General features: G+C 38.2%; 2 protein-coding genes, 1 non-coding gene and 1 pseudogene across 9 annotated transcripts; 3 read left to right on the forward strand and 1 right to left on the reverse strand.

Annotated features, from left to right (window-relative positions):
• Positions 1-44,008: 44,008 nt before the first annotated feature.
• SERPINI1 (serpin family I member 1) lies at positions 44,009-159,998 on the reverse strand. 3 transcript variants are annotated; one of them, XM_066347225.1, is made up of 9 exons: positions 159,654-159,998; positions 83,139-83,406; positions 81,873-82,103; positions 80,285-80,479; positions 77,798-78,002; positions 66,702-66,799; positions 46,029-46,115; positions 44,578-44,667; positions 44,009-44,338 (listed from the first exon to the last, which is right to left on the reverse strand). In XM_066347225.1, the coding sequence occupies exons 2-9, from the start codon at positions 83,386-83,388 to the stop codon at positions 44,262-44,264; spliced, it is 1,233 nt and encodes a 410-aa protein (XP_066203322.1). In that variant the 5' UTR covers positions 83,389-83,406; positions 159,654-159,998; the 3' UTR covers positions 44,009-44,261. The 3 variants fall into 3 exon arrangements, with proteins under 3 accessions (XP_066203322.1, XP_066203323.1, XP_066203321.1); XM_066347226.1 differs by lacking the exon at positions 159,654-159,998 and adding an exon at positions 159,415-159,614; XM_066347224.1 differs by lacking the exon at positions 159,654-159,998 and adding an exon at positions 159,404-159,613.
• A 269-nt stretch (positions 159,999-160,267) lies between these two features.
• On the forward strand, positions 160,268-208,406 carry PDCD10 (programmed cell death 10). Of its 5 annotated transcripts, none has more exons than XM_066347526.1 (8): positions 160,268-160,419; positions 177,968-178,185; positions 189,573-189,626; positions 196,889-197,006; positions 198,287-198,413; positions 204,075-204,153; positions 204,337-204,419; positions 207,783-208,406. In XM_066347526.1, exons 2-8 carry the CDS (start codon positions 178,090-178,092, stop codon positions 207,862-207,864), a joined length of 639 nt encoding a protein of 212 aa, XP_066203623.1. In that variant the 5' UTR covers positions 160,268-160,419; positions 177,968-178,089; the 3' UTR covers positions 207,865-208,406. The 5 variants fall into 5 exon arrangements, with proteins under 5 accessions (XP_066203623.1, XP_066203627.1, XP_066203626.1 ...); XM_066347530.1 differs by having other exon boundaries at positions 160,297-160,419; positions 178,060-178,185; XM_066347529.1 differs by having other exon boundaries at positions 160,311-160,388.
• Positions 185,083-185,513, forward strand: LOC136379894 (calmodulin-like; annotated as a pseudogene).
• Positions 208,407-241,271: 32,865 nt separating the features above from the next.
• LOC136380210 (U6 spliceosomal RNA) lies at positions 241,272-241,376 on the forward strand. Its single transcript, XR_010746886.1, has one exon. It is a non-coding gene; the product is annotated as a U6 spliceosomal RNA (small nuclear RNA).
• The last annotated feature ends 46,982 nt before the right edge of the window (positions 241,377-288,358 follow it).

The raw sequence follows: 288,358 nt of genomic DNA on the forward strand, positions 1-288,358 counted from the left end.
TCACCCATTTTACTCCCCTGTTCAAATGCTACTAATAGCTCCCCAGTATTTGCAAGGCAAAAATCCTAATTCCTTAGAAGATCATAGTTATGACATTTGGTCTTTATCTACCTTTCTATCCTCTTTCATCTTTGAACCCCATTCTTCTGTGTTAACCAGATAGAATAATCTGGTACTATTCACTTTCTTTTGAAATCATGTTTTCACTTGTTCAGCAAAATATGTCAATCACCTTTCACACATCAGGCACACTTCCAGGCTTTAAGGGTATATATAGTAAGTAAGTCAGACATTCTTCCTCTTAACATGTAGCTTATAGTCTGATGAACAGGTTATTTTTGTCGCAATAAATCCTGTCCCTGCTTCTTAAATTTTCTTTCTTTCCTCTTCTACCACAGATTAAATGTTGTCTTCACTGTGAAGCCTTTATTTAAGTAGAATAAATGTTGTCTCCTTAGTTTGCATTTATTGCTTGATGGAACTGTGTCCCTATTACTTGACTGTCCTCCTCACCTGGTCTGAGATCTAATGGACAGGAGCAGTTATACCTAACTGTGAATCTACAACATCTGGCACAGTGTGAGTACTTAAAAATAGGCTACTGAAATGTCTCAGCCTTATTGTCCTTTATTTAAATATCTTTCTTACTTTTGTCATTTCTCAGGGATTACATAACATCCAGAGACTTGGCAATCCAAGTTTAGTTCAGAACAGTTACACAACCAAAATATGCTTTAAAGAAGTCTATTCCAACTGGAACTGGCTGAATAATTTAACTTATTTCTTTCTGTATCTAAACAGTGAAGCTATTTCTGTCTTTTGGGGAAAAAATAAAGTACATAGCTCCCCAAATTATTTTAAAAATTAAGGACAAACAGCTGCTATTATTCTGAAAATTAAACTTATTTTAACCCTCAGGAGTTCATTTCAATGCATACAAAAATAGAGCTATAGATAGTTCACACAGACTTACATGTTGCTAATTTATAATCACTGAGTCACTGATTAAGGAGTGGCTTACATCTGTGACTTGTCTTGAAAACAGCTTTTTTTCACCATCAGAATGGTTGTTTTAGTTTCTTCAGTATTTAATAAAAACTAAAGTAATATAATATTTCAAGTGATAATCTGTGATACTTTCAAAACTATTAATTGAACTTTATAATAAACTCTATTCAGAAAATGAAAATAATTAGGTATTTGGTTGACTACAGCCTTAGGCAACCTCAGAATTTATGAGACACAGAAGAATTTCAAGCAACTGAAATTTGTATCAAAGGAGTGAGGGTCTCAGTCTCCCATTTTTGTCTGGCAGCCTAGTATGGTATGAGAGTAACAGTACCAGAAGGCAAGATGGGACCACAAGGAAAATATCCTTCAGTAAAGTAGCAGCAATCTATATATAAAATCTACCAAGTAGCCTGACCTGTGGTGGTGCACTGGATAAAGCCTCGACCTGGAATGCTGAGGTCGCCGGTTCAAAACCCTGGGCTTGCCTGGTCAAGGCACATATGGGAGTTGATGCTTCCTGCTCCTCTCTCCCCCTTCTCTCTCTCTCTCTCTCTCTCTCTCTCACTCACTCTCTCTCCTCTCTAAAAATTAATAAAAAGTAAAAAAAAAATCTACCAAGTACCAACAGAACAATGACCAAGCCAGGAAATGACAGCACAAAGGCATGACACAAGGCCCACTATTCACACACACCTGACCCCTCTGCTCTGTGCATGCCTTTAGATTCTCACACTCAACACCAGAAAAATGTCACAGTATTAATCCTGAAATGAAAGAGTTTTATTTTTACCACCTGGTGCAATAGGCTTGAAGTATAAATCAAATTGACTTATAGGAAAGAAATTACATTTTTTAAATTCTTGAGTTTAGAAGCTGCTATGCAAATATGTTGCACAATATGTCTGTGTTTCTAAAGGATATATTCTAGAAGTGAAATGCTAGGTCCAATGCATCTTTCACATTTTAGTAGGTACTACCAAATTGCCCTCTAAAATGTATATAGTTTGATTTTTCTACTAATGATACAGAAGAGAGCCCTTTGTCTGATGTGTTTGCCAATATTTATCAATGGCTTCTAAAGATTCATTTACCTAAAATGTCTCCTTTAATTTATTTCCACAGAAATATCTTTATTGGTTTGCGTCCAGTAAGAACTTGCCCAAAGATAATTAATTGCATTTAGCTCAATATTCAATTCAAATCCAATGTCATTAATTCATTTTTATCATCTATTTCCTTTGCTTGGAGGACAAGGGGAATATAGCTGGAGGATGAGAAACTAACATTCATGAGGTGATCACACTGAATCAGGTACCTTACAAATAATATTTCTCAACTTAATAACATTATTTTGGTGGTTCTCAGAGTGTGGTGCCTAGACAAGCAGCCTCAGTATCATCTGGCATCTTTTTAAAAATGCAAATTCTCAGGCCGTGCTTCAGAAAAATTGGTGGAGGGCCCAGCACTATGTTTTCTCCCTTTACAAGCCCTCCAGACAATTCTAATATAACCAACAATCTGAGAACCACTCCATTATACACAGCTCATAGATGAGGAACTGAACTGAAGAAGGAAGCAGCTTGTTCAAGGTCATCAGCTGTGGGAGGTTGGTCTGATTTCAAACTCAGCAAAATTCTTTCTCCTTGTGTGGAGGTCAATTTTAATAGGATACAAGGTACAAGATGTGGTGTTGAGGGAGGGCAATTAGGTAAAGTATGATAATAAAGGACTCTAAAAAAACCAAAAAGCAGCATGAATCTGGGGATAAGTACTATTAAGGTCAAGCAGTTACTGACAGACAACACCACTGCCAAAAACTTGGTAAGAGACAGAGATTTTGCCAATGCAGTGGTCCCTCATCTATCACAGGCATTAGGTTCCAGAACCCTACGCAATAGGCAAACAATCCACGAAGCAGCAACCTTATATTTATTTTATTATTTATATATATTTTAAGGCTTTATAAACACTCCCCACACTCTTATAAACCTTTCCCACACTCTTATAAACACTTCCTATGTATTTTTCATACATGCTGTATGCTACATTTTTTATTTTGATTTAATATTCTTTTAATGTTTTAATTAATGTTTTTTATATTTTTATATTATTTTTCATTTTTAGGCTACAAAATGCTTATTTATCACAAAATAATAAAAATAATAAAAATATAAACATACCTACATACCACAAAATCCTACAATATAGTGAAAAATCTGCAATACAAAATTAGATATATACAATTTAAAAATCTGCAATACAATAAGACCACAAAAAGTGAACCACAATATGGCGAGGGACGACTGTATATCTATTGTGGCCAAAATGAACCCCGAGTCTATGATTTCTTTTATTCTCACTAATATGCCAGAAATTGAGATTATAAATTTATTCAGGTCATAAGATCATAACAATGGGTTAAAATTTTTGTAATACTCATTTTTAATCAGATTGTTTCAGTATTATTTGCTATTGAGTTGTATGAGTTCTTTATATATTTTGAATATATATCCTTATCCAATATACAATTTGTAAATATCTCCTCTAATTTAATATTTTTATTTTTTAATGGTTTCCTTTGTTGTATAGCAGCTTTTTAGTTTAATGTAGTCTCACTTGACGCTTTTGCTGTGATTACTTTGGATGTCAGATTCAAAAAATCACAAGATCTATGTCAAGGAGCTTACCCCCTGTTTTCTTCTAGAAGTTTTGTGATTTCAGGCTTAAATTCAAATGTCTAATTCCTTTGGAGTTAATTTTTGTGTATGGTGTTAGAGAATGGTCCAGTTTCATTCTTTTTCATGTAGATGTCCAGTTTTCCCCATACTTATTAAAGAAAGTGTCTTTTACCTATTGTATATTCTTGGCTTATTTGTCATTAATTAATTGATTATATTTTACTGGATTTATTTCTGGGCTCTCTATTTTGTTCCATTTATCTATGGTCTGTTTTTACGCCAATACCATACTGTTTTAATTACTATTACTTTGTTATTATGTGTGAAATCAGGAAGCATAATGCCTTCAGCTTTGTTGTTTCTCAAAGTTGCTTTGTCTATTCAGATACCTTTGTGGTTTCATGCAAATTATAATATTGTTTGTTCTGTTACTGTGAAAAATGCCTTTGGAATTTTGGTAGGGATTGCATTGAATCTGTAAATTACTTTAAGTAGTATGAATATTTTAACAATATTAGTGCTTCCAACCCATGAGCATAAAATATCTTCCCATTTATTTATGTCTTTCACTTTGTTGGTTAAATTTGTTCTTAGGTATTTTACTCATTTTGATGCAGTTGTAAATGGGATTGTTTTCTTTCTCTTTCTGATAGGTTGTTATTAGTGAATAGAAATGCAACATATTTTTGTGCATTGATTTTATATCCTACAACATTACTCAACTTGCTTATAACAATTTTTTCTTTTCTTTTTGGTAGAGTTTTTAGGGCTTTCTCTTTATAATATCACATCTTTGCAAATAGTGACAGTTTCAATTTGGATGCCTTTTATTTCTTTTTCTTGCACAGTTGCTCTGGTTAATACTTACAATACTACATTGAGCAAAACTGGCAAGAGAGAACATCCTGTCTTATTCCTGATGTTAGAGGAAAAACTTTCAAATTTTCATTGTTGAGTAGAACGTTAGTGGTGGACTTCCATTATGATTTGTACCCTCAGTACCTGCTTTTTAAAATTTTTTTATCATAAAGCGGTGTTGGCAGGTATATAAAAAGAGATTCAACATCATTAAGCATCAATAAAATATAAATCAAATCCACAACATATCACTTTATATCTCTTAGAATGGCTATTACCAAAAATTGCAACAAACAAAAAGTATTAGTATGTGGAGAAGAAGGAATCCTTGTGAACTACTGGTGAGAATGTATATTGGTATAGTCACTTTGAAAAACATTATAGGCCCTGGCCGGTTGACTCAGCGGTAGAGCGTCGGCCTAGCGTGCAGAGGACCCGGGTTCGATTCCTGGCCAGGGCACACAGGAGAAACGCCCATTTGCTTTTCCACCCCTCCGCCGCGCCTTCCTCTCTGTCTCTCTCTTCCCCTCCCGCAGCCAAGGCTCCATTGGAGCAAAGATGGCCCGGGCGCTGGGGATGGCTCTGTGGCCTCTGCCCCAGGTGCTAGAGTGGCTCTGGTCACAACATGGCGATGCCCAGGATGGGCAGAGCATCGCCCCCTGGTGGGCAGAGCGTCGCCCCATGGTGGGCGTGCTGGGTGGATCCCGGTTGGGCGCATGCGGGAGTCTGTCTGACTGTCTCTCCCTGTTTCCAGCTTCAGAAAAATGCAAAAAAAAAAAAAAAGAAAAACATAGAAGTTTGTCAAAATATAACAAATAAAGATACCATATAATCCAGCTGTTCTACTTCTGGGTGTTTGTGTGAGAAAAATGAAGACACTAACTTGAAAAAATATATGCACTCCTACCTGTATGGCAGCATTCCTTACAATAGCCAAGATATGGAAAAATATATAAATTTACATCAATGGTTCAATAGATAAAGAAGTTATTATGTATAAATTATATATATACTAAATGTTATTTTTAAATTATTAATTTTATTGTGTTAACATGGATTTAAGTGTCCTAGTCAATATAATACCCTCACACCCCCACCCCCACGAACCCCACTATACCCTCTTTGTTCCTCTCCCCCAATATCCTCCCTCCTTCCCCCTGGGATTTGCTGTCCTGTTATTTCTAACTCTGTGTTACATATATAAAATTTTTGTGATCCCTTCACTTTCTCTGATCCTGTCCCCTCATCCCCCTTTCCTCTGACAGCTGCCCCTTTGCTTCCTGTGACTTCACCTCTGCCTCTATTCTATTCCTCAATTCACTTTGTTCATTAGATTACACATATAATTGAGATCATATGATATTTTTTTTTCTCCACCTGGATTATTTCACCTAGCATAATAATCTCCAGGTCTATCTATGCCATCACAAAAGGTAAGATTTATTTCTTTTTCATGGCTGCATAGTATTCCATGGTGTATATATACCACTGCTTTTTAATCCACTTGTCCACTGACGGACACTTGGGCTATTTCCAGATCTTCACTATTGTAAACATTCTGCAATAAACATGGGGGTGCATATCTTCTTTTGAATCAGTGATGTGGTGTTCTTAGGATATATTCCTAAAAGTGAGATATCTCGGTTAAAAGGCAGTTCCATTTTTAATGTTTTGAGGAATCTCCATACTGTTTTCCACAGTGGCTGCACAAGTCTGCATTCCCACCAGCAGTGCAGGAAGGTTCCCTTTTCTCTACACCCTCGCCAGCACTTATTGTGTGTTGATTTGTTAATGAGTGCCATTCTGACAGATGTGAGGTGGTATCTCATTGTGGTTTTAATTTGCTTTTCTCTGAGGATTACTGATGTTGAATATTTTTTCATATGCCTCTCGGCCAACTGTATGTCCTCTTTGGAGAAGTGTGTATTTAGTTCCTTCACCCATTTTTAAATTGGATTGTTTACCTTCCTTGTGTTAAATTTTAGAAGTTCTACATAAATTTTGGGTATTAACCCCTTATCAGATGTATTGGCGAATATGTTCTCTCATTGTGTGGGTTGTCTTTTTATTTTGTTCATGGTGTCTTTTGCTGAGCAAAAGCTTTTAAGTTTGATATAGTCCTATTTGTTTATTTTGACCTTTATTTCACTTGCCCATGGAGATATATTGGTATAAATATTGCTACAAGAGATATCAGAGAGTTTACTGCCTATGTTTTCTTCCAAGACATTTATGGTTTTGTGACTTACACTTAAGAATTTTATCCATTTTGAGGTTATTTTTGTGAATATTGTAAGTTGGTAGTCTAGTTTCATTTTTTTTCATGTACCTGTCCAATTTTTCCAACACCATTTATTAAAGAGACTCTATTTACTCCATTGAATGCTCTTACTTCCTTTGTCAAATATCAATTGTCCATAAAGGCGTGGGTTTATTTCTAGGTTCTCTGTTCTGTTCCATTGATTTCTATGCTTTTTCTTATTCCTCTACCAACTGTTTTGATTACAATGGCCTTGTAGTATAACTTGCTATCAGGAAGTGTAAAACCTCTCACTTTATTCTTTATTTTTAAGATTGCTGAGACTATTCATGTTCTTTTTTGGTTCCATAAATTTTTGGAATATTTGTTGTATATCTGAAGTAAGCCATTGGCATTTTAATAAAAATGGCATCAAATTTATAGATTGCTTTGGGTAGAATAGAACTTTTAATGATGTTTATTCTTTCTATCCATGAACATGGTATATGCTTTCACTTGTTTGCATTTTCCTTGATTTTTTTTAATGTTTTATAATTTTCTGAGTACAAGCCTTTTACCTCCTTTTTAAAATTTATTCCTAGGTACTTTATTTTTTTGTTGTTGTTGTTGCAATAGTGAAGGGGATTGTTTTCTTAATTTCTCTTTCAGACAGTTTATTGTTGGTGTTTTAAAATGCCACTGATTTCTACATATCAACTTTATAGGCTGCCACCTTGCCAAATTCATTTATCAGGTCTCATAGTTTTTTGACTGAGACTTTAGGGTTTTCAATGTACTGTATCATGTTATCAGCAAATAATGATAATTTTACTTCTTGTCCAATTTCAATGCCTTTTATTTCTTCTTCTTGTCTATTTGCTGTAGCTAGAACCTCTATAACTATGTTGAATAAGAGTGGTGAAAGGGGGTACTCCTGCCTTGTTCCTGTCTTAAGAGGATTGCTTTTAATTTTTGCTCATCAGTAAAATGTTGGCTGTGGGTATGTCATAGATGGCCTTTATCATGTTGAGGTATGTTCCCTGTATTCCCACTTTGTTGAAAGTTTTGATCATTAATGGGTGCTGGATTTTATCAAATGCTTTTTCTGCATCTAATAATATAATCATGTGATTTTTTTTCTCTCATTTTGTTTATGTGATGAATCAGATTGATTGATTTGTGAATATTGTACCAGCCTTATCTCCCCAGAATGAATCTGACTTGATCATGATGTACAATCTTTTTGATGTATTCCTGGATCCAGTTTGCTAATATTTTGTTGAGAATGTTAGCATTTATATTCACCAGGGATATTGGCCTACAGTTTTCTTTCTTTGTAGTGTCTTTACCTAGTTTTGGAATGAAGGTAATGTTTGCCTTATAAAAGGAGCTTGGAAGTCTTCAATCCTCTTGAATTTTTTGAAATAGCTTGAGAAGGATTGGTGTTAGTTCTTCATGAATGTTTAGTAATATTCGCCTGTGAAGTCATTTGGTCCAGGACTTTTGCGTCCTGGGAGTTTTTTGATAACTGTTTCAATTTCATTTAATGTAATCAGTCTGCTTAGGTTTTCTGATTCTTCCAGATTGAGTTTTGGAAGATTGTGTGTTTCTAGGAATTTGTCCATTTCACATAGGTTGTCTAATTTTTTGGCATATAGATCTTCATAGTATTTTCTTACAATCGTTTGTATTTCTGTGGTGTCAGTTATTCTACAGTTTCATTTCTAATTTTATTTATTTGACTACTATCTCTTTTTCTTGATGAGTCTAGTTAACAGTTAGTCAATCTTGTTTGCCTTTTCAAAGAACAAGCTCTTGGTTTCATAGATGTCTCTTTTTTATTTTTTTTATTTTATGTATTTTTCTGAAGTGAGAAGTGGGGAGGCAGAATCTCACATGTGCCCAACTGGGATCCACCCGGCAAGCCCATTGGGGTGATGCTCTGCCCATTTAGGGCATTGCTTCATTGCAACCAGAGCCATTCTAGTGCTTGAGGTGGAGGCCATGGAGTCATCCTCAGTGCCTGGGCAAACTTTGCTCCAATGGAGCCTTGGCTGTGGGAGGGGAAGAGAGAGATAAAGAGAAAGGAGAGGGGGAAGGGTGGAGAAGCAAATGGGCACTTCTCCTGTGTGCCCTGGCTAGGAACTGAACCTGGGACTTCCACAAGCCAGGCTGATGCTCTACCACTGAGCCATTGATCTTTTGTATTTTTTATTAGCCTCTACATCATTTATTTTCACTTTGATCTTTTTTTTTGAGACAGTCAGACAGACTCCCGCATGCGCCCGACCGGGATCCACCCAGCACGCCCACCAGGGGGCAACGCTCTGCCCACCAGGGGGTGATGCTCTGCCCCTCTGGGGCATCGCTCTGCCGCGACCAGAGCCACTCTAGCGCCTGGGGCAGAGGCCAAGGAGCCATCCCCAGCACCCGGGCCATCTTTGCTCCAATGGAGCCTCAGCTGCGGGAAGGGAAGAGAGAGACAGAGAGGAAGGAGAGGGAGAGGGGTGGAGAAGCAGATGGGCGCTTTTCCTGTGTGCCCTGGCCTGGAATCAAACCCGGGACTTCTACATGCCAGGCCGATGCTCTACCACTGAGCCAACTGGCCAGGGCCCCACTTTGATCTTTATTATTTCCTTTTTCTACTTCCTCTGGGCTTTATCTGTTGTTCTTTTAAGTAATGGGTTAAGTTATTTAGTTGAATTTTTTCTTTCTTCTTAAGGTATGCCGTAATGCTATAAACTTCCCTCTCAGGACTGATTTTGCTGTGTCCTAGAAATTTTGAGTTGTTGTATATTCATTTTTATTTATTTCAAGAAAATTTTTTATTTCTTCCTTGGTCTCATTGTTAACCCATTCATTATTTAATAGCATAATATTAAGCTTCCAAGTGTTTGAATGTTTTTCAGTTTTTCTATTGTAGTTGATTTTAGTTTCATGCCATTGTGATCAGAGATGATGCTTGATATGATTTCAGTCTTCTTAAATTTATTGAGACTTGTTTTTTGTCCTGACATGTGGTCTATCCTAGAATATGTACCATGAGAACTTGAAATGAATGTGTATTCTGCTGCTTTGGGGTGAAAGTTCTGATGATGTCAATTAAATCCAGTTGATCTAGTGTGTCATTTAAGGCCACTTTCTTTGTCTATTATCTGTCTGAAAAATCTATCCATTGATATTAGTAGGGTATTAAAATTCCCTACTATTATAATATTGCTGTTGATCTAGCTCTTTATGTCCATCAAAATCTGCTTTATATATTTAGTTGCTCCTATATTAGGCATATAAATATTTACAATGGTTATATTCTCCTATTGGATTGCTCGCTTTATAAATATGTAGTGACTTTCTTTATGCCTTTCTACAGTGGCTCCTCATCTATTGCAAGGGTTAGGTTCTAGAACCTCCCACGATAGGCAAAAATCCACAAAGTAGCGACCTTATATTTATTTTATTATTTCTATATATTATAAGGCTTTGTAAACCCTACCCACGCTCTTATAAACCTTTCCCGCACTGTTATTAACCTTTCCCACACTCTTGTAAACTCTTCTTATGCTCTTAAACACTTTCCACACTCAAACCTACATAATTTTAGCAACATATAAAATTCTATATGGGTGCTCACCAGTAGTATTTTATTTTGACTTAATACTCTTTCAATACTTTTAATTAATATTTTAAATATATTTTTATATTTATTTAATTTTTTAGGCTAGAATATACTTGTTTTACCACAAAAATGGCTAAAATAATAACTATATAAAAATACCTATACACTGCAAAATCCCACAATATAGCAAAAAATCCGTGATACAAAATTATATATATACAATTTAAAAATCCACAATACACTGAGACTGCAAAGAGTAAACTGCAATATGGTGAGAGATGACTGTATAGCCTTTGTGATAAAGGCTATATTGTCTAATATAAGTAATGCTATTCCAGATATTTTACATTTCCATTGGCATAAAATACTTTTTTCCATCCCTTCTCTTTCAGTCTATGTGTATCTTTTATTCTAAGGTGGGTCTCTTGTAGACAGCATATGTACAGGTCTTATTTTCTTATCCATGCAGCTACCCTGTCTTTTAATTGGAGCATTTTATCCATTTACATTTAAGGTTATTATTATTTTTTATTTATTTATTCATTTTTAGAGAGGAGAGGGAAAGACAGAGAGAGAGAGGAGAGACAGAAAGAGAGAGGGGGGGAGGAGCTGGAAGAATCAACTCCCATATGTGCCTTGACCAGGCAAGCCCAGGGTTTCAAACCGGCGACCTCAGCATTTCCAGGTCAACACTTTATTCACTGCGCCACCACAGGTTAGGCTAAGGTTATTATTGATATGTATTTATTTGTTGCCGTTTTATTCTTTAAATCTACAATACTTGTTTTCTTGATTTCTTCTTCTCTTTTTTTCTTGCTCTTAACATTTTCTGTGGTACTGGTTTGGTTATAATAAATTCCTTGAGTTTTTTTGTTTTTGTTTTTGTCTGGGAAGCTTTTAATTTCTACTTCAATTTTAAATGATAGCCTTGCTGGATAAAGTGGTCTTGGTAAGTTGTAGGCTCTTGTTTTGCATCACTTTGAATATTTCTTGCCAATCCCTTCTGACCTCAAGTGTTTCTGTTGAGAAGTCAGATGACATCCTTATGGGGGCTCCTCTGTAGGTAATTAACTGCTTTTCTCTTCCAATGTTTAGTATTATTTCTTTGTCTCTTAACTTTGGCATTTTAATTATGATGTGTCTTGGTGTAGGGCTCCTTGGGTTCCTCTTTAACAAGACTCTCTATGCTTCTTGAATTTGTGTTACTTTTTTTCCTTCATCAATTTAGGGAAATTTTCAGCTATGATTTCCTCAAACAGATTCTCTATCCCTTATTGATTCTCTTCTCCTTCAGGAACCCCTATGATGTAAATGTTGTTTCTCTTCATGTTGTCATAGAGGTCTCTTAGAGTGTCCTCAGTCTTTTTGTGCTTCTTTTCATTTTGCTGCTCTGCTTCTGTGCTTATGTTTATCTTGTCTTCTAAATTGCTGATATAATACTTTCCTTCATCCAGCCTGCTGTTGATTCCTTCTAGTGTGGTCTTTATTTCTGATATTGTATTTGTCATTTCTGACTCATTCTTTTTTATGATTTAAATGTCATTTTTGATGCTTGCTATCTATTTATTTAGGTGCTCATTTTGTTCATCCATTGTTGCTTTAAGATCCTTGAGCATCCTAAAAATCATTATTTTAAACTCTGCATCTGGCAGTTTGGTTACTTCCGTTTCATTTAGTTATTTTTCTGGGAATTTCTCTTATTGATTCATTGGGGTCGCATTTCTTTGCCCATTTTGTCTGTGTATTAGGTAGCACTGTCTGACTTTGAAATTTTTATGGGTCTTTATGAGGAAGATGGGCTCAGTGGTACTGACCTCCAGGCCACCTGTTTTTCTTGCTTTAGGAATGTTTCTTTAGGGTAGTATTTTCCCTCCTGTTGTATGTGAGTATTAAATGCAGTTTGTCCTTTTATGAGTATGTTTCTATCTTCCAGCTGGCTGGCTCTAAGGGTCAACCTTGATCATGTTTCACATGAATAGACACTGTGCACTCTGTGCTGTTGGGCATATTTGTTCTCCATGGTGTCTGGTGCCTGCTAGACTCCTCCTTTGGGCATGCTGCTTGTATAGCTAGCTGAGTCTAGGATTGGTGCTGTCTGCCATCCACTACCAGTTGTGTTGGCTCTAAATCTTCTTGGGTTGGTGTCAGCTGTAGTTTGTACTTGCTGTGGGCTACCTCTCTGAAGCTACTGATATTTTTACTATTTGTGTCAGCGTTTTCTGTGCCTGGGTAGTGTGGCAGGGGCCAACCAGTGTATAAGGATCAGCTTCCTCCTGCTTAGAGATGACAGCAGCTCTGTAAAAGCCCCAAACTTTGTAAGATTTGCCTCTACTTTTTAGGTGTTTAACATCCTCTTGCTTCTGCCTGGTCTTTCCACAGAATTTTTTGTAGAAGACCTGCCTCACTCAACCAGCTCCTCTACAGGTTGCAATCTTGGTGGGTTAGAGCAGCTAAGTTTGTGAATACATTATTATTTGGACCCCCTACTTAAAGGGTCTCTTGGTCAGGAGCTCAGATCAGGAAATGTGGCCCCTACTCCAGAGCCTACCTAATCCCTCAGCCAATGCCGGATACTCAAATTTTATTTCTCCCCAATAAGGTGAACAGCAGGTTCAGATCGAGTGAGGCTGACAGTGTCCTCTGCAAAAGTTCTTACAGCTGGTGAGACCCTGGTCTCAGGGAGGAAGACTGAGAGAGTCCTCTCCTGGGGCTGACTGTGCCCCTTCAGAAAGTGGCTAAGCCCCTCAACCAGATCCAACAATAGGCTCACAGGGACCCACACTTTAAATGTTCATGCTCCAAGCCTCTCTCCCTTCCCCCTGTGGGATCTAGCCCAGCAGGACAGAATATCCAGTGCTCAGGCCAGCTGACTATGAAGCTCCACCCTATCCAATGCACATGAGCCGCTGTGCTGGTGCTGATCACAGAAAGTGGAACTCGCCTCACCTGGGCCAGGTGTGAGGAGCCCTTCCTTAGGATACCACTCTAGCAAGGGCTGTTAGGTCCTGAATCAATGCTCTGGACAACTGGCTCCTGGATATGCCAGCCCTGGGCCTCCCTGGAGGCGACCCAGTGCAAACCAGTGGGAGACACTGCCTGTGACTGGCCTTCAGCAACCTTGTTGGTGCCACAAGCAATCCAGAGTTTATAGCTGTCTCTGCTGGGCCCAGGTGCTCATGGAAATACCAATCTGCACACCTAGTCTGGCTTTTATCCACTCTGGGCCTAAAGGAAGGTCTGCTTAAAAAGCCAAAGTTCCATGAGTTCCACCTCCTATAACCTCTGTCTTCTGGCTGCCTGTTGGGCTCAGCCACTGAAAAAACCTCTGGTAAGTCTACAGCCTGCAGCAATTCAGGCATCAGAAGGGGTGGTATGTGTGGCTCTGCCTCAGCCCCAGGGGTCAAACTGTCCAGACCTTTTTCACAGACCTAGGTAGGGTGTGGCCTCAGGAGCCTGGTGGGTGTGGCCTCTGAGACACAGAGGTGTGGTCTGCCCACTCTCTGAACAGTTTCTACTGAGTGTCCTGTGTTGCAGAAGCATCTGTCTTAGACTTGGGAGCATGTGAGGGAAAGCTCTGGCCTCAACCCCAGAATACTAAGTCACTAACATGCCCCCTGCTTTCTGGCTTCTCAGATTGACTGGAGCAGGAGAGACTCTGAAGGGTGGAACAGTTGCTTTTCTCCAGGCTGATGCCTCTCAGAGGGGATTGTTCCACCCAAGAAAATGGTGATGGCAGTGTTAGAGAATGACTCAGCATAGTTGTTCCAGTTGCTGTCTCCCATGGTGTCTCTCTCTGGGCCATCAACTTCACACTCCCTTACACAACTCCAGTCTTCTCAGCTCTCCCTCCACTAGAGTCCTGGGTAAGTGGCTGTGAACAAAATTTCCTGCACTGGCCCTTTGAGACAGAACCTGGGTCTCTGAGAGTTCTCTTTCTCACCGACAGAAAACTTGGCTTTTTTCACCACCAAATGCTGTGTGTGCGCCTTTTCTAGGTTCTGTGGCTCTAGGCTGGGGTGCCAGGCATGGGGCTGAAAATCCTCCCCTCTCAGGGCAACCCTCCCTGCAGTGAGAGTCCCTCTGGAGCCTCAGCCCTTTCCACATTTGCACCCTTTTCACCAGTCTCATGTGACTTCTTCTGTGACCCTTGATTATTGACACAACTTTGTTTAGTCCAAAGTTGGTTTTTCAAGGTGACTGTTCTTAAATTAAGTTGTAATTTAATTTGGTTCTGGGAGGTGGCAATTGGAACATCCACCTACTCTGTTGCCATCTTGGAATCCTGATCTATGTTTTTGGGGCAGCTGTGTTTGGCTTGCTCGCTGGTTTGCTGGCTTCAAGCACTTTGCCTGATCAGTGCATGAGTGTGTGGCAGCGCCACATGTGCATAGCCTATATAAGGCCGTGGGTGCTTGTGCTCAGGGGGATTGCAGATGCACAATATGCCTGCCCACCACTATGAGGGGCCATTTTTCTGTTTTTTTCCTGAGAGGTGGTTTCCTCTGCCTGTGTGCTTGTCCACTGTTATGAGACTTTCTTAATTTGAATGGCCCAACCCTTTCCAGCTCCACAGTTTTTCTACCGTCTGCCTGATGCCAATGTATACCTTCCTGGCCTCAGCCACCAGCATTACAATACTGGATGTTATTTAACTATAAAAATAAGTGAAATATTTCCATTTGTGACAACATAAATGGACCTCAAAGGCATTGTGCTAAGTGTAATCAGTCTGACAGAGAAAGAAAAATACTATATGATATATTTTATATGTGGGCTTTAAAAAGAAACTAAGCTCATAGATACAGAGAATAAAACGGTGTTTGTCAGATGTAGGGGGTGGTTTTGGGAAAAATGAATGACGAGGGTCAACAGGTTAAAAAATGATAAAGTTAAATTTTATTAATTAAATAAATTAAAAACAAGAAACTTAAAAAGCATGTGTAATGCTGGTGGCTGAGGCCAGGCAGGTTCACACTGGATTCAGGCAGATGGTAGAAAAACTGCAGAGCCAGAAAGCGTTGGCCATTTTGTTTAATAAAGTTTCACAACAGCAGGCGAACACACAGGCAGGGGAAACTTCCTCTCAGGCACATAAACAGCAAAATGGCCCCTCACAGTGGTGGGCAGGCAATCCACCATCCCCAATCCCCAATCTTCCTCGAGTGCAAGGACCCATAGCCTTATATAGGCCATACTCACGTGGCACAGCCATGCATTCATGTACCAATCAGGCAAAATGCTTGCAGCTGCTAACCCCGTGAGGAAGCCTAACACAGCTACCCCACAGCATGGCATGCACTTTACAATAAAAACGATGGCAAACTATTAAAAAAGCCTATTCAAAATTTTCATGTATTGCTTTTCAGTATCTAATGAAAATAGATTGATTGCTTAAGGACTAAAATTTATTATATAAAATGAATTTATGAGATCTAAATTTATTATTATAGACTCTTAAAAACAGTACATTTTCAGGAAATATAATAATTTCAAGGAGAAAAATAGGTTTCAACAGTGATGTGGAAATTTTTATTATCAAAGAGCCTCGTGTCTTATTTCTGCTTATAACGTGCAGCACAGCCCTGTCGCATAAGAAACCTTAGAGTTCATTTTGACTTACTTACACTTTTCTTATATTACATACTCTTGATTGATCATTAACGTGGTTTATTGTTATTGGCATAATATTAAAAAATAAATTTTAACATATAAACTATACCGTATTTTAGCTTGGAAGGAAAATAATACTTTTTGATACTGTACCTATTTGTATTTCTTTAATAAGTAAAATTTTATAGGGGTATTCTATGTCTGTGGCCAGGGAATTATTACTTTATAAAGTACTTGTTCTGCACCACAGATATAAATTGTGATTTATCTATTTCCTGTGCACTGATATGAAGGATTTACTTGAGGATGGAGTCTAGTTAGAGTATTTCCAGGGCTTCCTTAGTAACACTGAATCATCATCAAAATGCTGTGTGCTGAGAATTCTTCTCTAATAGGCAAAAAGGATGCTTTATTAGCCCCATCATCCTTGTGACCAAGAATATTCATTGGTAAGATTGAGATTTCAGTGACTGGTTTAGGCTCTTGTCTATGGCAAGTAAGCAGAAAACAAAAATTCTTGTAGTGCCGATAATGTAGCAAAGGATAGGGCAAAGCTGAAAGAAGACAAGTTTATCCTGTGCTAGAATTAGGGTATCTTTTTCAGAGAAAATTATTAGTTACACAATATCTTGTTTTTAAGGAGAAAATATTGCGGGTTTTGTTTGAGTCACAGGAGTGTATGGAAAATCGAAGATAAAGGGTTTCATTTTAGCAGAGGAGAGAGTTAAGTGTTACTCATTGTTAAGCAACAGAAAATTGATTCTATGAGAAGCAGACTTTCCCTAGCTTGCTTTGCCTGCTCACATAGAAATGTATGCCAGGCTGCGTATATGGCCACTACTTACTTAAGAATGCAACTTTGGAAATAGAGCCCAGTGGGTAGATGATTTCTAAATTCAAGATACCTTTGAATCTGAATGTAGGGTAAAGACAACTTTGACTCCTTGTGATGCGTTAGGATAGCTCTCAAGGGTGTCCTGGGTTGACATTTGGGAAAAGGCAATTTTTTTTTTCTGCCCAACCATAAAGCAACCAGAACAAAAGAAATTTATCTACTTAGGATAAAATACTGTGGATACTAGGTTGTGGTTCAGTGCCTCAAATCACCTGGAGAGTTTGTTAAACAAGGGTTGCGAGGTCAGACTCCCAGAGTCTCTGGTTCATTTGTTCTGGAGTGTGCTCAAAGAATTTGTTTCTTAACAAGTTCCCAGATAAGGCTGGCTGATAATCTCAGAACCACTGGTGTAAGAGATACAGTTTGGATTTGGAGATCAGATTACTACTTCCAATTCCTAACAATTAATTGCCAAGTGCTCTTGATCAAATCACTTAACCTTTCTGATTTGTTATTTCTCCTTCATAAATAATAAATGATGGTAATACAACAACTTAATGAGGTTTTCCACAATAACATAATAATTTCTGCCATGAAATAAGAGTACTGAGTGCAATAAGACTACATAATGGAATTCTAACCCATTGCGATGAGGGGGGGGCTGCCAAGGAAGATTTCTGTAAGGCATGTGAGCTAAGAATTAGGGATGGACAAGAGAAAAATATCTCAAATTTGAATAAAGGCTGTGATAAAAGTGAGCTTTGTACATTATCCAAACTAGAGATATGAAATGGGGTCATATCATAGAGGTGTTATAAAAGTTATGCTGGGAGTTTCAGACTTGAGCCAAAGAGAAAAACAGAAAGTCACTGAAGTCACTAAAGTGACATGTCAGTTATAAGAGCTATTTTCATTAAAAAAATTATTTGGCTGTGCATGAATATTGAATTGATTTGGGACCGATCATATGTAAAGCCCACTAACAGACACTACAACAGGAGATGGTCACAGCTTGGACTAGCACTGCTCTCTTCAATATGGTATTCACTAACACGTAGCTAGTGAGCATTTGAAATGTGGCTTGTCCAAATTACAATGTGCTGTAGAATATAAAATGCACACCAGATTTCAAAGACTTACCCAGACAAAAAGTATGTAAATATCTCAATAATATTTTATATTGATTACATATTAAAATAAAGAATATTTTGGATATATTAAGTTAAATAATATATCTTATACATTTAATTTTACCAGTTTATTTTTGCTTTTTTAATGTGGCTAATAGAAAATTAAAAAATGTATGTGTGACTTGCATGTATGCATTACATTATATCCCATTGTATGGTACTGATCTTTGTATTGACAATGGAGATGGAAAGAAGTAGCCACATTGAAAAATATTTAGAAGACTAACTCAATTGATAATTTATTGTGGAAGAGAGGATTATCAAGAATTGTATCTGTGGCCCTGGCCGGTTGGCTCAGTGGTAGAGTGTCGGCCTGGCGTGCGGAAGTCCCAGGTTCCATTCCCGGCCGGGGCACACAGGAGAGGCGCCCATCTGCTTCTCCACCCCTCCCCCTCTCCTTCCTCTCTGTCTCTCCCTTCCCCTCCTGCAGCCGAGGCTCCATTGGAGCAAAAGATGGCCGGGGCGCTGGGGATGGCTCCATGCCTCTGACCCAGGCACTAGAGTGGCTCTGGTCGCAACAGAGCGACGCCCCCTGGTGGGCGTGTCGGGTGGATCCCGGTCCGGTGCATGCGGAGTCTGTCTGACTGCCTCCTGGTTTCCAACTTCAGAAAAATAATAATAAAAAAAGAATTGTATCTGTTTCTGGTGTGAATAATTGGATGGGTACATCATTTGAGGTACTGTAGGAACTAGGTTCAGGAGAGTACAAAAGATAACGTGTTTACATTTGGTCACATTGAGTTTGATGTTCCTTAAATAAGATATCTACAAAGGACATATGAATTTAGGAGCTGGTCAAAGATGGTAAATGAAGCGATTGGGAGTGGTTGAATTCAAGGAAAAACTGATAGTTTAAAGAAGAGGAAACCGAAAAAGACCTCTCAGAGGACTAAGAGGCAAAGTAGGAGAGTGTTATCAGAACAAAAGGAGAAAGATGTTGCTATTTAGACAAAAACAGCACTGGCCCTAGCCAGTTGGCTCAGTGATAGAGCATTGGCCTGGCATGTGGAAGTAAGTCCCAGGTTCAATTCCTGGTCAGGGCACACAGAAGCATCTATCTGCTTCTTCACCCCTGCCCCCTCACTTCTCTCTCTCTCTTCACCTCCTGCAGCCATGGCTTGATTGAAGAGAGTTGGTCCCATGCGCTGAAGACGGCTCCATGGCCTCTGCCTCAGGTGCTAAGAATAGCTTGGTTGCTGAGCAATGGAGCAACACCCCAGATGGGCAGAGCATAGCCCCTTAGTGGGTTTGCCCCGTACATCCCAGTAGGGGCACATGTGAGAGTCTGTCTCTCTGCCTCCCCTCCTCTCACTGAATAAAGAAAAAATAGACAAAAACTGCAGAATGTTGATAATTACTATAATTTGGTGATAGACAGATGGTAGTTTATTACTATTCTCAGTATAATTGTGTGTATTAAAATTTCTATAGTGCGAAATTGTTGTTGAGAAAGATAAGGGCTGAAACATATTCCTTGGGGAGTATACAACCAAATCATCCATACATTCCTATCAGAGTTAAATATATACAATACATATATGGTTATATATATCATTGATCATTATATTATATGTACATATCATTATGTACTAAATATATTATCTTTTTATTAGAAATTTCAAAAAGTTGATATATTTATTCTTTAAAAAATTTATAGTTTCAGAGTCATCATTGATTCTTTGTTCACATTTATTCTTATTTTTTCAAAATATACTCATATTTTTCAAAATATCTCAGTCATGTTCTCCCATAACAACTTTTTTGCAAGTAATGCACATTTTCCCTCTCTGAATGGTCTTATATTTTATTTTCTATTAAAATTCAGGGAGTCCTCAGGTTACGACACAGTTCCATTCCTATGACAGTGACATAACCCGAATTTTGGTGTAAGTCTAAACACACTCTAGCCTAAGTCACTTACCTATCCTAACACAGTTGTAAAATTATAATCTAGAACATAAAAACACAACTAAGCCACAGAAAAAGGAAAGGACATAAATATACTATACTGCAAACCATACTGTAGTAAGAAAAAAAATGACAAAAATGAGTAAAGAAAAAATTCCTTACCTTTATTCCTGTGGTTGGCTTGCACACTGGAAGGGGCATTGCAAGGTGGGAGAGAGTGACCTATTGGGAGGAGGAAGCTGGAGAGGCAGGAGAACCTGCAGAAGGTGCTGGAGGTACTGGGTCAGGTGAATCAGGATTGCTTAACAAAGTAACACTGCTGCAGGAAGTGACACTTGATGGATGATACCAAAAAACGCTCAGACAACTTAATAGAGGTTGCTGGTGGAGCACGTGATGCTAATAGAACTAAAGCACGAGCTTCCCAAATTAGATTTTCTTGCAGGTTTTATACCTTTACAGTGTCCATGCAAGGGGCGCATGATTTCTTTGTTTAAGATTTCTCAGGACTCAAGGAAAAGGGAGGGGGAATTTCAGTGGAGTCAGCAAGGGGAAAGGGGCTTCTGGACCACTGGTTGTAGCTATATACAGATCCTGTTTTTCTTGCTTTGTTTTGCAAGCAGCTCCAGGCAACCATGTGGAGAACTATAGGATGTAGTTAATCTATAACTGACTGACTCAGTTATCCCTGCTGGTTCCCATTCCTTGTATTCTTCCAGATTCTCCTCTCTCAAGGGGGGACTGGGAGGCTTGAGCCCTCCTCAACACAAACAGAACACTTGCACTTTTAACAGTCCAAAATAGTGTAGGTAAGCGTATGGGGATGCTAACTCCCTCACTCATATGTTGTACTACTGCGTATTCTTTCGCCATACACGACCAGACTAGTTCGCCCACGAAATCCATAAGTACGATGTTAATGGCATAAGCCAAAATACTCACGTCTCAGTTTTTTAAAGTTCTTATGGGAGCAGAACACCGTAAAGTCAAAATGTACGTCGAAACTGTCACAACCCGACGACCCCCTATAACGATTAGAATGTAGTGGTAACTTTTAAAAGAAATGAAACCAATGTCTAAGTATATAAATGGAGCCACTCCTTCAAATGTATTGGTGAAAAATTATTACAGATAAATTTGTTAAGACATAGCATTATGTTTTATGCATTTAACTTTCATTCATTCATTTGCTCAACAATATCATTGACTGTCTGCAATGTGACAAGTTGTGTAATGACTGTACTGACTATGGTTGGTAGTCCTGAGCACTGGATTCTAAGCATGACATCACAACCAACAATCAGTTTGATGCAATGACTGAAAATACTGGCTCTTAATAATTAGTGGTGCGACCCTGAGCACAATATACAATTGCTTCAAGCATCAGTTTCCTCATTAATAAACAAAAATAAAAATAGCACCTAGGATTCTTAAGAGGATGATATATTACAATGTGTATAAAGCAGGGTGGCCCCTACACAGACAGTGCACATTAAGCACCCACGTGATGCTGAAATTGATGATGATGCTTATTTTGGGTAACAGCTGCGCCTCTTTGGGTCTCTGTTTCCTCACTTGTAAAATGCAGGGTTTCTTTAAGGGCAAATTAATGATTATTTTTGAAAGCTTGGGGAAACTTCTAGCAGGAAACAATTGTAATTCCATTGCCTTAGAATAAATTAATCATTCTGAGTAGTCTTTACAGTTAGGGTTAGGGTTGGGTTTGAGTTACGGTAAGGGTTCGAGTTGGATTAGGGTTAAGTTTAGTGTTAGGGTTAAGTGTAGGTTTCAAGGTTAGAGTTAAGGTTAAGGGTTAGGGTTAAATTTAGGGTTAGGTTTACATTAGGGTTAGCTTTAGGCTTAGGGTTAGGGTTACAGTTAGGGTTCGGGTTAGGGCTAAGGCTAGGGCTAGGGTTACAGTTAGGGTTAGGGCTATGGTTAGATTAAGGTAAGGATTATGGTTAGAGTTAGGGTTACATTTAGGGTTGGAATAGTGTTAGGGTAAGGGTTATGATATATAGGATTAGTGTTAAGGTTAGGGTTAAGGAGAGGGTTATGGTTTACGGTTATATTGTGTTAGGGTTAAGGTTACGGTTAGGATTGGGTGTTTTTTAGGTTTAAGTGTTAGTGTTGAGGTAGTGTAAGGGTTATGGTTAGAGTTAGGGTTAGGTTTGGTTTAGGGTAACTGTTTTCTTGTTAAGGTTTGTTTTAGTTTTCAGAGTGTGGAGTACGTTTGAAAGTTTGGGTTAAGTTTATTATTAGATGTATTTTTGAGGTATGGTTAGTGTTAGGTTTAGTTTTAGGGTTGAGTTAGGGTTAAGGTTAAGATTAGTGTTAGGGTTATGATTAGAGTTATGTTTAGAGTTAGGTCTGGGCTAAGGTTAGGGTTAGGGTTATTGTTAGGTTGATGGCTAGGGTTAACTTTTGTGTTAGGTATGGGTTAGGGGTAGTTTTAAGGGAAGAGTTAGGGTAAAGGTTAGAGTTATGGTTAGGTTTAGGATTAGAGTTAGTGTTAAGGGTGGTTTACATTTAGGGTTAGGGTTGGGTTAGGGTTAGGCTTGGAGTGTTAGGGTTAGGTTCAGGGTAAGGATTTGGGTTAGGGTTATGGTTAATGTTAGGGTTTGGTTAGGTTTATATGTAAAGTTAGGGCTAGGGTTAGGGTTAAGTTTGGGTTAGGTTTAGGTTAAGATTTATGGTTAAGGTTAGGGTTAGGGTTTGGATTAGGGTAAAGGTTAGGGTTAGGTTTGGTTAGGGTTACATATAGGATTAGAGTTAGCGTTAGTTTTACGGTTAGGGTTTGGTTGAATGTTAGGTTTAGTTTTAGGTTTAGATTTAGGGTTAGGGTTAGTGTGTGGGTATTGGTTAGGGTTGGGTTAGGGTTTGGGTTTTTGTTCATGTTAGAGATTTTTTAGACTTGTTGGTTAGGGTTAGGGATTTAGGTTAAGATTAGGATTAGGGGTGGTCAGAAGTTCTAATACACAGAGAAAACAATTCCATTCCTGAGACATGCAAAGGTTGTTTCCATAATGTTTACTTTTCCATAACTGAAACTCATGCCAAATTCTAACAATGGTCATAATTTCCTTAACATTGTGAAATAAACAGTAATCTTGGTCAGGGTCACTACTTTAAAAAATTTTAAGTTCTTCTTGTAGTCATACACAGTCACAATACCAGATACACTATTCAATATGTTATTTACAGTATTTACTGAATGTATTAGGATTTTAACAGTTAAATAGTAGAATTATTTATTTTCGAAAACTATTTTTAAAATATACATTTCAAAGATCATATTTGATGACCTCTTCTTTTCCTGTACTTTTATTCAAAAGTGTTCTGTTTTTGTTGCTGCTTTTATAGTATTTGGGGCAGATTTTTTGTTTTAGACTATGGATTTTGTTTGCTTTTGCTTTTTGATTTTGAAATTTATGCTCAGAGTTAAGTTCTTATATTGATAGCTTGAATTCAGTCTCTCAGGGGAGAAAATGTACAAAAAACTGTTAAATTGCTGCAAGTATTCCCTCATCTCTGCTGTTATCAGAGCTTTCATAACATGTTATATTTTCAAAGAATTTTAGCAGTTTTAATTCATGTTATGCCTGTGAAATAACAATGCCATAAATACCCCCAAAGTAGGTTAGTTTATGAAGAATCGCTAAAAATCTTTATTTTTATTTTATTTTTTTAGTGAGAGGAGGAGAGATAGAGTCAGACTCCTGCATGCCCCTGACCAGGATCCACCTGGCAATGCCTGTCTGGGGTTGATGCTCAAATCAACTGAGCTATCCTTAGTGCCCTGAGGCTGACACTTGGACCAACGGAACCACTGGCTGTGAGAAGGGAAAAGAGAGAGGAGGGGGAGAGGGATGGGGAGAGAAGCAGATGGTCACTTCTCATGTGGGTCCTGCCCAGGAATTGAACCTGGGACATCTCCAGGCTGCGCTGGCACTCTATCCACTGAGCCAAATAGCCAGGGCCAAAATTCTTGATTTTTTAAGAGAAAATAAAAGCCCAGACTAAAAATCAGAAATAATAAGCAAATATATTTAAATAAATGCAGTATGAAAACAAGTCAAGGAAGCATTCTCTGCAGCAGAATAAGAGAGGCTAATAACAAGTGCTATTTAAAAAAATGCTTTTATTGTCTTTTTTTAAATAGTATTTTTAAAAATGTACTATATAGCTACAATAATGAGCACAAATATTAATTTTGCACAACTCAATTAATTTTGACAAATATGCACCCTGAGCTTCCCTCTATCATACATCTTGAATAGGATCCTAACTGCTTACAGACATGTCTGTCTCTCCTCAACTTCTTTCTATAAGAGTGTAAGCTCTCTTAGGGTAGGGGCTGAACCAAGCTCCCTGGCTCAGTCAGTGATGAATGAACTAATTTCATTAGTAGGATATCTTATTATACTGCCTGGATGCTTTTCTTGGTGTCTCAGACCTGGGAGACCTGATGATGTTAAAGGTGGTCAGCATCTGTAGCAACCTCAGCCTGAGGGTGCTGGAGGACTATAAACTACTCAGGTCTCTTCTTTTTTTAAAACATTTATTTATTGATTTTATTTTATTTACTTATTTTGAGAAAGGCAGAGAGAGAGAGAGACAAGAACATCAAGCTGCTCCTGTATGTGCCCTGACTGGGAATCGAACCAGTAACTTCTGTACTCTGGCACAACGCTTCAACCAACTGAGCTATCTGGCTAGGGCTTTCCATTTCTTCTTCCTTCCTCTTCTTCTTCTTCTTCCTCTTCCTCCTCCTTCTCCTCCTCTGTCTCTTCTCCTCCTCCTTCACTTTTTCTTCCTCCTCCTCCTCCTTCTCCTTCTTCTTCTTCCTCCTCCTCCTCCTTCTCCTCCTTCTCTCCTCCTCCACTTCTTCTTCCTCCTCCTCATCTTCCTCTTCTTCTTCCTCCTCTTCTTCTTTCTTCTTATTCTTCCTTCTTCTTCTTCTTCCTTCTTCTTCTTCCTCCTCCTCCTCCTCCTCCTCCTCCTCCTCCTTCTTCTCCTTCTCCTTTTTTCTTCTTCTTCTTCTTCAAATCCAGTTCAGAGCTCCTCAGAGAAGGGACAAAAGTCTGTTTCATTTATCTGGTTTTTGGAGTCAGCAGCAGAGAGGTGATATACATCTATCAATACCTATTGTTTACCCACTAGTCCTGTACAAGGGGACTGCTTGAGGTGCCAGCACTTGAAAATTCTTCCTGAAAATAATGTCCTGTGTTATTCAACAGCTTTTAATGAGAGCAAACTTCACAAAGATAAAGCATTAAAGTATATGTGTCTTGCTAATAATCTATAAGTAATCTGGGATAAATGTATTTCACAGCGTACTATTTTGGTAAAATGTCAAAGAAAAGAAAAATGAAAACAAGTAAAAAGAAATACAGCACACTTATGAGAACACATCAGTCTTATATATGCTTGGATCACAGTAGGCTAATGGCTATAATAAACAGACTCAAATTTAATCACTTAATATACAAGTTTTAGACGAGATCGAGCGCGTTCAGGGTGGTATGGCCGTAGACAATATACAACTTTTAGATGTTGCTCATGCATGGGTCAAATGAGTGTTCCTGGTCTCAGGGCTCTTCTGGTCATCTCTTCTCCAAGCAGCAACTCAGGGAACCAGGCTCTTTCCCTCTTGGGGTTTTCCAGCACCTAAAGCTTGAGCCCCTCTCTGGACATTCTGCACCCAGCCAGCAGGTGAAGGGAGAGAAAGAGCTGGAGGATAATGACGTGACATATGTATGTCCGGTTACAGACCTTTGGCCAGAATTGAGTTACTAGGATGCACACAGCTGCCGACAAGCTGGGATATGTTGTGTGCCAATGAGAAAAATGAGACAGTTGTAAAGAGCCCCTTCCCCTCCCCCACACAGGGCTAGTCCTATCTTTTTCCTTCCTATAAACTGTTATGTTAATTTTTTGGTGTGTTTTAATCACTTTTATTTATTTCCCTGAACCCAAACCCCTAACCTCTAGCAACCACCAATCTGTTGTTTTTATGACTTCAATATTTAAAAATTTCACATATAAGGGAGCTTATACATATGAGTGTTTCTCTTTCTTATATATATGAGTGTACCTCATTTATCATAATGCCCTCAAGGTTCACTTATGCTGTCACAAATAGCAGGATTTATATCTTTTCTTTCCAGGTGAATAATATATATATCATGTTTTCTTTACCCAGTCATTCATACATAGACACTTAGGTTGCTTCCTGGTCTTGGCTATTGTAAATAATGCTGCAGTGTTCATGGGGTGCAGAAATGTCTTTAAGACAGTGATTCGTTTTCATTTTCTTTGGATATATACCCAGTAGGGGAACTGCTGGGTCGTTTGGTAGTTACACTTTTACATTTTTGAGGAACCTCCATGTTTTCCACAGTGGCTGCACCAATTTACATTCCCATCAACAAGACACAGGTTTTCCTTGTCTCTACATCCTCACCAATACTCGTTATCCTTGTTTTTTTAAAGATGGTCATTCTAAGAGGTGTGAGGTGGTATCTCATTGTGCTTTTGATTTGAATTGCCCTGCTGATTAGTGATGCTGACCACCTTTTTATATACCTGTTGGCCATCTGTATGTCTCCTTTGAATGTCTATTTAGTGCCTCATCCATTTTGTAATAACATTGTTTGATTTTTTGCTATTGAGGTTTTTTTAATAATTGTTTCTAAATGTAAATAATTCAGTTTGCCATAGAAAATATCTTTTGTTTGACAATAACTGAAATTTTTACTTTAAGAGGAGGCCATAGCAAGTACTAAGCAAGACCAGAGAAGCTGGTTGCGGTTGCAGGGTGGGGTATGGGTGTGACTTGGACTTAGTTTAGATTGCCAGTACTTGCATTTATTCCCAAATAGCAAAAATGCAGTGCAAAGGATTTGAACATCAGATGTGGGTGAGTGGACACAGTATTTCATTCTTCCCTTACAGAGGTTGCCCAAGAGTTGGTGGTCCTGGTGACATTCATGGAGGGAGATCTCTTCAAGATGGAGGAAGCATGAGGACTGTGAACTTGTTCCTGTCCACTCTCAGTCATGCGGTTGCCCAGAAGTGCTTCTATGTCTATCCATGGCTATAAACCTACTACTTAAGAATTCTGTCACCTCATAATAATAGCCAAGTTCTGATCATAATGATCATTTCTGTGTCAGCACTGGAATAATCTCCCTTAATTGGGCATGAACCTCAGCACTAAGAAGTTTGCCATTTTTGCTTACACTGGGGCTTCTAGCTGGTAACTCTAGCTGTGGCCTACCATAGGTGAGAAGCCATTTTCTTAATTCCAGACACTAGGTTTTGGGATCTAAAAATGCTTTACTAACAGGAAGAGAACTTCTAGCTGACAAGATACACTGATAGGCTTTGTTGTATCTTAATACCCATTAGATTAATTTTTAAAAAAATCTTTTTCTCTTTTACAGACTTGTGGATCAATAAATATGCATCTTTATTGCAATGTTATATACAGAAGCAAACAAGTATAGAATGCAATATGATTATGCAACCTCATAAGCATTACATTAAAGAACATCCCTTTAGAAATATTTTTTATCTTTAAGTAACAATTTCTTACATTTTTTTCACATTAAGAATGTCATGCAAATTAAAGAGTGGTTGGTTGTTTAGTTAAGCATATTTATCAAACTGAAAATAAAATTGAAATCATGAATTTTGCAGGTTTTCTTTCAGTACAGAGGGAAATAAATAAGCATATCAAGTGAAAAAAAAAAAAGAATAATAACCCGAAAGTCTTTTTTGCCTCCCATTTGGGATTTATGCAGAACTGAACCTCTTCACCCCTCTTCCTTAAGAACTTACCATTTCATCTATGCCCCAGCTCCACCCCTAAGAGCTTCCATCCTGATGTCATCTGCTAAAACAGTCACCTCTTCAACTTGATTTCAAGAGCTGTAAGAACCTGTTGGTTTTGTGTCTAATTCATCTTTGTATGTCTGGTGCATAATACATTGGTTAAGCGAATAAATATTAAAAAAAAACTTCTGTAAAAGGAAAAGTGACCACCAAAGTTACTGGTGGCAAAGGCTTTAATCTATCTAGTTTTAAGAATTTGCTTGTTGAAATATTTTCAGGAACATTCTTTTTTAAAAAGTAAGGGACAACTTTAAAGGACGTTGCTACCAAATCCATGTTTGCAATCAGTTTGTTGTAATTAAAACCTAAGAATTATAAATATAACATTATTTTACACATTCAAAGACATAGAAGAGATTTATTTAATGTTATTTTCTTTAGCAGTAAATGGTAAAAATGATCTTGAGAGAATCAATTAAACTCACCTTTCCCCATGAGTTAGTTTGTCACTAAAGTAGGTTGATAAATCCCCCTTTAATCTGCATATTTTGAGTAGAAGATGTGAATCAGAAACTTTCAGTAGGGAAGTAAATAAGAATGGGTAATTCATTTACAATTTGTGTCTCATACATTACCAAAAGAGAAATTTCTTTTGGCCCCTTCTTTTTTTTTTATGGTCCAAGCTGTGTTGTTTTCCCTCAATTTTCTCTCCATTTTTTACTGGCAACTACCTTTCATAGACATCAAAGACATAGAATTGTGTTGAGAGCTTTTCCTAGATTTTTAACCTGGACTTTTTCACTTCCAATGAGTCAAAAATATTATCCCATTTCAAATCTGAATCATAAATAAGGCAGATGGAATTGTATCATGGAAAAAAATGCTTTTATTTCAAAAGAGTGAGATTCTTACTCCACTCTATAAAAGCTGTCATTGAATGCCAGAGGCTCACTGCACGTGCATCTTTTATAGCTCTGCATGGGCCTGGAGAGATCCTTTCTAACATTGCCAACTGCTTAGTGCCTACTGTGAAGATTTCCACTTAGCCTGACCAGGCAGTGGCGCAGTGGATAGAGCCTCGGACTAGGATGCAGAGGACCTAGGTTCGAGACCCCGAGGTTGCCAGCTTGAGCAAGGACTCATCTGGTTTGAGCAAAAAAAAAAGCCCACCAGCTTGGACCCAAGGTCGCTGGCTCCAGCAAGGGGTTACTCGGTCTGTTGTAGCCTCATGGTCAAGGCACATATGAGAAAGCAATCAGAAAGGAGACAAGATGGCGCTGGAGTAGGCGGACATACCAGCATCTACCTCCCAGAACCAAAGTGGATTACAAACTAATTTTATGAACTATCAGCTGGAAAAACCAACTTTGGACTAAACTAAAAGGACTCTTCAACCAAGGAACGCTGAAGAAGCCACACAGAGATGGGTAGGAAAAGCGGAAAAGCGGAGAGGGTTGCCCAGCTTCTCGGAGCGAACGGCAGCAGGGAGAGACTCGCGTGGCGGGAAGTGAGTTTAGCAGAGAGGGGAGGGTCCTGAGTCCCAGGAACAAAGCCCCAGCCTGCAGCCCCAGAGCCCAGAAGAAGCGTAAGGACAGTATTTAGCTGGAAACAAGTCAGGATACTGTTTGTGAGAGAGTCTGATTTCTCAGACCCAGGATCCTTCTTAAAGGGACTGCGCAGAACATCTCTCTCACAAACACTCACCTGGGGCTCCTGGGAACGGAGGGAGAGGGGAGAGAACCACAGTAACAGGAAGAGAGTGCAATCTAGGAGGCATAGGGAGAAACATTTTGGGAGATAGCCACCCTAACCCCTGGGACGAGTCACTCCCCAAAGCTGAAGTGAATATTTCCCCCGGAAACAGCAATACCAGCAAAGGGAAGCAGGAGAGCAGCCAAACAAGCTCCCCCGCGGCATTCAGAGCAGAGTCGCATAGAAGGAGGGAGCTTTCGGGTCTACAGTAGTGAGTCTGAGGGTCCGAGCTGCAGCACCCCCACCCACGCGGCTGAGGGCGCACCGGAGAACGGGCGGCAGCGGGAGACAAAAGCGCGGTTCTGCTGGCAGGGTTGGAAGCCGGCTGGCCACCACTGGGCTCAGGTGTGAGCTCAATCTTGACCGGCTAGGGAGAAGGGGGTGTGCAAAAGCGGCCAAGCTCAGCTGCCGGCAGCCTGTAATCCAGCCTCCGGGAGAAGGGCAGGAAACCCGGAAAGGGTAGAAACCAGCCCCAGAGCAAGGGCAGAGGAGCACAGCCCTGCCCCGCCCGTGCAACCCAGACTTGCGGTCTGACTTGGTAGCCGGCTCCTCCCACAGGGGTGGAGCCAAAAGCCCAGAAGAGGCGGAGTTCCGCTACGGAGCTGAGCTTGGGCACGCAGCCCTGCCTGGTGGTAGAGCCAAGGCTAGCAGCTGTTCCTTGAGTGGGATCATCCTGCAAAGGCAGGGCGAAAGCTCGGAAACAGGCGGAGACCTGCAGCTGAGCAAAGGTGCTGCCAGTGCCCTCAGGACGGAGCATAACGACACACGTGGGGGCGGGGCAAAGGCCAAGGCCACCAACCCTTGTGCACCCGAGCACGTGATCACAGCCACTCCCGTGAAGAGAAAATGCGGAGGCAGAGAAATACAACACAAATAAACCAAGAGAAATCCCCAGAAAAGGACCTAAGTGAATCAGATATAACCAAATTACCAGATGCAGAGTTTAAAATAACGATTGTTAGGATGCTCAAAGATATTAGAACAACCATACATGGCCATTATGAAAACCTAAATAAAGAGATAACAAATATAAAAGAGGACATTGAAATAATAAAAAAAAATCAGACAGAAATGACAAATATAATATCTGAAATAAAGAATACAATGGAAGGAATTAAAAGCAGGATGGATGAAGCAGAGAATTGAATCAGTGAGTTAGAGGACATGATAAATAAAGGCACAGAAGCAGAGCAGAAAAAAGAAAAGAGACTCAAAAAGTCTGAGGAAACTCTAAGAGAGCTCTGTGACACCATGAAGAGAAATAACATCCGCATCATAGGGGTTCCTGCAGAAGAATAGAAAGAACAAGGGATAGATACTGTGTTCAAACATATTATAGCGGAAAACTTCCCCCAATTAAGGCAGGAAAACATTTCACATGTTCAGGAAGCACAGAGAACTCCATTAAGGAGAAACCCAAAGAAACCAACACCAAGACACATCATAATTAAATTACCAAAGCTAAATGATAATGAGAAAATATTAAAAGCTGCTAGAGAAAAAAAGACTATCACCTACAAAGGAGCCCCCATAAGGATGACGTCTGACTTCTCAACAGAAACACTTGAGGCCAGAAGGGAATGGCAGGAAATATTTGGGGTAATGAAGAACAAGAACCTACAACCAAGACTACTTTATCCAGCAAGGCTATCATTTAAAATTGAAGGAGAAATAAAAAGCTTTACAGACAAAAAAAACCTCAAGGATTTCACTGCAACCAAACCAAGGCTGCAAGAAATGCTAAGGGACCTGTTGTAAACAGATCAAAGTAAAAAAAGAATATAGCAAAAGAGAAAAACAGTTTTAAAGAAAAAAAATGGCAATAAACAATTACATATCAGTAATAACCTTAAATGTTAATGGATTAAATGATCCGATCAAGAGACATAGGATAGCTGCGTGGATAAGAAAACAGGACCCATACATATGCTGTCTACAAGAGACACACCTTAAATCAAAAGATGCACACAGACTGAAGATAAAAGGATGGAAAAAAATATTTCACGCAAATGGAAATGAAAAAAAAGCTGGGGTAGCAATACTTATATCAGACAAAATGGACTTTAGACCAAAGACCATAGTTAGAGATAAAGAAGGTCACTACATAATGAAAAAGGGAGAAATCCAAAAGGAAGATATAACCATTATAAATATCTACGCACCTAATATAGGAGCACCTAAATATATAAAGCAGACTTTGATAGACTTAAAGGGCGAGATCAACAGCAATACTATAATAGTAGGAGATTTCAATACCCCATTAACATCATTAGATAGATCCTCAAGAAAGAAAATTAACAAAGAAACAGCAGACTTAAAAGACATATTAGATCAACTCAATTTAATAAATATCTTCAGAACCTTTCACCCTAAAAGAGCAGAATATACATTCTTTTCAAGCGCTCATGGTACAATCTCTAGAATAGACCACATGTTAGGGCACAAAAGCGGGCTCAACAAATTTAAGAAGATTGAAATCAGATCGAGCACTTTCTCTGATCACAATGGCATTAAACTAGAAATGAACCACAATAGAAAAATTGAAAAACATTCAAACACTTGGAAACTAAATAACACGTTATTAAACAATGAATGGGTTAACATTGAGATCAAAGAAGATATTAAAAAATTCCTAGAAACAAACGATAATGAGCATACATCAACTCAAAATTTATGGGACACAGCAAAAGCAGTCCTGAGAGGGAAGTTTATAGCATTACAGGCATACCTCAAGAAGCTAGAAAAAGCTCAAATAAACAACTTAACCCTGCATCTAAAAGAACTAGAAAAATAACAGCAAGTAAAGCCCAGAGCTAGTAGAAGGAAGGAAATAATAAAGATCAGAGCAGAAATAAATGACATAGAGGCTAAAGAAACAATACAGAGGATCAATGAAACCAGGAGCTGGTTCCTTGAAAAGGTAAACAAGATCGATGAACCTTTAACAAGACTCACCAAGAAAAAAAGAGAGAGGACTCAAATAAATAAAATTAGAAATGAGAGTGGAGAAATAACAACTGACACAACAGAAATACAAAATATTGTAAGAAAATACTATGAAGAACTGTATGCCAAAAAACTAGACAACCTAGATGAAATGGAAAAATTCCTTGAATCATATAATCTTCCAAAAATCAATCTGGAAGAATCAGAAAACCTAAACAGACCAATTACAACAAATGAGATTGAAACAGCTATCAAAAAACTCCCAAAAAAGAAAAGTCCTGGGCCTGATGGATTCACAAGTGAATTCTACCAAATATTCAAAGAAGAACTAACTCCTATCCTTCTCAAGCTATTTCAAAAAATTCAAGAGGAAGGAAGACTTCCAAACTCCTTTTATGAGGCGAGCATAATTATGATTCCAAAACCAGGCAAAGACAACACAAAAAAAGAAAATTATAGGCCAATATCCCTGATGAACTTAGATGCAAAAATCCTCAATAAAATATTAGCAAACCAGATCCAGCAATATATGGAAAAAATCATACACAATGATCAAGTAGGATTTATTCTTGGGAGGCAAGGCTGGTACAATATTCGCAAATCAATCAATGTGATTCATCACAGAAACAAAAGAAAGGAGAAAAACCACATGATAATTTCAATAGATGCAGAAAAAGCACTTGATAAAGTCCAGCACCCATTCATGATCAAAACTCTCAGCAAAGTGGGAATACAGGGAACATACCTCAACATGATAAAGGCCATCTATGACAAACCCACAGCCAACATCATACTCAATGGGCAAATATTAAAAGCAATCCCCTTAAGATCAGGAACAAGGCAGGGGTGCCCCCTTTCACCACTCTTATGCAACATAGTTCTGGAAGTCCTCGCCACAGCAATCAGACAAGAAAAAGAAATAAAAGGCATCCAAATTGGAAAAGAAGAAGTAAAATTATCATTATTTGCAGATGACATGATATTGTATATAGAAAACCCTAAAGTCTCATCAAAAAACTACTAGACCTAATCAAAGAATTTGGCAAGGTGGCAGGATATAAAATCAATACTCAGAAATCAGAGGCATTTTTATACACTAATAATGAACTGTCAGAAAGAGAAATGAGGGAATCAATCCCCTTTACCATTGCAACCAAAAAAATAAAGTACCTAGGAATAAATCTAACCAAGGAGATTAAAGACTTGTACTCGGAAAATTATAAAACATTGATAAAAGAAATCAGGGAAGATACGAATAAGTGGAGGCATATACCGTGCTCATGGTTAGGAAGAATGAACATCATTAAAATGTCTATATTACCCAAAGCAATTTATAAATTCAATGCAATACCAATGAAAATACCAATGACTTATTTCAAAGACATAGAACACATATTCCAAAAATTTATATGGAACCAAAAAAGAACACGAATAGCCTCAGCAATCCTGAAAAGGAAGAAAAAAGAGGGAGGTATCACACTTCCAGATATCAAGTTATATTATAAGGCCATTGTACTCAAAACAGCATGGTACTGGCATAAGAACAGGCACATAGATCAATGGAACAGAACAGAGAACTCAGAAATAAACCCACAGCTCTATGGACAACTGATATTTGACAAAGGAGGTAAGACAATACAATGGAGTAAAGACAGCCTCTTCAACAAATGGTGTTGGGAAAACTGGACAGCTACCTGCAAAAAAATGAAACTAGACCACCAACTTACACCACTCACAAAAATAAACTCAAAATGGATAAAAGACTTGAATGTAAGCCGTGAAACCATAAGCATCTTAGAAGAAAACATAGGCAGTAAGCTCTCTGACATCTCTCGCAGCAATGTATTTGCTGATTTGTCTCCACAGGCAAGTGAAATAAAAGACAGGATAAACAAATGGGACTTTATCAAACTAAAAAGCTTCTGCACAGCTAAAGACAATAAGAACAGAATAAAAAGACAAACTACACAATGGGAGAATATATTTGACACAGCGTCTGACAAGGGGTTAATAACAAAAATTTATAAAGAACTTGTAAAACTTAATACCAGGAAGACAAACAATCCAATCCAAAAATGGGCAAAAGAAATGAATAGACACTTCTCCAAAGAGGACACACAGATGGCCAATAGGCATATGAAAAAATGTTCAACATCACTAATGATTAGAGAAATGCAAATTAAAACCACAATGAGATATCACCTCACACCAGTCAGAATGGCGCTCTTCAATAAAACAACACAGAATAAGTGCTGGCGAGGATGTGGAGAAAAGGGAACCCTCCTGCACTGCTGGTGGGAATGCAGACTGGTGCAGCCACTGTGGAAAACAGTATGGAGATTCCTCAAGAAATTAAAAATCAAACTGCCTTTTGACCCAGCTATACCACTGTTAGGAATATACCCCAAGAATACCATAGCACTGTTTGAAAAGAAGAAATGCACCCCCATGTTTATGGCATTGTTCACAATAGCAAAGATTTGGAAACAGCCCAAGTGTCCATCAGAGGACGAGTGGATTAAAAAGCTTTGGTATATATATACTATGGAATACTACTCAGCCATAAGAAATGATGACATAGGATCTTTTACAACAACATGGATGGGCCTTGATAACATTATACTGAGTGAAAGAAGTAAATCAGAAAAAACTAAGAACTATATGTTTCCATACATAGGTGGGACATAAGGATGAGACTCAGAGACATGAACAACAGTGTTGGGGTTACAGGGTGGGGGGAGGGGAGGGGCACAAAGATCATGGCTTTTCAGCATTTGCCATATTCCCCCGTTAATCTATAGACAGACAGCAAATATTTACGTATGGTGTTCCCACTATAAAGACTGCTGTCTTAGGGACAAATGCTAATAAACTATTTCAGCAGTTCCTCCTTTTTCAAAGACTTATATGTAAACATAGAGCTCCATGTTTCATAGGACATACTCAAGCTCACTCCACGCTCCCTGGAGCTTTAGCACAAGGGAATGCCCCCCCCCTTTTTTTTTTTTAGTATTTTTTCTTTTATTTATTTATTTTTTGTATATTTCTGAGGATGGGGATGGGGAGGCAGTCGGACAGACTCCTGCATGCGCCTGACTGGGGTCCACCTGGCATGCCTACCGGGGGGAATGCTCTGCCCATCTGGGATGTTGCTCTGTTACAACCGGAGCCACTCTGGTGACTGGGGTGGAGGCCATGGGGCCATCCTTAGTGCCCAGGGTGGATTTGCTCCGGTGGAGCCTTGGCTGCGGGCGGGAGGAGAGAGACGAAGAGGAAGGAGAGGGGGAGGAGTGGAGAGGTAGATGGGCGCTTCTCCTGTGTGCTCTGGCCGGGAATCGAACCCGGGAATTCTGCACACCAGGCCAATGACTCTGACAGGTCTACCATATCATGCTTTTTACTTTAAAAAAAAAAAAAATTTAAATTTATATTTCTTTTGATTACTGATGAACAGGAGACACCAAATCTTTTTCGCCTGCAAACTACTACTTTTCTTTATTAGATCTAGCTAATAACACTGTTCTGTCTTTTTCCCAAATAGCTCCAGATATATGGAAAAGATTTATATAGGCGGATGGGGATCCTCAAACCCCTCAGCGAGATCTTCTGAGAATGGCTTTTAAGATACCTAGAGGCAGAAAAAGCCCAATAGAGATCAAGGGAACTACCAGCTTTTAGGATACACCCTTAAAGGCTCCAACACCCCAAAGGGGTCTCATAGGATGCCATCTGGGTCCTGCTTCAATAGTGGAAAGGAAGGTCATTGAGCTAAAGCCTGCCAGGCTTACACGCCTCTGCTGTGAGGAAACAGGGACACTGGAAGGTGGGCTTCCCCCTCGCTCCTCTAAGGGAGGGTTCAGTCTCTTCCAGCCCTGCTCCAGCCTCCTATGACCTAACCTGGCCCAGAAAGCTGGGGTTTGCCACTGAAGGCTGAAGGTGTCCAGGGCCGTCAGCCCCATCTATGACACTGTGGACGAGCCTAGGGTATTTCTTCCAAGAAGCAGGTAAACTGATCTCATTCACACAAGGGCCACTTAACTATGTCTTGCCTGAATAGTCAGGTTTTTTATTCTTCCCTCAAAGATCTCTGTTGTGGGTGTTGATAGTCCTAATTTCTGCTGCTTTGCTTAATACATAGTGTTTCCTTTATCCCTCCTACCTCAATGCCCCACTCATATTTCAGGCTGGGACCTACTCCTAATTTAGAGCTCTCTTTCCTCCTTTTGCCAACTGATATTATGAATTTATCTTTGCCACCCAGCTTAGTGTATCCCAAGGTTCTCTTTACCAGGCCACAGTCACAGAGCTCCAGGGAAAAGCAACCTGGTCTCAACTCTCCAGGCAGAGGAGAACAGAAGCTCCATATCTACGCATGCTGCAAATGGCTTTTTCCAGTCTACCTGAATCATTACCAGCTAGAAGCAGCGGTTATTGGGACTTGGACATGAGCTGCAAAGTATAGAATGGTGACAACAATTCCAGTGCCATGCTGACTTTTCCTATGGGGAACTTTCCTGGACTCCTGCTCCCTGTGACAGCTCCTAACAAACTGAACTGTGGTTGGGTTGCATTTTTCAGGGATTTGGCATGGTGATAGGGCCAACTTGGACTTGGGGAACATGTTAAGGACACTACTCTTTTAGGGATTCTTGTTGTATTGGCCAAGAGTTTGCTTAAAGGCTTTTAATCACTGTAAAAAAAATAGAGGACTGGATGAAGAAGATGGGGCACATATACACCATGGTATATTATTCAGCTAGGAGAAATGGTGACATCGGATCACTCATAGAGGAATGGTGGAGTCTTGGTAGCATTGTGCGGGGTGAAATAAGCGAATCAGAAAAAACAGGAACTGCAGGATTCCATACATTGGTGGGACATAAAAGCGAGACTAAGAGGCATGGACAGGAGTGTGGTGGCTATGGGGGTGGGGGGAGGGAAGGAGGGAGAGGGGGAGGGGGAGGGGTACAGAGAGAACTGGATGGAGGGTGGCGGAGGATGATCTCTCTTCGGGTGATGGGTATGCAACAGAACTAAATGACAAGATAACCTGGAAATGTTTTCTTTGAATGTATGTACCCTGATTTATTGATGTCACCCCATTAAAATAAAAATTAAAAAAAAAAAAAAAAGAAAGCAATCAATGAACAGCTAAGGTGTCACAATGAAAAACTGATGGTTGATGCTTCTCATCTCTCTCCAATTCTGTCTGTCCCTATCTATCCCTCTCTCTGTCTCTGTAAAAATAAATAAATAAAATAAATAAATAAAACCTACCCAGGTAAAAATATAACACTTAAAAAAATAAAACACTTTAGTTCTTGCTAAAGAGTTTTAGCTTTACTGATGTAATATACATAAATTTATAAACAAAACCCAGAAACTATATTTAAAGTAGAAGCCAGCTGAACAACATGTATTCTACTTTATTTGGTTCAGCAGACATGGCTGAATAATTTCAATTAGAAAAATATTTTCTTTCAGAAATATCAAGATGTAACATTTATTTGAAATTTTCTTCTATTGGTATCATTATGATACAGGAACTGCCCTGGAAAATGGTTTTAAAGACAATGAAATTAAAAATTAAGTCTGCTGCTACTGAAGTATTGTGTGATTATAGTTTCTATGAATTGTTTAGACAAGCTAATTAAAACAGTATTAGTGGAGAAAATATTTCTATTGAAAGAAAAAAAATTAGGTCAAAATCAAACCTCTGCCATTTAAATCTGATAATTATCAGATTCCTTGTGGAATGCCTCTAATTAACATGTATAGTATGTAAAGTGAAAACACCATTAAGCTACATTAAGAAATGTAAATTTTTTTTTTAAAAAGAGAAACTGGATTTGAGACTCCCTCCCTCCTGTTCTGCACTGATCTACTGTGACTACACATTCTAGTCACTGACATTCGTTTCTGTGTGATGATGTTAGAAAAGTTCTGTTTTTTTCTCATGACTGAGTTCAGTCTACTTCAGGTACTGTAGAGTTGTGTTGCTGATATTGCCATTTGCTGGTAGCTTGTCAATATTTGCTTTTCTACTTCCTTCGTCCATTCTTCCCTCACCGACTCCCTACTTGCCCTCTTTTTGAATTTGATCTTATAAATAACCCTTCTGATAGCCAGTGAAAGTAATCACTTTTGGAATTTTTAGGTTACATTTCCACTCGCTATGTATTTATTTATTTATTTTTTTATTGATTTGAGAAAGGGAAAGAAGGAGAGAGTGAGAGACAGAAACATTGATCTGTTCCTGTATGGGCCCTGACCAGGGATTGAACCCAGAACCCTCTAACCCAGTGGTCCCCAACCTTTTTGGGGCCACGGACCGGTTTAATGTAAGAAAATATTTTCATGGACCGGCTTTTAGGGTGGGACGGATAAATGTTATCACGTGACCAAGACAAGCGTCAGGAGTGAGTCTTAGACGGATGTAACAGAGGGAATCTGGTTATTTTTTAAAAATAAAACATCGTTCAGACTTAAATATAAATAAAACAGAAATAATGTAAGTTATTTATTCTTTCTCTGCAGACTGGTACCAAATGGCCCATGGACCGGTACCGGTCCGCGGCCCAGGGGTTGGGGACCACTGCTGTAACCAACTGAGCTATCCACCCAGGACAACTATGTACGTTAATAACTATGATTCCTTTATAAGTCTTGCTGTGAATAATATGTAATTTCCAATTCAAGATATCAGTTGTGAGATACTCCTTTGTGTTATGTACTACTAAGGAAGGATAAATCACTGTCAAACTATGACACATTGAATAAAAAGATTAAACTCACATGAAACATGTCTTTCAGACTTATTTAAACAAATTTTATTATATAGCATGCTTATGTCTATTTTACATTAAATATATAAGCAAAATAACTATGTTTTCAAAACACAGAGTGCAACTCAGAGGCCTTTTCTGACGCCTGGTCGCCCAAACCTCTGGGTGCACCACTGGCTTCAGCGCTGAGAGCCCCTGGGGTCAGCCATGCCCAGTGCGACTTTTGTCTCGGGGCTTTCTTCTAAGCTACTGACACCACTTCTACAACTTTTGAAACTGGCATTTTTATCTTACAAAAAAAAAATCAATGCAAGTTTCTCGGACAATACTCAGGGTTTACAATGCTTCCTAACATAATTATCATGATTCTTTTTCAAATGGTTTGTAGACTAAGAAGCCAAGGGATTAGTTAGACAAGATCACTGCATGCACAGGCAGCGTCAGCTATCGTCATGACTTCTAGCTTTAGCAGCAATTGTAAAAAAGCCACTGTTCACTCCATTTTTATAAATGTTAAAAGTGATACACTATAGTAGAGCTGAAATATGGTAGTGTTAATGCTAATAAGTTGCTTTTCATAAATGACTGTTATGTGTCAAATACTAATATTCTTTATATACATTATATTAATAAATCATTAATATAATTCTATAAAGTAGGTCTTATTTAAATATATAGTTAAAAATTAAACAATCTGTTCCAAGGCAGACATTAGTAAGTGGTAGATGTAGTTTTTAAAATTGGTTCTCTGTCGTTCCACGCCCATATTTTCTTTCATTGATATCTAGTTATAAATAAACAGAAAATACCAAAAGAGGGGAGCCACTCAATCATATGGCGTAAGATAATCTCTCCATCAACAATTTCCCTTGAATAATTGACATAGCGAGGGGCAATTGTGTGAACAAATGTCAGGTTTATATATTTGTAAATTATCACAGAACTTTCAGAAAAGGAGATAAAATATTGTGTATTTGAGGAAGAGAGAAAACTGCTATATCAGCTACAAGCTACAATGACAGCAGAGGAAAGATTTTCTGGAACATGCCATATGTCACAAATAACCACTTAATTTTTTCCCAAATAAATAAAACCTCTGCAATTTTCAAAGAGAAGAAAAATTTATCTATACTTAATGTATAAAAAAGTGAATTTGGACAAAGGAAGGTGCATGTTTTACTTGATTTGGTTTTATTTTGATTTTTTCATTAATTAAACATTCTTTTCACAAATCCATGGATCTATCTCAGCAAAATCAAACCAATATGAACATAATGGGTCTTTAGCTGAAGCTTATTTATACTTATTTAAACTGTCTTCTATACTTTGAACCAAAGTAGTTAATAAAAACATTAAATGATTCTTGTGTGCAAACGTCTCTGGCTCCTCAGCAGACACAGATTCTCCCAGAGCTGTCCGTGCGCTTGGAGAGGAGTCAGCACTCCAAACCACACTGCAGACATTAAACAGAGCAACGGGCTAAGTACCATCATCTCTGCATTTGCATTCTCAGAACGAAATACAGAAAAAAAGCTTCTTGACATTGTCTGTGGCAATAATTTTTTTGAATGACATCAAAAGCACAGGTGACAACAACAAAAATAAAAAGTGGGATGTCATCAAACTAAAAAGCTTCTGTACAGCAAAGGAAACCATCAACAAAATGAAAAGGTAAAAGAGGAAATAATATTTGCACACCATGTATATGATAGGGATTAATCTCTAAAATATATAGGATGTAAAATCAGTATCTTGAAGAGTTATATGCACTCCCATGTTTATTGTAAGATTATTCATAACAGTCCAGATATGAAAACAACCTAAGTGTTCATCAATGTATGAATGGATAAAGAAAATGTAATATATATAATCCTTATGTAATATATGTGTGTGTGTATATATATATATATCTGTATATGTATACATATATAAATACAAAAACAAACAGGTATTAGTCAGCCATGAAAAAAAGGGAAATCCTGCCATTCTGAGACATTGTGCTGAAGTGAAATAAGCTAGACAGAGAACAGCAAATACTGAATGGTCTCACTCAGAATGTGGAATCTAAAAAATGAGCAGAACTCATGGAAACAGAGTAAAATGGTGGTTGCCAGGAGCTGCTGTTTTGGGAAAAATGAGTGATATTGGTTAATGGGTACATACTTTCAGTTATAATATGAATAAGTTCTGAGGATATAATTTATTGCATGGTGAGTATATTTATGAATATTATATTGCATATTTAAATTTGCTAAGAGAGGAAATTTCACCACACAGCACAAAACAGTAACTATATGTTAATTTGACTGTGGTAATCATTTACAATGGGTATACATATTAAGTCATCACATTGTACATTTTAGATAAATACACTTTTATTTGTCAGCTATATCTCAATAAAGCTGGAAAAAAGATTTAATTTAAAAACAAACATAAATAATTGTTATTGCTTTCTTCCTCAAAAAATATGCATTTAAAAAGAAAATGAAACTAAACCATAAAATGTTCCTTTTTCAATAGAAAAGTATTGCAGAAACTATAAACAAAGTTGAACAATAGGAAAAACTTTGTACTATAAAGTATTCTATTTTAAGCACTCTATTAACATATTAATAACAAGATTTTATTTAAGGGACATCTAAATTGTATTGAAATATATTAAGGTAAACATTCTGAATGGTAGAATCAAATCTTTTATTAGCAAAAAAAATAGTATTTTGGGCTTTATTTGTGTATAATGATGTTGACTTTTTCTTATAGGGTGACTAGTAGAAATGCAGACCTAGCAAATATATAATACTTAACAAGTAGCAATACAGTAATGAAGAATATCACAAACTCAGAGTAACATTCTGACTCAGCATCAGTTAGCCTAAACTGTATATACATTATATGAACACAGTTCAAATGAAAACAGCACTATTCTATAATAACCTCAGCATTATGAATAAACTTTAAGTTGTCTGAGAATATAAGTTGTAAAAGATTCATTGTTAAGTATTGTGTCCTTGGGTATTTATAAATTCTTTTGTGGGCTTTGCTTATAAATGTCTCTATATTTTTTAAAGAATATATTTCAAGTGTTCTCATATACAGAGGAAGTTTGCATTTTTCCACATTATGTAATAGGGAAGATGCATTCACATAAAACCATTTTTTCCTCATTTTGTATAAGTGCATTGCATTTTTAATATAGACTACGTTCCATCCCCTAAATCTCTCCAAGCTGTATGAATACTGCACTTTCCTGTTTCACATCTTCATGTTGTCAGACATGTACATCTTATGTGAAATGTAGTTTTGCTACCAATCTGAGTCCATGGCCCAACAGCAATGGCATCTCCTGAAGCTCGTCAGAAATACAGGTTCTCGGGTCCCACCCCACACCTACTAGATGAGAACCTGCTTTACGATCCCCAGGTAATACTAATGCACAGAAAGTTTGAGAAGCACTGATTTCGGATATCACTGATTGACCTAATTTTCTATAAATGAACTCTATCTAAACAGCTAGTATATAAGTGTTGCACATGCATTCTTTATTTAGCAATATTCAGGATTTAGTGTATAACAAAATTACCAAGGAAATTTGTGGAAAAAAGCAGATTTTCAAGTTTTTCTTCAGAGTTCAAAATTCAATAGGTCAAGGGTCAGACCTGGTTTTCCCAAACCACAACTCTCCTGAATCAACTTGAAGTTTACAATAATATCAATTCTTGTTAACAGCTCGAAATCATAGCAAAATTCCTAACACAAGAATGTGACATCCAAATTGTTTCTGTTAGGTTTTAAAATGTTTTGAACTTTCTCTGAAACTGTTAATCACAAAATCAAAATTTTAGTATTATGTGCCTAGTTCCATTCATAGATATGATGAAATCATTCTTTCTTTTTTCTCACCAGCCCCAAATAGTACCACTATTTCAGCCAATGAATAACAATTTACTAGAGACCTGCCATGATTGGAATTACTTATTTCTTGTTCTAGAAAATAAGACAAATATGATTTGCAAAGTACTTATAACTCTCCAGATGTCTCAAACAAATGCACCTGGGACCATCAGGTAACCAGTGAGAGGAACAAAAATGGGGTACCCTAATTATAGAACGTAAACACCTTCTACACAGAACAAACAAGAACACCTCTGTGGGTAGAATTCAGCCCACGCCTTGCTACATTCTGGAGCTAGTATCTGTATTAGCACGTTTTGTTCTAGTTAGTTATCTGGTCTCATACATACTTTTTATCTTTATTATTATTTTTATTATTCATTTGCTTGCATGGTTTACTCTGGGACTTTTAAGACTTGGTTGTACTTCAGATTTTACTTGCAGCAGCAAAACGTGCTGATATACCAGGCTTGTCTACATCAGGCTTCTGAAGCCAAGTGGGATTTTAAAGGCATGGTCAATAAACCATAGCTATAAGCTACAGGTTTGCATACCCTATTCTTTTCTTAACTAGTTTTGTTATGGAGCCATACAGAAGATGTTCAGTTTGCATTCTTTTATATTACACTATACACCGTCTTCAGAAAAAAAAACAACACAGAATTTTTGTGGCATACTGTCTCCATCTCACTTGTCACTGCTTGACATGTATAAGTGTCCAGTGCCAATTTACTTGGGTGCCTTGAGTCTACATGATTGCAAAAGATTTGAGACATACACAAACCTCTTTGTGTCCAAATTTCACCTAGAGGTATCTTTGTATAACAACTTCTAAAATAAAAACCAGCTGTTCACACGGTCACTATGTCCTTTTATTTTAAATACCAGCACAACACATACAATGGCATGCCAAGACTATTACCTCAATAATACTGATAATGTTCCTTGACAAGCTGGCTTATAATTTACATACATTGTTTTTATCTAGAGTTATTTTAAATATTATCTTAAGATATGTTGTAAAACATAAATCTTAACTATATACCAGTCACAGATACAATATGCTTAAGTTACTATTTTTCTTGTTATTTAAGTGAAATGATTTAAAGCTCCTCAAAATCATGTCCATTTGAGTTCATTGTTTCAGGATGCATGACTCGTCCCATGAATAGGATTGTACCTGCATTAGGTTGGAAGTGAACAAAACGGGATAAACAAAAAAATATTTGTATTTAAAAAAGATAATTATCTACTTGCTTATGACCTAGCTAACAATAAAATATAAATATATTATTTTCATTTTTAAAATATCAAACACTAGAAATTATCTGATAAACAATGTGGAAAAAATGTTCTAAATTAAAAAAAACTTTTTCTTTTTAACCTATTAAACAAGCTCTGTCCTCATAACAGACTTACCTGTCCTCCTATTCCTGATAAGAAAGAAAAATGGATGGTCGAAAATAACTTGAGGATACAGCACAGCCATCCTACTAATTGCAATCATTCCTACAGTGCAGAGAGAGAGAGTAATTACATGTCTGTGGATATGCGGGATTAATGAGCAAGTTCTCCAAACCATCTATATTTAATGTAAAGGCAATGGTTTACAGAAAACATGATTTTTAAAGACTTAAAGAGAGAAAAATTATAAAGGTGCTAACATTTCTACTTGATTTTAAAGACACACACACACACACACACACACACACACACACACACAACCATACACAATTTCCTATCTCTAAACTCAACAAAATAATAGGACAATTTATTCTGTCTCTTATAAAACATTTGGCCTCAATCTCAGATAAATACTTATGTCTACTAAAATGATTTTTCAGTTAAAGGAAGAGAGAAGAAAAAAACCTTTAAAATACTAACACAGGTTTTCTTTCTTTTTTTATGCTTTCAAATCATTATTTCTTTTGTCTGAAATGGGTATTTTTACATAGCAAGTCCCCAGTTTTCTAGAAGTAGCCAGAATAACAGTGTCTGAAGGGAAAATATAGCATGGAGAGACTCAATGTGTCTCCTACAGCTGGGAAACTGAATTCCTGTGAGAACCTTATTAGGAATGATCGATTTATACTTGCTGCAGGGTGATTCAATTGTCAGAAAAAGGTCACTATTAAATTATGTAAGTTTTAAGCTTTCTTGATGCGTGAGACTATTGTACTTCTGTTTCTTTCCGAAAATACTGTTTTAACTGGTGCTATCCTTTTAATAGACAAATTTATGCAAAGGTAGAAATAATGTATGCAAATGTGATGTGTTACATTTTATGAGAGGTGATGGTAGAATTGTGACTTAAATTTGATGATAAAATTGAAACAAATCCACTCAAATAAAAGGAGGAAAATGAAGTAATAGAAAACGCATTCTCACTTAAGTAGGGAAGTCAGAATGATGAAAATGATCAAGGACATTTGCCATTTTGCTGTGGACAGTTTATGTCAAATTTTTAAAATCGAAAGATTTCACTGACAAGCTTATAAAGTAACTTCCATGAGTAATTAAGTAGGAAGAAAAATGTTTACATGGGCAGCAGGGAAATATTTAAGGTACTGAATAAAACAGGCAGCACAGCAGGTAAGTCTACTCTCCGGAGCTGATGGTGTCCTCCTGCCTCTCACTGGAGAGGGCACAGGAGATGGGAGCTGCCCACGGGGACCCTGGGCTGAGTGCGCACTTCACAGCCTATTTAGGAAGTCCCAGCTGCTTCAGCGTTACCTAGACTTCTACTTTAGAGCAGAGCCAGAAGTTAATTTTTTGCCTTGGTTCCAAAAATGCCCCACCCACCTACCCAAGATTGTTTCAAAAACACAAATCTAGAAATGGTGAGAAGATTTTAGAAAACAACTTGGCACCTGAGGTGGCCGCAGCCTCGGAGCCTTCTTCATTAACCTCGATGAGGGACTTGTGAATTGCTTTAGAAAGGAAAATATCTTTGTTATCTGCAAAAACAAGACAACAGAAGCATTTCTTTAGTATCAGATATAGAGCATTTTACCCTTTTGTTGAAAGGAATTAAAAACTCTAAGAGGTATAATATACTGATATATGATATAAACATACGTAATGATATAAAAACATAAGACATAATGTGATAAGACTACATTTATGATTTGAGAGAGCCATCAAAGATATGTATTCTGATTAGTTCTCATTTTTAGTCTCTTGTTATTTTTCCCTTTATTTTTATTAGACATTTTCCCATTGTTTCTTTTTTATGTTGCCAGAAAAAAAAGTGGGTACTGGTTCTGTTTAAATAGCAACTTCAAATTAGTTTGTAACTTAATATAAAAACATCTTACACATTGCATTCTAATTTGAAATTTAAAACCACAAAATTAAGACAGGTAGAAATCCAGATATATCCTGAATAAGAAGTTTTAAAAAAATCTAATCTCTAATTACCAAGGTAATATAAATTTGTTGGCAAAGAAAAATAAAGATTTCTAAGTTGTAGACATGTGAATATGTAAAAAAGTTATTTTCCACTTCAGTTCATTGGTTTATCTGAGGATTACCTTAAAGTCAGAGGAAATAACACATTTTCAGCATCAGAAGGATTGTTTTTTCCTTTAAATTGTCTATTTATGCTTATTTTTAAAGTTATGGCTGTTACCTGCTAAATTGTGTTCTCTCAGAATTCATATGTTGAAGTCCTAACCTCCAAAACTCCAGAATGTGACTATATTTAGAAATAGACTCTTAAGTTAAAATGAGATCAGTAGAGTAGACCTTAACCCAATATGACTGGTGTTCTTATAAGAAAAAATTGGACACAGATAGGTACAGAGGAAAGATCGTGTGTTATAGTTAATTTTATGTATCAATTTGGTTGCAGATATTTGTCCAAATATATTTTGGATAATTCTGTAAAGATGTTTTCTAGATCAGATTAACATAAAATGGGTGGACTTTGAATAAAGCAAACTACTCTCACAATATGGGTGGACCTCATCCAATCCACGAAAGGCCTTAATAGAACAAAGACTATCCTCCTCTGAGCAAGAAAGAAGTCTGCCAGCTTATTGCCTTTGGACTTGAATTAAAATCTTTCTCTGGGTCTCCAGTCTTCTTGCCTACCCTCTAGACCAGTGGTAGTCAACCTGGTCCCAACCGCCTACTAGTGGGCATTCCAGCTTTCATGGTGGGTGGTAGTGGAGCAACCAAAGTATAAGTAAAAAGATAGATTTAACTAGAGTAAGTTGTTTTATAAGGATTTATTCTGCCAAACTTAGCGAAAATCTGACATAAAGTACTTGGTAAGTAATTATTATTATATGCTTTAACTTGCTGTCACTCTGCTTTATAAATTTTATAAAGTAAAGTTACTTCCCAACTTTATAAATCACCATTTCTGTGGAACCGGTGGGTGGTTAGAAAATTTAACTACTAACAGAGATACAAAAGTGGGAGGTAGGTATAAAAAGGTTGACTACCCCTGCTCTAGACTTTGGATTTCCAAAGTCTCCACATCGTGTGAGCCAATTCCTTAACCCCCCCTCATGCTCTCTCTGCCATGTTTTTTTCTCCCTCCCTTTTTTTCTCTTTCTCTCTCTTTTGTGACAGAGACAGAGAGATACATACATAGATACTTTATAGAAAAAGACAAAGATAGAAATTTTTCCTCTCGGTTTTGTTTCTCTGAAAAATTGTGGCAATGTGTGAAGCCATAGGGAGACAGCAGCCATCTACGAGTCAAGGAAAGAGGACTCAGAAGAGAACAACCCTGAAGACACCTTGATCTCCTACTTCAGCTTCCAAAACTATGACACAACAGATGTCCATTGCTCAAGCCACTCAGTCTATGGTATTTCATTCTGCAGTCCTAGCAAATTATAGCATTCAATCTTGGGTTTCCAATTTTCTCTCAAGATCAAACAAAACAAACAAATGATGTCTCAAATACAAAAATAAAAACAAAACACAAGGATGCAAGATAAAGAATTACTCAAGTTTGTAGTCTATTTCCTTTTTTCTATTCCAGGAGGTCTAATTCAAATTCAAGATAAATAATTTTGTTGCTGATGTCCAGCACCATTCAGTAAAAGCACAACTGAATTCTCATTAGACTATTTAGTAAGACTTTTTAAGCAACCAAGTCCTACCCTCAATGTACATTTATTTCCCTTTCAAGTTTTCAAAAACACATCATTATCTTCCATAGATAGGAAATGATGTCCAAAAATATTTTTGGTACATCTGTCATGCAGCACCTGCTTATTTTGAATAAGTCCCAAGACAGCTGAGTGACATTTCTGAATATACTTTTATAAGGGATATTATTTCCTTAGCTAATATTTAGTATTCAGATATAAGCACTGAATTATGAAATATTATATTTTCTCCCAGGATGCATTTGATGACTAGAAGAAAAATAAAAAGCAATTAAATTTTTACAATAAACAAATAATATTAGCTCCCTTAAATCTAGAAGACTGTTTCTAACAAATAAAGAGAAAAATGTAGTTTATATTTATAACTAGTCAAATTTATTTAGTTGGCAAACAAACACATAAATTTCAAGACAGTAAAATCTACCAGTAGTTAACTGATACTATATTATTTACAGACTGCCACCCACTTTCATCAGCCTGACAGTTAAGGGCAGGTCATCAACCAATATTATATTATGGCCCTTGATGCAAAAGTAACAGAACCCAGTTCTTAAATGGTAATGTGTGTGCATATTTCCAGCTAAGCCATCTTCAAATATTCTGAAGGGAATTCTCAAAGACATCATATATTTTAGCGACATCAATTTGCATCAAGGAAACTGGCTATAATAGCTCCTGAGCCTGACTAGCTGGTTCTATGTGGTACCTTGAAAGAAAGAATCTCATCCTTTCAAGTCTGATGTTGGTCCCAAGTGTACCCTTCTCTCCTCTAGTTATCTGTCCTTTCATATGTTCTTATTGACCCAAAGTGGCGGAGGTGGGTGGGACAGTGCAAGGTAGTGTGACAGAAGATCAAGAAGGCAAAGATGCTGAGAGTTCTTGCAAGGGACCTACTTATTTAAAATACAGGGAAATCTAAAATCAATAAATAGAGATTCCAATATGGTAATGAAGTAGGCAATGTTTCAACTGGCACCTCCCAGTACTAAATTGGATTACAACTTAACTTAAGAACAATCATCTTGAAAAACCAACTTTGGACTAAGGGAAGAGGAGTCACAGAAGAAGCTACACCGAGACTGGTAGGTAGGGTGGAAATGTGGAAAAGGCTGCCCTGCTCACAGGAGCAAGTGGCGGCTGAGGGTCCAGAGGGACTCTCACTGCAGGGAGGGTCACCCTGAGAGGTGTGGGTACTCAGCTCCAGGCCAGGAGTCCAGCCTAGATCCCAAGAGCCTAAAAGAGGTGCCCAGACAGCATTAGAAGGCGAAGAAAGCTCGGTTTCAGTCTGTGAGAAAGAGATAGAGCTCTTTGAGAAGCAGGCTCCGTCTTTAAGAACCAGCACAGAAAATCTTGTTCACAGCCACTTACCCGGAGCTCCCATGGAGGCAGAGCTGAGAGGACTAGAGTTTCATGAGGAGAGTGTCAACTTGGAGGCCCAGGGTGAGATACTGTGGGGGATGGCCACCAGAACCCCTGTGCTGAATCATTCTCCAATACGGCAGTCACTATCTCTCTTGGGCAGAGCAGTCCCTTCGGAGTGCCATCAGCCTGGGGAGAAGCAACTAACTGCTTTCACCCTTGGGAGTCTTTCCTTCCCCAGTAGAGGACAGGGGGTTGTTCTGAGAAGCCAGGAAGCAGGGGGCACATCAGTGACTCAGTTTTCTAGTGTTGAGGCCAGAGTTTTCTCCCACACGCTTCTGAGTCTAAGACTGGCAATTCCACCTAACGGGAGACTCAGTAGAAACTGTCCAGAGTGCAGGCAGACCAAACATCTGCATCTCAGAGGCCACAACCACCAGATTCCCGGGGCCACACCCTACTGAGGTCTGTGAAAACAGCCTAGACAGACTGACATCTGGGGCCTAGGGGCGGAGCTACACTCACCACCCTTCCTATCCCTGAATTGCAGCAGGTTCTAGACTCTCCCAGAGGTTTTTTTCAGAGGCTAAGCCCTACAAGAAGCCAGAAGACAGAGGCTGCAGGAGGCGGGACTCAGGGAACCTTGGCCTTTTACATTGGCATTCCACCAGGACAAATGTGGGTAAAAGCCAGCCTAGGTATGCAGCTTGCTACTTCCATGAGCAACTGGGCCCAGCAGAGGTGGCTCCAAGAAGGTTGCTGAGGGCCAGTCACGGGCAGTGTCTCTCACAGGTCTGCACTGGGTTCCTGCCAGGGAGGCCCAGGGCTAGCACATCCAGTGGCCAGCTGTGGAGAACATCAGATCAGGACCTACCAACTCTTGCTAGAGTGGTATCCTAAGGAAGAGATCCTCACACTAAAGCCTCAAATTCAAGAAGCAAACAGAACACCGAGCTTTCTTAACCACAACAAACCTACCCCAAGACACATCATAATGAAGATAGCACAAACCAATGACAAAGAAAAGCCCCCACTCCAGGAAATACTAAAAGGGGTTTTCCAAACAGATTCAAAGAGCAAAACAAAACAAAACCACAAGTAACAGCTCCACCAAGAACACAATAAAAACAAATTTAAACTGTGACAACAAAAACAAAAATAAAGGGGAGAGGACGAAGATTAATAGTAGCAAAGGACGATGAAGCGCAGAAACACTCTTAAGATATGGTACTACAATGAATATGGTAAGTACCCTTTTCATTACTTAATGGTAATGAAAAAACACACTTGAAAAAACCACCACAGAAGCACATGACTTTAAAAAGGCAGCAACAGAAGAAAGAAGTATGGAACACAAACAAACAAAAACAAATGATAGAAAAACAGAAGAGAAGAATCAAGCAAGATACAAAACTAACAGAAAGCAATTTATAAAATGGCAATAGGGAACCCACAAGTGTCAGTAATTACACTAAATATAAATGGATTAAACTTACCAATAAAAAGACACAGAGTAGCAGAATGGATTAAAAAAGAAAATCCAAATGTATGCTGCCTACAGGAAACTCATCTAAGTAACAAGGATAAAAACAAATTCAAAGTGAAAGGCTGGAAAACAATACTCCAAGCATATAACATCCAAAAAAAAGCAGGAGTAGCAATATTCATTTCTAATAATGCTGACTACAAAACAGAAAAAGTACTCAGAGACAAAAATGGTCATTTCATAATGATTAAAGGGACAATGAATCAAGAAGATATAACAATCCTTAATATATATACACCAAACCAAGGAGTACCAAAATATTTAAGACAGCGATTTATTGACCTAAAAAAAAACCTGACAAAAATACAATCATACTTGGAGACCTCAATACACCACTGACAGCTCTAGATAGGTCATCCAAACAGAGAATCAATAAAGATATATTGGCCTTAAACGAAACACTGGAGCACCTGGATATGATAGACATCTACAGGACAATTCATCCCAAAGCGACAGAATATACATTTTTCTCTAGTGTACATGGATCATTTTCAAGAATTGACCATATGTTAGGCCACAAAGATAACATCAGCAAATGTAGAAAAATTGAAATTTTACCAAGCATATTTTCTGATCATAAAGCCTTGAAACTAGAATTCAAGTGCAAAATAGAGGGAAAAAACCCCACCAAAATGTGGAATCTAAACAAAAGACTTTTAAAAAATGAATGGGTCAGAGAAGAAATAAGTGCAGAGATCAAAAGATATATACAAATAAAAATGACAATACGACATATCAGAATCTCTGGGATGCAGCAAAGGCAGTAATAAGAGGGAAGTTCATATCACTTCAGGCCTATGTGAACAAACAAGAGAGAGCCCAAGTGAACCACTTAACTTCACACCTTAAGGAACTGGAAAAAGAAGAACAAAGACAACCCAAAACCAGCTGAAGAAAGGAGATAATAAAAATCAGAGCAGAAATAAATGGAATAGAGAACAGAAAAACTATAGAAAAAATTAATAAAACAAGGAGCTGGTTCTTTGAAAAGGTCAACAAAATTGACAAACCCTTGGCAAGAATCACCAAGGAAAAAAGAGAAAGAACTCATATAAACAAAATCCAAAATGAAAGAGGAGAAATCACCGCAGACATCATAGATATACAAAAAATTATTGTATTGATAGAATACTAGGAAAAACTATATGCCACCAAATTCAACAATCTAGAAGAAATGAATAAATTTCTAGAACAATACAACCTTCCTAGACTGAGTCATGAAAAAGCAGAAAGCCTAAACAGACCAATTAGCAGGGAGGAAATAGAAAAAACTATTAAAAACCTCCCCAAAGATAAAGGTCCAGATCCAGACGGTTATACTAGTGAATTCTATCAAACATTCAAAGAAGACTTGGTTCCTATTCTACTCAAAGTCTCCCAAAAATTTGAAGAAGAAGCAATACTTCGAAACACATTTTATGAGGCCAATATAACCCTCATACTGAAACCTGGCAAGGACAGCACAAAAAAAGAAAACTACAGACCAATATCTCTAATGAATACAGATGCTAAAATACTAAACAAAATACTGGCAAATCGAATACAACAACATATTAAAAAAATAATACATCATGATCAAGTGGGATTCATCCCAGAATCTCAAGGATGGTTCAACATACGTAAAACGGTTAATGTAATACACCATATCAACAAAACAAAGAACAAAAATCACATGATCTTATCAATAGATGTAGAAAAGGCATTCGATAAAATACAACACAACTTTATGTTTAAGACACTCAACAAAATAGGTATAGAAGGAAAATATCTCAACATGATAAAGGCCATATATGATAAACCATCAGCTAACATCATATTAAATGGCATAAAACTGAGGACTTTCTACCTTAAATCAGGAACAAGACAGGGTTGTCCACTCTCTCCACTCTTATTTAACGTGGTGCTAGAAGTTCTGGCCAGAGCAATCAGACAAGAGTAAGAAATAAAAGGCATCCATATTGGAAAAGAAGAAGTAAAGGTATCACTTTTTGCAGATGATATGATCCTATACATCGAAAACTCCAAAGACTCCACAAAAAGATTACTAGAAACAATAAACCAATACAGTAAGATTGCAGGATACAAAATTAACATATAAAAGTCCATAGCCTTTCTATATGCCAACAATGAAATATTAGAAAACAAACTAAAAAAAACAATCCCCTTCATGATTGCAACAAAAAAAATAAAATACCTAGGAATAAACATAACAAAGAATGTAAAGGACCTATATAACAAAAACTACAAAGTATTGTCAAGAGAAATTGAAAAAGACACAATGAGATGGAAAAATATTCCTTGTTCTTGGATAGGAAGAATAAATATAATCAAAATGGCCATATTACCCAAAGCAATTTATAAATTTAATGCAATTCCCATCAAAATTCCTATGACATTTTTTAAAGAAATGGAACAACAAATCATCAGATTTATATGGAACTATAAAAAACCCCAAATAGCCAAAGCAATCCTGAGGAAGAAGAATGAAGCTGGGGCATTATAATACCTTACTTCAAACTATATTATAGGGCCACGACAATCAAAACAGCATGGTATTGGCAGAAAAATAGACACTCAGACCAATGGAACAGAATAGAAAGTCCAGAAATAAAACCACATATATATGGTCAAATAATTTTTGATTAAGGGGCCAACAACACACCATGGAGAAAAGAAAGCCTCTTCAACAAATGGTGCTGGGAAAACTGGAAAGCCACATGCAAAAGAATGAAACTCGACTACAGTTTGTTCCCTTGTACTAAAAATTAATTCAAAATGGATCAAAGACCTAAATATAAGACCTGAAACAATAAAGTACATAGAAGAAGACATAGGTTCTAAACTTATGAATCTTGGTTTTAAAGAGCATTTTATGAATTTGACTCCAAAGGCAAGAGAAGTGAAGGCAAAGATAAATGAATGGACTACATCAGACTAAAAAGCTTTTGCTCAGCAAAAGAAACTGACAATAAAATAAACAGACAGCCAACTAAATGGGAAATGTTATTTTCAAACAACAGCTCAGATAAGGGCCTAACATCCAAAATTTAGAAAGAACTCATAAAACTCAACAACAAAGAATCCAATAAAAAGATGGGAAGAGGACATGAACAGACACTTCTCCCAGGAAGAAATACAAATGGCCAACAGATATATGAAAAGATGCTCATATTCATTAGTTATTAGAGAAATGCAAATCAAAACTACAATGAGATACCACCTCACACCTGTTAGATTAGCTATTATCAACAAGACAGGTAATAGCAAATATTGGAGAGGCTGTGGAGAAAAAGGAACCCTCATACACTGTTGGTGGGAATGTAAAGTAGTACAACCATTATGGAAGCAAGTATGATGGTTCCTCAAAAAACTGAAAATAGAATTACCTTATGACCCAGAAATCCCTCTACTGGGGATATACCCCCAAAACTCAGAAACATTGATACGTAAAGACACATGTAGCCCCATGTTCATTGCAGCATTGTTCACGTAGCCAAGACATGGAAACAACCAAAAAGCCCTTCAACAGAAGACTGGATAAAGAAGATGTGGCACAGATACACTATGGAATACTACTCAGCCATAAGAAATGACGACATCGGACCATTTACAACAAAATGGTGGGATCTTGATAACATTATACGGAGTGAAATAAGTAAATCAGAAAAAAGCAAGAACTACATGATTCCATACATTGGTGGGACATAAAAAGGAGACTAAGAGACATGGACAAGAGTGTGGTGGTTACCGGGGGCAGGGGGAGGGAGGGCGCAGGATGGAAGGAGGGAGAGGGGAAGGGGGAGGGGGAGGGGCACAAAGAAAACTAGATAGAGGGTGACGGAGGACAATCTGACTCTGGGCGATGGGTATGCAACATAACTGAATGACAAGATAACATGGACATGTTTTCCTTGAATATATATACCCTGATTTATTGATGATACCGCATTAATATTAATAAAAATTTATTAAAAAAAAAGACTGAAATCATATCAAGCAGATGCTCTGATCACTGTGGCATGGAACTAAAAATCAACTATAATAAAAAAAAACTAAAAAACAATCAAATACTTGGAGGCTAAAGAAAATGTTATTAAATAACAAATGGGTTAACAACGAGATCAAGGAAGAAATAAATTCCTTGAAACAAATAAAAATGAACATACAACTCAAAATTTCCGGGACAGAGCAAAATTAGTCCTGAGAGAGAAGTTCATAGCATTACAGCCATACCTTAAGAAGCAAGAAAAAGCTCAAACAAACAACTTAACCCTGCATCTAAAAGAACTAGAAAAAGAACAACAAATAAAGCCCAGAGGAAGTAGAAGGAAGGAAATAATGAAGATCAGAGCAGAAATAAATGACATAGAGGCTAAGAAAAAATATACAAAAGATCAATGAAACCTAAAGCTGGTTCTTTGAAAAGGTAAACCAGATTGACAAACCTTTAACCAGACTCATAAAGATAAAGAGAGAGAGGGCTCAAATAAATAAAATTAGAAATGAAACTGGAGAAGTAATAACTGACACTGTAGAAAAATAAAGAATTGTAAGAAAATACTATGAAGATCTACCTATATGCCAAAAAAATGGACAATTAGGTGAAATGGATAAATTCCTAGAAACATACAACCTTCCAAAACTCAATCTGGAAGAATCAGAAAGCATAAACAGACTGATTACACCAAATGAAATTGAAACAGTTATCAAAAAACTCCCAGCAAACAAAAGTCCTGGACCGGATGGCTTCTCAGGCGAATTTTATCAAACATTCAAAGAACTACCACTAATTTTTCTCAAGCCATGTCAAAAAATTCAAGAGGAGTGAAGACTTCTAAGCTCCTTTTATGAGGCAAGCATTAGCCTCATTTCAAAACCAGGTAAAGACAGTACAAAGAAAGAAAACTATAGGCTAAAATCCCTGATGAACATAGATGCTAAAATTCTCAACAAAATATTAGCAAACCAAATCCAGCAATACATTAAAATAATCATACATAATGATCAAGAGGGATTCATTCTGAGGAGGCAAGGCTGGTACAATATTTGCTAATCAATCAATGTGATTCATCACATAAACAAAAGGAAGAGTAAAAATTACATGACTATATCAGTAGATGCAGAATAAGCATTTGATAAAATCCAGCACCCATTTATGATAAAAACTCTCAGCAAAGTGGGAATACAGGGAACATACCTCAACATGATAAAGGTCATCTATGACATACCCACAGCCAATATCATACTCAATGGGAAAAAATTAAAAGCAATCCCCTTAAGATTAAGAACAAGACAGGGGTGACCTCTTTCACCATTCTTATTCAACATAGTTCTGGAAGTCGTAGCCACAGTAATTAGAGAAGAAGAAATAAAAGGCATCCAAACTAGACAAGAAGTAAAACTATCATTATTTGCTGATGACATCGTACTGTACATGGAAAATCCTAGTCTCAGTCAAAAAACTAATAGACCTGATATATGAATTCAGTGAAGTGGCAGGATATAAAATTAATACTCAGAAATCAGTGGCATTTTTATATACCAACAATAAACTATCTGAAAGAGAAATTAAGGAAACAATGTCTTTACTATTGCAACAAAAAAAATAAGGGACCTAGGAGTTTATTTAACTAAGGAGGTGAAAGATTTGTTTCGGAAAATTATAAAACATTGATAAAAGAAATCAAGGAAGCTATAAACAAGTGGAAGCATATACCATGTTCATGGATAGAAAGAATGAACATCATTAAAATGTCTATATTACACAAAGCAATCTATAAATTCAATGCCATTCCTATTAAAATACCAATGGCTTACTTCAGATATAGAAAAAATATCCCAAAAATTTATATGGAACCAAAAAAGAACACGAATAGCCTCAGCAATGTTGAAATGAAGAATAAAGTGGGAGATATCACACTTCCTGATATCAAGTTATACTACAAGGCCACTGTAATCAAAACAGCTTTGTACTGACATCAGAACAGGCATATAGATCAATGGAACAGAACAGAGAACCCAGAAATAATCCTATTCCTTTATGGTCAATTGATATTTGACAAAGGAGGTAAGAGCATAAATGGAGTAAAGATAGTCTCTTTAATAAATGGGGTTGGGAAAATTGGACAAGTGCATGCAAAAAAATGAAACTAGACCACCATTCACAAAAATAAATTCAAAATGGATAAAAGACTTAAATGTAAGCTGCAATATCATAAACATCTTGAAAGAAAACATAGGCAGTAAACTCTCCAATATCACTCGTAGCAATATTTTTGTTGATTTAGCTCCACAGGCAAATGAAATAAAAGTACAAGATAAACAATTGGGACTATAGCAAACTAAAAAAGCTTTTGCATAGCAAAACACACCATGAACAAAATAAAAAGACAACATACACAATGGGAGAACATATTTGCCAACATGTCTGATAAGGGGTTAATAACCAAAATTAATAAAGAACTTCTAAAACTCAACACCAGGGAGGTGAACAATCCAATTAAACAATGTGCAAAAGAACTGAATAGACACTTTTTGCAAAGAGGACATACAGATGGCCAACAGGTATTTTAAAAAATGTTCAATGTCACTAATCATCAGAGAAATGCAAATTAAAACCACAGTGAGATACTACCTCACACCTGTCAGAATGGTGCTCATTAACAAATCAACACACAATAAGTGCTGGCGATGCTGTAGAGAAAAGGGAACCTTCCTGCACTGCTGGTGGGAATGCAGACTTGTGCAGCCACTGTGGAGAATAGTATGGGTTTCCTCAAATTATTAAAAACAAAACTGCTTTTTGACCCAAGTATCCCACTTTTAGAAATATATACTAAGAATACAAAATCACTGATTCAAAAGAAGATATACACCCCCATGTTTACTGCAGCATTGTTTACAATAGCCAAGATCTGGAAACAACCCAAGTGGAACGAGTGAATTAAAAAGCTGTGGTTTGTATACACAATGGAATACTACACAGCCATGAAAAAGAAAGGAAATCGTACCATTTGCGATGGCATGGATGGACTTGGAGATTATTATGCTAAGTGAAATAAGAAAGGCAGAAGAAAACAAATATCATGTGATCTCACATATATGTGGAATCTAATGAACAAAGTGAACTGAGGAACAGAATAGAGGCAGAGGCAGGGTCACAGGGAGCAAAGGGACAGCTGTGAGAGGGAAAGGGGATGAGGGAATGGGATCAGAGAAGGTGAAGGGATTAGTGAAATTATATATACATAACACAGAGATACAGATAACAGGATAGCAAATACCAGAGGGACCCGGGCAGAAAGTTTGGTGGAGGGGGGATAAAGAGGGTATAATGAGGGACGGGAGATGGGGGTGAGGGTGTTACATTGAGTGGGACACTTGAATCCATGTTAACACAATAAATTAAAATTAATAAAAATAAAAAATATAAAATCAATAAATAAAAACTTTAAAAACATTAACAAAATAGATAAATGTTTAATAAGGTGTGTGAAGAAGAGACTGCCAAATAAACAGTATTGATACAAAGAAAAAAGAACATATATGAAGATACAGATGAGAATTTTTAAAAATCACTAAAGTAACAGGGATATTGGCCTATCGTTTTCTTTCTTTGTACTATGTTTACCTGGTTTTGAAATGAGGATAATGCTTGTCTCATAAAGTAACTAAAGAATAATTTTCTGCAGATTCCTGTTAAATCAGTAGACAAGAACTTTCCCCATCCTCAAAATTAAAGACTCCAAGCCTAAATGGTTTTCTGGTGACTTTAACCAAAGCTTCAAGGAACTTACAGAAGTTTTTGTCAAACAAAAACCACTCCAGATGCTAGAAGAAGAATAAGAGTAATCTAAGTCATCTCTGGGTAGTCTTAACCTGCTACTAAAATTGAGGGAGAACAGTCTTAGGAAAAAAAAAATCACCAAACTCACCCATTAATAGGTAGATAAATATTATTTTTTAATCTGAAAATAATTTTTGAAAATTAGTTTTAAGGGATGTCACCGCAGTTGAGAACTTCAACTGTGTCAAGTTCACATTAGAGCTCTCTCTGAGAAGACGTTATCACATGCAAACCAGTTTATGCCATTACTCTACTAAGAAGCCTCCTCCCCTCTGCGGCTTGCTCTGCCTGCCACCTCACCTTCAGTATATCCATATCGCACACTCAGTCTGCAACAGGAGAGCCTCCATGAAGTTGCCTTGGCTTCATTCATTTAGTGTTAGTCACTCCACTTCATTTGAAGTGCCATAGTCTGACACACCACCTTTATCACTTTTGTATCTTTCCTTCCCCTTTAACCTTTGTTGTTCAGCAAGACACCTAATCTATTAGTAAAGTTCAGCTCTGAGCTCTACAAGGCCTTTTCTGCTCTCTGATTCCTACCTCCCACTAAAGTAGAACTGACCACTCTTTCCCACTCAACCCAGGATCTAATTCTATCGAAGCTCTTATAATAGATCATATTTGTATTGATCTGTCTCTCTTCCTGAACTGTCAGCTTCCTTCAAACAAGAATTGTCTCATTCCTCTTTGTATCCCTGGATTTTGGCATTTGGTGGACCTAATAAATGAACTATCTTAAGGAGAGGAAGTTTTCTGATAATGTGTAATTTTCCAGTATTTAACCCAATAAACAAATTTATTAATCATTGAATGAAGGGGGTCAGGTATTTCTGAATGTAAGACTTTGAGTGTTGTCACTCTGTGAGCACCACGACTGCAATTCTGTTCACAATTATAGCTATAAAGTTTATTCTTTATAGCTTATAAATAAAACATATGTCACTAAACAATGTAGTCTCTATGTAAACCAATGGGGAGCAGCAGCAGAGAGGGAAGGAATGCCCACTACAAATCTTAAAAACCTACTGGAGTAGAGAGCAAAGGGAATGTCCTCCCACAGACTCCTGTGACCAGCCAGATCTCAAAGACACAAGATAAAGATCCAAGCTAGTGTTCTGGCTCCCCGCCATCGCTTATCTGCAGTCTGAGGGACAGCAAAGGTCTGCAGCTGGAAAGGAGACCTCAGGACACTCAGAAAAAACAGGACCCGTTTGGATATACAAGTAGGAGAAAATGTAACAAATAAGAAATCACATCACAGATACTGAGGGAAAAGAAATAAAATGAATTTTTTTCTCTGGGGACAAACCTCAAGCAATTGCATTAAAATAAAATGTCTGCTGTTTCTTTGAAGAAATAATTCTAAGACTGAGGTGGAAAAAAAAAATAAAATAAAATGTCTGCTGAAAGTGGTTTAAGCAACAATGTGTCTGCTGTCACCCAATTTTAGAAGGAGATCAGGTCATGCAGGGATTCAGGCAAGTGAACAGCTTCCTATGCTCCCCCTTCACTATTGCCCATTGCCATGTGATGGTGCAGCCAGGCCCTCTTTCCCGCTAAGGCACACCGACTCCTTGAGGGCCTAAACCTCGCCTGTCTTGTTCATCTTCCATCAACAATTCCTTTCACACTCCCACATACGCACTCTGAATGTGAGGGGAATTAAGGAGATCTATTTTACATGGATGAGTTCATCTTATTGGTTAGAGAAAGGTTAACTGCTGTCTAAAAGAGAAAATAAATAAATCAAAGGCAAACAGGGCTACCAAAAAAAAAAAAAATCTATACACTGGCCTAAAGCAGTCTTGTCCTTCTGTCCACAGCAGACATTGCTGCAAATTGCTGGTCCTACTTTCCTTGGGGTGGCTTGGAGCCAGGATTTTCACAGAGAAGATGGGAACCAGGCCAGAGAGCCCTAGGTTCTCCAGAGAAGGGCTGGGCAGTAATTCAAGCTCTTCTAAAGAAACAGAGTAAAATACTTAGACATCCATTCAGTCACTGAGCAAATATTTATTAAGTACCCTATTTGCATGAGCTATTGTGTGGGCACCAAAGGCTCTAAGTACCTGTGATTAACATAATGCTGGCAGGATGATCATCATGTAAGTGGATGCCATTACTTCCTTTGTGGCACTGCTCCTAAACACAGCCAGTTTAAATAGATTTCTACCTCACCAAGGACAGGCTTCAAATAATAGAATGAAGAGAGTTCCATAACAGAACCAAAAGCTAAATATTTTAGTTGCTACAATATTTTTAGATTTAGTCTCACCCATGAACTTTAGAGAGATTTCCAGAATTTGAACTCCTTCAAGGAATGCTTGTTTTACTGAATAGATTTTGTTATAGACAGGCAACTAGTTCGTTCGTTCATTCATTCATGTACTAAGCACCTTCTAAGTGCCAGACATAATTGATGCACTGGATATACTACAGTGAACTAAACAGTTTCTTTCTAATAAAGAAAGCAGAAGTTAAATAAGGACAATTAAAAAGCAAATCAATAAATGACCAAAATTTCAGGATGTGGTAAGAAATTCGATGATGAGTTGGCTGGTGACTACGGAAGGGAAGCAGAGCCACTTGACGTAGGGCATTAGAAAAGGCATGTCTGAAAAGGTCAATTTAAGCTGAGATCTAAAGAATACAAAGGAGCCAGCCATGGGAAGGCTTGAAGGTGGGGTTTCAAGTGGAGGGAAGAGCTAGTGCAGAGGCAAAAACAAGGTAGGTGTGTTTAAGGACCCAAAAGAAGGCATGTATAGCTGGAATGTGGGGAGTGAGGCGGGCTGGAGGTTTGAGAGAAGCCCTCACACTTGGAACAAGCCCTGGCCAAGCACCATTCCCTCACCACGCACCCACCCAGCGTAGGCCCACTTTGTGCTGGGTGTCGGCGGCACAGACCCTGCTGCTGAGACGCTCCAGGGCCAGACACAGGTGTGTGAACAAACATCTAAGACAACCTCTGCACTGTGAGAGTCCAGAGAGATACCAGCAGATGCTTCTCAGAGAAGGTGACATTTGGCTGGTTCTTGAAGAATAAGCAGAAGAGTCAAAGTCAGAGAAGGGCACAAGGGCATTCCAAGCAGAGGATTCTACTTGCAGAGTGAGATAAGCAGGAGGGATGACCTGAAAGTCCAGTTGGAGCCTGGCTTCTGAGGAAGTGGGGAGTGGCGGGGGACACGCCTGATCAGAAGAGTTTGTGCCACGATGCTAGGGAGCTGCGGAAATGACTGCTTTGATTTTCAAAGATGCTCATGGCAGCAGCTGTAAAGGGGGAATCAGATAAGCCAAAAGCTAGGAGCAGGGAGATCAAGTTTATTAACTGTAGCACTCGTCTGGGCAAGAAAGGAGGAGCAGAAATGGAATGATGGCACCAGAAGAGAAATAAATACAGCCCTCTGGTTTACAAGTGCAAGAAGAAAGAGAACAAACAAGGGCAGGATGTAAGAAACAGTCCAGCATAAATCTAAGCGTTTGAGTCTGACCTGGAGATAGCTTTTGCTGTGTCTTCTTAACTTCTGTATTTTATTGGCTCCTTTATTAAAGCTTGTACTTTAAGTTGGAAGATTTAGTACTCATTTTTTTCCTTCCTCACATCTTCCAAGAGGATTATCTATTAGTCCAAATGCTGACAGTCACTCATTTCCGTTACAAAAATAGCCCTAGTCTATAACAGGATCCTCCCTGTTACTAGATGAGCATTTAAAATCGAGCCTGAAAAGAAAATGGTTCTCAGTGCTCTCTAGATTCCATGTTTATTGTATGAGTCTTTACCGTGTTTTATGTTAATGAAACTGAGCATCAAAAGCAATGGACATCCATTGGAGATAAAAAGCAAAGAATAAATACAGAGCATCTCATCTTATTCCTTCCTTCCTTTAGTAAGTACTAAGCAGGAAGCACAGTGCTGGGTGCTTCCCAAGCACACATAAGGATCGATCTTTGGGATGTTTAAATTCTGGCAGAGGACATCTGATGTTTAAATAATAATATGAGATCAGATGTGATATGGTGGCTTGATAGTTAGGGCTATTTGAACTGAAACTCAGTTCTAGATGTATTTTGGGTGGGAGAGATTTCATAAAGTGGAGAGCTAGGGGGATGTGTGTGTGGTGCAGAGTGAGTGTTCAGTTTGGCTGGAGCACAAGCCATGTGTAAAGGATCAGCCAGTTAAAGCTGGAGGGAGAGGAGGTCTGAATGCCCACAGAGCAGTGGACAGTGCACAGCAGGCTGAAGGGAGGCTTTGAACAGGAACTGGAACAATCTGTGTGTGAGTTTTAAGGCAATTAATCTTGGCAGTAGTGGATAAGCAACAGATAAGACAGATTAAATGGAAGAGAGATTGGAAACCATTTAGGGGGCTATTGAAATAGTCTAGGGAAGCAGTAATGAGAGTCTGAAATAAAGGTGGATGCCATGAAACAGAAAATAAAAGAGTGCATTCAAAAGGCCTTAGCAAAGGATTCTGAAGTCGCCCTTTTCCCAGAAGCAGGAGAACAGGAAGCAGAGCTGCTGTCGCTGTTGTAGCTGTTCTGGTCCACCACTAAATCACGTTGGCTATTTTTGAAGATAAATATTTTATCACATGATTTAAGAATGCAGCAGAGTCCCAATAGTACCTACTTGTTTTCTGGGTGCCTTTGAATTTACAAAGCCTCCTAATAATATCATTTTGAAAGTGTTTCCCATTTTAGGAAGAATTTTAATTGAAGAAAAAATACATACACAGGGTTAAATTCTAAACAGTACACAGTGGATGTGAAATGACAACTCCTTTTTTATCTGAGAGCCTCTGTCCCATATTCGAGATGCAACTACTGCTATTACTCTCTAAGACATTGTTCAGAAATGCTGTATGCTTTTAAGTTTTCATACATACATATACCCTCTTCTTTCATGTTCGGACCCAATATGCTCCTATTCTGCTCATACTTGTTTTTGTTTTTTGCTTCCACAGTGCTTTCTCTAGTACAAGTTTGCTGAACTCATCACTATTGACATTTTGGGCTGGGTAGTTCCTTGTTGTGTGACTGTCCTGTGCAGTGTAGCTCATAGGTATATAACCAGCATCCCTGGCTTTTGCACCCAAAATACCAGTAGCATGCCCCAGTTTTGAAAACCCAAAACATCTCCAGCTATTGCCAAATATCCCCTGGAGGGCCAAATTACACCGGCTGAAAACCATTGTGCCAATAAAACATTCTTTCACTCTTTGTTTTACTAAATCCTTCTCCCCACAAGTCTGCATGCTTCCTTAGAACAGGTATGGTATCTTGATCATTTCTTTACTTTTCTGACATAGTACTTTGCTTACATTATCTGCCTCACAGAAAGTTGTAAAATGAAAAAAAAATAGACATGGCATTGAATAAAATTAATGTTATCTATCTTAAACACCATGAAGTTCTTATTAAAGTATAAAGTAATAACCAAGTAATATGTGCTAATAATTTTCCCGGGTACTTGTGGGGTTAACTAAGTGTCATAGACATTTTAATCATTATTTGGAGGCAAAAAGCTTGATAGGTGACAAGGATACCAACAATGAAAAGCAGAATATATGGTGCCCAAATAAATGATGCAGGGATCAAAGAAATTTAGAGAAAGTGTAAAGGCAAGACTTACAGTTGTGTCACTAGTTTTTGAATGAATGGTGCATAGATTTAATATGTATGTGTGCGTGTGTGTGTGTATGTGTGTGTGAGAGAGAGAATGAAGAATGTATTGACTGGAAAGGTTGGCATGCTGGGGCTACCAGACTCTGAAAGCTTGAGATACTGGCTTTAGATCTTTCATCAAGTTATCCTGAAGACCAGAATAGGGCAGTGTTTAGGGATGGCCAATTCTGGATTGCTTACTGATGTTTTAAGGAGCATACATTCCAAGCAATGTAATGTATAGGTTGCTCCAAGGAACCCTCCTTTCTCCTTCCCTCCTTCATTTTATCATTTGGCAAACATCTACGGGGTGCCCAGTATGTGCCAGCCCTGTGCCAGGTATGGGAAATGCAACTGTGAGCACAATGCTGAGAAGGATTCTATTCTAATAGAGGGTTGATCAGTGACCTCACATTTGTATGAAATGAGCTCTGAAAGGTTCTACTATTATTTCTAATCTCCAAACCATCTGCATTCATAATGTATTTCTATGGTCTATTGTCTCTGCACATAGTTAAGGGAATTAAATACTACCTTATATACCTTCTAGATATGTCAGAAATTTTAAGCTACACTGACCATTATAATCGATTTGCCACTGCAGTGCAACTCCCTTGGTCTGAAAAGCAGAATATATTTTGTGTGTGTGAAATAATGGTCTAGATGTTTGAGTGAAATGGTGAGGACTGAATCTCTAATCAAACTGAGAGTAGAGGTATGGTAAGAAAGCAAGTGTAATTATTCAGTTGAAATGTGGCCAATATGATAGACAGATTCTCTCAGTTCCTAACGAAGGAAGCATCAGAACTTTAACTATACTAAGCTGGAGCCATGACTGTATTTCTGACTCTAGTTCAAAGGTACCCATTACCTCTGGAAACTCCTGCAGTATCACCTTCCTGATGATCTCAGTGAAAAGTTTGGGGGCCTTAGTTGCTGGATATGAGTCATAAAAACCTTTATCCAGGGAAAATTCATTTTTTTGAGTGGATAGAAACATTTATATAGCAGACATTTAGAAAAACTCTATTAGTGTTTTTGCAATGTAAGCTCTCTAAATTAGGGGTAGAAGTTGTGGTATCTGATACATCAATATTGCCTCACTGCTGGAAGCTAAGTGCTACTTAGGAAACAACCTGCCAATCCTAAATTTGGGAGGGCAAGGCTGTTTTGACTGTAGATTCTGTGAAAGTTTATTGAAAGCTCTGAATGTGCGATTTCCTCCCTGGTGTGTTCCCTATCTCTCACACACACGTCCATGCGGACACATGCCTACATGCAGTTTCGGGATGAAGGTCTCTATTTCCTTGAATTCAGTCCCGGAGCCTTCACACTCCAGGTTTAGATCCTATTAATCAGTCTGCTTGATTTTTCTATAGGCTGCTGATTCAGGAGAAGAAAACTAAATTCTCTCCTGTAACTCAAGAACTGCTAAGGAATTTTCTATTACCTCAGCCCTATCTAGATGCAGAACTGGGTTCAATAAATAGCATATAAAGAGGCCTCACATGTTCAGTTTCTTTTATCTTGATATATATTTGACTTTATCACATTGAAAACAGATTGTTTCATTGTTTTGTGTTCTACAGAAATGATAGAAAATAATCATTATATACATTGAGTCTCAAACCCACAGGTAGCTTAATTCAATGATAAATGGCTCAGGTTTAGCAGTTTAAAGATATTTTCAAAAACATTTTGCATGTTCTAACTACTTTAGTTGTACCCTGAACAAATTAGGGCATCTAAATCAAATTATCCATGTGGACTTTATTTTCTGGGGATATTTAAAACATGTGGCTCAACACCCAATATGCCTGGTATATTCTGAAGCTACTTCTCACACCTAGTTTTGCAGGTAGAGGTTAAGTATATCTGTTCTATTTATCTGGTAAATAGCTGTATTTTACCTCAGAACTCCACAGTCATCAGAGGGTTCAATATCATCATTTGAAAAGCTTTTATAAAACAACATTTTTTAAAAATTGGTGTTTGTTTCCTACCGGACAAGGCTGTCAAATTTGCATTTTTGATGAAAACTTCAGTTATTCCAAGAGCCTTCAAAACACCTTTTAAATCAATTTCCTGTTCCACAGTGAACCTGGAAAACCCATAGGGGGGAAATAGTTAGTTATAGAATTTTAAAAGTATTTAGTCACAGTGTCTTATTACCTGGGGCAAATAAAATGTTAGATATGTTGATTTTTAAAGTCTGTTTTATGAGGGAAAATTATGCTAAAATTGGCTTTGACTGCAAGTAGTATTTGATTGTGCTTGTACAAAGAAGGGGAACCAAAGAGAATATAACAGAAGAATATTCAATTATTAAGTAGAAAAATGTATAATATGGGCACAAAACCATAATATATGGTGGAATAAGTGAGTTTTGAGATCGAGAATCATTATCACAGTATTATGTAAAAGTTGTTAATGAAGAGCTTTTAAAATCCTTTGACCTAGTGATATATTTGCTTGTTTAAGCTGGTGATAATTAATCATACATTTACCAAAGGTTCTTCATTCTCTTCTTAGTATCCTGGTCAACCTTCTAATGAATGGGAAGGGTTAGATAAGAGCCAACTTTTGCTGTTAAAATGAATATATCCAGCACTGAAACTCCATACAGCTCACAGAAAAGAACATAAAGAAATATCATGTTTAAAAATATAAATATATCTTCTTGGTTGTATTAACCTCTAGGACATAAGCCTGTTCTATTGTAGCAACCCAGAAAAACTGTTAATCAATGAAATTAAGTTAAATATTATATAGTAAATGCCACACACTTTTAAAATTCGATTTTTAAAGCAAGAAAAAAATTTTGTTCTAATGAATTAATATACTTTATTATTATACGTAAATGTGCCTCATTAAAAAAAATAAATATATTTTAAAAAAAATAAGTACAGTGGTCATAGAATATTAATTTTTTTCAATAAAGGTTTCCACAGAAAGCCAGATTGTTACTAAAATAGAATATCTCATAAATCAATAAATTATATCACACATCATATTAATAAAAGATAAGGACCAAACATGGCTGTAGTAACAATCAAATGCATCATTAAAAGCATCAGTTTCTATAAAAAGTGAAAACAACTGATTGGAACTAAATGTACCTCCTAATCAATACAGATCAAAATATAAATTTTAGGCATTATTGGCTACTTAAAAGAGCTAAGTTGATGAAAGTCACTAAATGTTACATTAGGATCATTTCTAATGTCTGAAGAGTGACAAAGAATGATTGCTATTAATAAGGCTCAGACACCAAAAGAAAAGATTAAGAGAAAATGGTTTTAGCAGGCTCATGTTTATGGAAATATAAGACCAAAAGACAAGTAAATGTATAGAAACATATTAAACTAAGTACTAAATTTTATTTATACCCTGCACTTTAACTTGGACTTAATATTGTTTATTTTGTTCTTTACAAAAAAGTAGATAATGACTGTGAAAGTATAAAGGGAGATGAGTAGGAAAATATGACATATTTTGCAGATATTCCATATATCCAATGGCTTGATTAGGTATTTTATTTTTTGAGTGTGTGCTGTATTGTTATCATTATTATATCTTTTTTGATCACTGATATAGTGCTTACTATATACCAGAAACTGTTCCAAACATAGAAAAAAAACTGAGTAATTTAAATATCACTACAGCCCTTTGATATAGGTGTTATTATTATTATCAGTTAAAAGAATAAGAAACTTAAGTGCAGAAAGATGAAATAACCTGACAAGCTCACACAGCTAAATAAATGGCAGAACAGGGACAGGGGTCCAAGTAGCATGATCTGTGTCCTGATCTACCTAAAATAGGAAAATAAAGGGAGATATCAGAAAGGGATGCTTTTTACTTCTTCAAGCAACTTGGTTTATTCACACTTCTGAGGCTGGCTGCTTAGGTAAGATGGTAAGTTAGTCGGGCTGAACTTGGGCAAGTTTGTTGATTTCTGAGTCTCTCAGTTTTGGCATATGGAAAAATGGAAATAATAATAAGACTCATTACCGTATTTTTGAGGGGATTAAATAAGGTCTTAAAAACAGTCTTAGGATGGTCCTGGCAAGTAGCAAGCATGCATTAAAGGGCAATACTGTTAGTAGTTCTTATTATATTGAAGTTATATATAATATTTATATTATTATAGATGTTGCACATGTTTGCATTTTAGTAGAGATGAAGTAACTTGATTAAATTGCTATATTAACCCCTACTACTTTAACTTTAAATTAATCTAATCAAGTGTCATTTCAATATTTGTAGTATCTGGCATAGGACAAAACATCGGTTGAACGGAAATAAAATCTAGGATTCCATGAGAATGTTTGTTCTAAGTTGAAAACCAGGAAGTAAACAATTTCCATTCATTCATTCATTATTGTTTTTCCTCATCAAACTACTGAATACCTATTATCCATTTACAATGTCTTTTCTCTTGATCTAGACTAATATTATTGTAAACAATTATTATTATCTGCCCTATACTGAGTGCTTACTATGTCACAGGTTCTATGCAAATCCTTTCATGTATAGTATCTCATTTAATCATCCCTATGACAATCTCACATAATCCTATGGGATAGATATTATCTCTGTTCCACAAAAGAACAAACTGAAATCCATAACAGCTAAGCTACTTGCCCTAGTCACACAGCTAGTAGGTTGTCAAATGACGATATGAACTAAGGTCTTTTTACTTTGTAAGTGAGAGAAGGGCAGATAGAGAGACAGATTCTCCCAATGTGTCCTGATCAGGATCCACCTGGCAACATCCGTCTAGGGCGGATGCTTGAATCAACTGAGCTATCCTGAGTGCCTGGGGCCAATGCTTGGACCAATCAAGCCACTGGCTGCAGGAGAGGAAGGGGGAGTGATGGGGAGAGTAGCAAATGGTTGTTTGTCCTGTATGAACTGACTGGGGATTGAACTCTGGACATCCATATGCGGGTCTGACATTCCACTGAACTAAGGCCAGGGCCTGAACTAAGGTCTTTCTGATGGCAAAGCCCTTCAGTATTAATGACCACAATTCCAACAATGGTTTATTTAAAAACACACAACCAACTACAGGCATATTTTATATTTCACCCACTGAATTTAACAATAAAAGGCCAAACATTGCTTTTTTAAAACCAAAGGCATGCCTGCTTTAATAAAGGCATACAATGTAATGGTGTATTTGTATCTTTTTATCTAAGTAAGTTGAAGAGATATGTGGAGAGCGGAAGAATCAGAGACTGAGTAGATGTGTGGGCAAATGTTAGAACACATATATATTACCTTTAAGAAAATTTATAAAATTTATAAGCAATTAAGCAACTAAGCAAATCTTTTGTAGAAAAACCTAATATAAAGCATTTATGTTAAAGAACTAAATCAAATGGTTTATGTGTTGGTTTTCTTTAACAAACATGAAAATGAAGTGCTTTATTAGTAGACAGTTATTTAAGAATAACAGCATAGTTCTCAGTTACAAACTAGAAAACCACTTTCTATCCTTTGATTTCTCCCTGATCATAAATGACAACGCTGAAACTATAAAAATCAGTGTGAAAATATACCAATACAACAGCCAGGTATCTCTGCCTTACAAATGTTAAGATACTGGATTTTGATTTTAGCAAACTCTTCTTCTACCTAAGCTGCATCAGTAGAGACTGAAAAGCCAGAACATAAAATGAAGAGAGTAATGGTCATTAGAACCAGGTTTTTGAACCTCCTACCTAGAGAAAAGTATACATAAAACAACCCATAGATTAACATAAGATAAACATCAGTATTTCAAATGTACACTAAAACATAAACAGTAATAGTAGTAATAGCTAGTACTTATATGATGCTTCCTTTGTGGCAGACATTACTCTAAAGTGCTTTTTAAAGTAAATATATTTTCTGTATTAGCCAAACTATTTTTGCTACCATGACTAAAGTAGAAGAGTATCTGGCAATCTCACTTAAATCTTTGATAGTGTGACTGTCTAAGCCTGTGGTATTTCACAGGATTTGATGATACCAGATAGGTTTAGCTATCTGCCTTCCATTCTGCTGCCACATTTGGTTCCCGGACCAGGAAGCCAATAGTACTGGGTTTGTGCCACCAGCCCAGCAACGGAAGCCACCAGAAGGCGGGGACCTTCCATGTGAATGGGTGGTCCCACCGACATTTTCCATGGGATCTCCTTCCCAGAGACCCCTCTGTCTGGGGGTAACTGAACCCGACTGGACTTAGTGGAGAGATGGACTAACATTTTCAGGATACATAAGGATAAGGTCAGGAACCGGGACCAGATGCCCAGTGAGGTCCATCTAGTTGATCATCTATCTCCCTTGGTCTCAAGACTGAGACACCAGATAATGACTACCCGGAAGGGGGGGGGGGTATTATAACTTCTGAAAGAATGAATGTGTGGGTGAATGAGAACCTATTTGTGGCTCCACGGTGTAAACTACTGGTCCATGTGGGCCTACCTTGCAGTTCCATGGTGGTGGTGTACAGCACAACAGTGACTTGTTTTTCACAGAGGTGACCAGGCTCGGGGTTTATACGAGTGCACCTTAGTCAAGATGTGCCTAAGTTCCCTGAGAGACACGGCCAGGTGGCACCTGAGTGGACCCTGAAGAAGGGACACCGACCTTTGTTCATCTTGTAGCAGCGGGCCCGGGGAGGACAAAAGTAGAAATGGGGTCCAGTCAGTTGAAACCCACCATTTCAGACTGAATGCTCAGGAAGTTTAAAAAGGGATTTTCTGATGACTATGGTATGAAATTAACCGCTGGAAAGCTCGGCACCCTGTGTGAACTCAAGTTGCCCACCTTTCGGGTCGGTGGCCCTCGGAAGGAACTCTAGATTTACCAATGGTTCAGGGAGATTACCAGGTTGTGACAGGTAATCCTGCCCACCCAAATCAGTTTTCCTCTATAGATTCCTGGTTACAGATAGCACAGACTCTGCCCCCATGCGTTCGGTTATGTGTTAATAAGAAGGGACAGTGTAAGGTCCTGGTAGCCCGCTCTTCAAAAGGAGGCAAGCCCCTGAACCCTGATCAGTGTGCATATGGCAAAGAGATCGGACATTGGAAAATAAATTCCCCTACCGGAAAGCAGCCTCCGGCCCCACTGTCAAAAATACCATTCAGTCAAGGAAAGAAAATTATCAACCAGAACCACTGGTCCAGAACTTGACTGGGCTAGCTGGGATTGATGCTGATGAGGTAAGACTGGGCTCCATAAAATTAAGCCCCTGGGAGCCCACGGTCAGCGTGACTGTAGGGGCCAGCCAATGACTTTTATGGTGGACACGGGAGCAGAACACTCAGTAGTCACCATGCTGGTTGCTCCTTTTACTGAATGGGAGGCCACCATCATTGGAGCCACGGGCACTCAAACCTCTCGCCCTTTCTCTGGGTCTCAGATGTGCCAACTCAGGGAACACCAGGTTGTTCATGAGCTCCTGTATCTGCCTGAATGCCCTCTCCCTCTTCTGGGAAGGGGCCTGTTATACCTGCGTGAATGCCCTCTCCCTCTTCTGGTAAGGGGCCTGCTGTATCTGCCTGAATGCCCTCTCCCTCTTCTGGGAAAGGACCTGCTGTATCTGCCTGAATGCCCTCTCCCTCTTCTGGGAAGGGGCCTGCTGTATCTGCCTGAATGCCCTCTCCCTCTTCTGGAAAGGGACCTGTTGACCAAGCTGGGAGCCCAAATAACTTTTACTCCTGGGAAGTCTGCCAGCTTAACTTTAGAAACACAGGAGACCCTGATGATGTCTGTAACAGTTCCTAGAGAGGCTGAATGGAAACTCCACGCTCAGGAGACAAACGAGCAAAACCCTCCTGAATTACTCGAGGAGTTCCCACTGGTGTGGGCTAAAAAGAAGTCCCCCCTCCAGACTAGCTAAGAACCACATGCCCTGTGTGGTAGAGGGGTCGTCAAACTTTTTATAAAAACCACCCACTTTTGCAGTGCTGGTCAACCTGGTCCCTACCGTGCAACCAAACAGCGCCGCGATTGGCCCATCATGAAAGCTGGAACGCCCACTAGTGGGCGGTAGGGACCAGGTCTACCAGCACTGCAAAAGTGGGCGGTTTTTATAAAAAGTTGGACGACCCCTGACCGACAAGGCAAAAGCACTACCGGGCGCCCGGCGAAGCATAGATGGGAACACAGGAACACATTAAGAGACAAAGAAGCTGAGATTCTAGTAGAGTGTCAGTCCCCTGGGAACACACCTCTACCACCAGTGAAAAAGCCAGATGGACGTGTACCGGCCAGTCCAGGACCTACGAGCGGTCAATAGCGCAGGTAGTCCCAAACCCCTATACCTTCATGAGTCTTCTTCCCCCGGGAGTCAGCTGCTTCACCTGCCTGGACCTTAAAGATGCCTTCTGCCTACGATTGGTCCCAAAGAGCCAGCCGCTGTTTGCATTCAAATGAGAAGAACCTCGCACAGGCAGGAAAATTCAGCTCACCTGGACACGCCTGCCCAGAACTCATGCACACTGTTTGGGGAGGCTTTGGCTGCCAACCTCACAGCCTTCCTGGAGGAAAAATAAATTGTGGCCTCTTACAACATGTAGATGATTTCCTCCTGGCCAGGGACTCCCGAGAAAGTTGCTGAAAAGGCATGAAAATCCTACTACTACAATTGAAGACCAACACAGGATAAAAGGTGCCATGGAAAATGACTCAAATATGCCACCCCGGGTTTGATATCTCTGGTTCATCATCACCAAAGGACATCATTCTCTAGGGTCCGAGAAGAAGCAAACCACCTGCTCAATCCCGACCCAACAACAGAGGAAGCTCCGAGAGCTCCTCAGAGCAGCGGGGTTCTGCCACATCTGGATCCCCGGGTTCTCAGGAAAGGCGAAGCCCCTGTGTGAAGTGCTCAATGGGCCAGAAGAGAAACCCTGGACTGGGTGAAAAACAGGGTACTGCATACCAGGAGATAGAGACTGCTCGCCAGGGCCCTGGCACTAGGACTGCCAAATGTGAATCATGAATTCAATCTTTTCATCTGCAAGAAAGACCAAGTAGCACTAGGTGTCCTCACCCAAGCTGTTGGGCCATGGCAGAGACCAGAGACCTCTCTGTCTAAACAGCTTGACCCAGTGGCCGCCAGGTGGCCCCCTTGCTTCCGGGCGTGAGCTGCCATGGTGATGCTAGTCAAAGAGGCTGACAAGCTCACCTTAGGCCAGAACAGCCATGTGAAAGCCCCACATGCGGTGACAACCCTGATGAATAATTCTGCCAGGAGACTGGCCTCCCATGGGTAGACATGCTATCCCTCACCTTGCTGTGGGTACAATGCACTCCTGGGCCCACAGGATACTCCTCCTTCAAGATTTTATATGGAGGACCCCCTAACATTAATAAACTAAAAGGAGACCTCCGACAGGTAGGAGAATTAAGCCTCTCAACCCAACTGCAGATGCTAGGAAATATGTTCCATAAGATAGCCCAGGATGTTCTAGAGAGGGCCTCATCCCACTAGAAAACTGGACCCACCCCTATCAACCTGGGGACTTAGTATGGGTTAAGAATTGAAAAAAGGAACCTCTCCAACCTGTTTGGACAGGTCCATATATAGTTGTCATGGCTACTCTGACTGCCATTAAAACTGCCCTGGATTCACCACACCTGAGTCAAGAGAGCCAACACTGAGGACCTGCCAGAGACCTGGACTGCTCACAGTGACCCCACAAAGCCATTACAGGTGACGCTGCGAAGGCCCACGGAGCCCAAGGAGCCACCAGGACTATAATGGCAACTGCCAGTTGCCATTCCCGATCATCTTTGTGATCTTGACTTTACTTCTAGGCATAGGACTAGCTGCAAGTGCTCCAGCGGATTGGAGTAGACTAGGGAAGCTGTTATTAACAGTCACTTACATACTGATAGTAGGATGTGTGGTTACTATACACTGTTTTGGAAATTTTCTGTTAAAACAACTCCTTACAAAATCCTAATCAAACTCATCCTAGTAAGCCTGCCCCTGCCACTAAGTGCCCCATGCCTTCATGTCCTGAGTGCTTTCAGACACGTACAGTGATGCCGTAGAAGTAGTGATAGGGCGTCAAAGGCGGTAAGGATATGGCTATGACTCCATGATGACAGAGCAAAATGCTTCACCTTAATACGGCCGTTACCACTTCTTTGTTCTGCTTTTACAATTCCGCCTTTTTAGCTTCTGTAAACCTGCTTCCTCATTCCGCATACCTTGTAACCTGGCCCGGCCAAACCATGTGACGTTAAAACCCCAAAGATCCTGACATTTGGGGTTCAGACTGCAGAGAACCTCTTCTGAGCTCACCTGCATAGTAAACTGATTCTCCACCTCTCTGAGTGTCGTTTGACTTTCTGTGTTCCATTCTGCCGTAACGTAGCGACCTTACCCTCTCCCGGACAGACTTCTTGTATTTTGGATAAAAATACAATTTTAATTTATTATCTGATTCATGTAGGATTTATTGTTCAGGGAGGAAAAAGAACAAAAATACAAAAGTAATTGTCTCTCTTTTCTTCCCCACCCTGAGATACCTTATATCTCTTAAGGAAAGCATTATACAGCCTTTTGTAGAAAATCTACTATAACAAAAGTATAGTAGATTGTCAAGCAGGGCAAGAATTGGTCAAATTACAGAAATGTAAAGTTGCATTTTTCAGGTAATAATTTCCATATGAATAAAACTATACAAACCATTTAAGACAGACACTTGAGTAAATCTAGAGCACAGCTATCAGAACATTTTTTCCTTTGCTTAAGTTGCATCACTTCAGTCATTACCCTTATTAAACATTTTGTAGATCCTGATGATGTAAAATGGTGGGGGTAAATAGTTTTCCACTGATTACTATTGACACATTAGTATTTGCAAATAGACAAGTTCTTGTAAAAGGAAATTCAAGTTTATCTTACCTCTCTTTTAGCCTCTCTCTCTATCCATTAGCCATGGGGAGAGAGAGTTCAGAGAACTACAGAAATGAACACATGGTAATCAACTGTGCTTAGTTTATAACAGGCATTAATATGAACAAGCATGCTGAACTATTTCATAATTGAAAAGTATCTCTTAGAATATGAAAACTTAATTTTCTTCTGCTACTATGTTCAGTTTCTCAGAGGGCAGGACCCGAGGCCGCATTTTCTAGTGAATATGGTTGAATTAGAATATGATACTTATTAAACATTCATTTACAATTCTGTTACAATATTCCTAATTAACTTTGCATTCTCACAGAATTAAAGCATTTGAGATGCTGCACTCAACGCATAAATTTCAATAAGGGAAGCATTAACACTGTACTGAATTTCTCACATTATCAAAAGAAATTAATTATAAAATGCAAAAAAAATACAAAATTAATGATAAAAGTCTCTGGATAAGAGTTTAGATCTTATTTACATAGTTATTTAAATTTAGTTAGTAATGTTTAAAAGTAAATTCTTTTAGAGTTAAGATATATTTTTTATATATTCAGTATATATACATAAATTATATATATATATATAAATATATATAAAACCTTGGCTTTATTTGTTAAATATTTATTGACTACCTTGGTTATAGACTCATAGTGGAATCTTTTTACAAAGATGTGTTATCATGGAAAGTTATGCAGATTTAATATTTTAGCCAAAAAGAAAAATAAATATTTGAAATATGAGTACACTAACTTTTATATGTAGACTAAGAAATGTATGGTTATATACAATATTATGTATGGTTATGTATTACATACATATATGTAATACTAACATAATGTATATATATTTCTAGCCAAAACTCTCTACAGTTCCGAATAATCATTAACATAAGCAAACATCAGCTATGTTTTTGAAAAATAAGCATTTAAGATATAACTTTTAAATGATAAGTCATAAAATTAAAATAAATATGAATGAGTATTCAGTAATTCAATTTTAATACTAATATTTTATATAGCACCTTTCAATGTTCATATTAATCTATCACATTTATATAGTTTTCTTAATATGGAATGAATGTTAGAGCTGTATTTCCATATGCACATATACATATATGTTTATCTGTTATTTATTTGAATGTCTTGTTTTCTAGTCTAGAATCTACTATACATTGTTTATAAACTTGTTTATGTTCACTGGTCTTTCCTCTATTACATTTTAATGTAGTTGAGGACAAAATAAATATCTTCTTTTGGGTTTCATTTTGCAAACACATCTCTATTATTGGGAAGAGCTCTGACTCTAGAAAACTTACAGAACTAAAACAAAACTTACAAAAGGGTAATTTTATAATAATGTATATGCACAAACGAGGACAAAGTGAAGGTCAACTGCTCCATCAGGGTATGCATGGAAAGCTTCCTAAAACTGGTGCCAGGGCTGTACCATGAAGGCTAAGGAATAAATCTGGCAAAGCAATGTAAGGAGGGCATTTTAGGCCAATACCAAAAAACATACACTCAGAGGCATGAAAAGAGCATGATGCCTGCGGCACAACTACAAGCACACAGCTAGTACATGCTACAAAACCTCTGGTGTGCTGAGCGGCCGGAGGGAGAGCTGGGGAAGAGCCTGGTAGTCCGGCCAGCAGAACCCTGCCTGGACTTGAGTCTGGGCTGCAGGGAGCGCTGCTCCTACTCATTTAGAGTTGCACCCCAGCACCTGGCACCATGGCTTGCTTGCACTTTTCCCGACAATGTCAGAGATTCTTTTTCCAGCTATAATCAACTTTAAATATTAATGAAATGCAGAACACTGTCAATGTGAATTACATTCAGGGATAATCTACTGGAAAACCTTCTAAAATGAAGCTAAGAATATTTATTCATATCTGAAACTAGGTGTTGGTAAATAGTGCTGAATAAATTAATAAGTAAACCTGTGTCTCTGGGCAAGATCGCAGAAGAATGAAAGAATACTTTTAAAAAAGGAGAAAAAGAAGAAAAATTAGATGAGGAGAAGGAATTGAGGACAGAGGAGGAGGAGTAACCAGAGGAGGTGAGTAGCACAAGACTTAAAATACAAAGGGAACGGCAAGAGTGTTTCTGCGTTACAGTCTTCATTGCTGTCTCTCCCTCAGCTATCGGAGGGAGTCCCACAGGAGCCACTCACCTGGGCAGGTACACTTCTACTTTTTGCTTCTTCACAGAGTTGGCCCACTCTTCAATCAGCTGTGCTTTGATCAGTGGCTCCAGCGTGGCCAGTGGGACTTCCTGTCTGGACAACACCAGCATCATACTTATCTCGTCTCCCTCATATGGTATTTCGAGGACTTGGTAGATACCACCTGCTTCATTGGAGCCATCACTGAATTCTCCTAAAAAAGAAGAGAAATGTGAAAAGAGGCCCATATCGAAGCCCAAATAAAAGACTTAAATGTGGTAACTTTTTTTCAAAGTAGTGTTTAGATGGTAAAAAATTTATGCATCTGAGAAAGAGAGGGTTTGTTTAAAAATAGACTTGAAAGTCAAGTGAACCCTAAGCCCTGTAGAATTTTTTTTTAGAATCCCCAGAATTATTTCATATTTGTCATAACATGCTCTCTAGACTTCGTTTTTATTTTTAAATAGATTTCAAATGAGAATATAGATTTAAAGGATATTATTAGAAACCATGAAAAGTTCTGGTTAGAAAAATAAAGTCCTGGATTCAATATCACATCTACTAATATCCACCTGATTACTGAGAAGGGAAAAATTAACCATGTAATACCTGGTACTCTCTGTTAATATCACAGCTAAAAGCTTTGAAGCAAAGGTAGAAAAGCCAAAGTGAAATCTATTGCATTCTGCAATAGTTATCTAGTGTATTTGTGGTGACTATGACCTTTAGATTAAATACTTAGATAAATTCATTAATTGGAGTTGTAGTCTATAAACTTAACTAAATAGGCTTTCATAAATATTAAAGTAGTCTTGCCTGACCAGGTGGTGGCACAGTGGATAGAGTGTCAGACTGGGTTGCAGAGGACCCAGATTCGAAATCCCAAGGTCGCCGGTTTGAGCAAGGGCTTATCTGGCTGGAGCACAGGCTCACCAGCTTGAGCACAGGGTTGCTGGCTTGAGCATGGGATCATAGGCATGACCTCATGGTCTCTGGCTTAAGCCCAAAGGTCACTGGCTTGAAGCACAAGGTCGCTGGATTGAGCCCAAGGGTCACTGGCTTGAGCAAGGGGTCACTCATTCTGCTGTAGCCCCCCCCCCCCACCATCACGGCACATATGAGAAAGCAATCAATGAACAACTAAAGTACTGCAACAAAGAATTGATGCATCTAATCTCTCTCCCTTCCTGTCTGTCTGTCCCTCTCTCTGTCTCTCTCTCTCTCTGTCACACACACACACACACACACACATACACACACACACACACAAATAAAAAAACAAAGAAAAATTAAAGTAGTCTTTAAAACAGATGGTCCTAGCATGACTTTAAAAGTTTTCCCATTTCCTCCCCCCCCAAAAATAAGTAATGCTTTTGTTATTAATATTTTCCTATAATTCATCTATGTCCATTAAAAATCACATTAAACATTTTGGTTGTCAACTAAATGGGCATTTTCCTTTCTAGTTTTAATTGTTAATTTGATTAACTGTGATTTATCTTTTATTTTTACAACATATTTTAAATAGAATAAGCTACTAGTTCTAACATACACTTAGCTTACAACAAACTTGTACAGTGTACTATAGGGTATAAGAAGGATTAACACCTGATATTTCTGAAAAGTCCAATGAAATATCTTTAAAAATAATGGCAAGGATATTGAGTTATGTGACAAATTACAGACCCTCAATAAATTAATCTATAAATGAATAATTATGTCTGACCATATATACACAGATGTGAAAGCAAAATTTCAAAAGAATGCTTATAATTCAAAAAGTTGTGAGGAAGCCCTGGCCAGTTGGCTCAGTGGTAGAGCGTCGGCCTGGCGTGCAGAAGTCCCGGGTTCGATTCCCGGCCAGGGCACACAGGAGAAGCGCCCATCTGCTTCTCCACCCCTCCCCCTCTCCTTCCTCTGTCTCTCTCTTCCCCTCCCGCAGCCGAGGCTCCATTGGAGCAAAGATGGCCCGGGTGCTGGGGATGGCTCTTTGGCCTCTGCCCCAGGCGCTAGAGTGGCTCTGGTCGCAACAGAGCGACGCCCCGGAGGGGCAGAGCATTGCCCCTGGTGGGCGTGCCAGGTGGATCCCGGTCGGGCGCATGCGCGAGTCTGTCTGACTGTCTCTCCCCGTTTCCAGCTTCAGAAAAAAGTTGTGAGGAGTCAAGAGCTGGGTGGAATGTATGGGTTACTGGAAACCACCTCAAGGCCAATGACTTTTTGTAGTAACTGAATATTCTTACACAAGGCCAGGTATTTTTCTGTGAATAAACTTACTTTTCAGGTGTGATCACATTTATAAATTAAAGAAACATTGAAAAACTGCAATGCACATAATATTCACTCAAGATCTAATCAGAGGCTTGGTAAATGGAGCCAAGGAAATTGAATTGTAGCTCAAATTAAATTGACCAGAAATTTCAGTAATGAATATTTTGTGTTCTTTCCTAGAAATTTATTGATTATCTTAAAAGAGCAATAAAAGCCAAATTGTCATACCATAATAAAATTCTCCTTGTTGGTACATCATTGGAATTTGGACTTCACTTTCATCATCTTTAGTGAAGGAAAAGGTTCTAGTGTTTTCGGGTCTAAATTGTGACTTCCAGTTCCCCTTGAAATAAACAGCATTGATGAGGGCCAGATGAGTGACAGTATCAAAATCTCTCGGGGACACCAAATCTTTCAAAAGACCTATTCAGAAAAAATAAAAAGTTCATATTAAATAGGAAGATGAAAGGAAACCATACTAAATTAATAATAAAATTTTCAAGTATCTTACTTTCAAAAGAAAAATGTTACATACATGCACACACAGTTACAGCTTAAAGGCATCTAGAGTACCCACATCACCTAAAACAACACAAACAAGTTGATACTTGCACAAACTACAGAACCATGTACAACAGAATCTCAGGCTTGATCACTTTCTAGTGGCAAAGATGCATGCACAGGCTAAGCACACAATAAACGTTCCTAAATTTATTCTTGAACATTGTACATGATGAAAATGTCATTCAATTCAAACACGCCCCCATATACACTGGATATCTTTCTACCAAATACAACAACTGCTTTTGAGTATGTGAAACAGGTAAGTGAAAGCCAATTTAACCTATGATGCCTTATTTTCTATCTCTTGATATGTTCCTTTCCAAATCTGTTTTGAAAGATACTGGGTCTTTGTTGATTGCTAAGTGTTTAATAAGAGTTTGGAAACAAACAGCTTTTAATAATACAACTTACTCCAGGTAGATTATTATTTATGAATTATTCTTTGAAAGTTAAAAAAACATCTGTTTCTTTTAGCTTACCTTCTAACCTCACAGTTGAGTGATCTTAGTGAGAATGATCATAGAAAAAAGAAGTACTGTATAGTGAAAAAGCAAAGGACCAAATTTTGGTCTGTATTCTCTCAGTTTAGCAATCACAGCACTTCTTCAGGTGTTTACAAAGGTGCTTCAGCACTTTGAGGATTTATAGGACACAGGCATGTATCAGCAGGGTTTTTTTGTTGTTGTTCCAACATAAAATTTATTATATTATTATTATTATTTGGGGAGTTACACAATAGAAATTAATTTAATGAGTAGCTATAGTAAATCCACTTAAATTTGGACTCATTTTTTTAGATTCTAATTTCAATTATTTTATGGTAAAATTGGAAAATAAAATGATAAAATATGAAACATTTGAAAAACTTAAATCTTTAAACTCTGTTTTAACTCTCTTATTCTATTTTAATCATAAGAGAGCCACCAACTGCCATTCCAACCAGCATCTAATTTATTAGTCAGCTCAAGCAAAATTCCTTAAGGTAGCTAAGATTTGTATACAGAGAAAACCCGTCAACTGGAGAGCAGATTTCAAATTAATTTATCAGTGCCAAAATTCTATGCATGCAATAAAAATAAATTTATTTCTCAAATGTTTATTCATAAACAATACTTCTAAAGAGACTTAATCTATACCAAATAATTACTCAACTAAATGCTATCTAAAATTCAAAATGCAAAAGGAATGAGGAGATAATTTCAAGACTAAGTCAAAACTAAGCTATTTGAGGAAGAAAGAATGAAGGACATACTCTTTGTGTTATTCTCCACCCATTTATTGATGTGTTTGGCCACAGCGATACTTTGACTGAAGTCCACATGATTAACTTCTGCATTAAAATATTTTTTCATCATTTGCAAAAACTCATCATTGACATGAAATTCATTTTGCACAAAGAGGGAATTGGCAATTTTCATCACATACTGGCTTTTCTCAGCAGTAATCATGTTATAAAAATCCTTAAAGAAACAAAATTCTTCACCTGCAAAATGACACAGGATGCATGTATTATTGTTACAGACATGGAGAGTAGAGGAAGAGTAAAAACTCAGCCGGGGGCCCAAGGGAAAGCACTCCCTTGTTTCCCACAATCACATGGATAGGAGGTTAAATTTTTGTGCAATTTCTAGATGTTCAAATTATTATTTTTGCAGTTTAGTATTATCACCTGAAATTATCTTTCATTTTAATTGATACTTTGGTAGAATCTATAAAGTAAAGATTTGTTGGTTGTTTACTTTCACAGTATTTACGTTACTTCCATTAAATTAGCCTTATTTTTATCATCAGGAAATAAAAATTAAGTTTTAATTACCTAGTTTAAAAATAAATTTGTCTTTAAATTTACTTTTACTAGACTTTTTTTAACTTTATAACTAGAAAATCTACTAGAAATTGCTTTAGTTCTTAACATTTTAATGAGTTAATACACACGTACATTAGAAACATTAAAATGGAAATCTTAAATCACGTCAAAGTGATTACAAAATATCTTTTGGCTACAAATTTTCTCCAATACATGTAATTCGCATCATAATGCCACATTTCAAAAAAAAATTCTTAGATGCTATTTAAACAATGAAGATACAGTTGATTTTAAGCAAAAAAAAAAAAAAAAAAATCTGATATTCTTTGAGAATCATGTTGCTTTTCATTATAGCACTTGCCACAATTATGTTTGCATTTATTTGTGTGACAGTTGATTAATCCCTCTAGATTGAAAATGCTACCAGAGCAAGAACCATGTTTGGGTTTGTTTATCACAGTAAGGTTTATTTAAATAATAATATTATTATTGTTAATAGTAATATATAATTTCATTAGATTAACTCAGCCAGAGATGGAGCCCAGAATTAACTCCTTCCTTAGCCTTCCTCCTGTTTCTCCTAGCCACACCGCCTCAGTAAGATTACTTTCTTGCTGTGTGGAAACACTCCTGCCTCTGGCATAAAACAGCTTAACTGAGTTGAAAGTTAAAGGTAAACCATCATGAGACTTGAAACCTAAGTACATTTACCATTTTTTAGGCTGTCATATCCCATTGAATGACGGATTTCTTTCCGGGTAGATCCTTGGGCCCCAAGTTCCATCATTCCCATTGCAAAGGTGACACTCAATGGAGAGAAAAGAATATTTTCATCTTCCCCAGTAGCTCGAAGGTGGCTATACATGTTCACTGAGAACTCAGCAATGCTCTCATCAGGGAAAGTGTTCCCGACAGCTAAACTCTGCAGAACCAGCAAAGATAAGAGTCCAAGGAAAGCCATGCTGGAATAGTTTCAATCCTGGAAAATAGTAATTTACATATTAATTATCTCATTAAAAAAGAAATAAAAAGAAATATATATATAAATTATATATTTCTTAGCAAAGTTGTAAAGCACAAGTTTTTAAGCATATACAGTATTATTATCTCTATAATAAAAGTACCATTGAAGAATATGTTGAAAGGTTTTGTATACATATATTTCATATATATTATATATATAATATATCTTATTTACTTGTTTGCTTGTTTAATGCCTTCACATTTTCCATCCAGCTCCACAAATCCCTCCCTTCTGACAGCTGTCAGACTGTTCTAACTATGTGGAACATCTTATTTTTTAAAAGTCAATTGGCAGTTAAATGAACAAATAATATTGCTAAGCTATGAGGATACTCTCAGGCACAAGGTACCCCTGGCCCGACCTTCATGGGGTTAATATTATAAATAGATACATATATAACAAGTAATTATAGGTTGTGTTTGTTGAGGCTAATTTACCCATTTTTCATAGCCTCACCACATGTATTTTGGTTCTGATTTTGAAAGAGTTTACTTTAGCTTATACCACATGACATAGATCCAGGACAACAATAATGAAAACCAAAAGATATTTACAGGGTTTAAAATGAACTTGTGAAATTAGGCATTGGAAAATGCCACTGTATTCATTCACTCCAATTGTTAAAATTAGCGTACCATGCAGCGGGGTTACCTAGTAGTGGGAAGAGACCAGACACACACCTGCCATGAGAGGCCCTAGTTTGCTCTGCCCAGGCTGCAGAACCCACAGGAAGTGGTAACGAAGAGAAAAAGCAGATTCAGATCATCCTTGCTCATTTTCCCCTTACACTTTGTTCTCTTGAGGCTGCTGTCCTCAGTGACAATCTCCAAACCGATGGGAAGGAAGCTCCCACACTATCCTTTCATACTCGGGTAATGTTCCCATGCCAGCTTGTATCAACAACGAGTGATTCTATTGAAATGAACGTTTCTAAATATCAAGCTCAGCTGGTTCTTGAACCAATTTCTCCTGGGACGAGAGAGCGGTGTCAGTGGCCAGATATCTCTGAATACCGTGCTCCAGTATTTCTGCCTCTTGGCACCCAGTGTTCCAAAACCCAGTCTCCCCGTAGCCAGACTGGCACACGCTGGGCACGAATTCTCCCTTTCCTTGCATCCTTACACTTTACTTATACTTTATCACCGTAGGCATCTGAAAGCTAAACTGCTTATTACTTGTTTTAAATATATATATATTTTAATTATATATATATATATATATATATATATATCATTAAACCAACATTAAAAGTGATGTTGAGCAAGCACATTTGGAAAGCTGTATTTCAATTAGTATAAAATATTAATAGTCTCATTACTCAGTTAACAGAGTACATACACATTTAACTTAGGAGCAGTGTGTTTCCAAAAGATGTTTGAGTCAGAGCTTCCTAGTTAGTCCTATAATATTTTTAATTTTAATTTCTGCAAACTGCTTGGTTAATTTGTAAGACCTTCACATTTTAGGATTTAGTTTCAGGTGTGGTTTTCTTTTTGACTGAGAGGTTCCCAGTTTCTGTTTCCCCCACCCCACTTTTATAGTAAGCTTTAAACAATACTTATTTGTCTAGGAAAGTAAGGTTAGCCCATATGTAAACATGGACTCTCACCACCCACTGCGAGGAGGCAAAGGGCGGCTGCTGGGGGGTGGGGGGGCGAGCGCATGCTGCACTGTCAGGCATGCTGCACCGTCAGGCATGCTGCACCGTCAGGCATGCTGCACCGTCAGGCATGCTGCACCGGGACAGAAGCCAGCTGCCCAGACAACACAGCCACCAGCCAGTCTAAGCAACGTTAGCCATCCAGGGAGGCTGCTATGGAATGCTCTATCTTCTATGCCAGAAAACTGCAGAAAAAGATGGAAGTAAAATAGATGAGCTTTCTCTTTTTTAGATTCAGATGGCAATTTAGCAGGTACTCTTCTAAGTTAAAGGAGAACTTAAGCATATCCAGTACATGACACTTAGGATATCATACTGTTTAAGAGAACTTAGTAATCCAAATCAGATCCCAAAGTCTTTGATCTTAATCATGACACTACTGATATCAGACACACCATTTTATTTTATTCTTTTTTTAAAATTTTTTTTATTTATTCATATTTAGAGAGGACAGAGAGAGGGAGAGAGAGAGACAGAGAGGGAGAGAGAGGACAGAGAGACAGAGAGAGAGAGAGAAGGGCGGAGGAGCTGGAAGCATCAACTCCCATATGTGCCTTGACCAGGCAAGCCCGGGGTTTCGAACCGGCGACCTCAGCATTTCCAGGTCAACACTTTATCCACTGCGCCACCACAGGTCAGGCAGACACACCATTTTAACCTCCACCCTGTCAAGACCCAAACCTGGTCCTCATTACTTTCATTTAATGTTATCTAAGATAAGACCAAGAAATTAAAGTCAATATAATACTGTAGTATCTGTCACTCAATAACCCAAAGTATTTGGAAAATATGTATTTAATATGAATATAAAATTTCAGGCTGGGGACGTCAGAGTAATGGCGGGGTAGGAAGCAATACCGATAAATCTCCCCCAAAACTCAACAAGATCTTCAACCAGAAACAGAAAAACCTATACTTGGAGCTTCCAGATGCTTCGCAATACACCCAAAGGTATGATTGAGTGAAAAATTGGCTAAATATATAACCAAACCCCGAAGGAATTAGGGAGTAAGAAATGCTCCGCCTTCCTCACTAACCTAAACAGGGCGGCTTTCTCTGGTAACTGTGAATATAGAAACTGAGGCGGGCAAAGGGGGTGAATACAAACGGCCGAACCAGGCTGTGGCACGGAGATCCAAGCCGAGGAAAATCTGATCCTGTGGCAACCCGGGCAATACAAGCTAACACTCGCGCCAAACCCAAACAAAGAAAGACAAGCGGCGCGGCCATTTTACCCGGTCTCCTGGTTGGTGCGCAGTTAGTGGGCGAGAGATTTCTTCCTAGGCCCCGGGAGTCAGTGCCCGTGTTGCCCCACGGAGAGGCAGGGTCAGAGGCCTTTCTGTGGGCCGAGGGCAGAGTCTCTGGGCAGCCCCAGCGCCCTGGGAAAGCCACGCACGGGAGGGAGTGAGAACTAATTCCAACGGTGGAGATTTTCCGTGCCGGAGGGTATTTCACTCAGAGGGAAAGCGGCCGGCCTCATATCCTGGTTTGCGCGCGCATATAAGGAGTGAGCGATTCCTCCGAGTGCCTCGGCAGTGCGCGCCCGTGTCATCACACAGAGGAGCAGAGTCAGGGGCCTTTGTGTGGGCCAAAGTGGAATCTCGGGCCGCCCCAGCGCCTTGCAAAAGCCGCGCACGGGGACGGAGCGAGACTCAATTCCAACGCTGCAACTTTTCCCTGCGGTTGGGGGTTTCACTCAGAGCGTGAGACTGCTGGCCGGATATCCTGGTCTGCGCGCGCAGCCAGTGAGTGAGAGTTTCCTCCAAGCGCCCCGGAAGTGGGCACCCGCTTGTGTTACCGGACAGAGTGGCAGAGCCAGAGGTCTTTGAATGGCCGGAAAGCCCACCTGATTATGCTAGCAGCTCTGACTGACTGAGCCTTACCCAGAGCCCTGTGCTGAGTGGAAATAGAGTGGGGAGTTGCCAGCTCTTTGAGCCTCTTACTATCCAGGCAGAGGCAGCAGCAACCCCATAGCTGGATTATCAGGCTGCTAATTGAGGAAGGAAAGACTAGGAGAAAGGCTCTAGGAACACGGACTCTCTCACTGTCGGAGCCTATAAATGCTAATAGCCTAGACTGCCAACGAGACTAAAGCACAATACATGACATTGCCATAGAGACTTATCAACTGCAAACCTCCACCTGAGCGTGGCAAAGGGGCAAAACCCGGGGTACAGAGTCACCGACCAGGAAGAGGGAGAGAAAAGAAAAAGCAAGAAGATAACCTCTCAAAATCAAGAATAATCTGCAGACTTTATAACCTATCCCATTTTATTATATTTGTTCGTTTGTTTCTCTTATCTTCATTCTTGATACTTTTTTTTTCCTCCTCCAATTTGGCCGATTAACTCTCTACCGGTCTTACTCTCTCCTCTCCTTAAACTACACTACCCATAAGTGTTACATCTCCCATTATCTTTTCTCTTCTCTTCCTTTCTCTCTATGAGGGTTGCACTCCAAAACCCTTAACTCTCTCTCTCTCTCTCCTTTCTTTTTTCTTCTTTTAGTGGTTCCCTCTTTTTTTTCTCTCTCTCTCTTTCTTTTCTCCCTCTATATTAGTTTCTTCCTTTCTCCTTTATAACTCCTCTCACTCAAACCTCAATAACAAACAAATTATCTTATCTGGGACTCAAACTTATGTTTGTGGCATTCTGGGGGGTTTTTACTTCACCTTTTTAACTCACTAGCAGTGCTCCCATCCCTGGCTCTCCATATTATCTAGTTCTTGTTCCACTAAATACAATAGTAATTTTTTAATTTGTCCCCCCGTTTTTCCGTTTTCCTCTTAATCCTCTCATCATAACTCTTAGACAACCAACACCTAAAAGCAAATCATTTTATTCTTGACCCAAATTTTTTCCTTATTTGCTTTTTGTGGGTCCATACGCTCTTTTTTTTTTTTTTTTTTTTTTTTTTTGCCCCTTTATTACTTTTCCCCAATTCAGGCCCTCCATCACAGGCATTGTTTGTTATAATTCACAGTCCACCACAAGATTTTATCAAGAAAGAGGGGAGAGGAGAGGAGAGGAAAAAAGGAGGGGGGGAAATAATTTCCTTTTTTTTTTTTTTTTTAAATTTTTATTTTATTTTATTTTTCTTTATTACATTATTAATTTTTTTAAAAAAAAACTTTTTTCGATTTTTTTTTATTATTTTTTTTAAACTTTTCATTCTTTATTAAATCTCATTAATACTATCAACAAAACCACCTTCAGATGCCATTAAGGAAGAGAAAATCGAATATCATGGATACAAAAGAAAGAGAGGTAACACAGCTAGATGAGGAAAAATCTATGGAGAAAAAATTTAATATATTGGAAACCTTGGAGCTAAATGACAGAGAATTCAAGAAAGAAATCCTAAAAATCCTCCGAGATATACAAGAAAACACAGAAAGGCAATTTAGGGAGCTCAGAAAACAACTCAATGAACACAAAGAATATATGTCCAAGGAAATTGAAACTATAAAAACAAATCAAACAGAGATGAAAAACTCAATTCACGAGCTGAAAAACGAAGTAACAAGCTTAGCTAATAGAACAGGTCAGATAGAAGAGAGGATTAGTGAAATAGAAGACAAGCAACTTGAGGCACAACAGAGAGAAGAAGAAAGAGACTCAAAAATTAAAAAAAATGAGATAGCCCTACAAGAATTATCTGACTCCATCAAAAAGAATAACATAAGAATAATAGGTATATCAGAGGGAGAAGAGAGAGAAAATGGAATGGAGAACATACTCAAACAAATAATAGATGAGAACTTCCCAAGCCTGTGGAAAGAACTAAAGCCTCAAGTTCAAGAAGCAAACAGAAATCCAAGTTTTCTTAACCCCAACAAACCTACTCCAAGGCATATCATAATGAAATTGACACAAACCAACAGCAAAGAAAAAATTCTCAAGGCAGCCAGGGAAAAGAAGAATACAACATATAAAGGAAGGCCCATTAGATTATCATCAGATTTCTCAGCAGAAACTCTACAAGCTAGAAGAGAGTGGACCCCAATATTTAAAGTCCTGAAAGAGAGGAACTTTCAGCCACGAATACTATACCCATCAAAGCTATCCTTCAAATATGAAGGAGAAATAAAAACATTCACAGATACAGAAAAGATGAGGGAATTTATCATCAGAAAACCCCCACTCCAGGAATTACTAAAGGGGGTTCTCCAATCAGATACAAAGAACAAAAAAAAACAGAGCCACAAGTAAAAGCTCCAAGAAGAACACAATAAAACCAAATTTAAACTGTGACAACAACAAAAAGAAAGAGGGGGAGAAGATGGAGATTAACAGTAGCAAAGGACGATGGAGTGCAAAAGTACTCACAAAATAGTTCGCTACAATGAACAGGGTAGGGACCCTTTTCATTATTCAAAGGTAACCACCATTGAAAAAACCACCACAGAAGCACATGAGATAAAAAAGATAGCAACAGTGGAAAGATGTATGGAATACAACCAAATAAAAACAAAAGATAGAAAAACAAAAGAGAAGGATCAAACAAGACACAAAACTAACAGAAAGCAAGATATAAAATGGCAATAGGGAACCCACAAGTATCAATAATTACACTAAATGTAAACGGATTAAACTCACCAATAAAAAGGCACAGAGTAGTAGAATGGATTAAAAAAGAAAATCCAACTGTATGCTGCCTACAGGAAACTCATCTAAGTAACAAGGATAAAAACAAATTCAAAGTGAAAGGCTGGAAAACAATACTCCAAGCAAATAACATCCAAAAAAAAGCAGGTGTAGCAATACTCATATCGGATAATGCTGACTACAAGACAGGAAAAGTACTCAGAGACAAAAATGGCCATTTCATAATGGCTAAGGGGACACTGAATCAAGAAGACATAACAATTCTTAATATATATGCACCAAACCAAGGAGCACCAAAATATATAAGACAGCTACTTATTGATCTTAAAACAAAAACTGACAAAAACACAATCATACTTGGAGACCTCAATACACCGCTGACGGCTCTAGATCGGTCATCCAAACAGAGAATCAACAAAGACATAGTGGCCTTAAACAAAACACTAGAGCACCTGGATATGATAGACATCTACAGGACATTTCATCCCAAAGTGACTGAGTATACATTTTTCTCCAGTGTACATGGATCATTCTCAAGAATTGACCATATGTTGGGCCACAAAAACAACATCAGCAAATTCAGAAAAATTGAAGTTGTACCAAGCATATTTTCTGATCATAAAGCCTTGAAACTAGAATTCAACTGCAAAAAAGAGGAAAAAAATCCCACAAAAATGTGGAAACTAAACAACATACTTTTAAAAAATGAATGTGTCAAAGAACAAATAAGTGCAGAGATCAAAAGATATATACAGACTAATGAAAATGACAATACGACATATCAGAATCTATGGGATGCAGCAAAAGCAGTGATAAGAGGGAAGTTCATATCACTTCAGGCATATATGAACAAACAAGAGAGAGCCCAAGTGAACCACTTAACTTCCCACCTTAAGGAACTAGAAAAAGAAGAACAAAGACAACCCAAAACCAGCCGAAGAAAGGAGATAATAAAAATCAGAGCAGAAATAAATGAATTAGAGAACAGAAAAACTATAGAAAAAATTAATAGAACAAGGAGCTGGTTCTTTGAAAAGATCAACAAAATTGACAAACCCTTGGCAAGACTTACCAAGGAAAAAAGAGAAAGAACTCATATAAACAAAATCCAAAATGAAAGAGGAGAAATCACCACGGACACTGTAGATATACAAAGAATTATTGTAGAATACTATGAAAAACTTTATGCTACTAAATTCAACAACCTAGAAGAAATGGATAAATTCCTAGAAAAATACAACCTTCCTAGACTGAGTCAAGAAGAAACAGAAAGCCTAAACAGACCTATCAGTAGAGAAGAAATAGAAAAAACCATTAAAAACCTCCCCAAAAATAAAAGTCCAGGCCCTGACGGCTATACCAGCGAATTTTATCAAACATTCAAAGAAGACTTGGTTCCTATTCTACTCAAAGTCTTCCAAAAAATTGAAGAAGAAGCAATACTTCCAAACACATTATACGAAGCCAACATAACCCTCATACCAAAACCAGGCAAGGATGGCACAAAAAAAGAAAACTACAGACCAATATCTCTAATGAATACAGATGCTAAAATACTAAACAAAATACTAGCAAATCGAATACAACAACATATTAAAAAAATAATACATCATGATCAAGTGGGATTCATCCCAGAATCTCAAGGATGGTTCAACATACGTAAAACGGTTAATGTAATACACCATATCAACAAAACAAAGAACAAAAACCACATGATCTTATCAATAGACGCAGAAAAGGCTTTCGATAAAATACAACACAATTTTATGTTTAAGACTCTCAACAAAATGGGTATAGAAGGAAAATATCTTAACATGATAAAGGCCATATATGATAAACCATCAGCTAACATCATATTAAATGGCACTAAACTGAAGGCTTTCCCCCTTAAATCAGGAACAAGACAGGGTTGTCCACTCTCTCCACTGTTATTTAATGTGGTACTAGAGGTTCTAGCCAGAGCAATCAGACAAGACAAAGAAATAAAAGGCATCCATATCGGAAAAGAAGAAGTAAAGGTATCACTTTTTGCAGATGATATGATACTATACATCGAAAACCCCAAAGAATCCACAAAAAGACTACTAGAAACAATAAGCCAATACAGTAAGGTCGCAGGATACAAAATTAACATACAGAAGTCAATAGCCTTTCTATATGCCAACAATGAAACAACTGAGAAGGAACTCAAAAGAACAATCCCCTTCACGATTGCAACAAAAAAAATAAAATACTTAGGAATAAACATAACAAAGAATGTAAAGGACTTATATAATGAAAACTATAAACCATTGTTAAGGGAAATCGAAAAAGATATAATGAGATGGAAGAATATACCTTGTTCTTGGCTAGGAAGAATAAATATAATCAAGATGGCTATATTACCCAAAGCAATATACAAATTTAATGCAATTCCCATCAAACTTCCAATGACATTTTTTAAAGAAATAGAGCAAAAAATCATCAGATTTATATGGAACTATAAAAAACCCCGAATAGCCAAAGCAATCCTAAAGAAAAAGAATGAAGCTGGGGGCATTTCAATACCTGACTTCAAACTCTATTATAGGGCCACGACAATCAAAACAGCATGGTATTGGCAGAAAAATAGACACTCAGACCAATGGAACAGAATAGAAAGTCCAGAAATAAAACCACATATATATAGTCAAATAATTTTTGATAAAGGGGCCAACAACACACAATGGAGAAAAGAAAGCCTCTTCAATAAATGGTGCTGGGAAAACTGGAAAGCCACATGCAAAAGAATGAAACTGGACTACAGTCTCTCCCCCTGTACAAAAATTAACTCAAAATGGATCAAAGATCTAAACATAAGACCTGAAACAATTAAGTACATAGAAGAAGACATAGGTACTCAACTCAGGGACCTGGGTTTTAAAGAGCATTTTATGAATTTGACTCCAATGGCAAGAGAAGTGAAGGCAAAAATTAATGAATGGGACTACATCAGACTAAGAAGTTTTTGCTCAGCAAGAGAAACTGATAACAAAATAAACAGAAAGCCAACTAAATGGGAAATGATTTTTTCAAACGACAGCTCAGATAAGGGCCTAATATCCAAAATATACAAAGAACTCATAAAACTCAACAACAAACAAACAAACAATCCAATAAAAAAATGGGAAGAGGATATGAATAGACACTTCTCCCAGGAAGAAATACAAATGGCCAACAGATATATGAAAAGATGCTCATCTTCTTTAGCTATTAGAGAAATGCAAATCAAAACAGCAATGAGATACCACCTCACACCTGTTCGATTAGCTGTTATTAGCAAGTCAGGTAACAGCAAATGTTGGAGAGGCTGTGGAGAAAAAGGAACCCTCATACACTGTTGGTGGGAATGTAAAGTAGTACAACCATTATGGAAGAAAGTATGGTGGTTCCTCAAAAAACTGAAAATAGAACTACCTTATGACCCAGCAATCCCTCTACTGGGTATATATCCCAAAAACTCAGAAACATTGATACGTAAAGACACATGCAGCCCCATGTTTATTGCAGCATTGTTCACAGTGGCCAGGACATGGAAACAACCAAAAAGCCCATCAATAGATGACTGGATAAAGAAGATGTGGCACATATACACTATGGAATACTACTCAGCCATAAGAAATGATGACATCGGAACATTTACAGCAAAATGGTGGGATCTTGATAACATGATACGAAGCGAAATAAGTAAATCAGAAAAAACCAGGAACTGTATTATTCCATACGTAGGTGGGACATAATAGTGAAACTAAGAGACATTTATAAGAGTGTGGTGGTTACGGGGGGGGAGGGGGGAATGGGAGAGGGATAGGGGGTGGGGAGGGGCACAAAGAAAACAAGATAGAAGGTGACAGAGGACAATCTGACTTTGGGTGGTGGGTATGCAACATAATTGAACGACAAGATAACCTGGACTTGTTATCTTTGAATATATGTATCCTGATTTATTGATGTCACCCCATTAAAAAAATAAAACTATAAAAAAAAAAAAAAAAATATCATGTCCCAAAGACACACCAAAAAAAAAAAAAAAAAAAAAAAAATTTCAGGCTAATAAAAGGATTTCATTCATATAAAACAAAAACTAACCTACTGCAAACTAATAAGAATTACAAGAAGGCCAACTATATTATGTTCACAGGCATTTTTATTTACAAACAAATGTACCATGAGAAAATAACAATAGCAAACATATGATGTATGACCTTTGGCCAGTAACATGCATTCTTTCAGCTTAGTGATCTTGTTTGTGAAATGAGGATATAATCCCTACTCTGTATAACATTAAAAAAATAAATGAGATCTTGTGTCTGAAGCACCCATTTTAAACTACAAGTTATACTAATAAAGAACTTTATCATGACAAAATATTTCTTAGATATGTTTATTTGCTAAGTCAAATGAATGTTTTATCATTCCTGTTGGCCCGTCTAGTGTAGCACTATTAGCCCTTCATTCAATCAAGATTGATAGACATACCATGAATATATCAAAACTGATAAGGAAAGGCTCTCATTCTCAAGGAGCTCACGTCATCATTCAAGAGTACAGTATAGAACAGGGGTCCCCAAACTTTTTTCACACGGGGCCAGTTCACTGTGCTTCAGACCGTTGGAGAGCCGGACTATAAAAAAAACTATGAACAAATCCCTATGCACACTGCACATATCTTATTTTAAAGTAAAAAGACAAAACTGAAATAAATACAATATTTAAAATAAAGAACAAGTAAATTTAAATCAACAAACTGACCAGTATTTCAATGGAAACAATGCTCCTCTCACTGACCACCAATGAAAGAGGTGCCCCTTCCAGAAGTGTGGCGGGGGCTGGATAAATGGCCTCAGGGGGCCGCATGCGGCCTGTGGGCCGTAGTTTGGGGACCCCTGGTATAGAATATATTTCAGTGTTTGTATCTATTTTTAAAGAAGAGAGAAACTCAAGAATCATAAGAGTAAATCATTTTTCAGAAAAATGCATGGTCATGGATAACAGAACACCACATTCAATGGCCATGGTCGTCTGGTCCAGCCTTTCTGATGCCACTTCCTCCACCCCTGACCCCTGGCCGCCTTCACCTCTGCTGCCTCTCACTACTCTCTCCGAGTCTTCATTTTAATTCAGGGGAAAGGGAAAGATTTCCTTTTCTCCTTGTGCCTTCTAAGTATTGTGTTCTCCGTGGATCTATTCCTGGCCTTCTCTCTGTAAAAATATTCTTCTCAATCCTGCTGGTAAACTTCTCTCAAAACAAAGATACTTCAACTATTATCCCAATCATATTATTCCCAAGTAAAAAAAATTCTAACTTTGGCTTTATTTTTATCTTAATATCTGATGTGCATGGCAAATTGTTCTTGGTATATTTAGTCTTTGACTCTGCCAGCACTTCAAATTCAAAGTGGCTCAAATAAGACTCTGTCATCGATCAAACCCATTCCTTTATTTTCTTGAAACATCAAAATCCTTGACTCCTCTCCATCTCATTTTCCTTTATGTTCAATAAACTGTTAACACTTATTCTATACTACAACCCTGTCGCCTCTCCTATCTATCATCCTGTGGCCATTCCCATGGCCATAGTGACAGTTCTTTCCCTTAATGCATTCTCAAGGACTCCATCAATAGCTCAACCATTCTCTGAAACCCAGGTTACTGCCCTCTTTAACATAACATATGCATAGTCTCTGAGGAGCCACTGCGCCACCTCACCCGCAGGTGTTGTAAAGTACCAAAAGCTACAGAATTAATATTGATATTTTGGAAGGCTTGAAGAACATTTTATTAATTTGGGTTAAGATGTGCAGAGAAATTGTGAGAATAATCTCTGTACTGTGTGATTGGCATGACCAGGATGACCCTTGGCATTGTATTGTAAATGCAAAGGGGAGGAAAACATGGATTCCCAGACATTCCACCACACCTGTGGGGAAAAGGGGTGAATAGCTAGCCAGGTACAGGAAGGGAAAAGCCAAAATAAACCTTTTCTTATAGCAATGAGCCATTTACGGGCATTTGTCCCCACGGAAACTACCTCTTATGTAAATGTATGTGGTTAATACCTGTGACTGTGGACAGAGAGATGGCAGATGAACACTAGAAAATATAGGAATGCCTTTTAATATGTAAAGAGACATCTTTCTACCATTGTGTTGATTTGTAAGTTTTGTTTTCTCCAAAATAATGTATGGCTTGCAAATTGAACATGGTCCTATCATGTTAAAGGACATATGACTATAACCAATAGTGGTAAAGGACTCCTAATTACAATTTTTGCTTCTGTACTTCCCACTTACAAAACTATAAAAACTAAGTAGAACAACGGGGCGGGACACTCTCCCTCAGATTTTTGTTGGAGTTGCTGCTGCTTGGCCAAGCTAGACAATAAAGCTTTGGTGTGTAGTCGACGGACCTTGGTCATGTCTTCAATGTTTCGAGTCCCTCCGGATTAGGATTAACAGTCTCCAGATGAAGTATGTTGATGTACTATTATGAACAGGTATTCTATATTTATAAAAGCTTAGATCTCCCTCATCTCTGTAGGCTAAAGCCCAAAATCTTTCATCTTATACATAACTGACTGCACTGTGATTTAGCATAACTTTCTACCTACAAACTCTCCTTTATGAATCCTGCAACTCTAGCAGATGTCCTCTGGCGATACATATCCCGGAATTTCCCTCTCCTGTTGTTGGATTGCATCGTTCTTCTGGAACTACTTCTACCTGGTTCTAATATGTTCAAATCCTAACCACTCCTCAAGATTCTGCTCCACTTCCATTTCCTTCATGAATACCCTCCTGGTTCTTCAGTTAGAACCATTTCCCCTCTCTGAAATCTTGGCACCGTTTATCTCTACCACAGCCCCTAACGCTGCTTTCTTTTATGACACCTAATTCTGTATATGCATCATCTATTTTCCTAGGTCCTTTGAAGGCACAAATGTAAATAAATTCATCTGTGTATCTTAGAATAATTAGATAATCAGAATAAGTACCTAATAATACATTACACACAGTAGGTGCCAAATAACTATTTGTTGAATTACTATAGCATGAGATGTAAAGACCCTCAATGCTGCATTAGGAGGAACAGCAAGAGTAGCTGTTGCTTCTAAATTCATAAGACTAATTTAATCTGAGCCCAAAGGTAGTAGTACCTCATGTCCATCTTTTATTCCTTTTGATAAAGTGTTTCCTTATTGAGTCTGAAGCCATCTTTCCAGCCTGACAAAGTGGCACAGTCACTAATGCTGGCATAATGCAATGACTGGACATAGGATGCATTAACAAACAAGTACACCACCTTGAAAAATCACCAAAGGTGCTACCCAAGTATTACTGCATTAACATTTGTCTACAAAATGCCAGGGCTCCAACATTAATCATAATAACACACTGTGAAGTAAGTTACTCTCACTTAGAGCATTACTTTGTAGATTCATTATTTCCAAGCTACTGAATAAAAATGCCTTTACATAAAAACAAGGGTCTGCAGTATCAGAATAGTAGTAGATAGTGCTGTTGGGCTAGAAAAGGAAAGTAGTTCAGCTATAAATAAACTACCATTAATTCTTGCATTTTTCTTCCTTGTTACCAGTGCTAGGGTGGGTTGTGGGCATTATGTGCATGTATACTGCTTTAGAAAACACCTCATTGAAGCAGGTCAGGGAAGTAAATCTTCTTGTAACTGAGGTATGAAGAATCATAAAACTAAAAACTAGTACAATAAAAAAGATGGTCTTTTAAAAACTTCTTTAGTAGTTAGTCTTATATCTAGCGATGGATTGTTCTTAAATGCAACTTGCTTTGTTTTTGGTAACCCAATTATTTGATATAAAAATTGTTTTAAATTGTGAGATGAGAAAAAAAGGGAGGTGTTCTTTAGCAGGTGAGAATAAAGGCTAATGAAATTTCCTTCTCTGGCAAAAAAACACAAAACAAAACAGAAAACACACACACACACACACACACACACACACACACACACACACACACACACCTCTGAAAAAAACAGCCAAAGGAAATAACTAAGGAGAAATACTTAATTCCAAGAATACTGTCTTGAAGCCCTCTGGCCTATTAATTCTCAGATTTTTGCTCGTAGAAGACTAGTAATTTTTTTTAAGTTGAGGGAACCAATGTAGGGTTGCTAAATTTTTATTTAATCAAGTAAATACATTGGGATGGGGGCAAAAAATTTAACACAAATAATGCCTCTTATAGTCACATAAAAGAACAAACCAATCACAGAAAAGAACGAACATTTCAATGTGAAAGTAAGATAGTCCTTAAAAGTGGATATATTTGAATTCATTAAGTTCTACTACTTTTGTTTTTTCACGGTTTAGCACTTGGTACTTGGAAACCATTCTTTTAAGTTTGGTTAGCACTAGCTCACTTGGTGAAAACTGAAACAAGTTGAAGTCTCCAGGACTTTGTTTTCTGGCTTACTAAGAGAAAGAGTTAAACTATCAATAGATCAGCAAACACAAAGCTGGGAAGTTTGTCAAAGAATTTGTCACACATGCACAAAAAAAGAGTCATTACTTGCTGAAACAAACTACATTTTAGAAATCTATAATTTACTAAATTTCTTCACTTCTAATACACATGGTGTTCTTTCCCATCCCTAATTTTAACTTATCTGAAATTGGAACAAATCTTACAATCAATGTCCAAAGAAATCACTAGTCCTCAGACAGAGAGGAAGCTGTGACTCTGATGTCATTTTCTGTGTAAGGGTCGCAGCCTGGTCAAATGAGAACTTTAGCTATTTGTTTATTGTTGTTTCCTCAGTTGACTTATTTCCACTGCCTCCCACTGTTGACTCTTTGCTTAAATGTGAAGCTAGAATTGTCATCAAAGGACTGTACTATAATGGCAGCACAGAAAAGATAAAGGACCACATATGCTGAAGAGAACAGAAAGGTAGGTATAAATTCACTGTAAGTAATGCAAGTATTCATTACTTACAAAAATGAATCAACTGGTTTTCTTGTATAACAACAATCAGAGTTTTACAAAGGTTCCAAGAATAGAAGATACAGGCAAGTAGATAAATTTGTGCCAGAAATAAATCTCTTGTCCTTGGGATATATACAAAAGAACTTTCTGTTGGATGTCAATCAGTACGATTAAAGGCAGAAGAATTTGCCAAATCTCTCAAAATAAATCAGTATTTTTTCAAAGTTAGAAAAGTTGAATGATTCATGTATGCTTTGTGAAAGACAGCTCAGGTGCTAAGCTGTCAAAAGCTTCCTAATGACTTTCAAAATTAGCTGTATAAATGCACGGAGGGTAGAGGTGTGGGGGTGCACTAGTCAAATAATCAAATGGAAATCTAGAGAGTACACCAAAGGCATACTTGCAAATGATTTAAGATTACATGTTTAATCACAAAGACAGCTAAGAAGTTTGATCAGGAAACGTATTACGAAAGGTATCATGTCATCCGCATGGTAAATGATGGTCAAAAGTGATTCCGAAGAATGGTAAAAAGGCTTATACTTAATCTTTTTATGGTATAATATGCTAGAATATAAATAAATATACTCCATGGTGCTATTTTTGAAAGGAACTGTACATTTTTTTCTTTTAAAGTTTTTATTCCAAGAAAGGTGTTATTAAATAGAGATGTGTCTTAAAACCAAAGGGCCAGAACCAAAGAAATAAGGGATACAAGGAGGTTTAATTCTGTAATCTCAACACATATAAAATTATAATATAAATGATTTAATCCTTTCATTTTTTTTTCTTTCTTGGGCTTCTCCCTCCAGCTATCTAGCCCACTGTGACTCTTCCCAAACTCTCTTACTCTTTTCAGTGAAATATTGTACATACATCTTTATGTTCTTTTTCTGGTTTCATTAAATCAAGCAAAAAGAAAAGCTCACCGGTATCTCTTGAACATCAAGAGGAAATGTCAAGATAAATCAAAGGTATAGAACTATGAAAAGAAAATAACCTATAAACATTTAATTTACTAGAAAAAAAATTGTGACAGATTTGGAAATGGACCAAAATAATTACTAGGTGTTTCGATACAAAAACTATGTATTATCTAGAACATACCCTTCCAGGTTATCTGACCTCATGGGTTTAGGGCTCTTTATTGTCTTTTAACAATTTTATTGCTCTCTAAGTCTCAGATAATTGATAGCGATGCAAATTATTCTTGTTCATAGAAATGACAGTGTACATATATGGTTAAATACAATTGATTATTGCCTTGTGGATATTGACCAGTTTTGCATCTTTTAAGCAAAAGTATTTCAGTATTCTTGATTGGTTTTTATATTCATTTGCTTTTTGAATGCTCTCATAAATTGGTTATAACATCTTACTGGTTGTCCCATTAATTAATGAGCTAAGTAGATCTTTTTATTTTTTTTTAATTTAAATTTCTATTAGAATCATGATTATAACCTTTTAAAAACAATATTCTTTAAATTTTTAAATCTTTAAAAATTTTCTTTCAAGAAATACTTATTTTCAGGAGATACTCAAATAATCAACAGTAGAAAAGAACTAAATATTAATCTTTTCCTCATCACTGAATGTTCCTTAATTATTGGTTTAATTGGTAATGTATCAGCGGTGCTCCAAAATGATTTAGCAGAACTCGTTGGCTTACAATTACTGATTACACAGCAGCTAGTGCTGAGCAGGGGATGTTACATGGCTAAAGTTCTTGGGAATTTTGCAAGCATCAAAGAGAAAGTTTAAATTGGAAGAATCTATGGTGGCCTGCTCATTTAGACTAACCAGTCCTGGAAATGTTGAAAAACAATCAGGGAAGATGTGGTGCTAAAATCCCTTAGAATTTCTAAAGTGCTTTGGAATAGATGCATATATTGCCTGATTCCTCAGCCTCAAGAGGCGGCTCCTTGGAATGAAGATAAATTGTGACTTAGAAGTTTCCCTCTCTTCGGGAGTTCCCAAGGCTTCCAAGGAGCTTTTGAATTTTCTCAGTAACCTCCCTGGAACAACATCTAGTGGGAAGTAGGGGCTATAAACTTGCAAGAACATTTCACAGCAAAGATAACCTCTTGGAAAATTGTTTTAACTCAATAAATAGATGCTGAAAAAAAAAATCTTGCCTCCCTGTGGTGGCGCAGTGGGTAGAGTGTTGACCTGGAACGCTGAGGTAGCCGGTTCAAAATCCTTGGCTTGCCTGGTCAAGGCACATGTGGGAGTTGATGCTTCCTGCTCCTCCCCCACCCCTTCTCTCTTTCTCTTTCCTCACTAAAATAAATTAATTAATTACAGATTCCAAAAAATAAATAAATCTCTGGTTAAAATTTTCCATTATAGCTCATAAGAAATTTCTACAGTAGAAATATTACATATGTATACTTGCCCCCTGTGGCTATTGAATACCTGTAATGTGGCTACTGTAAGCAGGAAACAAGACTTTTAATTTTATTTCATTTTAATTAATGTAAATAGCCACATATAGATAGTGGTTAGCATATCTGACAGTGCAGGCTTAGAAGTAGGCTAAATGCATCTACTCTTTATAACATTGGTTGTTAATGTTTAAAACAAAAACAGAGAACTTAGAAACATGAACTCCACAAAAGATCTGTCCTTATCTTAGGTATTTTATTCAGACACATACTCCCTTTCTTCAGGAAATCTCAACTGATAAAAAGGTTCTACAGGTATTTGGAATTCCTGCAGCTTTTGGTTAAAGCTGGTGACTACTGGGAAAAATAAAAATGCCAGCCAGAACCAGTAACCTGGTAGGTCCCCATCCCTACTGGACATATGATTTATGCTTTCCATAAACTGGTAATGAATAAATCTGTTTGGCACCATCCTGGAGCCGTCGTGTTTGCCAAGGAATGATTTCCTCTGAAATACTCTAAGGAGGGCTAAACAAGTGACACACAAGCCCCAAAGCGAAAGTCAGTGAGAAGATTCAGACAGACCTGTTCAAAAGTCATCATCAATCAAGGTCATGTGTGGCACAAGGCCATCTGGGAACTGAGCCAGGCATTAATGGTTTTAGCTTACCCATTACTGTAGTAAGAAATCTCTGATAGTCTCTTCCCCAGACTGTGTGCTTAGCTGTTTATAAGATTGTGGCATGTTCCTATTGGAAACACCTGTCCAGACCCTCATTTCAAGGTAAGGAACCAGTCATTTGTAATAAATGACTTCTTATATACAAAGTATCTTTAAGAAGTTACTAACTATAGATGTTAAAAATGATAAAATTCAAATGTAAATGCAACACCTAGAATTGCGTTCATTCCCTCATTCATTCAGTAAATTTGTATTTGTATTTGCTTACTGCATGTCAGACCCTGTGCTAGGTGTTAGGGATACAGAGAGAACAAAATGACACAATATACGCCTTTCTGGTATGTTCCTTCATGTGTTAGGTCAATATTGTTTAAAGAGATATCCAGCTTTTTATTCAGAGCTTTAAAAGTACTAGGTTTCCTAATTTTTAATATTAAAATGGCACTTGTAAAATAAAGTTTTAGAAATATCCAGATGTAAAGGCTGTTTCTCAATTATTTTGCTAATAGAAGGAGTAGGAGCCTGACTCCAATCTTTCACAAATGCTAGAGTATCTATCTCCTGAAGACTGGGAGACGAGGTAATATTATTTAGAAAAGTTATTTAGTGTACAAACCTAAAGAAAAAAAATTCTCACTGACTTTCAGAGCATTCAAAACCAGTTTTAAAATTGTCTTGATAATGCCCATTGAGAACTGTATATATACTATTGTGATGTGACGGTGCCCTAGAGGAGAGCACTGGTGAGAGCTGTAGATGTACGATGGTGATGTGACGGTGCCCTAGAGGAGAGCGAGCTGTAGATGTACGATGGTGATGTGACGGTGCCCTAGAGGAGAGCACTGGTGAGAGCTGTAGATGTACTATGGTGATGTGACGGTGCCCTTGAGGAGAGCACTGGTGAGAGCTGTAGATGTACGATGGTGATGTGACGGTGCCCTAGAGGAGAGCACTGGTGAGAGCTGTAGATGTACGATGGTGATGTGACGGTGCCCTAGAGGAGAGCACTGGTGAGAGCTGTAGATGTACGATGGTGATGTGACGGTGCCCTAGAGGAGAGCGAGCTGTAGATGTATGATGGTGATGTGACGGTGCCCTAGAGGAGAGCGAGCTGTAGATGTACGATGGTGATGTGATGGTGCCCTAGAGGAGAGCACCGGTGAGAGCTGTAGATGTACTATGGTGATGTGACGGTGGCCTAGAGGAGAGCTCTAGTGAGAGCTGTAGATGTACTATGGTGATGTGACGGTGGCCTAGAGGAGAGCTCTAGTGAGAGCTGTAGATGTACGATGGTGATGTGACGGTGCCCTAGAGGAGAGCACTGGTGAGAGCTGTAGATGTACGATGGTGATGTGACGGTGCCCTAGAGGAGAGCACTGGTGAGAGCTGTAGATGTACGATGGTGATGTGACGGTGCCCTAGAGGAGAGTGGGAGTTAGGGCTGCTGTGCACACACACCAACGGGTATGTAGCCCAGTACTCAGCAGGTATATTTGTGCTTATAGCAATTATTGCATTTGATACATTTATGGTAAATTACATTTGGGTTATACAGACTGTTTCTGCCTCTCTTTCATTTTTGGATTCTGTCTGTCCTCAGACTACAATGCAGCCCTCACAGCTTTTGCTATTTTGCTCCATCAGCTCTAACCTCTTCCCTGATTTTACGTGGTCCCATGTGAGAGTTTGATCATAGGTTCACATTGCCTCAGTGTCCTTTGTAACTACACAAAGCTATATTCTTATCTTATTTAATAACTAAATTATTTCCAAGATCTATTTTAGTAAGATAATTTGGCTCCAGGGATTCTGACACTAAAGTAAATAAGAATATTAATACTATGTCTAATCTTGTGAATTGGCATTTTTCTAATTCAAAGTGGTCAAATATTGGCAACTTCCTATGCTTCAACCTACTACTTACTGAACATTCACTGTGAGCCAGCCAGGCTGAAGAACAGAGCTGTCATATGTTGTTTTTGCTAATTTATATCTCATACAGTTGTTGCAATATTTTCTTTTTTCCTTTTTTTAGGTGAGAAGACTGGCAATGGTAAAGAAGACTCCCATTTGTGCCCCAACCAGGATCCTCCTGTTAATACCATTGGGGCCAATGCTAACGTATTGAGCTTTTTTAGCACCTGAGGCTGATGTACTCTGACTGAGCTATCCCACTCAAGCCACTGGCTGTGGGAGAGAAACAAGGAGAGAAAGGGGAGAGGGAAGAAGAAATAAGTAAGTGGTCACCTCTCCTATGTACCTTGACTGGAATTGAAGCTGGGACATCCATACAACTCGGCCAAAACTCTACCACTGAGCCACTGGCTAGGGCCAGCTGTTGCAATGTTTTCAGAATTCATAATATCTCATTTTTTAAAAAATGCATTCTAATTTGGAAATTTGGGAGAATTATATTATTATGATATCCTCTTCACCTTGTTTAGAAATGCTAGAAACTGACAGAGTAACTCTCTAAGTGATAAAAATAACAACCTAAATTAAGTGGCTCTTTATTTAAAAGAAAAATCAACAAAATACTCGTGACTCACTCTTACTTGTACCCTGGGGAAATAGTTACATACAGTATTTTTTAGATGGGTCTTTTGCAGGACCACAGAAGATAGGGAATGTGAAAATGAGAAAGAATATGTCAAAAATAATTTTACTGTTTTATTTTTTACTGTTCAAATAAACTTAAAATACAGTTTCTCTGATACTGACTAATGTTGTATTAATGCTACCCTAAAAATATCCACCTGTTAAGTCTATAAACCTGTCACACCCACTGTAAGGGGATTTCTAAAAGAAACTTTGGTTTCCTCTTCCTGTTCATCACTGTGAATGATTGAAAAGGTCACTTGTAATTTTATTGCAGAGTGTGGGCACTAAAGAGAAACATAAGTAGATAAAAAGGCTCTATGAAAATATTCTGGTTACATTTCCCTGTAATTTTCAGAACCACATTTACAGTATAGTAACACCGTTAGCAAGTGCGTAGAAAGATACATCAAGGAAATCAGCCAGTGTTAATGTTAGATAGGGAAAAAAAACAAAGGGGAGAAGATAGTACACTTCTCTCCACAAGGCAAAGTTAAACCACTCCAAATAGTAATCGATGACTCTTATTTTCATAAATCTGTAGAGAAATAGATTTAATAATTTTCTTCTGAACTCTTCCAAGTTTAACAGTCCTCAGTGGCAGGAAATTGCCCCTACTGTCCTTTGTCTAGCTTCTTATAGCAGCTTAAGGTTTTTCCCATCATTGAACAAGTAAAATGGGAGGGATATTTTATGGATCTCTACTGGGAACACCAGCGTTCACAGCCTCACACACCTTTAAGGCTCACTGCTCTCCTTATCTCCTTAGTTCACTGTAGGGTCTCAGAAGAGTTATGGGGAAGTGCGGGAAAGGGTGTGGGATTTTGTTTTGTTATCTTGCGGGCTGCTTTTTATAGGTCTTATATATTACCAAAAGTTAAAGCTAGTTGTATCAGAGAAATTCCAGAGAATATGTTTAGGACTCTAAGATATGTGCTATAGTCTATCTTGGCAGTGAGACTTGTCTATGCGTAAATTTTAATAGTTGTTTCAACTTGTTTTAAAAATGCAGATAATTAGCCCTGCACAGAATGATTGAACAATGGGCATCAAGTTGGCCTAAGCCTCACAGATTTCATGCTGTAACAGACTAGATCTGTATTTTAAATATACAGTTTTATAGTCTTAATAAAAAAAAAAGAGAGTCAAAGTTCAACTAGAGACAAATGCAAGAGAGTCATCCCAAACAGAATGGATACCCGCCATACTTCCTAACTTCCAGTGTTGCTTGGGAGTCTATATGTGCGTCTGTAAAGCCAGCAGTCACGGCCAGGGCTGCCACTATCACAGCAGCCTTCTGGCCCATGCAGGTTCACATTGGATTCGGACAGTCGGTAAAGAAACAACGGAGCCAAAAACTGATGGGCCATAGTCTTTAATTCTAGCTTGCACCCGGCGGGCAAGTAAAAATACACACTGGGTTCCAAAACCCACTCACATTCAGTGCTCACAAAGCCACTGACTTATCCGAGTTTCCTAGAATCAAAGGTTTCTAGCTCACCAGCCTTATTCTCCTCAGTTCCCCATCTCCTTCCTTATCCCAGATACAAACACTACACAAACTGGCATCTCACTCAGCACTCCGCCATCTTGGCTGCTTCTCCTGGCCACATGGCCTCTTTCTGCTCTCTGCTCTGCTCCCTCTGCTCTCTCATGCTAATCATCCCAGGAACCAAGAGCGCAAGCTCCCGCTCCGTCCCCATTTTATAGTGTAGAAATCCAAACTCTTAATCCAATATACAAAATAGGGAAGTCTCTAATACAAAGTCACTTCTCTGAGGCATGATTGGATTGTACCACCCCACAACAAAAAAGGGTGGGAAAGGCTTAATCCCAAAACCAAGCCCCAGGCTACAAGGATTCTGCCTGCCCAGAGACACACATTAATATCACCTGGGCAATGGCCTCCACATGGGCAGCGCCACTTTAACAAAGTTAGCATAATACATATTATCTGCCCAACAGCGTCGCTGGAGCGTGAAGCAGGAAATTATTAATAAAATTCAAGAAGGTGATAGAAAAATCTAAGTTTCAAAACAAAGACATTCTTCTGACAAAATATATCATTTGACCTCCATTTTCTCCCCTGGGACCAAATAATTCATAGAATTCTAGAGCTGAAATAGTATAATGGACCAGGCATCTAGACATAATACAAATTATTGCTGATCTTCATAATGAGCCAGAAAGTAAGTGAAAGGTAAGCCAGTTTGTAAATTAGGAAACTGAAACTAGTAAGTCTATAATATTTTACCATGTTCATAAGTTTACTAAAAAATAAACAGGTGGTCTGAGTTTTTGTCCGAAGACTTCAAATCCCTTATGTGTACAATACCATGTTGCTCCTGATGGACAGGAATTCTCTCTACAATACTGACTCAGATTGAACTCCATGCGTGCCAGCATGTGTGTGTGTGTGTGTGTGTGTGTGTGTGTGTGTGTCACACACACACAAAACCGTCCATCTCAGTTTTAGATTGGTTTCCTTGCAGGTGAGGTATCTCTTAATGTTTAGATGACATCTAACTCCCTTTAACATATTGATTCTATTTATGACAATGCTACAACAATCTTTAAACACAAGTATATTAATTGGGATCTTAACCTGCCATATATATATATACATATCTTTATTATATGTGGCTTAAGTGTCTGTTTGTCGCCGATAGCTTACTGGTTGCTTGCGTAACTGTACTAGCCAATGGGGTGAAGTTGCCACGGCTGAACGCAAATTGAGCGGGTCAGGGGGAAGGTGAACATTTGTTTGCATTGGCAATCATCTGCTTTTGAAACAATTTAAGGCTTGAACGCAAATTGAGCGTGTCAGGGGGAAGGTGAACATTTGTTTGCATTGGCAATCATCTGTTTTACATAAAAACTACGTCTTAACGTAATTTCTTTTAAGAATGCCTCCTAGAAAATACAGCACTGAAGAGAAGAAAAAAGGAGCTAAAGCTGCACAAATACGGCTTTCTCGACAAAAAGAAACCACTGAGCAGAGAAAGACAAGGCTTGCTTCAGTCACAGAGCAAATGCGTCTTTCTCGGCAAAATGAGACCGATGAGCATAGAGAAACAAGGCTTGCCTCAGATGCAAGACAAAAAAGCCTGTCTCAACAAAATGAGTCCCTTGAACAAAGACAAGAGAGAAATGCAAAAAAATGACAGAGTAATGCTGACCAAAAAGCAAAAAGGATTAAAACAGTTTCAAATGGAGAAACTCTAATTTTTGAGCATTCCTCTGGTGACATGAATATTAAATGTGAACACTGTCAGTCCTTAAACTTCAAGTTAGAAACTAATCGATTTGACTGTGGCAAGAAAGGATTTTCTCAATGTTGCAAGTACGGAAACATTGTAGTTCCACTAATTGAGAATTATCCACCACTCTTGAATAAATTATTGACTAATCAGCATCCAAATAGCAAACAGTACATGGATAGCATTCGATCCATTAGTAGTTCGTTTGCTTTTGCGTCCATGGGAAACAAACCAATTGACTTGCCTGGACCAGGACTTTATTGCTTTTGACTTCATGGTCAAGTTTACCATCAAACTGGAACTTTGCATCCTTCAAGGGGAAAACCCCGTGGGGCACTAAGCAAAGGGGCATCCTCGCCGCCTGGCCTGGGTAATTCAGTTTGAATTAGCAGACACCTTTGCACAAATCATTTTAATTACAATTTATAATATCTAGAACAGCGGTCATTTCGTATGACCACCGGGCTTTCTAGTGTGTGTGTGTGTGTATATATAATGCATTATAGGACAAACTTATTTTTTAACTAAAATAAGTTAAATAGGTAAAACACACAGAATACATTCAAAATGTATGAAAAGGCATGGAAGTAAAGATTCTCTTTCCCACACTTTTTTGCCCCCTAGTCAGCCAATTTTTCTTTGGTAGAACCAACTGTTATCTTCCAGAGATAATTTATGTACCATATTTCCCCATGTATAAGATGCACCTTTTCCCAAAAGTTTTGGGGTCTAAAAACTGGGTGTGTCTTATACAGTGGTTGTAGATTTTCTTTTTACTTGCATTTCCCACTTTTTCGCACTTGTTTTTGCGCTCATTGTTGAAGACAGTGATTCATCATCAGACACAGATGAGGACAAGCTAATAGATGGGAGTTTTGACAGTGATGAGGAGTTGTATGAATTTTATGATGAATAAAACTTAAGTTCAATAACTTTATATAATACATTTTTTTTTCAAAATTTGGGCCCCCAAATTAAGATGCGTCTTATTCATAGGGGCATCTTATACATGGAGAAATATAGTATATGCAATGTATGGATTTCCTCTTTTCTTACAGTAACAATAACATAATATGTACACTCTATACACACTGATTTGCAACCTCATTTCTTCGTTTAGCAACATATCTTAGAAACTATTTTCTATCATTACATAAGGAGCTTCCTCATTTTTTTAAATCAGCTTTACAGCATTTCACTGTATGGATATGCTATAATTGACCTACTTAGTTTCCTACCTCTGGGAATTTAGATTATTGTAATCTTTTGCTATTACAAATAATGAGGCCACAAGTAATTTTAGAAATGCATCATTTCACAGGTATGCAATTATTTCTGCAGTATAAATTCCTAGAAATTAAATTTCTAGGTCAAAAGACACAAGTACTTGCAATTTTGAAATATATTGCCAAACTGCCCTCCATAGAGGTTATTATCATTAAAAACCCTTGGAATATAGTCAAGAAGAAATATGGAAGATCTACACAAGTAAAATGGAAATGCTGCCGAGGAATCGATACACAAAAAAGACTAGAATAGTTCATCTCCTATGTAGCATTCTTCCCTAAATAAGGGCAGATGAACACGTTAAACAACACCATGAGGGTACAGTCGGCACAATCCAGATGGTGAGAAACTCTATAGGACAACTGATTCAGTTTCAACAAATAAAAGGTAGAAATTAAAGGCAATGAGAGTCAGGGAGGCAGGGAGACAGATGGTTCAAAAGAGAAGAGAGACTATTAACAATTGCAATGCCTGTACTTTATCTGGATGCCAGTTGAAACAAACAAACTGTAAAAATCATTTGTGGTGTTATTATAAGACAACTGGGCGGGAAGGAGTGGAATAAATGGAAATCAGTGACTTATTCTTGGATAGGAATATTTAATATCATCAAGATGCGAGTTCTTCCTATATTACTCTATACATGAATTCAATTTCAATAAAATAGCAACTTTTAAAAATTTATAAAAACCATTTTCTTATTTTTTATTTTCTCTTTTTTCTATATAAGTCATTTTAAAGTTCATGTAGAAAAGATAAGAAGCAGGAATATCAATGAAAATTCTGGGGAACAAAAGAACAGGGATGAGATATTCAAATGCATTAAAAAGCTATAATAATTATAACAGAGTAGTGGAAAATATAACTTAGTATGTGATGAAATGTGGCATATAAAATCAGTAGGGTCAGAGACATTATTCAGTACCTATAAAGAAAATGATCACTTTGCTGTACATTAAATCAAAATAAATTTCAGATGGATCAAACTTTAAACCTGAAAACAAACCTTAAAATTCTAGGGAGAAATCATGGAAATTTAAAAACATATATTCATAAAAGTGTGTGTATGTGTGTGTGTGTTTCATATATACAAAAAAATATGTGTGTATATACATATGTATATATAATATACATATATATTTTATATATGTATATGTATTATTCATATAATGTTTGTATGTGTATTATATACACACATACCAAGTTGAAACAGAGATGGCTAAAGTGTAACACAGATACAGGAACCATTAGAGAAAAAGATTAATAAATATGATATGCAAAACAAAAATCTGCATAGCAAAAATCATATGAGTAAAGTAAAAAGACAAATGACAAACTGAAATATGTTAAATTACAGACTAGAGGATAATTTCCCTACTCTATTCAGAATCTATATAAATAAATAAAACCAACAAAAATATAGAAAAATAGCAAAGGTTATTGTAAAGCCAGCAGGCACAGCCAGGGCCACTATCACAGCAGCCTCCTGGCCCATGCAGGTTCGCATTGGATTCGGACAGTCGGTAAAGTACCCGGCGGGCAAGTAAAAACACACACTGGGCTCCAAAACCCACTCACATTCAGTGCTCACAAAGCCACTGACTTATCCGAGTTTCCTAGAATCAAAGGTTTCTAGCTCACCAGCCTTATTCTCCTCAGTTCCCCATCTCCTTCCTTATCCCAGATACAAACTCTGCACAAACTGGCTTCTCACTCAACACTCCACCATCCTGGCTGCTTCTCCTGGCCACATGGCCTCTTTCTGCTCTCTGCTCTGCTCCCTCTGCTCTCTCATGCTAATCATCCCAGGAACCAAGAGAGCAAGCTCCTATTCTGCCCCTATTTTATAGTGTAGCTTCACAACCTTTAATCCAATATACAAAATAGAAGTCTCTAATACAAAGTCACTTCTCTGAGTCATGATGGGATTGTTCCACCCCACATCAAAAAGGGTGGGAAAGGCTTAATCCCAAAACCAAGCCCCAGGCTACAAAGATCCTGCCTGCTCACAGAGACACATTAATTTCACCTGGGCAACGCCATCTTTAACAAAGTGAGCATAATATATTTTATATGCCCAACAGTTATGAATAGATAGTTCACAAAAAAAGATTTTAAATAGCTCTTAAACACATAAATATATGGTCAAATGCTTTAATAATTATTAATTACAGTAAAATTACACCTAGGTTACATTAGTAACTTATTAGGCTAATAAAAGTAATATTAAGGCCTAAACTATATTATTATTAAAAAATGACCTTAAGGCAATTTGACTTGTGGGAAAAAAATGACTGGGCAAAAAAATGTATAACCTTTTAGAAATTTCAGAATGTGCCTGTAATCTCTAGGATAGGTGTTATGTTCTATCTCAATTACGGAAAGGTCAAAATATAAGATGATTTCTCTTACCCAGAAAGCAAATGAAAGCTTAATAAGCAAAATCATTACATCTTTAAAAATCAAACTTAAGAATTCATAAAGATACATATTTGTATGGAAGCTTGTATACTATCTTGGGGGGGGGGGGGTATGCCATGGTTCCCTACTCCAGACAATTTTATGTACAATCCTAACATATGTACTTGTTTTGTTTTGATTTCTAATTTTTCAGCAACTAAAAGAAAAAAAAATTGAGAAAGGGGTTCATGAAGACAAGAGCACTGACTTTAGAAGTTTCAAACACTGTTTATCTTACAGCAGATAAAAACTATGCCTATCTGACACACAGCCTCAAAGTCTAGGACCACCAACCACAGGCATTTCCTCTGAGGGTCAGTGTATTAGCACCTGGTGTTGGATATTGATGTGATGCCCTTGAACCATCTCAAAAATATTATCTTACTCTGGTAGATTCTGGAGGGATATATGTAATGTATGTTAGATAAAATACTATAAGCCACCTGAAATAAAATATTGGGATTTTCATCAAGATACATTTCAGTTGTCTAGAAAAGTCACAAAAAAACAAATTCCTCTTTGGACACAGCTAACTATATTAATGTAGTAGGTTTTTAAAAAAATTTTAATTGTTTTTATTGTATTTGTTAGGGTGACATTGGCTAATAAAATTATATAGGACAGGTGTACAATTCTATAATACATCATCTGTATATTGTATTGTGTTCACCAAACAAGTCAAGCCTCTTCCCATCACCACTGATCTCTCCTTTATCTTCTTCTACCTCTCCCTACCCGTTTCCCTTTAGTAATCACCATACTATTGCCTGTGTCTATGAGTTTATTTTTAGCTTAATCTCTTCACCTTTTCACCCAGCCTATCAACCTTTTCCCCTCTGACAGCTGTCAGTCTGTTCTCTGTATCTATGAGTCTGTTTCTATTTTGTTTGTTAGTTTATATTGTTCATCAAATTCCACATATAAGTGAGATTATATGCCACTTGTCTTTTCTGACTGCCTTATTTCACTCAGCATAATACTCTCTAGGTCCATCCATGCTGTTGCAAAAGGTAACACTGATATAGTTTAAAAGAAAATAAATTGTCATGGTGTGCTTTTGCTTTTAACACAGAAATCAGATTTTCCAGCCTTCAATAATTCCAAATTGGGTAATACATAACTTATTTTACTATTTCTTACTTATTAAGAAATAGTTTTGTGGGTTTATGACATTAATGCAAAACATGGCCACGTCATATTTCAAAATTACTTGCTTTCACATAATTATGTTAACTGAGTAAAATTACTATATGTTCCTATGTGAATCTGCGTGGTTCAAAAAATGGCAGCAGTCGGCAGCATCTGCTGATGGCTCTCCTCAGTGTCTGTGACAGGAAGCCTCTGTGGTCAATTTTCTTTTCGTTTATAGTTCTTTGCTCTTCTTCACTTTTTAGCCATGAAAATGGATGGCGTTTTAAAAGTCTTCAAGTGTTTTTGCAGTCAAGCTACTAGGCAACAAAAAGTGTCCTCAGGGGGTGAGTTATTTTAAGATTGAGAATCTGGTATGATCAGATAGCGTGTGTGTAGTAGGCTCTAAGGATCATTCACATCATTAATGCAAGGCAAAAGTCCTAGACTAAATGCTTCTGGGAGAGCATAATTTATTTCAGAATGACATGAGTTTAAAATTTTTTTGTAACCTATTATTAAAAACGATTTCTCTAAATCAGTACTTTTCAGTGTGTGGTCTGGGAACTTCTGCATCAGAATTTCTTAGGAGATGGTGAAATTGCAGGTTAGGGGCCTATAAAGCCAGTAGCCAGGGCCACCATCACAGCAGCCTGGCCCATGCAGGTTCTCAATGGATTCGGACAGTCGGTAAAGAAACAAAGGAGCCAAAAACTGGTGGGCCATCATCTTTAACCCTAGCTTGCACCTGGCGGGCAAGTAAAAACACACACTGGGCTCCAAAACCCACTCATTCAGTGCTCACAAAGCTACTGACTTATCCGAGTTTCCTAGAATCAAAGGTTTCTAGCTCACCAGACTTATTCACCTCTGTTCTCCATCTCCTTCCTTCTCCCTGCACAAACTCTGCACAAACTGGCTTCTCACTCAACACTCCACCATCTTGGCTGCTTCTCCTGGCTGACTCCACATGGCCTCTTTCTGCTCTCCTGTCTGCTCTCTCCTCTAATGTTAATCTCAGGAACCAGAGAGAGCAAGCTCCCATTCTGCCCCCATTTTATAGTGTAGAAATCAAAACCTTTAATCCAATATACAAAATAGGGAAGTCTCTAATACAAAGTCACTTATCTGAGGCATGATGGGATTGTACCACTCCATATCAAAAAGGGTGGGAAAGGCTTAGTCCCAAAACCAAGCCCCAGACTACAAGGATCCTGCCTGCCCACAGCCCACCCCCAACACACATTAACATCACCTGGGCAACGGCTTCCACGTGGGCAGTGCCATCTTTAACAAAGTGAGCATAATATATTTTATCTGCCCGACTGGGCCACATCACCAATCTCGTGAATCAGAAATTCTACACATGGACCCCAGCTGCCCGTATGAAAAAATATTTCAGCTGATTGTTAGATGCAATCAAGTGTGAACACTGAGTTGGTAGGATACCAATTAGGATATGCCTGTCATTAAAACTGAGGTTAAAATAGGGCAGTGACAGTGTGAGACAAACAGGGAAGTAGAACTAATTACAAACAAAGAACTTTACTAGTCAGCTCTTTTATTCCTGTACAATCCAGTAGCTGTAATGTTTAGATTTGTTTAGATACTGCCCTCAGTATTTGCTGAGGGAATGATTTAGGTACGTTATCTGTACTTCCTGATGAGCAAGCTGAGACTTGCAGAGGGTCATAGCCTAAAACCACATAATTTACGGTGAGCAGAGTCTGTCAGGGCTGTGTCCAAAGCCCAGGCCACTACTGCCCTTTCTTTGTTATGGGCATTTCCTTTGCAGAGAAGACCTTTATCCAGAGGTGGATTAAAGTCGGTTGAGGCCCTGGGTGCAGAAGAAAATATTAGGCCCCTTACATTAGAAAAAAGTGTAAAGCTGGGGTTTTGCGGGGCCCTTCAGAAGCTGGGGCCCAGGGTGTGCGCCCAGTGCGCTTGCTGTTAAATCCGTCTCTGCCTTTATCCATATTTCCTGTTGAACACTGAAACACTCAAAACCCCTTTAATGGAGTTTATTCAGAAAATTAAATAAGTAATATGGCATTTTAGAATGTGAAAAATATCCTGTAAAAAAAACAAAACCCTCAGCGAAAGGGGATAAGAGAATGAGATGAGAAGGGGTATTGCAATTTGAAATAAAAAGATTAGAAGCCTTCACTACATAGGTGATGGTTGAACAAAGGCTTCATGGAAGAAGCACGCCGCTGATAACTGAGGTCAGTGGCCAGGGGTTGGCAAAACCAAAGTCCCAAGGAAGGAGTGTATCCTTTTAGTCCAAAAATCAGCAAGAATCCAACACAGAGGGTAATGGAGAGGGTGAGGAGGATAGTGGGTAAAAGCTTCATCAGATTGAGTTGAGGACGAACAGGAAGATAGAATTTAGAAACTGAGCAAAGACAATTCTTGAAGAACACAGAAATCAGGAGTAGCCAAGATAAGAGAGTAGCCAAGAGAGAGTTTTCTCGGTTTGCTCGTTTGTTTTAGGTAAAAGAAAAAAACCAGAAGCTTGCTTCCTAACATGGGTGCTCCAGGCGAGAGGGGGATAAGTGATGGATGACTCAGGAGAGGAGGGCCTGGAGGAGTGGTGCTGGGAAGGGAGGATAAGGCCTGAGCAGAGCAAGGGGCGGGCCTTAGAGAGAAGCAGACAATTCATTTACTGAGAAGGAGGAAGGGCAAAGTGCATTGGTACAGATGCTTTCAGGTGGGGGAACCTATGGTAGTAGGAGGCTGTGAGCATTTTTTGATGGACTCCCTTTTGTACATGAAATATAATGCAAGGTCATTAGCTGAGAACATGGCTGGGAGCAGGCACTGGAGAACCTGCCTTAAGATGACCTTTCACTGCATTCTACTCATATATACACCCTGCACATGGTATCTCTGTTTAAACATATGGGAGTATCTTATGCACATACTCCTGCCAAAGCAGTGTTATACTCATCTTTGGTTCGGTTAGCTTGGAAAGTAAACTATGTAAATAATTCATTTTGAAATATAAATTAATACAGATTGAAAACCTTCTCCTCTGCTCCCATCTGTATTGCAAATTTATTCACTCAAAAAATTATTTCATGTTCTGAATGTCACTGAGAAATTTAGTATCTCACAGATGTGCACCCCAGAAGTGGGTTTCTAACTGTGATTTAATTGAGAGGGTCATAACTAAGTTTCACCATATGGAGCTGCCAGATGTAATCAATGCAATATAAGTTTGAAGAAGACATTATTGAGTGTGTCAAAACACATTTTATAAGCAATGAGAGCTATCATTTATGCAACAGAAATCACTCTAATGTCTTATGAAATTACAGCATCAGTAGAATATGCAAATGTTAGAGGGTTAATATAGAACAAGTAATTTTGTTTGAATGATAACATACTATTTAAAGACACACATAAGGAAGATGATAAAGGTATACCACTCCTCTGCCCTATTCCATCAATCAAATCTGTACAGCTAACATGGCTCAAAGCTTAATAATAATAATACAGTTGATGATATATTTGGAAACTGGTACAATTGAGAATTTAGTATTATTAACAGAGACTGTGGGCAAATTCAGTCATAAAGTAGAGGCCCATAAAGATTTTAACCTGGGGTCAATGACTGGTTTAATACACTGAAATTGCCATCACTAAACTTTTGGCTTGTTATTTGGGCTCTTTAAGTCTCAAAGCTTTTGTAACTCAGTAGCTAGTCTTGCAATGGATAAACAAAACCAGTGATCCCAAAAGTCAATTATTCAAATGTCTAAAGTCAGGCTTAGAACAAAAGATCACACCTGAATAAACCAGAAAAGAGGCTCTGTTTTCTCCCCATCTTGGTCAGTTGAAGAGAGTTCTTATACAAGCAACATGGTGCCGCAGGAGTAGCTCTTGTGCTGATGTAAAATCTTGGTCAAATACAGATGTATATATTCCATAAACCACCAAACAATGATAGTCCAAAGCTAAAGATTCAAGACTACCCACCCCACAGGAAATAATAATCTGGTTTTACTCTTCTTAAACTTGGCTACAGTTATTTGCGGAATAGCGATGAATGCATCTTAAACATTAATACCTTAAATGCTCATGATCTTGAACTCATCTCCCTCACGTATAAAATCAATGAAGGAAAGGCAAACTGATACTTTGAATTATGTGATCTTTGACCAGATTACATAAATTCAGGAGAGCTGTTCCATTTAAATAACACATAAGGTTTCCCGCAGGTTAAGAGTTGTAAAGTAATCAAGCCCACGCATACACATGCACACACACAAATCTGGAGTCTGGCTACCAGAACTAAGAAATCTCCTGCTGACAGCTCACAGATTTAAGCTGAAACAATATGTTCAACTCTGACACATAGTGTGAGGGTACTAGAAGCCACACGTATTGTCTGCTCAGTGGCCTTCCACTGTCCTTGTGCCAGAAGAGCATGCGATGCTCAGAGTTGCAAAGCCAGGCAGGCACATCTTCTTATGACATTAGTATCCAGCCAGAGGCTGGCCCTTCTCCTACCAGACATTATAACTTTGTAAGACCTAATTGGTGGCACCACACAGAGGAATTGATGAGGCTGACCAGCTAAACCACAGAAAATATATAGGCAGCAAGACTAATTTAAACTTGCTAGTGATGCAGAATTTAAGTAGATTCTAAAACAATCCCCAAAGCCAAGTTAATGTTAAGAAATTAACATGTACTTTCAAATCGTAGCCTGTTAGTGGCCTCTCCCTGGTGGATGGGCACTAAATGTTTACAGAAAAGTAGTGAAAAAAACCTCAAGGATTGGACTTCAAGGCCAGTTCTGTTCTCTTGCTACCATTTTTAGAGGCTGAGTTACCACCATCTCCACTTAAGATGAAATTCCTAACCTTTGTCACCTGAATACTCGTTTCTCTTTCAAAACTCACCTCATTGAAGACAGGTCCCCAAAGTCATTTCCATTTTTGTATGAATGGTGCTCTCAGTGCAGTATCTTGCCTAGATGATTCTAAACAAATGTTTGCACTCAAAAAAACAAAACAAAAATAGCTACATTTATGGACCATAAATAAAAACGGAATTAAGAAGACTTGAACTTGAGTTCCAACTCCAAATCTTTTACACTTGCTGGAATTCTGTTTCCAAGTCTATGAACTAGAAATAATAGTGCCTTCTCCATCTTCGTTGTGCAGTAGCTGTGAGAAGCAGGAAATGAAATCTAATCGAGCACCTGGCCCCACAATGGGTGGCCTTCGGCGAACCATGACCAGGCACTTGTGTCCTGTGCTAAGTGTGAAGCACAAAAACTTCCCTATCTCTTTTTTGGTTTCTTTTTTTTTTTTTCCTGAAGTTGGAAATGGGGAGGCAGTCAGACAGACTCCCGCATGCGCCCGACCGGGATCCACCCGGCATGCCCACCAGGGGGTGATGCTCTGCCCCTCTGGGGCACCGCTGTGTTTCGACCAGAGCCATTCCAGCGCCTGAGGCAGAGGCCACGGAGCCATCCTCAGCACCCGGGCCAACTTTGCTCCAATGGAGCCTCGGCTGCGGGAGGGGAAGAGAGACACAGAGAGGAAGGAGAGGGAGAGGGGTGGAGAAGCAGATGGGCGCTTCTCCTGTGTGCCCTGGCTGGGAATTGAACCCGGGACTCCTGCACGCCAGGCCGATGCTCTACCACTGAGCCAACTGGCCAGGGCCTTTTTTGGTTCCTTTTATCGAGGGCCACTCAAATATCAGAAAGTGGTTTGGCCTTTTTATTTTAAAAATGTGTTTAAAAATTTTAATTCTGAAATAATTAAAAACCTTTATTTATTTTCAACCTTCCAAAGAGGTTGAAAAAAGTACAAAGAGTTGCTATATAACTGTCACCTGGTTTTCCCAAGTGTTAACATCTTAATTATAACCGATGCAGAATTATCAAAACCAGGAAAACATTGATATAATACTATTAACTGATCTGTAGACCTTATTCAAATTTCAGTTATTACACTAACGTGCTTTTCTGGTCCTGGATTCTATCCAGGGTCCCACACTGCATTTGGTGTCATGCTTCCTTAGTCTCCTGCAAGGTTAAAATGAATAGATCTTGTTGGTGGATACATTAAGACTATGAAGATATACTACTTCTCATTATACCTTTGGCCATAATTTTAACATCCCTTGATTATTCTTATCTGTAAAAATTAAGTTGGTGTTTGCTAAATGGCAATTTTCTATGTGCATCATTTTTTCTATATTCATCAACTGGAATTCTACTATAAGGAAGAGCTATCCTTTCTCTCTTGTTTGTTTATGTATTAAAATTACTTGTTTTTATGAGCATGAATTCATAGGTATTTATTTTATTCTATGAGTTATAGTCCATTGCTCTCATTATTTTATTTCTCAAACTGGTCTAGATTTACTATGACCTTTTTAGATGGTTCAACTCACATAGATTAATACCTTGCTAAAAATCAATCCACCCCCAAGAAATGCCTGTTTGGATATGTGGCCTATGAGAAGCAGTTAAAATGTAGAGCTAAAGAAGAAATAAGATCTGGGTTGTTAAGGACACAGGACACTGGATCCTGCCACCAGCAGCTCCAAGTGAAGACAAAAGACCTGCAAGGAGATAGGAAGAGGCTCAGGGTACAGAATACCCCAAACTTTGTACTCTGGCTAGAGATTTGGCCCTCTGGAAATTGGCAAGAAGGGTGTTTAGGAATATTTATAATCCTGTTTAATTTGAATATACAGAGGGCAATGAGAAGTATAATCATGATTTCAATAACTATATCTCATGGTGTGGGTGTGAAAGAGAGAGAGATAAATATCATTAGTGTATTAGTGTTTAGGTTCCTTTAATGACACAGAACCTTGAAAACATATAAAATCAATCTTGAGTATAATTTGTATAACACAAATCCCTGTGCAACAGACAGATGATCATGTTTGTTCTCAAAATCACTTATGAATTCATCACACAGACTCATACTTCGAATGTTAAATATATCCCTAGCACTGTGCAAATACCATGGATATGAGCAACAATTAAACACTGTCCTCAGTTATCTTGCAATATGGCAGCTAGAAATGTTGCATGTGGTCTCAGAAAAAGCTCTGGGTTTCATCAGTAAAATGGCAGGGTGGGCTTTAATCTTGAAGATTCTTTCAAGCACTAAAGTCATTTTACGCTGTGATCTACTAACTTGATTATTTAAAAACTGCTGTTTAATGTGTTTCTCTCAAAATAGCCTAATCAGTAATAAATGCACTTTACTCTTTAATCAATACTTTGGAGCTGCTTAATTACTGAATCTCACAGAGTTGATTCCCTACGGGTAGAAAAACTCATTTACATATAGTCACCAACTCTATTTTTCACACAATGGCTTAGACTTAAGACATAATGAAGAGTCAGCTGAGACTCAGGATACATTATTATTTTTTATCTCACATCGCCTCAGGAATACATAGCTATTGTCTAGGAAAACAGCACTATTGAGTGTCTATTACATCCTATGGAGAACTTCAATCTTGGTTCACAGCACTAAAGTTCCTGGTTTTGGTCCCATAAACTCTCTTTGAAATGACCTATCAGAATACATTATTTTAAAAGTCGGAGGCAGATAGTTGGTCTCATATTGTATTTACTTAGGTGTTTTTTTTTGTCTTGTTTTGATTAATGAAAATCAAATAGCTAGCTAATTAATTGTAGTGGTGAACTAGAAATTGCTTTCATGGCTAAGATGGTCACATTAAAGACAAGGAAAAGATGCTTGTATCTATATCTTCCAGAGTAAGAAAGATGCCTTATCTTATGACTGAGGGACAAATATACTTATTTGGCAAGTTAATTAAGATAATTTCAGAAAATCAGCAACACTTACCTGTTTTAATAGTAATAATATAGGCTTTATAGGTTTATTAACCTAAATCTAAACTTTTTGTTAGTACTAGGAACTCAGCAATTACAGAGAAGTGAAAAACAGATGAAAAACAAGATATTAAAAAGATTCTTTATATAATAACATAAAATTCACATTTTATATCTACTGTAATTTCAAGTATGAACAGTCAGTGATATTGGTCTACATTGTACAAAATTCCGGTACTAACCAAAGGCTGCTTATAGTTACTTCTTTCCTAACCTCTTAACTTAAATAATAGATCTTTTTTAAAAAAGCCTAACTCTAACACAATGGGCTCATTTGAAAATGTCTTAGACCAGGGGTCCCCAAACTACAGCCCGCGGGCTGCATGTGGCTCCCTGAGGCCATTTATCCGCCCCCCCCCCCCCACTTCCAAAAGGGGCACCTCTTTCATTGGTGGTCAGTGAGAGGAGCATAGTTCCCATTGAAATACTGGTCAGAAAAAAAAATACTGGTCAGTTTGTTGATTTAAATTTACTTGTTCTTTATTTTAAATATTATATTTGTTCCCGTTTTGTTTTTTTTCTTTAAAATAAGATATGTGCAGTGTGCATAGGGATTTGTTCATAGTTTTTTCATAGTTATAGTCTGGCCCTCCAATGGTCTGAGGGACAGTGAACTGGCCCCCTGTGTAAAAAGTTTGGGGACCCCTGTCTTAGACTATCATGGTACTTTTTAAAATGTTTATTGATTTTAATTTTTTTTTTTAATTTTTTTTTTTTTTTTTTTGTATTTTTCTGAAGCTGGAAACGGGGAGAGACAGTCAGACTCCCACATGCGCCCTGACCGGGATCCACCCGGCACGCCCACCAGGGGCGACGCTCTGCCCACCAGGGGGCGATGCTCTGCTCCTCTGGGGCATCGCTCTGCTGTGACCAGAGCCACTCTAGCACCTGAGGCAGAGGCCAAGGAGCCATCCCCAGCGCCCGGGCCATCTTTGCTCCAATGGAGCCTTGGCTGCGGGAGGGGAAGAGAGAGACAGAGAGGAAGGAGGGGGTGGGGGTGGAGAAGCAAATGGGCGCTTCTCCTATGTGCCCTGGCCGGGAATCGAACCTGGGTCCCCCGCACGCCAGGCCGACGCTCTACCGCTGAGCCAACCGGCCAGGGCTAAAATGTTTATTGATTTTAGAGAGCAAGGAAGAGAGAGAAGGAAAGAGAAGAACAGGAACATTGATCTGCTCCTGTATCTGCCCTGACTGGAGATCGAATGAGCAACCTCTGTGCTTTGGTAAAATGTTCTAAGCAACCAAGCTATCTCGTCAGGACTATAATCTTATTTTTTTAAAACAGTAATTTATTTTCACTTGTAAATCTGATTTAGAAATACTGAATCTATCAAGTAGATTATTAATTAGGAAGTATTTCCAAACCATCACCCTGAAACTGTCATGTATTAAAATGTATCACTTTCCCCACAGATCAATTTATGTAGATGTGGAGTTATAGGTGTCATGCTTATAGTGAGAGATAGGACCCAATAACCTACTAGAAGAGTTGAAAGACTAAAGGAAAAGCGAGGAAGGAACCAGGTTTTGTTAAATGAATATGTTTTGGAAATATCAGTTCAGACAATGGAATGGCTCCCTGAGCTGCCTGGGGCTGCAGGGCAGCTATCCAAGATGTTTGCGAATAGCAGGAAAGGGAGAGAAGAATGCAGAGTGGCCAACACAGTGGCTGGTGCTGGTGGGATCCAGGAAGCCAGAAGCTGCAGGGGCTGCAGAAGAGGGACAGGCAAGTTTAACCCTGTCCGCCTGGTGGGCCTGCGGACCAGCTACGAGAGACCGAGAAATCCTCAAGTGGAAGAAAACTAAGGAATTTAGTTGATCAAATCTGGGATCACTAAAGAGAAGCAGTTTGAAAATAAGTTGTTATAACTAAACAGATAATGAGGGTGTGTTCAATGAACTTTCCTTCTTGAATACAATTCTCCTAGAAGTAGACTGACTTCTAACGGGTTACTCTTGTTAGTGACATTCCCAGGGATGTATAAATTCAGATTTTGCACCGTGGATTTCCTTAAGGCCAGGTCATGGTCAGGTCATAAGTCTTAATGTTATTCTATGCTGACATTTAAAATATTCAAATTTAAACAGCTGCTATGTACTACAGAAGGCAGAGGTTCATGCTAGAAACTGCAAATTATGAAAAGATATGCCCTACAGAAGGGCAGTCTCAATTGCCAAACAATCCAAATATTTGTAAACATTTTACAATTATAGACCAGTAGAGGGCTTTAGAGGCACTTTCATCTAATCCAGTTGCTGAATTTGTGTCTCTGTAGCCCAAGGTCTGGCTATCATATGTGGTTCTGTTGATCAATAGATTCTCACTGCTCCTATCTCTGGGATTTCTGGACATCCAGTGATGATTCTAATCCTTGTCCCTTTCTCCCTTCTGGATTTCATGCCTAATTAACTGATATAAAAATGACTGCAGCTCACAGATTTTTATTTTTTTTTTTTTTACTTTTTTTTTTTTTTTCATTTTTTCTGAAGCTGGAAACAGGGAGAGACAGTCAGACAGACTCCCGCATGCGCCCGACCGGGATCCACCCGGCACGCCCACCAGGGGCGATGCTCTGCCCACCAGGGGACGATGCTCTGCCCATCCTGGGCTTCGCCATGTTGCGACCAGAGCCACTCTAGCGCCTGAGGCAGAGGCCACAGAGCCATCCCCAGCGCCCGGGCCATCTTTGCTCCAATGGAGCCTTGGCTGCGGGAGGGGAAGGGAGAGACAGAGAGGAAAGCGCGGCAGAGGGGTGGAGAAGCAAATGAGCGCTTCTCCTGTGTGCCCTGGCCGGGAATCGAACCCGGGTCCTCCGCACGCTAGGCCGACGCTCTACCGCTGAGCCAACCGGCCAGGGCTAGCTCACAGATTTTTAAACTGAGCTAAAACAAAGGTAAATGTGGCATAACTGAGTCTCTTCCAACCACAGCCATTAGGAATATAAGTATTTCCCTTGAAAAGAGAGCTTGAAGTAAGTGTAATACATGATTTTGGAGTGTAAGAAATCTATTCCCTCTTTTTCTTTCTTTTCTTTTCTCTTCTCTTTCTTTCCCTCCCTCCCTCATCTCCCTCTCTCCCTTCTTTCCTTCCTTTCTTCTTTCCTTTCTCTCCTCTTTCCTTTCCTTCCTTTTTCTTAAAATTATAGGCTAGCAACTGCGTTTCAAATTAAATCCAAATAATGTACCTAGAAAAACACTCTACAAACATACATTATATTTCTTACCAACAGACAGACAGTAACATCCCAATATACTACTGCAGAGTTTTATATATATATATATCTCCCCCCCCCCCAACAATGACAGTCCCTATATAGAGCCAACATTTACTGGTTATTATTCCAGTGACAGTGGGTTTTTTTTTTTTTCTTTCTTTCTGAAGCTGGAAATGGGGAGAGACAGTCAGACAGACTCCCGCATGCGCCCGACCGGGATCCACCCGGCACGCCCACCAGGGGCAACGCTCTGCCCACCAGGGGCGATGCTCTGCCCCTCCGGGGAGTCGCTCTGCCACAACCAGAGCCACTCCAGCGCCTGGGGCAGAGGCCAAGGAGCCATCCCCAGCACCCGGGCCATCTTTGCTCCAGTGGAGCCTTGGCTGCGGGAGGGGAAGAGAGAGACAGAGAGGAAGGGGGGGGGGTGGAGAAGCAAATGGGCGCTTCTCCTATGTGCCCTGGCCGGGAATCGAACCTGGGTCCCCCGCACGCCAGGCCGACGCTCTATCGCTGAGCCAACCGGCCAGGGCCCCAGTGACAGTGGTTTTAAGCAAGATTTAGGCATGTGTTTCTTAACCTTTGCCTCACACACCTAGGAACATATTTAAAAATAGCCACTCCAGAGATCCCTATTGCTGCAAAAAGAGAAAAGTGCTCTAGAGCTTTTCAGGACTCTTGATCTTTGGGGTGCACTACAAATCAAGTGAGGGGAGAGGGAGAAAAATTTCCCAAATCCCTGTAGGGCTAATTTATTCAACAAAGGAAATAATAGAAAAATACCCAACATGTAAAAGCCTTGTGAAGAAAATGAAGGAAAACCAGAGAACATGTCAAAGGCTGAAGAAGACCTCCCTTAAGAAGAGGTACCAGAGCCTGACTGGGTGGTGGCACAGTGGATAGAGCATCGGACTGGGATGCAGAGGACCCAGGTTCGATACATCGAGGTCACCAGCTTGAGCACGGGCTCATCTGGTTTGAGCAAAGCTCACCAGCTTGGACCCAAGGTCCCTGGCTCAAGCAAGGGGTTACTCGGTCTGCTGAAGGCCCGTGGTCAAGGCACATATGAGAAAGCAATCAATGAACAACTAAGGTGTCGCAATGAAAAAACTGATGATTGATGCTTCTCTTTTCTCTCTGTCCTTGTCTGTCTGTCCCTGTCTATCCCTCTCTCTGACTCTCTGTCTCTGTAAAAAAAAAAAAAAAAGAAGAAGAAGAAGAAGAAGAGGTACCACAGGAGGAAGAAAATCCTCAACCTTCCAAAGAAGGTGTAAGCCTGGAGCACAAGGAAACCTTAGATGCGGCTGACTCAGGGGCACTCCTGTTAGGCATTCGGACCCTGAAGAAATGCTAAGAGGAGTAGATGAGTTGAAAAGGCTTAGGAAAGAAATAAGAAGAGTAAGAAATAGTCTGTGATGATGCATTAAAAGCAAAGACATTCATATAGGTATCTCATCCTGTGAACCTTAGGCCTTAAATTTTTTTTTTTTTTTGGTCTGATAGTACAACCTGGTCCCTGCTTTTGTTCTGTTAGCATTTTCTGATGTATTCCTTATTTTCATTTTATTTTTAATTTTTTGATGGAATTTTGTTTTAGGTAGTTTCCTTATTACCAGCATCTTACTGGGCCTTTTGTATTTGGACCCATTCTCCAGTCTATTTTTCAATTGAGAAGTTTCGCACATATGCGGAAACATGTTCATTCCCTATTGTGAAGTAAAACATACAAGTTATAAAGCAGTATATATAGTATCAGATCAACCATGTAGGATAAAGTCCCAAATTGGGTGTGTGCATATGAACGTGTACACATACATGCATACTTCAAAAACGTAACTGCTTGGCCCTGGCCGGTTGGCTCAGTGGTAGAGCGTCGGCCTGGCGTGCAAAAGTCCTGGGTTCGATTCCCAGCCAGGGCACACAGGAGAAGCGCCTATCTGCTTCTCCACCCCTCCCCCTCTCCTTCCTCTCTGTCTCTCTCTTCCCCTCCCACAGCCGAGGCTCCATTGGAGAAAAGATGGCCCGGGCGCTGGGGATGGCTCCTTGGCCTCTGCCCCAGGCGCTAGAATGGCTCTGGTAGCGACAGAGCGACGCCCCCTGGTGGGCAGAGTGTCGCCCCCTGGTGGGCGTGCCGGGTGGATCCCGGTCGGGCGTCTGCGGGAGTCTGTCTATCTCTCCCCGTTTCCATCCCGGTCGGTCGCATGCGGGAGTCTGTCTATCTCTCCCCGTTTCCAGCTATAGAAAAATACAAAAAAAAAAAAAAAAAAAAAGTAACTGCTTATTTCTGTGTTTTATTTTTGTATATATATATATATATATATATATATATATATATATTTTTTTTTTTTTTGTATTTTTTATACTTTTCCTAAGTGAGAATGGGGGAGGCAGTCAGACAGACTCCCACATGTGCCCGACCAGAATCCACCCGGCATATCCACCAAGGGGCGATGCTCTGCCCATCTGGGGCGTTGCTCTGTTGCAACCAGAGCCATTCTAGCACCTGAGGCATGAAGCCATCCTCAGTGCCCAGGCCAACTTTGCTCCAATGGAGCCTTGGCTGCAGGAGGGGGAAGAGAGAGATAGAGAGAAAAGAGAGGGGGAAGGGTGGAGAAGCAGATGGGCGCTTCTCACATGCTGGGCTGATGCTCTACCACTGAGCCAACTGGCCAGGGCTATATGTATATTTTAATGAACACAAGTCACAGACAAAATTAAATATTTTTAATAAGTAAGAGTCAAATTCTACAGCCAGCTTATAAGGGCAACGGGGCACCTAAACTCTTGATGAAATAACTATTAAAATATAAACCTCAAGTCAACTCTGGATCTCTTAGCCAGGGGAATAAAACTGGCCATTATTACAGACTAAAAAATTAATCAAAATAGCTACTCTGTAGTAGACAGTGGAAGTGAGGAACAAGCTTAAGTAGTTTGCAAAAAGCTGCAGAATTTTATCTAATGAAACCACCCGCAGGGCCCTGCCCCCTGCCCCCTGCCCTCTATCCCCTGCCCTCTGCCCCCTGCCCTCTGCCCTCTGCCCCCTGCCCCATTCTCAATCTTCATGGGGGTCCAGTACTTTTGGGAATCACTGGTGTAAATAAAAAAAAAAATCAAAATTACGTTTTGAAAAAGGCATTAGAGTTTCTGGCATTTATTGAATACCTGCTATGTACTAAGCACCTTCTATGTTTTCTTTCATTAAACTCCTCACAGTGTCACAAGAAAGAAACTTTGCAAAAGAGGAAACAGTTCATCCACTCAACAAATATTTATTAAGTATCTACTATTTACTAGGCACTTTTCTAGGTGCTGGTGATCTGGCAGTGAACAAAGAGACAAAGCTATCTGCTTTCAAAAGCTTACAATCTAAAGGCTCAGAAAAGTTAACTCACCCAAAATAAGATGACATTTGAGGCCAGACTGTGTTCCATGTCCTATATACCCCACTTCCAGTGGCCCTCATTGTCACATCCTTTTCTGAACAAGCTGGTCTTCTTCAAGCCCCACCATCCAAGACAGATTGCTTTCACTTGCAGCAGATAGCAGCCAGGAGGTACTGGGCCCTAGACACAACCATAGCACAGCAGACAAGGGCCCTGCCTTGTGGCGCTTAATCAGCCCAAAAAACACACACCAGTACCAACTGCACTGTGTTAATGCAATGAGGAGCACCAAATAATGTGTTATATGAAAGAGTCATGGGGCCTACTTTAGGTTGGGGACGGACTCGGGGAAGGCCTCTCTGAGCAAGTGTCATGAAGGATAAATGAATTAAGGAGAGAAGCAGTATTTCAGACACGGAAAAATGAAGTCCTGGGGGCAGGAAAGAGATTTCAGAACAGGAGGTGCTGAAAGAAATCAGTCAACAAAAGGGAAAGAGGAGGCTGGGTTAAGTAGGTGGAAACAGATCATACAGGGCTTTGGATGCAGCAAAGACGTTGTCTTTTCTCCTAAATGCAGAACATTTAACAACCTAAGTACAAAATGGGTTATAGGGAATACAGAGTAGAAGCCTAAGGAAAAATTGGGTGGTTATTGAAATAATCCAGATGAAAGAAGATAGTGGCTTGGAAAACGGTGGCTGCAATGGAGACAAAAAAGGAGTAAATAGCCTGGTGGACATTCTTATTTAAGAGACAGACTGAAGGACATAAATAATGAAAAGGAAGGGTGAGTCAGAATGACACCCAGGTTTCTCCTGGACCATCTGGGTGGGTGGGGGTGCCCTTCCCTGTGATGGAGAAGAATGGACAAGGAGCAGAGAAGGGTGAGCGACAGGATCAGGAATTTTGGGTTGGATAGGTAAACCTGAAAAGCTCGAGACAGCTACTGGGGGAGTGAAGGAAGTAGCTTGATAAGCAAGGCTCGAGTTCAGAGGACAAGGCTGGGACAAACGCATTGGGAGTGCTCACAGTTCAGACTACCAGGATGAGGAAATTCCTGGGGAGTGTGGAGAAGAGATGGTCAAGCTCTGGGAAATTCCAACACTTGCAAGACTTTGGAAGATGAAGAGAGAAAATGATCGTTCATGTAAGCATAGGGCCTGGCAGAAAGCGGGTACACAATGCATGTTTATAACTAACCTAGAAACCAAAATGTATTTTAGTTTCTGTGGAAAAAACACTTTCTCAGTTTGGAACAAAACACTCTAGGTTGGAGTAGCTGATGTATGTGGCTGAACCATGTGAATTCTCTCTTTTTTTTTTTGTAGGTCAAAAAGAGCCAAATTTTGGAAATTGCATGAAGTTCAATTTTATAAACCCAATTTGAAACAAAATCTATTTATATAATGAGATGGAAAAGTTTTAAATTGTTGCTCCTTCATACCTGAGGAATAATCTTTTGCTACCATCAAAGGCTTCTTTTGCAAAATACTAGAACAAACTGTGCTGCATACTACTACCATTAGTTTCATCCTGGCAATTAAGCTGACAGCCTGAAAACGCCATTGACAATTTATCACCATACTCTGAAAACTGATAGCCTCAATATTATTTCCTGGTAAATCTTTAGATTCAGCAGGGCAAGCAAGTGCAATTTCACACATCTCAACTTTTCCGTCTGGCCTTAAAAAAATTCTAATGTCCTTCTCCTTTCTATAGTGAGAAAACGTTTAAAGGAAATTAATATACATGGCTGACTGCTCTATAATTTAATCTTAGCTTGAAAAACTATTCTGATAAGAGTTTGAGTTACTTTGCATAATCACAGGTCTAATTCATTTTGTCAGAGACATATTTCAAAAATTTGTTAATAATTCAATAGCATATTTTCAGTTTACCAAGGGCTCATGACTTAAAGCTGAGATTACAAACTCAGACGTCGGCTGTGTGAATTGGACCGATGTAACAGAGGAGTGGAGTCTGTGGCAACTGAAAAGGGAGGGTGTTCATCACTAAAATTTTTTTTCTTCTAAAACATAAACTGCAAAACAATTCAGTTGGTTTGTGATGGTATGGGAGAATTTCAGCTTGCCAAGTTGACAGTTTGAGACATATGATTTAATGTAATCTTGCAGTGGATTTTTTTTTTTTTTTTTTGTATTATCACCTTGGACATATTCTACCTTGTCGACAGTTAAAATTTTTATATGTTGATTTTACTATTTTTAAGAGTCACACCTATAATTGTAAATGTCCTAACATTTTAAGAATGGAAGATTTTCTGGCTGTAGATTGCAAGGTGCAATACACAAAACATGGTATAGTAACTGCAGTGTCCTTTATGGAAATACCATGTTTAGGCCAGAAACAAATGCAAACCTGGTACAAAAGTGGTGAGACCTGGAGTAACCCACAGAACTTCCTCTGATGTACTTTCTTCACCTATAAAGTGGAGATCATAGTACTCATGTCATAGAACTATTATAAAAATTAGATGGGGAGCATGTATGTACGTAAAAACACGTGCACAGTGCTTAGGTCATGGGAAAAGTTCAGTTTCAGAAAACAAAACAAAATAGTAAAGTGCATACTCTGGATTTCCCTTTGGCAACACCCACTATTCCCTTAGTACCTTTCATTTTCTCTTCATGTACTAATGCGACTTTGCACATGATGTGTAAACAAGCATCAGGCATGTGACTATAAACTCACTGCTCAGCTTGCCTTATTCATTTCATTAATTTCTACGTGCAATAATCCTGTTCTGATTTTCCCATGCTAAACTGTGCTGCTGAAATAGTACTTCTCATAGAGCTTCCTAAATTCAACCTGGAAAAGAGAAAGCCTATAACATAATGTATAACTAGTCATTTTACATGTGCATCTCTAAAATAAATGTGTCACAATTAACAACCAGTACTTTGAATGTGTATAAATACAAATATGTAGTTACACTTTGTTTTCTTAATTTTTCTGAAAATAAGGCACCCTGGCTGGGTGTTTTGTTGATTGCTATGAATTTACTACTTAGGCACCTAATTTTCTTTCACCATTTGCCTGAAACTTTAAGAAAACGTGTAATACACCTTTTTTCCTTCAAAAAACTGGAAATGTCTGAAGGACATCAGTCTGAACTTGCTGTTTTTCACTCATGCAACCAATACCTAATGAGCATTTGCCCAGGACGCATGCACACTGCACTTGACTGAGGTATCAGGACTTGTACGCTTTAGACAACTGGGCTCCTTTAGTGCTATCGTTTTCCCCCGCCATTAATATTGATAGGTTTATATCATTAAATAATTGTTCATTTGTTAAATTGTTAATCATTGTCCAGCAGTAAAATAAACAGTTTATTAAAGTAACAGGCTCTGAATGAGGGTTTACAAGATTACAGGACAAATACAGTGAATTTTATAGCATAAAATTTGGCTGGATTGGGAAACTTATTTCCTGGGCTCTGAGGTATGTTTTGGTGGGAATTCTGGATCACTTTGATAAGTGAGACCTTCCTGTTAAAGGCCTTCATTTACAAGTTATTCTAAAGGGAAGAAAACATAACTTCAAACATGAGCTGGTGCACATTTTATATTTAAAGTGAAGCTGGGTTTATGCTTTTGTCAGTCTTATAATCAAATTGTTGTCTTTACTTGTATCAAGATACTGTAGTAGTTAATTCTAGTTTGTAATAGATGGTTAATAATTTGCAATGATGGATAATTCATGCTTGCTAGCTAGCTGAACATTATGTTTTTATAAGGTCAGTAAGCATAATTAATGTTTTGTGGCGGTTAAGAAACAGGTGTCAAATCCAAAACTAAAATTTCCTAATTAGGGTGACATAAAAGGAAGATGATATGAGAATAACAACAAAAACGAAAGAGAAAATGAGACAGTATTTTAACTAAAGTTGAATTCTTTAATCTAGAAGCAAGGTGAGAATTTTTACATAGTGATGTATCATTGTCTCAATAAGTCATTTCTTTTTATAATATGAAGCAATGAATGAATAGAATCCTTTTAAGACAAACATTTTAAGTGCTTCAACTGATTTATAATTATTACTCTTTAAAAATTTCTTCTTTACATATTTTTATTATGGTAAAAAATAAAAACTTTTCCATCTTAACCATTTTTAAATGTAAACTATCATTACTTTTTGAACTACCACAATTATTCTTTCTGCTCTTACTGCTTAGACTCATAACTTCCTTAGTTATTCCTCCTTAGCTCCAAGTTAAAACAATAGAGTATGTTGGTGATTATGAAGAATTGGCATTCAGAGACAGTAAACACACACACAATTAACAGTGGGTTGACTCTGTCTTGTTTTGTAGTCTCTGTTTTGTACCTAATAGAGGGACAAAAAATGTTGATTCTGCATTTCAACTCTCCCTCAAACCTCCATCATTGCTATCAGATCTGGGCCACCGTCATTAACTCTGGGTCTTCCCAAGTCCATTTTTGTCCTTTCCTTATTCTTCACTTTCTATATTTACTTGTTTCCCTCAAATTCATGTGTTTTTTCAGATTGTTTTATGTATTTTAATTCTATATGACCAGTATAAATAAGCTCATAGCTATTAATTCTTTACCAAATACCTTAAATTACCTTTTTTGACCAGGTTAAATTTTTTTTGGGGGGGTGGGGGGCTTTAATATTCTTCTCTGACATATATGGCCACCCTATATTTTTTTTTTTTAATTTTTATTTATTTTTTTTTTTTTTACAGAGACAGAGAGAGTCAGAGAGAGGGATAGACAGGGACACACAGACAAGAACGGAGAAAGATGAGAAGCATCAATCATTAGTTTTTCATTGCGCATTGCAACACCTTAATTGTTCATTGATTGCTCTCTCATATGTGCCTTGACTGCGGGCCTTCAGCAGACCGAGTAACCCTTGCTGGAGCCAGCGACCTTGGGTTCAAGCTGGTGGGCTTTTCCTCAAACCAGATGAGCCCGCGCTCAAGCTGGCGACCTCAGGGTCTCGAACCCGGGTCCTCTGCATCCCAGTCCGACGCTCTATCCACTGCGCCACCGCCTGGTCAGGCCACCCTATATTTTTTAATGATTATTGTCTATTAATGTTTTGCCATCTTTTTACTTTCAACTGGTATTATTTTGTTTTTTAGTCTCTTTAAAAAGCTAAAAAAGTTTGATTTTGTTTTCCACCCAGCATGGCTGTGTCTACCTTCAATGAAGGACCAATTTTGTTGGTAATTGTCATGGTTCTACTGTACTCTTTTTCTTTGATTTTAAAATGTATATATTTCTCTTTGTTCTTCAATATATATTTTCTATGAATGTGAAATATAAATCAACATCTACTGACTCCATTAGTCATAAAATAAGGCATCTAAATATATAAGGTCTACCGGAAAGTTCTGTCTGTTTCTATCACAAGTTTCGACACGTAAGCACGTTTATTTGGCGCATGTGTGCCTCTCTATTTTTATCAATTAATGTATACATACTGACGTAGCAAATGAACTAAAACAAAGTTGATTCACGTTAGTCTTATGTGTGAAGCGATAGTGTACCCATGGCTACTGATAAAGTTCATTTACGCCACTGTAATTTTTACAACTATAAAATTTCAACAAGGAAGAAATGCTACAGAATCATGTCTGTCGCATCGACCATATTCCCCAGACTTAGCACCCTCCGACTATCACTTGTTTTTGTTCTTACAAAATTTTTTGAAGGGCAAAAAATTCAAAGATGAAGAAGATATCAAACAAGCACTGGTTCAATTTTTCGCAACAAAAGATAAAACATTTTTCAAAAATGGGATATACAAATTGCCCTCACACTGGCAAGAAATCATCAAAAATAATGGCAATTATATTATTTAATAAAGTTTATTGACGGTAAGAAAAATTTGTATTTTGCTTTATTCCAAAAACGGACAGAACTTTCCGGTAGACATTATATTCCCCCTGTGCTTTTGAAGTGACCTTGGAGTATTTGATCCACAATATTATTTTTTCTACCATAGGCATCCTATTTTATAGAATTATTTTTAACATATTGTTTTAAAACAAAGTAGCAGAAACAATTTAAATGTCATTTCGTTACTTTACAGTCTCTATATTAAAGTACTCATTTGTTGTTGGTGTTGGTGTTGGTATGTGTGGTCACTCGTATGACTGAGAAATTTGTTCAGTATTTTTAATTGACTGATTTTAGAAAGAAAAAGAAAGGGAGAGAGGGAGAGAAAGAGAGAGAGAGAGAGAAAAGCATTCATTGTTCCATCCAGTCGTGCGTTCATTGTTTGCTTCCCGTATAACCTGACCAGGGATTTAACCCACAACCTTGGTATTTCGGATGACACTCTAACCGACTGAGCTAACCAGCCAGGATCTGTTCTTCTATTCTTATGCACAATGAATCACAGCTCATCTGTATAAACAGTTTTGAGTCATAAACTTATTTCATTGCCATTCCATATACATGGTTCTATTACCTTCGAAGTATTGAAGAAAAGTCTGATGACAAGCTGCTATTTCCACTCTCTTTATTTTTGTTTGGAGTTCTTTAGGTTTTTGTTTTCTTTCCCCTTCATTTTAAAATTTAAATAAAAACACAACTTTAAACAAAGTATGGTTAGATCTCAGTCTCTGTTCATTAATTTTGACTGGTTTTCTGAGGTCAAATGATATAAAATGAGAATATTTTCTTCTACTATATTTTACTTTTATCTGCTAGACTGGGTTCCTTGTAATCAAATCTTCCATAACTCTTCCTTATTTTAAATATATATATATTATATTCACTTATTTTTACATGTATCTTTTTAAATAGTACAATTTAGTGATTTTTAATGTTCATTAGTTTTACAACCATCACCACTATCTAATTTTAGGACATTTATTGCCCTAGAAAGAACCCTCATTAACCATTACCGTATCACTGAGCACTAACCTACTTTCTGTCTTTATCAACTGGCCTATTCTGAGTATTTTATATAAAATGTGATAAGAAAATGTTCTGGAATTGGATAGTGGTGATAGTTGCACTATGCTGTGACTATACTAAAAATGACCAAAAATTAAAGGAAAAAAAATGTGGTCTGTTATGTTTGGCTGTTTGTGTTTAGCATGTTTTCAGAAGTCACTCATGTTGCAGCATGTCAGTTCTTCATTGCTTTTTATAATCAATTAATATTCCATTGTATGGCTATACAACACTTCACCTATTCATTCACTGATATTGGGCTGTTTTCTGCTTTTGGGCTATTATGAATAATGGTATTAAAACATCTCTGTAGAGGTTTCTGTGTGAACATTTTTTTTTCAATTCTATAAGGTCTATATGCCTAGAGCGAAATGGCTGGGTCATACGCTAACAAAATAATTAACATTTTGAGGACTATCCAAACTGTTTTTTCAATGTGGCTGAGCCCTTTTATAATCCCACCAAGAATTTATGATGGTTCTATATCCTCTCTAACACTTATTATTGTCTATGTTTTTTATTTTAGCAATCTAGAGGATGTGAAGAAGTATCTCATTGTGGTATGGATTTGCATTTCCCTAGTGACTAATGTTGTTGTGTATCTTTTCATGTACTTACTGGGCATTTGTATTCTTCTTTGGATAAAGAAATGTCTATTCAAATCCTTTGCCTATTTTAATTGGGTTGTCTATTTTTTTAATTAAAAGATTTTTTTTATTACAAAATTCTACTCTTGCATTCATTGGTTGATTCTTGTATGTGACCTGACCAGGACTTGAACCTACAACCCTGGTTTATCACGAAGATACTCTCTGTGCTACCCAGCCAAGATGTAATAATTCTTTACAGCCTTCGGATAGAAGCTTTTCCCAAATATTTCACTTGCAAATACTTTCATTCTGTGGCTTGTCTTCACTTTCCTGATTGTGTCCTTGAAACATGAAAGTTTTCAATTTGATAAAGTCCAATTTATTTATACTTTCTTTTGTCATTTGGGTTTTTGGTGACATTTCTAAGAATCCACAGACTAGTCCAACATGAATCCACAGACTAGTCCAACATAACAATTTACCCGTTTTCTTCTAAGAATTTCATAGTTTTAGCTGTTATGATTAGGCCTGTGATCCCTTTGAATTACATTTTTGTATCTGGTGTTGAGTAGGGTCCAATTTCATTTTTTGTTAAATGTGAATATCATTTCTCTCAATATTATGTATTTATTGAAGACTGTCCTTTCTCTTGTCAAAAATATATTTATCATAAATGTAAGGGTGTATTTCTGAACTCTTAATTCTATTCCACTGATATAAACATATAGGCCTAGGTCTTTTGCATTTGCACATAAGTTTTAAGATTAATTTTTCAATTTTTGCAAAAAACCGTCACTGATATTTTAATGTGTTAAATCTGTAGGTTTATCAGGGGATATTGCTATCTTAAACAATATTGTCTTTCAATTCAGAAACATGAGCTATCTTTCCATTTATTTAGATCTTCTTTAATCTCTTTTAGTGATATTTTGTGCACCATTTTGTTTTTGGTGTACAATTCTTATATTCCCTTTATTAAACTTACTGCTCAGTATTTCTTTTTGATGCTGTTGTAAATAAATTATTTTTTAAATTTCATTTTTGAATGTTCACAACTATAAAAATGTTCATAGTATAAAAATAAAGTTGATTTATCTTGAGCCCATATATTGCAATCTTGCTGAACTTCATTATTAGTTCAAGTAAATTTTGTGTGTGTGTGCGCGTGCGCACGCGTGCGTTACTTAGGATTTTGTATATACAAGATATTTCATCTGTGAGAGAGATGGATTTATTTATTTATTTACAACCTGGATGCTCTTTACTTCTCTTTCTTGCCTAATTACCTTTGCTAGAATCTTTGCTACAATATTGAATAGAAGACATATTTCTCTTATTCCTGACCTTAAGAGGAAATATTCAGTCTTTCACCATTAAATATTATGTTAGTGGAGAGTAATGGCGGGATAGGAAGCGATACCGATAAATCTCCCCCAAAACCCAACAAGATCTTCAACCAGAAACAGAAAAACCTATCCTTGGAGCCTTCAGATGTTTCGCAATACACCCAAAGGTATGATCGAGCAAAAAATTGGCTAAATATATAACCAAACCCCAAAGGAAATAGGGAGTAAGAAATGTTCCGCCTTCCTCACTAACCTAAACAGGGCGGCTTTCTCTGGGATCTGTGAATATAGAAACTGAGGCAGGCAAAGGGGGTGAATAAATCCAGACCGCGGAACAAACGGCCGAACCAGGCTGTGGCACGGAGATCCAAGCCGAGGAAAAACTGTTCCTGTGGCGCCTGGGCAATACAAGCTAACACTCGCGCCAAACCCAGACAAAGAAAGACAAGCGGGGCAGCCATTTTACCCGATCTCCTGGTCGGCGCGTGCAGATAGTGGGCGAGAGATTTCCTCCAAAGCCCCGGGAGTGGGTGCCCGTGTTACCCCACAGAGAGGCAGAGTCAGAGGCCTTTGTGTGGGCCGAAAGCAGAATCTCTGCGCAGCCCCAGTGCCCTGGGAAAGCCACGCAAGGGAGGGAGCGAGAACTAATTCCAACGGTGGAAATTTTCCGTGCTGGTAGGGGATTCACTCAGAGGGAAACGCGGCCGGCCTGATATCCTGGTCTGCGCGCGCAGATAGCAAGAGATTCCTCCGAGTGCCTCGGCAGTGCGCGCCCGTGTTATCGCACAGAGGGGCAGAGTCAGGGGCCTTTGTGTGGGCCAAAGCGAAATCTCGGGCCGCCCCAGCGCCTTGCAAAAGCCGCGCACGGGGACGGAGCGAGAGCCAATTCCAACGCTGAAACTTTTCCATGCAGTTGGGGGTTTCACTCAGAGTGTGAGACTGCTGGCCGGATATCCTGGTCTGTGCGTGCAGATAGTAAGCGAGAGTTTCCTCCAAGCGCCCCGGAAGTGGGTGCCCGCCTGGGTTACCGGACAGAGTGGCAGAGCCAGAGGTCTTTGAGTGGGCGGAAAGCCCACCTGATTATGCTAGCAGCTCTGACTGACTGAGCCTTACCCAGAGCCCTGTGCTGAGTGGAAATAGAGTGGGGAGTTGCCAGCTCTTTGAGCCTCTTACTCTCCAGGCAGAGGCAGCAACAACCACATAGCTGGATTATCAGGCTACTAATTGAGGAAGGAAAGACTAGGAGAAAGGCTACAGGAACACGGACTCTCTCACTGTCGGAGCCTATAAATGCTAATGAGCCTCGACTGCCAAAGAGAGTAAAGCACAATACATGACATTGCCATAGAGACTTATCAACTGCAAACCTCTACCTGAGAGTGCCAAAGGGGCAGAACCTGGGGTACAGAGTCACCGACCAGGAAGAGGGAGAGAAAAGAAAAAGCAAGAAGATAAACTCTCAAAATCAAGAATAATCTGCAGACTTTATAACCTATCCCATTTTATTATATTTGTTCATTTGTTTCTCTTATCTTCATTCTTGATATTTTTTTTCCTCCTCCAATTTGGCTGATTAACTCTCTGCCGCTCTTACTCTCTCCTCTCCTTGAACTACACTACCCATAAGTGTTACATCTCGCATTATCTTTTCTTTCCTCTTCCTTTCTCTCTATGAGGGTTGCACTCCAAAACCCTTAACTATCTCTCTCTCTCTCTCTCTCCTCTTTTTTCTTTTTTTTTCTTTTAGTGGTTCCCTCTTTTTTCTCTCTCTCTCTCTCCTCTTTTTTCTTTTTTTTTCTTTTAGTGGTTCCCTCTTTTTTTTCTCTCTCTCTCTTTCTTTTCTCCCTCTATATTAGTTTCTTCCTTTCTCCTTTACATCTCCTCTCATTCAAACCTCAATAACAAACAAATTATCTTATCTGGGACTCAAACTTATGTTTGTGGCATTTTGGGGGGTTTTTACTTCACCTTTTTAACTCACTAGCAGTGCTCCCATCCCTGGCTCTCCATTTTATCTAGCTCTTGTTCCACTAAATACAATAGTAATTTTTTAATTTGTCCCCCCATTTTTCTGTTTTCCTCTTATTTCTCTCATGATAACTCTTAGTCAACCAACACCTAAAAGCAAATCATTTTATTCTTGACCCAAATTTTTTCCTTATTTGCTTTTTGTGGGTGTATACCCCCTTCTTTTTTCTTTTTATTTTTATTTTTTTTGCTTCTTTATTACTTTTCCCCAATTCAGGACCTCCATTACAGGCATTGTTTGTTATAATTCACAGTTCACCACAAGATTTTCTCAAGAAAGAGGAGAGAGGAGAGGAGAGGAAAAAAGGAGGGGGGGAATAATTTCCTTTTTATTATTTTTTTATTTATTCATTTTAGAGAGGAGAGGGAGAGAGAGAGAGAGGAGAGACAGAGAGAGAGAAGGGGAGAGGAGCAGGAAGCATCAACTCCCATATGTGCCTTGACCAGGCAAGCCCAGGGTTTCAAACCAGCGACCTCAGCATTTCCAGGTTGATGCTTTATCCACTGCGCCACCACAGGTCAGGCTCTAGAATAATTTCCTTTTTAAAAAATTTTTATTTTATTTTATTTTTCTTTATTTCATTATTAATTTTCTTACAAAAACCAACTCTTTTCGATTTTTTATTTTTTTAACTTTTTATTCTTTATTAAATCTCATTAATACTATCAACAAAACCACTCTCAGATGCCATTAAGGAAGAGAAAATCGAATATCATGGATACAAAAGAAAGAGAGGTAACACAGCTAGATGAGGAAAACTCTACGGAGAAAAAATTTAATATATTGGAAACCTTGGAGCTAAATGACAAAAAATTCAAGATAGAAATCCTAAAAATCCTCCGAGATATACAAGAAAACACAGAAAGGCAATTTAGGGAGCTCAGAAAACAACTCAATGAACACAAAGAATATATGTCCAAGGAAATTGAAACTATAAAAACAAATCAAACAGAGATGAAAAACTCAATTCATGAGCTGAAAAACGAAGTAACAAGCTTAGCTAATAGAACAGGTCAGATAGAAGAGAGGATTAGTGAAATAGAAGACAAGCAACTTGAGGAACAACAGAGAGAAGAAGAAAGAGACTCAAAAATTAAAAAAGATGAGATAGCCCTACAAGAATTATCTGACTCCATCAAAAAGAATAACATAAGAATAATAGGTATATCAGAGGGAGAAGAGAGAGAAAATGGAATGGAGAACATACTCAAACAAATAATAGATGAGAACTTCCCAAGCCTGTGGAAAGAACTAAAGCCTCAAGTTCAAGAAGCAAACAGAACTCCGAGTTTTCTTAACCCCAACAAACCTACTCCAAGGCATATAATAATGAATTTGGCACAAACCAACAGCAAAGAAAAAATTCTCAAGGCAGCCAGGGAAAAGAAATACAACATATAAAGGAAGGCCCATTAGATTATCATCAGATTTCTCAGCAGAAACTCTACAAGCTAGAAGAGAGTGGACCCCAATATTTAAAGTCCTGAAAGACAGGAACTTTCAGACACGAATACTATACCCATCAAAGCTATCCTTCAAATATGAAGGAGAAATAAAAACATTCACAGATACAGAAAAGATGAGGGAATTTATCATCAGAAAACCCCCACTCCAGGAATTACTAAGGGGGTTCTCCAATCAGATACAAAGAACAAAAAAAAAACAGAGCCACAAGTAAAAGCTCCAAGAAGAACACAATAAAACCAAATTTAAACTGTGACAACAACAAAAAGAAAGGGGGGGAGAAGATGGAGATTAACAGTAGCAAAGGACGATGGAGTGCAAACGTACTCACAAAATAGTTCGCTACAATGAACAGGGTAGGAACCCTTTTCATTACTTAAAGGTAGCCACCATTGAAAGAACCACCACAGAAGCACATGAGATAAAAAAGATAGCAACAGAGGAAAGATGTATGGAATACAACCAAATAAAAACAAAAGATAGAAAATGAAAGAGAAAGATCAAACAAGACACAAAACTAACAGAAAGCAAGATATAAAATGGCAATAGGGAACTCACAAGTGTCAATAATTACACTAAACGTAAATGGATTAAACTCACCAATAAAAAGGCACAGAGAAGCAGAATGGATTAAAAAAGAAAATCCAACTGTATGCTGCCTACAGGAAACTCATCTAAGTAACAAGGATAAAAACAAATTCAAAGTGAAAGGCTGGAAAACAATACTCCAAGCAAATAACATCCAAAAAAAAGCAGGCGTAGCAATACTCATATCTGATAATGCTGACTACAAGACAGCAAAAGTACTCAGAGACAAAAATGGCCATTTCATAATGGCCAAGGGGACACTGAGTCAAGAAGACATAACAATTCTTAATATATATGCACCAAACCAAGGAGCACCAAAATATATGACAGCTACTTATTGACCTTAAAACAAAAACTGACAAAAATACAATCATACTTGGAGACCTCAATACACTGCTGACGGCTCTAGATAGGTCATCCAAACAGAGAATCAACAAAGCCATAGTGGCCTTAAACAAAACACTAGAGCACCTGGATATGATAGATATCTACAGGACATTTCTTCCCAAAGTGACTGATTATACATTTTTCTCCAGTGTACATGGATCATTCTCAAGAATTGACCATTTGTTGGGCCACAAAAACAACATCAGCAAATTCAGAAAAGTCGAAGTTGTTCCAAGCATATTTTCTGATCATAAAGCCTTGAAACTAGAATTCAACTGCAAAAAAGAGGAAAAGAATCCCACAAAAATGTGGAAACTAAACAACATACTTTTAAAATATGAATGGGTCAAAGAAGAAATAAGTGCAGAGATCAAAAGATATATACAGACTAATGAAAATGACAATACGACAAATCAGAATCTATGGGATGCAGCAAAAGCAGTGATAAGAGGGAAGTTGATATCACTTCAGGCATATATGAACAAACAAGAGAGAGCCCAAGTGAACCACTGAACTTCACACCTTAAGGAACTAGAAAAAGAAGAACAAAGAAAACCCAAAACCAGCCGAAGAAAGGAGATAATAAAAATCAGAGCAGAAATAAATGAATTAGAGAACAGAAAAACTATAGAAAAAATTAATAGACCAAGGAGCTGGTTCTTTGAAAAGATCAACAAAATTGACAAACCCTTGGCAAGACTTACCAAGGAAAAAAGAGAAAGAACTCATATAAACAAAATCCAAAATGAAAGAGGAGAAATCACCATGGACACCGTAGATATACAAAGAATTATTGTAGAATATTATGAAAAACTTTATGCCACTAAAGTCAACAACCTAGAAGAAATGGATAAATTCCTAGAACAATACAACCTTCCCAGACTGAGTCAAGAAGAAGCAGAAAACCTAAACAGACCTATTAGTAGAGAATAGAAAAAAACATTAAAAACCTCCCCAAAAATAAAAGTCCAGGCCCTGACGGCTATACCAGCGAATTTTATCAAACATTCAAAGAAGACTTGGTTCCTATTCTACTCAAAGTCTTCCAAAAAATCGAAGAAGCAGCAATACTTCCAAACACATTTTATGAGGCCAATATAACCCTCATACCAAAACCAGGCAAGGATGGCACAAAAAAAGAAAACTACAGACCAATATCTCTAATGAATACAGATGCTAAAATACTAAACAAAATATTAGCAAATCGAATACAACAACATATTAAAAAAATAATACATCATGATCAAGTGGGATTCATCCCAGAATCTCAAGGATGGTTCAACATACGTAAAACGGTTAACGCAAGACACCATATCAACAAAACAAAGAACAAAAACCACATGATCTTATCAATAGACGCAGAAAAGGCTTTTGATAAAATACAACACAATTTTATGTTTAAGACTCTCAACAAAAGGGGTATAGAATGAAAATATCTCAACATGATAAAGGCCATATATGATAAACCATCAGCTAACATCATATTAAATGGCACTAAACTGAAGGCTTTTCCCCTTAAATCAGGAACAAGACAGGGTTGTCCACTCTCTCCACTCTTATTTAATGTGGTACTAGAGGTTCTAGCCAGAGCAATCAGACAAGACAAAGAAATAAAAGGCATCCATATCGGAAAAGAAGAAGTAAAGGTATCACTTTTTGCAGATGATATGATCCTATACATCGAAAACCCCAAAGAATCCACAAAAAGACTACAAGAAACAATAAGCCAATACAGTAAGGTCGCAGGATACAAAATTAACATACAGAAGTCAATAGCCTTTCTATATGCCAACAATGAAACAATTGAGAACGAACTCAAAAGAATAATCCCCTTCACGATTGCAACAAAAAAAATAAAATACTTAGGAATAAACATAACAAAGACTGTAAAGGACTTATATAATGAAAACTATAAACCATTGTTAAGGGAAATCGAAAAAGATATAATGAGATGGAAGAATATACCTTGTTCTTGGCTAGGAAGAATAAATATAATCAAGATGGCTATATTACCCAAAGCAATATACAAATTTAATGCAATTCCCATCAAACTTCCAATGACATTTTTTAAAGAAATAGAGCAAAAAATCATCAGATTTATATGGAACTATAAAAAACCCTGAATAGCCAAAGCAATCCTAAAGAAAAAGAATGAAGCTGGGGGCATTACAATACCTGACTTCAAACTCTATTTAGGGCCACGACAATCAAAACAGCATGGTATTGGCAGAAAAATAGACACTCAGACCAATGGAACAGAATAGAAAGTCCAGAAATCAAATCACATATATATAGTTAAATAATTTTTGATAAAGGGGCCAACAACACACAATGGAGAAAAGAAAGCCTCTTCAATAAATGGTGCTGGGAAAACTGGAAAGCCATATGCAAAAGAATGAAACTCGACTACAGTTTGTCCCCCTGTACTAAAATTAACTCCAAATGGATCAAAGATCTAAACATAAGACCTGAAACAATTAAGTACATAGAAGAAGGCATAGGTACTCAACTCATGGACCTGGGTTTTAAAGAGCATTTTATGAATTTGACTCCACAGGCAAGAGAAGTGAAGGCAAAAATTAATGAATGGGACTACATCAGAATAAAAAGTTTTTGCTCAGCAAGAGAAACTGATAACAAAATAAACATAAAGCCCACTAAATGGGAAATGATATTTTCAAACAACAGCTCAGATAAGGGCCTAATATCCAAAATATACAAAGAACTCATAAAACTCAACAACAAACAAACAAACAATCCAATAAAAAATGGGAAGAGGATATGAACAGACACTTCTCCCAGGAAGAAATACAAATGGCCACCAGATATATGAAAAGATGCTCATCTTCTTTAGAGATTAGAGAAATGCAATTCAAACCTGCAATGAGATACCACCTCACACCTGTTCGATTAGCTATTATTAGCAAGACAGGTAATAGCAAATGTTGGAGAGGCTGTGGAGAAAAAGGAACCCTCATCCACTGTTGGTGGGAATGTAAAGTAGTACAACCATTATGGAAAAAAGTATGGTGGTTCCTCAAAAAACTGAAAATGGAACTACCTTATGACCCAGCAATCCCTCTACTGGGTATATATCCCAAAAACTCAGAAACATTGATACGTAAAGACACATGCAGCCCCATGTTCATTGCAGCATTGTTCACAGTGGCCAGGACATGGAAACAACCAAAAAGCCCGTCAATAGATGACTGGATAAAGAAGATGTGGCACATATACACTATGGAATACTACTCAGCCATAAGAAATGATGACATCGGAACATTTACAGCAAAATGGTGGGATCTTGATAACATGATACGAAGCGAAATAAGTAAATCAGAAAAAACCAGGAAATGCATTATTCCATACGTAGGTGGGACATAAAAGTGAAACTAAGAGACATTGATAAGAGTGTGGTGGTTACGAGGGGGAGGGGGGAAAGGGTGAGGGAAAGGGGGAGAGGGAGGGGCAGAAAGAAAACTAGATATAAGGTGACAGAGGACAATCTGACTTTGGGTGATGGGTATGCAACATAATTGAACGACAAGATAACCTGGACTTGTTATCTTTGAATATATGTATCCTGATTTATTGATGTAACCCCATTAAAAAAAATAAAATTATTTAAAAAAAACAACATTGTTCAGACTTAAATATAAATAAAACAGAAATAATGTAAAAAAAAGTTATGTTAGTGGTGGGTTTTTTGTAGATATTCTTTATCAGGTTGAGGAGGTTCCTTTCTATACCTAGTTTGTTGAGTGTTTTCATCATTAAAATGTGTTGGGATTAAATGTTTTTCTGCATCTATTGAGATGATCGTGTCTTTTACTCAATTAATACGGTATAATGCATTAATTTATTTCATGTTAAACTGACCTCAAATTCCTGGAATAAATCCCATTTGATCATGGCATATAATTTTTAATTGTTGCTAGATTTGATTTGTTAGTATTTTGTTGAGGATTTTTGAGTCTATATTTAGATTTTCTATTTGGTAGCCTGTATTTTTGTAGCATTTTGTCCATTTCATCCTGATTATCTAACTTCTTGTTACCATATAACTATTTATGTATTCCCTAATAATCTTTTATTTCTGTAGGCTTGGTAGTGATGTCCCCTCTTTTCTATATTCACTTTTAAATATCATTTTCCTTTAAGTTTTAATAAATTTTCTTATTTTTTAATTGAATGGCATGGCTTCCTACAATAGTTAATATACTGTTCGGTCTTAATTATAGACATCCATCACTTTATTGCCCTTCACAGATACTGTGTTTTTACTGATTGGAAGTTTGTGGCAATCCTGCGTAGGGTGTCTATCTTGGTCCCAGTTTTCCAACAAGCTTGGATGATGGTTGGCATTTACTAGCAAGGAAAGCATTAAAAATATTTTTCTTAAATTTAAGGTGTGTAAATTTGTGTTTTTCGATATAATACTATTGCACACTTAATAGACTATCACATATTATAAACCTAACTTTGATGTGTACTGGGAAATCAAAAATTGGTGTGACTTGCTTAATTGCATGATTGCTTTATTGCTGTGGTCTGAAACCAAACCTGCAATATTTCCAAGGTATGCCTGTAACTGTATTTTATTTTATTTACTTATTTATTTTTTCTTACAGTGACAGAGTCAGAAAGAGGAATAAATAGGGACAGACGGGAACAGAGAGAGATGAGAAGCATCAATCATTAGTTTTTCGTTGTGACACCTTAGTTGTTCATTGATTCCTTTCTCATGTGTCTTGATCGTGGGCCTTCAGCAGACCGAGTAACCTTTGCTCGAGCCAGCGACCATGGGTCCAAGCTGGTGAACTTTGCTCAAACCAGATGAGCCCGCGCTCAAGCTGGCGACCTCAGGGTATCAAACCTGGATCCTCCGCATTCCAGTCCAACGCTCTATCCACTGCGCCACTGCCTGGTCAGGCTGTAACTGTATTTTAAAGTCTAGGCTTGACTTTCCCATATCTATTCCTCACAAAAATTAGGAGATATTTCAAAAGGAATATGAAGTGATTAAAACAAGAAGCATTTGATTTTTTTATTAAACAAGAACATAAGAAAACGACAAGTCAAAAAATTTTGTTCAACTATGCAAATGAGATGCAAAACCAACTTTTATTTCATGAGTGAAAATGCACTGTACTAAAGGCTGAAAGTACTGGAGTATCTGCATGTTCCATGATCCCCTAATTTTTGTGAGCAGTGTATTTAGTTTGTTTGGCTCTTATAATCAATCTTGTCCCTACACAAGATCTTGTGCAACTCTTGAAAATTCTCTATGATTAAATGATACTCTTTCTTTCTGGCTGTTTAGCACAGTTGGTTAAGGTTTCATCCACAAACACCAATGTTGCAGGTCCATCCCTGGTCAGACAATGAATGCACAACAAGTGGAACAAATGAATGCTTCTTTCTCTCTCCCTCTGTCTCTCTAAAAGCAGTCAACACATTGTTTTAAATCAGATTCCCCTTAAAAAAGAATAAAAGAATCAAGCAATGAATGTATAAATAAGTGAAACAACAAATTGATTTCTCTCTTTCTCTGTCTCTCCCTAAAATAAATTAACAATATCCTGACCTGTGGTGGCACAGTGGAGAAAGTGTCGACCTGGACCACTGAGGTACGTGGTTCGAAACTCCAGGCTTGCCTGGTCAAGGCACATATAGGAATTCATGCTTCCTGCTCCTCCCCACTTCTCTCTCTCTCTCTCTCTCTCTCTCTCTTTCCCCTCTTTAAAATGAGTAAAATATCTAAAAATATAAGAAAAAATTTTAGTACAGAAAAATTTATATTAAAAAAATTATACTCTTCATAGTTTCCTAAATATTTATTTTAGGGATAGGGAGTACTTAAATTTAGAGATTCAAATCTCCCTTTAAATTAAAAGTTAAAGGTCATTTAAAATAATTAGTCATAATAATATAAAATTAGTATGTCACTGTAAACAGAGTCAAGTTACAGATTACAAAACCAAATTTAAACCTAGTTTTGTCTGACTGCAGAGCTCACACACTTAACCAGTGGTTGACAAACTTTATTTAAAGGGTCAGACAGAAAATATTTTAGGCTTGTGGGCCAAGCGGTCTTTTTCATGACTCAGGTCAGCTGTTGTAGCAAGTAGGCAACCTTAACGAAATGTAAATGACAGGCATAGTCGTGTTCCAATAAAAACTGACTTACAAAAACAACGTAGTGAACCTGCAAGCTGTAGCTTGCCGTTCCCTCCTTTGAAGCAATGCACCAAGCTGCTCTATTTCTACTTCTCAAAGCCTTCCCTGATGACAACAGAGAGCAATTCTTCTGCTTTTGTACTTCTACCAGAGTAACTCTCACAATACCACAGTCCTAAGGTGCCTACCCTTGTTTTTATATACATATATCTTGCAATGTCTTCTCTTGCTAACTATGTTGATAAAAAATTATGCCAAGGAATAAGTGATTTCATATCCAGGGAGGGGCAAAAGTAGGTTTACAGCTGTGCATTCATGAAACAGCTTATTCCTGCATTGATTAATTATTGTATTATTTCCCATATGAAGTGTAAAGCTATTTTGTTGTATCTCTTTATAGCACTGTACTCCGTGCTGACTATAAATGTAATTTACAAATTTATATATAACTATATCTGAAAACTTTGTTCCAATGAAGGCATTCACCTAAGGTCACATGATAAAGTATAAATGTGGGACAATAAAGTATTGATATGTAAATACAGAAAACTGAAATATAGTTAAAGTTCTATGGTCAACACCTTTGATTGTTTTTTAACGTAGAAAAAAATAAGAATTTGTTTTTTTTTGCTTCAGTTTTCTCCTCAGACATTCCAATTTCAAAGCGTTATAACTTATTAAAAACATAAGTCCAAGATGTGTCATTGTTAGAATGAGTCATAATTTAGGTAATAATCATTGTAGAGGTATCAATAATATTTTTTAATTTAAAAAATGCGTAGTAACATTTTCCAGAATTAAAAAAATTTAGAGTGAATTCCTCTCTATGAAACAATAGCATATTTTGCCTTTTCAGGCAGATAAACAAATTTTTTAAAAAATAATCCTAATACTCACTTGTTCTTTCATTTGCCTTATACCTAAATTCTCAAATGCAGTCTATATGGAGATTTTTTGATAATTTTAATGTTTATGATAAAAGCATCTTTTCAAGTGTCACTGTATATGAAGAGTACAGGACACATATTGAACATGGTACTTCTAGATGACTGTTTAACCAAAGATACCACATCTCTGAGGACTGCCTTTGCCTGCAACTTGAAATTTGGTAGTCACAGAAGTGAAAAGTTGTGTAAGAAGATTAGAGTTTCCTATTCTGCAGCTTAAACAAGCAAGCAGGAGGCACTGAGTCAGAATAAGGAATACAATTTAAAGTTGACATGGTTTTAATTACCAGACTACAGCTAAACCTATTGACTGGTTACTCAAAAATCGTTCTCAGACCACAGTTGTTCCCCTGTTTTTTGTTTGTTTTTTTTTCATTTTTCTGAAGCTGGAAACAGGGAGAGACAGTCAGACAGACTCCCGCATGCGCCCGACCGGGATCCACCCGGCACACCCACCAGGGGGCGACGCTCTGCCCACCAGGGGGCGATGCTCTGCCCATCCTGGGCATCGCCATGTTGCGACCAGAGCCACTCTAGCGCCTGAGGCAGAGGCCACAGAGCCATCCCCAGTGCCCGGGCCATCTTTGCTCCAATGGAGCCTTGGCTGCGGGAGGGGAAGAGAGACAGAGAGGAAAGCGCGGTGGAGGGGTGGAGAAGCAAATGGGCGCTTCTCCTGTGTGCCCTGGCCGGGAATTGAACCCGGGTCCTCCGCACACTAGGCCGACGCTCTACCGCTGAGCCAACCGGCCAGGGCCTGTTCCCCTGTTTATAAAGCTAAAAATCCTTAATATTTCTGCATCCCTTAAAGAGAGGAGCAGTGACATGCTATGGGCCAGTAGGTCCACAGTAGACATTTGGTGGATGTCACTGGGAAAGTTTTTTATATCCTGATTAAAAGAGAAAGGCTCAATAGGTATACCCATTCCTCATTATTCCTGCCCTGAACTGGAATGTGGTATCTGAATCAGCAGAACAGCCATCTGCAGCAGCAAACAGGAGAGAGGCATGGAGACAAACCCTGATCACACTGAGCCTCTAAACGAAAAGGAAAGAATGACTTTCCTCTATATGTCTTGTTCTAAAACAATTATCCCTATTGTTTCATTTCACTGAGCATAAAATTTTCAGCTGAAAGCATTTTTTTTTTTTCTGTATTTTTCTGAAGCTGGAAACGGGGAGAGACAGTCAGACAGACTCCCGCATGCGCCCGACAGGGATCCACCGGGCACGCCCACCAGGGGGCGACGCTCTGCCCACCAGGGGGCGATGCTCTGCCCCTCTGGGGCGTAGCTCTGCCGCGACCAGAGCCACTCCAGCGCCTGGGGCAGAGGCCAAGGAGCCATCCCCAGCATCCGGGCCATCTTTGCTCCAATGGAGCCTTGGCTGCGGGAGGGGAAGAGAGAGACAGAGAGGAAGGGGGGGGGGGTGGAGAAGCAGATGGGTGCTTCTCCTATGTGCCCTGGCCGGGAATCGAACCTGGGTCCCCCACACGCCAGGCTGATGCTCTACCGCTGAGCCAACCGGTCAGGGCCTGAAAGCATTTTTAATTAACAGATATGTTAAAATTATTTTTTAAATTGCTGATTACTTTTGGGCCACATAATGTGTATAAAAATTTGCTTCAAAGATAATCTTGAATAAAAATATTTCTCTCTCAAAATGTTTAATTTCGTATTACTAATTATTAGGTAAACCTATTATTATATTAAAAGATGAATAGTTGTGGGGCTTTTACAATTTTAAGTTATTAGCATTTTATTTTAAAAGAACATACCAGGAACTTTGAAATACAGAAAAAAATTGCCTGTTTTATTTATTTTTATTTCTTTTTCATTTTTTTTCCTGTATTTTTCTGTATTTTTCTGAAGCCAGAAATGGGTAGAGACAGTCAGACAGACTCCCGCATGCTCTCCACCGGGATCCACCCAGCACGCCCACCAGGGGGCGATGCTCTGCCCCTCCGCGGCATAGCTCTGTCACAACCAGAGCCACTCTAGCGCCTGGGGCAGAGGCCGAGGAGCCATCCCCAGCGCCCGGGCCATCTTTGCTCCAATGGAGCCTCAGCTGCGGGAGGGGAAGAGAGAGACAGAGAGGAAGGAGAGGGGGAGGGGTGGAGAAGCAGATGGGCACTTCTCCTGTGTGCCCTGGCCGGGAATCGAACCCGGGACTTCTGCATGCCAGGCCGACGCTCTACCACTGGGCCAACCGGCCAGGGCCGCCTTTCTGTTTTAGATTTAGTTAATGTACCTTGTGCTCAAGACCTCAGAATACATATAATTTCTTTAACGTTTCTTGATTTAGCAAAAACAAAAATTATACCACCGTTAAATAGCTGTGAGCATACTGATATTGTACAAAGTTCATCCAGTATTATATATCAAATATAATAATATACAATTCAACCTGCTCTGAACATAGAGCAAGCAATTTAATATCTGTAAGCAATTTGGATACTTTGTAGAGGCTTTTCAACAGGCTTTTTGAATATATTTAAAAAACATTAACTGCTTCAATGATTTTAAATTGCTCTGTGAAGTTCACAATTAAATGCTCCAATACTGATTTAATTCAAGTAAATGGCCAAAATTATACATCATGATACCATATCTATATAGCATACTACTAAAGATGGTAAAATAATAAAATTAACTCTTCGAGTTATATAGTTAAAAGATCTCATATAAAATTCATCTTTCAAAACATAATTTTAGTTATTAAATAAATGACAAAAGCAATCCAATGTGGGGCAAAATATCAACTTTGTCAGTGAGCTCTTCTGAGTGCATTCAAAAGAAGCCAAAATGCTAGAGGAGTGGGGAGGGGAAATGAACTATACAGTTGATAGATAATCATTGAATTGTGCTATAGAGCTTACTTTCTGACACCTAAGTTACTGAGAACTCTGGTTTGAGCCATATCTGGGAAAAACAATACACTTAAGGCAAATGAGGTTATTAAGTCAAAGTAAATTCCATCTGCCTTCCTTCCTACCCTAAATCACGAGCTGTAAGGAGCTCAGAAGACTCCTTTCCTAGGCTGAACCTGAAGCGGGCCTTGCAGCAGTGCTGGACTTGAGGGACTGCCAAGCACACACTTCAGCAAATACCCTGTACAAAAGGCCAGCAGTGAGCACTGTCAGTGCCAGACCTCAGAACTCATCCCTTTCCATGCTGGCTCAAAGATGACAACTGCCTATGGATGTTAGGTATAATAAGCCTGAATAAGACCTCTCGACGCAACCATTTCACTAAATACATAACATTCAATACCAGTTGAATTTTAGTTAAGATAAAGCCTATTACATTTATTTATTATTCTCTATGTCTTTATTTCTGTGTCAAAAAAAAAAATTTGTCCTAAAAATCATCTGTGTATGTTTGGGGAGTGTCACTTAAAAGAACATCTTTACATTAACATATTTCTAGATGCAAGAAGAAACTACACACATTCCAAAAGACATCCAATTAATAAATCTGTATCTAAAGTATACACGTATGTAAGGTTGCATTTCATAGCAATGCTTGCTCTATTCTTTCAGAAATCCAACAAAAAATAGCAGTAGTTATATTTAGTTATATATAAACAACTATTGTGGGCAGAGGGCTGACTTTGATGTTAAAATAGATGTCTAAGAAAAATTCACTTTTCTAGTTGTACCTGTGAAAAATGTAACATGATATTTCATTGTAAGTCGTCAAATATTTTTTAAAATATTTAACAAGTATAGACTATGAGTACGACTCACAAAGTAAACATAAAGGCAAATGAAATTACCTTAGTTCTGAAGATAATAAGCTCTAGTAAAGACAGTTATAAACTCAGCTAACTCTACACAAGACACAGTGCTAAGCATTAAGAGTAATGCTAGCCCTGGCTGGTTGGCTCAGTGGTAGAGCATCAGCCAGTGTGTGGATATCCAGGATTCAATTTCTGGTCAGGGCACACAGGAGTAGGGGCCATCTGCTTCTCTACCCCTCCCCCTCCGCCTGCTCTCTCTTCCTTTTTCCCCTCTCTCAGCCATGGCTAGATTGGTTTGAATGCATCAGCCCTGGGCACTGATGATGGCTGCCTTGAGTCTCCCCCTCAGGTGCTAAAAACAGCTTGGTTGAAATCATGGCCCCATAATGGGCAGAGCATCAGTTGCTTCTCTATCTCTCCTCCTCTCACATGGAAAAGAAGAAGGAAAAAAAGAGTAATGACAAAGAACATGATAAAGAAAAATTAATCAATCATTTATTTTATGCCAGTTTGTACCTACCTTTGTATTAGTAAATGTTAAAATACAAGAGACAGAAAATATCTGCAATTATTAAATTTACTGCTAAAGAACTATTTACAATTAACTAGACTTCTCCAGGTCTTAAAAGAATGAGAAGAAAAAATATTTGAATTCTTAATTCTAACACTAATCAGATTACTGTGTTTCAAGGTCAAAAAACAAAAAATGCCCAACTCCCCATGCACATCGACACCATTAGTCTTTTTTCCTTCCTTTTTTTTTAAAATGATTAGAAAAATGGATGAGTAAATTCCGTTTTTATAGAATGAAATAAGATCTTCATAGACGTTTCATTCAACAAAGTCATTTTATGTGAGGTGAAATGGTGGTGAGCCATATACAGTGGTACCTTGACACACGAGTTTAATTTGTTTCATGGCCGAGCTCGTGACTCGATTTGCTCATGTGTCAAATTGAATTTCTCCATTTAAAGTAATGGGAATGCGATTTATCCGTTCCAGTCCCCAAAAACCACACAAATTTTGTTTTATATGTTTTTAAATAAGAAAATGTACTTTTTTAAAATTAATTTTAATGTGGTGACATTGATAAATCAGGGTACATATGTTCCGAGAAAACATCTCCAGATTATTTTGACTTTTGATTATGTTGCATACCCCTCACCCAGAGTCAAATTGTCTTCTGTCACCTTAAGAAAATGTACTTTATAAATAACAAATACATACACACACACACACACACACACTCACACACTAAGAGAGAACATAAAGAAATAAACTGGTTTATGAAGTGTATTTACCTTCAAGGTCAGGCGAAGATGCTGGCAGAGGGGAAGGAGACTGGTGGAGGTTTTCATTTCGTGCACTATTGCTTAACAACTTACTCTCTACACACTTAATGCTACATTTAATTGCAAATTTTAACTTATACACTAAGTATGATAGGTAACTTTATGGCTAAACTTAATTGCTACTTTTTTACTTTGCTTAGTCATCATCATTTTGATCACTGACTTTAGGCTTTTTTGCCACACTTGTCTTGCTTTTCACTTAGAGGCTGTTCCAACAAAAACTTTTCCATGGAAGTTTGTTTCTACCTCCCTTTCAGAACGTTCAGCAGGCCATCTAGTGGATGGTAGTGAAAAACTCGTGATTCAAATATCCGCTCGTGACTTAAAGCAAAAAAGTCCTGCTTAAACAAAAGGATGCCATCAAAAGCACAAATCCAGCAAAAGGAACTACAATTCTGTCCCAGTTAAGGACAAATATCCATGAAGAAATGGAGAAGCTTCTGCTGGTGTGGGTGAAAGAGAAAGAGCTGGCAGGATACAGTGACGGAAACTGTAATATGCAAAAAGGCAGGTATTATTTACAACGACTTGAAGAAGAAAGAACCCATCAACTTCAAGAGATCTGGCATCCACTTGGTGGTGAGGCATGGTGAAGCTGCAAGTGCTGTCGTTAAGACAGCTGAGGAGTACATCTCACGTTTTGCTGCACTTATCGCAAAGGAAGGCTACATCCCCCAACAAGTGTTCAACTGTGATGAAACAGGATTGTTTTGGAAAAAAAAAATGCCCCGGAGGACTTTCATCACCGCAGAGAAGAAGCTGCCAGACCATAAACCCATGAAGGACCATCAGACCCTTGTATATTGTGCAAATGCTAGTGGTGACTGTAAAGTAAAGCCACTGCTACTGTATCATTCTGAAAATCCTCGAACCTTTAAGATTCACAAGATTTTTAAAGAAAAACTGCAGGTTATGTGGCGCACCAACGCTAGGGCCTGGGTTATGCGACAGTTTTTTATTGAATGGGTAAATCTCGTCTTTGGTCCTGCAGTGAAGAAATATCTTCAAGAAAATAAACTCCCAATGAAAGCATTACTAATTCTTGATAATGCTCCAGCCCACCCACCTGGTCTTGAAGATGACATTCTCAAAGAGTTCAAATTCATGCAAGTCCTCTACCTCCCACCCAACACGACTTCAATCTTGTAATCTATGGATCAGCAGGTCATTTCCAACTTTAAAAAGCTTTACACAAAGTACCTGTTCCGCCACTGCTTTGAGGTGAAAGAATACAAATCTAACCCTTTGAGGGTTTTGGAAAGATCACTGCATCATCATGATAGGTTTACATATTATTGACTTGGCATGGCAAGAGGTTACAAGGAGAACCTTGAACTCGGCATGGAAAAAGTTATGGCCTGATGTTGTTGCAGACAGGGACTTTGAAAGATTCAAACCAGAGACCGAGACCAAGGTAGAAGCATTGGAGGAGATTATGTCCCTTAGAAAGTCGATGGGTCTGCAGGTAGATGAGGGTGACATAAACGAGCTCGTCCAGGAACATGAGGAGGAACTCTCAACTGAGGAGCTGAAGGAGCTACAGATGATGCAACATACGGAGCTCCTGCAAGAGATTAGTAGTGAGGAGGAGGAAAGGTCGGAGGAAGGAGGAAGTGATTTCTACAAGTGAAATTAAAGACATGCTGGCAATGTGGGAGAAGCTTCAAGTTTCATTGAAAAGAAACTCCCAGAAAAAATTTCAACTGGTTGTACTTCAGCACTTTTTAATGACACTTGTTTGTCACATTTCCGTAACATTTTAAAAGGCAGGGAAAAGCAAACTTCTTTGGATAGATTTTTATTCAAAAGTCCTGCAAGTGAAAGTGCCGAAAGTGCAGCCAAAAAGGCAAAAACAGGTGATGATTAAATGAAAAATACGTAATGTTAAGCTTAGGTTAAGTTTTAAAGTAAAGAAAGTGCATTTTTTACAATTAAGTTTTTGTGGTTTCATTTTAAAGAAAGTGCAGTTTTAGTTTTGTTTAAAGTAAAGAAAATGCAGTTTTAGTTTACATTTAGTGTTAAGAAAGTGCAGTTTTAGTTTACGTGTCTACAGTGCCTGCATCCCTTCCTCCCTCCCTCCTCCTCTGCCATTCACCTCCGTTAGCTGCACTCATCTGTCTCCGAGGTAAGAATACAGTACTAAATAACTTTTATTTCATATATTTTATTATGCATTGGTAAAGTATACATGTGTGTTTCTTAATTAAAAACATGTCTTTTTCATAATTTAGGATGGTTTGGGGATGTTTCACAGGGCTGGAATGGATTAAATCTATTTCAGTTATTTTAAATGGGAGAAATTTGTTTGATATACGACTTGACTGACTTACCAGCTCGGTTACAGAATGAATTAAACTCGTATCTCAAGGTACCACTGTACTAATTTGAAACAATAAATGTACCCCTATGTTCACTGCAGTGTAATTTACAATAGCCAAGATTTGGAATTGGCCCAGTGTCCAAACACAGATGGGTTGAGGGCCAAAGCTGTAGTATACTTACATAGTGGAATATTATGCAGCCATAAAAAGGAAGGAAATCTTATCTTTTGTGACAGCATGGACGGACTTGGAGAGTACAGTGTGTCTGTAAAGTCATGGTGCACTTTTGACCGGTCACAGGAAAGCAACAGAAGACGAAAGAAATGTAAAATTTGCACCAAATAAAAAGAAAACTCTCCCAGTTTCATACTTATTCAGTGCAGTTCGATGTGGGCTCACATATAGATTTTTCAGGGCTCCTTAGGTAGCTATCCCGTATAGCCTCTACAGACTCATCACTGACTGATGGCCTACCAGAACGGGGTTTCTCCACCAAACTGCCGGTTTCCTTCAACTGCTTATCCCACTGAGTAATGTTATTCCTATGTGGTGGCACTTCGTTATAAATGCGCCGATATTCACATTGCACTTTGGTCAGGGATTCGAATTTAGTGAGCCACAGAACACACTGAACTTTCCGCTGTACCGTCCACATCTCGACTGGCATGGCTATGGGCTGCTCCGCTGTATATACGGTGTTATGTCATCATCTGTGCATGCACATATGCTGCCACATCATCCTACAGAAACTGTGAGGGTTTTCCTTTTATTTGGTGCAGATTTCACATTTCTATTGTCTTTTGTTGCTTTCTGTGACCAGTCAAAAGTGCACCATGACTTTACGGACACATTGTATTATGCTAAGTGAAATAAGCCAGTCAGAGAAAGACAAATATCATATGATTTCACTTATATGTGGAATCTAGTGAACAAAACAAACAAAATAGAAGCAGACTCAATATAGAGAACAGACCAACATCTGTTAGAAAGGAGGGGGTTGAGAGGCTGGGTGAAAAAGGTGAGGGATTAAGGCAAAAAACAAAATAAAACCTTACAGACACAGACAAGTGTGTGATTACCAGAGAGAAAGAGGTTGGGGGAAGTAGAAGAGGGTAAGGAGGGATCAGGGGCGATGGGAGGAGACTTGACTTGGGGTGGTGAACACACAATACAATAGACACATGATGTGTTATAGAATTATACACCAGAACCCATATAATTTTATTAACCAATATCCACTCAATAAATTCAATAGAATACATTTTTTTAAGTATTGGTTAAGGGTCCTAATTCAGAAAGTGGCTTGAGGGCTACTTCTTTATGCTGAGCATGACATAAAGTGTTCAGAACCAGCAGGAGATAGAAAAAAAAAGTGTATAGTCAACAGGAGCCAGTAACCTACTTAAAACAGTCACCAACCTTTAAAAACTAAATTCTGAAAACAAGAGGTAATATTAAAAACAAAACAAAAATGAATCTTTACCTTTATATAATAATTAATCCTGATCTGCAAAGCAGTGTTTAACCTTAGGAGTTTGCTTTAAAAGGGGACAATGTGTGTGTGACTCTTGCTCATCTTTAGTGTCTGATTCAAATAACTTTGTTATTAAGGGGCAAAACATCATTTTAAATTTTTACTTCTTTTTAATATTATATCCAAATAATGTTTCACTTAGAAGTGACTGTATACATGCACAGTATTTTCTGCTTTGCTTCAATAACCCATGATCATTCAAAATCTAATGAATTAATGTCAGTCTGACTCTAGTTAAAATGACAGTGTAGGAAAGTACTGTATCCCAGTATGGATATAGGCCTCTTAAAATGAATGATTGTGGGGGAAAGGCCATGGAATCACTTATAGGCATTTAAAAACAACAACAGCAGGAAAAAGAATTTCAACAGCTTGATATTTATTTTCTCTCATTTACTTGATTATGAACTGATCTCCAACAAAGTCTCTTTGTTCCTACTAGGGGTATGTTTCTCAAATAGTTTTCCTCATATCCATACCCACTTACAAAGTTCCTAACCCCACCCACTGCACCAAAATCACTTGATCTTGAACCTTTAAGTCATCGGTGAATTCTGTTAGAAAGAAAAATTCATGCTTCTCAATCATCCATTCAAGAGACAGTCTGCACTCTGTTGGTTTTCTTTTCTTACTATATCATGTATTCACTGATAGCCATACACAAAGTGTAAAAATCAAGAGCAGAATAAATAGTTTTTAATCTAGGAAGCACTCTACATAAAATTCTGAACTAAGCCTTCTCAACACCAGTAACATTCAACCAGTCTTCAGATCACCTGAGATTTAATGTGAACATCAATTTAAATGTGTCAAGAGTTCAAGGTAACAAATACCCAAGTACCATATATTGCTAATGATTTCCTTCCTTATAAAAACATGACCTTCTTAATCCCAAGTGATATAGGAACCCAACCTATTTCATTGACATAATAAAAAGAATTCATCTTGCCAAGAGGTGAAAACTGCAGTGCTCTAACACCACAGACTCCATCATTCCTAATGATAGTCTATCCTTTATTATAACTCAGTAGAAGACTTGTACATAGTTGGGATTCAACATACACCTGAATTTCAACAGCTTGATATTTATTTTCTCTCATTTACTTGATTATGAACTGATCTCCAACAATTCTTTTTAAAAATCTTAAATAAATGCTCTGAAAGAACTTCATTGCCAGTATTGTTGTTATTACACAGGGAGAATAAATGACAGCAAATGTTCAGTTTCACAAAATGAGTCACTCACAGAATCTGAGAGAGAATTTAAGACTGATTTAGGACAATACATTTAATCACAAATAACAAGAACAAACAATCTTTTCCAAGCCTCATTATAACCTAGCACCCATTTTCCCTCCTAAAATCATTTCACTGGGTCATATCAGCTATTTGGATTAACAGATTCTCCACTGATGTAGCAAAGATAAAATCAGATCCTAACCATGGCTGCTAAGTTTAGTGGCTACTGTTGCTTTTTCTTCTAAGCTCTCTGCTGCTTCTAATACTTACCTGGCTTGCTTGGGGAAATTTAAAGCAGCTATTTTTCTAAGACCTGTCAGCCTACATTTATCTGGTATATGAGAATGTAAAGGGGGGTGTTGGTGGGGAGGAGTAAGTACACTGATAAGCCACTTAGATTTATTAGTAGCAGCATACTGGTGGAAATGAACTTCAAGCTATGAAGAGAATTCCTTCCAGCCATTTATTTTCAAATAGGAATTTTTTGTGCCTTACAGAAATAAAATCCGAAAACCATAAGTAAATGAGAAAGCATGAAAACAAGAAAATAGAAGGTAATTACTCCATTTTATTGATGAGTTAAAAAAAATCCAGATTAAAGTATTCAGGCACACTCTGAAAAACACAACTGTCACAATGAAAGCATTTCAGAGCAAAATATGCTGCAATATGCTACTATGATTAAAAGCTGTGGAATCTTTTTAACAAAAAGAAAAAGAACTGGGCAAATGGCTTTTTACATACTTTTCTAAAAAGAAAAAGCTGTTAATACTGTCATAGTTACACAAAGGTGGCTACATCTTTCTTCTTTACCTAGTACTACAACGTATTTTCACCCATAAGTATTTAATTAAATTAAAAGAAATCACACAGGGTTTCACACCAAGAATAAACTTATTTTATGATACAATTACATGTGTTTTAATTCTGAACCCTTCATAACACATACAAAGAGTAATCAATTAGCACATACTCTTTAAACAGAAAAGATCTTCTTACGGCTTCCCTTGTACTTTATTCTTGACTTTTTTTTTTTTTTTTTGATGTACAATAGTACCAGACACAAATGAGAGAACTAGGAGCAGCACTGAAGTACACTGTAGGCTGAATCCCTGTCTTTGTTTCAATATTCCAGTCACTGGAAGAAAAGCTCAATATCCATCTACTAAAACATATTTTTATATTAGTGCTGGCAAAAGTTACACTTCTGACAGATTTAGTCATCTTGATTATTCCTGCCTGCATTTGCTTCTTTAATACCATCTCCTTCAATTCTAGGAACCTGCAGTACAACCACCCCGGAAAACAGGTTGGAAAACAGGATACTCTGATAAAACAACGTAAAGGGCAGACATCGAAGAATGTCAAGTTATTTACTTAGTAAGAGTTCTAAAGTAATTCCGTATCAATTACCATTTTTATACCAGCTACGCACCAATACAGATAACATTCACCTTGTTCTGAATTAACAGGATTTCCCTCAATTTTGGATCTCCCAGGCAGTTTTCAAGGCACAACTAAAACCAAAACACTAACCACGCCCTTTACACCCAGAGTCAAGTTACCTTTTGCTTCCCACCCCACCAAGTTCAAAAAGGTACATTTCACCTAAAAGGATCTGCACCACTTCTTTAACCCTATTCATACTCTTTTCAGCCGTTGATACAATTCCTATTGGAAGACGCTTTCTCTCGGGCAACGTGCAGACACCAGAAGAGGAACCCACGCTTACCTCCCACACACCTGCAGCCCCTGGTGGGGTGCGGGAGCCGATGCTGAGAGGACTGCGAACCGCTCCGCACCAGCGCCTGTCTCCTCTCCGGGGAAGCTACAGTCCGGGCTGCACCTTCGGCAGCGATAGGGTCACAAGCTCCGCCTCCCTCTCCTCCAGTTGGCGAAATTGGGCAGCTGTAGCTCCTCCCCCTGCTGTTCCAGCTGCTGCCCGGCTGGAGGCGGCGGGTAGCAGCTACCCTGTTACCTACCCGACTCCTGCACTTCTGCATCAGTCCTGCCGATGCCTCTTCCCTGGGGATCCCTCTCCTTCACCACGTGGTCTCGCGTATGGAGCTGCGCCCCCACCTCCGCCCGGGCGCCTCCGCAAGGAGCCCAGCTTAGTCTAACCCTTTGCGACTCGCAGGTCTGGGCCGCCTATGTGCCTCGGGCTCAGCCGCCTTAGTGGATGCTGCCTCTCCGGCCAGGAAGCGTCCCCACACGGCACACTCCCTCCACCACGGCGGTTCTCCCGATGCGTTCATTTCGCCTGCATGCACAACTCAGCAGCTCCATGTTTCCTACTTCCAACTCTACCACCCACCCCACTTCCCTTCCTTCCTCGGGTCCGCTAGCCCGCCCCCACAATGGCTGAGCTGCCCGGCGCCCACCCCACACCCTGATTGGCGCAGGTGACAGCTAACCCCTCCCTTCCTCTTCTTTCCGTGCACCCTCTTCATTTCAGCTCCTCCCTCTAAGGCAGGAAACTCTTCTACTATTGGCTGGAAGTGTCCCCACTATCGCATTAGACTCCGCCGCACACCCTTTCGGGAATTGTAGTCTTGAGTGCAGAGTAATTGCCGACAACGCGGGTGAACGGGACTACGAGTCCCCATAGGCCCCTGCGTGACTCCGGCTGGGCAGGATTCCGGACAACGCCTGGTTCCTCTCGGGTCCTTCCGGCGTCGCCGGAGTGAATTGATCCGGGAGTTGAAGAGTGCTCCAAGGTGGGAATTGCAGTCAGTGCCTCCGTTGCTGGTAAGGTGTGGCTGTTCTGTCCTAGCCCTGTAGCCCCGCGCGGAGCACAAGCGGCGTAGGATCACACCTGGGCCGTGACTGAAGCACTCGGGCTTGGTCCTGGCAGGCAGAGCGGACGTTGCTGGGAACGGGGCCCTATGGGCGTAAGCGAGGTTACCCTACGCGAGTGGCGTAAAGCGGGTTTGTAAATGCCGCCTGCCCAGCTCGGGCCTGGACGCCTCCGGGAAGTCTCCTCTAGGTGGGGGCGGAAGGGAAGGGTGCGGTTGGCCCCTGGTGCCCCGGGAGCGGGGAGAGAGCGGATGTGCCTGGGGTGGGCCCTCCGAAGGTGTGGCTTGGGGGCGGGAGACGAGGCTGCTTTCTTCCCTGTTTTAGAAGTAGGGTGGGGAGGAGTGGAGGGAGGACGGAGCACTTGGGAGTCAGCTTCTGGGGTGATTCAGGTTATGCCCTTTGAGGAAAGAGAATTGTTGAAGAGTCAGATGTTGACAGATGTAGGGATTCAGTTCTAGTTTCTAGCTGTGGTCCCTCTAAGGAGACAATTATTAAGCACAAATTCTTAACCCTCTTAGGTGTAATCCCTAAGATATGTGTACACCTTTACTGTTTTCAAAGAGCATTCACTTTGGGGTGCTGATAAGGAAACCGAGGGGATGAATGACGTGTCCAAGGTCACACACGTAGGGACAAATCTTCCGAGTTGAATCTCTGTAGTCCAGCTTCTGAACCAACTGCTGCACCTGAAAGAGTTGACTGTGGTTTTTGAAAAGGGTGGAGAAAGTGGCAAAGTAATGTCTTTTACATATTTTTAAGAAACCGTTTGTGAGGTGAAAACTTTGAACTGGGGAGAAATTCCTTCGTTAAAAAGACGCATTCTAACCTTTGGGGGGAATCAGTTTCACCTTTCTTCTTAGGGGTGTATTAAGTGAGGGATTGTACTACTTTAGTGGTAGATAAATATATAGGAGAAAGGCAGTCACAACTGTATATCCTATCCCTTAGTTAAAAGACAATTCTGTCTTTTACTTTGGGACTTTTTTTTCTCATTTTGTAAAACTGACACAATTTGGTTGAATTCTTGTACAAAACTTATTTTACACGTTTTTTCAAATAACACAGCATCAAAAGAATTTGATCACTAGAAAAGAAGATAACATTGCATTTTTTGGAGGTAACCTCATTTTTTTGGTTGATTTTTTTATTTATTTATTTTTCTGGCCCTGGCCAGTTGGCTCAGTGGTAGAGCGTCGGCCTGGTGTGCAGGAGTCCCGGGTTCGATTCCCGGCCAGGGCACACAGGAGAGGCGCCCATCTGCTTCACCCCTCCCCCTCTCCTTCCTCTCTGTATCTCTCTTCCCCTCCCGCAGCCAAGGCTCCATTGGAGCAAAGTTGGCTCGGGTGCTGAGGGTGGCTCTGTGGCCTCTGCCTCAGGCGCTAGAATGGCTCTGATTGCAGCAGAGCGACGTCCCCTGGTGGGCATGCCGGGTGGATCCCTGTCCAGTGCATGCGGGAGTCTGTCTGACTGCCTCCCCGTTTCCAGCTTCGGAAAAATACAAAAAAAAAAAAGTTATTTTTCTCTCATTTTCTTGGCTCTGGGACATTTGTGTAAATGACATCAGGCTCATACATATTTTGTTTTTCCTAGCATCATCTGTGATTTTTAATTTATCCTTAATTTAAATTAATGGGGTCCTGGTTGGTTGGGTCAGTGGTGTTTAGCCCCACCACAGGTCATGGTAACCAGGAGAATCAATCAATGAGTATACGACTAAGTGGAACAACGAATTGATGCTTCTCTCTCCATCTCTTTCCCTTCTCTCTCTCTTTCTCTCTCTCTCTCTGAAATCATAGAAAATTTTTTTAAAAAGGGAAAAATGAGACATTTATGTTTTATATTAAGTAGAAAATAATGTGCTTATTCTGGTCTTATCCTATATAATTGTTATTTTGACCAATTATAACTCATGCATATTATTGGATAGTTCTTTAATAGAATTTTGAGTATATTCATTGACATCAGGATTTCTTCATGGTAAATTTATAAACAAGAATCAAGTCTGTAGTGATAGCAGGTGATCAGTCATGTTTAACTGTTCTATAAGTTAGCCATTGATATATGCTGTATTTTTATAGTACTTTGCAATTGTTTATATCAATCACCTTTGAATGCAAAAAACACCTCTAGGGTCAGAGGTGTTAGGTTCTCCTATGATTGAAGTTAAGATGGTCTAGAAATTAATATGACATTTAAAATAGAAGAGAGCTGTGATACTGTATAATGAAATAAAATCAGGAATAATGTTGCACCATGAGTAATGCAGTACACAAGGAAGACCAACTAAGGAAATGGAATATTATTTGGGGGATAATTGGCTTTGTGCTAAATTAAAAAGGTACATAGTTTAAGTAGAGTGTAAGCTGAACTTGAGTGAGTGGTAGGAAAGCAAGAATATCAATGTACTTTCTAGATGGCAATGTAGGCATTTACTTTTTGTTGGGGGATGTGTGCAATGAGTTTTCTGCCTTTTGTCATGCAGCTATGAGGTTGTAGAATAAGCTTTTGAACTAAAATCAGGAAAATTTGGAAGGAAGTATAATTAATATAATGCACTTGTTCAGCATGTGCTATTTTTTGCCTTTGGTTGGTTCAGTTCTACCACTAACTTCTCTTCATTTCTGAAGTCCAGTATTGATATTTCATCTATGTTGCAGTGGTAGAGTAACATTTCTATTATTTTAATACCTTTCAGTTACATGCTAGAGTACTGCATATCTGCATATTGAATTACTTAAGGTTCAGAGGGTTATGTGTGCTCTTGTATTTTTATAGTGGTTGTGCAGGAACCTGAGTCAGCCTTTGGACGTCATCTCTTACAGAACTTAGGATGTCTCCCATAGATACCTTTTAAGGATATAAGGTCAGAAGAAAAGGACTGTATATTATTGTATTCCCAGTAGGTAAACTATTGAGCACCTGTTTACAAAGAGTATGAAGAGGTTCAGATTGGTTAAGTACAGGACATGTAACTGGTCACTGATGAAACCAAGGCATTATCCAGGTCTTTCTGCAGATCTTGAGTATTGTAGACTCGGTGGTTCCCTTAGATTATTTATTTTACATAAGAAGAAAGCTTTAGATGACTTAAATATTCATATACTGTTACCCCCTTACTCTGTTTTATGCTGACAATTTATCTTTTGTCTCCTATCCACTCTGTATTCTTATCTTTAGCCTTTCTCATTTACTGCGCTTTCCAATTACTGTCTACATAAACTCCTTTATATGGGGGCCTTTGTGTATGTTCTAACCCCTCTGCCTGGGCTGTCCCCGCTGTCCCTGCCTCCTTCCCAAATCTGGCCAACTTCTAGTTAATTTTCAAGTCTCAGTTTAAATGTCATTTGTCAGGGGAAGCTCTCCTGACCTCTTTGACCCCTCTTTTCTAAAATTAGAGTACATTCTCATGCTGATATTCTCACCACACTCTGTACTTCTCTTTTGTAGCTTTGTTATGGTAGGATCTTAACTATTTCTGTATTTATCTGATAGACTTCTGTCTCCGTCGCTAGACATTTGGGCAGGCCCTATAAGTTATGTGCCTTACTTCGCTGCTTACTTCGTATCTGGTACAAGGTAAATGCCCAGTAAATATTTACTGAATTAATGAATAAATGATTAAATTAATGAGCATATTCATGCACAGTGCCTCCAGCACTCTGCTAGGGACAGAAATGAGTAAAACAGACTTCTTCCCACCCTTAGATAAAAGAGTTATTGACAGAGTGTAATATAAATTGTAGAAAGATGTTCTTTGTCTAACATTAGGGTAGTTTTCTATGGGCAAATGACATAAGCATTTTCTGTTACATCAAATGTTCTGTATAACAGCATTTTGGAGACTTTATCACTGTTCTGTTTTTTACAAGCAACATTTATTATAACAAAATACAGACATGGAAGAAAATAACTTTTAATAGATTGTATTCTTCTCTAATGTTATCTCTTTTTGTCCTCAACAGAATCTTTTTTCTTTTTTTCTTTGTTTTATTTTGATTTTTAACCATGGTACGTATCTTCCTTTGAATTATACTTTTAATATTACCTGCTTTGAACAGATGCCTTTGTAAAGTTGAGTAGTGTTTGTTTAAAAGAAGCTTATATTTTGGCCTTCTATTTGTTCTTAACGTAGATACTTATGAGAGTAAAAGGATCATCATTTTAAGACCATGCAAACTAAATTTCAGGAATAAATTGCATTAGGTTTTGGTCCTGAATACAAATTATCTGACCCTTCGCAGTACTATAGTAATGGCATAGAATAAATTCAACAGCTCTAAGTTGCTATAGGATTATGAGCTTTCACGAATCTACCAATTTACTCTCCCACAAGATACTGTCCAAAAAGAGCTGATATTTTGCTTTAAAATTTAATAATACTCCCAGTTTTTATTATTAAATGTAAGTCTTTGCTAAGTCCTAAATTTTCTTTTTTAAAAGTCAGTCCTCTTGTTGGAATTTTGGATAAAAAAATTTATATTTACCTATCATAACCAATATGTGGAGAATAAATAATAAGTAATTTTACTAAGAATTTAAAGTTAATTCCATGATAATTTTTTCTCCATAATATGAACTGTAAAAGTGATTTAGAGGTTAGTGTAATTGTGTATATTATTGAATTTGAAAGATTATAGAAAGTTGCAGCCTTAGAGACTTTTTGTTTTAGGAATACACACACAGTGTTAAAAATAAAAAGCACTTTCATTGTAGCAATTAGAGATAATTTATTTACAGAAAGGTAAGTAGTATAGTTTGGTGGTTCATTTTTGTCTGTATGAAGACAAAAAATTCAGTTTCCTCATTTTAGCTACAGAATTAATTATAGTTTGGATGTATTGTAATATCACAATCTGATCTTTCAAGGTCACCCTTACATTTCATTTTTGTGTGAGTAATCTCTTATTAAACCATCCAAAAAGTTAATTGGATCTATTCAATCTCACTCATCTACAGTTGACTAGAATCAAGTGTTTTTATTTAAAAAAAAAGAGAAAAACGGATTTTAGGAGCAAGCTTATGAATTATTGGGTAACAGGTAACAGCAGTGGAATATATTAATTGCTCACAAAAATTAGGGGATATTTCAAAAAATACGAAGCAATAAGAAAAACCATTTGATTTTTTTTATTAAACAAGAACATCAGAAAAGCAAATGACAAGTCAAAGAAAATTGTTCAATTATGCAAATGAGATGCAAACCAACTTTCATTGGTGCAAATGCACTGTACAGAAGGCTGCAAGTACCTGCGTGTGCCCTGGCCCCTCGTTTTTGTGAGCAGTGTAGTCACTGCTGTTTACTCAGACCAGTCCCTTGGAAATAAATGTACCAGAAGTAAGTGTAGATTGCATAATAATGATTCTTTTGTTCACTCATTTACCAAATATTTATTGAATATATATTATGTATGAAAACTGCCTTAAATTTTCTTTGGAACGAGTTGGGATATAATATGATAGCCAATACTTTCTGAGCAATAGCTGCTAGGCATCAATGCTGAACATTTTACACAATCTCATAAAATCCTTGTAACAATTTTATGAAGTTAGAGGCACTGTTATCCCCAGTTTAAATGAGGAAACTAAAGCATAGAGGGGTTAAGCAACTTGCACAAGATCACACAGCCAGCTATTGCTTAGAATTAGGGTTTGAATCCAGGCTGTCAGACTCAAGAGACCGTATTTTTAATCATTGCAGTGAAAATGATGTTAGTGAGAGCTCCATTAGGGGGCAGTTAGATTTAGAGTTGCAGTTACAGAAAAGTTGTATCCTAGATGCTAAGGTCAATGTGGCAGGCAAAATTACTTATATTCAAACTAATTCTACAAAACCCTTTAGGAGGCTGCCTCATTGGAGACTAAGGTAACTAGCCCAGCCCGCTTCTCCTCCAGCACTGGAATAAAACTGCTTTTCCTGAGTGCTAGGTGCAGGAATTGACTTGTTATTCAGAGGCCATGTTGGAAAAGAAATATGTATATTATAGGAATATTACAGGAATCACAGTGTGGTGACAGCTCACTGTGACAGGCACTGTGACTTTAGTGAGGGTAGGAGAAGGGAGGATAAGGAGGTCTATGTCTCATTTATTCTGGAGTTTATGTGCATGTAATGAAATTATCACTACGGATTTCAATAGTTATTTTTCTGTTTTGTTTTTAAAAAAATATTAAGCATGTCTGTTGAACTTGTGTAGGGTGTGTGTGTTGTATGTGTGTGTATCGTGCATGATGCAGGTATGCTCTTGGAGTTATGCAGATTGGCTGCTTGACATGTCTTATTTTTTTGTTGTCTCCTCCCTTCAAGACTACACACCCTCAAGGGCAGGAACTAGATCTCACCACCACATCTCCAGCTAACGCTGTTGCTGACTTAATTTGCCTATGCAGAGTACTGTGCTGGGTACTAGGAGATAGAGAAAGGAATAAAGCTTTCCTTTAAGGTATTTATAATGTAGTGCATCGAAGGGGAAGCGGACGAACAAACCATTATATGAACATTTAGCCTTTTGATGTGTGTGTGTGTATTTCTAGATTGTATTTTGTTTCTACTTTTTTACCCCCTTTGCCCCCTTTCTTATATATTAAGTATGTTTAGATTCATCAGCTCATTGGATGATTTTGGGTTAGAGCTGTTAGGAAGTGGGAAATCCGAGGTTCTCTAACTTAATATCTGGTTCCTGGTACTGAAACATCCTTCCTTTGTTTATTCACCCATCCTGCCTTCAGGATGAACTGAAACTCCAGTGGAAGGAATGACAAAACCCTAAGATGTCACACCCCGTGCCTTCATGGACTTACGCCCTAATAAAGGCCATTGGGGTGGTAAATGAGGCAGACCTGGCAGCTGCGCTACAGCTGCCCTTTTACCACTTTCGATTATTGCAAGGCTTTCTTCATTCCAAAGGCTTTGGAATAATGTTGTGCTATTTTATTCAGAAATCACATACTTTGTGGGTGCCTTTATAATAAAATTGACAGTTTGGGAATATTGTCAAAACTTGAGAGATTTCTGAGTTCCTACCTTAATTTTGGTGTGCTTCCTTAAAAAATGAATTAACAGTTTTCCAAGTGAAGACTATATGAGGAATTGTGTGTACAGTATAAACAGATAACGTTCTCTCTTCCTCATTTCTTCTGATGACTAGTACCATTTGTATTAGAAGGTCAATTAGAAGCTAAAGGTGAAGTTAAATGTCATTATCAAGATGAAATCTGTCCTTATTCGCACCTAGGGTTAAACAAATGCGCCAGAATCAATTTGTCATCTGGGGCTAATAATTTTATTAACATTTGAGTGCCTTGTGGCAATATTTTGGTGCAAAAAAATTTTGTAAAGTAAAGAAAACATAATTGAATAGAGGACCTTAGGTGATTATGAGTCATTAAGTTAACTAATAGATATCAAAAATTATAAGTGCTACAGAGAAGCAGGTCATACCCATGTGATATAATCTCCTTAAATTGTACTTTCCAGCAGAGAACATAGAGTGCTTAAATTTAATTGAATTTCTAAGGGATTTTAAAGGAAAGCTTTGGGATTATATTGGAGAAATTTAGACAGGAGGTCACAAATACTAATAAAAAGGAAAAATAAAATGTATCTCAATTAAATACTTAAAGGCTATTCAGTTAGGCATTATTTGATTCATGAGCCACTAGATTAAGAACTTAATGCGCAAAAATGGACATATTCGAAGGGACACATTGTTTTCCTGCCCTCCAGTAAATATTTTTATTTAAATTTGTTCAGGCCTGGCTTTAACAAATGTTAGGCATTGGAATAGGGAAAAAAACCTAAGGCTTCTCACAACTAAAGAGATGTGTATTCTTTCTCCTGAACCAGCTGTACAGAAATATCTTAGAAGGCATTGCTTGGTATTTTTGTTCCCATTTCCCATCAGCTTGATTCAGAAGTCAGGAGCTGTTTGATCCTATTGTCAACTTTTGATTATCCAGTATAGATTATCTCCTTTTATGAATTATCTCAGTAAAGTCTTTGATTGTATTTGATTTTACTCTCTTACTTAGTCTGTTTCTGGGCACCCCCTTCTTTATTAAGTGATATATGCATGTTAAGGGAATAAAAAGTAATTTTAACATGAGCTTGGCATATCATTTTAAAATGCAGTTGGTGACCAAATTATTTTAAGTGTTTCAAAGCTCAGAAATTTGTTTTAGATGATATGTAACTTTTTTGTGGTGCCCCAATAATATATATATGTTTACGCCTCCACTTTGGCAAATGCAGGAGAAAAGGTTTTAAAATCGTGTTCTATGAGTGTCTGGCTTTTATGATGCTGTGATTTCAGCATTAGGCGGTCACTGTATGTGCTGTGTAGGGGCAGGACTAGGGTGAGGCATGGGGTCTAGGGTGAAAAATATAAGGGGGCACTGGCAGTATCATTAAGTCTGTGAAAAATTTTATGCTCCAGGAGTCTGATTTGCCTTATATCCTATTTCCAGTCTTGATGCCATATCAGGTTCATAGAATTTTAAATAAAGTATCAGTAACGAACAATATGAATTGAATGCTTATTTTGTGTTAGCCACTATACTAAGGTTCTTTATATGCATTTAGTACTCTTAATAACCCTGTGAGGTGAGTACTTCAATTAGTATTTCCTTTAATTTCTCACTCATTGAGTTTAGAAAGATTAAATAACAAATGATATGACTCAGCTGAGCAAAAATTCAAACTGAGGACTTTGTTTCAAATATGAGCACTTCTCTGCTTCTCTATACTGTCCATCTGTGTGTAGAAAAACTTAATTACTTCTTGTTCATTTCTATAGTATTCCTCAGAATATGCGAGTGCATACACTGACATGACACATTTAACTTCTAAGGCGAGTGCATCAGGAGTCTCAGCAGCACCAAATTAAAAATCCACAGACTTGTGTGGCAGCATATCATAAAGTGATGCTTTATGGTCAGAGCCACATTCCTAATGGCTTTAGTTTCTGAACATTCTGCGTGGATTCTGGGGTCTAGGCTGTAAACTGACTGACTGATGGATGACACAGAGCAGGACACATTAGTCTAGACCAGGGGCAGGAACCTATGGCTCGCGAGCCAGATGTGGCTCTTTTGATGGCTGCATCTGGCTAGCAGACAAATCTTTAATTAGAAAAAATAATAATAACGTTAAAAATATAAAACATTCTCATGTATTACAATCCATTCATTTCCTACCACACATGTTCATGGTTGCAGGTGGCTGGAGCCAATCACAGCTGTCCTCCGGGACAACACCAAATTTTTATTGGATAATGCGTAACGTATACAGGTCATTGTATGGCTCTCTCAGAATTACATTTTAAAATATGTGGCGTTCATGGCTCTCTGCAAAAAGGTTCCCGACCCCTGGTCTAGAGTAGTTCAGTTTAGCAAATTAACGTGTCCTGTACAATAAGCTACGGTAACTCAGTAGCATAATTTGCTTAAAATATCTGTCACGATTCTATTTTGTTTCTTAACATGAATTTCTGTGGACTTTTATTTTTAAATTGTGAAATTGGAGATTGGACTAGATAATACATATTAGCTGTTTTCACTTTAAAATTAGGGTTTTAACATTTGAGGTTGTTTTTTTTTTTTTTTTTTAATTTTTTTTTTTCCCCAGAGACAGAGAGTCAGAGAGAGGGATAGACAGGGACAGACAGACAGGAACGGAGAGATGAGAAGCATCAATCATTAGTTTTTCATTGTGCATTGCAACACCGTAGTTGTTCATTGATTGCTTTCTCATATATGCCTTGACCGTGGGCCTTCAGCAGACCGAGTAACCCTTTGCTTGAGCCAGCAACCTTGGGTGGGTCCAAGCTGGTGAGCTTTGCTCAAACCAGATGAGCCCGCGCTCAAGCTAGTGACCTCGGGGTCTCGAACCTGGGTCTTTCGCATTCCAGTCCGACGCTCTATCCACTGCGCCACTGCCTGGTCAGGCAACATTTGAGTTTTTTAAATGCATAAGCATGTGCAAGAGTAAGGGTAAATTTGGAGATCTGGATCTATGTGAGTTATGGGAAAATCTGGGTCCAAATATCTTTTCACAGCCCTTGGCCTTACTATTGGGGCCTTTCACCTTTGTTCATAGTGCTTTGTTTATAATGCTTCTGTGCTGATTGTCTTAAAGTAGTGGTTTTCAAATTGTGGAGAGAGATGCGTTGAAGAGCTCCTAAGAGAGGGTGTGGCTTGAAAACTATAGTTACTTAACACATTTATTGGATGAATGGAGAGTTTTGTGTTTTATCTTATGTATAGCTTTATATAAGATTTTATTTGAAAAGCAAAGAAACAAATAGCTTTCTGCTGTTTTAAAGAGATTTGAAATCACATATCTTTATGTGGCTTTCCAGACTCCTGATTCCCCTGGAGAGATGATTGTGCAGATCTGACTTAGAAAGAGATCTGATCTTGTTATTTTAGATTAAAATGGACTTAATTGCAGTAGCTAATATTGAATAGTTACTATGTGCCATGCTGTGTTCTATTTCATCTTTACATCAACCTTAAGAGATAAAATACTATTATTATTCCCATTTTGTAGATGAGTAAACGAGCACAGAGAAGTTTGATAACTTACCCCAACTCATACAACTAATAAGTGGTACACCCAGGTTTGAATCCAAGGTAGTCTGGTTCAAGGATCTCTGCTTATTTACCTCTCTAATGACAGTGCTGTTAATGTTCGCTATGTATAATTGGAACAGTCATATTTCTGTTTCTTTTAGGTAACATTGTGGATTTTGAAGTTTTTCTTAAGAACCTTGACTCTTACTTAACCCTTTATAGAAAAATAGATTGTAAGTTATAAAGCAAAAGTTTAGAACTAAGTCTGTATATTCGTTAAGGCAGTGGTCCCAACCCCCGGGCTGCCGACCGGTACCGGTCCGCAGAGAAAGAATAAATAACTTACATTATTTCCGTTTTATTTATATTTAAGTCTGAACAATGTTTTATTTTTAAAAAATGACCAGATTCCTTCTGTTACATCCATCTAAGACTCACTCTTGACGCTTGTCTCGTAAGTTTGACAATTATATTTAGTAATACCACAGTTTTTATGCCGGTCGCATAATTTTATTTTGTGCATTTATCCGTCCCACCCTAAAGGCCGGTCCGTGAAAATATTTTCTGACATTAAACCGGTCCGTGGCCCAAAAAAGGTTGGGGACCACTGAGTTAAGGAATACCTACCTATCTGTGACAGATAAACGGAGATTAACAAAAAATGGTACATGGAGTTAAATTTACAGCATTCTTACACTTTTCCTTTATGGGTCATTGTGCTCTAATTTGCCAGTGTTTTCTTTTTTCAAAGATATCTTAACTCGATTTTCAGATGTTGTTTTTTTAGTTAAACCTCTGATAATTAATAGCTCAGCAAGAGATGATTTGGTCAGACATGTTTACAGAGATATGGAAGATTGGATGTTTTTTTATCTTGTTTTTAAAAATAGTAAAGCTGGAGTCCTTCAAACCAGTAATGGTCTAACAGAAAGTGCCTTAGAAAATTTGTTTAAGTAGGATAGATCTTCCAATGAAGTGTTAATTCATTGTGGAATGTGTACTTTCTTTGAATGGTTATTTTAAAGTGCAAAAATAACAGTGCTTAGTACCTTAGTAAAATAAAGTCTTTCATAAAAAGGCTCTATGGTTTGAATTAAAAATTACCTCATTTTTTATTCTAACCACATCTCTTTCAGTTATACAGCTCAGTGTTCTTCCATATTATAGAAGAAGCTAAAACAGAGAGAGGGGAAGTGACTTGATCAGAGAAACATGATGGTTTATAATTGACAGTGAGTTCCAGAATGTGAGCCCTTGTTTTCAGACTTTAATTCTTATGCTCTTTACCCAGCTCTCTGCACAAATCATCCATTTGATATTTCCATGTAGCCTAAAAAAATGTTATATATATAAATAAATACAGTGGCAAAGTATCATATATTACTCTTAGCATTAACAGAAGATCATTTCTAGATGTCCCTGAATATAAAATTCAATAAATACTAAACTGACAGTATTGCATCTCAGGGAGGTTGAGTCCCACATTATCTTAGTAAAATAACCAAAAAACTGTAGAACGGAAGCCCTTGAATCATAGAAAATATAACTTGCAGAGGAAGGAGAGAGATGCAGGTGTATCTTGAAAGCTTCAGGCTCATTTTGAGTAGGATCTCCTACCTCTACCAGCCTTTTTCCTAGCTTCCTCCTCTAACCCTTTTGTCTCTTGTTTGGAAGTGGCTACATTTTGACCTGAGAAAGCCCTGAAAGGTAGATTGTGATATCACATGTTCACCTTTACAGCTATGCGAAATGGTCAGACTGAGCTACACAGGCTTAGAATGAATTCAGTTCTTTCTCTAGGAGCCTGATGGGTATGACTCATGATGTTAGGTGCTTAAGAAGGAACTAAGGGGTTGTCAGTTATTTGAGACCTTGAATCAACCAGCTATTGAGGCAGGGCCTTCCATGCTGGAATGTTTAGTTTTTATGATCTGATACTTTTCTTTCTAAAAAAATACTTTCAATCAGATTACTTTTGAACCTAGAGTAGATACCAATACATAATAAAATACTGTCACTGTATTTTAGAGTTCAAGGCCTTAAGATGATATAGTTTTACTCCTTTCTTGTTCTGATGGGGAAACAAGGTCAGTGGTTAAGTGAAACTTGGACAAAGTCAGAACCAAAACCCTCTGCTTGGCTGCTCAGTCAAACTTAATTTTACCTGTGCCTCTGAGACGGACCTTGGCAGCTATAGTCTTTGACTTTAGCCACAGTTCTTTCCACACCAGTGATTTCAGCCTGTCCTGTTCATGAGAATCATCTGGGCTTTTTGTTAAAAACACAGCTCTGGACCTTTGTTGCAGATCCAAATTGGTCAGTCTTGGAAGTACGGGGGGGGGGGGGGTCCTCAGGTTACCACACAGTTCCATTCCCACGACAGTGACGTAACCCGAATTTTGGTGTAAGTCAAAACACACCCTAGCTTAAGTCACTTACCTATCCTAACACAGTTTTAAAATCATATTTTAGAACATAAAAACACAACTAAGCCACAGTAAAAGGAAAAGGACATAAATATGCTGTACTGTACACTGTACTGCAGTAACAGAAAAATGACCCAAAAAAATGAGTGTGAAAAAAATTCCTTACCTTTATTCCTGTGGTTGGCTTGCACACTAGAAGGAGCATTGCAAGGTGAGAGAGAGTGACCTATTGGGAGGAGGAAGCTGGAGAGGCAGGAGAACCTGCAGAAGGTGCTGGAGGTACTGGGTCAGGTGAATCAGGACTGCCTAAGGAACATGCAGGAGACACTGGAGATGATTCTACCTGCAGTACAGGTGTTTCATCTCGAGAAGCAGCTGATGTAGAGGGCCCCGGCCCTATTGCAAGCCTCTACCTTCTTGAAGAATTGTTCCAGGTTAATCTGGGACTAGTCCACCCACGTAGTCCGTAAATAAGACTCAAACAGCATAAGCCGAAGTACTCACATCTTAATTTTTTTAAGGTTTTATGGGAGTGAGCGTTATAAACTCAAAACTTATGTCGCAACCTGAGCACTCCCTGTGTGTGTTCCTATAGACACTGAAGTGATTGTGATGGTGATGCTTAGGTCACTATCATTTGCACCCTTTTGCATAGAGAAACTTCTACTTTGTGCTAAAAGTGGGATAACTTTTTGGATCTTGCTTATGTGTAAAGCAGGGTTAATCTAATGTTGAAAATGCTTGCACTTTAAGAATTTTGTGAACTATTAAGTTATACACTAGTTGTTTATCCAGGATCTAAAAAATATTCTAGCAGCTTTCATAAAAAATGATGTTAGAATTTATAACCTCTGACTTTTATTTTTATTTAGTTTTATTTGGTGTTTATGTAAATCTCTGTTGGAATTCTGATTTTACTTGTAGTCATTTATTGCTTACATTCTCTTAGCTTAATCTACTAGGAAGAGCTTAGGATAGCAAAAAGAAGTAAAAACTACTAAATGTTACTGGGTCCAGACTTTGTTAATAGAATTAATTAGATTTCTATGCTTTTGCTATGTCAGGCTTGATACTTTGAAAAGTATTAGAAAGACTGATTCAATTGATAAGTTTCCCATCTCTTATCTCATTAATTTGTTCACTCAATAAACATTTACTGTCTACTTGCTATGTATTTGTTATGTGACTCTAATGGGGAAAAGAAACACATACAGTATAAATGGTAAGATAAACATGGATTCTGGTTACTGCTAGAATGAATAAACTTCTTTTAGCTAAATGTTCATGGACAGGTAGAAAATCCAGCAAAAATAGATAAATAACATTTCTCCCTTTAGGGAGGGAAATGAAAGGAATTATAAGAATTTAGGACCAAGTAAGAGGGCTAAATACTAGACTTGGCTATAGAGAAAAATAAGACAAGTAGACCTGCCTAGAAACATTTTAAGATTTTAAGGGTCAAATTTACTTGAATTAGGAAGCTTCTTTTTTGCCCCAAGAACTGCATGCATCAGTACTGAAGATATTCCTGTGTCCACTCTTTTTCATTGGTAAGTAAATGTAGTTTTGGCTCTGAGGTTATCTCATGCCCCAGACGGAGTCAAGGGAGGCTGCTTCAGGAAGTGCTGATTCTGAGGTTTGAGGTACACCGACTGAAGTGTAGTTCTTTAAATGAACAAGTTACTCCTGTTGCTTAGGCAGGGCTGAAACTCCTAACACTAAGAGTTTAGCATTGAAATGGCCAGAAACTTATTTTTGTTACCTCCTCACTCTAAACAAATAATCATTGTTTTAAGTCCAGGGATATAGTTAAAACTGATTTGCCTTGTATTAGAAATTAGCAATGCTATTTTGAACCTTCAAGAAATAAGGGGAGAAGTATAACTAAACGGGTTGCTTATATTTTTGTTTTGGTATCCCCATATCACAAAGACTGTTTTTGAAGAAAAGTTTGTTGAAAAGTATACCTTGTATCTAAATTACTAGTATCTATAGTTCTGATTCTTTTTTCCCTCTAATTCTGTGGATGCTAACCCCTCAAGAAACAAAGTCTACTTTGAAGTGAAAACTTTTACCCCAAAGCAACACATTTGAAATGGGAAACAAATAGTTCTTGCTATGTTGCCACTATACCCACATTAATTTTTTTTTTTTTTTTATTAACTAGCATTTGTAACTAGGGACATTTTTTATTTTTTATTTTATTTTATTTTCTGAAGCTGGAAACGGGGAGAGACAGTGAGACAGACTCCCGCATGCACCCCACCAGGATCCACCCGGCACGCCCACCAGGGGCGATGCTCTGCCCCTCCGGGTTGTTGCTCTGTCGCAACCAGAGCCACTCTAGTGCCTGGGGCAGAGGCCAAGGAGCCATCCCCAGCGCCAGGGCCATCTTTGCTCCAATGGAACCTCGCTGCCTGAGGGGAAGAGAGAGACAGAGAGGAAGGAGAGGGGGAGGGGTGGAGAAGCAGATAGGCGCTTCTCCTGTGTGTCCTGGCCGGGACCTCTGCACGCCAGGCCGACGCTCTACCACTGAGCCAACTGAGCCAACCGGCCAGGGCCCCTCCATTCTATTCTTAATGCTGTTAACAAAGCAGTCTACTTAAGTCAGTGGTCTGTTGATCGGGTAATGATATTCTCTTGCCCTGTAGAATAAAATTTAGGAATTGGCCTTTATTTGTTCTGTGAAGTCAGGGAGCATATTTTAGCTTAGAAATAGGAAAAAAAAAAAACTGTCTATTTAGAACTATCATACATGGGACTAGACTGTTCAAGTAGGTATTGAGTTCCCTTGTACTGGTTGGAATATGGAGGAATAGTAAGCAGTTCTTATAGCGATGGGTTATTGGAATTTTTTTTTTTCTGTATTTTTCTGAAGCCGGAAACCGGGAGAGACAGTCAGACAGACTCCCGCATGCGCCGGACCGGGATCCACCCAGCGCGCCCACCAGGGGGCGACGCTCTGTTGCGACCAGAGCCACTCTAGCGCCTGGGGCAGAGGCCAAGGAGCCATCCCCAGCACCCAGGCCATCTTGGCTCCAGTGGAGCCTCGGCTGCGGGAGGGGAAGAGAGAGACAGAGAGGAAGGAGAGGGGGAGGGGTGGAGAAGCAGATGGGCGCCTCTCCTGTGTGCCCTGGCCGGGAATCGAACCCGGGACTTATGCACGCCAGGCCGACGCTCTACCACTGAGCCAACCGGCCAGGGCTGGGTTATTGGAAAATTTTGAAGCCAAGCCTTTGATAGTATCTTTCATACTGCTTAAATCTTCCACAATCTGGCCCAGGTAAATTAATTAATGGTTCGGACATCTTACTCATCCCCCACTGAATCTTGCATGTGGCAGGTGCCAAACGTACATTTATTCAGTGAATAAGCATCCTCTCCTGGGTGTTGTCTTGGGTGTATGAGGTTAGATTCTTTGTTTTCACTTCAAATTTGATTTTCTGATGTGGGAGTACCCAATCTGGATTCTAAGTACTGGGTCCAGTCTGGGGCCTATGCATGTGTGATCTTGGGCAAGTTATTATCTCTGAGCCTATCTTTTTCATCTGTAAAATTAGAACTATAGTTACTGTAAACTAAGTTTTACTGCAAAGAAATGTTTTATAATCTGAAAATGCTTTACAAATGGTGGAAATTATTCAAAATTGATTGCTTGCTTACTATATTAATATATATTGTTTAATATATAGGTATGTCACTATTATTCTTTCACATTATAATTAGGCTCATTTTTTAGCTTAGGAAAGGAAATTAAAAGCAACACGTTTCTTTGCTTCTGAAGGCAAAATTTCTGTGTTATATTATTGAATTCTTGATATTTTAATTCCAAACTACCAGTGTTTGGATTTCTCATCTTAGTTTTGGGGTCAGATTTGGACAGAAATTTAAAACTACCACTGGAAAAATTAAATAGCTTTTTTCCCCCTCTAGACGGACCACATTTGGTTGCAGTTTTTTTAATTTTAAGATTTCTTTTAAATTATTTGGTGCTTTTGTTTAATTGTTATTTTGAGGCGATGAAGTCAGTGAACAGTTAGCAAAAGGATTTTAATAAGAATGTTAAACACTTTTTTATTCTTCATTCTTTACTGCTACTGCGTACGTATGTACTTATACATTGTACATTTCATACTTACAATTTTATATTCCATATATATGCTATAATTACGCATTTTGATGCTTTTTCTCGATTGCATATAGTGGAATTAGATACATCATTAATTCATGGTGCTTCATAGAGAGTTCTTTTTGAGTTCAAGATGAGTGGGTTCATGAGTAACTGCTTTGTGAAATAGTGCCTTATAAAAGAGATTAGCTGTTAAGCAGTGGCGGTTATTGAATCTAAGGACGGAAGGAGATGTGTCATTGACCAGGGCTGCCTTTACGATAAGCTATATTAAATCAGATTTTCACAGAAACTCTACCTTAGAAAAGAAAACTATCGGCATTTGTTGGTGCCTCTTAATATAGTAAATCTCTGTTTTATTCTTCCCTTTAACCAGGTCAGTATATGTCTTGTGTTCTATTCTTTTATCACAAAAAAAAAAAAAAGAGAAGAACTACTGCAGTGAATGAAGATTCCTTTGCATTTTAGCACTACTTTTCTACTATAGCTGGTTTTTGAATGAGGATGACAATGGAAGAGATGAAGAATGAAGCTGAGACCACTTCCATGGTTTCTATGCCCCTCTATGCAGTCATGTATCCTGTGTTTAATGAGGTGAGTCGGTAACTATTTCCTTTAGGGTCTTTGCAGTTCCTTAATGTCTACTTCATTTATTCATGTTTGTTTGTTCCTTCATATAACAAAATACTTATATAAATGAAATCTCTGTGTTAGGTTTTGCCAGGGCTGGTGGTGAAAAAAACCCAGGTATATTGTTCCCCCTTTGGAAGTTTCACTGTAGTGGGAGAGACAGACATTGAACAAAAGGATACAAATAATTAGATAAATGAAAAATTGTGGTAAGTGCTATGAATTTAAAAGAAAAGAGCAGGTGGGACATATTTTAGGGGTCTCACTGAAGAAGAGACATGCTAATATATGAAAAGGATAAATATGGGTTAGACATTTGAAGAGTGGGGATAAGCATGTTAGATTAGATAGACACAAAAATGTCCTAATGTGGTATCCGTAGCGACAAACAGTTTTACAGATAAATGGAAAGTACCAGTGCTTTGTATTTAGAAAAGATGTAGTTCCTTTTTTTATTTGAGTTTTTAGGACTTAATAATATCAGTACATTATTGGTTTTTCTTTTCATTAGTATTAATATGCTAAGGTAGAGAGTTCTAGAGCTATGCAATTTTCTTAAATATAACCTAATCACCCTTCTCCTTTTAATAGTGAGCTGTGGTCCTAAAATATGAAATTATTTTCCTGAAACTACCCATGACTAAAATATAGTAATCTTGATTCAGTGGCTTCAAGCTTTTTGACTGTTTAATTGGGGGGGGGGGGGTTGTTTTGTTTTGTTTTTGTTTTACTGTTTTATTAACCTAATTAATTATGAAGCTATTGATGCCATTAACCTTATTGTTGCTACTGTAACCTGGAAGCTCTTACTATTTCCAATAACATTTTGTCTATTTTTGTAAAATATTTATATTAGAATAAGACTGTGGATTTCAAAACCATTCAGCCCACATTATTAGGTTTAATAGTGTGTTTGATGTATTTTATGATCTAACACAGGCGTCCCCAAACTTTTTACACAGGGGGCCAGTTCATTGTCCCTCAGACCATCAGAGGGCCGGACTATAAAAAAAAACTATGAACAAATCCCTATGTACACTGCACATATCTTATTTTAAAGTATAAAAACAAAACGGGAACAACTACAATATTTAAAATAAAGAACAAGTAAATTTAAATCAACAAACTGACCAGTATTTCAATGGGAACTATGGGCCTGCTTTTGGCTAATGAGATGGTCAGTATCCGGTTCCATATTTGTCACTGCTAGCCAAAAGAAGTGATATGATGAGCTTCCGGAGCTGTGATGCGTGCGTCCCCGTCACCGGAAATAGTACTGTACGTGAGCGATGCCGCGCTTTGAGGTATCCGCATCCTGTGCTCCTCTCACTGACCACCAGTGAAAGAGGTGCCCCTTCCGGAAGTGCGGCAGGCCGTAGTTTGGGGACCCCTGATCTAACGTCTTGGGGACAGCAGAGTGACTCATCCTCTTCAACTTGAAATCCACAGACTTAGTTTCTATTTCAAACAGATATTTTAGAACTTCAGGCATTGTCTACTAAGTATTATCAGGCTCAGTGACCATAGAAGAAAACCAGAACAGGGGCTTGGGTAAAATTTATTTCTCTTACATTAAAAGTTCTTGTGGTAAGTAGACCAGGGCTAGTGTGTGGCACAATATCACTCTACACTCAGGTTCCTATCTTCTGTTCTATTATCTTAGTGCTTGGCTTCCATTATCAAGGTCACTTCAACATGTGGGCTGGCTGCTGAAGCTCAGCATGTCCAAAGTTGTGTCCTGGAAGGGGCGAAAATGGAGCCAGAGGTGGGGTGTTACTTCCAGCTGGTTCAGCTTTCTTAATAACCTTTTTGAATGTCCTGTACAAGACTTCAGTTTACATCTCATTGGCAAAAGTGTAGTCTTAGGACCACACCTAGCTGCCTAAGAAATTGGGAAATTTAAAAGTTTGCTACTAAGGAAAAAGCAACTAGGAGACATCTTTTGAAAAAACGTGTTTATTATATTGCTATCATGGTCCACTCTTTAGGACTGGTTACACACATCTCTGGAAACTGTAGCCAACACTCTAGTAAGTAATTCCACCATTGGGTTTTAGTACTTACCCATGTTGGAAGACTAGAGTTATTGTTAGAGGCAAGTGCTTCTCCTCTGTTTAGTAAATGTTTATTATATGCCAGCCATTTATTTGCTGAGTACTCTGCTAGAGTCTGGAGATGTGGAGTTAAAAAAAAGATACCATATCACTATAAGAATTGTAGGGAAAACAGATGCTTAAGCAAATAAATTATGTAATTATCCTTGAACCAGGTATGAAGTAAGAAGACCGAAAGCTAGTGAGTTGTCTGTCTTGACAATTAGTGTTTGCACTTCTCATGCACTTAAGTTCCTCCCAGAGGTGCTCTCTCTTCTCACGCCTAAGTCTAACTGTATCGTAGTACACTTTTGGGCCAGGTTGTTTGGAGGATTATTCTCTATTTATCTGGGGTTTTTTATTTAGTCTTTTCTTGAAGGGAAGGCAGTTACATTATTGATCTTCAGTTAGATCTGTTAGTTAATGAAGAGAAATGAGAAAAATCTACAATTTGGGTGATCTTTTTCTACATATGGAAAATAGATTTTATTTCAATGTGTTGACTTTGGAAAATAATTGTATAGGGATATAGGATTCTGGTAAAAATGAACTGTTGAAATTAATACTAATTTATCTTTCCTAACTTATTAATCTATAAGGAAAGTTAATTTGAAAGAAAAAGAAATGGTTATGACTAGACTAGTAAATAAATCTTTTCCAGAAATAAAGGCGGTGATTCTCTCCAGATGAGATCTGAAAGCATGTATCAGTTATTAGTCCCCGAATTAGTACATGTTGCCAAATGATTCATGGTTGGTTCAAGAACTAATTGTTAGGAGTGAAAATTGCAAGTGAAATAGCTAGATATGACAGACTAAGAGATATTACTTCAAATTGTCAGGGTCTGATTCTTAAACTGAATTTACTGATCAAACATCATGCTATCAGACTTTTTTAAAAATATTTTTTCTGTCATGTATTTAAAACAGTATTCAGAAATAATATGTTTTTAAAAATAGTGGTGGTAGTAGGTTTCCTCTTTGATAGAGATGAAACCTTGGTCTTGATTTAGGAATGGAGTCAAAGAATTATTGTGCCTTCAAATATGAAGTGTTTGGTTAAAAAATATATACGGTTTTGAATGGCTTTGAAATCCACAGTCTTATTCTAATATAGGTATTTTACGAAAAAAGATAAAATGTTATTGGAAATAGTGAGAGCTTCCAGGTTACAGTAGCAACAATAAGGTTAATGGTATCAAAAGCTTCATAATTAATTAGGGTAATAAAACAGTATAACAAAAACAAAACAAAAAAACCCTAATTAATTTGTTCTCTGACATTCCAGTGTATTATTGTAACATCTTAAAATAAGATACCTAATCAATTAATTAATATTTACAGTTCAAAGGTAGATTTTTCTATAAATTTACTAATAGGGAAATTAGTTAGCTTGGCTTTGTTTTTCTGTACTGTGCAGATTTAAAGATAAAGTAGTAGTCACATGAATTTTACAGGAAGTTAGTACCAAGGTAGGGACGAACATTTTACTCCGAAGCTAAATGATTCACTAAATGTTGTCCACAATGTAATGTAAGAATTAGAAAGTTATGCATTCTCACTATAATATTACATCCATTATATCAAAGGTGGGTCTAGAAGTCATCTTGTAGAACAGATTTAGACAGTCGTACATCCTTACACCTGAGGAAATTTTAGTACTCCAGCTCATAGGGCAAAGCTGTTTATGGCATTCTGGGAGCTTGCTGAACTTAATGATGCTGTGCTAGTACAGCGGAAGGACTGGGCTTCTTGGTTAATCAGCTGCAGAGTTCCCAGTGCAAGTGTACTGATGTGTTGTAAATGTGAAATAGGTCTCCTGGTTGTGTTATGAAGTGACTATGTATCGGGTGTTCATGTGCTTATTTTTCACTAAATATTTTTTTTTCTAAATTCTTTATATATGGAGAGGGAGAAAAGCATGGTTCAATTCTGCATCCAAGAAAAGATATACCATGTTTCTTGTTTACCTATGACATTTTGAAGGAATTATTTTAAGGTGAAATACAATTTATGAAGAAGTAGATATTTGAGACAGAAATAATTTTGCAACCAAAGATGAATTTTAGATCATCAAAGTTTTATATGCTTGTTTATTAATAAATCACATAAAATGATACTTCTGAATAAGTAATTAGTATCATTCTATTCAGAAGCATCCCAAGGAGCTATTTCTGCTCTCAGTGGAATATGTAACTCTTAATTTACCAATAAGGAAATTGGTCCTGGGAATACTTTACCAGCCGTGCCTACCTACCTATCCCTTTTTTCCTAGTAAAAAGAAAAATCAAACCCCAAAATTTGAGCATAGTAACATACTTTTTCACAGTGAAGGCATGGGTTTCACCCACAATCCCACCATCCAGAGGTAATCATAGTTAATATTTACATGTGAATTACATACTGCTCTGTCACTTATTAGGCTGTATAATCTTGTCTTAGTTCTCTTAGATATAAAATGTGCTTACAATAGTATCAGGCATGTAGTAAGTGTTAGCTTTTATTATAAATCAGTCTTCCACAAATTTCTGACAAAATTGAAATCATACCCCAGAGTTTTACATACTTATAGCCAATGTTTTAAAGAATATTTTTATTTGAATTAGATGGCTCTGCTTACCATTTTTTGCCAGACAGTGTGGCAACCCCAGGAATTGATTCTTTGAGAAACATTTAAAACACAGGTGATTGCATTTGCTTTCTCTTTGGCTGCACAAAAGTTCATAGGTGGATTCTTGATTCCATCTGCTTCTCTTGTTCTGGCTTTTTAAGAACTCTGAATCATAAAAGTCATACATGGAGTTTTTATTCTCATTGCCAGCCCAGTTTAATTCCTTTTAAAGAATAGGATCAGTAATCTCTGGAGGGGGACGTCAGTGTGGAAAATCATGTCTGATTTTGAGGAAGCCAGATTTGTAGACAATTTAGATCCAACTAACCTAATTATTTTGACCTTAAAAAGCTTTAAAAGGTTTTATGCAAGACTCTTTAATACTTGAGCAACCAAAGGGTTGAATGGATTTTTTTAAATTATGGATTTAACAAGGTGGCTTGATGCTAAAAAATAAAGTAGAAGAATGAACGGATATATCTGGAGTGAGCAAATAATAAATGAGCTCTGTGGAATCAAAACTATGTGTAAGCTTTTAAAATATTTTTATAAATAATCCAGAACGTAAAATCTTAAGTTTTCAGTTAATAGTTCTCTTAAAAGTCATCCTGCAAGAATAAGTTGTTTGTTTGTTAGTTTTTCTTGAGTGAAAAGCAGGGAGGCAAGGAGGCTCCCACATACGCCCTGACCAGGATTCACCCCGCATGCCCCCTAGGGGGCGATGTTTTGCCCATCTGGGGCTGCTGCTCCATTGCTCAGCAACTGAGCTCTTTTAGTGTCTCTGAGGGAGGCCATGGAGCCATCCTCAGCGCCCTGGTCAACTTTGCTCCAGTGGAGCCTTGGCTGCAGGAGGGGAAGAGAGAGGCAGGGGGGAGGGGGAGGGTTGGAGTCACAGACGGGCACTTCTCCTGTGTGCCCTGACTGGGAATCGAACCTGGGACATCCACATGCTAGGCTGACGCTCTACTACTGAGCCAACCAGCCAGGGCCAAGAATAAGTTAAAGGAGGAGCTCACAAACCAGAGTAGTCAGAATGTAAGGTTGAGGTAAGACTTGAGTGTTGGGCTCCCTGTCATTTCCCTGTGAATGTACTTCAGCTGGCACTCTTCTCTTTTAGGTAAGGTAGATGTTACGTACCATTGTCTCTCACTCTGCAATTCTTCTTTCCTCTACTCTTTTACTGATGACATGGAAGTTCTATACGGCAGAGTTCCAAGGAGTGCCTGTCCTCGTCCCGGTACCCATTAATAATGCGAGGTGTAATCATATGTTCCGTCTTCCTTCTTTGGTCTGAAGGTGTATGCATTATCAAGTACTATTTAAAAAATGATTGCATTAGCTCTTTAAAGATACCCCAGCCAAAGACTTTTTTCGCAAAAGCAAAAAATAAAAATAAAAAATGCTTAACTCATCAATGAAAGTATTGGAAACAAAATAAAAATTCTGTTCTGATCTTACATAAAATGATTATGTCTCCATGTTACAACCCTGAAAAAAGTAATAGTGGGAGAAGTGTAAGGAAGATGATTTTAAGAAGCCAGTTTGGATTTCGTCTTCATATTTTAGTTTCCACTTCAGTTAACAGTGGTTCCAATACTTTCCATACAGCTGCTTATTTTAATTAATCCTTTGGGGTTCCGGGACTATTCTCTGTTTCTTTGCATCTCTCTCACACTGTCTTCCTAACACACGGGAGGAACTCAGGAATTTGTTGGTTCTCAAGTAGTTGAAGAGCTTCAAGATAGGGTAGACTCCAGTCTGGAGAGGGTGAGAATAGGGAGGTGAGGTAGCATTCGTTGCTGTGCATGGGTTTTGGAGAAAGGCAAATCTGGTATGGATCCTGTCTCTGTACTTACTAGCTCTTTAACATTTGCATAAATGTATGCAAACTGTGAGCCTCTTCCTCTATAAAATGGAGATGATGATAGCTGGTTCCAGATTTATTGTGAGGATTAGAGATACTCTCTTTAAAAATATTCTGTGGGTGTTTGTGCTGGGAGTCTCGCACACACAGGGCTGTTACAGTGGCGGTGGCTCAGCATGCACCGCACAGCACCGCACCGCACCGCACCGCACCGCCGGCCACAGCGGCAGGAGCAGCCCCTGCGCTGGTGCTGCCACCATTCATCCCTCTGCTTTCCCTCCTTTCCCTGGCACCATGACTGATCAGCTGACCGGAGAAGAGATTGTTGAATTCAGGGAAGCTTTCTTCCTATTTGACAAAGATGGTGATGGCACCATCACAACAGAAGAACTTGGCACTTGTCATGAGATCACTTGGTCAGAACCCAGCAGAAGCTGAATTGCAGGAAATGATTAATGAAATGGATAATGATGGTAATGCACCATTGACTTCCCAGAATTTTTGACAATGATGGCTAGAAAAATGGAAGATACAGACAGTGAAGAAGAAAAATCCAGGAGGCATTCCGAGTCTTTGACAAGGATGGCAGTGGTTATATCAGAGCAGCAGAACTATGTCACGTCATGACAAACTTAGGAGAAAAATTAATAGATGAAGTAGATGAAATGATTAGTGAAGGAGATGTTGATGGAGATGGACAAGTCAACTAGGTAGAATTCGTATAGATCAGTGGTAGTCAACCTGGTCCCTACTGCCCACTAGTGGGCGTTCCAGCTTTCATGGTGGGCAGTAGCGGAGCAACCAAAGTATAAATAAAAAGACAGATTTAACTATAGTAAGTTGTTTTATAAAGATTTATTCTGCCAAACTTAGCAAAAATCACATAAAGTACTAGGTAAGTAATTATTATGTGTGCATGCCCACAACGGTAAACGTATATTTTTGTCCCACCCTATATGTTATTTATTAAGGAAAACTTGCATTTTTATTGCCTTGAGATAGAAAGGAATATTTATTGCATAATGTGATATATGTTCATAAAGTTTTTGTAGAAATTTTCCACTTGCACAGAAATTTATAAAGGTTATAATGCTTTTAATTCATTTAATATTGTCCCAAGTAAAAAACATATACACAATTTTATTGAGTAAACTGGCCTAATCCTTAAGAATTAAAGAAATCTGAATAATAATTACATGCTTTAACTTGCTGTCACTCTGCTTTATAAATTTTATAAAGTTAAGTTACTTCCCTACTTTATAAATCACCATTACTGTGGAACTGGTGGGCAGTTAGAAAATTTTACTACTAACAGAGACAAAGAAGTGGGCGGTAGTTATAAAAAGGTTGACTACCCCTGGTATAGATGATGGCTGCAAAATGAAGGCCTACTTTCAACTTTTTCCCTCCCTCTAGAAAAATCAAAGTGAATCTTAATCTCTTGCAAAAACAATTATTTACTCATTCTGTTTCACACACACAATCTGCATTTATTATTTGGTGGGTCCTGTCCCCTAACGTTCAAGCTACACATCAATTTTACGATATAAATCCTTGTTCTACATTAATAATAAGGAAGCACTTAGTAGACTTCTTGCAGTTCCATATACTGATAATACACTGTTTGGGCTGGCCAGTTTTTCATGCATGCAGCTTGACAATTGAGCTCAGTCAGGCATTTGTATGAAAAATGAAAAACAAATTCAAAACCTATTCACATGGGTTCTAGTTCAGTTTGTTGGTATAAGTTGTCATAGCTGGTTTACTGAAAGCAGACACATTTAAAATTGGTTCACCTCAGGATGTGTGTAGAAAAATGGGTGAAGGATAAACTGTCTAGACGTAGCCCCACTAGCAGGATGGTCCTCTTATTGTACTTCCATATGCCCTACCCGTGTTGACAGTGACACACCTTGGTGGCATGCTCACATGTGTGTTTAGCATTGTCTGCGTTGTACTAGAGGGAAATGGGTGGTAGGCCATCACCATTCATACGAATTTTTAAAAGAAACTTTTACCAAGGGAGCATCTTTGGACTCTTTTTAAAACCTGAACCGTGACTTGGAGCCAGCAAAGACAGGCTATGGCTATGGACTTCAACACAGCCACCAACATTGCTGTTCAAGAAATTACAGTTTATGTTCATTTCAAGTTGTAATTGCTAGTCTTATCTGTTTCTAATAAAAAGACCATTAACTTAATATATATATATATATCCTGTATAATAAAGTCCATAATAATTCCTTAGAAAATGGTAGCTGTTGTTAGAATGTTACTAGAACCTGATACTCTAATGAAAGGTACTAGAAGATGAAAATGATTTTGTTGTGAAATCGTACATCACATGTAAGAGGCCTAAAATAGGAGCACTTTTAATAAGGAAGAGAACACCTGTCTTGCTACCTAAGTATTGCAGGCTGAAATTACAGATTTAGGAACAATGTAAATAAGTTTATAGATGAGAGATTAAGTTCAATTCAAAAAAATATTTATGTGCCTGTATGCCTGGTACTCCCTGGGCAATGTATTGATAGATAACATATAGGTAATGAAACCCAGTGGGTTTTTTGCAAAATGTGTGAGTACATAATGTATCTCAGAATGACTCCTCCCAGAGTTGTGAGGTGCTTCACATGTGTAAACAATCTAGAAATCTAGCAATGTTGATGGTAAAGGAACTTGGCCAGTTCTATGAGTTCTTCACTGACTTTTCTTCACCTCTTTTTCTAGCCGTGACCCTTTCACATATCAGCCAGAGCATTACAGGATGAGTTAAGTTGCTGAGAAGTGAAGGCTCACATCTAACTCAGACCTTTAACTTGCTGAAAGAGGTCTGAGTGGCATAAACCCAAATAAGGAAATAGATTCCTATCAGGGTGGAAACATTCATCCTGTCTCCTTTTGTCTTTCCTGCACAACATGAATTTGTGAACTGTATTGTTATTTTTATCTTTAGCAATATTCATTATAATGAAATGAATTCTGTGGGGAAAAAATTCATTTTTGAAGATATACCTATTTTGTTAATTTTATAAACTCCTCCTAGAGTTGCTTTGTTGCTATATTTGCCAACCTGTCGTCTTGTGTTTTCCCTTTTCCCTACTAAGCCAGTGTTAGATTTTGCAAGATGAGTAGAAGCTAAGTTAAATACTAAATCAGATGGTCCATTGTGTATTTTGGAGATAAATTATTTATCTTGACAGATTCTGTTGTTTTTGCCTAAAGCTTAAGGTGAATAACTTGTAGAAAAGTAAGGTTCTTGACATTTCTATCATTTAGAAAATAAATTGATTTAAATTGTTAGAGATTCCTTAGATATGTATATGTGTATTTGTACAGGGTGGAGCAAAAGTAGGTTTACAGTTGTTTCTTTGGAAAATAATACAATAATTAATAAATAATAATACAAGAATAGGCCATACCATGGTGGCACAGTGGATCAAGTGTTGACCTGGAACGCTGTGTTCCCCAGTTCAAAACCCTGGGCTTGCCTGATCAAGGCACATATGGGAGTTGACGCTTCCTACTCCACCCCCCCCCCCCATTTCTCTCTCTCCCTTCTAAAAGAAATAATAAAAAAATTAAAATAAAAATTAAACCATATGCAAGAATAAACTCTGTTTTGCATGCCCACAATGGTAAACGTATATTTTTGTCCCACCCTATATGTTATTTATTAAGGAAAACTTGCATTTTTATTGCCTTGAGATAGAAAGGAATATTTATTGCATAATGTGATATATGTTCATAAAGTTTTTGTAGAAATTTTCCACTTGCACAGAAATTTATAAAGGTTATAATGCTTTTAATTCATTTAATATTGTCCCAAGTAAAAAACATATACACAATTTTATTGAGTTAACTGGCCTAATCCTTAAGAATTAAAGAAATCTGAATTTAACTAAAAATAGTCATTTTAAACCTGGCAGTTAGCTCTTCAACCATGAGAGTTTTTTTTTGTTTGTTTGTTTGTTTTTAATGAAATTGTATAACTTTGGCTCACTAAAAATAAATTATATAAAATGTCTAATATGGTAATTTTATCTTTAAAAATTATAAACCTTACATATTTGGTATAAAAATTAAAAGCATTTGGATTGAAATTTTGATTTAGTATTTTAGGTAACTTTTCTAATCCTGATAGAATAGAGGACATATATAAGCACCTCTGAAATCTGGATGATTCATAGTCTTCAATTTGAGTATTAGACAAACCTTTAATCAGTAGTTTGCTAATTATTGAAATAGACTAATCTCAGCTTAATCCTTGGCTAAGGAGATTTAAAAGCAATTCCGAAACAGTAAGGTAGTAAATACAAAGGATCTTAAGTAATAAATGTTTTCTTTTTATTGGTCATTTTATAGTCAGTGCATGCGCACGCGCGCGCGCACACACACACACACACACACACACACACAATTCGCCATGTATGTGCAGCAGGTCATTGAGTTCATCTTGAACCTTCCATGTTTTTAATAATTCAAGGAAATGTGTTAATTCTTTATATAGGGACTTCGATTATTTTGTATTCTGTGCTTATATTGAAATAAATCTACCTTTAAGGTAGAATGTTTCTTTTTTTAAAAAGGAATTAAGAACTGATATACATACCTTAATTTTTCATGGTTTCTAATGAAAATTTTAGATGCCTTCACTATCTATTAGCAAGTATTTTTGTTTTTTTAGTAATATGTGTATCAGTGTGCTTCCTATATAATGGAATATCAGAAATGTTTTTTCTAAGAAAATGGATACTAATTTCTATTTACTATTTTTATTTCAGCTAGAACGAGTAAATCTGTCTGCAGCTCAGACACTGAGAGCAGCTTTCATTAAGGTGAGGCACAAATAACTTACTGTGATTATTAAAATGTATGTTGTATATAAATCTTAAGTACCAGCTACTAATTGCCAGTTTATTTTCTTATTAGAGACATCCCTTTCAACCATCTTGTGTCTGTTTGGTATACATGAAAGCTTAGCCCACTTCCAAAAAGTGAGATACAACAAATGCCCTTTTTTAAAAAATATTCATCCTTGCACTTTGTACTTTTGAATCAGACTTTAGAGTGTTTGCTGTATAACTTTGGAGTAGATTTTTAAATTCTTTTTTATTTGACTTGTTAAAAGGTTTTGAAAAATTGTAACTGAAAAACATTTTCTTCATATTTAATTATAAAACGTAAGTATAAAACAATGTTTTTAAGAAAATAAGACCTGTGGTGGCGCAGTGGATAAAGCGTCGACCTGGAAATGCTGAGGTCTGGAAATGCTGAGGTCGCCGGTTCGAAACCCTGGGCTTGCCTGGTCAAGGCACATATGGGAGTTGATGCTTCCAGCTCCTTCCCCCCTTCTCTCTCTATCTTTCTCTCACTCTCTCCCTCTCCTCTCTAAAATGAATAAATAAATAAAGAAAATAAGACCTCTGTGTAAATCAGATTAAGGACACTTCGAGAATATACAGCTAAATCACTCAGCATGGATTATTTTTATTGTCTCTAGACCTGAGATTTCTAATCGAAAATCACTAGCCTTGTGTTGCTGTTGTGAACTTAAAATATGCCTAGTTCCAGCTGAGTTGTGCCACACATATAAAATACACACCAGATTTCAGACTTATTACAAGAAAAAGAATGAAATAATTCAGTAATAAGTATTTTATATTGATTATATGTTGAAATCATACTATTTTAGGTGTACTCCTAATTACATTTTTTTTTTACTTTTTTAATGTAGCTACTAGAAAATGTAAAACTACAGAAGCTTTCATTTGTTTTTTGCATTATATTTTTATTGGATGGCCCGACTTTACATATTTACTGCATTCTTTCTTGTAAAACTTTATCCCCACACTCCAAAATATATATCAAGGTCGCCAAAACTTTACTTTTTATTTACTTTTCGTGTGTTTGTTTCCATCAAAAGCTATGTTCAGGTAAACTATTTTAGTGTTTAAATCTAGAATAAATTTGTATTGCATTTTATTGAAGTTGAAAATAAATCCATCCAGTATTTTTATGGCAAAGATTAGTTTATAGATACCACTCTTAACTGATAGTATAGATAATGTCACCAGGCATTTCTCTTATATCATCACAAGAAAGTACAATACAGTATATATGTTGGGTAAGAACTATTTTGATGTGCTTAATATTCTAAAATGTAATGCCTGGGTACACATTCATACTAGCTTCTTTAAAACATCCTACCAAATCACTGGATTAATGAAGAGAATTAACAAATCAGTATCATTATTATTTTTTTCCCTTTCCTTCTTTGCTTATTAGTGTGCTTTGGAATGGCATATTTGGTCATTAGGGAGGCATAATGGGAACTTACTTTAAGCATCTTTATAACCAAAGAAAAGAAGGAAAAGGGATAGGTTGCACAATGTAGTATTGAAAAGGCAAAAGTCAGTTTTTCAGCTTTCCTCATACCAAGAACAGAGAGAAATTTCTCCTGTGTGTTCTGATAAAGACGACCCTATCTGAAATAGTAAAAGGTATATTAAATGACATTCATTAAAGATAAAATCATGAACTTCACAAAGTTTATCTTTCTCTTTTTTATTTTTATTTTTTATTAAATGAGAGGCAGGGAGGAAGATAGACAGGCTCCCTCAAGCGCCCCTACCATGTGATGCTCTGCCCATCTGGGGCTGCTGCTCCATTGCTTGGCAATCAAACTATTTTAGCACCTGAGGTAGGCCATGGAACCATCCTCAGTGCCCAGAGCCAATGCACTCGAACTATTCCAGCCATGGCTGCAGGAGGGGAAGAAAGAGTGAGAGAGAAAAGAGTGAGGAAGAAAGAGTAGAGAGGTTGCTTCTCCTGTGTGCCCTGACCAGGAACCAAACCCAGGACTTCCACACACCAGGCCAGTGCTCTACCGCTGAGCCCGCCGACCAGGGTGGCAGCTTTTTCTTGTAATGCTTTTATATATAAACTGATGTTTTAATGCTGAAGTATAAGTAAAAAGCAAACAGTATGTTTAAAGTGTGTGGCTTTGGTAGATCTGGCTTGATACATGGGTAAATTTTGCTATCCATGGCACAAATTCTTTTCTGAAGCTGGAAACGGGGAGGCAGTCAGACAGACTCCCGCATGCGCCCGACCGGGATCCACCCGGCACTCCCACCAGGGGGCGATGCTCTGCCCATCCGGGGCGTCGCTCTGTTGCGACCAGAGCCCCTCTAGCGCCTGAGGCAGAGGCCATGGAGCCATCCTCAGCACCCGGGCCAACTTTTGCTCCAATGGAGCCTCGGCTGCGGGAGGGGAAGAGAGAGACAGAGAGGAAGGAGAGGGGGAGGGGTGGAGAAGCAGATGGGCGCTTCTCCTGTGTGCCCTGGCTGGGAATCGAACCTGGGACTTCCGCACGCCAGGCCGACGCTCTACCACTGAGCCAGCCGGCCAGGGCCATGTCACAAATTCTTAGTTGAGGGTAATATAAGTTATTTTGGAGGAAAACATTAGTTTGCATTTATTTATTCTTAATTATCATATTTAATATGTTAAATGTGAAATTAATTAAAGGAGGGCATGCATAGAAAGATAAAAATTTTTGTGTTTTTTAAACTAGAACTTATTTGAAAAAGATTGAAAACCTTACCCCGACATTTATCTATATATACATGTTTCAAGTTTTTGGTCCACATTGACATTGATATGCATCAAGCTTTAATATATATTTTTATTTGGAGAAAAAGGATAAAATAATTATTTTCTAGATGAGATAATATTAGTGAATATTATCTTTTAAGATATGTACTGTGCTCTTGATTCCTTCCCCTCTGGAGGGTCTGATAGGTTGTTCCGTTGAGAATCACTGATTCACAAGAGTGGATATTACTGTCTGTGGGGATAGTTTTCTCTCATAGTTGGGTTCTTCATAAAAATTGGAGGGTTTTATTCTGGGGGAAAACCTGTAGGTATAAAGTCTCTGATTTGATGGTAGATCTATTTATCTTGTCAGTCAGTCATTGGGTAAATTTAAGGCTTTTAAAATAAAAGTAGCTCAAGTAAGACTTCAGACAGAAGATACTAAGACAATTGTTCTCAAACTATGTGCCGAGGTGCCCTGGGTACTCTGCAGCAAACTCTGGGGTGCCAGGAGATATTTTAAAATTTTAAAGAAACGGTAATATTCAACACCTGGTTGACAGTGAACCACTCTTGGCAGTAGTTTGCTGTTTTAACATATTTGATTGGGCAACATTCCTTTTAGTGATGTCATGACTTTGTTAGCTGTACTTTAGACCAATGCTGTGATAAAAAGCAAGTACCACAGAAAATCAATGTACAGCAGGAAGTGAGGGTAGTATGTCCAGTCTAATTCCAACATTTGAGACGATGTGCTATGCCCAACAGGGTGTGCAGATCTCATTAAAATAAGAAATCATGGTTATTTAAGAATGGAATTAGGTCCTTTATTTCCCCCAACTTAGTATTTTTTTTAAGGCTGCTAAGTTGTTAGGTCATCAGTACTTAAGTTGTTTGGCCCTAACTATTTAATATACGGCACTATTAGGTATTTCTTCGGGCCCCAAACCAACTTGGTAGTGAAAACTTTGTTTTCAGGCCTTCAGCATTTAATTTTTCTAGCACCTTATTATAATTTAGTCAGAGAGATTGTTATGTACAGGCATTGTCTGAAAGCACATCGAGAATGCTCCCCTGCTTCCCAGGATGTATGTTATGATAATTTAATGCTACTTAGGCAAGATAAACCAGTTATCAAATAAGGACTTATTTACGTAGTCTACTATCTAATTCTGTGGCAGTATAGCAGTTCACCAAGTTAATAAAGCTTATACCACTTAAGCCACATTTGTACAGCTTTTCTTTTAAAGGCAACTCTTTAATCATACAGATTCTATCTTCAATATATTCATGGAAATCACACAGATTACATAGTAGTGCCCTACCCCCCTCAGCCACAGCTGCCCTCAGTTACCTGTGATCCCGTGATTAACTATGTTCCAGAAACAGTAAATGGAAAATTTCAGAAATAAACAGTTTATAAGTTTTAAATTTTGTGCTGTTATGAGTATGTGATGAAATCTCACACCAATCCTGCTCACTCCCTCCTGGGACATGATTCCTCCCTTTGTCCAATGTCTCCATGCTGTATTTGTTCCCCCATTAACTTTCTCTGATCAGATCAATTTCTCGCAGTATCACAGTGCTTGTGTTGAACCCCTATTTTACTTAGTAATACCCTAAAGCAGTGATCCCCAACCTTTTCTGTGCACGGACAGGTTTAATATCAGAAAATATTTTCATGGACCAGCCTTTAGGGTGGAACGGATAAATGCACAAAATAAAATTATGTGACTGGTGTAAAAACTGTGGTATTTTTAAATATAATTGTCGAACTTACGAGACAAGCGTTAGATGGATATAACGAGGGAATCTGGTCATTTTTAAAAAATAAAACATTGTTCAGACTTAAATATAAATAAAATGGAAATCATGTAAGTTATTTATTCTTTCTCCACGGACCAGTACTGGTCTGCGGCCCGGAGGTGAGGACCGCTGCCCTAAAACTCAAGAGAATAGTTATTCTGGCAATTTGGATATGCCAAAGAGAAGCCTTAAAGTGCCTCTTTTTAGTGAAAGGAGCAAGTTTTTAACTGAATAAGGAAAAAGATAAATTTATATGTTGAGGTTCCTAAATTCTAAAGTAAGAACAAATCTTGTATTAATAAAATTGTGAAGAAAGAAAAAAAATGGTTCAGGTTTGCTGTTGCACCTCAAAATGCAAAAGTGATGGCCATAGCGCATGATAAGTATTTACATAGTTAAGTAATTAAGTTTGGGGTGGAAGACATGAACAGAAACTGTTCCAGCTAATGACGAAAATGAGTTGCATAGGAAAACATTGAGCCTGTGTGAAGACTTCAGCAAAGGATCCCCTCAAAGAAGCAACACCAAGCCCTTTACTTCAAGTCAGGGCTGGTTACAATGAAATGTTTTGATAGATCATATGCACATAATATTTATCACAGTATATTGTTATATTGTTCTTTTTTATTAGTTGTTGTTGGTCTCTTATTGTGCCTAATTTATGTTAAACTTTATCATGGATATGTATGTATAGGAAAAATAGTACAGACAGTCCCCAACTTATAGAGTGATTCAGTGTAATGATTTTTCAACTTTACAAGGCTTGAAAGCTATTCACACTCAATAGAAACTGCACTTGGAATTTTGAACTCTGATCATTTCCTGGGCTAGAGATAGGTGGTAGGAGACTTTCTCAAGTGCTGGGCAGTGCAGTGAGCCGTAGTCAAGTCAAGCACTTGTCTCATTTATGGGACAATAGTATCGTTTCAGTTCTGTTTTCTGGAGGGTAAACAGCTGCTACTTTATACTGTACTTGTGCTGCCAGCATTTCTGTGTTCTAGCATGGAGGCTTGGCTAAACTATGATGCTTATTTAGTTGGTTATGTATATAAAATGCATTTTCGAGTTAGGATATTTTCCCTTGTGATGGACTTATAAGTTTGTAACCCCATTATAGATTGAGGAGCAGCTGATGTATACGGTTTGGCACTGTCCAAAGTTTCAGGCATCCATTTTTTGGAACGTATCCCCCACAAATAATGGGGGACTACTGTTAAAAGAAATAGAATTCAGTAGGACACACTTTATTGTTATTAATCATCTATCACAGTGACTTCCCTAAATAGCATTTGACAGCAATAAAAATGACTCAGATTGAAATACATGTGTGTATTTTCTTTTCTCATTTCATTCCACAACCTTTGAGTTTTTGATACTGAAATCTAATGACATACAAGATGTCATAATGAAAAGAGCAGAGGTTAAATGTGCTTGACACATAAGAAAAAAATAGGTTGTCATCTGATTAAGATCATAAATTGTTTCTGTTTTCTGTTTAATATCAGAGCAAGAAAGATAGGAAATCATCAGTATAATAATTAAAATAGGTAGTCATCCTAAAAGAAATGAACTTAGAGTATGAATACAAAATTTAAAAATTTATAAAGTGGGACAAAATTATTGGAGAAAACCCAGATCTTGAAAATGAACTTTGGTAAACTCAGAACTCTATGCTCAGTCTTGAAATGACTAGCTAGATGGTTTCAGTGCCCTAGGGCAGTGGTCCCCAACCTTTTTGGGCCATGGACCGCTTTAATGTATGAAAACATTTTCACAAACCGGCCTTTAGGGTGGGATGGATAAATGTATCACGTGACCGAGACAGGCATCAAGAGTGAGTCTTAGACAGAGTAACAGAGGAAATCTGGTCATTTTTAAAAAAATAAAACATCGTTCAGACTTAAATATAAATAAAACGGAAATAATGTAAGTTTTTTATTCTTTCTCTGCAAACTGAACCGGTCCGGGGCCGGGGGTTGGGGACCACTGCCCTAGGGAGTAGTGTGAGTAATGCAAACTCATTAGTAAAACCAGCTCAGAAGGGAGTGAAAGGATTAATGATGCTCTGAAAGTTAGCGAAGGAAGTAGTGTTGCTACAAAAATAAAACAAAGTGAAAATCATTGTGTGGGAAAGTATTTAAGGGATTATATAGCTTCAGTAAAATTTACAGAAGAAATCCTGTTCTCCTTTGTTTTGTTTTATTTTCCTCAGGTTCTGTTAATTTAAATGCAAAGAATCTGCAGAATACTGGTGAGATGTTTAATGGCTTGATCCTCAAGTTGAAAGATTTGCTAATGAAAAAAACAAAATTCTCAGTATATTTAAATTACTTTTTAAAAAGAGTAATTGATGGATTAGCAATATATATATATATATATATATATATATATATATATATAATATGTTTATTTCTATCCTTGTTATTAGTTTGGTTGCAGGAGAGTGTAAAGGAGAAGTAGGAATGTTAAGTACTTTATGTTCAAATGGATGAGACCGTGGCTGTAATAAGTTAGTGATGCTTAAGTTTTAACAAAACAGAAATGAATGCCATCACCACACCTGCTTTACAAAGATTTCTACCCTTCTAAGTTGATCAGCCTAAGTTCCCAAAGGTTCTGAACAATTAAGTTTCAGTTTTGAAATTCTGATTTCATTTCTATATTTGAAAACTAGCTAGCTTTCTCTTTCTAATAGGCTGAAAAAGAAAATCCGGGACTCACACAAGACATCATTATGAAAATTTTAGAGAAAAAAAGTGTAGAAGTTAACTTCACGGAGTCCCTTCTTCGAATGGCAGCTGATGATGTAGAAGGTAATCAGAAAAACTCTTTGTTTAGTTTTCTTACAGTTGTTGATGAGCACTTCTTCCACATCTTTATTATTTGACTAAAGATGCATTCTCTCCCTCCTCCCCTTCCTCATCTTCCTTTATCTTACTCATTGTTGTGATGATAGTGGGGAAAGAAAACTAAAATAGAAAAGTTGTTCCTGCTTTTTGTTTTATAATTTGTCATATTTAATTACTTGAAGTAAAGTGTTTGTTATACACTTTAATCCCACCTCCTCCTGCCCTATAATATGTGATAAGTTCTGGTTTTGCCAAAAGATAAACTCTATGGAATGATTATTGAATTTTTTTCTTGATTTTATGCAAATAGCGTTTGAAATAATGAGGATTTCTTTTTTAAACTTTAATGTTTTTTCAAGCACAGATTTGAGAGAACAATATAACCATTCTTTCTGCTTTTTCATTTTTTGCTTTTTTAAATAATTAGAAAGGGTTTCACTTAAATTAGTAACCATTTTGCCAATAATTAAGAAAAACATAGAAGTATTCATTTCCCATATAAAGGGAAAACAAAAGTAATATTTTAATATATTCCATAGTTTATAAGACAGTTCTGATCACTATTCTAAACTTAAGCATTTCCATTTGTGAGGCCAGATTATATTAGTTAAGTGGAGTTCTAATGTTTCCAAGTCTACAATGAATCTGCTAGTAACATTTTTGCCTCTATAAGATCTGATTGAACTTCCTTTCCAAAGTTGCTATTCTGTGATCCAGCCCTTGTGTTTAATTTTTGGTACTGTTTTTGTTTTTAAGTGAGGTTTCAAGAACATGCTGTAGATTTTAGTAAGTTGTTTGGGTTTTGTGTGTATTCAGTATAGAGATTTTGGTTAATGATCATCTTTGGAAGATACATATTGCCATTGTATTTGTCGTGAACATTATTACTTTAAGGTTTCTGGGGAAGTGTAGCTTCAGAGGCCTGATAAATTTGATTAAGACTCTCTTTTAATTTTATTTATTTATTTATTTATTTATTTATTTATTTATTACAATTTTGTGGGCTTTCTATTTACCCCAGATTAACAGTGTTTAGTCTTTTATCTCCTGTTATTTTACTTGGTAAGAGCTCTGTTATATAGAACTAAGTTGAACGCTGCCAGATACTGCTCTGCGATCTGTCTTTCCTAGTTACCTGGCCTATCTCCTTCCTGTCTCACCCTTTCGAGCACATTGGAAATTCTTAGACTTACATTTGACAGGGTATTGCATGATGCTTTTTTATTATGTATTAATTTTATCAGAGTATATGATTGAACGACCAGAGCCAGAATTCCAGGACCTGAACGAAAAGGCACGAGCACTTAAACAAATTCTCAGTAAGATCCCAGATGAGATCAACGACAGAGTGAGGTTTCTGCAGACAATCAAGTAAACAACTTTTTTTGTTCTTTTCTCAAAGTACTTTAAAGAAACCACTGATGCTACATGTTTTATTTTGGTATGACCTTAATATTACATTAAAATATTAATTTGAAATAAATTTGAAGTTTTTAAATGCTACCTCTTGATTAATTTCTAAGCTGTGGCATTTGGCTTCAGAACACAGCAATCCTGTTTTAGAATGTTTAAAACAGTGAATGAAATGTACATAAACTGGAATGTAATTTAAACTCTATAAAATAACAGACAATTTAAATGTCAGATTAAAATGGATAGAGATATGGGTAAAGTATAAGGATTGATAACAAAAAGATACCAATATTGTTTTTATTTCAGAAATGAAACAAGTCATTAGGATAAGTCATGTATTCTTTGTGAATAGTATTTCTAATTTTGACCAAATTATGAAGCTCCAAGTCCTTGCCTTGGAGATAACAGGTTTAAAAAGTCTAAAAATGTGTGGGCCAGGGGGCTGGCTGCTGAGAAGGGTCACTGTAGAGCAGCTGTTCTCAAACCAAGGGCACTCCTCAGGCTGTGAGGGTGGGGGGTGAGGGGACTACAAGCACAGCTTCTAGATGAATATTTTTAAATTGAAGTATTTGATCATTTTCTTCAGCCTCAGTGGATAGAAAACAAAGAAATCTGGATATAGTTATCGTGGTACTATTAAAGCAACCTGTTGGTGAAACCACAACTAGAAATTTCTAGAAAAGAAAGATTTAGCAGTTATATCAAACATCCTATCTTTGAAGAACTTAGGGAGGCTCACTTGGAATAAATATTACACTCTTTTCTGAGAAATAGTATTCTTGTTATTTACCTTGCTAGTTTGGGCACCTATTTGGAGTGATAGAGAGGGAAGAATTGGTCTCATTTTAGAAAATAATGTTTTGTGAGGGGTGACCAATCCAGTTATCAAGGACTGACCCTCTGCTTCTCAGTTTTCTAGTAGAGGACTGGATGATATGATGAAGGCTTTCATTGAATGGCCAAAATCTGTGCAACAGGGGACAAACCCTAAAGGAAATACTTGATCGTTATTGAAAAACCCCCAACTTCCTTTAACTGTACTTAATATGTGAAGGAGGGAGACAGTCAACTGTGGATTTTTATCTTTAGTTTGATATAAAGTAAACATGTTTGACTCATAAAAGGATAAATTGTCAGTGATCTCAAACACAGGTTTAAACAACTTAAATATGGAATTTTCTAATTCGTTTACATTTATTTTGTTGGTTAGTACTGCATTACTCTGAAGATTTTACATTTTTAAAATAATATTTTCAGCAAATTTTGATTCAGATCATTGAAGTAGAGATTTACAGAATATTATCTTAATGATATCAATCACTTATATAGAAGTGTACTTCTAAGAACTAAGAACTTTGTAAAGAACTTTGTAAAGCGTGTTATATATTTATGAATTTATTACAAAGCCCTGTTAATAGACTAGGAAATGGAGGCATCAGAAATTAAGTAACTTCCAAGTACACATAGCAGGTAAGTTGGTAGAGCTTGGTTTGAAACCAAGTAGACAGACTTCAGGTTCTACTCTTTTATTTTCCTAGCACAGATTCATACAGTTTGGTAATTGAGTGAAAGTTTCTGTTGTTTGAAAGAAGTGTGATAAAGGACAGTTTATATAGAATGCCAACAGGTAATAGAGACAACAGTGCTGTGGTTACAGCTGGGGTAGAAACGATTGGCCCAGCGCTCTCATCCTGCCACCTTGATTCCTTCTCCCCCCTGTGGAGTCCCTGAAGCATCTGTGCTAAACCCATTGTGGTTAGAGGATACTTCATTAACAGCCACACTTTAATCATAAGGTTGTTGGGGTCAAGAGCCTTAAGTCTTATTCATAGTCATTAATTGAGACTGAATTAGCCTCTTGTCTCATTTATGGGACAATAGTAACATTTCAGTTCTGTTTTCTGGAGTGTACTCAACACAACAGAATTAAGATAATTGGCAGTTAAAATTTATTTTTTAAACATTTTAGGAGAAATGATTTGCCATGGAAAGTTTGTTCATGATATATATTGTTTCTGAGACTAAAATTCAACAATGTATTAATTAGCATATACATAGCTATAGGTAATAATTATTTGTGTTACTTTGTTACTTAGATATAGATAGATTGATTTTCATATATATTGTTACCATTGTTAAATTGTTTTAACAAATTAACAGCTAAAATATTACTGAAACAAAAAAATGGTTTGCCCTTTAAACACACATACTTACAGTTACTAAGTTTTTTCTGTAAAATGTTTTACTTTCTAATATTTGAGGTAATTGTGCTCATCATTCATTTATTTTAGCAATATTTTTCACTAAGCTTCTCTCGGGTACTTATTTTATTATACCAAGTACTGTGTGTAATGTTACAGATTAGATTACAGTAGAAAAAAGATTCCTGTCCGTTTACAAACAGCCCGGTCTTTTTGTATGTGCTAGCAGACCTAGGTTTGACTCTCCGTTCAGTAGTTAGCTGTTTGGCCTTGGACAAGGTGCTGAATTCCTGTACTCTAGTTTCTGCCTGTGAAGATGACTGTAATAGTTGTGAGAATTGAAGGAGATGCTATACATAAAGTGCCTAGCACAGAACCTGGCTTCCACCCACATTTCCTACTATTGTAGTATTATGAAATATGTGTTTTTTATTTTCAATTTCTCTCTATGGACTTGATTAGAAAAAATGATCCAGCAAACAAATGTTTTAAAGTACTTTTGATTAATGAATGTTTGTTTGACTACATTTGAGTTTATGCAAATATTTTATGAAATTCATAGGGTTTTTATTTGAAGTCTATACATTCCAATTAATGGATTACTAGTGGAGACTTGTATATTTATCTATTTACTCATTATAATCTACATTTGCATATTCATAGTCAGAAATTCTCCAGGGGTTGGTTTCTATTATGGCCTTAAATTAGCTTTTCCAGAGGTGTCCAGTCTAGACCAAGCTAAACATACAGTATATGAATTTCCTTTCTTTAGAACATTTGCGTAAATATACAGAAATTTGGGTTATTACAATAAGTTCTGTTATTCTATGCAGTTTTTTGATAGGATATGTTTTTATATTTCATCTGATGCCTGTTGTCTTCTTTCAGTATGTTTCCCCAAAGTTGTTCCACTTAAATATCTATAAATTGCTAAAATTCATTTTTATTTTGCCCACACTCTGTGGCCCTTATCACAGAAACCATTAACTCCAGCACGTAATTAATTATTCCATAGTTTTTTTACCCTGTTTTCCCTAGTTCTCTACTTAAATAAAGTAATTTTTTTACTTTAGTGGTATTTACTTACCTTTTTACTGTAGGAAACACACTCTCAGGTATTAACTGATATAATTTAGCTTCTTTGGTGCCATAAATGCAAACGCTGTTCTGTGTACTTACCCATGATGTAATATTTGACATAAATTGCTGTGATTGCTTTAGAGAAGGCCAAGCCTAAGGATAAACAGCCTTGGTCTATATAATGCTCTGTGGCGAATGATAGGTCAAACCTTAGCTCCAGGTCTGGGGCTCCCGCACAGTGCTTTCCAGACCAGCTTTTTCAGAGAATCACCTGGAGAACTTTTTTTTCTTTTATAGCTCAAATCCCCAGCGTTTATTATGAGACGAAGTATTGTCCACTGAGCCCCCTCTTCCCTGCCATCCCTTTTGGTTTTTGTTCCCAGGGGAATGCGTGAGCAACCAGTTTCAGAACTGCTCTTTTGACCTATGGAATCCAGCTATTATTGTATATGGAACACATGTTCATGTTTTGATTAGCTCTGAAGGCACATTTTTATCCTTTTTAGCAGAATTTTAAAGTGGATAAACAGTTCTCCAATTACTGTATAATTTTCTCCGTTATATTTTGTTTTAAATAGGCTCATTGTGGATTTGAAGAATCATTCATATTCAGAGACTTGACATTTTTTATTTGTTAAAATTGTGGGGGGGTTTCTCACATAATAAGATGGTCATGTGACACTTTTATTAAGCCTACATGGACTTAGAGCCATCACAGCAATACAGAAGGAGTCAGCTTGCTTAACACCATCAGTGAAAGGCACCATCGTATAACTGAAAACTGCATCAAACTACGGGCAGAAAAACTACACAGATGTCATTTCTGTGTAAAACTCTTGTCTTATTTGAGTATCTAATGTTTTAATGTTTGAGCCTGATGCTGATGTTTGACATACAGGACGTAATAAATATTTATTGAAATCTCATTACTATTTCAGGCTGAAATACCTTTTTTCATACCAAAATCCTATCTCCAGATAATTTTTAGAATTTCTACATGTATTTACTAGAAATATTCTGTCAAACACACACGCATGCACTCAGAAAGCTGGACAATCTGGACATTGAGATTTTTTGTGTCTTTAAATAATAAAGCTGAAACCTTATGGTATCTTAAAGGTATGAAATATCTTAAATCTGACATTTGTGGTTTAAAAAATAAATCAGTAATAAAAATTACATTTGGGATGGTCTGTATTTATGTCATACTAATTCGTATCTTCACACTCGGTGTGCATTTGAACAGCAGGGATGGGTGTGTCAGATGGCAGGCTTGCCTCAGAGAACGTGGTACTGAATGCAGAATCTGGCTCAGTTCAGTTTGACCAAAAAGAATTGCTGTGAAGTTAGCACATGAAAATTGAAGAGAGCATAGATATAAAAGACAAGAAGAAGAAAGTTCAGAAAAAAATGGTCCATGGCTAGGACAAGTAGTCAAGTGAGAGTTATAGATTTCTTTTTCTCTTTAGTGAGGAGAGGGAGGTGTTGACACATCCCCATGTAGCAAAGGGTGATTGCTGGAAAGGTTAAGGGAAAAAATATTCTGGTATTGTCTCTCCCAGAAATTTCAATGTGTTTTCAATATATAAATAAAGGTTTGGAAGGGGAAAATGCATGGTTGCTTGATAAGGTAAATGTGTTGAGAGAAGAGCTGTGTCTGAGGAGGAAATATTTAAAAACATCAAACTATTAGGTATATAACACGAAGTGTTGGTAAATATAGAAATTAGTTACATGTGATAGCAAGATTTCATACAATTGTTCTTGATGTAAAAGTAGAGAATATGGCAACTTGAATTCAGCTATATTAGTGCAGAAAGGAAAAATTATAACTGGAAAAGATGAGAGACAGAGGCATAATCTTTTAAATTTAAGTAAGTAATGTTGACTGAAATGTTACTAATTTGGGAGAGTTGATGTGGATTGTCTGGTTAGCAGGGCAATAGAAATCAGGATCACAGAGGGGTGCACCCTAAAACCCCCACTCTCCCAGCCAGTCATTCCCCCAGCTTGACACAGTGTTGGTATGGTCATTAACAGTGTGATTAGCCTGACCTGTGGTGGCACAGAGGGATAAAGCGTTGACCTGGAACACTGAGGTTGCCAGTTCGAAACCTTGGGCTTGCCTGGTCAAGACGCATATGGGAGTTGATGCTTCCTGCTCCTCCCCCTTCTCTCTCTTTCTCTCTCTTTCTCTGTCTTCTTCTCTAAAATGAATAAATAAATAAATAAATAAATAACAGTGTGATTAGTGATTCTTAAAATAACACACACACACATATATGAATTTCTTTCAAATGTAACTTATTTTAGCCTTCTTTTTTTCTTTACCCTACAGGGATATAGCTAGTGCAATAAAAGAGCTTCTTGATACAGTGAATAATGTCTTCAAGAAATACCAGTACCAGAACCGCAGGGTAAGTTTACTGGAAGCCCTGCCTACCCACTGCCACCCTCTGTGGGGTCACACCTAGTCATTTTATTGAATTAAATACTGAGATGGTCTGATTACTGGGAATAAGCTTCTATCTTTGACTTTGGCTCTTGTGATATTTCTTTTCTTACTTAGTATTTTTTATTACTATTTTTGATGTCTGTAGGCACTTGAACACCAAAAGAAAGAATTTGTAAAGTATTCCAAAAGTTTCAGTGATACTCTGAAAACCTATTTCAAAGATGGCAAGTAAGTACTTTTTGTTACCATCCTTCCTTCCTGTGAAAACTAAATGAATTACGTGGTTTATATGATAAAAAACCGTATAAATTAAACCCTTTTTTACTATTATTGTTAATACTCATGCCAACTACTAACTAAGGTAGACTTAAAAATAAAAAGTAAATGGCTGATCATCTAGCCATACTAGTCTAAAGCAGAAGTTGGCAGATGTTTTTCTGAAAAGCACCAGATAACAGATACTTTGGCTCGGACTTGGCGCAGCTGCCCGCCTCTCCTGTGCTGCTGTAGTGCAGAAGCAGCCGCGGGAATATGCACACAGGGTGTATGGCCATGCTCTAATAAAACTTGACTTCTAAACACTGAAATTTGGATTTTGTATAATTTTGTTTTGCATTTTGTATAAGTTTTATCTGTCAAATAATTTTTTTATTTTACCATTTAAAAAACATAAAATTATTGCGTCGGCCTAGCGTGCGGAGGACCCGGGTTCGATTCCCGGCCAGGGCACACAGGAGAAGCGCCCATTTGCTTCTCCACCCCTCCGCCGCACTTTCCTCTCTGTCTCTCTCTTCCCCTCCCGCAGCCAAGGCTCCATTGGAGCAAAGATGGCCCGGGCGCTGGGGATGGCTCTGTGGCCTCTGCCCCAGGCGCTAGAGTGGCTCTGGTCGCAACATGGCGACGCCCAGGATGGGCAGAGCATCGCCCCCTGGTGGGCAGAGCGTCGCCCCTGGTGGGCGTGCCGGGTGGATCCCGGTCGGGCGCATGCGGGAGTCTGTCTGACTGTCTCTCCCCGTTTCCAGCTTCAGAAAAATGAAAAAAAAAGAAAAAAAAAAAAAAACATAAAATTATTTTTAGTATACAGTCTATATAGAAACAAATTATGCTATTAAAACACAAATTGCTGTGGGTCCCCCTCCCAGTTTCTTATTGTCTGGGATGGGCCCAAGAATTTGTATTTATTTCTAAGGTTCCAGATGTTACTGATGCAGTAGGTCTGTTGAGAGCTGCAGCACTAAAAGTTAATGGTTCTCAATCTTGTTTGCACATTAGAGTCTCTTGGGTTCAATTTTTTAAGATCCCAAAGTGCTGCAAAAGTTGTGTTTCACTGTCCTGGAAGGAGGGACAGTTTTTGAGGAAGTATACTAAAAAGGTAAATTGGTTATTGATATGCAGTTGGCTGTTGAACAAAAAATTTTGTGTTTTTACATATATAATATGTAAATATATATAAATATATACACGTGTGTATATAATGTGTAAGCTGATGCAAGAGGCCTTGTGTTTTGCAGCATATTACCTTATAAAGAACTCTTTGTATCCAGTAGAATCAGGAAATTTTGTCAGCAAAACCAATGGTTGAAATTCTTTTAAAGCCTAATTTTCATTAATCTGGAAGTTTATACGTTAGGATAACTTGGGTTCAGTATTTAAAAATCCCAGTCCTTGGCCCCAAAGTTATTTTATTTATTTTTTTATTGTATTTTTAATAAGTAAAAAGCAGAGAGGCAGACAGACTCCTGCATGTGCCTGACCAGGATCCACCTAGCATGTCCACTAGGGGGCAATGCTCTGCCATCTGGCCCGTTGCAACCAGAGCCATTTTAGCACCTGAGGCAGAGGCCATGGAGCCATCCTCAGTACCTGGGTCAACTCGCTCCAATGGAGCAATGACTGTGGAAGGAAAAGAGAGAGAGAGAGAAGGACGAGAGGGAAGGGTAGAGAAAGAGGCGGTTGTTGCTTCTCTGTGCCCTGACAGGGAATAGAACCTGGGATATCCACACGCCAGGCTGATGTTTTACTGCTCAGTCAACTATCCAGGGCTGGCTCCAAAGTTATTTGTTTGTTTGTTTGTTTATTTTTCTGAAGTGAAAAGCGGGGACGCAGAGGGACATACTCCCACATGCACCTAACCGTGATCCACCCACCATGGGGAGGGGTGGAGAAGCGTATGGGTGCTTCTCCTGTGTGCCCTGGCTGAGAATCGAACCCAGGACTTCCACATGCTGGGCTGATGCTCTACCACTGGGCCAACCAGCCAGGGCCCCAAAGTTATTTTTAACAGCTCACACAGGCATGTGAATTACTCAGGCTTCCTGCTACTATTTCTCCACTTAGCTTTTTTTTACAATAATTTGTATAAGAATAATGTGCCCTGACTTGTGTACCTATTTCCTCAAATTGCAATTACTACAGCCTGATCTTCGAGTTATCTTTCAATAGGGAGATGAGTTTGCATTGATTCAACTAATTCTTCCCAGTCTCTTTTTGAGAAATGTCTAGGAAGTAGATAAAATCTTTAGCTATGCAATTGAGAAATTGATACAGCCGCACTGTAGGACTAGGGTGTCAGCTGTGATGGGCGGGTAGGAAATGTCTACAGCACATCATTTTTAAGATCATACTTTTATATATTGTCAGCTCTAAAATATTGAAATTCTTTGATTATTTTAAAAGTGGATTGATTCTAAAAAGCAATTCAGGGTTCTAAGATAGTTTTGAAAGAGTGAAAGAGATTGGATGAATCATATTTGAAAGTAATTAGTGCTCTGGCTGGTTGGCTCAGTGGAAGAGCATCGGCCTGGCGTGCAGAAGTCCCGGGTTCGATTCCCGGCCAGGGCACACAGGAGAAGCGCCCATCTGCTTCTCCACCCCTCCCCCTCTCCTTCCTCTCTGTCTCTCTCTTCCCCTCCCGCAGCCGAGGCTCCATTGGAGCAAAGATGGCCTGGGCGGTGGGGTTAGCTCCTTGGCCTCTGCCCCAGGCGCTGGAGTGGCTCTGGTCGCAACAGAGCGACGCCCCGGAGGGGCAGAGCATCACCCCCTGGTGGGCAGAGCGTTGCCCCCTGGTGGGCGTGCCGGGTGGATCCCGGTCGGGCGCATGCGGGAGTCTGTCTGACTGTCTCTCCCCGTTTCTAGCTTCGGAAAAATACAAAGAAAAAAAAAAAAAAGAAAGTAATTAGTTGTTTCTGAAATATTTGTAATGCCCATTGACATACAGATTTTGAGGTGGTGTGTAGTACTTTTGCATATTTTATTTTGGTAACTTCTACAAAACCACAGCTGGAGACTACTTTTGAATCAGTTATTCAACCTATAGGTTGAACCGTGGTGGTTCAGATGCCACCAATCACTAGCAGCCAACCAACAGCTAGTTGCCAACCTGAACCACTAGGGGGCAGTGATTCCTAGATTGTTTCAAATGATTGAGTTCCATTTGCTTCCAATCTGGAATAAAAATTGATACTTGGTACTAACTCACCCTTTCATTTCTAAATTGATTTCATTTGCTATTGTTAATTAGATGGAATAAGTATAAATATTTTTAATAATTGAATTTTTTGGAAAAATTAATATCTTTTTTTCTTTGAACAGGGCAATAAATGTGTTCATAAGTGCCAATCGACTAATTCATCAAACCAACTTGATACTTCAGACCTTCAAAACTGTGGCCTGAAAGTTGTATATGTTAAGAGTTGTACTTCTCCGTGGCAGTACTGTACTGCCTGTATCTGTAAATTTTAAAGTTTGTGTAAATTGACGGTCCCTCCTGAAGGGGTCTAGCCCAGGATGTTGAGTGGGATTATTGCCATCGCACACCATATTTTTGTAAAATGTAGCTTAATCATAATCTCACACTGAAGATTTTGCATCACTTTTGCTATTATCATTCTTTTAAGAATTATAAGCCAAAAGAATTTACGCCTTAATGTGTCATTATATAACATTCCTTAAAAGAATTGTAAATATTGGTGTTTGTTTCTGACATTTTAACTTGAAAGCGATATGCTGCAAGATAATGTATTTAACAATATTTGGTGGCAAATATTCAATAAATAGTTTACATCTGTTAAACATTTCTTTACTTGAAAATATGAATACATATATATGTGAATATATACAAATGATCAGAAGACAAGACTACTTGGATTAGTGTCTAAAGACCTTCTAATGGATCTTACTGGCAGTTTATCAGATAATAAAACAGCAAGAATTTTCCTTTTTTGTCCTTAATCCCTCTGGGCAAAAAGTAGTGAATTGAAGTATTTTTTAAGTTATTATATATGGGGTACTGAATATTTTTCCAGACATGTCCACACTGTGATGCCACTTTGAACTGTATGACAATGTAAAATTAAGTCTGTCTTGTGTGCTAGGCCCTGCTTAAGCTTTGGACCTTTTCTCCCCAAAATAGGCACAACTAGTAGTAAATTGAAGCTATACCAATGCTAGTTGATTTGAAATTGTCATGAATGGTAATAATATTATATACATTCTTTGAATATATATAGTTTTGTTTCACCGTAGAGGATTTTTAAGGAAATTATGTATCAAATATTTATGTTAAAGCATTTTCATCTTACAGTTATGAAATAAAGGAAAAATCAGAATTTCTTTATATTTTATAAAGATTTTAAATGTTAAACTAAATTTCTGTTGGCAAGATACATATATCTTTTTGCTGTAATGCAATTGAAATATTTTTAAAACTTTTTCATTTTTGAAAAGATTTTTAAATAATTACTATCGTTAGCAATAGAAAAAGGAAATTTGCCTGTTAGATGTAAACTTGAAATATGTGGACAGAAGCAAAAATAGTAGACTCCTGGATGAAATCTCATACTTCATGGACTGAGTATGATTTTTATTCATTTTAAAAATGAATTTAAAATGAGTATCATTTTACTGAACTGATTTTTATTTTTCTCCCAAGATACATAGCCAGTAAAACCAATAGAATTGTTGATCTTATTACTTTTTATTTTTGATGTGAACTATTATTTACTCTTGGAAGTAGATGAATGTTTATTTTCAAAACAGACATAAATATGTGGAAAATATGTATATACATGTATTTTGAGTATCAGACTTCTCTGACATAAACCGCTACTTCCTCCTGTTGTCTTTATCTCCTTAACAGAACACATCAGCTACCAGCCGTGCCACAGCTCATCTGTTTCTGTACGCCTTATTCTTTTTATTTCACTATACCATATCTCTGGCTTTGGTGGTCATGAAATTTACCTTCAGAAAGGAGGTTTATTCTCAGGAGAATTCAGTTTCTTACATTATCCTCCCGGCTGAACTTGGGTTGGGTCAGGGAATAAAAGGCCCATGTGGCTCCAGTCTGATACTCCTCCCGAGAGCAGGAAGGTGCTCCCAAGGAGAAAGGAAGACAAGGAGACATTGTTGAGCACCTTCCCTGTGTGAAGCATTCTTTTGATACATTAATTTAATTCTCACAACAGCTCTGTGATGTAGCTATCTGCCTTGTAGGTGAGGAAACTGGCTAAGAGATCTTAGATTACAAGAGCTGGTAACAGCTGGAGCCAGGGTTTGAATGCAGCATTTTTCTCCAGGCTCCATGCTCTTCCCACCAAGCTGACGCGCCCACTGCCCCAAATAAACCACGCGGACAGAGCTCTCCTTGGTGCACAGGAAAGTGGGGGAGAGGACAATGACGACTTTTTATAAATCTGAGTTATATTTTAAAAGGTTGTTCTTTTATTTGCATCAGGGCTATTTTTTGGATGTTTAAAATAGCCTCCCTCAGACTTTCTTTAAACAAAGTGATACAATCATAGATGGTGATTTTGTTTTTTATAATGGATACATTTTAATAACTTTATTTGGCAAAAAATGAGATTGGCAACCCGATATCAGCCCCTCCTAATTTTTAAAAATTTTTACATGATGTCTAATTTATAGAAAATTAGCAAAAATCAGAATAGTACAAAACATTTTTACATCTTTTACCCAGATCCACCTATTACTTGCTCATTGATTTACCCTTCCTAAAATCTCCTTTACTCGGTATCATTGCCATGGCTCCCTCTGCCTTTTATGACATTGACATACATGATTTTGAAGAATACATTCTTCTGTCTCTACCCCCCTTTTGAAGAGAATGTTTTTCATTTTGGATTTCCTCATTAGACTCAGGTGCATTCTCAGCATACTACATTGGTGGTGTCATCCGGTGTCATATCTGGAGGCATACAGTGACCATCTGCTCCTCATTGGTGATGTTCATTTTGGTCACCAGGTCAGGGTGTTGTTCAGATTCTCCAATGTGTAGTTACTTTTTTTACCTGTATCTCCTAAGCAGTCTGGATTTAGCATCCATAATGATTCTTGTTCATTCCTTCTTTATTTTGACAGTTGCAAAATGGTGATGTTTTTCCAATTCCAGCATTTCTTTCCCATGTACCGGTTAGCCCTCGGCATTCTGCTGTAAGCAGGAATCCTCCTTTCTTCATTATGTAAATGTTTGTATTAACTATTGTTTTGAACTCCTGGCTTTCTATTTCTTCAATGGCTTGTGTCACATTACTTTGGTGCTTAAATTGTCTTGATTTCACCAGTAGGAGTTTCTTCAATGTGGCTCCTATTTCCTTGTGGCATCTGCTAGCTTTTATTTTACATTTTTAAGCACATTATCGTAAATTAAAGGTGTTCCAGGATATAGAATCAGCAGTTTTTCCAAGGGAAATCCTTGGGAGTAACAGATAAAATAGCTGTGGCTGCTGTGTATGCTCATTGTTACTAGTTGTTTTCCTGCTGCTAGGCTTGTTCACCAAACAACTAGGACATGTGCTTATACTTACAAATATGCATGTACACATTTACATGTGCTCATGCCCGTGTTTGATTTTAGAAGTCAGGTGTTCACACTAATGCCTCCAGTTTCGATCCATCTGCCTTCCCCATTCCATTCTATGTATCTTCTTCCTCAATTTACTGGCTTCCCAAAAGGCCATCAGTTTACTTGCTAATTCAATCCTATAATACATCTAAAATAGTTTTTCTTGCTTTTGCCCACATCACTGTAAAAAACACTTAATAGCCTGCAAGATTGTATCTTCTTCTGATCTGTACCCTGCCCAAGACTAAGTATATGTAAGTACATCCTTTGTTCATAAATTATTTTGACTCGTTCATTTTTTTCCTCTTTCACTGTGATTATTTGTTTGAAATAAATTGGGTTTATTTATTTCCATTTTCTTCCAAGTTTAAGTCCCCTCTCCCCACACACACTTCCCATTCTTGATTTAATATTATTTTTTTAAATATAGAACATTAACATGGTTCTAAAAGTCAGAACTATATTAAAAGGTATAGTGAGAAGTGTCACTCATCTTTCTGCTCCATCTCCCTCAGCCCCACCCCTTACAGGTATTCAACTTCACTACTTTTTTCCATGTTTCTTTTTATGAAGAAAATAGATGTGTTTTCTTCTTCCCCCTCTTTCTTACACCAAAGGTAGCGTACATGTAGGGAGACCTATCTGATTTGCCTAAGACTAAGAACTTTCTTGGAACACAACTTTAAGTTGAAGCTAAAACTGCAAATCAGACAAACTGGGAGGGTTGGTCATTCTATCTACAATACATGCTCTTTAAAAGAAAAAACAGCTATTGATATGTAACATCTCAAAATTCACATATATGTCCTTTTTTAACAAAACAGTCTATTGCAGTATAATTTAATGTCACAAAATTCACCCATTTTAAGAGTTGTGCATCCTGACCATACCAGTCCAATTTTAGAACGTTTTCGTCGGTCCGGGAAAATTCCTCATTGCTGGTACAGTTAACCCTTACTCCCTCCTCCCCCTGGCTCCTCCCTCGTTCCAGGCAGCCAATAGTTACTTTTTCTGTTTATAGATTTTTTTTTCTGGGTATTTCATATAAATACACTGATTTTCTTTGAGTCTGGCTTCTTTTATTTGCATATGTTCAAGGTTTATTTATGTTTCTGTACGTATCAGCATTTTTTTCATTATTGCTGAATAGTATCCCGTTTGAGCTATGTATGTTTTGTTTATCAATTTAATAGTGGACATTTGAGCTGCTTCCTTTTTTACTATAATGCATCATGCTACAATGAACATTCACTTGCATGTCTTTATTTGGACATGGTTTTTATTATTTTTTTTAGTGGAATTGTTGGATTGTGTGATAAATTTATATTTAACTTTTAAAAAAACTCAAACTGATTTCTAAGTGCATGTACTATTTTACATTCCCAGCAATGTATGAGACCTCTTGTTTCTCCGCATCCTGACCAACATTTGTTAATGAGTATTTTTATTTACATTCTTGGAGATACAATCTGATATCTCATGGTTTACATTTGCATTTCCCTAATTACAAATGATGTTGAGCGCCTTTTTGTATCTTATTTGCTCTTTCACATACATGCTTTTATGGATTTTGCATTTTTCAGTAAGCATCTCCAGTAATCACTCCCTATATAAGTTCAAGTTCCTAGTGATCTTGCTCTCTCTCTTTTTGTAGATGCTCAGTGTTCCATGGTATATAGATACCATATTTCATCCTATCAATCCACTGCTCAGACATTTAAGTGGTGTTCAATATTTTGCAAAATTACAAATAATGTTAGGATGAATGATTTTAGATAGGCATTTCTGCTTCATTTGAGGTGTACCTTCAGAGTAGATGACGAAGGCAGACCCTTCGTCAAAGGGTCTATGCACGTGACTTATTAGAGATGGCCAAATTCCTTTCCATGAAGATGTGGCCGTTCACATCCCACCAGCAATGTGGAAGACTTTCCCCAGAGCTTCACTATCATATTGTCAAGCTTTTTAATTTTTGTCAATCTGATGGGTAAAAAAATGGTATCTCATTGTAGCTTTAATTTGCTAATTCTCCTATTTTAGCGGAGTTAAACATCTTTCATGTATAAGGACTATTTTTATGTTTTTTGTGATTTTGATTTTTCTATGGTTTTTATTTTATCATACAAACTTTTAAAATTTTTATGTAGACAAATTTATCAATTTCTTCACAAAACCACTGGAGCTTGGTGCTTTTTTGTGGAATAATTCCCTGATATCTTTCTTTTATGTAAATTGATTTTTTAAACTGTATGAGACATTTTGCTAAACTGTATTTTTCTAAGGAAATATCCATATCCTTTAGGTATTCATATGTATTTTCATTGAAGTTAGTGAACTAATCTTTAATGTTTAAAACTTTTTTCTCTAGCAATAGTTATTTCTCTAATGTTATCTCTTATACTATGTATTTGCACTTTCTCTCCTTTATTAAACTAGCCAATCCTTTGTCCATGTTTTTGTTTTTACAGGGTTTTACTCATTAATTTGGTTGTACTATTTATGTTATCTACTTTTTTAATTTCAATTTTTTTCATTTTAGTTTCTGTTTTTGTATTTATTATTTTATTCCTTGGGCTTTTTTAATTTTTGATTTGCTTTGTTCTAAACTCAAAATGGGAACATAATTTTTATTTTTTATCAATATGCATAGGTATTTAGTGCTATGAAATATTCTCTGATCACTGCTTAGAACATATTCCATAGCTGTATTTATCATTATTTTCAGAAATTCTGTAACTTTTGTTTATATCTCCTATTTTGCCTTATAGTTAAGTTTATTAGAATATCTTTAATTTCCAAGTGGAAAGCCTTTTTGGTTGTGTGTCAGTGGGAGTGATGAGACCTCAATTCTTATCTTCTTGAGAGAATTAAATCATGAGCCGAAGTGCAGTAAGTAAAGGAAGAATTTACTGGACATGCAGGAAGAAAGAGCAAGGGGTAAAAACGGGTTCAGAGTGCTAGCCCGGGGCAGCTGCTGCTGCCCACTTCTCCCCTGGTTGCCAGTGTGTTGAGCCCGTACAGCAGTGGTTTTCACTGCTCTGCCAGAAATCTCATGCCAGTGGGGCTCTAATCTTCATACATCGGGGTGGTTAACTTTCATGGTCTAGCATGAAATTTCTGGTAGACAGTACTGGTTCATGGACCAAATGGAGAAGCAAGGAAAAGGTGCCTGGGGGAAGACAAGGGGGAGAGCAGAGGAAGGCGCAGGTGGGCCCCTGGAAGGAGAAAGCGAGCTGCAGCCTCCATCCTAGGGAATCTTAAGGACAGGATCTTAGGGGAGGGGGAGGTCCCACGGAAGATCTCAGTGAAATAGTCATCAGCTCTCCAGGTGTGTTTTTTCAGGGTCATGGTCTTCACTGGCTGACCGGAGCTAAGGCAGGGGTACAGTCAGTGCAGCTGGTCCTGAGGTCAGCAGGGCTTCCCTCTGTCTGCCTTTGCTGCTTTCTGGGTCTGGAGCTGAAACGCAACTGAGGCCTAGATGTTACATCTCTGGGGTTTAATGCTTAAGCGCTAATCTCTGGCCCCTTGCTTGTCCCCCTCTGAGAGTGACTCACATGACAAGCCACATGCCAGAGGAGTAAAGGTCAGGAGAGTCCAAACCACATGACCAGTAATACGCAATCAGGTGGTTTAAACCAGTGGTCCCCAACCCCCGGGCCACGGACTGGTACCAGTCCGTGGGCCATTTGGTGCTGGTCCACAGAGAAAGAATAAATTACTTACATTATTTCCTTTTTATTTATATTTAAGTCTGAATGATGTTTTATTTTTTTTAAATGACCAGATTCCCTCTGTTACATCCGTCTAAGACTCACTCTTGACTCTTGTCTCGGTCACGTGATACATTTATCTGTCCCACCCTAAAGGCTGGTCTGTGAAAATATTTTCTGACATTAAACCGGTCTGTGCCCAAAGAAGGTTGGGGACCACTGGTTTAAACCACATGATGAGCAAAAGGAGGAAGGTCACCCTGGGGGTAGGTCCTTGTTTCCCAGTTTTACCCGTTGCTAAGCACCTGGGGCTTTCTGCCCTGGTGGCCTTCTGTGCCTGGCCCGTCCTTGCTCTGCTTGTGTCTGTCTAGCTGCCACCACAGCTGCATTATTAATTTCTAATTTTGTTGCATTATAATTGCAAGTAGTTTGCAATAACTTTATAGTACTTGCTAGTGTTTTCTATGTGCCCTGATATATGATCAGATTTTTGCATATCTATGTGAATGTTTCATGTATACTTGAGAAGATTGTATATTCTTTATTATTAGACTATAGTAGTCAGTTTAATCCAAAACATAAATCCTAAAATAATTCTGCTGGTTTGTGAAAAATTGCCGAAACCTATGGCTTAAAAGACGGTGCCTTAGGGCTTAGTTATCACTAGTGTTTTTCATGGGAGGACGCGCTCAGGGGGGAGCCGCGCTCAGGGGGGAGCCGCGCTCAGGAGGAAGCCGCGGGCCCTCTGCTCAGCTCTTCCAGCCCCTCCCATATGTGGGCAGCCCGCGGAGGAAGTAAGCCCCACCGCTCTGTCCCGGGTCTTGGCATTCCTGCTGCTCCCTTGCAGGTTAACTTGGACACACATTTCTGTTCTGACCAAGTTCGAAATGGCATATTCATGTTGGCTAAAATGGAATACTCATGGGCTTTGAATTAAGAAATAATGTCTATTGAGTCCAGTGATTATTTTCAGTCATCCAGTGAACTATGCAGATTAACTGGTAAGTGATGGAATAGTCTGAACTTTGAGTAAATCTAGTTATTAATGATGGCTAAATCACATGTATTGGTCTACTTTGGCTGCTGTAAGGAAATACCGTTAACTGCAAGCCTTAAACAACGATTTCTTTTCCCTGCAGATCTGGAGGCTGGAAGTCTGAGATCAGAATGTCAGCCTAGTCAGCTTCTGGTGAGGGCTCTCTCCTCCTGGCTTGTAGGTGACCGCCTTCTCACTGGGGGGGAAGAGGAGCTGGGGGAGACAGAGAGAGCGTGCAGGTGTCTTTTACAAGGGTACTACTCCCATCATGCAGGCCCCACCATCCTGACCTCATATAAACCTAATGACTTCCCAAGGGCACTATCTACAAATATCACATTGGGTGTGGAGCCTTTAATTTGAATTTTTGGGACCACAATTCACTGCTCAAGAAATTGCCTGCCTGGAATATGGAATTCATGACTTACAATACAGGGCAAGTAAAATCGGATGCCAGTGACTGAAAAGAATAGTGCTCTTGAAAATGACAAAACAAAGTTGTATTGTTAATATCATGATAAAATGGAAATGGGATCCCACAAAGAACTGAGAAAGAGCAGGGGAGATACCAGCCAGAAGAAATGGTGAGAGCTTATTAGTGAGCTGCTCCACAGCAGGGTCAACACCACAGACAGAAACATGTTGGTGGTTCCTGAAAGTGTTCCTGAAGAGAGTGTACACTTGTCTCATACAAGGGTTTAGAGAATGAAAATTACATTGTAAAGTTTATTTCTTTGAAACGTATCTTGACGTGAGATAGCTATTCTGCCTCTTACATAAATCATAACCTGAATTTTAGTTTCCTCATCTGTCAAATTATGGGGCATGTAAGAGGCCCACCAGAAAATGTTAGTTTCTCTCATTCTTTTTACTCTTAAAGAAACTACCCTCATTGTATTGTGCCCAGGGCTCGCTCTCTGCTTTCTTCCCTTGAGGGAAAAATGGGATAGTGATAGGCAGTAGAACTTTGTATTAGTTGGGGTTTTCCAGAGAAACAGATCCAATAGATTTTATATATAAACACACACACACATGCAAGCACACACACAGATGGTCCCTGACTTAGGATTTTTCCACTTCGTGATAGTATGAGAGTGATATGCATTCAGTAGAAACCACACTTCAAATTTAAATTTGAATTGGGCTTTTCACAACTGTAGGCTAATGTGTCCAGAGCATCATTAAGGTAGGCTTGGCTAAACTATGATGTTTAGTAGGTTAGTTGTATTAAATGCATTTTAATTTATGCTGTTTTCAATTTACAATGGGTTTATTGGGATATAATTCCATTGGGAGTCAAGGAGCATCTATATACAGATGAGAGATTCTAATATAAGGAACTGGCTCATGTGATTATGAAGACCGATACGTACCAAGACCTTCATGGTGAGTTGGCAAGCTGGGGACCCAGAGGACAATACTTTAGTTCCAGTCTGAGTCTGAAAGCCTGAGGACCAAGAAAGCCAATGGAGCAATTCCAGTCTGAGGGTAAGAAAGAAGTCAATATCCCAATTCAAAGACCATGAGGCAGGAAAGAATTATTTCTTACTCAGGGTAGGGTCAGCCTTTTTTCTCTAGCCTGATCTTTGACTGGTTGGATGAGGCCCGCCTATGTTATGGAGGTAATCTGCTTTACTCAGTCTACTGACTTAAATGTTAATATCACCCAGAAAACCCACGCAGAATTACTCAAAATAATCTTTGACCAATTATCTGGGTACCCCCTCTCAGCCAAGCTGACACATTAAACTAACCATAACAGATTCCAGGGAGGGAGTCTGGATCTGTTGCTAAGACTTGTAAAGGGAGAAGAGACAACAGAACCACTGAGAAGAACTAACAGTTTAAAAATCTGATTTTAGAATTTAATCCATTGCAAAATATTCCACTGTCTTTAAACTGTGATTGTGATATAACTGATGAGGTCAGTCATTAGAGTAATTTGGGTTCTGGCTATAAATAATCTTACTTTTTAAATTTGGCAAATCAATGGTTATATTTTGACCCCCCCCCCCCCAGACTATAGCTTACCAACAAACAGGCCTAAAGAAGGATAAGATATAGTTCATTTTAGTTGAAAAAAAAATAAGACTAATAAATTATATTTGTTAAATAATTTTATTGACATTACAATGTTACAGAATTCTATCCTCTTCCTAAAACACAGAACAATGCTCAGAGGCGGACCAGAGAGGAAGACAGCCTGAACGGAGAGTGCTCCAGACCTTGTAGGCACTGCACAGATACTGAATTCCTAAAACACAGAACAATGCTCAGAGGCAGACCAGAGAGGGAGACAGCCTGAACAGAGAGTGCTCAAGGCCTTGTAGGCACTGCACAGATACTGAATTCCTAAAACACAGAACAATGCTCAGAGGCAGACCAGAGAGGAAGACAGCCTGAACGGAGTGCTCCAGACCTTGTAGGCACTGCACAGATACTGAATTCCTAAAACAGAACAATGCTCAGAGGCAGACCAGAGAGGAAGACAGCCTGAACGGAGTGCTCCAGACCTTGTAGGCACTGCACAGATACTGAATTCCTAAAACACAGAACAATACTCAGAGGCAGACCAGAGAGGAAGACCGCCTGAACGGAGAGTGCTCAAGGCCTTGTAGGCACTGCACAGATACTGAAAGAATGGCCCATTAGACTATGTTTGCTTCAATAATTTCAAATGTATGTTAAGTGTAGAAAACCTGGAGAGAAGATTAGGAGATGAGTAAGGGTGTTATATGAAAACAGAGGGTTTTCTTTTTTTGTTGTTTTTCTTCTTTTCTTGCAGAGCAACAGAGAAAAGAACCAGGGAAGAAAATGTTAAGAAAAACTGTTGAGCTTTTAGACACCTTAAGGAAGACCTAAGATAGATGCTGAAATTAATACTGAATAAGGTGACCAATCCTCCTTTAGGGAGGACAGTCCTTCTTTTGTAAGTTCCATCCTCCCTCGAAAAGTGTCCTACATGTCCTCCTTTTTGATATTGGAAGACTAATCTGTAAATGTCTGTCTGTATTCAATCAATACACAGTCGATCCACTCTGTGTGATGTGACATATTTGTATCTAAATGAGTACTTTTTTCTTACAGTTATTATTAAAAATTAAAAGGCATGTAAGCATAATTACAATAAAATATTACAAATGTTTTTATTACGCATTTATTATATGATAGTATATTATTGTTGCAATGAATAAAATGTTTCTTTTATTTATGATATTTTCAATTTATTTTTGTCCTCCTTTTCATTGTAAAAATGTTGGTCACCTTATACTAAAAAAAGGAATAAAGACCATGAAAAAAACAAGAATGTAAATGACTTTTCATACTGTGTCTTTCAGACCTACAAAGGAAAGAAATTAGGGGAAGAAGGGAAATGTCCCAGAGGAGGATTCTACTATCTCATAAATGTACTAAAATGTTTCCGTGGCATGAAATAATTAAGATACTTGTTTTGTAAAGATGCTAAATAAGAGAACAAGAAATGTTTCAGATAAGATGTCTCTTTACCTGGGCACATTGCCTAAAAAGCTACAAATTAACAACAGGACATTATGCTAAGTGAAACTTGACAAGAAATTATATAGATTCAATTCCAAAGGAAGTAAGATTTCTATAGGGGAATGGCTGTATACTGGTCTATTTCACCTGCTTTCTTGACTGGCATTTGCATTGGATTTCTTTATAATGTTTATGGATTTTTTTTTCATTAAACTTTTTCCAAAAATTGTTTGAGTTTTTATGATTTTGACAGTTTGACATTTATTTTCCAAGGGAGAGTGCTAAGCTTTTTCAAGCATGTGTTACTAAGACCTTTAAAAAAATAAAGCCAGTCATTTGTTACCACTGCAGGGAACTAGCAGTCATCTGTCTGAATCAAATCTGCTATTCACTCACATATTTAATATCTTGTTTTATTTTTTAATTATCCTACAGTGTCCGATTTTGTAAGTATGGGTAGAATGTTTCTCTGAATAGCAGATACTCACAAACATATTTCTTGGCTGTCTCCTTTTTTGATGGTACTCAGAAGCACTAGCTGAGCTACCTTGGTTTTCTCCAGACTCGAGAGTCTAAAGGAACCTGCCTCACCTACGGTGTGTCACTGCTGAAGGAAAGAGACCTTGGCTGTTTCTTTGTGACCTTTCATGGTGACACTTACTGCACCAGGGGTGGAAAGAGCTAAAACTGGCTGGAGGATGGCCTTTGAGGCAGCCGTGTCGTAGCATGGCTTTGCTCATGGTGAGCCAGGCACTTCAGATGCTTCCTCCGACTTTTCAACTGGACAATTCTAAAGCTTGGTTGGCAGTGGGAGAGGAAGCTGAAAGAAGCAGGGAAGCTCTGAAGCCAAGGGGTGCACATGAGCAACACTGGGAGGAAGCAGAGCTGAGGAAGGGTAAGGCGGGGAAAGTGGATCTGAGGGTCAGTTTTCAGTTTGTAGTGAAAGAGTAGCATAGAAACAACAAAAGAAACAGCTAGAAACTTTCTCAAGGTGCATTTAGATGAAAATCCAATTGACAGCTGTTGAAATAAAATAATCCAATTCCCAGCCCTGGTTGGGTTCCGGGATGATCTTCCAGTACTTTTTAGTATTTACATCAAATTTGGTAATTGCTTTAGTAGTAGTTTTGGGTAACTTTATTTCTGGAATATTAACATTTAGTACTTATTTTCCTAATGTCAAAATACTACATTTATTCTCTTCTCTATTTCTCTCGATACTTTTTGCCTCCTCCCTGCCCCCTTGTCCTGATAACTTACCACTAAAATGAAGGAGGTGGACAGTATGCATTGCTCTTCTTTCTGCTTGTCTTGCACAATTATCAGCTGCAGAATTTCCCTGGCTAATCAGAATTTTCTTATAATTTAAGAAGAAGATAATCCACACAATTCTACCTATGACTTATAAAGCTAGATTTTGTTATTTATTTGCTTTCTACTTTTTATTTCCTGCTTAAGAGAGAAAAACATACACAACAGATACTTCCCAGGTAATAAGAAAACACAAAGGAACAACAATCCTTACCTGTTCTTTTCCCTCCTGTGTGTTCAAAAACACAAAAATCACAGAAGCATAGGAAAATAATTTCAGGTGTAGCTTTTCCATGATTAGTGGTGAGAATCCTGATCTGTGCTGAGTCCTCCACCCCAGCTTCCCTCCTTCCATCCCAAATACAAAACAAGAAGAAAACACGCCAACATACATAGTCCATTCTTGATTAGATACCCCAATTAGCTGGTTCTAAGATACCTGTGCCTAGCCAGTCTATAAACCATTTAGTGCTTAAACCAGGGGTCCCCAAACTTTTTTTTTTTTTTTTTTTTTTGCATTTTTCTGAAGCTGGAAACAGGGAGAGACAGTCAGACAGACTCCCGCATGCGCCGGACCGGGATCCACCGCTGGACCGGGATCCACCCGGCACGCCCACCATGGGGCGACGCTCTGCCCACCAGGGGGCGATGCTCTGCCCATCCTGGGCGTCGCCATGTTGCGACCAGAGCCACTCTAGCGCCTGAGGCAGAGGCCACAGAGCCATCCCCAGCGCCCGGGCCATCTTTGCTCCAATGGAGCCTTGGCTGCGGGAGGGGAAGAGAGAGACAGAGAGGAAGGTGCGGTGGAGGGGTGGAGAAGCAAATGGGCACTTCTCCTGTGTGCCCTGGCCGGGAATCGAACCCGGGTCCTCCGCACACTAGGCCGACGCTCTACCGCTGAGCCAACCGGCCTGGGCGAAACTTTTTACACAAAGGGCCAGTTCACTGTCCCTCAGACCGCTGGAGGGCTGGACTGTAAAAAAAAAACTATGAAAAAATCCCTATGCACACTGCACATATCTTATTTTAAAGTAAAAAAACAAAATGGGAACAAATACAATATTTAAAATAAAGAACAAGTAAATTTAAATCAACAAACTGACCAGTATTTCAATGGGAACTATGGGCCTGCTTTTGGCTAATGAGATGGTCAACGTCAGGTTCCATATTTGTCACTGCTAGCCGTAACAAGTGATATGACGTGCTTCCGGAGCCGTGATGCGTGTGTCCTGCGTCACGGGAAGTAGTACTGTATGTGAGCGATGCCAGGCTTTGTGGCGCCGCCACATACAGTACTCCAGGAGCACAGGATGCAGATGCATGCTGTGCTCCTCTCACTGACCACCAATGAAAGAGGTGCCCCTTCCGGAAGTGTGGCAGGGCCGGATAAATGGCCTCAGGGCCGCATGCGGCCCATGGGCAGTAGTTTGGGGACCCCTGGGTTAAATCTTGCCTATTCTCTAGAATTGTCTAGAAGACAAATCTTACCATCTTCCTAATTGTATCTGTTAGGAGGTATTAGGCTGTTGGTTTAAGTGGTCCGAACAGTGACCTTAAGAGATTTCGTAGTCTTTCCTTCAATTCCCCCCATGGTGATGCCCACGTTTAGAGAGGGCAAAGGAGAAGGGGGCTCCTTTCCTATTCACCATATAAAAGAAAAGCCTTTCGGGGCCTTTCCACAACAGTCTGCAGTTAGAGGTTTATTAGCCAGAATTGTGTCATTGTGTCATGTGGGTTTCTTTCTGTAAGGGAATCTAAGAAAAAAACAGGTCGTCTTGCCTGATGTTGGACATGGCATCCTACCTGAAATGAGGGGTTTTTTAGCAAGGAAGAGGCCAGGAGGAGATGTGCGTGAGAAACAAACGGTACAAGATAGCTAGAGGAAAAAGATGAACAGTTAGTTCAGTAGCCTTCAAAAACCTCAGAAATAATGTGGCATTTGACCTTTTACAGAATTGCTCTTGACACCTTAACTCCAGAAACTATAAGGAGGTTATATAAACTGGACCTAAGAAAAATGAGAGCCTAGCCATGGGTTCTAGTGCTTCAAGCACGTGTCCCTGTCGCAAACAAGTATGTGGAAATGAATAACTAGTAATATGAGAGACAGGCTGCCCTGAAGAGTGAGCATAGTCATGGGCATCTGGGTGGGCAGAGGGGTGCTATGTGACCCCAGGTGTAAAAGGTGAAGAGATGCCAGAGCCAATGGTTTCCCAGAGTGAGGATGTGTTACTTAGATGAGAACTGCTGGACATCAAAGATCTTCCACAAATGCATCTCTCATCATATTACATACTCTGCTTAAAAATTTCCATATCTCCAGTGCCTTCAGCCTGCACACCTGGCTCTTCAACACAGCTGTCATGATCTAGACCAGCTTGCTTCTGCAGCCTGACTCCTGCCTCTTCTCCCTGGACCTCTTTTCCTATTGCTGCCTGAGCCCTCCAGACTAAACTACTTTTATCTCCAGAAATCCACCATGAACTTGGTCTCCTCCAGACCTTTGATATACTATGTCCTCTGCTTAGACCCTCTTCTTCTTTCTCTATCTGACAAACACCTAATCATCACTTGGGTACCATCAGAGCTATAGTTTCTTTCAATCACATCTCCTTTCCTCATCTTCCAACTGTGGATGAGGAGGCCACTGTATGCTAACTCTCTGCTTATCTGTTTATCTCACCCTACTAGACTGTAAGCCTCACGAGAGTAGGGGCCCGTCTGTCTTTGTCATTTTATATCACCAGTGCCTAACAGTATGCTTGGCCCTTAGTATCAATTAATGCATGGGATAATGAATAAATGATGAATAAACAAATATATTAAAAAATTGTTTTCTTTTGAGATAATTCACATGTCACAAGCAAGTACCAAAATCCCCACTGATAATCCAACAGGAGAAGCAGGTGGTTTATGGACTAGCAAGTGGCAGGTGCACAGATGCTTGACCGACAGATCTATGAGTTGAACATAGAATGATTTCATTCATCATCATTAAAAAATTATTGACAATGTCCACATGCATGTTCTGGGTACTAGAAGTATTACCTGGGACATAGCATCTTTTCTTTTTCTGTGGACTGCATGACATTTTTATACCTTCCCCTCTGCTCTTTTTAAAATTAAGTACTGAAAGGTACTTTAAAGATCATGTGAGTTAATTTCTTCAATGACGATTCTGAAACCAGAACAGTTGAATAACTTCCCCCAAGGTGAAGCAGCTGGTTGCTGTCACGGATCTGTGTCATTTTCTCCTTAGTTGAAAGCCTGACTCACTTCCCTAAATTTAGCACCCCACTAGGTAAATCTGTAAGCCAGACCATTCCCACCACTATATTTTCCCAGTGGGTAAAGGAGCTCTTTTTGCTGAGCTGACAGCCCCCTCTCCACACACACACATGCGCGCGCGCGCGCGCGCGCGCGCGCACACACACACACACACACACACACACACACACACACACACACACAATTTGTAGTGGACACGGACACAGTCATCAGTATCCTACCATCTACATACTCCCTACCTCATCTTAGCATGCATTTTAAAAGTTTGCCTTTAAAGGAACTTGTCTTTTTTCAGGCATTGGCAAGAATTAATCTTGAAAGTTACTAAACCAAAATACGTTGAGTAAATTAAGGCCCATTTTCTCTGACGGCATTTGGTCTAGGCAATAATTGCAAAAGCTCCATCTGCATTTTGTAAGATGCCTTCTCTAGGAGTACACTTTCCAATTTGATTATTGCTGCTCCTACCAGGAAGAATAGAGGCCCTCGGTCTCCAGGGATTTCCATCAGTGCGCAGGGCTCGGGAGCACTGTGTTCTGGAAGAAATATGTGCTGTGGCAGGGCTCTCTCTCAGGATCTCAGCTTTCAATCTTTTAGAGTGCATTTGTCTCAGAACTTGAATTTTATAAGTTTTGAATTCCTTTTTATTGCTTTTTATATTTTTTAAATTTCTTTGCTTTCCTAGACTTTCTTAGTGTAAACAAAGGTGATATGACAGCAATTTCCCACACGAATGCAATTTTTCTGAGTGTGTGTGTGTGTGTGTGTGTGTGTGTGTGTGTGTGATAAGTAGAGAAGTAGAGGGTTGGCCCAGGAGCAGAAGTATAAAACACATAATACAGGAGGTCCTTGCATTACAACACAGTTCAGTTCCTATGACAGTAACGTAACCCAAATTTTGGTGTAAGTTGAAACACACCTTAACCTAAGTTACTTACCTATCCTAACACAGTTATAAATTCATAATCTAGAACATATAAAAACAACTAAGCCACAGAAAAAGAAAAAGGACATAAATATACTGTTCTGTACACTCTACTGTGTATTCTTCTGCCTCATGCGACCAAACTAGTTCAGCCACGTAGTCCATAGTATGATGCTAATAGTGTAAGCCAAAAACACATCTCATTTTTATTTAGAAAATTAAATTTAACAGGTTGACATAGATCAATAAGAGTATGTAGGTTTTAGGTAAACATTTCTATAGCATTTGAACAGTTGATTATGTTGTATAGTATACCCATCACTCAAAGTCAAAATTTCCATATCACCTTATATGTCCCTCTCTACACCCTTCCCCTCATCCCTCCTCCCTCTCTCTGGTAAACACTGCACTTTTATTTATGTCCTTGAGTCTGAGTTTTGTATCCCACTTATCTGAGAAATTATACTGTTTTTAGTTTTTTATGATTTACTTATTTCACTTAGTATAATGTTCTCAAGTTCCATCCATGTTGTTGTAAATGATCCGATGTCATCATTTCTTATGGCTGAGTAGCATTCCATAGTATATATGTACCACATCTTCTTTATCCAATCCTCTATCAAGGGACACTTTGTTTGTTTACATGTTTTGGCCATTGTACATCTAAATTTTTTAAAGTTTTTATGGGAGTGAGCATCATAAATTCAAAACGTTGTATGTCGAGACTGTCATAACCGGAGGACCCCGTGTGTGTGTGTGTGTGTGTGTGTGTGTGTGTGTGTGTGTGTGTGTGTGTATTTGATACCAACCCATTACCCTTTCTGTGATTTATTTTTTATTTATTAAAACGTTCATTCAATAAATAGTCATCTAGTGCCTATAATGTATCAAGAAATGTACTAGGTGTTTGATAATACTGATCATATTAATAACATATGCTTCTATACATACATTGTCTTTCTTGTATTGCTCTATAACCAACGATATTAGTTTTCATGGGCCACCATAACAAAGTACCACAAACTGAGTGGCTTAAACAAAAATGTGTTACCTCAAGTTCTGGAGGCTGGAAGTGCTAGGAAAAGATTTGATCCAGGTCTTACTCAGAGCTCCGGATAGGTGCTTGGCTAGTGACAGCATAACTTCTATTCACATGGCATTCCATCCGTATGTGCATTTATGTAAAAATTTCCAGTTTTTATAAGGACACAGTCAGATTGGACTAAGGGCCCACCTCATTCCATAAGCTTGTCTTAATTTAATATTTCTGCTATGGCCCTGTTCCAAATAAGGTCATATTCTACAGTACCAGGAGCGAGTAATTCAACATAGAACTTTTGGGACACAATTCAACCATAATACCAAGTCCATTGTCACCTCTTCCAAAGCCATCTCTGCTCTATCAACCATGCTTGCTTAGCTATATTTAAACAATCTCTTCTTTAACTGAACCCACATAGTACTTTATAACATATTTTAGCTCTATGATTCATTTTTTAGGCTTTTTGCTTCACACTATTGGGAAGTTTTTTTTTGTTTTTGTTTTTTAATTAATTAATTAATTAATTCAGACAATTAAATTTAACAGGGTCATATTGGTCAATCAGAGTACATAGATTTAGAGAAAACATCTCCACATCATTTAGACATCTATGCTGTATTATGCTGTATACCCATCACCCAAAGTTGAATCTTCTTCTGTCACCCTGTATTTTGTTTCTCTTTAAGCCCCTCCCCTTCTGCCAACACCCTTCCCTCTCTTTTCTTCCCCTCCCCCTGGTAACCACTGCACCTTTATCTATGTCCAAGAGTCTCAATTTTGTGTTCCACTTATGTATGGAATTATACAGTTCTTGGCTTTTCCTGATTTACTTATTTCACTCAGTATAATGTTATCAAGGTCCATCCATGTTGTTGTAAATGATCCAATGTCATCATTTCTTATGGCTGAGTAGTATTCTGTAGTATACATGTACCACATCTTTCTTATCCAATCGTCTACTGAAGGGCATTTTGGCTGTTTCCATGTCTTGGACACCATGAACAATGCTGCAATGAACATGGGGGTACATGTGTCTTTACGTAACAGTGTTTTCAAGTTTTGTGGTTATAAACCCAGTAGAGGGATTGCTGGGTCATGTGGTAGTTCTATTCTTAATTTTTTGAGGAACCACCATAATTTCTTTCATAATGGTTGCACTAATTTACATTCCCATAAACAGTGAATGAGGGTTTCTTTTTCTTCACAGCCTCTCTAGCACTTGTTATTACCTGTCTTGTTGATAATAGCCAATCTAACAGGTGTGAGGTTGTATCTTATTGTAGTTTTGATTTGCATTTCTCTAATAGCTAGCGAAGATGAGCATTTTTTCATATATCTGTTGGCCATTTGTATTTGTTCTTGGTAGAAGTGTCTGTTCATGTCTTCTTGCCATTTTTTATTGGATTATTTGCTTTTTTGTTGCTGAGTTTTGTGAGTTCTTTATATATTTTGGATATTAGCCCCTTATCTGAGCTGTTGTTTTACAATACCATCTCCCATTTAGTTGGCTATTTGTTTTGTTTTCAGTTTCTTTTGCTGTGCAAACGTTTCTTAGTCTAATGTAGTCCCATTCATTTATCTTTGCCTTTACTTCTTTTGCCTTTGGGGTCAAATTCATAAAATGTTCTCTACTGCTAAGGTCCATGAGTTTAGTACCTTTGTTTTCTTCTAAGTAATTTATTGTTCCAAATCCTATCTTTTTAGGTCTTTGATCCATTTTGAATTAATTTTTGTGCAAGGAGACAAACTGTAGTCAAGTTTCATTCTTTTGCATTTGGCTTTCCAGTTTTTCCAGCACCATTTATTGAAGAGACTTTCTTTTCTCCATTGTGTGTTTTTGGCTTCTTTATCAAAGAAGCCAAAAACCATATATATATATGGTTTTATTTCTGAATTCTCTATTCTATTCCATTGGTCTGTGTGTCTATTTTTCTGCCAGTATTATGCTGTTTTGATTATCGTGGCTCTGTAGCAGGGATCCCCAAACTACGGCCCGCGGGCCACATGCAGCCTCCTGAGGCCATTTTATGCGGCCCCCACTGCACTTCCAGAAGGGGCACCTCTTTCATTGGTGGTCAATGAGAGGAGCATAGTTTCCATTGAAATACTGGTCAGTTTGTTGATTTAAATTTACTTGTTCTTTATTTTAAATATTGTATTTGTTCCTGTTTTGTTTTTTTACTTTAAAATATGTGCAGTGTGCATAGGGATTTTTTCATAGTTTTTTTTATAGTCCAGCCCTCCAATGGTCTGAGGGACAGTGAACTGCCCCCTGTGTAAAAAGTTTGGGGACCCCTGCTCTGTAGTATAGTTTGAAGTCAGGTATAGCAATGCTTCCTGCTTCGTTTTTTTTTTTCTTAGAAATACTTTGGTTATTTGAGGTTTTTTATGGTTCCATATAAACCTGATGATTTTTTGTTCCATTTCTTTAAAAAAATGACATTTGAATTTTGGTGGAATTGCATTAAATTTGTATATTGCTTTAGGTAATATGGCCATTTTAACTATATTTATTCTTCCTATCCACAAACAAGAAATATTTTTTTGTTTCATTGTGTCTTTTTCAATTTACTTTAATAATGCTCTGTAGTTTTCAGTACATAGGTTCTTTACATTCTTTATTATGTTTATTCCTAGGTATTTTATTTTTTTTGTTGCAATTGTAAAGGGGATTATTTTTTTGAGTTATTTTTTGAGGTTTCATTGTTGGTATATAAGAAAGCAATAGACTTCTGTATGTTAAATTTGTATCCTGCGACCTTACTGTATTGGTGTATTATTTCTAATAGCCTTTCTGTGGTGTCTGAGGTTTTCTATATACAGGATCATATCATCTGCAAAAAGTGAAACCTTTACTTCTTCTTTCCCAATATGAATGCCTTTTATTTCTTTCTCTTGTCTGATTGCTCTGGCTAGAACTTCCAGCACTATGTTGAATAGAAATGGAGAGAATGGGCAGCGTTGTCTTGTTCCTGATTGTAGAGGAAAAGTTTTCAGCTTTTTACCATTTAGTATGATATTAGCTGATGATTTGTTGTAAATGGCCTTTATTATGTTGAGGTATTTTTCTTCTATACCCATTTTGTTGAGTGTTTTAAACATAAAAGAATGTTGTATTTTATTGAATGCCTTTTCTGCATCTATTGATAGGACCATATGGTTTTTGTTCTTTGTTTTGTTGATATAGGCTTTTTTTTCATAAAAGCCTGTAATTATATGAACTTCCCAAAGATGGTATGTTGAACCATCTTTGTGTTTCTGGGATGAATCCCACTTGACCATTATGAATTGTTTTTAATACATTGTTGTATCTGATTTGCTAGTATTTTGTTTAAGATTTTTGTATCTGTATTCATTAGAGATATTGGTCTATAGTTTTCTTTTTTTGTGTTGTCCTTGCCAGGTTTTGGTATGAAGGTTATGTTGGCCTCATAAAATGTGTTTGGAAGTATTGCTTCTTCTTTAATTTTTTGGAAGACTTAGAGAAGGATAGGAACCAAATATTTGAATGTTTGGTAGAATTCACTAGTATAGCCATTTGGTTCCAGACTTCTATTTTTGGAGAGGTTTTTAATAGTTGTTTCTATTTTCTCCTGCTTATCGGTCTTATTACGCTTTCTACTTCTTCACAATTCACTGTAGAAAGATTGTATTGTTCTAGGAGTTTATCCATTTCTTCTAGATTGTTGAATTTGGTAGCAAATAGTTTTTTATAGTATTCTGCAATAATCATTTGTATATTTATGATATCTGTGGTAATTTCTCCTCTTTTATTTTGGATTTTGTTTATATGAGTCTTTTCTCTTTTGTCCTTAGTGAGTCTTGCCAGGGGTTTGTTGATTTTATTGATCTTTTCAAAGAACCTCTTTGTTGTATTAATTTTTTCTATAGTTTTTCTGTTCTCTATTTTATTTATTTCTGCTCTAATTTTTATTATTTCCTTTCTTCTGCTGGTTTTGGGTTGCCTTTGTTCTTCTTTTTCTAGTTCCATAAGATGTAATGTTAGGTTGTTTACTTGGATTCTCCCTTGTTTTTTCATAAAAGCCTGTAATTATATGAACTTCCCTCTTATTACTGCTTTTGCTGCATCCCAGAGATTCTTATCTGTCATGTTGTCATTTTCTTTTATCTGTATATATCTTTTGATCTCTTCTTTTATTTCTTCTTTGACCCAGTCATTTTTTAGAAGTATGTTGTTTAATTTCCACAGTTTTGTAGGTGTGTTAACTTCTTTTTTGAAGTTGAATTCTAGTTTCAAAGCCTTATGGTCAGAGAATATGCTTGGTATAATTTCAATCTTTCTGAAATTGTTGATGTTAGTTTTGTGGCCCAGCATATGGTCTATTCTTGAGAATGTTCCATGTACGTTGGAGAAACGTATATTTTGACATTTTGGGATGAAATGTCCTGTAGATGTCTATTATGTCCATTTGTTCTAGTGTTTTATTTAAGGCTGATATTTCTTTATGGATTTACTGTTTGGATAATGATCTAAAGCCATCAATGGTGTATTGAGTTCTCCAAGTGTGATTATATTCTTTTCGGTTTGTACTTTTAGATCAGTTAGTAAATGTCTTATATATGTTGGCTCTCCCTGGTTTGGTGCATATATATTAAGAAGTGTTATGTCTTCTTGATATAATGTCCCCTTTATCATTATGAAATGCCCATCTTTGTCTCTGGTTACCTTTATTATCTTGAAGTCAGCACTGTCAGATGTGAGTATGGCTACTCTTGCTTTTCTATGGATATTATTTGCTTGAAGAATCGTTTTCCAAGCTTTCACTTTAAATCTATTTTTATCTTTGTAACTTAGATGTGTCTTTTGAAGGTACTATTAAGGCCCATGACTGAGAATCATGGCTTTCACCAGTGTTATGACTACACATGTTAAATCACATAAAAATGTTATAAAATGAATGAATGACCAACCAACAGATATTTACATAGTCCTTTCTGGTGAACAAATGTTTCCACAGATAGGATCACATTGGAGCCTCAAAGCCAGTATCTGAAATGAGCATCTCCATGTATGACTGTGACTTCTCAAGAAGGTCAATGTCCAGAGTCATATAGACATGGTGGGGATTGCATTTCAATCCAGGTCTCCTGATTCTGACCTTAGAACTCTTGTCTCATTATGTATTTTCTTTGGGAGATATTTTTATTTCCAAATGATATCTCTGCCAGCCAATTAGTGACCAGTGATCATCAAAAGCACTAGAATTTCCCACTATCTTCTGTAGTTTATTAGGCCACTTGTCTGAGAAACCACACTTTCACACATCTCCTGTACTCTCCTCTCTGTCTTCATCTCTCTGTCTTTCCTTGTGTACATGTATATGTATATATACTGTATATGTATATGTATGTGCATATGCATATGTAATATTTCCTTGAAGCTAAACCATTCAGAAAGTCTACATTGAATTAAAATCCACTTCCTTTGTAGATAGAGTTTTTAATGCTTTATAAGCAAAACATCTTATTATGAGATTTGGGCTCTCAGATTGTCTAAGAAAGTCATTTTATGATAGATAGTAAGTAGTTTTACTATTTTGGCTACAGAAAAGAGCCATTTCTGATGTCATTAAAACTAGATTCAGACAATGCCAGACAGACCAGTTCTTCTTAGAGAAGACTTCTGTAGTTATCATTAGCTGTGACTCATTCTAAGGAAGAAAATGCTTTTTCAGGTGTTGAAAACCACACATACTTTGTATTAATGACTAACCTGGAAAATGTTGATATGGAATGCATTTAGACATTAGAATGTCCTAGAAGCAATAAAAATGATCATAAAATCTTGGCTTCAATATGAAGTGTCACGACATGGATTATTTTGCTTCACTCTGTTTTACAATTACATTATTCTAATCCCTCTGTGAGTTCTTACCTGATTTCCTTGAGTTTGGAGGAATTTTCTTTTTTCTGACTATGTGATAATATTAATACTGATTCATGTGTATGATGTTCTTTCAATTTCCAGACAGTATTCTCTATGTGATCTCATTTTAACCTTAAAATTAATCTATAAGATATACAATATTGCTGTTTTCATTTTAAGAAATGAATCAGTTTTCCTAAGACTATAGGGTTGATAGTGAGAGCCCAAGACTTGAGCCTGCTATTCAGACTCCAGATTCTAAGCGCCTTTGACTTTATTCCTTGGGCCATGCTCTATTGGTGTCTCACTTTTCACACAGTTCAGCTCTCAAACTGGATTAGAATTTACTATGATGTTTAGCAGATTATACTGTACAGGGTTTTACACTATGAAGAACACAAGATTCTGAGTTTTGCATTTTAGCTTTGCTACTTCTTTTCTAGGTGATATTGGACAAATTATTTAATCTGTGTAACCTCAGTTTCTTTATAAAATGGTGACCATAATAGTGCCCACATCATAAGTTTTCAAAGAGAACTAAATGACAAAAAATTAGTGTAAAGTGTTAGCAGAGAACTTACCATGACATGATTGTATTTTACAATTTACCAGTTATGTGAAGTTGGGCAATATAACTAAATTTTATATTGTTTAGTTTCATCATCATAAAAAAAATTGGGACAATATTAAGTATTTTGCAGGTATATCATGAGGCTTAATAAAACAGCTTTTGTGAAAGTGCCTAACACAGTACATAGTATATACTAGGAATTCAGTAATTGTTCATTTCTTAACTACCTGCTTTTTTTTTCTCTTCAAAGAAGAAGTCAATAAATGTTTACCGGATTTTCAGTGACTCCTTTCATGCAATGATTTTATGACTATTTTTTAGTGGTTCTATACATAGATGCAAGTATTCAATATCAAGGTGACTTTGACAAACTGTTCTAAAGCTCCAAGTAGAATAAAAGGCAGTGTTCTCTCAGAGAGGCAACATAAAGGTGTTTGGTAACCGAGTTCAGTGCAATTGCACAGGAAGTAGCTCCTAGTGAAAGCCTCGCTGGCAAACAACAAGTCCACCTGCAACCTTGAACGTTGACGTTGGATTTCAAAGAGAAGGATTTGTTAAAGCGAAGAGGAGAGGGACTCAAAAGTAATTAACTATTGGAAAGACCCATCAGCATTTGCATTCAAAGACTGAACTTGAAATATATTTTTTTAAACACTGATTCTCAATATTCAGTTCAGTGGGTCCTATGTGCTTACTGATCAAACTGCAGTGGCCTTTTTCAAAAGGGTAGGAATATTTAAATCAATAATTGAAATTTTCTCAATTTTGCATTTCATTTCCATATATTTTTTTAGTTTGGCCACCACTCTTTGCTTAGATGAAAACTTAAAATACAATGATAAGCAATTTATTACAGAATTACACATTTAGTTGCTTTATGTTTGTCAAATAAGTTTGTAAAATATGACTTTTATGTTTGTTTGCTTATAGTTGGCATTAGGGGCTGGGCAGCGCCAGGTAATTGTGATCTGTGAAATTGCAAATTACCTTCCTGCTTGGGAAAAGCCATTGTTTTGCTAATGTTTGCTAGAGGAGAGGTTTTCAAACCAGAAAGTTTTGAAGAAATGGAAGAGAGAAGCCATGTTTGCAGAGTAAGAGCAGAGAGAATGCAGAGTGCTGAAGAAGAAGCCAGTCTTGCAGAGAGAGAGAAGGTGTGCAGATGGGGAACCAGAGCTGAGGGGCTTTTGAGAGCTCTGCTGAGACTGGTGGGGGCTTTGATTCTAGGAGGATCCAGATAAGATTCTCCTGGTTGTGGAACCAGAAAATGTGTCAGGCTTTGGGAGCCCTGAATGAAAGGGAGTGTTTTCCCTGCCTGTTTGCTTGTTGGCTGGTGGGAGACTTTAATAAAGAAATGGCCCACCATTTTTTAGCTCCACTCTTTCTTTACAGACATCTGAATTCAATGAGAACCTGCACGTGCATGGCCATGATGGCTACGACTACTGGCCTTACACTTTAGAATATCACGAAATCATAAATCCTCAGTGTTCAAACACTTGAAAAAATCTGACACATGCTGTTATGAAAATAATTTTTTTACTTTGGACATTGTTCAACAGATGAGAATAAGGCAAACATTGTGTTGCCTAAAACTTAGAGGGGACCTGCTTGTCAAAACATCAGATTAACACCAGCATTTGCTGTTGTCTGTGTCTTTGAGCAATGGTGGACTGGGGCTGTATCTCATTCATCTTTGCTTTTCTGGTGCCCAGAGAGGTGCCAGCCCAGAGGAGGCCTCAACACAGGGTTTTGTCTTACATAGAAATGGTGTGCATATAAAAAAATTAATGCTTTGTTTCAAGAGTGCTTGTATAGTGTATTATAATTGCCTTGAAAAGGCAATCTTAAATTTTGTTTCCCTCATTTTCTTTTTTAACAAATTCTGCCTCCACTTTTGACCCAATGCCATCTATTCCCAGGACCTTGCTCTGCAAACTCAAAGCTATGGGTGAATTTTACTTTCCAGCCATCTTATTTTACAAATGAGTTTACACTGCTATACATAATGTAGTTTATACAAAGCTCTTCATTGGCAGGGTAAGGCTCTAGGCACCACCAGAGAGGTACCATCCTTGTCCTTAGGAAGTTAATGTAGGCAGAAAGAGAGATACACAGGCAACTAATTATATTGCAAGGCAGAAAGAAAAAGCACTGTGATTAAAGCACAGCCAAAATGCTGTGGTTGCAGAGTGGAAGGAGTAATTAATTCAAACTAGGAGGATCAGGAACAAGGAAGGAAAGAAACTAATATTTATTGAAGGCTTAAAAGCTGCCAAAGGCAGGGCTGGTGTTTCTTTCCCTCAGACTCTGCAAGGAGTGAGCTGTGTTTCAGAATGAGCCCTGGGAGGTTTGGCCACTGAGGCCATGCTGGGAAGGCCCATGTTCAAAAAGCAAGACCATGGGAAGCCACCCTTCTACTGGCCCCGAGAGACAGGGACTGGAACAAGAAGCAGCTTCAATTTGAAATGGTTTGGTGGGAAATGGGATTGGTAAGGGAAATACGTTTTAGTTAAACTGAGGAGGTATTAGAAGAATTCTAGGCAAAGATTAAAGACATTAGTAAGACTAGGTTTCAGTCTGAAGGAAGGGCAAATCTAGGGAAGGGGAATTAGAGGTAAGACAAGGCCTGCATTTATGTCAGAGAGTATAAATGACCGGGGAGAAAGAGAGCAAGGATTTGGGGTGGACTGGGAAGTTGTGATAAGTGCACACATGGGAGTGCTGTTCAATAGGGAGAGTGAGTCAGTTCCGAGGTTCTATAGGAAGCAAAAGAGAGGGAATATATTGGCTTGCCTTGTTCTCATGGGTGCTTAGCTCTCTGGTATGCTAGTGAGTTAGGTAGTCTCCACAAGAGAAGGGGGCAAGTGTTGGTTCTTTTGTTAGCATTCTCTCCTAAATAAATTATCTACTCCTTAGGAGCACAGACTCCATTACTACGCCATTCCCCAAAGAGCCTAGTATTGGAGTGGGCATGTGGCAGATATTCACAAAATCATAGCTGCTTCATGAAAAGGAAGAAGATAAATCTCAGCAGAGTCAAGAGGTTAGTTATGGATTTTACAGGGTTGTGCAAGCTTAACCTGAAAAGTAACCACACAGTTACAAAGAAGTTTAAAGCCATTGACGTTCTGATGATCAAGAGTTATTTCTAATGCCATAATTTCACAAAAAGAAAATGGTGTCAATTGATTAACGTCTATAGTAGCTTGTTACTTGCTCATTAGAGTTTTCTGTTTTGACTAGTGAAAATGTTTACAGCTGCATCTTTATGAAGGCTCAGTGGACCAGACAGTTTGGCTGTCTTAGCACAGTAAGAGAATTTTTAGAGTGTTTTATCACCAGACAGTGGTACCTTCTTCTACTGTTGCAGCTTCCCAGAATATTTTCTCTATTTCCTCTTCCTTCCCTCATTGGTGTCTGTTACTGAACAAAGCCCAACTCCCTGGAACACCACTATAAAACAATTTTAGAAACATTTATAGGACAGATTCAGCTGATCAAAACTATTAGTAATTTACAAGTTAAGATGGCACAATTTTGTTCTCATGTAAGACAATTTAGGGTTAAACCAAATAAAAGGGGGGGGGTTATGGTAAACATGTCCCTTCTGCCTTTCTGTGCTTCTGACACACATCTGTAATCTATAACGCCACTCTTTTCCTCTGAGCCTAGATCTGGCTCCAGAATCCTTTTCAACACAGCTCTGTGAACTGCAAGAGGTTGGGATCAGCGTGAAGATGAGAAGAACTAGACAGGTAATTTCTCCTGAAAAACTATCAATCCCTCTGGGTAGGTCCCAGGTCCAATGCAGGGATTGACATAGAGTAGGTTTTTAATAAATGGACAGAGAGGTGGATGAATTAATGAATGCATAAATGGAATTCACTTATTTTCTAAAGCTGGCATAGGAATGTCTATAGGATACTACCTTCTCTGTGTTGTAGGAAATTCACTGCGTATCACCATGTGCCTTGTGAACCCAGCTCATAGAATGATAGTAAGGAAAGGACTTAGAGAATATTTAGTAAGAATTTTCAGTGTTACAGAGATGAAAATAAGGTGCATAGGGGGACTTTATCTGTAGTTGGGGTTCCAGAAGCAAGCCAAGCAAGCTGCTGTGTTCCACATCTTTCTAACCATGTGCCCTCTGGCATTTACTTGTCTCTGCATCTATACAATGGGGCCAGTGATCTTATTTGCCTGTAGGGTTGTTCTGAAGCTTAAACAAGATAAGGAATAGAAGTGCTTACTGTAGTGTCTGGCACATGGTAAATACTAAAAAAAAAAAGAGAGTAATTTTTTCTTCTTTTTTTCCTCCTTTTTATTAATAATAGCTAAACCAGTGAGAGTACTGTTAGTAGTTCTATCAAGAGGTTTACCATATTATGTTTTGCTGTGTTTTTCTTCATATTTTCAGTGAATTGAAAACATTTTTAAACCATCCTCATTTTAAATACATGGAAACTAAGGCAAAGAGACTATAAGGAATGACTTCTTATTAAATAGGAAAATAATATTTCTTATGTGTAAAATGTATAATTCCTGAATGTCATACTTTTTTTTGACTGATCATATTATTTTATAGTATATGACATGCTTCATAGAAAATATATTTATAAAAGTTGCCTTTAATACAGTGATAAAATTTAATGAGAAGTGTGGGCTGAATTGTTCTTTTAAAAAAAGTCTCAGCATTTACATTATATATTGGAACCTTTGGGTCAGTCAAGGGGGATGGGGGAGGAGAAAAGGAAAAGTTGTGGCTGGCTCTAACTTGGTTGCCAGGAAACGTACAAAAGCAGCAGGAACAGATGGAACAAACCAGTCTACACTGCTGGGAAGGTGGCTTTCAGAAGGGAGCACTTCATTGCGATGAAAACCTTGCAGCTACTCTTTTAATGTCTCCAAACAAGAAAATGGAGTTTTGTTGGGCAAATGAGTTTGTAAAATATGATTTTTGAGTTTGCTCACTTTTATTGTTGAAAATGGTGCTGTCAGGTGAAACTGCTAATTATCTTCCTGCTTGAGAAGGGCCATTGTTATGCTAATGTTGCTGGAAGAGGGGTCTTTGTAGGCCCAAGTAGTTTTTTAGAAGGAGCGAGAAGGAAGAAGAAGGAAGAAGGAAGCCATCTTTCTTTCTTTCTTTCTTTTTCTTTCTTTCTTTCTTTCTTTCTTTCTTTCTTTCTTTCTTTCTTTCTTTCTTTCTTTCTTTCTTTCTTTCTTCCTTCCTTCCTTCCTTCCTTCCTTCCTTCCTTCCTTCCTTTCTTTCTTTCTTTCTTTCTTTCTTTCTTTCTTTCTTTCTTTCTTTCTTCTCTCTCTCTTTCTTTCTCTTTCTTCTCTCTCTCTTTCTTTCTCTTTCTTTCTTTCTTCTCCCTCCCTCCCTTCCTGCTTCTTTCTTTCTTTCTTTCTTTCTTTCTTTCTTTCTTTCTTTCTTTCTTTCTTTCTTTCTTTCTTTCCTTCCTTCCTTCCTTCCTCCCTCCCTCCCTCCCTCCCTCCCTCCCTCCCTCCCTCCCTCCCTCTCTCTCTCTTCTTTCTTTCTTTCTTTCTTTCTTTCTTTCTTTCTTTCTTTCTTTCTTTCTTTCTTTCTTTCTTTCTTTCTTTCTTTCTTTCTCCTCAATGTACCTTTTAAAGGTCAGACCAGTTATTTTGAAATTACTAGTTGGGAAATCATGTGTTACTGATGGGAGAAGAAACTATAGTACAGAGCTTGTATGAAATAGAGAATTTAATGACAGTTTTAAAAAATAATCGAGCCTGACCAGGCAGTGGTGCAGTGAATAGAGCATTGGACTGAGACATGGAGGATCCAGGTTCAAAACCCCATGGTCACGGCTTGAGCATGGGATCATAGACATGACCCCATGGTAGCTGGCTTGAGCCCAAAGGTTGCTGGCTTGAAGCCCAAGCTCACTGGCTTGAGCAGAGGGTCACTCTCTCTGATGTAGCCCCTCCATCAATACACATATGAGAAAGCAATCAATGAACAAACAATCAAAGAACAACTAAGATACCGCAACGAAGAATTGATGCTTCTCATCTCTTTCCCTTTCTGTTTGTCTGTCCCTCTCTCTGACTCTCTGTGTGTCAAAAATAAAATTGAGCTTTACAGGTGTACTTTCAAGAAAGAAAATGAAGTCTGTCCATTTTTAACAGACTGAACACACACAGAATGAAATAATTCAATGGCAAGTAGCCTAAAAGTTAGGCCCTTGACCTAATGTGATTTCCAAAAAAACATGGACACCTAGAGAAGAATGCGATTTCAATGGAGTGCAGCCCATCTGTGTTGAGCATTAGGCTCACAGACTATGGATATAGATATAACTGTAAAAGGAAAAATTGCCCTCAGCAGCTGTCTTGTAACACAGAACTCTAAAAGCAGTGATTTGTAGCACAATCACTGAAGACACGATCTTAGAAATGCTGAGGTTTTGATACTAGAAACTTTTATTTTTCTTTTTTTTTAAACACAGTTTACTTATTTGGACTGAAGAGTTGTCAGACATTATGTAAGGTTCATTTTCTTTAATAACAGTGATGATGCTTAATTGAAAAATAGAAAATTGGGTCTTTCAGTTGTGTTGCAAATGTTTCACACATATTTCCAAATGAAATATCACGTACCATATAAATCTTAGTAGTAAAATTTAGGAATAAAGTAAGTAATGCTTACATTTACTGTGTGATGGTACAAATGAGTCACAATCACTTAGTGTTTGAATTCCAGCCTTTCCAGTTATAACTTGACTACAAATAACTTAACCTCTTTGGTCTCAGTTTCTTTTATTTTTAACAGGAAGATAATAAGGTTGTTGTGAGGATTAAGTGAGATATTGTCTGCAGAGGACTTGTAAGAGTAAGTGCTCAAGTATCACATGTTCAGTGAGTAGAGGTTGAACCCCACGGTCTCTAATGTCTTGATTCTAATTCATATATTCTTAAACTTCTAATAAGACAACTATACTTCTACATTCCTTTTAGTAGTGGTAGTAAATGGGGGTAATAAGATTTTCAAAGACATCAATTTATGTCAAAGAGCTCAAAAGCACCATTTTTTATTTCCTACTTTATATTTTATAAACATTCAATTTTTTTTTTTCAGAGACAGAGAGTCAGAGAGAGGGATAGATAAGGACAGACAGACAGGAACTGAGAGAGATGAGAAGCATCAATCATTATTTTTTTGTTGTGACAGCTTAGTTGTTCATTGATTGCTTTCTCATATGTGCCTTGACCATGGGCCTTCAGCAGAATGAGTAACCCCTTGCTCAAGCCAGCGACCTTGGTTCCAAGCTGGTGAGCTTTTTGCTCAAACCAGATGTGCCCACGCTCAAGCTGGTGACCTCGGGGGTCTCGAACCTGGGTCCTCCCCATCCCAATCCGATACTCTATCCACTGTGCCACCACCTGGTCAGGCTTCATTCAAAATATTTTAATTGATGCCTTGGTCCTCTTTAGAACAACAACAACAACAAAAAGTTACCTGGGTAAATGTATTAGAAAAAAACTTGTTGATTTCATTTTTTTAAGTGATGGTATCCAAAAAGTTATATGTCAGTTTGAAAAGAGGGAAACTTGTATTATTCATTGAATTGTAAAATGGCTGTTAAACTTTCCTGTAGCACTTATCATGCTTAGGAAAATGACATGGTCTTTGGATATTATATTATTTCCATGTCATCTATATTTTACATTTTCTTAGATACTCCAAAAGTCAGCTGTTGTCTGGCTGTGATTTGCTGATTTTTTAGAAAGGTCAAGAAGTAGAAACTATGGGCCAAGGGAAATGGAATGTTGGGAAAGTCTCATTGAGACTGACATATATTGAGTTTCTTACTAGCATCTGGCTCTGTAGCTGTTTGAGTATATTTTGTTTGTTTATTTTTTTGTAATTCCTCACTATTGACCTCTGCATGGCAGGACATTCTGCCCTTTGATCTTAAGTGCCCTGCTGCCTGTTTTACCTGGGACTATAATTTGCCCCTACTTCTAGATTGGGTCCTGACCTGCCTCTGTCAACAACTGTGTCTGAATCACCTCCTTATGCATCTGTTTGGCCCAGGTGATGGGCCCAGAGCCAAGGGCTGGCCCTTTCCTGTCTTCTCCATGCTACCATTTACCCAAGTCTTGCTAAACCTTTAGATTTTAAATAGCTAGAATTGAAATCTCCTAAACCCACATAAAAGTAGGGTGTTTATACTCAAAGTAGGAAAGGCCAAAAACAGTTCACTGTGAGAAAGGCATAATAAAAATCTAAGCAGGAAGTCCTCAGAGATGTTCCAGAGATGCTCTCAGAACAAATTTGTTTTGGGGGTAAATGGAATCTAAACATAGTACACTTGTGCTAACTTTATCTCAAAGGACCAGAGTTTAGGAAACCATTGTGCAGGTCTGAAAATTGTGCTTGAAGTAGAAGAAAATGAGTAGGTCCACAGAATATATGACATCCTCCTGCTTGATTGTCTTTATAAAATTCCCAAGATGGCTGTAGACACATTCTACAACAGGGTCCATCAACAGTGCTTTACTGCTCCAACAGGTCAAAGTCGAGGGTTATGACACCCAGCCAAGCAGGCTATTCTCTGAGGGCGATCAAGAAAACAAGATTTAGTTCTTTTCTACTTTTCCAATACTTGTCCTTATTTCTAAACTCTCAGGACCCCTCCTAGTTCATTAAGGAATAGTCTTCTCATTGCCCATTATATCTTCACTATCAAGTTACTCAAATGAGCGGGAATTCCTAGACATGTCTCATGTTCTAGAACTAGTCTCATCTCATGCTTTTTTCCATTCTGCACCAGGAATTACCATCTCAAACACATAAATAAAATCACCATCCTTGTTTCATTCCCTTTCCTTAGAACTGTTAGATTTTGCTCCTTTCTGACAAAATTTGAGACAATCGATAAGGATTTAAAAAATTAGACAAAACTGATAGTTTAAAATTCTGGTGCTCACTTTGATAACACATACTAAAATTGGAACAATACAGAGAAAATTAGCATGGCCTCTTCACAAGGATGACAGGCAAATTCATGAAGCAAAACAAACAAAAAACCCAAGAAACAAACAAACAAAAGCTCTGAGTATTATGTTATCCAGTCAACTTGTGAATGAGAACATCTTAATCTTTATAGAGTGTGCAAACTGTGCGAAGCAGCTCAAACATGATAGAGGTTGTTTTTCTCATGCATAGGGTAGAAGTGGCTATTCCTAATTGGTGGGCAGCTTCAAGCAGGGATTCAGGGACCCAGGCGCCTTCTCACATCTGCCTTCTGTGCTTGCCTTGCATTGAGCTAGTGGAGTGGGAGTGAAGGAAGATACAAGGAAGGTTTTGTGGGCCAGGCTCACATCCTAACTGCATGGAGACTGGAAAAAGTAGACAGGAGTGTGCTTAGAAAACACTTCACCCACAATTCTTAGAGCTTAATGGAAAGAAAAATTTTTTCTCTCCTAATAAACCAACATGATTCATTTTGTAAATTAAGGAGAGTCATGTGTCTAATGGTGTTTTGTGTATTGCCTTAGCTGCCTGAAAGTTAAAAGCTAAAATTAGTGTTCAATTGATAGAACTATTCTCAACATAAGCTTTCCTGGAACAATTATTTGCTATTTTTCTTATATGACACTAGCTTTTTATCTTTGCTTTAATGCTCCAACTGCCTATGAACCTTTAGTTGTAACTGAACTAAAATTCTTTCTGGAAATCAGTGAAGGTAAAATGATGAATACAGATTTAATATCTTTCAAGTATGAAGCACTTCTGTAAGTATTTTGTTATTTGATCCTTTCAGCAACCTGGAATGTTGACAGGGCAGACATTTCTATTTCCCATTTACACATAAGGAGAATAAAGCTCAAAAACATTTAATTGAATTACTCATGGGGCAGACAGAGCCAGGGCTCAGGGAGTAGATGGTCAGCTCTCCAGCCATTGTATGGCCTGGCTCCCACTGGCTACAAGACAGCCTCTCTTTTTGATGTTGCTCTAAGTCAGGGGATAGGGACTTCATTCGCAAAACAAGCATGCTGAGTTAATAGCACAGAAGCACTGTGCCTTGGTAACTGAAAATTAATGTGTAATCAGTAAATAATCAACAATTCCTACATTAAAATCAATGCAGAGAAAGACTGGAAAAATAAAAGAAAAAATAAGAATAACCCATTGCTTTTTACAAATTATATGTTCCTTTTCAAAGGTATCTTAGTGATGACTTGTGAGAAAGTAAACAGGTAAAGCTTAATTTAGAACTCTATTACATAGTACAGAGTAATCACCAACTGAACACAGGCAGTAGGTCAGAGCACTTTTTGCCCCAGCTCCGTTAGTGGAATCAAAAAACCTATTTGTGCCTGACCAGGCGGTGGCATAGTGGATAGAGCATCAGACTGGGATGCGGAAGACCCAGGTTCGAGACCCCAAGGTCGCCGGCTTGAGCATAAGCTCATCTGGTTTGAGCAAAAGCTCACCAGCTTGGACCCAAGGTCGCTGACTTGAGCAAGGGGTTACCTGGTCTGCTGAAGGCCCGTGGTCAAGGCACATATTATAAAGCAATCAATGAACAACTAAGGAGTCGCAATGCGCAACGAAAAACTAATGATTGATGCTTCTCATCTCTCAGTTCCTGTCTGTCTGTCCCTGTCTATCCCTCTCTCTGACTGTCTCTCTGTCTCTGAAAAAAAAACAACCCCAAAAACCCTATTTGTGATGGCAGCAGAAAATCAGTGAGGCTCCTGCAAGCCCTTCTTCTCAGCATTAGGTAAGACAAATTTAATACTACTATAGCTGGCACAATTGGGAATGACAAAGGACTCTGGTGGTTTTGTCTGACTTGCTAGAATTCATGGGTGAAGTTAGCAAACAATGTCATCACCAAAACAAAGTAAGTGAAGTTGTACGTCAACACACATGAAAAATTGGTTTTCCTGCAAGGTGTGGCCTCCGTACTGAATTCTGTGATAAGTTCTAACAGTTTCCAGCCTGTTCCAATTTCTTTGTGTGCTTTTGGGATAGGTGCTTATGAAAATTAATCTGAAACAGAGACAATGATGAACAGTGTTTTTGGTGAACAAACATTTTAACCTCGAGCTTCGGCCAGGACTGGGGCAGAGAAGGCCACCAAGAAACTTTTATAAAGGAGAGAAAAGGAAAGCAAAGATACTTACTGCTATTTACTTGTGGTGCATTGACTGAGTCAGACCTGTAGATCAAAGCCTACTTTTTCAAATTTCCTGAGAATTAAAAAAATTAAAAGCAAGAAAATAGACAAAGAACTATAATTTGTACCATTTGACTATACATTTTTCACATATTACCCAAGTATAGCATACTCAGTGATGACACAAGACCCCACCAACTCTGTTGTTAAAAATAAGAAGCCTCTGAGTTGTCCCTTGGTGATTTCTGACTTTTCTCCAAGATGTTGAGTCACACTTCCTTGGGCACAGATGTTTTGGGGTCTTTTCTTTCTTCTTCATGTCTTACCACCATTTGATGGATGTGCCTCTCATTAAAGTTCTACTCTAGGCAACACTGTTCTCTGCTGAGGACTACCAGGTGCACTGTTTTCCTCTAGTCTTTGGCTTCCCAGTTGTGCATATATTCTTTCCTAATTTTTAACACATCTGGGGCCAGGTTGTCACATCAATCTTTTTTGTTGTTGTTGTTACCAGGACAGAGAGAGGGACAGATAGGGACAGACGGACAGAAAGGGAGAGAGATGAGAAGCATCAATTCTTTGTTGCAGCACCTTAGTTGTTCATTGATTGCTTTCTTATATGTGCCTTGACCGCGGGCCTTCAGCAGACCAAGTAACCCCTTGCTCAAGCCAGAGACCTTGGGTCCAAGCTGGTGAGCTTTGCTCAAACCAGATGAGCCTGTGCTCAAGCTGGCGACCTTAAGGTCTCGAACCTGGGTCCTATGCATCCCAGTTTGATACTCTATCCACTGTGCCACAGCCTGGTCAGGCAATACTGGTCTTGCTATATACCCACATTGTCCAGTATGATAGTCATGAACCATATGTAGCTATTTAAATTAAATTAAAATAAAATAATAATTTAATAACAAAAAAAATTCAGTTTCTCAAAAGCACCAGACACTTTTAAAATATTAATAGTTATGTTGGCTAGTAGATACCATGCTGGATAGTGCAAATTATAGAATATTTTCTTTATCACAGAAAGTCCTATTGGACAGTGCAGCTTTGGGTAATTCTCTTGGTGTGCTATTAACTTGTTTCATTATCTCACTTCTGGCCACATTTATATAGCCAAGGGGCTACTCTCAGTGCCTTCATCTCCTTGGAAACATATCAGACCTCTCATGCCTTAGAGCTTGAAGGCCAAGCTGGTTCTTGGCCCTAGCAATACCAGAAAATATTTTTCTTCAAACTAGTTTACGATCCATTTTTCTATTTTCCCCCTATAATTGTAAAAGATGAGAACATCCATTCTTTTCAGGGCAATCTTTACCTTCTCCGCCAACTCCTTCCCTTAATCCCCTCCCTACACGTGCTTAGTCTGGATTTATGTTTCCAACACATCATTCACAAAATTATCTGACATTGGAACAGTTCCCAAATTGTTTTAGACATGCTGCTCACATTTTAGTCACTTGAATGCTTTAAAGGTATTTCTGTTTTCGAGCCTGTCAAATGCTGGCATCTCACTTGTAATATTTCTGCCTCCCTCCTCCCCCATTTACCCGCTAATGCCTACTCATACTTCGTGTTCAAATACCGCTGTCTCAGCAAAGTCTTATTTCACTACCCAGGCTGAGTAACACCTTACTATGTTCCTGTTTTCTACTGTCAGAGCTTCTGTATGGTTTTTTTTTTTTGTTACTCTAATTGCATATGCTTTGGCTTGTAAGAATCAATGCCATCATTTGTTAGAAGGGTCAGTAGGAGATCCATAGATCCTTGAGGGTGGAGACCTTGGGTGCAATGAAGAGCTGGGAAGAGAGAGCACAGTATCTAAGACTGGGTCTTAGGGAAGTCCTTCAAAGAGTAGAAAAACTACTGAAGTTGATATAACAGAGAAGCAGTGTTATTTCTCAGAAGTAGAAGGATGAGAAGCAAAAAAATAGAACAAGAAGGTGTAGCAAGTCATATGCAGTTTTATGTATTTTATGATTTCTGTTTACTTAACATTCACTTTATTATTTTGGAAAAGCTGAAATACATTATTTCTATTGGAAGAAGTCCAAGTAATACACCAATTCCCTTTGGATCATGGCCAACCCTCAATGACTGTACTGCCTGGATAATTACTCTTTTTATTTTTATTAATTTTAATTTATTGTGTTAATATGAATTTGTGTTCCACTCAATATAACACCCTCACCCCCACTCCTGTGTCCCTATTTATACCCCCTTTGCCGCCCTACCCCTCACTACCTCCCCACTTCCCTCTGGAATTTGCTGTCCTTTTATCTGAATCTATGCATTTCACTAATCACTTCACCTTCTCTGATCCTGTCCCCTCATCCCCCTTCCCTCTGACAGCTGTCCCTCTGCTTGCTGTGACCCTGCCTCTACCTCTATTCTGATCCTCAGTTCACTTTGTTCATTATATTCTACATATAAGTGAGATTATATGATATTTTTCTTTCTCTGCCTGGCTTATTTCACTTAGCATAATAATCTCCAGGTCAATCCATGCTGTTGCAAAAGGTAAGATTTCATTCTTTTTCATGGCCATGTAGTATCGTATGTACCACTGCTTTTTAATTCACTTGTCCACTTGTGCTGTTTCTAGATCTTGGTTACTGTAAACAATACTGCAATAAGCATGGTGGTACATATCTTGTGAATCAGTGATTTGATATTCTTAGGATATATTCCTATAAGTGGGACAGCTGGATCAAAAGGCATTTTTATTTTTAATTTTTTCAGGAAATGCCATACTGTTTTTTGCATGGCTTTACAAGTCTGAATGCCCACAAGCAGTGCATGAAGGTTCCTTTTTCTCCACACCCTCTCCAGCACTTACTGTGTGTTGATTTGTTAATGAGTGCCATTCTGAAAGGTGATCATTGTGGTTTTAATTTGCATTTCTCTGATGATTAGTAACACTGAACATTTTTTATATGCCTATTAACCATTGGTATGTCCTTTTTGGAGAGTGTCTATTCAGTTTCTCTGCCTATTTTCAATTGGATTGTTTCCCTTCCTGGTGTTGAATTTTAGAAGTTCATTATAAATTTTGGTTATTAACCACTTAACAGATGTATTGGCGAATGTGTTCTCCCATTGTGTGGTTTGTCTTTTTATTTTGTTAATGGTGTCCTTTGCTGTGCAAAAGCTTTTTAGTTTGATATAGTCTCATTCTCATTTGTTTCTCTTGTCATTTATTTTACTTACCCATGGAACTAAATCAGCAAAAATATTGCTATGAGAGACATTGAAGAGTTTACTGCCTATGCTTTCTTCCAGGATGTTTGTGGTTTGGGGCCTTATATTTAAGTCTTTTATCTATTTTGAATTTATTTTTGTGACTGGTGTAAGTTGATGGTCTAGTTTCAGTTTTTTGCATGTACAGCTCCAATTTTCCCAATACCATTGATTAAAGACACTGTCTTTACCCCATTATATGCTTTTACCTCCTTTATCAAATATGAATTGACCAAAAAGGCATAGATTTATTCCTGGGTTCTTTGTTCTGTTCCATTGATCTGTATACCTGTTGTTGCCAGTACCAAGCTGTTATGATTACAATGTCCTTGTAGTATAACTTGATATCAGGAAGTGTGATACCTCCCACTTTATTGTTCATTTTCAAAATTGCTGAGGCTATTTGCGTTTTTTTTTTTTTTGATTCTGTATGAATTTTTGGAATGTTTGTTCTATATCCTTTAAGTATGCCATTGGTATTTTAATAGGAATTGCATTGAATTTATAGATTGCTTTGGGAAGTATAGAAATTTTAATGATGTTTATTCTTCCTATCCATGAACATGGTGTATACTTCCACTTGTTTGTATTTTTCTTGCTTCCTTTTTTCAATGTCTCATAATTTTCCAAGTACAAGTCTTTTACCTCCTTGGTTGAATATACTCCTAGGTACTTAATTTTTTTTTTCTTCAATAGTGAAGGAGATTGTTTCCTTAATTTGTCTTTTTGACAGTTTATTGTTTGTGTATAAAAATGCCAATAATTTCTGAATATTAATTTTATAGCCTGCCACCTTCCCTAATTCATTTATCAGGTCTAGTGGTTTTTTGACTGAGACTTTAGGATTTTCTATGTAAAGTATCATGTCATCAGCAAACAATGATTGTTTTACTTCTTCTTTTCCAATTTCAGTGCTTTTTCTTTTTGTCTTATTGCTGTGGCTAGGACTTCCAGAACTATGTTGAATAAGAGTGGTGAAAAAGGACACCCTTACCCTGTTCCTGATCTTAAAGGGATTGCTTTAAATTTTTGCCCATTGAGTATGATGTTAGCTGTGGGTTTGTCATAGATGGCCTTTATCATGTTGAGGTATGTTCCCTGTATTCCCACTTTGCTAATAGTTTTGATCATAAATGAGTGCTGGATTTTATCAAATGCTTTTTCTGCATCTAGTGATATAATCATGTGATGTTTATCTTTCCTTTTGTTTATGTGATGAATCACATTTATTGATTTGCAAATATTGTACCAGCCTTGCCTCCCTGGAATAAATCCCATTTGATCGTGATGTATGATTTTTTAGATGTATTACAGGATCTGGTTTGCTAATATTTTGTTGATAATTTTAGCATCTATATTTATCAGAAATACTGGCTTATAGTTTTTTTTGTAGTGTTTTTACCTAGATTTGAAATGAAGATAGTGCTTGCATCATGAAATGAGCTTGGAAGTCTTTCCTTTTAAATATTTTGAAATAGCTTGAGAAGGATAGGTGTTAGTACTTCTTAGAATATTTGGTAAAATTTGCCTTTGAAGCCATCTGTACTAGGACTTTTGTTTGCTCTGAGTTTCTTTTTTTTATAAATAAATTTTTATTTTAATAGGGTGACATCAATAAATCAGGGTACATATATTTAAAGAAAACATGTCCAGGCTATCTTGTCATTCAATTATGTTGCATACCCATCACCCAAAGTCAGATTGTCCTCCGTCACCTTCTATTTAGTTTTCTTTGTGCCCCTCCCCCACCCCTCCCCCTCTCCCTCTGTCCCTTCCCCCGGCCCCCGTAACCACTACACTCTTGTCCATGTCTCTTAGTCTCGTCTTTATGTCCCACCAATGTATGGAATCCTGCAGTTCTTGTTTTTTTTCTGGTTTACATATTTCAATATTTCACTCCGTATAATGTTATCAAGATCCCACCCTTTTGTTGTAAGTGATCCGATGTCATTATTTCGTCTTTTTTTTTTTTTCTGAAGCTGGAAACGGGGAGAGACAGTCAGACAGACTCCCGCGTGCGCCCGACCGGGATCCACCCGGCACGCCCACCAGGGGCGACGCTCTGCCCACCAGGGGGCAATGCTCTGCCCCTCCGGGGCGTCGCTCTGCCGTGACCAGAGCCACTCTAGCGCCTGGGGCAGAGGCCAAGGAGCCATCCCCAGCGCCTGGGCCATCTTTGCTCCAATGGAGCCTTGGCTGCGAGAGTGGAAGAGAGAGACAGAGAGGAAGGGGGGGGGGGAAGAAGCAAATGGGCGCTTCTCCTATGTGCCCTGGCCGGGAATCAAACCCAGGTCCCCCGCATGCCAAGCCGACGCTCTACCACTGAGCCAACCGGCCAGGGCTTATTTCTTATGGCTGAATAGTATACCATGATGTATATGTGCCACATCTTCTTTATCCAGTCTTTTGTGGGGTTTTTTTTTACAGTGATTAAAGCCTTTAAGCAAACTCTTGGCCAGTACAGCAAGAATCCATAAAAGAGTAGTGTCCTTAACATGTTCACCAAGTCCAAGTAGGCCCCAACACCATGCCAAATCCTTGAAAAATGCAACGCAACCCCAGTTCAGTCTGTTATGAGCTGTCACAAGGAACAGGAGTCCAGGAAAAGTCTGCATGGCACTGGAATTGTTGTCACAATTCTATACTTTGCAGCTCACGTCCAAGTCCCAATGACCACTGCTTCTAGCTGGTAATGATTCAGGTAGACTGGAAAAGCCATCTGCAGCATGCGTGGATATGGAGCTTCTGTTCTCCTCTGCCTGGAGAGATGAGATCAGGGTGCTTTTCCCTGGAGCTCTGCAACTGTGGCGTGGTAAAGAGAACCTTGGGATACACTAAGCTGGGTGGCAAAGGTAAATTCACAATAGAAGTTGGCAAAAGTGGGAGAGAGAGCTCTAAATTAGGAGTAGGTCCCAGCCTGAAATATGAATAGGGCATTGAGGTAGGAGGAATAAAGGAAACAGTATATATTGAACAAATCAGCAGAAATTAGGACTATCAACACCCACAACAGAGATCTTTGAGGGAAGAATAAAAATCCTGACTATTCAGGCAAGACATAGTTAAGTGGCCCTTGTACAAATGAGATCAGTTAACCTGCTTCTTGGAAGAAATACCCTAGGCTCATCCACAGTGTCGTAGATGGGGCCGATGGCCCTGGACACCTTCAGCCTTCAGTGGCAAACCCCAGCATTCTGGGCAAAGTTAGGTGGCTGGAGCAGGGCTGGAAGAGACTGAACCCTCCCTTAGAGGAGCAAGGGGTAAGCCTACCTTCCAGTATCCCTGTTTCCTCACAGCAGAGGCATGTAAGCCTGGCAGGCTTTAGCTCAATGACCTTCCTCTTCACTATTGAAGCAGGACCCAGATGGATTCCTATGAGACTTCTTTGGTACATTGGAGCCTTTAAGGGCATATCCTAAAAGCTGGTAATTCACCTGATCTCTATTGGGCTTTTTCTGCCTCTTGGTACCTTAAAGGCCATGCTCAGAAGATCTCACTGAGGAGTTTGAGGTTCCCCATCTGCCTATATAAACCTTTTCCGTATATCTGAGCTATTTGGAAAAAGACAAAACAGTCTTTTATTAGCTGGATCAAATAAAGGAAGACAGAAGTTTGCAGAAGATTTGGCATTTCCTGTTCATCAGCATTCAAAAGAAATTTAAAAATTTTTAAGTAAAAAGCATAATATGGTAGACCCGTAGGAGTTCCAGGATATGACTCCCCCCTTTTAAATTTTTTTTAAATTGACCTTAAAATATTTGCTGGGTACACTTTAATAATACCTTGACTTTAACGATTGTAAGAGATACCCATATTTCGAAAGGTTTGACAAAATACAGTAAATGCTTTTGCTATATATGCAGGAGCATTTTCAGTTTAACCAGTTTAGGAAATCCAGTAATAGAAAAATGCATACAGACAATGAGCTTTAACATGCTTAGCAGCCTCTCCTGTTCTGACAGAGGTTACTATAAATCTAGAATAGGTATCCACTATAATGTGGACATAGGACTGTTTGCCAAATGAAAGTATATGAGTAACATCCATTTGCCAAAGTTGTCCTGGCAGGAGTCCTTGAGGGTTAACTCCAAATGAAGGGACAGATTGTAGTATAGGACATCTTGACAGGATTTACCAATCTGCTGTGCTGCTTCCCAAGAAAGTTGAAACTGTTTACACAGGGCTGCAGCATTCTGGTGATGAATAGTATGAGACTGAATTGCTCAATCTGTCATGGCTGCTCCAAATAATTTTCTTTTGGGTTGCTTGATAAACAAGGGCATTCCCTTGTGCTAAAGCTCCAGGGCACATGAAGTGAGCTTGAGTATGTCCTATAAAACATGGAGCTCTGTGTTGACATACAAGTCTTCGAAGAAGGAGGAACTGCTGAAATAGTTCATCAGCAGTTGTCCAGCAGTTGTCCCTAAGAGAGCAGTCTTTAGAGTGGAATCAACCCTAAGTAAATATTTGCTGTCTGTATATAGATTAAAGGAGGAATATGGCAAATGCTGAAAAGCCATGATAATGGCATATAATTCTAGTCTTTGAGCTGATTTTAAGTTGACTGTTTCAGTATAAAGTTGTCCATTGATTTGCAAAAGCGATTTGCCATTTAGTGGAAGTTTCCCAGAGCCATTATTGATCCTTTGAAAAAAGGAACAACAATAATTTTGAGGCTCAAAACCTATAAGCTGTAAGAATCACCTATGCCCCTTGATAATCAAGGAGGCGACAAGATCAAAATATGGAAGTGTATTCTATGGGCTATTAGAAGGTTCAATGTGCCCAAGCTGTAGCTGCTCTTGTACCAATCGAGCAGCTGCCCTAAGTTTCTCCTGAGAAAGGGGCCATTGGTCTACCCATACAGGATCATCTGATTTCCAAGTAATTGGGTCTGCACAATGCATTATTGGGGTAGCAGGAGCTACCAAGGCCCCTATGCTAAATTTTGATATCCTAATCCAAACCTTCTGGTATTGGGTGCCATTTCTATGGGGGTGAGAATTCCTCGCTGTTCTTTCCCTAGTCCCTTAGTGGGCAGAAATCCCTGATCAAGCATCTGAGTACTGACTAAACCATTAGAACTGAGAAGCAATGCTCCCATGTTTTTCAAATCATCTCTGCCCCACAAATTAACTGGCCATCCAGGGAGCACATAAGGCTTAAAAAATCCAGAATGACCTTCTTAATCTTCCCAATGTAAAAAACTAGAATTTTGTTGAGGGGATGTAATCTGCCCTATATCTTGTAATTCTGTGGCTGCTGCATGAGTGGGCCAGGAAGGAGGTCAATGTAGCTTAGCAATAAAAGATACATCAGCTCCAGTATCTAAAAGTCCTTTAAATTTATGCCCTTGTATTGTTAGTTCCATTTCAGAGCATTCCTGACCTATTTTTTTTTAAAATCCAATTGACAAAGTCAGAAGAGCCAAATCGCCAATTTTGGGGAGCCCCTTTTGCAAGATGTGGCCTGAGAAGCAGAATTAGCATCCTTATACTATTCTTCTAACTGCCTGAATTAGCCCTGAGACAATTTTTTTATTTTTTTGATTAATTTTAGTGGGGTAACATTGATAAATCAGGGTACATATGTTCAGAAAAAACAGCTCTAGGTTATTTTGCCATTCGCTTATGCTGCATTCCCATCACCCAAAGTCCAATTGTCTTTTGTCACCTTCTAACTGGTTTTCTTTGTGCCCCTCCCCTCCCCCATTCCCCTTCCTCTCCTCCCCCCGACCCCGTAACCCCCACACTCTTGTCCATGTCTCTGAGTCTCATTTTTATGTCCCACCAATGTATGGAATCATATAGTTCATAGTTTTTTCTGATTTACTTATTTCGCTCAGTATAATGTTATCAAGGTTCATCCATGTTATTGTAAATGATCCGATGTCATCATTTCTTATGGCTGAGTAGTATTCCATAGTATATATGTACCAAAGCTTTTTAATCTGCTCGTCCTCTGACGGACACTTGGGCTGTTTCTTGATCTTCGCTATTGTGAACAATGCTGCACTAAATATGGGGGTTCATTTCTTCTCTTCATATAGTTCTATAGTGTCTTGGGGTATATTCCTAACAGTGGGATAGTTGGGTCAAAAGGCAGTTTGATTTTTAATTTTTTGAGGAATCTCCATACTGTTTTCCACAGTGGCTGCACCAGTCTACATTCCCAACAGCAGTGCAGGAGGGTTCCCTTTTATCCACATCCTCGCCAGCATTTATTCTGTGTTGTTTTGTTGATGAGCGCCATTCTGATTGGTTTGAGGTGATATCTTGTTGTGGTTTTAATTTGCATTTCTCTAATGTTTAGTGATGTTGAGCATTTTTTCATATGCCTATTGGCCATCTGTACGTCCTCTTTGAAGAAGTGTCTATTCATTTCTTTTTCCCATTTTTGGATTGGATTGTTTGTCTTCCTGGTATAGAGTTTTACAAGTTCTTTATAAATTTTGGTTATTAACTCATCAGATTGTTGAATATGTTCTCCCATTGTGCAGTTTGTCTTTTTATTCTGTTCTTATTGTCTTTAGCTGTGCAGAAGCTTTTTAGTTTGATATAGTCCCATTTGTTTATCCTGTCTTTTATTTCATTTGCCTGTGGGGACAAATCGGCAAATATATTGCTGTGGGAAATATTAGAGAGCATACTGTCTATGTTTTTTTCTAAGATGCTTATGGTTTCACAGCTTACATTTAAGTCTTTTATCCATTTTGAGTTGATTTTTGTGAATGGTGTAAGTTGGTGGTCTAGTTTCATTTTTTTGCAGGTAGCTGTCCAATTTTCCCAACACCATTTGTTGAAGAGGCTGTTTTTACTCCAATGTATGCTCTTACCTCCTTTGTCAAATATCAGTTGTTCATAAAGGTGTGGGTTTATTTCTGGGTTCCCAGTTCTGTTCCATTGATCTATATGCTTGTTCTTATGCCAGTACCAGGCTGTTTTGAGTACAATGGCCTTATAGTATAACTTGATATCCGGAAGTGTGATACCTCCCACTTTATTCTTCCTTTTCAGGATTACTGAGGCTATTCGTCTTCTCTTTTGGTTCCATATAAATTTTTGGAATATGTGTTCTATATCTTTGAAGTAAGTCATTGGTATTTTAATCAGTATTGCATTGAATTTATAAATTGTTTTGGGAAATATAGAGTGCGGTATATGCTTTCACTTGTTTGTATCTTCCCTGATTTCTTTTATCAATGTTTTATAATTTTCCGAGAACAAATCTTTAATCTACCTGGTTATATTTATTGCTAGGTACTTTATTTTTTTGTTTGCAATTTTAAAGGGGATTGATTCCTTAATTTTTTTTCTGACAGTTCATTGTTATTGTATAAAAATGGCTCTGATTTCTGAGTATTAATTTTATATCCTGCCACCCTGCCAAATTCATTTATCAGGTCTAGTAGTTTTTTGACTGAGACTTTAGGGTTTTCTATATACAATATCATATCATCTGCAAATAATGATAGTTTTACTTCTTTTCCAATTTGGATGCCTTTTATTTCTATTTATTGTCTGATTGCTGTGGCTAGGACTTCCAGAACTATGTTGAATAAGAGTGGTGAAAGGGGGCACCCCTGCCTTGTTCCTGATCTTAAGGGGATTGCTTTTAATTTTTGCCCATTGAGTATGATGTTGGCTGTGGGTTTGTCATAGATGGCCTTTATCATGTTGAGGTATGTTCCCTGTATTCCCACTTTGCTGAGAGTTTTGATCATGAATGGGTGCTGGATTTTATCAAATGCTTTTTCTGCATCTATTGAAATTATCATGTGGTTTTTCTCTTTTTTTTTTTTGTTTATGTGATGAATCACATTTATTGATTTGCAAATATTGTACCAGCCTTGCCTCCCAAGAATAAATTCCACTTGATCCTGGTGTATGATTTTTTTCATATATTGCTGGATCCATTTTGCTAATATTTTGTTGAGGATTTTAGCATCTAAATTTATCAGGGATAGTGGCCTATAATTCTCTTTCTTTGTGTTGTCTTTGCCTGGTTTTGGAATCAGAATTATGCTTACCTCATAAAGGGAGCTTGAAAGTCTTCCTTCCTCTTGAATTTTTTGAAATAGCTTGAGAAAGATAGGAGTTAATTCTTATTTGAATATTTGGTAGAAATCACTTTTGAAGCCATCAGGTCCAGGACTTTTCTTTTTTGGGAGCTTTTTGATAACTTTTTCAATCTCATTTGTTGTAATTGTTCTGTTTAGGTTTTCTGATTCTTTCAGATTAATTTTTGGAAGATTATATATTTCAAGGAATTTGTCCATTTCATCTAGGTTGTCTAGTTTTTTGTCATACATTTCTTCATAGTATTTTCTTACAATATTTTGTATTTCTGTAGTGTCAGTTGTTATTTCTCCACTCTCGTTTCTAATTTTATTCATTTGAGTCCTCTCTCTTTTTTTCTTGGTGAGTCTGGTTAAAGGTTCATTGATCTTGTTTACCTTTTCAAAGAACCAGCTCCTGGTTTCATTGATCCTCTGTATTGTTTCTTTAGCCTCTATGTCATTTATTTCTTCTCTGATTTTTATTATTTCCTCCCTTCTACTAGCTCTGGGCTTTACTTGCTGTTCTTTTTCTAGTTCTTTTAGATGTAGGGTCAAGTTGTTTATTTGAGCTCTTTCTAGCTTCTTGAGGTATGCCTGTAATGCTATGAACTTCCCTCTCAAGACTGCTTTTGCTGTGTCCCATAAATTTTGAGTTGATGTATGCTCATTATCATTCGTTTCTAGGAATTTCTTTATTTCTTCTTTGATCTCATTGTTTACTCATTCATTCTTTAATAATGTGCTATTTAGTTTCCAAGTGTTTGAGTATTTTTCAGTTTTTCTGTTGTGGTTGATTTCTAGTTTAATGGCATTGTGATCAGAGAAATTGCTCGATATGATTACAATCTTCTTAAATTTGTTGAGACAGCTTTTGTGTCCTAACATGTGGTCTATTCTAGAGAATGTACCATGAGCACTTGAAAAGAATGTATATTCTGGTGCTTTAGGGTGAAAGGTTCTGAAGATATCTATTAAATTGAGTTGATCTAGTATGTCCTTTATATTATTTTATTTTATTTTTTGTATTTCTCTGAAGCTGGAAATGGGGAGAGACAGTCAGACAGACTCCCGCATGCACCCGACGGGGATTCACCCAGCACGCCCACCAGGAGGTGATGCTCTGCCCACCAGGGGGCGATGCTCTGCCCCTCCGGGGCGTCGCTCTGTTGCGACCAGAGCCACTCTAGCGCCTGGGGCAGAGGCCAAGGAGCCATCCCCAGCGCCCGGGCCATTTTTGCTCCAATGGAGCCTCGGCTGCGGCAAGGGAAGAGAGAGACAGAGAGGAAGGAGAGGGGGAGAGGTGGAGAAGCAGATGGGCGCTTCTCCTGTGTGCCCTGGCCAGGAATCGAACCCGGGACTTCTGCACGCCAGGTTGACGCTCTTCCACTGAGCCAACCGGCCAGGGCCTCTAGTATGTCCTTTAAGTCTGTTGTTTCTTTGTTAATTTTCTTTCTTGAGGATCTATCTAGTGATGTTAGCAGGGTATTGAAATCCCTTACTATTATAGTATTGCTATTGATCCCGCCCTTTAAATCCATCAAAGTCTGCTTTATATATTTAGGTGCTCCTATATGAGGTGCGTAGATATTTATAATGGTTACATCTTTCTGTTGGATTGCTCCCTTAATCATTATGTAGTGACCTTCTTTATCTCTTACTATACTCTTTGTTTTAAAGTCCATTTTGTCTGATATAAGTATTGCTACCCCAACTTTTTTTTCATTTCCATTTGCATGAAATATTTTTTTCCATCCATTTATCTTTAGTCTATGTGCATCTTTTTTTTTAAGGTGCTGTAGACAGCGTATGTATGGGTCCTGTTTTCTTATCTATGCAGCTACCTTATGTCTTTTGATTGGATCATTTAATCCATTTACATTTAAGGTTATTATTAATATGTAATTGTTTATTGCCATTTTTTTCTTTAAAAGTGTATTCCTCTTTTGCTATAATCTTTTTTCCTTTGATCTGTTTACAACAGGCCCCTTAGCATTTCTTGCAGCCTTGCTTTGGTAGTAGTGAATTCCTTGAGTTTTTTGTTGTCTGTAAAACTTTTTATTTCTCCTTCAATTTTAAATGATAGCCTTGCTGGATAAAGTAGTCTTGGTTGTAGGTTCTTGTTCTGCATTACTTTGAATATTTCTTGCCATTCCCTTCTGGCCTCAAGTGTTTCTGTTGAGAAGTCAGAAGTCATCCTTATGGGGGCTCCTTTGTAGGTGATAGTCTTTTTTTTTCCTAGCAGTTTTTAATATTTTCTCTTTATCACTTAGCTTTGGTATTTTAATTATGATGTGTCTTGGTGTTAATTTCTTTGGGTTTCTCTTTAATGGAGTTCTCTGTGCTTCTTGAACATGTGAGATGTTTTCCTGCCTTAATTGGGGAAAGTTTTCAACTATGATATGCTTGAACAAAGTCTCTATTTGTTGTTCTTTCTCTTCTTCTTCAGGAATCCCTATTATGCCGATGTTATTTCTCTTCATGTTTGCACAGAGCTCTCTAAGAGTTTTCTCAGACTTTTTCAGTCTCTTTTCTTTTTTCTGGTCTGCTTCTGTGCCTTTATTTATTGTGTCCTCTATCTCGCTGATTCGATTCTCAGCTTCATCCATCCTGCTTTTAATTCCTTCCATTGTGTTCTTCATTTCTGATATTGTGTTTGTCATTTCTGATTGATTCTTTTTTATTATTTCAATGTTCATTTTTATATCTGCTATCTCTTTATTTAGGTGTTCGTAATGACCATCTATTGTTGTTCTAATATCTTTGAGCATCCTAATAATCATTATTTTAAACTCTGTATTTGGTAATTTGGTTATATCTGTTTCATTCAGGTCCTTTTCTGGGGATTTCTCTTGACTAATTTGTGTTGCATTTCTCTGCCTTCTCATCTTCTCTGTGTAAAAGAAGGTCTTGGCCACTGGAGTCCACTGGGTGTGGCCTCTGTTCCCTAGGTGTGGTCTGTCTGCTGGCCCACCACCCCCTCTGCTGTTGCTGCGTAGGGCGTTTGGGTATGGGTGTTGCCAGTGCCTGCCCACTGGGGTTGTTGCTCAGGTTTTTGCCTTTCCTTCACGGGGTGGCCATGATCACGTGTTTGGGTGTACAAGCCTTGGTGGCCTTGGCCTTTGCCCCACCCCCATGTGTGGTATTATGCTCGGCCCTGAGGGCAATGGTGAGCACCTTTGCTCAGTTGCAGGTCTCCGCCTGTTTCTGGGCTTCCGCCTCACCCTTGCAGGGGGAGCCCACTCGTGGGAGGGCTGCAAGCCTTTGCTCCACAGGCCGGATGGGACTATGTCCCCACACTCAGTAGCGGGACTCCGCCTATTCTGGGCTTTTGGCTCCACCCCCACAGGAGGAGCCGGCTCCCACATCAGGCCTCATGTCTCGGTTCCGTGGCAAGGCAAGGCTGTGCTCCTGCGCCCTTACTCAAGGGCCAGTCTCCACCCCTTCCGGGGTTCCTGCCATTCACCCGCAGGCTGATTGCAGGCGGCCCGCAGCTGGGCTTGACCACTTTTGTACGCCCCCTCCTCCCAGCCGGGCAAGACTGAGCTCACACCTGGGCCCAGTGGTGGCCAGTGGCTTCCGCCCTTGCCGACAGAACTGCGCTTTCTTGTCCCACCGCCGTCCGCCCTCAGGAGAGCCCTCAGCTGTGTGAGTGGGGGTGCTGCAGCTCAGACCCTAACACTCACTACTGTAGTCCCAGAAGCTCCCTCCTTCTAAGCAACTCTGCTCTGAGTGACGCATGAGAGCTTGTTTGGCTGGTGTCCTGTTTCCCTTTGCTGGTATTGCTGTTTCCAGGAGAAATATTCACTTCAGATTTGGGGAGTGACTCATCCCAGGGGTTAGGGTGGCTGTCTCCCAAAATGTTTCTCCCTGTGCCTCCTAGATTACACTCTCTTCTTGCTACTCTGGTTCTCTCCTCTCTCCCAGTTCCCTGGAGCCCCGGGGGAGTGGTTGTGAGAGAGGTTTTCTGTGCGGTCCCTTTAAGAAGAATCCTGGGTCTGAGAAATCAGTCTCTTTCTCACAGACAGTATCCTGTCTCGTTTCCAGCTAAATACTGTCCATACACCTCTTCTAGTCTATGGGGCTGTAGGCTGGGGCTTTGTTCCTGGGACTCAGGACCCTCCCCTCTCTGCTAAACTCACTTGCTGCCACACAAGTCTCTCCCAGCTGCCATTTGCTCCGGGGAGCTGGGCAGCCCTCTCTGCATTTCCGCTTTTCCTACCAGTCTCAGTGTGGCTTCTTCAGTGTTCCTTGGTTGAAGAGTCCTCTTAGTTTAGTCCAAAGTTGGTTTTTCCAGATGATAGTTCTTAAAATTAGTTTGTAATCCACTTGGGTTCTGGGAGGTGGGAGTTGGTACGTCCGCCTACTCCAGCGCCATCTTGTCTTCTGTAATGTATTTTTCATCAGTTAATGTAGTCTTCATTTTTTTTTTTTTTTGTATTTTTCTGAAGCTGGAAACGGGGAGAGACAGTCAGACAGACTCCCGCATGCGCCCGACCGGGATCCACCTGGCATGCCCACCAGGGCTGACACTCTGCCCACCAGGGGGCGATGCTCTGCCCCTCTGGGGTGTCGCTCTGCCACGACCAGAGCCACTCTAGTGCCTGGTGCAGAGGCCAAAGAGCCATCCCCAGCGCCCGGGCCATCCTTGCTTCAATGGAGCCTTGGCTGCGGGAGGGGAAGAGAGAGACAGAGAGGACGGAGGGGGTGGGGGTGGAGAATCAAATGGGCACTTCTCCTATGTGCCCTGGCCGGGAATCGAACCCGGGTCCCCCGCACACCTGGTTGACGCTCTACCACTGAGCCAACCGGCCAGGGCTGTAGTCTTCATTTTTGACTTTTTAAAAAATGTTTTCTAGTTCCACTTTTATATTTCCTATTTCTTTGTTAAAGTTCTCACTGAGTTCATCTACTCTTTCTCTAAGTTTATTTAGCATTCTTATAAACAGTGTTTTAAACATGTATCTTGTAAATTGCTTTTATTTATGGTGTTTAGCTCTTTTTCTGGAGTTTTGTTCTGTTCTTTCATTTGGGATATTTTTCTTTGTCTCTTCATCTTGGCAGCTTCCCTTAGTTGGTTTCTATGTGTTAGGTAAAGCTGTGATGTCTCCTGGGTTTGGTAGAGAAGCATAATGTAGAAGGTGTTCTTTAGGGTCCAGAGGTACAGCATCCCTGATCACCTGAACTGGGCACTGCAAGTGTGCTTTTCATCTCCATGGGCTGGGTACACCCTTCTGTTGTAGTTGAGCCTTGATTGCTGTTGACATATTAATAGGAGGAATTCATCCCCAAGCCCATCAGCTGCAAGGACTGACTGTGACCATCATGGAGGATCAGTGGTGCAGGGGACCACCCCATGGAGCAAGACCTACATCAGCAAGACTCTGTTGCCCACTGAGTTGACCCCTTGAGTGTGTCACTTGTAAGATGGTTCTGGGGCCTTTCAGGAGATACAGGCCAAGGTCTGCCTCCACCTGTGTTCTGCCTGGAGCCACCTAGTATGAGCTACAAAGCAATCTACAGCTAGGCACTACTTGTGTTGGGCTTAGAGGTGCCAAGACAGGTCAGGCTGTGAATCAGGGCCTACTGCCACTAATGTTGGGTCACTTAGCAAGAGGTATGGGACCAACTGAGGCCCATTGCTACTTGTTTGAGAGATTTTAGGAAAGTGTAAAGCATTAGCCAAGACAAGCCATTTGCATGTAAACACTGGAATAAGCTTGGATGAGCTTAAATTTGGGTCAGTCAGTGTCTCAAGGCATCACCAAGATGAGGCAAACAGTGTGAGCCAGGTTGATGGAGATTCAGTTATGGTGCTCACTTGCCAGTTGTAGGAGAAAGCTCAGAAAAGGAGCAATGGCTTCTGCCAGCACTTCTGTCAGAGAGAAAGCTGTCCCCCCAGCTCTTATTCTGATGCTGCACAATTCAGTTCTTCTCTGTATGTTCCTTGTACTTTTCAAGGGGATGCCCAGTGCTGGAGCTCAGAGGGACAGAGCCTGTGTAAGTCCGTGTACAGGCCCTTTAGGAGGAACTGCTTGGGACTCCAGCAGCCTCTTGTCTTACTCAGCCTCAATCTTCACTGCTTTTCACAGCCAGAAGTTATGGGGACTTCTCTTCCTAACACTGGAACCCTGGGCTCATGGTTGTGGGTGGGGTTGGGACCCTCAATACTTAGGAGGGATTTCCACAGCCACGATATCCCTCCTGATTTTTATCCACCACACATAGGTGTGGGGCCAATCTGCTTTGTGTCTCCACCTCTCCTACCAGTCTCGACATAGTTTCTTCTTTATATCCTTAGTAGTAGGACTTCTGCTCAGCTAGATTTCAGATGGTTTTGAATGATGATTGTTCTATAATGGAGTTGTAATTTAGATGTGATTGTGGGAGGGTTAAACAAATGTGTCTACCTTTCCATCTTGACTAGAACCCTTAAGTATACTTTTGAACCAGCAATTCCAATTTTCAAACTATACTAAATAAATTATGTGCAGAAAAATATATATGCATAAGAATATTGATTTTATATTGTCAATCAAATAGAGTACTTAAAAACAGCTTAATCATTAATCAATGAATGAATAAATAAATAATTGTGCACTACTTGGTTTTTAAAAAGAGTAAGAAAAAATGTATATATTTAATTTTCAAGTTATTTTAGCCATATTGCCTATGAGACTTTCTAAATGACCCTTTATTGCCTTGTCAACCTCTGCCATATTGCTGTCTGCCACCCTGTCCACCTCCCCTTTCTGCCACTCTCCTCTCCTCTGTCTAATCAAAATATGAAGTCAAAACAATAAAAACACATATCAAATTCTTCTCTCACTTACATTAGCTTGAAATTTCTTCTTCTTTGATTGATGTCTTACACATACCTCAGACTTCACTTTTCAATTAAACAGGAAATCTCAAGAAATTTTCTTTAAAATATTTTGGCACCAAATATTAACTTGGTACTTTCTTTACCTTAAAAGAACTGGCACGAATCCACTGAATGATTTAAGTACAGGTGTCGTCTTTTTGATAAGAGCAGCTTCAGTGGGAGGGAAAGTCACAGAAGCTGAATTGCAATGACTGCAAAAGTTGGAGGTGAGAAAATTGAGATTATGTGTGAACCTAGTTTTTTCAAGATGGCTGTTTGAAAGGAAGAGGATGGCCCTGGCCAGTTGGCTCAGTGGTAGAGCCTCAACCTGGCATGTGGAAGTCTTAGGTTTTTTCCTAGTCAGGGCACACAGAAGAAGTGACCATCTGCTTCTTCTCCCATCCTCTCCTCCTTCCCTCTTTCTTTCTTTCTTTCTTTCTTTCTTTCTTTCTTTCTTTCTTTCTTTCTTTCTTTCTTTCTTTCTTTCTTTCTTTCTTTCTTTCTTTCTTTCTTTCTTCCTTTCTTTCTTTCTCCCCCCCCCCCCTCTTCCTCTCTTGCAGCCATGGCTTAATTAATTTGCTTTGGCCACAGGCACTGAGGATGGCTCCATGGAGCCTCTGCCTCAGGTGCTAAAAATAGCTCAGGTGTGAGCACTTGCCCAGATGGGCAGAGCATCAGCCCCAGAATGGGGTTGTTGGGTGAATCCTGGTTGGGCCCAGGTGGAAGTCTGTCTCTCTATCTCTCTTCTTCTCACTTAAATTTAAAAAGAAATAAATGTCAAAGGAAGTTTTTTAATGATTCAATTGACTCAATTATGCTTAAATGCTGAGGCAAAGGTGTCAATAGAGCAAGAGGAGGATAGAAGAGACCCTCTGAGGTAGTGAAAGAAGGACATATGGGGATGAGAGGAGCAGGTCTGTTGTCACAGGAAGGAAAAGATGCAGGTCCACCTATATATGGTGTGCAGAAATTTGAGAAAGTTTTCATCTGATTCACATCTCTTCCTTCTCTGCCTTCTCTCATTGTCCTCTTTCTTTGCCTTCTTTTCTATAAATTAAAAGTTAAAATTTTCTATTCAGTAGGAGTTTTAAAAAAGTGGAAAATAGGACTAAGAGTTCAGCAAAAAAACTTGAAAGGGTTCCTAATAGTTTAGAGGAAATTTCTGATGTTAGAAGACATGTATTTTATTATAGTGATAGCATTTTGAACATTTGTGTGATCTTTGACCAGCAGTGTTAAGCAGCCTGAATGTGGGCATGAAGAAGACGCTTTTCCAGGGCCAGTTTTTGGCCAGATATGTCAAATAAAAGGGTGAGAACTCGAAGGGAAGAATACAGTGACCAGAGACTGGTTAAAGTGTGAGATTCTTAGTTGGATAAAGATGCAAGAGCAAGAAAGAGATGATAATTTGGGTAAAAGGATTTTCTTCTAAAACCTGGTTTAAAATCTTTGTCTCTTTAGTTGTTTCATGCTTACTTCATTGATTTAGAGTTCATATGTAAGTTTTAAGTATATCACCATAAAGTTTAGGGTTCTAAATAAATATATTTTCTCAAAACTGCATGAGATCATTTGGGTATACACATCCCAACCTCATATTTTTCCGGTTTGTTGATGAGCATGTTATACTAGAGGTAACCAAGTTTTGTTGAAACCAATGTAAATATTTGTGGCATGATAAAAGTGATTAGGAGCTAGAAACTGTTAGTTGTAGGCCTAATTCTGCCAACAGTGAGCTGTGTGACCTGAGAAATCTTTTTTAATCCTCTGGACCTCAGGATTTTCCTTTTAAATGAAGGATTTGATATAGATTCTCTACATTTTTTTCTAACTCTAAAATGTGTGAAATTCATGGGTGCATAACATTATTTGACTCAGTTTATAGTTTTCCCACAAAAGGAGAACAACTGTTTTTTAAAATTTAAAAAAAATTACAATTTTTTTTTTAAAAATAGTATTTTGGCCCTGGCCGATTGGCTCAGTGGTAGAGCGTCGGCCTGGCGTCCAGGGGTCCCGGGTTCGATTCCTGGCCAGGGCACACAGGAGAAGCGCCCATCTGCTTCTCCACCCCTCCCCCTCTCCTTCCTCTCTGCCTCTCTCTTCCCCTCCCACAGCAAGGCTCCATTGGAGCAAAGATGGCCCGGGCGCTGGGGATGGCTCCTTGGCCTCTGCCCCAGGCGCTAGAGTGGCTCTGGTCGCAACAGAGCGACACCCCAGAGGGGCAGAGCATCGCCCCCTGGTGGGCATGCCGGGTGGATCCCAGTCAGGCGCATGCGGGAGTCTGTCTGACTGTCTCTCCCCGTTTCCAGCTTCAGAAAAATACAAAAAAAAATAATTAAAAAATAGTATTTTGTATCCTTTTGTAGTGATATTTCCAGATGATGACCAGTAGAGCTCAGTGGTCTCTTGGCTGCCCCACTCCTTGGATCAGGCTCCTGCCTCTCATTGCTAGCTTAGCAGGGGAGAGTGATAAACATCACTTAGGTCTAAAGCGAAGAACTGAAAACTTCCAGAGATAGAAAAAAATGATACGAACAATTACACATCTTAGTGATTCAATTTATTTTTATTTAAAAATGAAAGGTAGATTTATTGATTTTGTTTTTCCTGCAGCTCCAATTCAATTCTAATTTACTAACTGATAGAAAATCGGTTGAAATTTTGGTGTGGGAAATCTTAGTTCCAAATCTTAAATTCAGTACAGAGATTTTAAGGTTTGTGCTTTTGTTAGTCAAAAAATTGATATTTAGATTAGTGAGTTTTCAAATCATTAATATCATAATGTAAATGCCAATTAAAACCAACTAAAATCCTTTGAGGCAAGAAAAAGAAGCAATATGAACCTTGTCTGGTAGACTAGTCTCTCCTGTTCTGTTGTTCAATCTCTCATGAATGTGCATTCATAGATGAAAATTGCAGGGAGGGATATGAACTGATGCCTCTGTTTTGACATAACATATCTAATCTGCTTCAGAAGATGCTCACAGGGTTTGATGGAAAACCCAAATACATATTCATAGCCAATATGCTTTGTAACCAAGGGAAATCGAAGCAAGTGCAACACAATGAGGCATAAGAAAGCAGCATCTTAATTTCAAATTTAATTACAGAGATGGGGAAAGAATGCATTTTGATAGTGCATACTAATTCAGCTGTCACAAAACATTACCCAAAGTCATGCCAAATATTTGGCAGAAGAAATATTATTTATAATGAAATGCTTGATAAATCTAGCACTTTTTAAGGTTTGGGGGAAAACAAGGTTCTGAGATCCTGGTAGAAACTATATTTCATGTAGAGAAGAAGAAACATTGTTAAATTCTAATGACCTGAAGTAAAAGTAGAAAAATAAAATAACTTTCAAATTAAGAAAGAGTTTCTGGGCCATACTAGATTTCTTTTTATGGAATATTTCTAATGTGGTTAAAGGTTCAATTCAGTTGGAAATTGGAAAAAATAACAATGAGTATGATTCTTGTGCTCTTACTGCTTTTGATACCTAAAACCATGTGTCATTTATTGTGATCAGCACTCCTACCCTTCCCACTTAAGTAAAAATATTTAAAGAATGTAGTCCTTGTCTGTCTTTTTCAAAGTTTAGAATGATTTCTGACATGAAGCAAGCATTTAGTAAATGAATAAATTAACCTACCCCATTTTAACTTATGTGGTGTACATGCTCAATACACACCTAATAATGAGTAGATCAATGGCTGGATCTATAGATGGACTGATGAATGGTTGGAAATATTTCTCTGTATGGCTTATAACCTAATTAGACATTAATTTTCAGGATCTGAAAGAAAATACTAAACAATGGATGGAGTAGTGATCCTTGGATCAGTGATAGGCAACACACTGTTAGCTTTGACAGAGCAGGAAATACCAAAATTTCTGATCAAATTGAATTTTTCTCTTTATATAGTTTATAAATGTATTTCTTGTCTTGGGCAAGTACTTATTTACAGAGTAAGTGAAAAGAAGAAATTTTTTCTTTTCTCATTTCATCATAAAATATTGCTATAGGAAAAAGCTAAGGGGAAAAACACATTTTTAAGAGTTGGCAGAATTTTGAAAAACTTAAGTGTGTTCTTTGGGAATGTGTTGCTCTGTGTTACTAGAAAGTGTATAAATATTCAGGCTTATGAGAACTACTTAGCAACCAATTGATGAGTCATATAAAGAATGAGAATACCTCAAATTAATCAGCTTTTGAGCAATGTAAGCAGTCTCATACTTTGTTGATGGAAAAGTAAATTTGTTCAAGTGTCTCCAGAGGAGGGTTTAGCAAGATATGTTAAAAACTTTAAAAATGTGCAAATTCTTTGACTCAGAAATTCTGCTTCTAGGAAATTTCCCTCAGGAAGCAATTGGGCAGCTGAGCAAAGATGCATATGTAAGGAGTTTGTCACTGAGTTGTTTATATAAAACAACAAAGAATGGGAAATAATAAAAAATAATAGGGTTAATAAATTGTATATCTTCTCCATAGAATATTGAGCAGCCATTAAAAATGATGACAAAAACTAGTATGTATTGTAAAAGGCAAAGCTTCATGACATGACCTAACATGGAAAAAAGCAACAATCGAAAAGATATGTATATCATGACACCATTTGGTAAATAATATTCAGCTATTTTAATTTCTGCTTAGAAAAAAGTCTGAAAGGCTGATGGCATTATGAGGAATTTTAATGTTTGGTTTATTTATATCTTTTATTTTCTATAGTAAAATCAGATTATTTTATGCAAAAATAAATTATTTTAAGATGCATTGGCACACCGATATTGCTAATTGAAAGCACATGATTTCTTCTTAGAGAAGAAACGGCTGTCAAGTGTCTTACAAAGGGTATACTTTTGAGATTTGTGCTTAGGTGTAGTGCTCAGTCTTCCTACAAGTTACAGTTAAATCCAAAGTTTACAAAGCTCAGAAGCTGAGGTAGTTCATTTTTTCCCCTAAATAGATAGACAGCTCACTAGAACTGACTATAGCTGCAGAGAAGCCTTTCTAGGCAGCAGGAAATGATTTTTAGAATATTCTTTGAAAGGGATTCTAGGCGACAGAAAACTATTCTATAGCTCTAAAGTTGTGCCCACTGAGATGATCAACCAGACACTCTGAGCATATTACCTTTCTTTCAAGAAAAGGTGGAGGAAATAACTGATTTTTTTTCTTAATAGTTAAATAGACAGCAAAATAAATTTACAAACATTACCTTAGTAAGGGCTGAAAGAATATGTTTTCTAATGAATCATACACTTTTCACTTAATCAGAAAATGAGTTTTAGAGACACAGGATACTAAATTTTACCTCTAAAAGACCAGAAAGGAGTAAAAGGTATAGTTTAAAACCTTATCAGGTTACTCAATACTGCTTTCCACAGTGGCTGCATCAATTGGCCAACCACTTATGACACAGCAATTTCACTTCTGGGAATTTATCCAAAGAAACACAAAACACTAATTCAAAAGAATATATGCATCCCCTATATTCATTGCAACATTACTTACAATAGATAAGATTTAGAAGCCACCCAAGTGTCCATCAGTAGACAAATGGCTACAAAAGCTGTGATACATTGATACTACTCAGCCATAAAAAAAATCTAACCCTTTGTGACAAAATAGATGGACATGGTAAACATTATGCTAAATAAAATAAGCCAGTCAGAGAGAGAAAAACAAATACTGTATGATTTCACTCATATTTGGAATCTAATGAACAAAATGAACTAACAAGCAAAATAAAGACATGCCGCGGACCAGCGTGGCCCCTAATAACGGTGTGGAATTAAGGAAACAGACTTATTAAGAAAATAGGATGGTGCTCATAGCCCCAGTTTGCTTTATTATATAGCCATATGTAAATCAAGGAAGTCCTTGTTACAAAGTTACACATCTGAGGCTAAAACAGGAACTCTCCCAAGGCATAAACAGGAATCCCCTCACCATGCATAAGCCAAGTCAACCAACATCTGAACAAACGAAGAGTACGAGGAAGGGCATGTAAATTGTTTCCAGCAACTTAAGCAAGCAAGTGAAGTGGGTGCAAATACTCAGCATCAAAGCCAATATGGAGGTGAGGGGGAGAACTTAGCCTTTTGCTAAGCCTCGAATCTACAATGGCTTTTTGCCATTTACGGTCCACAACAAAGACAGACTCACAGATAGAGAGCAGGTTGACAGCTGTTGGGGGAGTTAAGGTGCTGGGTGTTGGGATGGAGGAATTGAGCAAAAACACCCCACTCATGGACATGAATAACAACATGGTGATTTCCACCGGAGTGGGGGGTGTAGGGAGGAGGATATGGGGGGATAAATGATAATGGAAAGAGATTTGACTAGGGGTGGTGAAAACACACTTCAGTGTGCAGATGATGTGTTGTGGAACTGTGTACTTGAAACCTATATAATTTTGTTAACCAGTGTTACTCCAATAAATTCGATAAAAGGAAAAAAAACAGTTTTAGGTGGTTTTTATTTGGTAGATCTGCATCAAATGAGAACAAATTGGGAGAAAATTTTATTAAAGCCCCCTGAATTAAATTTTCAATTGAAAGGACTGAGAATTAATTATTTTGTGCTCTATATTTTATAATAAAGTCAAATTTTCTAAATTCTTAATATTTCCCCTAATTATACTAAATATATATTTGTGAATTTAGCTTGATATGGATGTACCTTCAATGATAATAATTGTTTAAGTAGAATCATTTAATGTAAGGATGGTTTTATATACAGATTATCTTATTGGACACTCTGACAAACCCTGAGACAGGTTACAGCTGGCCTGTGGTCACACAAATATTATATAACAAACTCACGCATACAACCCAGATGCTAACTAAATTAGTACTAATTTATATATATACATCACATACATATACATATTTATGTATACATACATATACACATACAAAAATATGTATTCAATGATAGCTCAAAGAAGTTATTTTGCCACTCACTACTGAATCTAATATACGTTGAGAGTTTGTAACAACTAAACCACAGTATGTGCAAGTTCATTTTTAGATTAAGTTGAAGACAGAAATCTCTGGCTCACCTAAAGTTTGTAGAGCAAGGGGTTACTTGGTCTGCTGTAGCCCCACGGTCAAGGCACATATGAGAAAGCAATCAATAAACAACTAAGGTGTCGCAACAAAAAACTAATAATTGATGCTTCTCATCTCTCTCCATTCCTGTCTGTTCCTATCTATCCCTCTCTCTGACTCTCTTTCTGACTCTGTAAAAAAGAAAAAGAAAAAAAGAAAAAGAAAGTTTGTAAAGTAGCAATACACATGGCTCAGGGCAAGATGGAAGCTATAATTATTCAATGACAAAATGTAGGTCTTTATTATGTGAAATAGCATTGGTTTCTTGGAACAGGTAAACTTGACTCTCACCAGGCTAACTTAGGATAGTTTATATTTCTGCCTCTGAGGAAGAGCAGCTGAAACAGTGTGTACACAGTTTCTGTGTTATGTTATGCCAGAAACTAGTAACTCTATCCGTATGGCAATGATCACAGAAATAGGGCTTCTGTGTAGAGTCTCTTATACATACTTTTCTGACCCACTGAGAAGTCTCTTAAAACCAGCTAGGTAGCATCTAGTGACCCCTGATAGATAGGATCATTTTATTAAAATTAGCAATTCTGTACAACACCAGAGGCCTTACACACACACATACACATGCAGACAGACACACACGAGTGCACATATCAGCAAATGAATGTAGCTAAATCCTCAGAGAAGAGTCATTGCTGTCATAATGTCTTAATTTACAGTCTTATTCTTTAAAAGCTTTAGCAGGGAATTAACCTTTGTTGAGTATAAATGCACCATACATACTTTAAATTATCCCTGTGGTATACATATACTGAATTATCAACTAATCTTGATTCCAGTCCTAAGCGCTAGTTATTATGATTTCTTTTTTAGATGCACAATAACTGAGGCTGAGACAACTCTAAACCACTTAACCTCCTCACCACAGCTTGCAATATATATAATACAATAGAATGAATGTATGGGAGACTGCAAGCTGACAAAGTCCTGGCGGTTTAAGCCTTAAACTAAAGGCTGAGCTCTTCCCCACACCTCCATGTTGGCTGTGAAGCTGAGTGTTTCTACTTGTCCCATCCCCCCACCTCACTTGCTTGATTAAGGTGCTAGAGGCAATTTATGTGCCCTTCCTCTCACCCTTTTTTATTCGACTATTGATTTCAGTTAAGTATGGTGGGGGATTCCTGCTTATGCCTTAAGAGAATTTCTGTTTATACCTTGGGAGAATTCCTGTTTATGCTTCAGATATGTGACTTTGTATCAGAGACTTCCTTATTTTGGATACAGCTCTGGACTATATAATAAAGCAGACCAGGGGTTTTTCTTTGCTCTGACTTGCTATCAGTTTGCAGAGACCTCCTGTTGGGCAGATAAAATATATTATGCTCACCTTGTTAAAGATGGCACTTTCCACGTGGAAGCCTGTCACCCAGGTGATAATATTAGTTGCCTTTCTTGCTTGGGATAGGCATGATTATAATAATGTGTGTTGGGGGCGGGTTGTGGGCAGGCAGGATCCTTGTAGCCTGGGGCTTGGTTTTGGGACTAAGCCTCTCCCACCCTTTTTGATGTGAGGTGGTGCACTCCCATGAGGAATCACATTATGCCTCAGATAAATGACTTTGTATCAGAGACTTCCTTGTTTGTATATTGGATTAAAGGTTTTGGTTTCTACACTATAAAGTGGGGCAGACCTGGAGCTTGCTTTGTCTTGCTTCCTGAGATTAGCACTAGAGGAGAGAGCAGAGAGGAGAGCAGAGAAAGGCCACATGGAGGAGAGAGGCAGCCAAGATGGTGGAGTGCTGAAGAAGAAGCCAGTTTGTGCAGAGAGAAGGAGATGGAGAACAGAAGTGAATAAGGCTGGTGAGCTAGAAACCTTAGATTCTAGGGAACTCAGATAAGTCAGTAGCTTTGTGAGCACTGAATGAGTGGATATTGGATCCCAGTGTGTGTTTTTACTTGCCCGCTGGGTGCAAGCTAGGATTAAAGCTAATGGCCCACTAGTTCTTGGCTCCATTGTTTCATTACCGACTGTCTGAATCTAATGAGAACCTGCATGGGCCAGGCGGCTGTGATGGTGGCCGTGGCTACTGGCTTTTCACCTCCCAATCCCATACTTCTTTCTCTGAGTTTATTTCTTCATTCTGCACTGTTCTCACTCAGGATCTGGACAATTATTAGTTGTGCTGGTTTGAATGAAGTGATTCTAGTCCCAGAATATAAATGGGAGCAGTGACAATATAAGAACCAATCATGTGGTGTAGTACGCCAGCCCGCTGGTAGCTACCAGAATAATGTGGAGAAACCTATTCAAGACACAAACTGATGTCAAGAAGGGGGGGGGGGGTCTACCAAGGGAGGCAAAGACCTCCTGAATTTCCTTCTCCCTTAGATTGTATTGATTAGAAGCAGAACAGAGGTAACAGGATTACAAGGGAGGGGGGCCAGGTGATAAAGGGAAAGAATGACTAATAGCTAATTTGCTGACATGGAGAAAGGGCTAATTTGGGTCAATACATTCTTTTTCTTTTGGTAAATACCAAGGAGTGTAATTGCTGGATCTATATATGATAAGAGTATGTTTAATTTTATAAGAAACTGCCAAACTGTCTTCCAATGTGGCTGAACTATTTTGAATTTCTATCAGCAATTTATGAGAGTTCCTGTTGCTTTATATCCTTGCTAGCATTTGGTATTTTCAGTGTTCCAGATTTTGCCTATTCTAATAAGTGTGTAGTGATATCTCACTGTTGTTTTCATTTACATTTTCCTGATGACATAAGATGTGGAACATCTCTTCATATGCATATTTGCCATTTGTATATCTTCTTTGCTGAGAAGATATATTAAAGTCTTTGGCTTATTTTTTATTTGGATTGTTTGTCTTATTGCTGAATTTAAAGAATTCTTTGTATACTTTGGATGAGTTCTTTATTAGATGTATCTTTTGAAAACATTTTTTCTTAGTCTATACTCATCGTCTCATTCTGTTGACATTATTGTTGGAATCCATGGGAGTCCGAAAGACTAGAGTAACAGGCTTTATTAAAAGGAAGAAAGGAACCCTGCTGGGCACTTCTCAGGGAGAAGAGTGCTGGTTACAGACTAGGGCAAATTATATAGTGTTTGGGAGAGCCTGAGAGGGTACTGAGGCAAAAGTCCTGGTATGTTCCCTTTTATGGTTTGAGGATTTCAGCTTTTTGGAATGTTCCTTCTTGGGGCAGGTTGACCAGCTTCTTGGAATTCTTCTGTCTCAGGGGCAATAGTCCAGTAAGGGTGAGGTCTGACAGATAAGCAGAACATCAGGAGGGCAGTTTGGAATACACGTATCTATCATTTCTCAACTCTGTGGTTACATATAAAAGAAAGGCAGTTATTAATTTTATAATATACAGTGAGGGGTGATGAGGAGGAAGAAGAGAAAAAATTGGAAAATTATTGCTTCTTCTGGAGAGAACTCAAGAAAAGAACCTTGCCAAGCCAAGTGCCCCATCCAGTTAAGGAGGTCATCAATTTCCATGCTGTAAGGTCTGAACCAGGCGATGTCTTCAAAAACCTGATTGAGGAAGTAAAAAAATTTTGTGAAGCAATAATTGTGAATTGCTTGCTGTGAGTGCTGAATGGACAGAGTGACATGGTGATACATGGCTTCCTGGATGAGCCTCATGAGATGTGCTGGTCTGGTTTCTCTTGAATGGGAGGACATGTGGAGATTTTTAGAGACTGGGAACCTGTTGGTGTAAGTTTTTAGAAGGACTGAATATGTGTGGTTAAAAAGGAAGAGGGTTTGGAGAACATTCAGGAGGAAACTTCTCGGGCTGAGGGGTAGCTTCTTCCTGCTGTCATCTCTACCTATTTGATATTTCCCTTGTGAAGTTCTCCTTGGGATATTGGAGAATAGAAGTGTAGGAGCATTTGATTGTAGGTAATCCTAGGGATTTCTTCATCCAGGCCTGTAGGAACTTGATAAAGAAGGGGGCAAGTATTTCAAGATCAGGAATGCATAGATATGGAGGGTTGTATAGCAGGGGGTGAAAGTTCTTCCATGGTAAAGTTAGAGATATTTTTTCCTGGTAGCCCTGGAGAGAGCAGTTAGCTTGAGCTAAAAGAAATGTTTCATGTCCGTTTGAAGGCTCTTCTTCAGCCAAGAAGACCCAGCAATCTTATCCTCTTACTATGTGAAGGGTAAAAAGACTGAGAAGCGTTAAGAGGTGAATGCTATTCATTCTCCTAGTTCTTCAGGGATATGTGAGAGCTTTAGGATTAGGGGATCTGTTGAAAGATAGGATTTAGGAGGTTTACTGATACAGGGTTTCAGATTTTTCTGTTTTGCGAGGGCAGGTTTCAGGGTTGATGTGTATGGTTAGGTAGATTTTTCCAATTTTCTGATTAGCGAAAGTCTGCATGTGGTTCTGTAAGAAACTAGTGAACAAACGTAAGAGGCAGGGTTTAAAAGTTAGAAAAATAAATAAGAGAGTGAGTGGACTAATGAAAGGCAATAGTCAAGACACCAGTTTGTGTAAAACCAGATTCCATGTTTACGAATTCACTGGGCTTCAGAGAGAGAGAGAGTAGGAATAAAACAGGGAAGTGGCCAGTCCCCCTGCCTCTAGACCTACTTTTGTAGAGATTTCTAAAGCAATAAGAAGAGGGATTACCTGTACAGCTCGTTTGGTTCTTAGATTGACGGGTAGTGTACTAGAAATTGAAAGAGGCTCATGGGGTTGGATTAGGTTGATATTTGGGGTAAGATAGATTAGGGTACAGGTTTCTGTCCAATTAGTAAGGAGACACATATAGGTGTTGGTCCCACATGAGTAGAAAACCCCTGATTGGTTGATACAAGATGAGAGGTGAATAGAGAATAGAAGGACAAAGGGTCGATTTTGTTTCTCTGTTTCTGAGCTCCAGATGGTCAGGGTGGAGGAAAGAGTCACCCTTAGCAGCAGTGGGAGTTGTCAGGATCACAGTGTATGGACCTGTCCACATGAAAGTCAGTCCTTGGGTGATGTACTGCTGGAAGCCCCTCTTGGACAGTCTCTGAACAGTTTGCTGAGTAACCTGTAAATCCTGCAAGTACTTAGGGAAAGGGTGGTTATATTTCTACACTTTGTAGTTAGACTTTCAGTCCTAGTGACCACTGCTTCTAGCTGGAATTAGCAGCAGGTTCCAGCCTACAATAGGCATGGGGCATTGAGACAAGAGGAATAAAGGAGATACTATCCATTAAATAAAGTAACAAAATCAGACTGTCAATACCCACAGTAGAGATCTTTGAGGGATAAATAAAACTCAAATATTCAGGCAAAGCATAGTAGATGGCCCTTGTGTTTATGAGAAATGAGATCAGTTTATCTGCTACTTGGAAGAAATACTTTAGGCTCATGAATGATGTCCTTGGGCCTTCAGTGGCAATTCCCAGCATGCTGGGCAAGGTCAGGTCACAGGTGGCTGGAGCAGGGCTAGAAGAGACTGAACCCTCCCTCCATGGAGCAAGGGGGCAGCTTACCTTCTCGTGTTTCTCTTTCCACAGCACAAACGTGTAAACCAGTGAGGCTTCAGCTCAATGACCTTTCTTTCCACTCTGGAGCAAGACCCTGATGGAATCCTATGAAGCCCTTTACGGTGCTGCAGCCAAAAGCTGGTATTTCCTGACTTCTTTTGGGCCTTATTTGCCTTTTCTGTTACTTCCTTGGCCATTATAGACCTTAAAAGCCATGCTCAGAAGATCTCACTGAGGGGCTTGACTAAGAGAGCAAAGTTGGGAATCCAGTGTCTAAAGAAGTCTATTAGACTGAGGAAAGAAAGGATTTGATTTGTGATGGTAGGTGGTTGGAGACTGAGGAGGGTCTGAGTTTGATCTAGGGTGAGACTTCAGGTGGTGGGGGTTAAAGGTGATGCCCAGATAGACTACAGACTGAGAATGAAGTTGAGCCTTAGCATAGAAGACATGATATCCCTTCACAGTGAGGAAGTTAACAAGGGTGGAGGTGTGTCTCCTTGAAGTAGGCAGGGCAGGGATGCAGAGGAGTAGGTTATTTACATATTGTAAGAGAGTACTAGTTTTGAGATTGCATGCTGTTAAATCCTGAGCTAGTGCCTGCTGAAACAGGTGTGGGCTGTTTTTGATCCCCTGGGGTAACACAGTCTATGTAAGTTGCTGTGCTGTATTAGTGTCCGGGTCAGTCCAGGTGAATGCAAACAGAAAATAAGAGTCAGGGTGTAGAGCAGGGGTCCCCAAACATTTTACACAGGGGGCCAGTTCACTGTCTCTCAAACCGTTGGAGGGCCACCACATACACTCCTCTTACTGATCACCAATGAAAGAGATGCTCCTTTCGGAAGTGCGGCGGGGGCCCAATAAATGGCCTCAGGGGGCTGCATGTGGCCTGCGGGCTGTAGTTTGGGGATGCCTGGTGTAGAGGAATGGTGAAGAAGGCATTCTTGAGGTCTAGGACCATGAAGTGAGTGGTGTTTGAGGGAATGTGTGACAGTAACTTGTAGAGATTAGGGACTACTGGATGGAGGGGAATTACTGACTCATTGATTAGATGTAAGGCTTGTACAAGGTGATAAGCCCCTGAAGGCTTTCGAATAGGAAGGATGGGGGTATTGCAGAGAGAGTCCGTGGGGATGAGTAAGCCTGGTTTAAGAGGTGGGTAATTATTGGTTTAAGGCCTTAGAAAAGGACACAGTTACACATTAAACAAAGATTTTACATAACAGTTATGAATTAAGGAATTTAAATGAGTGTGCTTTACTTGTTTCAATTCAAATTATACTAGAGATATTTTATGCAAACAGAGACAAGACAGATTACTTACTCACATAGCTTAATAGACAATTAGGCTTTTTTAAAGTTTTTTTAAGATGGCAGGGAGTTGCCAGCATAGAGGGGAGGAAGAGAGAAAGCAGACGGATGGACAGTGTGAGCAGCTGGATGGAAAAGAAGGAGGGTCAGAATCTGCAGGAGGAGGAGATTAAAGTATTGGTGTGGCGCCATGTGGTCAGAGGAGTCAAAAGGATTTAGAGTTCTGAGGAGAGGGGAGAGGACGAGGGGTATTGGAAAGCACAGTCAGTCTCTGAGGAGGGGTAAGGATGCGTTGAAGAAGAAAAAAAGACAGCCGAAGGTGGTGGGGTGGGGGAATGGGTCAAAGAAGAAAAAGGGACAGAGCTGTCCATCTGTAAGGAGGGAGGATGGGTTTAAGAACACTGTGGAGAAGGGAGGGGCCCCCAGCCAGCAGGGGAGAAAAAAGAGAGACTGGATTTGAGGGTGAATGAGAAACAGGTTTCTGCAAAGGGAGGGGGCTCCTGGAGGGAAGAGACTCGAGTGGAAAGATTTGCAGAGAGATCAGAGAGGAGTACCCTCAGGGGTCAGGCAGGAGGGAGAGAGTTGGGAGTCTGTGCAGAAGGAAAAATTAGGAGTGGAGGTTTTGGGTGAGGTTTCCCTGGCCAAAAATGGCCTGTGTGCAGAACAGAGTTTAAGGACAGGAGCAAAGGGAGAAGAAAAGCCTGCACCTAAGGAATTTCTGATGCCCTCTCCGTCCGGTGGCAAAAGTTATCAAGATCTCTTAAGATATTGTCATGGTAGTAGAAAGCAACCTGGCTAGTTGCCTAGACTTTTAAGGTAGTCTGTAGAAACAGGCCGCTTGGAGTAGAAACCTCCCAAACTGTGAACCTCAGAGAGTAGGGTGAGTCCCGAAAGAGTAGAGGAGTCCTGAAGGAGTTAAGGAGTAGTCTCTGAAGAGCCCATGTTCTGAGGGGAACCTGGCTGGATGGTTTGGACTGGGAGGAGCCCACAGTAGAGGAGACTGGTGAGAGAAGGAGATGTCCCCGCCTCCAGTCACAGTTCTGAGAGGAGAAAATCTCCGTAGAAAGAGAGTCACCCCAAGGCTGAGATCCCGGGATGTAGGAGAGTGGCCTGGCTAGGCGCACCTAGACTTTCGTTGAAGTCCATAAAGGAGTAGAGGCAGACCACCTGTAGATATGGGGTCCGAAGTCAAAACCCTCCGACCAGGAAGGGGTGTTTTTAGAGAGAAATTTGGAGGCCAACGGGGGAGTGGGAAGGAAGAAACTCCTTACCTTTCTGGTCCAGCAGGGATTCGGGACAGGGTTAGACTGCCGGCCAATCAACCCACAATTACACGTCCAAACAGAATCAGGTAGTAAGCCCAGGACGAGCTGCTGCTGCCCATTGCTTCCCTGGTTGTAAGTTTGGACGGCAAAGAGGGATCGTCCAGGCAGTTAGTACCCTGTCCCAGGTTTCGGCACCAAATATTGGAATCCATGGGAGTTCGAAAGACCAGAGTAACAGGCTTTATTGAAAGGAAGAAAGGAACCCTGCCGGGCACTTCTTCCAGGGAGAAGAGCACCAGTTATAGACTAGGGGCGAATTATATAGTGTTTGGGAGAGCCTGAGGGGATACTGAGGCAAAAGTCCTGGTATGTTCCCTTTTACGGTTTGAGGATTTCAGCTTTCTGGAATGCTCCTCCTTGGGGCAGGTTGACCAGCTTCTTGGAATTCCTCTGCCTCAGGGGCGATAATCCAGTAAGGGTGACAGACGTCTGACAGATAAGCAGAACATCAAGAGGGCAGTTTGGAATTCATGTATTTATCAATTATATTTTACAGAGTGGGAGTTTGTAATTTTAATGAAGTCCAGGTTATAAATTCTTTTTTTCATGAGTCATGCCTTTTGGTATATTGAATCTAAAAAGTCATTACCAAACTCAAGATCACATCTTCACCTACATTTGGTATGATCAGATTTTTTGTTTTCCTAATTTGAACCATTTAAATAGGTTTATATTTTATTGTATTGTGGTTTAAATTCACATTTTGTTAATGGCTAATAATATTGAGTATATTTTCATATATTGATTTGCTATCTATATAGTCTATATGGTGAATTATCTGTTCAAATCTCTTATTAATTTTTTTTTTTTTCCTGAAGCTGGAAACGGGGAGAGACAGTCAGAAAGACTCCCGCATGCGCCCGACCGGGATCCACCCGGCACACCCACCAGGGGCGAAGCTCTGCCCACCAGGGGGCGATGCTCTGCCCATCCTGGGCATCGCTATGTTGTGACCAGAGCCACTCTAGCGCCTGAGGCAGAGGCCACAGAGCCATCCCCAGCGCCCGGGCCATCTTTGCTCCAATGGAGCCTTAGCTGTGGGAGGGGAAGAGAGAGACAGAGAGGAAGGAAAGGGGGAGGGGTGAAGAAGCAGATGGGCGCTTCTCCTATGTGCCCTGGCCGGGAATCAAACCCGGGACTTCTGCACGCCAGGCCGACGCTCTACCACTGAGCCAACCGGCCAGGGCTTGTTTCTTATTAATTTTTAATTGAGTTAATTTTGTTATTATTAAGCTTGAGGCATTCCTTATATATTCTGGATATATTCTGGATATATACATTTATCAAACAAATACCTCACAAATATTGTATCCCAGTCTGTGTTTTATGTTTTAATTCTTCCAACACTGCTTTGGTAATTTCATTTTCAGGTTGGTCATAGCTAGTATATAAAATACAGTAGTTTTTTTGTTTTCTTTTGTATTTTTCTGAAGTGAGAAGTGGGGAGGCAGAGAGACAGACTCCCACATATGCCCAATCAGGACCCACCCAGCAAGCCCACTAGAGGGCGATGCTCTCCCCATCTGGGGTATAGCACCTGAAACGGAGGCCAGGTAGCCATCCTCAGCACACGGGTCAACTTTGCTCTAATGGAACCTTGGCTGTGGGAGGGGAAGAGAGAGATAGAGGGGGGGAGGGAGAGGGCAGAGAAGCATATGGGTGCTTCTCCTATTTTCCCTGGCCGGGAATTGAACCCAGGACATCCACACCCTGGGCCGATGCTCTACCACTAAGCCAACCGGCCAGGGCCTAAAATACAGCAGATTTTTAAAAAATGACCTCATTTCCTGATTCTTAGTTGAAGTCATTTATTAGTTTTAATCTTTGTTGTTGTAATTGTCATTGTTGTTAGTTGTTGATTCATTAGGATTTCATATATATAAGATCATGCTATCTACTAGTAGAAATAGTTTAAGATTTTCTTTTCTAATCTGAATGCTTTTATTAATTTTTCTTGCCTAATTACCCCAGGTAGAAACTTTAGTACAATGTTGAATAGAAGTGGTAAGAATGAACATTCTCATTTTGTTCCTGAGGTTAAGGAGAATATATTCAGATTTTCACCATTAAGAATTATATCACCTGTGGGTTTTTTCTTTTGTACATGCTTTTTATTAGATTGAAGAAATTCCATTCTATTACTGGTTTATTGAGTATTTTTATTATGAAAATGTGTTGGATTTCTGTTAAGTGCTTTTTTGTATCTATTAAAAATGATTATACAGTTTTTGTTCTTTATTCTATTAATATTGATTGTATTGATATGCTAAACTCACCTTTCATTCCTAGTGTATATTTCACTCATTTATGGTTGTTAGATTCTCTTTGCTAATATTTAGTAGAATATTTTTATATCTATAGTCATTAGAGATATTGATCTTCAGCTTTTTTGTGATGTCACTATGGTTTGGTATCAGAATAACATTGGTTTTATAAAATGATTTAGAAAGTGTTTCTTCCATTCTTATTATTTTTTTTCAAGAGTTTTAGAAGGATTGGTGTTAATTCTTTAAATGTTTGGTCTAATTTATTAGTGAAAATATTTATTTGTGGGAATTCTTTGATTACTAATTTAGTCTCTTTACTTATTAAATGTCTACTGAATTTTCCAATGCTTTTTTTCCTCTTTTTATAATTGATTTTAATTTATTTGTTTAAACAGATTCTAGTGTCCCCTAAATGCATCCCTCCTCCCTTGTGTTCCCCTCAACATCCTCCATGTCCCCCTCCTCCCAATACCCTTCCCCCTTCCCTTTAGGATTTGCTTTTCTGCTCTCTATAATGCTGTGTCATATGTATATAATCACCAATCTCTTTCCCTTCTCTGATCCCATCCTCTCATCCTTTTTCCCTCTGTCCGCTTTCCCTCTGGTCCCTTTGATCCCCCTTCTATCTCTATTCTGTTACTCAGTTCACATTGTTCATTGAATTCCTCAAATGAGTGAGGTCATATGATTTTTTTCTTTCTCTACCTGGCTTATTTCACTTAACATAATAGTTTCCAATGCCTTTAGAGTTAGCTTAGGTAATTTTCATGTTTCTATAAATTGGTTCATTTCATCAAAGTTATTTGTTGGCATAATTGTTTGTGGCATTATCTTAAAATATCTTTTTTATTTCTATAAAGTTGATAGCAATGTTACTCTTTTATTTATGATATTAGTAATGTGTATCTTTTTATTTCTTGGGTTAGTTTAGACAAATTTTGTCAATTATTTTATTTTATTTATTTTTAATGAGTTTATTGGAATGATATTGGTTCACAAAACCATACAGGTTTCAAGTGCACATCTCAACAAACCACTGTCTCTCCACTAAATCATGTCCTCTAGCAACATGTCTTTCTGTCCTCATTCCCTCTCTTTGTTAATAAATTTTATTGAAAAATTTATTTACTATTTTAATATATATTTTAAGATATTCTCTGAATTAGGAAGGCTACTTACCAACTTTTTATCAGTTGATTTTTGTGAAAGCTTCTACTTGCTTTGTAAAACATGGTTTATAAAGTTTCTCGTATGACTACAAAGTTGTAGCTCTCTGTGTCTTTGTTTTTCTTTTGTAATTGGTCATCTGTTCTCTCTGGATAGAAGTTGGTGGGTATGTAAAGTGAGGATAGACGAGAAAGTATGTTCAAATAACTCCAATGGGAAATATTTTTTCTTGGTTAGTGTCCAAAATTAGAATAAAGCACATTTTTGACACCATGCTATACTTCCATAATGCTCTTAAGAACCTTCAGGGAACAATGGTTGATTTGGTGTTAAGATTTGCATGTTTGCATATTGATTTCACTAAACCCATCAGACATGCTTGCTGACTTTCTACTTTAGATAGTGGTGGCTTTTACAAGTAAAGAGATTTGTTTCTATGATCTACTGTCCAAAGAATTTCCCTGTCAGTATAAACTCCAAGGCCTGAAAGTAATACCAATTTGCATGGATTACTGGTATGACCCTCTTTATGCCAATGAATCAATTCTGTCTTTTGCAGATGTAACTGAAAAGGTAAGTAAGGGACCAATAAGGTTAAACACTATGGATTTAATCTTCAAACAGTAGCTAAAAATAGAAATAGAATGTAATGAATGTAACCTATTTGAACTACATTGTAGATTATAGTCTTCATGTGGATTTTCTTGACTATGTATAATCTCAATTTTCATATTTAGAAATTTTTTTTTTTGCTTTTTCACCATAGGATGCTTATAATCTATTAAAGCTTAATATTAATAAATATTAAATATCAAATGTCTAAAGTTGGTTTTCATAACTCTTTCAAATTAATTATTCTGAATTTTACTCGTAAAGTTTTAGGCTTCTCAGTACCAGCCTCTTGGAAAGTGATTATTTTCTGTATCATGTAACAAAGGCTAGATACATTAGAGAGAGCAGCCCAGACACTCAAACATGGATGCAATGATTTCTTTCTTTCTATCAAATTCCACCTGACTTTTTAGGATCATTACTTACTGAATGACACTAGAATATGCCTGTGAACTCTTAAATGTTTAATTTAAACAATTTTCTTTCATAATTGTGAAATATTTTTATTTTTACTGTTTTTAATGACAAGTGCATCATAAAAGCAAATGAACTGCCCTTGGTAATTGCCTTACTAACATTGCAGTTACTCGTCTTTTAATATAACTGCTTGCATCACTTAAATAATATTGAAGAACTTCCTATTACTTGAATATCATTTTTTTAATTAATTTTAAAAAATGTAGACTTTTCTTGCAACAATTTTTTTCCTAATGTTTGTTTTTCTTTCAAGATTCAAGCAAGTGTTTTACGATGGCCTTGATTTCCTAGTTTGAACATCCTGCTAGTGCATGGGAAGATGAAGAAGCCACCATGACCATTAACTGGGCAGAACGGCTTTCTGACTATCACAAATGTTGCTATACATTAGAGTACAAACTTCATTGGGAAGACTGGATCAGGCAAGGTACTGAATTTCTACAGTAATGAATGAAACTGTCATCTTTGGTTTCTACATTTATATTTTTTGATGAAAATGTTTCATACAAAATGTTCAAGTCTAGCAACCAGTAATTGGTTCTCTGGAGGTTTTGTACTAGACTCTGATGTCCCCTGCATAATAGCAGAAATTCTTTCTTTCTTTTATTTCCTTCTAAATTATGTCTCATATAATTAGTTCAGATGGACTGTGCACTCAAAACATCTCGAGAGAAGGGGAAAATTGTCACAGAGTCTGTTTACAACTTCCATCCAACTCTGATCCAAACTAGTCTCATCTAATCATTTCAGGATTGCTTCATAAAAGAATTTAACAAGTTTCCTCAAAATCCACACCTTTGTTTTCTTTATGTTAGCATGGGAAATATATTTGTTTGACTGCCTTCAAAATGCAATCTTTTTAATTATCTTTCTACTTTTTCTCTTTTTTAGTATAATGCTGAGTTCCTCTGATCTGTTGAGCAGCATTTTTCTTTGTGATAAGATTGTGATGTAAAACAGAATCTACAGAAAGCCAGAACTCTCATCAACCTAGTTACCAATGAGTTTATTAATTTTAAATGTCTAATTTTTAGCAAATTTGCATCTGATGGTTCCAGATCCAAATGTGTAATATCTGCTCTAATATCTCCTTTGGTCTAGATACTGAGGACTATTTTAATTTCCTCATTTCTAAATTGCTACATTATAAAAGGTTCACCTAAAGAATTGGAAGATTACAATCTCTTGATTGTTATATTGTAGGTTTATTTCTAATATACTTTAAAGAATAGACAGTCAAAATGGACCCAACTGTTAGATTTTATGGTTGTTTTACCCCTTTTGAATTTTAGGAAGTTGATAATTCTTTTATATATGTAGGTAACTACAATAATAATATTCCACATGATAACCTATAGATCAGGGGTCCCCAAACTTTTTACACAGGGGGCCAGTTCACTGTCCCTCAGACCATTGGAGGGTCAGACTATAAAAAAAACTAGGAACAAATCCCTATGCACACTGCACATATCTTATTTTAAAGTAAAAAAACAAAACGGGAAAAATAAAATATTTAAAATAAAGAACAAGTAAATTTAAATCAACAAACTGACCAGTATTTCAATGGGGACTATGCTCCTCTCACTGACCACCAATGAAAGTGGTGCCCTTTCCGGAAGTGCGGTGGGGGCCGGATAAATGGCCTCAGGGGGCCGCATGTGGCCCGTGGGCTGTAGTTTGGGGACCCCTGCTATAGATCCAGCATTTTCCCCTTCACTATAAATTATACCATGTCTTTGGTACCTTCTACCCAGCTTTTAATTCTGGCATGATATTAATAGTGGAAAAAACAAAAACAAAAGGTGATATTTTTTGGTAATTTTGTATGACAGGCACACACTAATAAGTTTCATGAAATTTAGTGTGATGAGTTACATGACCTTGAATTAATATAGATAAAGACTGAGAAATAGCTAATAGAAATGTGTTTTTGATAAGGTTGACGATGTAACAAATTTTTAATATTGAGATTGTTTTATCTGAAAATAAGTAATGTTTAAATACTCTTTTATACTCAGGGAAAAAATGAAAACTTATCACTCTAGTCACAATTTTATTTAAACCATTCAAAAACCAACCTTATTGGTGAAGTAAACTGCTGATGAGCACTTGTCTGTTAAGTTGGAGGACAAGAACTTTTCTCTTGGTCAGTGTGAATTCATTGCTCATCACATTTCTGACATATCATTCTGATTTGTGATTTTCTGGTTTACTGACAAGAGATCATCAGAACTTAGTTAAGTATCAACAGTAGGGATTTGTGTTTATAACCCGAAGAATCCAACTTTGGAATTTAGCCTCATAATCATTATAATTAGGAATTGGTTACAGAAAAGTTTTATATGTAAAAATAACTAATGATTTTTGATATCTAACTTGGATTACATATTTATTTGCTTTTTAAATCAAAACTCATTGTAACTAAGTGGATAATCCTTAACAGAATAGCTGAGAAAATATGCTTACTTTGGCCAGTTTATTTAAATTGTAGACTCGATATGTCAATCAGTCAACAATTATTTATGTTTAATGTGTTTTAAAACTGCCTTGAGCATTGGAGACTGTAGAACAAAGATTAATTATAGGTTTAATCTTCCAGAAACTTAATCTATGAATAAGAATTAAAGACGAATACAGAAGAATTTATTAGAACATTGCACCATGACACAAGAAATTAACAACTCAATCATATAAAGATGATTTTGACTCCTATGGTAATTTTTAAGCTGGAAAAACCATGAACAAAAGCTTCAAGGGTAGGTCATGGTCCTTGAAGGATACATCGATAGAGAGAAAAAAGGAGAAAGCATGGTGAACATGAGTAAAGGTAGACAAGCAGGCATAATAATGATGGAAGAAGAGATGGACATGAATAGATCAGAGACTGAGTATTGAAGAAATAAAAATAAATAAGTCTAATGAGACAGATGTTAGATGCTCTTGTAACTAGCTCAATTAACATTTGATAGAAAATGAAACAGTGGAGCATTGAGGGCTTTGAGGAAGCTTCGACAGATCTGATGCAGACGGCATTTAAGAAAGGGTTATTTGGTAGTTTTGTCCAGGATAGGTTGGAGGACAAAGAAAGAAGGCTTTTGATTATGAGAAAATGGAAATGACAAAGCCTGAGAAAAATATGCAATCTTCTGAAACAGAAATCTTCAGGATTTGAGATCTCAAAATGTACCATGATATCTTACAAAGACTTCAGTCTCCAGGTGGGGAATGTTCTTCCTGCAGATCACAGATGCCCTTTCGGCCCAATGATCAGTTTCTTCCCAGCTTGACTTCCCCATGTTGATTGGGACGCTCTCTTTATTCTGTGATACTCCATATCTGCCAACAAAGAAGAGATTTCTTGCCAGTATTGTTTCTGAGACTTCCCTTTTACTGTTGCCAAACTCCTAATTTAACCTCTTCGTCCATTTAATTCAGATGAACTCTTTCTTGCATGATTCACAAGGTTTTTAATTTTGGCATTTCTCTTGGGTTTCTTTCTAAAATCTAGATTTCAGATGCTGCTCACTCTGAACCATTCTTACAAATTTCTGTACCCATACCCAAATTTTGGTCCTGTCTGTCATAACGTTCCCAATCCCAGAAATAATTGTGGATGCCTGACATGCAAATCACAATTATACATAAACTGGAAATTAAGACCATCTGAGAGCAGGCAGTTGGTCTCCTCAGTGTCCACTATGACACATAGTATAATGTTTTCTGTTATTTTTCCTTACTCACTGAGTTTAAGTGATTTGATTTTGATGCACCTTACTTTTCTTGGGTGTGTGTGTGTGTATGTGTTTATGTGTTTATTGGGCTTGCATTTTATTGAGGTTTTTGGATATGTAGATCCATAATTTTCATTAAATTTGAAAAATTTTCTAATGTTATTTTTTCCAGAATTTTGTCCTTCCCCCCTCTTTTTTTCTTACTGGGACTTCCTTTATGTGTATGTTAGGTTTTTTCCTACAAGTTATGGAGGTTTTTAAATTTTTTATTCAGTCTTTCTGATTTTTTAATCCCCATGATTTAATTTCTTGAGATTCTATATCTATGTCTTCAAGTTATTGGATATTTTCTTCTAAGATATTGCAGAGAGGTTTCAAAGGGTGAAGCTGCCTCTGGTTCAGGTGGGCCAGGATACCCTGGCTTAGTGCCTTAGTGGAGTTGGTGATGAGCGGGCTTCAGAGACCTGTGGCATGGCATACACCCATTGGAGACATGACCAGAGAGGGGCCACTTCAGAGAGCTCCATCATGGGTGGGGTCATCGCCATAACATAAATATTACCCATGGAGTGATATTGCTATCTCAGTGGGTCTAAATGACAGAGCATCAAATCAAAGAAAAAACTTGAGCTTTAAGGTTTAATTGAGTTTTCTCTGTTATGTTCTGTATTTACTGGGGACCTATCACACCTTTCTTCTTTCCTATTTCTTTTTAGAATAAGAATGCCTATCACATGCCTGTTGCATCATATATTTGAAAGCATATACTTTGTTTGGTTTTACAAGTTCACAATTTCGAGAGGAATTTGCCTCAGGGTGAATTGTATCCTGAGTCTTACCATTATCGTTCTTTTTGTTTGTTTGTTTGTTTTTAAGTGAGAGGAGGGAAGTTAGAGAGACAGACTCCCACATGTGCCCTGACTGGGATACATCGGCAACTCCAGTCTGGACCGATGCTCAAATCTATTGAGCTATCCTCGCTGATTGAGGTTGATGCTCTGAGCAACAGAACTACCCTCAGTGCCAGGGCTGATGCTCGAACCTATTGAGCCACTATCTGCAAGAGGGGAAGAGGGAGAGAAGGGGAAGAAGGAGGAGAATGAAACAAATAGCCTCTTCCCATGTATGCCCTGATCAGGGATCAAACCTGAGATGTCTGCATATTGGGCCAACAATCTATCCACTGCACCAACTGGCCAGGATGCCATATAAGATTTAAAAGATGTTTAGATGAGACCTGGATTTAGGCTTTAGAGTTGATACTGTAATGAGTTAACATTCTTGGGGCTGCTGGGATTTACTTGCATGCAAGAAAGACATGAATTTAGGGGCCGTTCAGGGACAGAATACTATGGACCAAATTTCTGTGTCCTCCCAAAATTCACATGTTGAAATCCTACCGCCCCCCCCCCCCCATATAATGACATTAGGAAGTAGTGCCTTTGGGAGGTGGTTAGGTCATGAAGATGTAACTCTCATTAATGAAACTAGTGTTCTCATTAAAGAGACCCCAGAGAGCTCTGTCACCTCTTCTCCATGTGAGGATGCAGCAGAAGGTAGGCCATTTCCGAATCAGAAAATGTGCCCTGACCAGACATCAAATTTATCAGTGCCTTGACCTTGGACTTCCCAGTCTCTAGAACTGTGAGAAATAAATCTTTATCGTTTAACCCTCTGAGTCTATGTATTTTGTTATAACAAATGCTCTAAGACATTGGGTAAACGTTATTGAAACATATTTCAAAAGAAAAGAGAAAAACCAAATTTAAAAATCTTTCTAAGTATTTATAGAATGCTTTAAAAATTAAATTGAGAGTTACTTGTGGTTAAAAGAAAATGGTTGAGTCAGAAAACATATTTATAAATCAAGTGTAGTTTAATAGTATATGAATGTATGTTCAGGAAAATTCAGGAAGAGAGAACTCAGAAAGGACAAAGTAAAGAGTATAGAAAAGTGAAGTGTCCATATAAAATCCTCTCTACTTCCAACTTAAGATATAAAGCTCAAGTAACCATGAAGGTGGAGTTTATTACAGTCCTAACCAATTAATGAGTGCCTTTTCTCAGGTTTAGCAATAGTGTTTGTAGCTCAGTTATTTGAATAGGAGGAGAAGAGATGAAGGTAGAAATGGGAGGCAAGAAGGAGAAAGGAGAGCTGGAGTCAAATATAAGACAATGGGCTGGGCTTCATAGTGACTATGCCCATTGGTCTGCATGACCTACTCTATCAGAGTAAGCAACCAATGGCTGCTTTCATTTGATATTCTTTTTACCCCTGCAGCATTCATTGATATTTTTAGAACTTCTCAAGAAACATTTTTGCTGATTTTCTTCTCAGTACAAAGAGAGAATATACAATTAAAAAAAAAAAAAAAAAAAAAAAAAAGGAAACAGCCTGACCAGGTGGTGGCGCAGTGGATAGAGCATCGGACTGGGATGCGAAGGACCCAGGTTCGAGACCCCAAGGTTGTCAGCTTGAGTGCGGGCTCATCTGGTTTGAGCAAGGCTCACCAGCTTGGACCCAAGGTTGCTGGCTCGAGCAAGGGGTTACTCAGTCTGCTGTAGCCCCATGGTCAAGGCACATATGAGAAAGCAATCAATGAACAACTAACGTGTCACAACGAAACAACTAATGATTGATGTTTCTTGTCTCTCTCCGTTCCTGTCTGTCTGTCCATATCTATCCCTCTCTTTGACTGTCTCTCTGTCTCTATAAAAAATAAATAAAAATAAATAAAAAAAAGGAAATACATGAGCACAATTGCCAATAATATTTCATCGAAGCTAAGGATAAAATATCTGTAAAACTAAAATGTCAAAGGAAAAACTCAGTTTCAGACATGAGAGTATATTAGCTTCTTTAAGATAAGGTTCAGACTCCTTATTTAACACTTTGAAGGAAGAAATGTTTTTATCTTGTCTGAGAGGTTCTGTGTCATATTTTAATAAAAAAAATAATTACATTCCGAAATGCTTGTAAAGTAAGCACGGAGATTTTGGGCAATAGTGACAAGATGTAAATGTTTTAAATCTCAGGGAATTTTCTTTTCTTTTGGTCCCAAATAATTGCCTTCTCATCTAGACAACATCATTGGAAACCCTGGAAACCACAGAATGGAGGTGCAACTATTTTAAGACTGAGCACTCAATAGCCAACAATAAAAACGATTGATTTTTCTATTACTCTGAAATGTGTTTTGTCCTCTTTGTTTGACTATGGCCATGAGAAGGTAGGTACAATACATTTTTATATGAGTTTATT

The sequence above is a fragment of the Saccopteryx leptura genome, chromosome 8 (genome assembly GCF_036850995.1).
Source record: "Saccopteryx leptura isolate mSacLep1 chromosome 8, mSacLep1_pri_phased_curated, whole genome shotgun sequence".
NCBI lineage: Eukaryota > Metazoa > Chordata > Mammalia > Chiroptera > Emballonuridae > Saccopteryx > Saccopteryx leptura.

Coding starts and splice junctions, on each gene's coding strand:
- SERPINI1 (XM_066347225.1), bottom strand. CDS start 83,388: ATGGCTTTCCTTGGACTCTTATCTTTGCTGGTTCTGCAGAGTTTAGCT. Junction 80,480..81,872: donor GGTGGAGAATAACACAAAGA/GTATGTCCTTCA, acceptor TTTTCTGAATAG/GTCTTTTGAAAGATTTGGTG. Junction 44,339..44,577: donor TATCAGGAATAGGAGGACAG/GTAAGTCTGTTA, acceptor AACCTAATGCAG/GTACAATCCTATTCATGGGA.
- PDCD10 (XM_066347526.1), top strand. CDS start 178,090: ATGAGGATGACAATGGAAGAGATGAAGAATGAAGCTGAGACCACTTCC. Junction 178,186..189,572: donor TGTATCCTGTGTTTAATGAG/GTGAGTCGGTAA, acceptor TTTTTATTTCAG/CTAGAACGAGTAAATCTGTC. Junction 204,420..207,782: donor ACCTATTTCAAAGATGGCAA/GTAAGTACTTTT, acceptor TTCTTTGAACAG/GGCAATAAATGTGTTCATAA.